Source organism: Melospiza georgiana, chromosome 15, assembly GCF_028018845.1.
Source record: "Melospiza georgiana isolate bMelGeo1 chromosome 15, bMelGeo1.pri, whole genome shotgun sequence".
Classification (NCBI taxonomy): Eukaryota; Metazoa; Chordata; class Aves; order Passeriformes; family Passerellidae; genus Melospiza; species Melospiza georgiana.
Window position 1 is genome coordinate 4,472,362 of NC_080444.1, and position 243,793 is coordinate 4,716,154.

General features: G+C 45.1%; 9 protein-coding genes across 14 annotated transcripts; 4 read left to right on the forward strand and 5 right to left on the reverse strand.

The window, feature by feature from the left end:
* The first annotated feature begins 28,469 nt into the window (after window positions 1-28,469).
* On the forward strand, window positions 28,470-75,120 carry CLINT1 (clathrin interactor 1). Its single transcript, XM_058035049.1, has 12 exons — window positions 28,470-28,598; window positions 53,803-53,907; window positions 54,576-54,672; window positions 56,114-56,222; window positions 57,082-57,246; window positions 59,736-59,910; window positions 64,770-65,013; window positions 65,509-65,590; window positions 68,904-68,981; window positions 71,589-71,884; window positions 72,496-72,700; window positions 73,435-75,120. The coding sequence occupies exons 1-12, from the start codon at window positions 28,558-28,560 to the stop codon at window positions 73,773-73,775; spliced, it is 1,938 nt and encodes a 645-aa protein (XP_057891032.1). The 5' UTR covers window positions 28,470-28,557; the 3' UTR covers window positions 73,776-75,120.
* A 14,837-nt stretch (window positions 75,121-89,957) lies between these two features.
* LSM11 (LSM11, U7 small nuclear RNA associated) lies at window positions 89,958-99,877 on the reverse strand. The gene is made up of 4 exons (XM_058034952.1): window positions 99,472-99,877; window positions 95,499-95,638; window positions 94,681-94,764; window positions 89,958-93,180 (listed from the first exon to the last, which is right to left on the reverse strand). The coding sequence occupies exons 1-4, from the start codon at window positions 99,875-99,877 to the stop codon at window positions 92,809-92,811; spliced, it is 1,002 nt and encodes a 333-aa protein (XP_057890935.1). The 3' UTR covers window positions 89,958-92,808.
* A 2,753-nt stretch (window positions 99,878-102,630) lies between these two features.
* THG1L (tRNA-histidine guanylyltransferase 1 like) lies at window positions 102,631-106,999 on the reverse strand. Of its 4 annotated transcripts, XM_058034739.1 has the most exons (6): window positions 106,824-106,999; window positions 105,836-106,012; window positions 105,208-105,377; window positions 104,427-104,515; window positions 103,745-103,852; window positions 102,631-103,168 (listed from the first exon to the last, which is right to left on the reverse strand). In XM_058034739.1, the coding sequence occupies exons 1-6, from the start codon at window positions 106,997-106,999 to the stop codon at window positions 103,007-103,009; spliced, it is 882 nt and encodes a 293-aa protein (XP_057890722.1). In that variant the 3' UTR covers window positions 102,631-103,006. The 4 variants fall into 4 exon arrangements, with proteins under 4 accessions (XP_057890722.1, XP_057890724.1, XP_057890725.1 ...); XM_058034741.1 differs by lacking the exon at window positions 105,836-106,012 and having other exon boundaries at window positions 105,208-105,373; window positions 106,824-106,897; XM_058034742.1 differs by lacking the exon at window positions 106,824-106,999 and having other exon boundaries at window positions 105,208-105,287; window positions 105,841-105,902.
* A 402-nt stretch (window positions 107,000-107,401) lies between these two features.
* SOX30 (SRY-box transcription factor 30) lies at window positions 107,402-114,700 on the forward strand. Its single transcript, XM_058034900.1, has 5 exons — window positions 107,402-108,008; window positions 109,174-109,413; window positions 110,669-110,842; window positions 111,969-112,446; window positions 114,331-114,700. Exons 1-5 carry the CDS (start codon window positions 107,402-107,404, stop codon window positions 114,698-114,700), a joined length of 1,869 nt encoding a protein of 622 aa, XP_057890883.1.
* A 4,760-nt stretch (window positions 114,701-119,460) lies between these two features.
* Window positions 119,461-151,541, forward strand: ADAM19 (ADAM metallopeptidase domain 19). The gene is made up of 23 exons (XM_058034916.1): window positions 119,461-119,522; window positions 119,923-120,002; window positions 123,046-123,116; window positions 132,351-132,429; window positions 133,401-133,477; window positions 135,191-135,383; window positions 135,822-135,887; window positions 137,169-137,240; window positions 138,036-138,202; window positions 139,096-139,180; window positions 139,427-139,566; window positions 140,684-140,861; window positions 141,685-141,774; window positions 142,950-143,145; window positions 143,466-143,574; window positions 144,212-144,404; window positions 144,942-145,022; window positions 145,531-145,636; window positions 145,738-145,870; window positions 146,088-146,154; window positions 146,791-146,997; window positions 148,338-148,484; window positions 149,209-151,541. The coding sequence occupies exons 1-23, from the start codon at window positions 119,462-119,464 to the stop codon at window positions 149,281-149,283; spliced, it is 2,673 nt and encodes an 890-aa protein (XP_057890899.1). The 5' UTR covers window position 119,461; the 3' UTR covers window positions 149,284-151,541.
* Window positions 151,542-151,887: 346 nt separating this feature from the next.
* On the reverse strand, window positions 151,888-160,018 carry NIPAL4 (NIPA like domain containing 4). 2 transcript variants are annotated; one of them, XM_058034915.1, is made up of 7 exons: window positions 159,982-160,018; window positions 158,086-158,334; window positions 156,165-156,221; window positions 155,084-155,174; window positions 153,764-153,924; window positions 153,082-153,665; window positions 151,888-152,660 (listed from the first exon to the last, which is right to left on the reverse strand). In XM_058034915.1, the coding sequence occupies exons 1-7, from the start codon at window positions 160,016-160,018 to the stop codon at window positions 152,649-152,651; spliced, it is 1,191 nt and encodes a 396-aa protein (XP_057890898.1). In that variant the 3' UTR covers window positions 151,888-152,648. The 2 variants fall into 2 exon arrangements, with proteins under 2 accessions (XP_057890898.1, XP_057890896.1); XM_058034913.1 differs by lacking the exon at window positions 151,888-152,660 and having other exon boundaries at window positions 153,061-153,665.
* A 4,848-nt stretch (window positions 160,019-164,866) lies between these two features.
* On the reverse strand, window positions 164,867-214,669 carry CYFIP2 (cytoplasmic FMR1 interacting protein 2). Its single transcript, XM_058035113.1, has 31 exons — window positions 214,517-214,669; window positions 208,351-208,491; window positions 206,313-206,402; window positions 206,157-206,234; window positions 204,584-204,685; window positions 203,719-203,900; window positions 203,355-203,451; window positions 202,581-202,709; window positions 201,585-201,689; window positions 198,785-198,876; window positions 195,895-196,012; window positions 194,344-194,463; window positions 193,899-194,024; window positions 192,884-193,050; window positions 192,468-192,615; window positions 191,991-192,144; window positions 191,316-191,472; window positions 190,482-190,578; window positions 189,853-189,929; window positions 188,887-188,995; window positions 188,541-188,660; window positions 187,710-187,909; window positions 187,186-187,273; window positions 180,169-180,312; window positions 179,282-179,372; window positions 178,493-178,623; window positions 175,337-175,409; window positions 174,741-174,835; window positions 170,149-170,387; window positions 169,591-169,738; window positions 164,867-169,029 (listed from the first exon to the last, which is right to left on the reverse strand). The coding sequence occupies exons 2-31, from the start codon at window positions 208,465-208,467 to the stop codon at window positions 168,862-168,864; spliced, it is 3,762 nt and encodes a 1,253-aa protein (XP_057891096.1). The 5' UTR covers window positions 208,468-208,491; window positions 214,517-214,669; the 3' UTR covers window positions 164,867-168,861.
* On the forward strand, window positions 184,463-187,154 carry FNDC9 (fibronectin type III domain containing 9). The gene is made up of 2 exons (XM_058035112.1): window positions 184,463-184,572; window positions 185,694-187,154. Exon 2 carries the CDS (start codon window positions 185,701-185,703, stop codon window positions 186,361-186,363), a length of 663 nt encoding a protein of 220 aa, XP_057891095.1. The 5' UTR covers window positions 184,463-184,572; window positions 185,694-185,700; the 3' UTR covers window positions 186,364-187,154.
* A 4,822-nt stretch (window positions 214,670-219,491) lies between the features above and the next one.
* On the reverse strand, window positions 219,492-243,019 carry ITK (IL2 inducible T cell kinase). Of its 2 annotated transcripts, none has more exons than XM_058034816.1 (17): window positions 242,849-243,019; window positions 232,149-232,253; window positions 231,125-231,206; window positions 229,893-230,021; window positions 229,238-229,278; window positions 228,726-228,877; window positions 228,226-228,291; window positions 228,005-228,059; window positions 225,800-225,879; window positions 225,022-225,158; window positions 224,272-224,346; window positions 223,416-223,587; window positions 222,447-222,663; window positions 221,687-221,751; window positions 221,485-221,603; window positions 220,075-220,232; window positions 219,492-219,563 (listed from the first exon to the last, which is right to left on the reverse strand). In XM_058034816.1, exons 1-17 carry the CDS (start codon window positions 243,017-243,019, stop codon window positions 219,492-219,494), a joined length of 1,896 nt encoding a protein of 631 aa, XP_057890799.1. The 2 variants fall into 2 exon arrangements, with proteins under 2 accessions (XP_057890799.1, XP_057890800.1); XM_058034817.1 differs by having other exon boundaries at window positions 229,229-229,278; window positions 242,849-242,986.
* Between the last annotated feature and the right edge of the window lie 774 nt (window positions 243,020-243,793).

Consider the following 243,793-nt stretch of genomic DNA (forward strand, 5'->3'; position numbering starts at 1 on the left):
GACTCAGGTCCTAGAATCATTAGACTGGCATGACACCGGGGAAAAAAAGCATCCCTGGATGTTATTTTTTTGCCTGTCACTATGCTGGCTAGAAAATTTTTTAAAAATAAAGCTTCTTCCTTCAATCTTAGTGGCACACTTGACTTCAAGATTTTTTTCCTGAATTAGAGCCATGAAACATGCCAGTGCATTGCAGCAAAACATCCCCTCAAAGAAAGATCTTTCTGAGGCCTGAGAAACCCATGTGTCACCAGAAGATGAATGCAGTGGTATAAAGAGATGTTGGCAGAAGACATCACTGGAGGTGGGGTCAGAGACCAGAACCATTACATGGAGGTTACCATGTAGCACAATCCCCAGAGGTGATCATGAAAAAAACCCACAGCTTCTGGTTTTTAGACGGTAGAGTGGCTGGGATAATTTACGAGTCCTTCCACTGCCTCCTTCAAAATAAACGGGAATCAATGTTGAATGCAAATACCAGAACAAAATGCACATCTGTAAATGGTGCATTAAGTCCCCTTTCATTTAAATAAACAGCTTTGTGTTTGTGAAGAGGAAAGACAAAAGACATATCTATTCTGCAGTTTCAGGTGTACTGGTACTAAAATATGCCTTCTGGTAAATGAGCCTGTCAGCTTGCATGCATTGTATATTAAGGAAATAATACATTCAGTGTTAAATTACTTCCTGGCATAATGTGTGGAATCCTATTTCTGGCCATACAGCTGCACGCTCATTTACACCAGTGGGCATATTGGCCTTAATTCTACTATTCAGCAGGCTCAGTTATTCCTATTTTAAAAGCTCAAACTCATGACAATAAACCTGTGGTTGTAGTAGTTATGTCTTTTCCTCACTTTTCCACGAGCCTAAGACATTTAATATTCCAGGCGACTCCAATAAACTGTTTGCATCTGGGGTAAATCAGCCTGATTCCAGGGAAGACAAAAAGGCAGTGGCAAATCCCTCTAGCTGAGAATCTGGCCTACAGTGCCTGCAACTTCTCTAGAGAGGCTAATGGGGAAAATGCCTGTCATTTTGTGGCTTCTTTCTCTCCACAAACACATTTAAGACAAGTTTGGTCAATTATCCCCATGTCTCCTATATCCATTTAGTGTAATTCCTATTAAGTGCAGTTCCACCTACAGCACTAATGGGAGAAATACTGATCAACCACAGGTCCCTCTCTGCTATATTTAGCCAAGGCAAACGCTTGTGATTCCAGTGCACTGGCAGGGGAATGAGATCGTTAGAGGCTGCAGCATTTCCATTTGACTTCCCAGGAGGATAGACCAGCATGGGTGAAATCCAGAAACCTGCTTCAGCAGACATACAAATAATAACAGGCCCAAGTGACTGTGGGCTCTGCAGTCACAACATGCTGGAAGCCAGGCACCTGAGCTGAACTAGCACTAAACCTGGCACCAAGAAAGCTCAGTTCAACTTCTGCCACCATCCTGTTTTGTGACCCTAAGCAAGATATTGCATCACTTTGTGGTTTCTACCTTATTTCTCACCATCTTTGTTTTCTCTTTTCAGCAAGAACCAGCCCCAGCCTAGAGTGTGTTTTCAGTGAGTCACACCTTGCTGTTAGTGCTCATTTTAGCTGCTGCCTCAGCTTTGCCTGTCAGGCAGTGGTTTCCAGGTTGCCTGTCAGCTGCCACCACACACAGCAGCCCAGCAGAGAGGGAAATGGGTGTTGTCCGCCCTCAGGGACAGGTTACTGCCCTGTCAGCAGGCTCTGCATGTGTACCCAGGGAAATGTGGTCCTCTCTCACAGCGCTCTGGGCCATCACCCTTTCTGTAGACACAGGTGCCTGATATTCCTGGTGGTTCTCTGGGCTGAGACACTTTGAGATCACTTCTCTGATGCCAACTGGAGAGCTGTGGTGGCAAACTGAGGGAGAGTTTTTGATTAAGAATCAACACATAATTGAGTTTACTCCTCCTTGGAATGAACTCTGGCATAATCAAAAGCACAGCTTGTGATTTGACCTTACATGTTTGAGCACAAGTCTCAGAAAAGAATCTGCCTGGAGGCTCTGTGGCAGAAAGAAGTATGATCTGGCTGCACCCCACACACCCCCCACAGTCAGAAGCAAACAAGCCACGCCAGTAGTGATATCATTAGGTCTGCTAGGTTGTAGCTTCTGCCATAAATGCAAATAAATAAGAATACTGACTCAAACAACAGTCATTCAAATGTGTGCTTGCAGCTTGGGATATTTAAAAAGCTTTGTAGAGGTCAGCATTCAGGCACATGTGCACATCCGCCTCCAAAAATGGCTTTTTATTGGGCAGGAAGAGGATGTAACAGATAAGCATGCAAAATCAAGCCAGTGTGCAGGAGGGAAAGAGATAAGGAATCAGACCTCTAGAGGGAATGCAATGAACCTTGTTTTCAAAGTTTGTCCCTGTATCTTTAGGCCTGGGCAGATTGTTCACACACAGACATCAGAATCCTGCACACTGATCCTGCTGCAGAGCCCAGAGCACAGAACGGAAACGTGGCAGCACAAAATACCAACCTGGGCACATCTTCTGCTTCCTTCCTACTGTGAGCACAGGTAGTATGATTCCCAGGAATCATGGACATGAACAGCCACCCAGTCTTAGATATCTATTCTGCTTCATTCTTCACATGATTACAATTGGCCAATTGGCTCCAAAACTGTTGGAGACAGGGAGGATAAACAAGCAGAACATCTGTACAGGTCCTATTCCTTCAAGAAATTAGTCTCAGATAAGGGCTGGAAAGGGTCTCAAAAGATCACCTAGACTGGATGCCCCAAGGCAGGAGCAGTTCTGCCTACATGAGCCTTGACAGATGTTTGTCTACCTTGTTTCAGGCATCGAACACTGGCTTGGGAGTGTGCCCAGGAGATGAGGAAACTAACAATCTTTAAACTACCTGGCAAGCTTCTCCATGAGCTTGACACAGCATTTCTCAACACCTGGAAACTTGAGAACATCTGCTTTCCACACAGGCAGAGCAGGGCTCAGTTACATCAAATCCTAGCATCCATATTTTCACCTTATGCGGCTGAGTACCCTGCCATCAGCTCAGGAATGGGAGCAGGAGTGACTCCACACCCCCTGCAAACATCCCTCAGCTCCTGCCAATGTGGCTTCTCTTTCTTACATCAATTGCCAGTCAACCCCAAGACATTCCAGCAAAGCAGTTCATTGCAGGGCAATGTCCCCTCTCCCCCACACTGCTGGAGTGGCTTTGCTCAAATGCATCTATTGGTGCCATTTTATCCACATAGTCTGGCCCCAAGTCAGTGCAACACACCACAATTCCTGTAATGGCCATCAAAGATTCTCTTAAGATGCTGCACCTTTCTGCTGCCAGAACAGTAGGAGATGGGAGCTACAGCCAGAGGAAAGGGGGTTTGGCTGGGCTGTCCCCGAGCTGATGCTGGGGTTTCAGCACACCCAACACAGACCACACATGAGGCAGCTCTGAGCTGTCAGATGGAAGTGGCATCAGGATTACAGTAATGTGAGAAGAAGCTTGAAATCCTCCTTTTCCAGATTACTGCTTATCTTTTATATTTTCTATTCTTTTGAACCCTGAAATACAGCTCAGTTCATTTCAGTGCTTGACAATTAAAAAGAGAGGAGTTCAGCCAGGACAGAGTAGTGACCTCTCTTTTTTTCATGGGCTGCTGTGAGACTGCAGGTCCAAATCCAATCACATGCTGGGTTAGTTAGGAATCCATTTCAATCCCAAAGTCCTCATTATACACATGGGTCACTCTGTTGTCAAAAAGTGACCTGCATAACATGAGTAACTCAGTACATGTCAGAAATATTTCTGACTTTATTAAACAATCTCTGTGCTCGGAAAAGAGGTTTTCACTCATCAATCACCATTTTATTCATGCACGATAACAGCCTCATTAAATCATATGAGAGTTGCAGGAGATTTTATATGCTAATTTAGTACCAATGTAACCAATTACACAAACTTCACATAATATCTTTAAATAATCAAGTGGGTACTCAATTAGCATGCAGTGACCATTTATTAAAATCTCAATTAATTCCTTGTTTAAGACTTGTGCAGTGATCAAACTGTGCAAATTCTAAATAAACCCACCAGGGGAAGCCCTGGCCCTGAGACAGAGGCACTGCCCAGCACATTAGCAGCAGAGATGCCTCTGTTCTGCAGGAGCTCTCTGACACTGCCTCTGCCCTGAATTTGATGAAGAATCAAGTAGCAGATGGAAAGAGTACAAAAGCTTTGACTCTGATTCTACTTCACCTGTCTCAGATCAGACTTTTAAGGTCCAGACATGCAACCAAAAGTAGTTTAATAAGTTTAACCAGCACAGCCCAATAACCAACTCTGTTGGCATTAGAGATGAAGTAAGGTGTGCCCCACAAGCAGAGTCAGCTGATGGGCAGTAACTTTCCCCAGGGTTAGTCAGTCATTTGGCCAGGCACCCTGAAGCACATCTCTGAGGAGTAATTCAGCCTTGGAGTGGAAATTCCTGGGGCCATTTAAGATATTTCTGCCCCTTTCTCTATGCCCCTGTTTGAAGAATGCAAAAGAATGAGGTTTGGCCTTTGTAAAGATCTGACTTGCATGTGGGAAGGCATGAACCTTAGACCCGGCCCCTTGCAGGGCTATCTGGCCATGGGAAACTCAAATTGTCTGTGCTGGTGATCAAGCACCACAAAAGCAGTGTCTCTAAATCTTATAAATAAAGATGCCTGTTGTTCCTCAGCAGCAGCTGGCCATCTTTGTTGTCACTGTCACTGCAATGCTTCCAGCTCCTACACAAAGTGCATCACAAACATTCCACAACTTTCCAAGAGCAAAAAACATTTGGCCTCTTGGCTGCAGTGAGGTTTTTATGCATTTCCTTATGAAAGACAATTATGTGCATCACCTCCAGCTGAGCAGTTGAAAAATTTGGTTTATATAGACAAAATGTTTCCATGCACTGAGAGCTTCTTTCTCACCTGTGAAAACAGAGCAAGGGTCGTGTGTGCAAACAGTGGCACTTACAAGTGGCACAGCTGTGTTCTGAGAAGCCAGGTGGAAAATTTAGCCCATAGCAATTTTGCATCTTTCACAGGGTTTATTATGAGCTCTCTGACAGTTTTACCCTACGATCTCTTGGGATTGTGTCACAGTTGGTTTTCATTTAATGGTGTTAATCAAGAAATAACTGTGAAACTGATGTTTGTCACTGCTGCAGCAAAAAGACCTTCCACCTGACAGCAAAAAGAAGTTCAGATTTGGAGGAAAAGGTAAAAATTACTACCCAAAGTGCGTTCTCCTTGCTCATGCAGCGACCTCCTCCCTTCTCCCGCAACAAATCCTTTGGCAGTGTTACGTGCAATAAAAGAAACGATCACACAGACGAATGGTTGCTCCATCGAGCCTCGCAGGGAAGCAAATCCTGCTCTTTCCTGCTCGGCTTGAGGTGCTTTAGAGGAATTGTTCCACTAGATGTCAGGGCCGAGCACGGAGCGACACCAGGGCTCGGCTCCCCGTTCCGCTGGTTCCACACCCCCTGGATCTTTGCCCCGCTCGGCTCAGGCAGCGCTGCGGGACTCGAGGTTCGCTCGGACGGCCAATTGTTCTGTCTGCTGCTGCAGAAAGGAGAACGGAACAGGAGGGGGTCCTTCCCAGCTGGACTTCTGCCTTCCTTAATCCACAGAGGATATTTGCGTGCGTGAATGGCTTAGGGAGGACTGCAGACTTAAAGTGACTCTGGAATGTGCTGATTTGTTATTTCATGGTGTGCAACCTGTGGACGTTTCCAAGAGTCGCTGGGAGGTTACTGGGGGTGCAGCTCTGCAGCAGCTTAAAGCAGATCTAATAAAGGAGGGAAGAAATGCTCCTGGGAAAAACATACTTGGAATGGTGGAGTGTAAGGAAGGTTCATCCTACTCATTCTGCCACACAGAGCAGTCTGTGACCTCTCACACATGGGAAGATGCATGGTGTGTATCAGCTCTCCACATCTGGATGGACAGAACTCTCAGCTGTGGTGCACAAAAGTGCCTCTGACAGGGATTCCAGGGTGCATAAACATCACTGCTCTCTCCTGACCCTGAGCTGCCACTCACATCCTCATCCTCCTGCCTTGACGACCAAGGTGTGAAGCTGAGAACCTACACGGCTGTAAGGCCCTGCTGCACAGGGAGAACATCATGGGGGGTTCAGTCATGGGAGTCCAGAGCTCTGGGCATGAAATTTTGAGAGATCTGCATTGGAGTGATGGCTCAGGGACTCACAGAGATGTTGGAGACAGCTTCTGAGAAAGGCTGGCTGCATGGCAGACACTGAGCGCTGAAACTCCAAGGTGCAGGACAGGATATTTATGATTCACACACCTTTTAGTAGAGCTGCCTGCTCCTATGTCATGGTGCCTTTAACGTCTTGTAACCCTTTTGCAACTTGCCCTGGCTAGAATGGGAGTTACTGGACTCCCATCTGGAATGAGCCAAGAGCCCACACAAGGGTGTGAAGTTAATTCCTTCTGCTCACTGGAGTTGACAAGAGCCCCCAGTATCATCAGAGATCCCTGCGCACAATGCCTGGGTCATGCCTGGGGGTAGGTGTGTCTGCTTAAATAAATGAGCTTCCCTTAAAAGAAAGGCAGAGCCACCCTGACTGGTTCGGCTCGTTTTTCTCTGGATTTCTGACAAATGCTTTGTATTCAAAAGGTCAGGCTCGCAATGGCACCTCACGCCCCCGAGCAGGGAGTCATTCCTCACTGCTTCACTCTGCTCACGGCTGGCTGCTCAAGCTTGCTCCATCTCCCTGCATCTGACATCCAAACTCCTCTCAATGCAGGGGAGATGCAGCCAAGTCCTGCCATCAGCTGTCAGCTCAAGCAGAGGGGAACAGCACAGTGACATCAAAAATGTGTTGATGGGTATTAGCCCATCACCCAAGTTCTGCCTGTAACTCCCATGCAAACGAACGAGTTTTTCTCTTCCAGCAAGAGCCTTAATTTTTTTGCTGCAATAATCTCACAGTCCTGGGTTTGGAGGGCAAACAGGGAGGCTGTACTGTTTTTCTCTGCCAATCCTGTAGTAAGTAGCTGCAGGTCTTGCAAAATATACTTGTCATCTTTTGCATATTCTTGTAAGACAAGAAGCAAGCAGAGATGGAGTGTTCAGAAGGTGGGTATAGTCCTAAAAAGGGAAAACTCCCTCCCCTCCAGCAGTCTCCTCTCATGGGCTGAATTTCATGTCAGGAAGCACCCACCATGATTTAACCCTTTTCACTTTCAAGGAGAAATCATTTCCCTCAGAGACCAGTTTTGATGACTCTTCCATTAGTAGGTGTGAAAGTGCCTCTAGCAACCTCTTCTCTGTGTACTGGCAACCCTGGGGAGTCTGCGGGGAGACTCTGCAGAAAGAAATGCATTGTCAGCTGCCAGAGCAGGGAGCAGACCTGTCCCAGACAAGAAAGAGAGGTGTTTAAACAACAAAAAAAACAAATCTGAGTGTGTTAGCAAATATACTGGAAAACCAGAACAGGAATGTCCTAGCCCAAATGACTGCATCAGACATGTTTCTCTTGCTGACAGTCTCATAGCTTCTTTGTCAAGGTCTATCCTAATAGATATTGAACTCCTGTGCACATTTCATTTTGTTCTTGGCACAGGAAAAGGCACTCTTTGGACTCCCTCCTGCATGACCCAGTGCAGGTCGAAAAGGTGGCAGAAAAATTAACATTACAAAAAGAAAAAAGTCATTAACTTGTGAACTCTGATCCAAAGGTGAGCGTGGAGGGAATGCACAGCCAGAAGCTGTGCCAATCCCAGCACAGACTAGCTTAGGCTGCTGTGAAACCATGCTGCAAGTGATCCTTACTTTTCCAAAAGACCTGTTCTCAAACAGAGACAGGAGGGCAAGACCAGTGGACTGGGGATTGTGTTGATTTAGGTCAGCTCAGGAACTGCTCTCCAAGTGCAGCTGCTCTTCTGTGGTATTGAGAATCTCATAAAGGCCAGAGCTGGGTGGTTGAAGAAGTATCCAAACACACAAACCAGCTGTCCTGGGAGCTGGGAAGTGCCCTGTGTCCAAGCAGAGCTTTAAGCACATGGAAGGCTTTCTCTATAAAAGCAAGTTATTACAGCCCAAGAAATGAAGGAGGTTAACCCAGCCTTCAACAGAGGAACAAAGCTGCTCACCCTTTCTCCAGAGGATTAAAGCTGATTGCTTAACAGGAATCCAACTTAGGCAGTTTATTTTTCAAAACAGTTGGCATCTGGTTTTATTACACAACAGAGTTTGAGACACAGACTTGTTGAAAGAGGGAACCTTGCACCAAGCTGTTCAAATGAAACCTTCAGCATCTTTCAGCATTAGCAATATTTAACACAAAACATCTCATGCCCTTTAAAAATATTTTTAAGCATTTTTTTGGTAAAACAAAAAGTACCTCTTCCTGTCTCCACAACAATACCTATTCTCTGGGTGTTGGGGAACCAAAATAAGAATAATGTCCTCATAAGTATTCTGTTTAAAAAATTGAAGAATATTTGCAGAGGTGTAAAAGAAACAAAAAGAATCTTTTAAAACTCCTTGAAGTGAAAGTTTTCAATTGCTAGATTTTTTCACAATACTTTTGTGCAGTGATATAATAGGCAGAAAGCCTTTCAGAATTCAGGATCAGGTTCTATTCTCATCTGTACCAGCATAAATAAGGAATAATAGCTATGCATAAAAAACACCTGGCTACCATCTTTTCTTTAAATATACACATTTTCTCTGACACTAAAACAAAACAGTGTAAGTATCACTGTTGTTGCAAATTAATCTTATTTGATATTGTAATTAAAATGTGATTTTTTTTTCCTCCAGATTATTATTTTACATTTCTCTGAAGGATTTTAATCAGTCTGAGATCTTATTTATAGTTTCTAATAACTTATGCTAAAATTTAATCCATCGAGTGCCAAAGACTAGTGTAAGGACAATATTATTACACTGCATATGAAATTAATCTGGAATTATTAGATCCTTTAGATAAGTTACCACATGGCATTTTACAATGACCCTAATTTCTCTCTTATTTTTATAATCTTAATTTTTTTATCATCTCCATTGGGTTAAAAGGGCTATCAAAATGTTGGGATGTGAAATTACTCAAACTTACTAGAGAAAACCTCTAGCAACGGAGAGTTTACTAATCCTTTAACCTTGTCTTATCACAGAAATTCTGCCACTGCCAACATCTGGGGCCGCTTCAATTCTCATTAGTGATTACCTATGCAATGAGAGATGCCAAAGGCACTCCAACAAACCCACTCCTTGAATTGCTATTTGTACCACTCATCCCAGGCTCTGTCATAAATGTGTGACCAGACCATCCCATTGCTTTGACTGGCTCGGGCTGGATGTGTTGGCTATAGGTTGTAGGCATCCAATAGGCTGAGTATAGATAGATAAAATCCATTCTTTTTGTAAAAAGTAGCACTGCAAGCCTCCTCTGAGCTCCTTAAGAGTAGCCTCAGCAGGTTTTACTAAAACAAACCTCTGAAGCTTTTACAAATGTAAATGTCATAGAGGCTTGAAAATTATAATTATTGACATTCTTCATCACTAGAAATAATTAAACAACAAGCTCAGCAGGCCTCCCTATAAAGCTTTAATGGTTTATTATATTTTCAGGCTACCAATCTATCCCTTTCCCTCCATACTTCAGTCACTTTTATGTTTGTAGTCCCCATATAACACTTGTTTTGTTTTTACAGTGTCTCTCCTTTAACAAGCTGGAGAGTCAGCAGGAACAAGCTGTAAATGAGACACGACATTGCAGTGTGGCCATCCTAGGAGCATATATTCAATAAATATGCAAATCAATTCATGTACATCTCTCCTCAGGTGGGAAAAGGTATTGGAATATGGTCAAGATTCACTTTAAATTATCCTCTCAGTTGAAAACAATGACATTGTAAGGAACCAAAGAAAAGGGGAAGAAAAGAACTAAAATTAAGGGGCTTTTTCTTAAAAAGGAGAATTTCTTATGCACAAGAACCTCACCTTCAAAATCCAACTGATGGGCTGATTCAGTGTGAATTATATACATGAGGAGCATAATGAACAACTCACATCTCCCTGTTAAAAGACTCCTTGTAAAGCCAGAGCAGACACGATGTCCTCAGCACTGCCCAGGGGGGCTGAAATGAGTCCCTCACCCAGTGGAACTGCAAGGGAGCAAATACAGAGAACTTCTGCTGACGTCCATTATTCCATGAATGGATCAGATTTTGGTATCTTCTTGTTGTTTACAGCTATAAATTAAAGGCAGATTTGTGCCCCAAAATTTAATGGATGCCTCAGATGAGCTCAGTAGAACACAAGTGATATTTGGAAGCAGAATACTCACTAATGCTGCTACAGAGTCATGGGGCCAATCCTTTGTAGCTTTCAGCTACACCACTGTAAATCCAGAGAAAGCTTCACTAGGATAAATAAATTAGTTCACATTTTATTAGGATAAATGAGACAATTTCTGACAAATCATTCACCAAGCTGCCACTCAGATGATTTATTCTCCTTGATATTTAAATAAACACATAATAAATGTGCACCATCAATGCACATGGGAACTGAGTACCATGGCAGCCAACTGACTTGGTTTCCTCCTGGCCATATAGAGAGACAGGGAAGCCACTGGTGGGAACAAGGCTGCAAGGAGACATGCCAGGTCATTGTGCCTCTGCTCCTAATCTGCTGTATAATTTTAGAAGCAGTTTTCCCTGCCCTATGCCCCCATCTTCCTTTTTATCATGCCAAGGTAGACTGACAATTATTTGGCATAATAACATTATGATCTCGGTTTTGACTCTGACCCACCAAACTTTAACTAAGAAGAACCTAAGAAATCAGGTCCTATTTTAAAAGAGAGAGAGGCTTTTTTTCCCTGAAAATCTCTCAGCTGTGACACAGTTTGGAGCACATAATTTTCAGCAATTAACACCACAGATACACAAAGTCTCTAAGCCAGCATAAACCAGCACTGCTGCTGAAGGAAATGGCCCTTCCTTCCCCACACCCGCAGCCCACATTCCTCCTCACTCCCTCTGCTGCTCCCTACCTTGTGCCAGCACAAGTGTTCTTGTGGCTCCACAATGAACCACATCAGGGAACTCATCCAGGTCAAAACTAACCTGGGGAAAAGGAAATTGGTTAGTTTTTAGCTGGCAGAGCTCCCTGGCCTGGATCACTTCACAATCATGCGTGTGCTGGTGCCAGCATGGGGAAAGGAGCAGGAAGGAGGAGGCAGAGGAATGGGAATAGTGGACTACCCTCTGAAAGAAGTTGCTGCAGAGCTGGCTCATGCCAGCTTAAATTGTTTGTAGAAACACAGCCCATATTCAAAATCTCTCTCTTCACGGAATATTTGTCTTCAGAGGATTAATGCTTCCCAGGATATTCCAGCCTTGGACATCTGTGGAGCATTGCTTCTCCCTCTCTCCCCCCAGCCCAATATACTGGCATGGAATTAAAGCCTTGAGAAACTTGAAAGCGACAGGCCTGGGGATTTTGTGACAAATGTAAAAACGCTCATATTTGTCAAGCCATTAGCAAAGGGGCACAGCTGTTGTGAGAGCCTTGCCCCTGTGCCAAGTACTCTGGAGCCTGCTGAAGGCTGAGAGTCTGAATTCAACTCACTCTGGCAACTCCCACCAAGATCCCTTCTGTGGATCTGTGGCAGGTGCCCAGACAAGCACAGTGCACTCCAGGATGTCCAGAGGAAGGTTACAGCACATTACCTGAGCCACAGGCATTCCCTAAAATGCAGCTCTTGGCTACAGCACTTCCAAGGACAGTCAGGCTCCAGTGCTGCAGCTGCTTTTGCCCACCACGGAGTCCAAGTCCTGCCAGGCATGAGCCAGCTCCTGCAGGTCGGAGCAGGAGCTCTGTGCTGTGTGAGAGAGCCCATGGTGATGGAAAGCCTAACACAGGAACAGTGGAGCAGCTCTGGACAGCAACAGCCCAGACCATGCCCAGCCTCAGTGGTGGCCTGAAACTGGAGGCAGGAGCTGCAATTTCAAATCTGGAAGAAGACAAAATGAAGCCACAGCCTTCACTCTGCAGGGCTGGGAATGAGGAAAGAGGAGGAAGGAGGAAGGAGCAATGTTGAAGGTATGGAGTAAGAAAAGAGAAGACAGGAGTTGGTAAATCCCAGGGTGAAGAGCAGATGACAGCAGGTATCTCTGTAGCAGCACTGTTTCAGGGTACCATTTAGATTGGTAAACTAACACCATTGACCCTAAAAATGGGTAAAGCACAAAATAAACATCTCAGTCCCAGGTCTGATGGTCTAGGTTGAGTCTGCTACAGACAAGGGCATTAGTCAGACTTCCTGGGATTTCATGGAGATGATTGGTGCTCCACTCACAACACAGAGCTCCAGACAGACACTGTTAATAGCTAAGCCCAAAGCATTTCATTTTGACTAATCATCCAAAGTTCAGCACTGATCCCAAAGTCCTTGGTCAGCAAAGCTGGCTAGAAATGTCATGCGGTTTGGGCTCCACCAGATTCCCAGAAATCTTTGGGCTGGAAATACCATGATGATTAGGCAAAAGTGAAATCTTTCTCTTAGATTATTTAGATAATATTTGTCCCTGCTCAGCAGAGCAAATATGTTTGCTTTCCATATTTGCCCATCAGTTTAAAGTTTTTTTGTTACTGCTGCCAATTTTGGGGTACTTTAAAGCCTGACAAATCCTTCCTCTCTTCTGTACCATGTTATGTTTGCTGGGAGAACTGATTAATCTCTTTCCACCCTCATTCTTTAAGAGCAACCTTCACTGTGTGTTTAGGAGGAATGACTCCAAGGCTACAACAAGCTAGATAGAACAACAGTTCAAAATAGAGCTGCCTACTAAAAATAATCAGTTCTCATTCTGGCTGATTTCCGTGTCACTCTCTGACCTTTGGTCAGACTCTGCCACTTTTCTCAAAAAATACAATTTTTTTCTATCTCTTGGGTTTGTGCTTCCATTGTACTCTGCTGGGTGGAATGAGCACTAAACATTTTGTGTGCACAGACAGAGACACTTCCACCAGTTCTGTTCTGTGGCACAGCCAGAGGAGTGAGAAAGGTTTGATGTGACTTAAGCCAGGGAGAGATTTCCTCTTCTCTCTGTAGTTGTGACACTGTGAGACCAGCTATGTGACAATGACCTGCCTACTAGACTACAGCATCTTTCCCTCTTTAAACATGCTGATAGACCAGGCTCATGTGAGTGTGCTGTAGTTTGCTTCCTGCAGAATCATTTGGATTAGTCTGTCTGTCCATCCATCCATCCATGTGGTACTGCCTGAATTCAGGATCACCCACAGGGTATTTCGCTGGCAGAAGGGCTGGGGCAGTAACCCCTGCCAAGGCAGATGATGATGACCTCCTACCAGCACAGCTGCATTTGTTCACAGCTGTGTAAACTTTGACCAGCTAAATCCAGCTCATCAAAAATAGACTTCCAGATGAATTCCAGGCCCCTGGAGCTTGACTGAAGTCCCCTCTATGTTACACAGCCCTTCAGCTGCTGGGGAGAGCTCCAGCAGTTAAAAACTACTGAACATCAGGCCTTGTAAAGCTTCTTGGTGCTCCCTTCTCCAAACAGAACTAAATTTTCTCTCAGATCAATCTGAGTGAAAAGCATTAAAATCATTGCAGTGCCTTAAGACAGCAAACATGATCAAGAAATAGTGAGTAAAATTGATAATTACAGAAGGCCACACAGAGATCAAAGACAAAGCAGAACTATCAGTGTTATCAAACTCGCCCTCAACCTCTCCAGCAGTGGATTTAAGACCTAACAAGGTCTTAAATTTAAAACTTAACAAGGTAAGCAAGTTTATGAAATAATTATTGTGTCACTGGAACTCCAGATTTGTCCCCAAATATAATAACAAATGTTTCAGTTGTTGGTTCAAACTGCAGAGCCAAGGAAAATAGACGTTTCATGGCCATCCTACTCTCTTCACAGGCATGTCCACATTCTCACAAAGGCACAGAGCCTTCCCTGGGACTGGGTCAGCAAATATGCACTTTTTCAAGGATATTTTCCAAAAAAAAAAGACGAAGAAAAATTCAGAACTGAGAAAACACAGGGAAATAAAACTATACACACAGGTTTCCCCAACTGTTAGCTAATTTTCTCTCACCAATTAAAGGAGGAAGTAGATTTTAAAATAATAAAATAATTTAGGAAATACCCCAAGGGTACCATTTAAGAGATATATTCAGAGGGAGGTTTATAAACCTCTTGTGAGGCAGGAGAATGGGTTCTCTAGCTTGCCAGTCAAGACAGGCAAAAGTCAGGCAGAGTGAAAATCATTGCTGTGATCATTATCAGAGGGGAAGAGATAAGATGGAACTAGAACCTGCATCTCCTCTGTGATGTGCCTACACCTCAGCCTTGATGGAGCCACAGGATGATGTCTGTTCTTGTCAAGGGATGCTGCATCAGACTAACACTGAAAACAGAACATGCAGAGACTGGAATGAACATGAACTACTCCAAGTAAAACTCATCTGGAGCGCATACAGGGACGGCTGAAATTTCAGAGCCTTTTGTTGGAAAATGTCTACTGGAGGAGCAGGGGGCATTTAGTGAGAACTGGCTTTTTCATGACAATATTCACCCATTATTATGCCAAGGATGATTTCCTTTTATACAGAAAATGAAAAAGGATCTAAGAAAAATGTTAATGAAATAAAAAACTGTAATTGAAATATTTTCCACTGGAAATAAGGAACTGAGCCATTTGCCTGCTGGCTGTCAGTGTGCTCACTCATCCCACTGGAACCAACTCTCCACATCCCACCTGATGCCTCTTCCCTTTTGTGCAGATTGGCCTCCCAGAGCTGCAGAGCAGCTCAACCCCCTGCCTGAGATCACAGGCAGAACAACCCAGTCTTTCCAGTCTGCCCCAGCTCCCCAGGTATTTTGGCACAAGTTCACTGACAGAGGCCTTTTCACTTGCAGAAGGTCAGAACTGGAAAAACTTGAGATATTTGAGGTCAGAACCAAACATGTCAGCAAAGCTGAGCTGAAAGGAATCTTGCACAATGTCTGTGTAGTCTGTGCCAGGAAGCAGTTAGTACTAATGTGCCTCCAGTTCATTAGCATCAAATCGACTTACCAAAAAAAAAAAAAAGGAAAAAAGAAAAAGGAAAAAAAATTAAGCTGACTGTCCTCATTCCTGATCAATTGGCTTCTCAACACAGAAATCCCTTCTCCTCCCTGTAATGGTGTATCCCCCTTGCACCTCAATGCCAGTGCCTTGGGCAGAGGGTGTCTCTTTCACATGGGGATTTCACTGCCTCAGTGCCCTGAGCTATGGAATCCCAGTGTTCTGCTGGGCTGCACAGTTCCTTGAACATTCATCCCAGCGCTCTCAAGTGCAGCTGGTGTGTTTCTCAAGAGCCAGTCTGGGCTGATCCCATTCTCTGGAAAAGGACACACATTGTTGCTCAGCAATGGGTGTGCTGGGAAGGAATTCTAGCTGTGGCAAGATTTCAGCAGGCTGTTGCTGTGTGCAGTAAAACTGAATTCAGCTGGCTACAGCCAAGGCTTGTGCAGGTTCCTGGTGCCAGTTCACTCCCAGATCCCAGTGCTGGCTGCACCTGGGCACTGACCCATTTTCACACAACATTCTTTCCTTGTCTTGAGCTCTGTCAGTGGCATTACAGACACATTCAGTGTGTGACTCTTTCTGTCTGGTTCAAAAAACCAAACTGAACCTCAAGTGAGACCATCCTGAGCAAACTGACTGCTCAGATCTCTGCACGTGCAGATGTTCCAGAAGAGTAAGAACTCTTGCTAGGAGAAAATCAAGAATCAAGATATTCTGCTAAGAATCACAGAATCCTTAAGGTTGGAAAAGACCTCCAAGATCATTGAGTCCAACCTGTGACCAATCCCCACCTTGTCAACCAGACCAGAGCCCCAAGTCCAGGCATTCCTTCAACACTTCCAGGGATGATGGTTCCACTACTTTTCTGGACAGTCTCTTCCAATGCTTGACAACCTTTCCCATGAAGAAATTCTTCTTAGTGTCCAACCTGAACCTCCCTTGGTACAGCTTAAGGTGATTCCCCCTTTTCCTGTCACTAGTTTTCTAGAAGAAGAGGCCAACCCCTACCCAGGAATACCCTTGACCCATCAATGCAGCCTGTCGAGATCTCTCTGCAGAGCCTTCCTGCCCTCCAGCACATCAACACTCCTCCCCAGCTCAGCGTCATCTGACTCCCAGCAAGGTCTCAACCAGCAATACATGTAACATTTTTAGAAGAGTTTTGGTTGTTAAAGTTTTCAGTATCAAATTATTCTTAATTGAACCCAAACAGTATTTCCAAATTCACCAAGCTCAAAGAGCTTGTATCACCTCTATGGTCATTGTTTTGTTCATACACATTTATTGAGGCCCTGTAAATAATTAGTAACTTTTTGCAGCTTCAGACAGTGTAGAAACCCATCCCAACGTTTTCCTATGCCAACATGTCAGTTCTGACTCTTGTATGCTGGCTGATTTGCACAACACAACTCAAAGCATGTAAAGTTAAGTGGATAAACAATTACAAGAAGTTCAAGTTGGGTTCACTGAAAAGTACACCATGTAGAAATCCAGGGAAATCAAGTTTTTCACAGATTTTGTAAAGCTGTATGGATGGGGAAGTTCTGGTTATTGTTTGACTTCAAGTCTGACAAGAAAAGGGGAAAGGAATAGAGTGCTGCTTGGTTAAACTCTGCACTGCAGCCTGTGTCTGGGTTGTATGAGCAAAAGAGGGCAACCAAAGAGTCCTTGTACTGCCCAAAGCTGTAAATTCTCTCCAGCACCAGATGGGACCTCATGGAGTGGTAAGAAGATTCCAATGCTGCTCCTTGCAGGAAAAATGAAACCCTTTCAACTGGCTAGTCACAGCCTCTGGGCACTTCTGATTTTGTTTTCTTTATTCCTTTGCTGTGAGTGAGCAGAATTTTCCTTCACCAGTCACTTGCATTTTTTACATGACACACATTAAAGCCAAGCTGACCAATACATGACCCCTTGGGAGCTCTCTAGGCTTGTTGCAGATACAGTGGTGATATGAAGATGGTTTCAGCAGTTCAGTTATTCCTTCCTGACACTTCATATCCACAGCACACATCTACACTTGGATTCAAGCAGTTTTTCACTGAGCCTTCATACCAAGATCAGAGTTTAAGGAAATGAAACCAAGTATAATAATAATTCTATTCATTAAGGCTAAGGCTTGTAATGGTACTTAGCCATGAAAAGATGCAGCCAGTGGGATTTTCAAATTGCCTAAGTAGATTACACATCTAATTCCCATTGACAGCCAATGGGAATTAGGTCCCAAACTCCCTTAGGCACTTTTATAAATCCTATTAGGTGTCTGTCTGCATCTTTGTATGTTTAAATACCTTTGTAAACCTGAACAAGGTTGTGTTCCCATGCTCCTCATGTTGTTTTCCCAGGTTTTGGAATAGAACAAAGTCAGATCTCCTAACTTATTTTGTAGAAGACAAGATTTGGAGTATGAACTACAAATCAGGTGATTTTTTGCTACCTTTGGAACCCATGACATCAGAGGACTCCTGCTGAGATGTGTTCAGAGGTTGCTCACTAGTATTGAGTCATTGCTGCTAGAGCAACCCTTTCATCATCAGCTCCCAATCCCTTCAGCACTGCCAGAACAGGTCAGAGAGCCCAGAGCAGAGCCAGAAATCTCAAGCCCTGCAGAGTTGAACCTAAACACTCAAAAATGCTTCCTCTTAATTTTATGGTGCCATAAATACAGATTACAATTACTTGAATTCAAGTTCACTTGAATTTTGCTGAGGCCACATCTGGGTTGTGTGCTCCTGGCTGAGGGGGACATGGAATATGTGCAGAGTGCTAATCAGACTAAGCTGATGCCCTGGAAGCACAATGGCTCAATTTTTAAAAGACCACAGCCACGGTTTTCCTAAGTTCTTGTGAATGCATCCTTTAGTGGAATGGCTCTGTCACAATGTGGAACCAGGCAGACCAAAATGAAAGCAAGCATTCCCCCCCTCTGAATGGCTCCAGTGTGATCACAACAATACCAGTCAAACTCTACTCTAAGCTAGAGCAGTGCTGGTGACTATTTAGAAAATAATTAACTGAACTTTACATGACATTCAGATGTTTCTTGGCTCAAATACCAGTCTATTCCTCTGCTGAATTCTAGGGATTCTGCAAACAATGAGAAATATTTGCCTAATGGTAGACTTGCATACCATGCTCATGTTGTGCTGAGTCACTGTATCAGCAAAGACAAATGCTGAAAAGAATGTTAGATAGAGAAAACACTGCTGGATAGACTTTATGAGTGTAATGAAGATTTGCCATAAATATGAAGCAAACATGGGGTATTTTTATGAAAATATGTTACTTGGTATGAAGGCAGGTTTTTTTTTTTTTTAGTTCCCCAAGGAGATTGTTTGAAGAATGAGGATTTTTTGCTTGTTGAGATAAAACTGCTAATGTCATTGCTAGAAATGTTAAAACAGTCTTTGGCTGAAACAAGAGTTAAATCCAGTACCATGTTCATATCCACTCACAGCATATGAATAAAATTGTGCTAAACAGTTTTCTCTGAGCCCGGGATGATGCAGGACTTGATGGCTGATGCTCCTTCAACATTGGTGCTTGACATAATAATGCCTGATAACTCTGGAGAGTGGGCTCAAACTTCTGTCAGGGTGACAGTGTAAACAGATGTGCTACATTTTTTCCCTGAAAATCTGAATAAGGAGAAGCTTGTTGCTTGGCAGCCCAGAGAATGTTCCAAGACCAAACTGCCAGCTTGTAAAGAGAAAAGCAGACAGATTATGAAATGGTTGAAACAATGGGAGTAAAAAATAATTGAAGACAAAAAACTATGTAGCCTTGTCACCAGGACATTTTTCCTCTTATTGATGGGTGGAAGGGCAGATGTCTGTGTTCATGTCACATACATGTGGGCACACAGTGTTGGTACTGGAATTTCACAAGTCTAAGGGAAACTGCGTTCCGAATTGTCATGAAAAACTGGATATTCAATTTATTCTACAGAACAACATCTTCTAAAAATCACCATGACAGATCTATGAGAACAGACAGTCACAGCAGTGAACTAGATGGCTGGTAAAAGAGGCAAAGGTTTAAAATCTGGCCATGGCAACTCAGTAAACTTATGAAACACTTGCACATAATATACACGTTCTTAAAAACATCTGTTGTCAGCCACTGTTGCCTGTTTTCCCCAAACAACAGTTGCAGTGTTTCAGTCTCACAAAGATGTTTTGGTTATGAAACAATACGTGTGCAGGTGCATCCTAAAACAATTGGCTTTGAGGCCAATAGTGGGGCTAGCTTTCATTTGTGAATCAGAAAATAAAAATTACCCAAAATAGACTTCTTGCTAAGAGCGATTTACTCATGATAACTGTGGACTGCTGAAATCAAGAATATGGCAGATAAAAAGTACACAGATTGTGCAAAGTATAATGTAATCTCAAAAGAAGAGATGGTACCTATTAAATATTGGTATGGAAAGATGAACTCTGAGCAGCAGATGCACACAAGACACTTCCTCACTCAAAATGGAAGACTGTCTTAATGACTACAGCCTGCAAGCTCCTTACTTAATGGAGCCTTGACTGGGCTAAACCATTTAACACAATCCTTCAGGCAATAAATAGCTTCCACTCACAGGATTGTAAAAATATCTCCAAACCAAAAGTATCCTTCATGTGCACTAAATACAAGCTGCAATTTGAAAAGCTTTGATGTCAGACAACTCAGAAGGGTTAGAGAAATGATTCTGAGTGGCTCGTGCAGGATGTGTTTGTGCTGCAGAAGTGCTCCCAGTGGCTCAGCACTCCTCACCAGCCAGTGGAGGAGCCAAGCAGGTTTGCAGGGAAGCACACGTCACTTAGAGCAGGGACTCAGTGGCAAAGAGCTAAATAGTTTTTGAAAGATCTGATTACTGAACGGTTCCCTTTTATTTGCCATGTGCTTTCTCCATGGATGGATTCATTGGATGTGCAACGATAATTGAGTTTCATCCCAGGGGTGAAGTCCATTTGGCGACTTAAGTGCAGTCACTTGTCAGGATGGATTTTTCCACAAATGTACATTTTTCAAGTTTGCATGTCTTTTGTCAATACCTCGGCTCTCCAAGGGACAGCATGTCAACTTCCTACACTCTTACATTTGACTGCTACTGAAAATCCGTCTGCTGTGGTTCTCTGAAGTCTGTTTGATGGGGAAGGCTTTTTGACAACTCCTGCCTCTCTAGAGCTCTTACCTCTTTGTTTCTGTGGTAGGTTGGTTGGGTTTTTTTCCTTTTCCCAATTACAGAACCTTTTATTCAGTTCAGCAGCATTTATGGTCTCTTTTTCCCGGTTCCTCTCTTTCAAAACAGCAAGGAGTCCCCAAACTGATGAACTCTAATGAACAAGCACCTCAGCTTAAGGGTTGCCAACATCTCCTCTCTCAACTCAGCCCTCAGCCTCCATCCAAAGGTAAACATTTAGTTCATGACACAGTGGGAGACAGTAAATAAAGGTCACACCAATGGGAACCAGAAGAATTGAAAATATTGGAAATCAAGAAAGAAGAAAAAAATTAACCCAGCCACTGCATTCTGGTCTTGTGCAACATGTTTGTTTAACTGGCTGGCACTGCATGCAAGGCACAATTTTAGATCTGTCTGGAAATTATTCCAGGAGGAGGAGATAGGCAGCTGGAAATGAGCATCACTTTGTTCCCAAAGTGATCCTCAACATCAGAGAAAGAGTAGATGGTGGTTCTCTCTTGCTTTGATGGGATCTAAGAGTTGAAGGTCCAGACACAGTAAATTCCATACTGAATGAAGCTGAATGAATTGCCAAGAACCTCACAGAAGAACTTTGGAACTGGAGGCGATTCATATGTTCAATTCACTGTCTTTCACCTGATGGTGGCCAAATAATCATAAGAAAGAAGCTGTAGTAAATAACTATGGATAAGGTTACTCAGTGCTGCAAAAAATTTCCACTTGAATGCCAGTGGAACAGATCTGGTTCTTTAAGACAAGAACTACACGCTATTTATTTATGACATTCTTCCATCTGACATTCCTCCCAACTTAACAATATACCTTATCAATTTCACCTTTGAAACTGAGTTTGCTCTTTCAACTTTCTTCTATTTCATTAAAACCTCAGTAGCTTTGATGCTGGTGATGGTATTTGCACTTTGCTTTTTGTAAAACACTAATAGCCAACAGCAGCTTTTAAAGCCTTATTTTTGTAAATGAATATGAACCAAAACAACCACATTCCATGCAAGCAATGAAAATAGGGAAGAAGGAATGAGGGAAACATGGAAATCAATTTCTAAAACACCATTTCTTCCCCCTAACAGAAGTTACTCAGGTGGGAACTCTTCATGACGAGACTTGTATTTGCACTGTTTTCCTGTTGATGCATATAAATTACTAAGTAAACTAATACAGAGAAAAGAAACTCATTAAACAGCACTTTCTTGATTATTATTTGAAGGTAGAAAAATCAGCAGCACTTTTCTCCATTCTTTTCTTTGAAACACGATCTAATTAAAAAATGCAGGGAGTGAAAAAAAAAAAAAAAGCAGCACTTTAAGGCATTGTCTCCCACTTTGAGATAGAAAGCCAGTTCCTCTGACTAAAACTGGCCAGATAATTCCAGCCTGGAGAGTCCCAGTCTGCCAGTCTGTGAAAATGTCTCCATCTACTGTGTTTTGATCCAAGTCCAGCTAAATATTCCGAAAAGGGGATTTTGAAGACCATCCTGTGTAGTGTTACTGTGCCAGTTTTCATTTCCAGCCAAAATGAAAATGAGACTAATTTTTGTCTGTTCAAGCACTGCTTTCAGTTCTCCCTGGGTTTTTTGTTAGCTTGCATCCATGAAAATACATACCATGACCTTTAAGGGAAAAAGCTGCAGGGATTTCTTTGACCATGTTTCTCTGCCTTACCAAAGAGCAGCTGCCCTGGACCACAGCTGGAGGATGACTTTGAATTGCCATTTCTTATGGCTGTTTTGAGCCTAATAGATGCACAAAGAAGGAAGACTACAACTCTGTTCTCTCATGTTCACAGCTGACAGGAAACCATAGTAGGGCTTTATCTGATGGGTTATGCAAGACATTTATGGCACCAGTTAATCAGTTAGGCAAAGTGAAATGAGGTTTTCAGAGAGCAGTAAAGGAGACCTCTCTTCGTTTTTGTGTCTTGTGGTTGGATTCTCCTGTGTGTAAAACAAATTCTCTGAGGAACATGGGTAAGAATGCTCTCCAAGGGGATCCTCAGCATCCAACTGAACTCCTACTACAGCCTTTCCACTCCTACTACATCCTTACAGAGCTTTCCTGTGGTATCTCTCTCCACACAGCTGTGCATTTTCACAAAACACAACTTCAAATCCTTAAGCCAGCCACCCCTGTATCTCATCTGATTAAAATTGGCACAAGAGAAACTGCAAGGGGACTGAAAGACAAATACAGAGACAGGGAGATCTCAGAAGATTTGTATCCTTAGGAAATCAGGCAAACAAGACCTTTCTGGCTCAGGGATCTGGCACAAAGCTGAGTGACTTGGACTACAATCAAACTGACAATGTAATAAATGGGAACACTTACAGGCTGCAATCATCCCCAAGAATTCTGACCTCACTAGTCTGGCATGTGCTTCTGGTTCAGCCCTGTTCTGCTACCAGTTCTCTAACTCTGGCCACTGTCACAGGCATTTTGGAACGTGAAACCCAGCCTGCTAAGCAAGACAAATGCTTAGCATTTGTGACCTGTCCTTTTCTCCTCCTCCTGTGTAGTTTTAATGCCAGAGAGGTGAATTGTTGTCAGTAGAGAAAATAACTTACTAGAACAGCTGCATAACAGCAATCAGCAACAATCCAGGCTACAGAGTCTTAGAATGAACCAAAGCTGGAACAAAAGACTGAGGAACCTGGACATGAGTTTCTGGGAGAAGAATAAAGATCATGTGTGGCTCATATGAGAGAATTCTACTGAGAATCAGTTCTCACATACAAGCTCCTAAAGTTTCCATGGAAAGTACCATATCCACTTAAAGGAGGTGTCTAAGGGTGTGACAGAGACAGCTGTGGTGACATCAGGACATAATTCACACGGGGTTTCCCTGTATTTTAAACTTCTAACAGTGGTAACGTTTTAAAGCCTGTATCTCCAAAGCCTCCCCAAGAACAATGTCAGATCAGATCACATCATCAGCCTGAAGGAAAGCTCAGAACATCTAAGATTATCCATTAACTGGCAATCCCCAAACCCCACATTCCCATCCTAATTTGGAGACATGCATACACAGCCAGTTACTAATGTGGGAGAAAATGAGAAACCAAAAAAACCCCAAGTAACTCTGTAAAAATTGGAACTAATGAAGATTGCTTCCCTGGGGACAATTGTCTCACAGTTGATTGGTTTGATAATTAAATGGTAATATTTTGGCAGTGGGAATTCACCCCTTTCCAGACATCAGGGAATCCACAACAAAAAAAGCAACGTTGTGAATGCCCCAGGCACAGGAAAAGCCAGAATTTACTGCTACTGGACAATGGAGAACCCTGAGAACTCTGACCTTAAATGCTTTTCATTAGAGACTGAGCACATCTTTTCAGGAGCAGCAACAATAAAGTCTCTCCTGTTCAGTCATTTATTTTGAGACAACTTGTAAGAATCCTGCATAAATTTGTAACTCACTTAGAGAGCAAACCACCCCTGCCTCATCTAAATGAACTGGTTCAAGCATTTCAAAAGACTGTGAGGAGACAGTGAAAATCCACGCTACGGAATCAACCTTCATTTCTTCAGGCTAGAAAAAACAGCAGCACTGGGTAGGGTGCAGCCTGATTCAGTTAACATTCAGCTCAGCCTCCCTGCATGCTCTGCTGGCAGAAGAAGCTGTCTGAAGGGCAGGGTTGTCCTCCCAGTTTCTGAGATAAATCATCACCTCTGCCTGGCACTCCCAGTCTTCCACAAGCACAACACAGGCAGTTGTAGTCTTGGTTCTAAAGCTTAAAATAGAATCATCTTCACTTCTTAAAAAACTTTGAAGTTTGCTACCTACATTCCTTTACAGTGAGACAGGTCCAGGCCATGCAAAGGCTGTTTGTAAATGGGTGGATCTTCTCAGCAGGGCAGTGTGAGGAGGGATAACACTGGAACATCACTCAGTACTTTTTTCACTCCCCCCACATTTTCCACCATTCCCTGCCAATATTCCCTGTTACTGCCCACCCCTCAAGATTTTCTCCTTAAATGAGAGTGGTGTGGGCTCAGGTAGTGGAAGCTTCACAAGCAGCTCTACACCCATTGAAGGGACTGGAGAATTTCAGCAGAGGCAAAGCCATTCTGTGGCACAGCAGGAATGCAGGTTCTGAAACAGCCCACCTAGGGACTCTCTGGTTGGAATATGATGTTTGTGTGGCTGGGATGTGTTACAGAAAGACACATTTGGACTCAGAGAAGCCGCAATTTTTTAGAAAAGCCTGGATGGTAACCAGCCTACAAACAGGAAGTATTATCCCAGCGTTGCTTCTGCCCTACTGACTAATTCTTAGAACAAACTTACTTTATGAAATTCAGATTTCAGCTGTGTAAGTGGGTAAAAAGTAGAGCTTTATGAAATCATGGAAATACTGCTTTAAATGAAAAGTTCCTCAGTCTGTGCCATAGCCTCCCTATGCTGCCACAAAGAGATTTTCCTTGACATTCCTCTTTCCCCCCCTTGAATTTTAATTGTAAATTAATCACTGACTTGGACATGTCTCTACTGTGCATTAATATGGTTGATATTAACAACAATATTGCTCTCCAGGCGTTTGGAATGTGCAAGACTTTTTGTGCACCAAATGGCCCATATTAACTTCTGGAATAGCCAGGTGCAAACTCTATTGCAGTGCTCAAATTAGTTCGATTTCTCTAACTGCTTCTCCTGTAATTGATGGCTCAAATTATAATAAAGTACAGTTCCTCTACATGATATATGTTACAAGTACTACCTGTTATGCTGAATATTACATTGCTTTGAAACTGCATTACCCTCTCCCTTCACCGATCAGATTCTTTTTTTTAAAGGAATTACTTATGAACCAGAAAGTGTCTTCACATCATTCAGAAATTATACATATGCTCATGCACTTTATCAGCAGCTGACAGAATGGGGATGGCAAAATTACTGTCACTCATGTTGCATTCAATGTCACATAAAGACCTGCTTTTTACTACACCTTAAAATTGACAATAAATGCCAGTCATCTCTTCTTGCCCCATTACTGCATCCAGACATAGCAAGCAATGCTCAGAAGAAGCTCACCTTCATCTTTGAAATCCCTGCTTCAGCCTTTCTTTCTTCTGCATATTGTTATTCTCCAATGCCTGCACCTAAAATACTCTTCACAATTCTCTTTTTTTTTTCTGAAGTGTGAGACTACAGTGGGCTATAAATTTTTTATTTTCACGTGGAAACAATAATTTCTATAAAACAAACAAATCAGCCAAATCCTGATGGCTTTTGACCCTTAACGACCCTTAACGTTTCAATTCAAATGTTACCCCTGATGGGAAAGTAGTAAGGAGTGGGTACAGTTGATTTTGGGGATAGGTGCACTCTGAGGTGTGGCTGAGTCTGGACCCTGGAATCTGCCTCTGGCAGCCCCCCATGAGTTGGCAGCTCTGCCCCAGCACTCAGAACTCTGCAGCTGCTCAAGGAAACCAGCTCTAACAAGAACATCAATTTCATTGCACCACAGCAGAATCTGGGGAATTTGCAGTTCATCAGAACTGCATTTAGAAACCTGATCTTGATCCAATAGGGACTGAAGCCACACTTAAAAACAACAACATTTCCAGCCAATCAGGAAAGGTGCAATTCTGCAGGCTCCAATTACTGTACTTTCTGCTGTTTCTTCATTAAACAGAGGTTATAAACATCATTGGCTCCTGAAGACAAATATCAGTGCACTTACAGAAAAAACCAAAAGGCTGATATTGAACAACAGGAGTGTTCACCCAGCTTGCTTTTCTAGGTGTTACAGTAGGAAATCATGCAACTCCCTCCTCCCAGTGCTCAACAGCCACACAACTCTCATTTGTGGGGCAGCAAAAGTGGTGCTGAGCTCAGTTACACACCAGCCACAGCCACCACAGGTATTGTGCTGCAGGTTAAAATATCACCTCAGGGTTCAGTAGCATTCAAAAATGAAAACACTGTTAAGAACTCCTATGAAGGGAGCTGAGAAAAAAAAGAAGCCATAAACTTTATCATCTTATTGCAAAGCTCCCATACCTTCTCAGTGATCCCTCGTGGTCAGCTCCTCACAGCACTGACTCCTCCTTCTTCACAGCACAACCGACAAACTGCAACTCTCCCCTCACCCAGCTAAGCCACTCTTTTGTAGCACTCATCCTAATTGGACACACCTGTGGCCTGTTAAGGGCAGGCCTGTTCCTAATCTTTGGTGATTAGTGCAGCTGCACCTCCTCAGGTGTGAGACCAACTTCTGCACTATCTTTATATTCTATCCCCCCACAATAAAACATCTCTAGGCTGGTCATAGCCTTCTGCAGAAATTAAGTACATTGCAAGTCTTAGGCAGTAATAAACAATGCAGTAAGAAATTAACAGATTTCTAAATTTGCAGCTGACAAGGAAAAGAGTGCTAGGGAATTGTTATGTACCAATTGTCACACTACTTGAACTGGTAAGGCCATGAAGCAGACAATTTAAAATACACAAAAGGAACCATTTTGTCATGTGACAGAACACTGAATTCATTTGCCACGAGGTGTAGCGTAGATTCATCTAAAAAGGCTCAAAAAGCAATCAATAAAATCCATAAAATAAAAGTCCATCCACTGCTCCTAAAGTTTTAGCATGAAAACTTTACATCAGAACTGAGTCCCTAAGCCACAGGAAAACGAACATTTGAAAGATGTACCTGAGGTCTGATCCATCCACATCCTTCACCTTAATGAACCTCTAATACTGCTGTTAGGAACAGGATGCTGGATTTGATGATCTGTTCAGGAAGTTTTTATATTCAAATAGATTTCATGGACATGTTCAGGAGACAGAAGCCATGAGAGTGTCTGTGTGAAAAGATACAGTGGGTGTCAGAAAATGGGCAGGAGTTGAGCTGTTTAGCTTTCCTGACAAGTTTTTAGAAAAACTAACTTTTAAAAGAACTGACTTGTTAGAGTAGCAAGTGCCATTGCAACTGGTCTTTCTCATGCCTTGTTTTTGCCAGCTCTTACACAATAACTAAAAGAAAATATTTTACATTTGTATTTGGATAAAAGTTTGCAGATGTATATTGTCTTTTGGCAAAATATATGACACAAACACACAAACAAAAAACATACATCAAGAATGGAACTGGGTCATTAAAAAACCATATTAAATACAATGTGTAAGAAAATAAATGTATGTAATGAAACTGACAATCCTGATTGAAAACTCACTTTGATGACTTTGCTGTTTTCATTGAAACTGATTCCTGCTCAGTGCCTGCATGGACGATATTTGAAGATGATCTTGCCTGTTGGCAACTATGTTAAAACAGGCAATATTCTCCTGAGTTAGTTTTTATGTGGGTGATTGTTCCCTGGGTTTTATCAGCTTGGTCTTTCTCCAAAAGTGCAAACAAGGCTCCTGCCTGTGCAGTGCCTCGGTGGGCAGCCCACATGCTGCACCCTCCCCTCTGCTTTTCCAGCAGTTTCTTTGCAAAATCTGGGGCCGGGGGATCTGGAAATTCCAGCAGCAATTCACCCCAGGCCGCACACCACGATCAGCAGATGGACGGCCATAAGGGCAGAATGCTGCTCTGAAACGAGTTCCGCGCGCTGAAAGCCGAATATAAAACCACATTCTGGTCCAAAATGGGTTTTACGGCAGTGTTTTGACTTTTAACCAACAATTTCACAGCCTTTTTCCATCCTCAGCCTCGCCGGGCTGCGGATGCAGGCTGCAGCCTGAAGGGCGTGAGGGAGCTTTGAGACCGGGTTTGAGCCGGGCGGTCCGCGCCCCACAGACGGGCACAACCTCTCGGGGTCCCGGCCATGTGAGAGCGGCGGTTCAGCCCTCAGGACACGGCCGGTGGAGCCTCGTCCCATCCTGGTCACTTCCAACCCGGTCAGTTTCACCCCATCTCAGTCACTTTCATCCCAGCCCCGTCAGTTTCAGCCCGGTCAGTTTCACCCGGGCCCGGCCCCCCTCACGCCGCTCCCGGCAGGCACCGCGCACAGAGCCGCGAACTACAACTCCCGGCAGCCCTCGCGGCGCCCAGCAAGCTCCGCGCCGGGCCCCTCCCTCCCCAAGACTTCATTTCCCAGCACCCCGCGGGGCTGCCCGATCCTTCATTTCCGGGAGCGGCGCCGCGTCCCCTGCTTGGCGGAGGCGGCGGCGGCCGGAGCGCGGCGAGCGGGGCCTCCTGGGGCCGGCGGCGGAGGGAGCGAGACCGGGCGGGTCTCCGGGAGGTCGGCTCCATGTTGAACATGTGGAAAGTGCGGGAGCTGGTGGACAAGGCGTAAGTACGGCGGGGCGCGCGCGGGGGGCCGGGGGCGGCTCGGCCGTGGCCCCTCAGCCGGGCCCGCGTTCCCCCCGCCCCCCCCCAACATGGCCGCGGCCCCTCCCCTGCTGAGGTGGCGGCCTCACACCCCCTCTGTGCCCGGCTGACCCCGGCCCCGCTGTCTCTCCCTGCTCCCGTCCCTATCCCCCGGTGACTGCCCGGGGTCGCCCCTGAGCGTCCTCTCGGCGTGGCCTTGTGGTCCCTCCGGGGTTGCAGGCGGCCAGGGGTTGCTGTTCAGGTAGTCTGTGGCCTTTCCATTATGGCTGGCTACTTTCCCGCCCCTTTCGGGCGCATCTGGGCCCTTCCAGCTCTTGGCGATCAGCGTTTCAGCTTCGTGTGCCCCCTCCTGTGCCAGGGTTCCGTCTGTGTGTGCCCGGTTCGGTGTACGAGCCCTTGGAGTCTGGCTCTGCTGGACTGGCTCCCAGCGTGGCCCTTAGGCCCCTGAGGGGGAACAGGGAATTCTCTCAAAGCAGGAGGGAGGTAAGGAATCACCTGCAGGTTTCAGAGAGCCTTCCAAGTCACCACATGCTCTTTAAAGTGTTTCTCTCCTTCCTAAGGGCAGGTTGGGCTGCCATTGCCATTGACTCCCAACCCCGGGCGTTCAGAGTGGTATTGGGCTGAGATGCCCGTTCACACCCCTTACACATTTAAATAGCTCAGATATTTACGAGTTTATTTCCTTGAATGGAGCCTCCTCCAGCTGAATTCTTGTCTATGGACTTGGTTAGCGTGATCGTTGTTGCAGATGGAGAGCATGATGTTACTGCTGCGTGTGTCAGCCACTCCTTCATTTTTGGCATGAGAAAAATTTGGTATGCTGGAGAACTTAGCAGAGGTTGTTTTGCTTCCTCAATCAAACAATAAGTCTGTAGGAGAAAGTTTGGAGCACTTCTCCATCACTCTTTCCAGTGGTGCTCAGTGATGGGGCAGTGGGCACAAACTGAAACACAGAAGTTCTGTGTAAATATAAGGAAAAGCTTCTTTACTTTCAGGGTGACAGAGCACTAGAACAGCCTGTCCAGAGAGGTTGTGGAGTCTCCTTCTCTGGAGATCTTCCAAACCTGGCTGGATGTGAGCCTGTGCAACCTGCTCCAGGTGTACCTGCTTTAGCAGGGGGTGGGACTGGGTGGTCTCCAGAGCTCCCTTCCAACCCCAGGAATTCTGAGGGTTGAAGATGTCCCTGCTCATGGCAGGGGGTTGGCCTAGATGCTCCCTAAAGTTACTTTCCAATCCAAACCATTCTGTGTTCTATGAATTCTGGAATGCTAAGAGGAATAGCTGGCTGAGGTCTGTAGATTGGTATATACCAGATGATATTAATGACAAACAGCTGTACCTGTCCTTACAAGTCAAAAGTCTTTCAACACTGAGGTTCTGTTGTAAACTTCTTTAGAAATGTTTGTTTCTCCAAACAAGTTTTTAAAGGGCCTGTGTGATGTATAGGCTTAAAGATAAAGGCAAACTGAAGAGAAGTGTCAGCTTATTCATGATAATCAACTGTTCTGCTCAAGGTGCTTTGTACTAGACTGAGACTTTTCTAGGCCAAGATTTGGATGACATTCAAAACCACTGTGATTAAGTCTTGTCCTGAGGAAGTTATTTACTTTTTACAGCTTCTTGTATACAAAGTCAGCCCTGGGTAAAGTAGTTTTAATAAAATGTGACAGATGAGGTATTTAGGAGCACAACCCTGACTTGAGTTCCAGGACCTTGCAGAGAAATAAAGTTTTTTCAAAGTTTTACTTGTGTACTTTTTTTGTCTGTAGGATTAATGATCACTGTAGCATTATAACATTGACACTGGTTTTAAAATGTTTACTTCTAAGGGTATAAGTAAGTCCAACACTACATCAAAATCTGAATTGGAAAAGACATTCTGTTTCCAGAACAGGTGCAACATTTCCAATAATAAAAAACGTGGTTTTTTAAATAAACCTCAGTTTTATGGGAATAACATCCAAATAAAGCAGATTGTTTATTAAAAAAAGGGGGAGAGGAGGGGCAGGGGAAGGTGGAGCCTGCAGAGTAAATAGTATTTAGAGACATCAGGATCAATAGTCCCATTGTGTGTGGTGCAGATTTGTCATAATGTCTTCTGTCTTAAGGCCATGACTTACAAAATTCTCTGCAGAGGAAGCTAAATGATATAATCTGATCTGCCTCATAAATAACAGCTGATGCTGTGGCAGCAGCAAACTGAACTTCAGCAAGAAACTGCCCTTCTTTCCTTAAAAAGGGAATATGGTTATATGGGGATTTTGAAAATGTGCAAATAGCTTGAAATTTTCTTTGATAGCTTTGATAGTGGTTTAGAGCTCTGCATCTTGGTTTCATATTCAGCTGATACTTATCTTAGAGTTTCAGTTTACTCATCTGAGGTTTATTTTGTTATCCTTATTTGTGCTTCAGTGACTGAGAGCTTGGTTAGGTCAGCTATTTCAACATGAAGGACTTTTCTTACACAATTCTCAGATACTTTGGTGTGTGAAGGTTCTGTAAGTGATGATAAACAGCTGTAGGTTACTTTAAATGCTAAAAGCCAGGTAAAAATGGTAACCTGTTAATATTCATCAGTCTTAGAACCAAAAGATAACTTAGCAGCTGCAAAATACATACCAGAAATTCAAGTTTATGTTTAGTATTTTTGAAGTATTTGGTCTCTGTATGTTCTTTTGTGTGGCTGGAATTGGGCAATTAAGTTCATCAGGTAAATTCTGCTTTGTAATTCCCTTCACAATCACCTCTTATTTTTATGGTAGCATTTTCTAGTAACTCCAAAGTATGGACCTGCATCCTGTTGTGCACGAGACAGTTATTTAGATATTGAGTGGTGGTCCTATTGTATTTGAAGTTTAGGAGGAAGGCTCTGGTAGAGTATTGGATTTACTGCTCTAGGATGTGGTGGAATCCTTTTGTTGTGTGTCTTGTTCTGCCCTTTGTTAACTTCACTGCTTTTCAATGCCAGTGCAGCTCCCTCCTTTAAATATTAAGTACCTTGATTAGGTTTGAACAGTAATACCTTGTTTCTGGCTGGGCATTGTAAGTGAGGTTGCAATAAACAGTTATAATAAAACCTGTATGTACCTAGTAAAATCTGCTTGTCACGAGGTTTATTCTTGTAATTTCAAAATAACTGTCAAAATTCTTCCACCCTCCAGTCTCTTAATGGGTACTGCAGTGTGTTCAAGAGTTCTTAAAGTGTGTGAAATTATATTAAATTCCTGGTTAGTTTATATTTAGAATGTGCAGGTCTATGTACTCTTATTTCTTCTGTAGTAAATTCTATTTCTTATTATTATGTGAATAAATTAACTTAAGAAGCCAGCTTTCCACTTTTGTGTTCACTTGTATGGGCTCTTTTTCCCCAGTAATTCAAAACTGAATTTGAAAAGTAAACGAAACAGTTGGAAAATAAATGCAGCCCTCTGTGCTCAGCTCGTTGGCTCCAGGACAGTGAGCACTGTTTAAATGGCAGAGGTTTCTGATGGCTCAGGGCCAGGGTGGTGCTTGGTGCAAAGTTGGTGAGTCAGGTGGCAGTTCTGAGTCACTCCTGAGGCAATGGCAGAGATTTCTTGTTCCATTCTCTTTTGTCACAGGCTCAGCTGAGGGCTGCAGTGTGCTGTGTCCCTCAGCATTGCAGCAGGAGGTGGCCAGTCGCTGTGACAGACACAGAGACACATGTCACACACTGGAGCTGCTGGTGGGAGTGTGAGCTGCAGGAACATTTGGCAGGTGGGAAGGAGTCTGGTCTGCCTCCCTCCCCTGCTCTGCAGCTTTGTCTCTGGATGCTGTGGTGAGAGCAGTGCCAGCTATTGTGGCACCATGGCAGAGTTCAGGTTACCCCATGCCTGCTTGAAACAATCCTGCACTTGTGATGAAACTTGAGGCCCAGTGTTGCATTTACTGCTTGTGAGCTGCAGGAGACCGAGGATCTGCAGCCTGCCTGCTACTGTGTAGGGCAGCTTGCACCAGGAAAGTCATATTTTTATTGGTATAGGTGTATCAGTACTTTGATAATCCAATCACCAAGGGACTCAACCAAGTTTCTCCTCACTGTGTGATAACAGAGCTGGCAAAAGCTGTTGTGGTCACTGAGAATGTGTTCAGGAGTCCTGGCTGTGGAAATACAGAGTGTTATGCAACTTGGTAACTTCACTTTTAAGTCTTACTGGACAAGAACATGTTGTGCTTTGTGTTCCCTGTGAGATTTCTAGGGGAGCTCTACAAAGAAAACCCTATGGCTTAAAAAAAAAAAAAAAAAAAAAAACACAAAAAAAAAAAAAAACAAGGAATATTAAAAATTCCTGCTAAAACACATTTTAACTTGTCAGGAACTTGGAGATATCAGCTTGCCTGGTGGCCAAGTTCAAAAGTCAGCCCATCATCTCTTTTTAGTTCTGTTGAGTTTCCTCTTCTTGAAGCAGAAACTGCTGATTCTGATTTTTCTGAAAGGTTCCTGTATGTTGTTAACCTGCACAAGGGGTTCAGCTTAAAGCAGAACACTGTTTGTGTGTTTATAGGTAACAAGGCCAGCTGGGCTCCTCATTGCAATAACTTCTCTCTTTATATGTCATGTTAACATTTTTGCTGCCTGGTTTCTGTCACAGACATGTAGGACATGCAGCAGGCAGGCTGGAAAACCTTTGGACCCATTGAGATCAGATTGCTGCCTCTGTAACAGTGTGGTGAGACCTCAGAGCCACTTTCTTTAACATTCCATTGCCATTCTTAGCTTTTGGGATTTTCTGCATGCATGACCTTAATGTGAGGGAGCTCCTTTTAAGCACCTTTCCACACATCACAGGATAATAAACAGTCTCATAAAAGAGGGGTGAAGGTGACAGATCTGAATGTAGTTAGGACAGTATTATCCAGATGTTCTTTAATTCAGGTAAGGTAGTTGTCACTTACTTAAAAGTTAAAGGAATGTGAATTTCTTGCTAGTAATAGGGATATGACAGTTGCCATATTCCTGTTTTGTTCTGTGCTCCTTCCAGCTCAGTTTTGTCCACCTGAGCCCAGCTTTGCTACTACTGCTCTAGCCACACCTTTCTAGTGGCCCAGCAGGAATGTGTTTGCACTCCCTTGTGTTGCAGAGCTGTTTCCATGTGCTTCACAAGCTTGATGAATTGCCCAGTATATAATAGTTTAATTTCTTTTTAAATGGAGAGCAAATAGTCTTGTTTAGAATTGATTGTAAAAAGGAAGCATTATAACACTTTAAAGTGTATTTTAGATGTAGCCACTTGGGTCCTCTGTTATTTATTCGTTTGCTACAGCTATGCAAAGAGAGGATTTTTAGTGTTTGGGGAGAAGGAAGGATTAAAGGAGCTGTTGTCATGAGCTCCAATAGAACTAGGCAGGGGACAAGTTCTGGTTGATAAACAGCATGTTTTCTTTAGTGCTTCTAATTGTACCATCTGTAAAGAGGAGGGTAAATTATTGGTAAAATAGCATGAATTACTGTTTCTATTGTTGTTGCAATTTCTTGCTGTTGTAACCTAAAGCATGTAATGAGACCCTGCACTTCACTCCCAGGTCACAGATGAGGGAAGCTGGTAAGATAATTCTGTCAAGTAAACCACTTCACGTTGTGCTGGTAACAGTTAAAAATCTGCATTTGTTGACTTCCAGTCTCCTGTTGCTGTCTGCTGCCTCATGTAGGACACTGATGTGATAAGTGCACCCCAGTCATTTACCCTACAATTACAGACCTTGCATTGACTTTTGATTGCTCTCTGCCTTTGGAATGCTCATGTTTGGCCACAAATAGGCAGGACCCCATGTACCCTTAGCTGGGGGTTTTCAGTCCCCCAGCCTAACTACTTTCTCTTTTTAATGTGCCTCTAATTGTTCTTATTTACAGGCAATTTTCTTGTGGTTGGTGCATTTGTCCACCCAGACTCCTGAGCTCTTTAATGAAATGCTGTTTGCTCATTCAGTAATAGCAGGTATTATTGTAAATGATCCATCATAAAATATATCCAGCAGAAGAGTAAATGACTGTCGAACATTTGTCCATTGCTATCTGAATCTCTTGTAAACTCTTTTGCTTCAGTCCCAGGATCATTTAGTTTTCTCTGTATTTAAGATTTATTTTGGTTTGCATAAGCAAGATCTTCAGGGCAGTGAACGCTTCCTCAGTTTTATGTAAGGGACAGTTAGTTAACCCTCACTGCATGAGTTATTCTCCTATTGCTGCTGAAGAGGTGCCCTGCTGATAACTGCTTTAAGAACAGCATTTTGTATTACTATTACAAGGTAGATGATGATGATGATCCTCAGCCCTGGAAGTGTTTGTCCTCTGCCTGGTTACCAGAGAGCTGAGAGAGAGAGAAGAAAGTCTTGGCAATACAAAGGAGGGCTGGATTTGAGTATAGCATTTGGCTCTGCAGCCAGGCATGGCTGTGTCTGCCAAGTACTTGTAACAGCAAGTTACCTCTGCAGGCCTTCCTCCTTCCCTTAAAAAACTTGCAGAAAGTTGCTGGTGTTAATAAGGAGGAGAAAGGGTTCTAGTCTTTGGGCCATGTAATTGAGTATGGGAGATAAGCATCTCTGAAAGTATTATGCTCTGTTATCTCACATACATAGGTACAGTGTTCTCTTGTTTGAATATTCAGTAATCCATCAAACAGGCAAATATGACAAGCTGATGGATTTATTAAGAGTTGGCATAGGGTAGTTGTGGCCAAGCACAGAGTTTCATCAGCACACTCCAAGTGGTGCTTTTGTTGGTGCTCCTTCAAATGTGTTATTGCCATTTTCCACCCTGTGGTAGCTGACAATAGTCTGTATTGTGTTGTGTAAGGCCAGCTCAGGTGTTGGCTTAATGTATTTTCAAGGAATCTGAGTGATGTATGTGTGACAACTTCTGCGTTCTTGAAATGTCTCTAAAGCAGAGTTTTGTGTGTCCTTGCCAAGCAGGACTGGGCTCCTGCATGAAGCTGGTCAAGGATAAGAGCCTTACCTACATCACTGTGTGCAGCTGAGAGCAAAAGGATCAAGGTGCTTAACTCAGTTCTGTGCTAATTCTCTTGGTTGTGTTGCCAGTTAGTGTATTACAGAATATTAGCTGATTTGCATAATTATTTCATATACAAGGTATAATTACTTCCAAAGCATTGGACACACTACTGCTTTCTCTCCTCAGGCTTTGCTATTTCAGTGTGCAACTATAAGTGTTGCAGTTGTCCTAAAATACAATCTTAAAATGCTGATCTGATTCTTTTATATTTGTCTCCATTCATTTCAAGTGTTAAACGAATTTCTGTATTTATATGAAAATGATGTTTATTTCTAAAAACAAAGATGAGCCATTGGAGAATGAGTGAAGCATTGCTTCACAGGATGAAGAACACAAAAATGTAATGATTGAGAGTTGTATGCTTCATTCTGAAACTTTTGGAATATCTTTCACTGATTATTCTGAAGTGTGAGTACAGCTTGTCCCAAGTCATAATGCAAGAATTCCAGTTTGAGCTCATATCCAACATACAGAGTGTGACTGGCCTGCTAGCCTGTTGCTTCAAGTATGTTTCAAATACTTTGTTGGCATGTGCTTGATGAGGAACTTCAGCTTCCAAATCACCCCTGTGTGCTCTGAACTTAAACTGAGATGATATTTAGAGAAGAGGGGCAGGAAATTGAAACTCCTTGAGAAGAGCTGTTCCCTTTAATAGTATTTTTTTACTCATACAAAGCTGTACAATGGCATAACATTTTGCTAAAAGTTGGCTGTTTCACAGACTTTAAATGCTTATTTCAATTTTTTGTATTTATAAGGCAGAACTAATGAAGAGCAAGAGAATGAAAAGCAGAATTAGTAGCACATGTACCAAGTGAATAGTCAGATTTGCAGTTGGTGTTTTTCCAGCTCCTTGTAGTGATCTGGATCTTATTGACACAGGTCAAATATGGACCCAGTTAGACACAAGGATCGACAGCTGCTGTTGTGTTTTGGTTTGGAGCAGGAGCTTTATTTACCTGTTCCATTTGGAATGAAGAGCTGTTACACAGCTGAACTTGAACGATGCTTGGTGGCCTCTTTAGAAAGAGCAGAACTCTCCAGAGCAAAATGGTCCTCCTGTTCTGCAAAACAAGATCTGATTCTAACTGGGATGTACTTTTTTTTTTTTTAAGATATGCCAAGGTAAGGTCATGTGAAATTGGTACAAGTTGGTACCTTGCTTCTTTCCAGAAGCTGTATAAAAGTACTCTTATGCTCTGAGTACTCTTGAGTATTATTTCAGTACCAGTTAGAAAGAGTATTCATTACTTATTCTTGCATTGTGTGCTGTGTAATGATGGTGTTTGGGTTCCTGTGTGAGGAATTGGAAAGAGGAACAGACCCAACTGGAAGCTCTTTCTCTCCCAAAAGGATTTTTTAGATTATCTGGGTTTGAGTTAGACTAGTTCCCTAAACTTATTTGCCATGCAATTGTGTTGCATATTTGAGAAAGCAGTGTTGAGATGGGAAAGGAGATGAGAGGGACCCATAAAGTTCTTGTGTAAGTGGAGGACGTTGGACACAAGGTTAAATCTCCCCTTGCAGTTGCCCTGAAATCTCAAACACAGTCAGCACTTTCACCAATAAGAAAACATAACCCAAGCCATGAAATCAGAGTTTGTAGTTTCACACTCAGTGTAAGCGTAGGCTGATGGTGAAAGAGGTTTCACAGCCTCCTGTCTGCCACAGCCTGCACACTTCTCTCCCTTTGCTGGCACTTGCAGACTTTCAGCTTGATGAGAGAATCTCTGACTAACCAGTTGTTTTTGCCAATTTAGTTCTCCACTGGATTGGCTCCCTGGTATAGTTAACTCCATCGTCACACAAATATTTGTCCTGGCATAAAGGAGGGAATGGTGCTTGGGCAAGAATAAGTGGCTGGGGGCAAAGTACAAGTTGAGAGCAATACACCCTTAGCTTGTGATTTCACAAGCAGGTTGAAGAGCTCCAAGATTATTTTTCTACTAATACAGAACTAACTCATTTTTATACCTGGCCATTCCCTGTCTTTGCCTTCCTTGTGCTGCTGGTGTGTGGTTCAGTATTTGCTTGTGCTCTCTTGCTGATAAGAGCTAGAAGAGCCCCCATAATGGTTTTAGGGTTCCTAACTGATTTGGCCACATGTTCTGCAAACATCTGCTCATGGCACCACAAATGCTTGTGGTGATGGCGAAGGACAGGAAGGTCAACTGTGGGAGCCTTTTTCCATGATCAGACATTTTTGTTGTTTAAAACTTTACCCTTAGTGGTTTGTTAGCTGCAAGTTTAAATTTATTTAAGGTTGTTCTGTCATATATCACTACTTGAAGGCCCCAAGCCAACCCTTCTATTTGTAATCACTGTTGTCATGGGGAGGGTTAGCACCAATAATCTGGTTGGAAGTTCACAAACTTCTGAGAAAGGATGTAAACTGAAATACAGTTTAGTGACTTGTGTGGGGCTACTTTGAATCATTCAGGCTCAAATTGATCTCAGGATCCAACAGATCTTCATATGAGAAGCTTTCAATTCAGTTTCTACAGGTTATTGCAATAGAAATACTGGTGATATATATTTGGGTTATATCAGAGTGGAGAAGTGGGTATTCTGTGTAGACTGTTACTTTAAATAGATTAAATCTTTCTAGAGGTGTTTGGTTTGCCACTAAGAATGAAACTACCGTGACACCAATGTTATCAGGGTCTGTTTATGAGTTATAAGGAAACCACCTCAAAGTCGTTGAACTTTTTCCTCCCCTTATCCAAAGGGTGTGTCCTATCCTGACCAGTTCAATATTTACTGCATGCTTAATAGATATTAACTGGTTCATTTGGGATACAATTAGAAATATTAGTGTATATTCAACTTATTTAATGAGACTGCCTGCATTTTTTTTAATCTGTTGTAATATGATGAGATCTATTGGGAGTTAGGGAGGGTTTTTTTTTTCTCTACTCCATTCTGAGTCAGAACAACAAATATGTTTCTTGGTGATTACTCTCCCCATCCTGTCAAGCTGTTTAGAGTCATCCTGATGTAGGTTGCAGACTGTGCTCAGTGTTTCCTCTCAAGACATTACTTTATACTTAGTAAACAGATACCTCCCTGTGTGATTTTTGGAGGTGTGTGCTTTGTTTTGTGTTCTCCAAGACTACTCTGTTGAAAGGTTCTCTAAGATCATTTGGGATGTGAAGAGAAGAAGGCTTTTGATAACCTTAAATAGTTTTATTGGAGTTGCAGTAGGTGAATGCATCTTCTGAAAAATAAATTAGTCTTGGTAACTTACATCTACTAATAGAGCTGATATCTGAAAGATTGCTGTCACTTTTAATTATTCCATGTTTTGACAATTACTGAATTATTTAAACTGTGTCTCTATATGATCATGGGAAGTGTGTGGGGGAAACTCTCTGTTCAGAGGTATTTATTGCCTATATGAGTTAACTTCTATCACAATGTTCTAGCTCTCCTTGCTACCAAACAGTTGATTGCATTTCTTGAGACAGCTTGAAAACGTAGTGCTAATAGACTCCTAATTGGCAAGTGCAGTGTCCGCCTTCAGCCTGCCAGAGTTGTTTTTTGTTAATTACACAGTAACTGTAACTCCTGTAGCTGCAGACATTAGCTCAGAAAATCAAGTGATCTTATTTACCATTCGTGGGTAAATAAATAAATAGTACCCGTGTTGAGCCATTGTGAAATTTGTTTGTTGCAAATACACAGTGTCATTTGAAATTACAATCTCTGTGTGGTCAGGAACCAGAAACTGGGTCTCTGAGGCAAACGGAGCAGCTCCTGTTACCTTTTTAGGACATGAGTTACTTGATCTGCTGGAGGAACCAGTTTAACAAAGGGATACCTATGAAAGGAGAGGAAACATCATTATCCTCCACAAATAAACGTGGCTTGGAAATGTGAAAGTTAATTTGTCTGTAATTGACCAGATTCGTTTCACAAAAGACTTGCTCTCAGTCAAAGTGCTGAACTTGTGGGGTTTTGTTTGCCAAGCTTTTTAGTTAATGTGAGATAGCAACCTAAAAATTTTAATGAAATAACATTAAAATGACATTGCTGTTGCAATACTTGTTCTGAATGCTGTGTTCTTACTGCTCGTGCCCATTTTTAGATACTCAGCTCTGAATAGCTCTGGAAGGACACTGCCATTAACTATTAACCAAAATTTCTTTGTTCAGGTGCTTAATACAGCAACAGAAGGACTGCAAGGTTGTAACCTACCTTCATGGAAAATAAAATTACTTAAGACAATTGGTATTGAGCAAGTTTAGTCTATTTAGGATTATGGTGATTACTTTTTATTCTTGGATAAACTTGTAGCAGAGAAGAAATGTCATAATTCAGGTTTATTAACAAATGAAGAATCTGAAGTAGGAAAGTATTTGGGGCTTTTTTTTGGTTGTTTTTTTTTTTAAACTTTATTTTGGCTCTACCTGTAAAATCTTGGATGCTCCCAGCTTATTCTGCAGAATTATCACTGCATACTTGCCTTCAGTCTTTCCATAATATAATGGACATCTTTTGAAATTGTCAGATGATAATACTGAGAAGGTTTCCCCTTGCACAGCCTTGCTTATGCTAAAGGTGTACAAAGTACCTGCTGTGAGACTGCAGTCTTAATTGCAATTTAATTATAAGATGTTGAATTTCTTGTTCTTTCTTGTTAGCAAGGTGGGATGCAGGGAAAGGTTTTGGTGTTTTGAGTAGCTTCCTTCTTGGGAAGAGGGAGGGGATAGTTTTGGAGACACTGAAACAGAAGTTTGAAGGACCTTGATTGTGTTCTCCTCTGTCTGTGTGCAGTGGAGTCAAGAAATAAGTTCCTGGCGTCCAGACATATTCCATGTAATCTTGCATAAAGACAACATCTTCCTTATGTTGTCTGACATGTAATGGTCTTCTGGATTGGATTTCAGTATTGGATATGAAAGGAAATTCTGCAGGTGCATTTGAGCTATTGAGTGTAGCAGCTATTGTTGCTCTTCATGGAATAATGGGAAAATTCTTGTTTTCAGCTTCAAATAGCAAACAAGCAGACTGAAAGGAACCAATTTTGAGAAGAGAAGCTGATCACCTTCTCTGTAGTGACATCAGTATTCATTTTCTGGTTTTATTTTGATTATTTTCCAGAAATAAAAAGTCTGGAATCTGATGTTGAGGCATCTTTTGGGTCTTTTTGTAAACAATAGCAACTGTAGAATTAATTCCAGTAAGCTTAGAAGTAAGCTTAGTAAATGAAAATGCACTTCACTTTATAATAGCCAGGATAAAGGTAGTGATCTCACTCCTCCTGAATACCTCCTGCTTAGCAATTCCACTGCAGGACATTTGCATAAATGAAGGAAACAACTGCTTATGAACCTGCAATTTGATTATTTGGTATGAACTGTTGTTTCCTCTTCCTTTCTCCTGCTCAGAAGTGCAGGTCAGCTTCTGCCTCAGCCTTAGGACATTTTCCAGGGCACACGGCCATATTAAAAGTGCAGTTGAAGGTTTTCTGGTTTAGTTGCTTTGTTAGCGTTCAAAAACACATAATCATGTAGGGATTGTATGCGGTGCTTTTTATTAAGAGCTCTGGGAATTGGGGGATATTCAACCCAAATCTGACTCTGACCATACACCTGAAATGATCATGTTTTACACTCTATCATTACATAACTTTCATGTTAATTATTAAACTTATATTGTTCTATTGTATACATAAATTTAGCCCCCCTCTGAATTTCCAACATAGTTTCTCACTATTCTTCTTATGGTTATATAATAATTACATTTAATTACTAAACAATCATCACATATAACAATTATATAATTTATCCTACTGCTTACACAGGTGCAGTTGATCTGGGAAAGCACAAAGCCTAACATTTTAGATTCTATCTTTAACTTTTTCCAGGGTTCCACTATCAGCTTCACCTGCTACTTGGACCATGCTTGTGTTGATGAGACACATCCCAGGCTTTCCTAGGAATGTGTTGCAATACTTTGCTACCACACAGGTGCAATGGGGAGCTGTACAGAGTCATGGCTGTCTAGTTAAAGGCAGGAGGAAGCTGCAGGCCCTTCACAGCAGTCTGGGTGCTGGGGATAGAGAGCAGCTTGTGTTGTAGAAGGTTTGGTGTGTTCAGTGTGTGTGATTTATGTGCAGTTGGGTTGATGTTGTCTGACCCTGGCTGCCTGCGGCCTGAAGGGCCAGGGAGAGGAGCTGGTAGGAGTTGGAGCTCTGGGGGGTAACAAGGGCAGCACTTGCAGAGTGGGACTCCAGACTGACCTGTTCATGTTCTGTACTTTGCCCCTGAATCTGATCAAAGAGCTTCTAACAGGTGCTTGCTGTTGGCTTATAGGAGTTACCTGTACTCAGGTTTATGTCTCAGAAATGATCACAGAAAGAAATAGATGCTGCAAAGTGCAGGGGTGCCTGGGATGTCACAGTGCCAAAGTGGTGATATGGCAGCAGAGAATGATCAGTTTGTGTGTTAAAAGCTGCAGTGCCTGCATTGTTTAAACTTTTTTCAGCCCTCCCTGGTGGAACAGCAAGCATGTGTTTAGAGCAATGCTTAATTTGTAATAAATCTAGAATTAGGGCAATGTTTTAATGGTACTCAGCTTGCAATGAATGGATAGCTGTAACTACAAGGATCATTAAGCATGGCCCATTAATGTTGGGTGTTGGTTTTTGGCAATATTAAACTCCATATAACTGCCTGTTCATTCTTCTGTCCTCACCAAAGACTCTGTCAACTGACAAATTATTAAAGCAGTTCTTTGAGTAGGGAAAATCTGGATTATTTAGAGTTCATTGTGATTAATGTCACTGAATGGATCTGTGCTGTTCACAGGTGCACTGACTCCCATGCAATGTTCCTGCTTTTCCAAGTAAAATCTCCTACCTGAAACTGTTCAGCTAATACACTTCAAGCATGTATGGCATCAGGAGGTTTCCTTGGCCACTTGGTGCATTTCTGTGGGCTTAGAACGTGTACAAGCTCTTCATGGTGTCAGAAAACTGGTGTGAAGTTGTTGGTGAACACATTTTAAATGAGTAGTGAGTGAATGGTTACAAAGAGCACAGAGCTGCAGGAGGTGTAAAGGGAAAGTGGTACTTACCAAAGCACTGATGTCTTTTGGGGATCATCTTAAATCATTAATGCCACATCTTATGAAATTCTGAAAATTTGAGGTACTTCCTTAAGAAGTCACTACATTTGGGAGGAACATTTGGGAGGGTGTGGAGTGTCATGCCTACATAATACTGTGTATTATTTTTACTGTGAAGTTGGTGGTTTGGTTTCTTTCTTTCTCCTCCCTATCTTTTGCCTCCATTCAAGGTCACTCTCAAAATTTTTTGTGGTCAGCAATAGGAAGTCTGAGGTACACAAGTGAGTTGGAGTTGTACAGCTTCAAAGCTCCCTGGTGCCTCATGCTGAGCATAGCTACAACTTCCTTGTCTTCTGAAAACTTCTGTCCCTTTTGTTTGTTGTTTTGAAAGAAGGAGAGGACCTTATTCTTCTTGTAAATATTTTTCTCTCAGCATCAAAATATTGTGCCCTAACCCTGAAAACTCAGTGACTGGGAGTACTTGTGAGTCTCTTTATGTGCTGAAGATTTCATAAAATACTTGAGCTGTGGGCTTGAATGTGGTCTCTCAATTCTGTGTGCCTACAAGGAAGGAAGTAGCACTTGATACTAATTTTGGGGAGGAATTAGGCCACACTTTATGAACCAGCTTTATATCTGAAACCAGCTTTTTATCTTCAGGGAAAGTTACACTCAAAGTTACATAAATGCTACAAAACCCTAAGAAACACAGTTGGTTGGAGAATGTAAACTATGTGTAAAAGTTCCTCAGTCTCTCTTCCCCTAAAATAATGTATTTAAATTCTAGTTTTATGTTGTAATGGTCTACCAGGGTTTATTGGGATTGACATTTTTGTGCTGGTATTTTAGTCATACAAAAAGCCTTCTACCGAAGTGGTTTTTCTGTTAGATTTCACTTGCACTGTGTCCTATTTGATTAAACCTTTGTTTCCAGTAGGAGTCATGTTACCTGACTGGATCACAAATAGGGAAAACTTAAAGGTAAATCACGTGGTGGAAAATTTATGATGGCATTTCCTGACTCTTGAAGTGCAGTCTGAATTCTGTAACGAGAGGTACTTAAGTCTTAAAAAAAAAAAAGTTTAAATTGTTGCAGCTTGTTTGTTACAGAAGAAAAAAGCTGAAGTGTAAGGAGCAGAGTGGCAAAATAAGTGTGAGGATTAAGCAATAGCAAATTGAGTCACAGCATGCATCTGGAAGTCTGTTTAGTTCTGCAGTTACAAAAGGTTACACAAATTCCATGTGCCCACCTCTTTTTGGACTATGCAGCTGCTCTTGTGTGACCATAGCTTGTTGAACTTTGGAAGAGATTAAATCCACAGGAATAGGAGCTGCAAAGCAGTGACTGTAATCTGCTGTGCCAGATGGAAGCTCATAAGAGGCAAGGAGACTGAAAACCTGCACAGGGCAGTACCAGCATCATTTTTGTGTCTGGGTCAAAACCAGAGTTACTGTTCAGTGTGTCACTGTCCCACCAAAGTGGCAAGTGTGGCCTCAGTGGCAGCTTTTTTCCCACTTGTTTGTGAAATTGGTTTTCATGCTTAAGTTTAATCGGATTTGTCACAAGAATGCTTTGTGTGTAATTGTCCTCCAATTTCAACTAAAAATGTGACCTGAAAACTAATACTGAAAACAAGTAGAAATACTATTATGCTGGTCTTACTATGTAAATGAAAAGGAAATATTTTGATTCATTCTACTTGTTGAAGTGTAGCATTTATTTTTGTAAGTTACCTTTTAAAGAATGCTTTTGAATTAAGTATAATAAAATGACAACACTATTAAGCCTTCAAAAATGGAGCTGCAGAAATGCATTTGAAGGGAAGATAGTCTATAATGGGTGAAGTTTAGGGTATGGTAACTGAGGGTGGACGTTTGGAATTAAAATTTCCCATTAAAAATGGGGAAATAAAGAAAAGGGTCTGAACTTTAAATGAAAAGTACACTTTGTATAATGATTCAAACCCACAATTAGTATTATCAACATGGCAAAGTTCTTGATGAGTTTGAGAAGTTATTTACTACCGCATAATAAGATACATAAAGCAGCCATGTATCTGTTGGTGAACCACAAGGGATTGTTTTATGTAAGAGTATGAAAGTATTAACACTGACATACTGCAGGGAATCTGCAGTAGGAGAGGTGAAATCAGTCTTAAATCAAGTGGGGGAGGAAGTGTTTGTTCCTTGCACAAATACACTTTAAAACTGCCATGTTCCCATGCTTCATGTTCCCAACATCTGCAAAAAATAATTCAGCTGTAGCAAGAGATTACAAAACCTTTTAGGGTATAGCATTCTGCAGTTGGGAACTTCTGAGAGGGGGAAACTTTGAAAGGGAAGATTTTAGTAAGGTGCAGTGTTGGTTTCTGTAGTGAGAGGTTTGAGTTCTCTAACAGGCTGCAATTTAATTTTTAAAGTCACTGTTCTTTTTGACAGTGTGTGTGGTGGATTTGGGGCTATTTTGTTTACTTGGTAGTCTTTTGTGATCAGAAGTTGTAAGGCACAGGAAATAGCTTTATAGTTCCTTCCTCCCACAAGTTGTAATTCATTCGTGGCCATCAGGATGTTTTTCTTGGCTTATCTCTTTCTGTGCAGTTTGCCTTGCACATCTGCCACATAAATTATGAAACTGAACTTGAAAAGCTGAAAATGTATTTCATATCCTACAGTATATAATGGAGATTGTATCATTGGCCAGGAGGAGTGTGACTGCTCCTTGCACAGAAGGTCTGCAATAATACCTGGCATTCATGGACTGAACTGGCTGGAGTCATATTTGTAATGGTTCTGAGGAATGGCTGAAAAATAAAAACTTCAAACGGTCAACAGCACTAATGCTGTGCTGTTACCTCTCTGTAACCTGAGGTATTTCTCCAGACATTTTGGCAGATGGGTCCCCATCTGTTTCTTTGTAGAATGTGGACTGCTGGCTTCCTATTTGGTATCCATATGTTTTATCTGTAAGGCTCTAAATCTAAGCTGCATGTTTTATAACAAAAGTGACATTACTGACAGGAGCAAAATGAAAATGCATTAAGTTTGTTACATGTTTTTTAGTTAGTTTGTCTTCACCCTGCAAGGGGAGAGAGGCTGGCTGAGATGGAATACATGAGTTCACTGAAGGGAAGAGCAGCCCCATCTTTATTTGGAATGGCTTCTCTGAATAATTGTTAATAGCATTAGGTGCATAGATTCCTGAACATCATTGTATTGTTTGGGATAACAGGTGGATAAATGATGTCCTCTGTCTGTGAGCCAGTCTGCACAGTGAGCTCTCTGAGATAACAAGTGACAATGTCATAGGGTAGTGAAATCTTATCCCAAAATGCATTTTTAAATCTGATCCTGAAATGCATTTTTCGCTTTGCCTTTGTATTAAATCCTTTCAGCTTGTGGATCACAGGTTTGGACCAGTGATCATCTGGAATCCCTCAGAGCCTGAAGGAAAGGATGCTCACAGAAAAAAGTGGAGTTGATGGGTGCTGCCCCTGCTTGTGGGGTGCTGCCCCTGCTTGTGGGGTGCTGCCCCTGCTTGTGGGGTGCTGCCCCTGCTTGTGGGGTGCTGCTTGCTCCATGTCCTTGCCTCTGGTGGTTTGGGAGGCAGTGCTGTGGAGGTCAGGATCAGTTCTTTTTTAGCTCACTGATTCTAATGCTCTCTTGAAAGTATTTCATGCCCAGATGGATAAGTATTAAATGATTTTTTTAATTGGCAAAAGTGTTTCTGGTAACTAATTAACAGTTTAATAGATGCCAAGATTCCTACACCTGGGAGTGGGGGAGGTGTATCCTGTACTCAGGCAAGTTGTGTAGCTTTTTTATTTACTGTGTGTTCTCAGTAGTTGAAACTAACTTGTGCACACAATTTTAAAAAAGATCATTTAACATTAAAGCAGCTGCTTTGCGTTCTCAGAAAGCTTTCCCTCTATTTCTACCCCTCCTTTACAGAAACCTTTTAATCTAGATACTAAAAATAGTTTAGATGCATGACTCACAGGAGTTAAATGGTGAGATGAGGTTGTGTTCACTCCTCTCTGAGGGCTTCATCTTAATTACGTGTGTGTCTGTGGGTGGGGGTCTTCTAGATAACTGTATTGTGAAAATACTGCCAGGGCCTGCCTTGTCTCTTCTCCAGATGGTGAATGTTCACTTGGCTCGTTATATAGTGCATTCAATCACTTCATATTTTTAAAAAACAAATACAGCTATAATCTCAAATGTCTAGAAGCAGCTCTATATTATGTTAGTGTCATTTTGCCTTAAGCTGTCAGCCCCTCTAATGGTTTTTGGGAAATCTGAGCACAAATTGCTGCTGTTGCATTTGGGTAATACTCCTAAAACATGTGCCATGGGTCATGTGAGCAGTCACTCGTGGTTCTTGTCTTGGTGGGTGACTGTGGTTTCTCAGTGAGAGGGAGCTGTTGGGAAAATCAGCTGCTGGGAGACAAAGGTTGTTCCCAAACTGCAGGGGCAGGGAGCTGGCCCAGCCCCCAGGTGTGAGTTACTGCTGCCTTTGTTCAGAGCTTCACCTGCAGTTGTCACCTGGGTGCCTTTCCATAGAACTGGTGGGATGTTTAGGTGGAGATAGGAAAGGTAAATAAATGAACCATGTGCGTGTGTTCTTCTCTATTCAGTTCAAGCAAACTTCCTTGTGCTGTAACTTAATGTTTTCTTAACTATTTTATGCCTTTTATGAACCTTTCTGGTTGAATAACGCAGTCCCCACTCAGTTTTAGATCCAGAGCTGTGGAATAGTTTCCTTACTGGGGTTTGTCGATGTGGAATGTTACTGTGATGGTCTCCTTTGCAACATCACCAACTGAGTGATAAGATTTGGTTCAGAGTCAGTAACATCTGCTCTGTCAGGACCAAATTTAGAGTGTGCTTTGCCTTTATTCACTGTGAAAGTCACAGGAAACACAGGGAAGACTTTCTAAAAATAAGGAAGCTGCTAACAAAATTACTAAAAGAATGAGATTAAATTATTAGTATGTGAGACTCACTATTGAAGGGATAATGTTAAACATGTTATTCAGAAGATAAAATCATGTTGTGTCTGTTTTGGCATGTTAAATAACAAAAGGTTAAAATAGTTGCTTCTTGTAAGACTTTGGCACCACACTTCATAGTGCTGTACACTAACAGAGCATCTCCTCCTCTGTTTATCCAGACCCTGCCTGCTCTAATAGACTAAATTCTTTAAAAAAAATTCTTTAGTATTGCTGTTTGTTTGAATAGCATTAATGTTCATACTGGAGGTATGGTACGTACACATGAGTAAAGCTTGAATTTTTATTCTTCTGTGCTTAGTCCTTAAGCAGATATTTGCAGAATGGTGTCTCATTGGAAACTGTTAATGGTGGTAAGATGTACAAAGTTTCTCATGTCAGCTTTTAGTATTTTAGTGTTCCCAGTTGTAAAATTAAAAAAGAGGAAAACAGAAGGTGCATAATCCAGAGGTGTCCTTGGTGTAATAGTTAAAGGCAGAATATTATGCACATAGGAGTCCCATGTATACATGATATTGTAATTGGTTTGAAATATACATTGAAAAAATGTAAGTGCATAGCCAGGTTTCTTGTTCCTGCAGCCGAGTCCCTCAGCACAGTGGGCAGCTTCCCAGAGGCTTGAGAAGTGTTTCTAATTAGGCTCACCCTGTCCAATCCAATACCTTTATCATCACTATAAAGGAACTGTTGTAATGTCCCCTCTCTGTGGCTTCTGGTTATTTTAGTTGTCATAAGATTAGACCTGGCATTTCACAAATCTTCAGTGGATGTGATGCCCAGAGTTGTGCCTGTGCCCTGGGTGATGCCACCCACATCAATGGCAGCTCTAATCCTGCCCGTGCCTCTATGGAGGCTCTGACTCACCCCAGGGCACAGTCAAGGCTTTTCTTGCATTTGTGCAGGAACATTGGCAAAGATCTGTTAGGCTTTCTGATTCCTGAATATGTTTTCAAGTAAGTTCCATTCTGAATGGATGGATAGATATTTATTATTCTTTCATTACCTTTAGTCTATAAATACCTCCTTTTCTCATGGTGCCTATTTTCTTGAGTGTAAGTTAGCTGTGCACATGCTGTTCAAAGGTTTCTGCATGTTTAAGAAACTACTGGTATTTGAGCATTCATACAAAATGCTGAGTGTTTTTGATATTTGAAGATCTGAAAATTTGATGTATAACACTTTCTTTCCTAATGAATTATTTTCTTAGGAATAGTTATCCAAGAACATTGCTCCCAAAATCTGCCCATAACCTGTGAGCTTCCTTTATGAGTTGTGATTTCATGCACTTGAATGTATTGTCAGTGTGGTGAGGGAACAGAACACCACTGACCATGGAAAAATGTGGAACATAAAAGAGATGCTGGGAAGGGAGCATGAAGTGGAAATCTCTGTGTGATGTTCTTTAAGGAAGGCCATGGGCAGTGGAGTATTTACTCCTTCTAGTGCTTTATGCTGCATCCTGAGTTCTCATCAAAATGTTCAATCTCATAAACAAAAATTGTTGCATCTTGTCCTTTAGCAGGTTTGCTGGCAGTGTATTTAAATCATTGCTATGAAATGTTGTTTGAGGGTTAATCTTAGAGTAGAGTAATTAGCTGAGGAAATACTCTTCCATTTATGTTGCTGACTATATGCAGAGCCTTGTGTCCCCACATCCATGTTTCCAAAGAGTTTCTGATTCAAGGTGTATGGTGTAGAGAGAATTGGGGTAGAATTCTTTTTTAGTTTGGAAGCAGCAATGATTGATGTGGATAATTAGTTCAGGCACAACAAAACTAATTGTAATGTTACCAATTGGAAGCCATTACTGGAAGCAGTACAGTTATAGTTGTGTATAAGTGATTGTAATCTCCTAACAGATAATTGACTTCAGTTACAGCATATGAATCTGTAGAGAATCTTGTAGTCCTGAGCAATGAAAAATCTTCACTCTGAAACAAACATTTCTATTCAGGATATAGTGTTTATTTAATTTTTACTAGCATCTTGGGTGGAAGTACAATGATTTTACTTTGCCAGCACAAAAGTAATTTTAAAAATAATTTCTTAGTCTGGAATAGGAAAAAAACCCTCTTTTTCAGTAATTATTTTGTGACTATTTTATAGGGGGAAAAAGAAAAACTAATGGTGATGAAGCACTAATATGTTACTGAGAGCAGAATATACCTCATGCCCATCAATATGGGCATGAGCAACACAGCTTGATTCATGTGTAAAATCAGAAGCCTGAGCAGAGTAGGCAGATATATCTGTTGGAGTCTGTTGAAATGAAACACAAATAGAAGTTTTCTGCAGATACATTTATCACTTACTAGTGGTCATGTGCATTTCTGTCCTCGTTGTGGGTTACATTCAGTATCTGCTGATAAGGAGCAGGAAGACCAGGCTGCTCTTAGTCTGCCTGGTTTGTGTGTCATCTGTGCAGGGTTCCTGCAGTCTGTAAGGTTTTGTTTTCATGCAGGACATCCACAAGCTGCCTTTCATTTCCCTCTTTCAGTGAAAAGTGCTGAGGAAAATCTCAGACCCGTGGGATTTTTATGCTCTTCATGCCTGAAAGTTGAGATGCTCTCAGACTATTGCAACTGTAAATGTTGAAGTGGCAGATACTGCAGGACCTTTTGTACCTTCACAGATCCTCTGATCTGAGTTTTGTATCAGGAGGTACAGAACTTCTTGTCCCCTCTTGCTGCCTATTCTCCCTAATACCAGCTAAACATCATTCTTACCTCAAATTATACCCTTGATGTGTTCAGTACTGCTCTCCCCTTTCACATCCCTCTCCTCTCCCCCTCTTATTTTTTGGGTTTTTTAGCACACTGTAGGGTAATCCACTAGGACCCAGTTGGAAAATAGTCAGGTATTTACAGCTATTACCCACTGACTTTATTAGCAATGTCCATTTATTCACTTAAGAGGAATTTAGTCTCAGACTTGAGCTACCTGCTCAGTGTTGCTGTAAACTGAAGATGCAAACATTTAAAGTTGCAAGAAAATTAAAAGCATTTTGCTCACTGCTTGTTCCATAGAGATGTGACAGTGCCCTCTCTTGGCTTTTGGAAACAATTTTATTTCTTAAAAAAGAAAATTATACTGAAATCACTTGGGAAGGGAACAATAAAGAGTAAAAAGAATCTGTTGTCATTAATCTGTTTTAATAGACTTAAATGTAAGACACAGAAGAATGTAACAGTTTGTGATGTCCATGTCAACCCCTTTATTGCTGTACCCTTATTTTGAATGCAACTTTCAAAATACACTTTGCTGTTTAGTATCTTTGTGCATGTCAGAAGTTTCTGTACATGTTCCTGTCACGAGATTGCAGTGGGGCAGGGTCTCGGTGAAGATTTGGGGTGGCTCAGATGCAGAATGGCAGATAAGGGGTTGTCAGCCCTGCCTGAGAAGTTCCTTTCTGTCAGCCCCGGCCGTTCAGGGCCGTTTGTTTGCAGAGCAGCCTCTCCATGCGATCCAGCACGATTCCCTGGAAGCTGCCCAGGATAAACTAATCAGAGAGCCCCCCCTGGTGTCGGAAAGTGTCCTCGGATATTAAATTTATATCAATCACAGGAAGTCTTGGCAATCAAGCTAGTCACTTTTTCCCTTCACATCTGGACATAAATTATTTTTTTGCTGCAAAGGTCACAGGAATCATGGGTAGGGCAGGGAATGAGGGCCATAGAAAACATGGGAAAGGAAGAATAAAACTGTATTTCCACCTTTTTAGAAATGGTTATTTTTAAGTGATCTGGAATGATGCCAAACTATACAACAGTGAGGTTTTTTTTTTCTCCTTGAAGTTTACATTTGTTCCTGAATTAAATGTGGCTCTAAGATGCTTTGGTTTGGAATGGTTCATTCCATTAGATCTCAGCTTGGCATTTAAAAAAGAGCTTTCTCCTAGTTGCTGAGAACAATAACTTTTCTGCAGAGAGGTTTAGAAGTCGAGTATGTTTCTGTACTTAGAGAGGCTTAACTGCACCTTTTTTCTCTTGGCATTACTTAATTTCCCTTGTTTTCCTTCCGTTTCCCCCTTCCAGCCCTGCTGCTGCTTTAGCCACGTGCCCTGAGCTCTTGCATAGCCAGTGCTGCCATTTGTTTTTGTACACTAAGTTTGCATCTCTTCAAGCATTGTCTATTCTTTAATTTTTTGCTCTAAGAAATTAAGGAAATACTTCATTTTATGCTTCCCCCTCCCAAGTCTCCATCAAGTCTCTCAACAAATGCTGAAGGAGGGGTTATAAAAACAAGCAGGACCTTTCCATTCATTTCCCTGCCTTTCCTTGCTTTGGACAAGGGATCCAGTGTGCTGGAAGCTGCAAATCCTGGAGCTTTGGGGTTGTGTTTTTTCCATACATGTGGGAAATAAAGATGGGCTTGGTTTACATTTGTATGTACAAAAAATAAAATATCAGAAACAGAAGTTTGAGGTGTATTCAGCATAAATGAATTTGTAAAACCTTAATTACTGTTGTTCCAAACTGCTGCTGTGTTCTTACATGCTTGTTGTAATATAGATAGGTTCTGGGAGCTTGCTGATTATTTATTCAGTCATGTAGCTTATGCTCTCTTTAGACACAAAGTTGAATAAAATCATACATCAGGATCTGACAGCAGGAATTCTCATGCTGAGAATCCAAGATTAAGTCCAGAAATTTTATTCTGTTTTAACAATTACCTTCTGTGTCCCCTTTCAGACTTGAGGGGATTTCATTCTTGTTTCTGCTGTTTATATCTCCCAGTTCCAAGATCTTTGCTGTCCTTATGCCAAATAAAATTGAGCAGGATTTGCTTGAATGCTGCATTGTGCAAACTCCTACATGGACAGGGGGATAACTGTTGGGATGACTATTGAGCATCTTGATTTTTTTTTTCTCCTTTTAGGTCATTCATGTTCAGAAGGGGTTCTTAAGCAACAAATGCTTTCTCCACATTGCATTATAAATCATTAGATCTTTCTTATAGTTTACTTAATTTGTCATTGTGGATTGGTTTGTGTTGAAACTCACAGGGGTTTTTCTTAGCTTCTGAATCAGTTATGATGTACTTTTAAGTAAGCTTTCAAACTTGTGACATGCTAGGTGTAAATGTGTTGTTTGAGTACAGTCCAGGTATGAAGGCAGAGCAGAGACCAGCAGCTCTCCTGTCACTGCTGATCTCATTGCTGGGGTGACTCCTGGTGCTCCAGAAGCAGAGAGGTTTTCAGATGTTCCCACTATGGGTGAGATTATTGGGCTGCTCACTCACCTTAGAAGATGAGGGAAATTATTGTTATCAAACACATCTGGATGCTTTTAGGGACACAAAGGAGGTTGCTGGGCTCAGATGTTACCTGTTTTAAGGATTAATTAAGAGGAAATCACATATTTACTCTTTTAATATTAACATCACAGTAAGGCTTTTCTGTGACCTCTTGAAGAGACAGCCCGAGCTCCTTGCAGTATTTGCATTGCTGTAATTGTAACTGAGTGCTCTGCAGCTTCCTTGGCTGTTTTCCCTCAATTAATTAAATTCAAGCTAGGAAGCAGACTTTCTAGTGAATCTCATCTCCCTTACTTTAGTCTTCCATGTGATTTTTTTATTTGTTACTTTTTGACTAACACCTGTTTGGTACTGATGTTCTTGATTTTGTCTTGTAACATCATTCCAAAAAAAGTGCCTCTGATTGAGTTATAAGTCCTCTTGCAAATAAGTCTGTGCCATTACAAACCTGTAAGCAAACCCTACCTAACTGCAGAAGCCATCAGCTTTGACTCTGGTGGTTTGGTTTGCATTTTAATTTGACCCAAAGCCATTTTTACTGGACTGAATCCAGCTGTAATGTAATCCCCAGTTTCTCATCTGTATTCTTGAAGACTAATAGAATAGTAAAACCTTCTTAAAGATAACTTAAATGTGGTGTATAGTGTCCTCAGGGTAACTTGTGCACTAAAGCTGTTTTCTTTCCCACTCTGTAGAGGTATCTCATTAAGTGAGATCTGCACTAGTGTCATTATTAAGTTTTCATGTGTTTCTCAGTTTTGATGCTAATCTTCATGTGTGTGAATTTTTTTTTCCTTTGCAGCACCAATGTGGTTATGAATTATTCAGAAATAGAGTCTAAGGTTCGAGAAGCAACCAATGATGATCCGTGGGGACCTTCAGGGCAACTCATGGGAGAGATTGCCAAGTAAGTGATAATTTGACTCAGTGATGAAGAAAAGAAAGGTACATTTTATATAAGAATGTGAAATTTGATGCTAAATCAACTCTGTGGTATTCAGACTGATAATGCCCAAAAGTTGCTGTAAATAAAGTCTTAAGTTTTTTAATGCATAATCATAGAATGTAGTGAAAACTGTCAAACAAAAAATGAAGCCCCTGTATTTTTTAAATTCTTGATTTTTAATTTATGTATCTTCAGAATTCTTTCCATATAGCTGATTTTTTTGGAGTATTTATTTTCAAAGCACTTTCTTGTAGCTTCTACAAAAACAGCAAAACATGTTGAATTCTTCCTTGAGCATTTTCTTTCTGTTAAAATAAGTTTGGAAGTTCTGTGTTTGATCAGTTGCAGTGGTTATTAGGGTATTCATATTCAGCATTATTTTCATTACAAATTAGTGAAGGTTCTTTTACTACCTCAGATATTTAGAATTACTCTTTTCCTTTGTAGTCCTGGGATATAAATAACTGATCTAGGAGTTAAAACAGGGACAGCTTTTTCCCTTTAATGTCGCCCGATGTGGCTGGGCTTAGATCACTCCTGCCATCTACTGCCAGCCCCGAGTGTGAACAGGCTCTTGTGGCCAACCCGGGCAAACGACATTTCTGTGCTGCTTTTGTTCCCTTCCTTAGGGCTACGTTTATGTACGAGCAGTTTCCAGAGCTCATGAACATGCTGTGGACTCGGATGCTGAAAGACAACAAAAAGAACTGGAGGAGAGTTTATAAGGTGTGTAAGGATCAGGGCTTGGTGCTCATGCAGTGTCCTGGTGGAGTTCTTGTTCAGATAATCCTACAGCACTTTCTCCTCTAGCAACATAGAATTTCTTCCCTAAATGTTTTATAATTCTGTTGGTGAAGTTGAAGGTGTTTTTCAAATGCTGTGTATAAAAAAACCCACAGAATTTCTGGGTTTAGAAGCACATTAAGATGTTACTTAATGAACACAACAGAGCAATTCCATTTTGCTGCTATTCAGGTGTTAGACTAGTGCTCACAATTCCAATTTACCCAAAGGAATTGCTATGAGCTCCATGAGAAGGAGATGTTAAGTTACTGTGCTATCAGGAAAACATTTTTTGACAGAATTCAAGAATACCTGAAATAAAATGCAAACTAATCTTAATTTTCTGTCAATTTGTAATGCTTTAAAAGTTGTAGTTTACCTTTGAGTGGGCCAAATTTTCTTGCAGATCTTACATGACAGTTTTTTTTGTCCTAATTGTGTTTTGGAAAAGATCAGAGTCATTTGCATTTTTCTTGTCTTTCATGCAGAAACTTTTTGCTTGAGATTGTGTTGTGCTGCACTTAAAGTGGTGTTCAGTGTTCACTGAATTATGCAAATATAACCTCCTTTTTTAGAATTGATGTATTAGACTAGGTTATATTGTGTTTTTCTTGATGCCAGGATTTTAGCAAGACACAATTAATTCTAAAGCATGGTTTGTGTTTTTCACAGGTGCTTGATGTTTTGTAGTCATAGTAATTGTTTTCCCTGAAGTACAATAGAAATTAATATTTAATGCTATCACACATAACTACTTAATGTTATAAAGACTTCTTGAAATTGCTTATCAGGTTTAGATTGGGTGAAATAAAATTATAGTTTTAGCTGATAAAGGCACTACTTCAGAGAAAGAACCTTATTTCTTTCTAGATATAAATCCTCAACATAGAGAACTGAAATTAAATTATTATTTAAACTTCATTTGTTCTGTCACTTGTCTAAAGTCGTCCTGAAATGCAGTTTTGTATATCCATTGAATGCTGCAGAAGGCTTCTTAAATTCCTGTAGGAGTTACCTTTCAGTGAAAGCCATTGGAAAATTGTGAACAAAAGATGCAAAAGAAAATGCCTCATTTCTCAGGTTAACTTTTTCTCCTTAATTGCTACTGCTTTATCTTAAAACAAGCAGTGGCTGATAAAGGTAACTACCTGTGATTTAGTAGTAACAAGCTGAAGTTTTAAAAATACAATTTTGATTGTCTAAAGAGCAAAAGATTGATGTGAGGAAAAAAATGTTTCTATGGGACTCATATAATAAGCATGTATTTAAAAAGGGAAGGTTAGTATTTACTAATTTGGGGAGGGGGGTAGGTTTGGGGTTTTTGCAAAAAAAGAAAGGTAGAGTTTTTGTTCATGCAATCATAAGGTGCTTTGTATTTTTATAGTCTTTGCTGCTCCTAGCTTACCTCATAAGGAATGGATCAGAGCGTGTTGTTACAAGTGCCAGAGAACACATTTATGATTTGCGATCCCTGGAAAATTACCACTTTGTAGGTGAGCAATAGAAAAATCTTATAAGCAAATTAAAACAGTAGTTGGAGTTGTCAGTCACCTGAACCAGCTTAGAAGCTTCCCCAGTCTAATTAAAATGTGACTGTTGCCAGTTGTGTGAAGAGTGCAGAATCCAAGACGTGGGGCCCTAGAGTATTAATTAGTGAAGACAAGAACTTGCAGAAAAGACTGGCTAATAACAACAGAACCAACACAACATGAGTGTTGGGGTTTATATTAAAATATGCACTAGAGACTGGTCCCCTGTGGTGTCCGTAAAGGAATAGCTTTAATCATATGGGAAGAAAAGGTTAGAGCTCCAAAACACACACATCTGTTTGAAGCTGGGTTTTTTTCCTCCCACCAAATAATATTTACAGTGCAAAGGCAGCAAGGCCAGTGTGTGTTTTGAATGTGAAAAAGGCTGGAAAGGAGCACATTTAGCTTATAGTACTTCCCAACCGAAAGCAATTTTTCAAAAAATCAGTTCTGCCATGAGACTGAGTTCTTGCAATGAAACTTGCAAAAACTGTGCTAAAAAGACTGAGGAAGAAGAGTGATGTTTTGAGGGGTTAAAATTGTTCAAGTGGAGAATACAAGTTCTGTCTCAGCCTTTGTTAATCTCTTCTATGTTTAAGTACACCATTCAGTGCAAACTCATTTATCTAAATTTTGTTAATTAGTCCCTTTTAAAGAGATGCAGTGGACCTCATGCAGTAGTCCCGAAATCTTTGAATCATAAACCGTTGTGTTTACGATTCAATTTTTTTTATCAATTTGGTGTTCAGTATTGCTGCCTCTTACTATTTTCCTTTTCCCTCCCATCTTCCATCCATCATCTGTGTCCTGCATTACCTGACAGATGAGAATGGCAAGGACCAGGGGATAAACATCCGCCAGAAGGTGAAAGAAATGGTTGAGTTTGCTCAAGACGACGATCGGCTGCGGGAGGAGAGGAAGAAAGCAAAGAAGAACAAAGACAAATACATTGGGGTGTCCTCGGACAGTGTCGGAGGGTTCAGATACAGTGAGTACTGGGCTGCCTTGGCAAGGATTGCAATCCACTTTTGCTTTCCCAAAAGCACATTCGGAGCCTTGAAATGCATCTGTGCATTTTGTGTGAGTTTCCTGGGGTCTGTCAGAGCTGACTTTACAGGCACCAAGTACTCCTTGCTCCCAGTCCCTCTCATAGTGTGTACCAGGGGTCTGAGCTTTTGTTGGAGCTTCCATCTGATGTATCCCAGCATGCCATCCATGATCCAGCTGCCAGTCTGTGTTTTTTTCTGGCCTGAGTAAATCCTTGGCTGCTTTTAGTAAGGGATGAGTACCAAAGTCCCAATGGCACAAGGCTCTGGTTTGTTGATTTCTTTGAGAGAAGGGTTTGCTGTAAGAGCTCAGTAGTAGCTGTGCAGGGCTTAAACTTCACCTGTTTGCCTGATGCTTTCTGACTTTTTTACTTTTCTTATCTGTGAGCCTTCCACTTAGATTTGATCCCTCCTGTTTTTGACAGGTTGCTTCTCCATTCTCCCTGTTCCTCATATGCGAAGTAGTTTAAAAATTTCCAATGGAGGATAATTCTTGTTTTATTACATTCCTTTAGCCTTTGCTACTTGCTTGGAATTGTGGTGATTCTCTTTTTAGGAAATACTTATGAGTCACCGTATTTGTACTTTTTGTACATGTCCCTTTGTTCTCTCACTGATCTTTTGACTTCTCTGTGCAGAGTCGTGATCTATCCTTTTAGGCTGGGTAGGATCATTTCTCCATGTGCTCTTTAGGTATCATTCAGGTTTTTTAATTTAAAGGACTAGTTTCTGTCTTGTATTTAATTTTTGTGGTAAAGGGTTTTGAATTATTCCTTCATTTGTTGAGTAAAGGTTTTTTAAAAGTCTTTCTTGCAGCACAAAGCAAACCCTTTCCCAGTGAGATTTCTAATCAAGAAGATTCAAGTTATTTAAACAAAAATGCTTTTATTAAGATTTTTTTGTTAGTTTATTTTGTCCTGAAAATACTGAGCTTCTAGCTGGTGTCTATTTTAATTTAAAAATTTGTATTGCACAGGCAAATCCCTCTAAAGGAATCTGCATTAAAATGCTTGAGAGCCTGACATAAACTGAAATAAGGCCATTTTATTCTCCTGCAAAATTTAACAGCAGTACATTTCTGAGCAGTGTCTCCTTTTCCAATGATAAAGATCTCACTGAGTATCTCATGGATTTGTAGCAGGTTCTTAAATGGAAAAGTTTTATGGATCTAAACAGATGTCATTGGAGACTTGCACCTATGTCTTTACTAAGAAAATACACCCTATATGATATGAAGTTATCAGATAAGTATAATTCAAATTTTGCACTTTATGGTGCTGGAATCATAATTTTCTTTTTATTAAAATGGCTTAATTGAAAACACCTTGAACATCATGAGAGCTGCAATAGCATTTGTTTGTAACTTGAAGTAGGGATTATTTCACTGTGCTTCCTTTCTGCCTTTCTGCCTAAGTAAAAAAAAAATTACTATTGTTTCGCATTTTTAAAAGATGCATAAAAAATGGCTTGTTGCATGTGCATGATAGCCCAGAGTATAAATGTTTGCCTGTGAATGTTGTGTAGAAACTGAGCTCGTTTGGTTTCCTTTATACACCTGTATTTTGTGAGGAAAATCTGATACAAGATCACAATACAAGATGAAGTGTGCAGTGCTTCTGATAGCAAAGTCTTTGTTAAAATGGTTTTTTAATTTGAATTAAACTCAAGTTGGCTGTGTGTGTACAAACAAGACTCTTCAGTGTTCTAGACTTCCTTGATGGGATTGTACAACAAATATGCTAATTTCAAGTAAAACTGGCAGCTGTTTGTAATCTAAAATACCAATATCAAGGTCTGGAATACTAAGTTAGAAAAAAAAGTTTTTGATTTCTTGGTAATAATGCTCAGGAAAAATGTTCAGGGTATCCAGTGGCCCCTGAAAAGGTGAGTTTACTGCCTTTTCTTTTTTCATCTCTCTTAAAATTTTTTTAAATTTTTTTTAATTGCTGAGTGTGGAAAATGAAAAGTTATTATGCATATTCTTTCAGTATTTTGGTACTGTGTTTCTGTGTATTAATGTCAGTGTATAAAACCCCCAGTGATCACTCAGCTCAGCCAGGAGTGGAATATCCTGCAGTAAGGGCTGTTCCAGAAGCGCCATGTGCCCTTCCTGCTCAGCTGCTTCTGCAGCCAGGGCTGCTCCTGCCTCTGCTGCTCCTCCAGCAGAGCCCAACAGCCTCCTGATGTGCTGGGCATTGAGCTTGTGGCATTGCCATAAACAAAAGTCTTTGAGCCTTCATTCCTGCCACTTCATGATGGGCATTCCATGCTGTGCCTTGCTGTAATAGAGTTGATTCAGCTGGGGGAGCTTTGTTTGCTCTGTGAGCTTGTACAGCTCAGGTGTGTGGGGCAGGGGGGCTTGAGAGGGATTCCAGAAAGGCCACAGGCTTTTTTTGGGTACCTTTAATAGTTCTTATCTTTGTCTTACCAGGTGAAAGATATGATCCTGAGCCCAAGTCCAAATGGGATGAAGAATGGGATAAAAAGTCAACTTTTCCTTTCAGTGACAAGTTAGGGGAGCTCAGTGACAAGATTGGCAGCACCATCGATGACACCATCAGCAAGTTCCGAAGGAAAGATAGAGAGGACTCTCCAGAAAGGTGCAGGTACTGAGCTATTGTACCCTGAATTTATCTGTGAGATGACTTAGGAAGCAGTTTGACATTGCTGGATATAAGCTACAATCCACTGCCATTCTTTTTGTCTGTAGGGGGAAGCATATTTGGGTTCAGTACCTGCTTCCTGGGCTTCTGCAGCTCCCCTGGCCTTGGGGAGGGAGCAGTGTGGCTCTGGCAGTAGTGAACTGCTCTTGGCTGCCTTCCATTACTGCCCCAGCTGCTGGCAAAGCAGGGAATTTGGCTGAAATATCCAAAGCTTTTCCTTGTCTCAGCAATTCAGTGCTCATGTGCCAGTGTACTGAAGGCTGCCACTTAATGCTGCACACACTCTGAATGCTGGAGTGCCAAGGAAGAAAATTGAAATTCCTTTGACACAGTGCTGCTTCCCTGAGCTGATCGCAGGAAGAACAGCCTGCAGGTGATTTCTTAAAAAAAAAAAAAAAGTTAATTTCAGTTGAGGCTTTTCAGGAAAATACTTTGTTTTACATCTGGTCATTAAATTTATTCAGTAAGGGAGAAAGTCTACTCTGCTTTGGCTACAGAAAGAACTTAACATCTGTCACACTTCAACAGGTGCATTGAATTTAATTATCTGGAGATCAAGTTTGTACTTAACAGAATCTGAAATTGCTGTAGAGAAAGTGCTCAAGTATATTGAAATAATTCCCTTTTGGGAAACAACTGAAAAATCAAATTTGCACTGAGATTTGATTAATATTTTTTACAAGAATATCTTTAGATAGGCACACATGTATATGAACATAAAAATCCACATGCAAACATCTGTGTGATGCAAAACTAAAGCAATTTTGCACGGAAACAAAAAATAATAATAATGGCAGCATTTCTGGAGGAAAGCCCTTGTGGTCCTCTTGGTGGGGCATTAATAAAACATAAAACTGGCATTCTTTGCACACATCAGGGTTCCCTCTTAGAACCTAATATCAATGGACTACAAAGAGAAGGGATCAGAAGAAAAGTAAACAATTCACATGTAACAATGGTACATTTCTGTGTGCATTTCTGTACTTATCTTTCAAAAGCAACTTGTCCCATGATGTCTGCAGACCTCACCAGCCATGTTTCACGTAGGGACTGTACAGTAAACATTTTTTTTTGTCTTACTTCTTTTATTTCGGAATAAAAACTGTCTCTTACATATGCTGGGTAAAGTCTTATATTTTTCAGTGGTTTAGACAGTCCTTTCTGAAGTCTAATCTTTAGCAAAAGCAGTGTATTTTGATGAATTCTCTACTGTACATCTTTGCCCCAAATAACACTGCTCTTTTTCTCTGGCTAATATTACATTTTACATTTTTGCTTTGCTCTTGTAACCCTTGTCTCTTCTGTTTGATTTTTCTCCTATTTTTTTGTGGTCTATGTCAGGTTTTGTTTGTCTCAAAATTTATAAAAATTATAAACTTGGGACTCAGAATAAAAGGAGGAATTTTTGGGACATACATGAGCAAAGGCAGTTTGGTGTTTGCAGGTTATTCTGCTGTAAGAAGGAATTCAGGCTGCAGCATTTCAGCTCCTCTAACATTGCTTCAAATCCCAGCCTGGAATTTCTTTTTCTCTTCTCCTGGCATGGGGATCAAACACATGGAAAGGATTTTTTCTAAGGGTTTGAGTGAAGAGGTTTGTTTCTACAGAAGCCATCAGAAGAAGATTGAACAGATGGTTATAGAATGTCTGTATATATCCTTAGGAATACTGTAAATACATGCCTTAGTGCATGCTCTATTAGCAAAATACTATATTTAAATATTAAAACTGAAGGTGGCATAAAATTTTAATTATCATAACTTAGGCTCAGAACAACATTCTTTTGTAAATGCCTCGTGAAATCTCTGTGTTTTCACACTTCAGCAATTTTTTTTGTAGAAAAAAGTGCCAAAAATGTACTGACTAATTTGTAGCCTGCTGCCATATAATAACAATTAAATTGCCATTTCACTTGGAAAAGTGACTAAATGGTGATACTCACTCAGCTGGCAAACGTGCTGCTATGTTCTATTGTTTCAGTCTTAATAACTTTATAAACCATTATTGCTTGAGTAATGTAAAGCCAATAAAAAGCCTTGAAGCACAAAGAATAAATGTGTCTTACACATCTTACCTGTGGCCAATAAAGCTTGGAAGCCATGGTCTTTACACACCAGAAGAACTTGGCCAAACTTGTGCATTTCTGACTTTTCTTAGATGGAAAAAAGTGCTTGAAGGAAATAAGAACTTTACCAGACAGCTAAATGATACAAAATAAGTGTACAGTAGATTTCAGTGCAACTGCTTTACACAGTGAGATTTGGAGAAGCCAAGTCTGCTGCCTTTTTTTAATTTAGATGAAAAATTCTAACAGCATTATAGAGGAAATTAATTTTTTCCATTAATATATCCCTGTGCAAATAGTGAAAACCTCAAGCAATACCCCATGGGGTGGGAAAGCCTCTGGTTTTCTTTCTTAGTGCTTGTTAGTTCTTAGGTGAATAAACCAGCTGCTGTCCTGAGTCCTGCACTGCACACTGAAATTCTTGTTTCTGAATTACCTGCAGACACACCGAGGTGCTTCTGAAACACTGCATTTTTTTTTTCCTAAGAATTCTTAAAACTCTGTTAATCCTTGTTTCACCAGTACTCAGAAAGGTTGATGTAGGTAACAGAATGGAAAGGAAGCAAAGCTGCCAGTGCTCCTCTGAAAGGAGGCAACAGCCATGTTTAAAGGCAACTCTAAAGAATGACTAAAAGTCTACTTTTAGTCATTTTATGATACCAAAAGTATCTAGAGAATGACTTTTATATTGGAGTGTAATTTAGATAAACTTAGTCTCAGTAAATGGTTTTTGTTTTCTTAGAGGTTGTTAAAGAAAAACTCTCACTACAAAAACTTGAGGCAAAGGAAAAGAGCGTGTGTCCATACTTTGATTTCTCAAAGTTGTAATTCTATACTTTCTTTGCAGAAGTTTTTTAATTATTTGGTACATTGCTGTAATTTTGAGTTCTCTGTGCAATTCTCAGATGAAGCACTGCAATTTTACTAAGCACAGTAAACACTTAGAGCAAACATTAATCTGTAATTTTATATTTTTTTTGTTAATGTGACCATTAAAGAAAAATAAAAAGTGGATCTCCTGAGAGAGTTTGGAAGAAGTACAGGTTGTCATGGAAAATTGAATCTTGTAATATTTATTCTCCTTTCTGGCATGTGTGCTTAATTTCTTTCCTCAGAGCCTTTAGTCATTTTTTTTGCTGTATATCACCAAAGACTTTTTTCATTCTTGCATTAGTGAGATAGATCTGTAGCAGTTCTCTATCAATCAGACTTTGCTTGTCACTTGTTTCCTTAGCCCACAGAACGTTTTTGGACTCTGGCAGGTATTAAATACAACACATGGACAGACTGAGCCTTAGTTGTGTTGTCTGGTCTTGGATGTTTCCAGCTGCATCCTCCATCCTCCTCCAGGGCTCTTGGGGTGGATGCCCTGTGTACACCATGAGAATTTGCAGATCCCTCTGCTCTGGGGGCTCCTGTTAAAATCCTGATGTCACAAATGGAGATGTGGCTCTGGTCCCCTCTGTGCACACAGGTGGGGTAGCAGGGCTGGGCTCACACTGCAGGGTTGGAGTGCTTTGGAAAAATCAAGTTAAATGATGCCATTTGAGCTCCCCTATCTGTGAAAGGCTGACTCAAGCCAATGTCAGAAGCTGCTGGTTGGTCAGCAGCTGTGAAATTTATCTTTTTAACAATAAAAGAATTGCAAAAGGGAGTGAGCATTTGTGTTGAGTGATGCTACTGAGCTGAGCCATCCCCAGTGGTGAGCAGGTAACATGCACAGAGGAAATGGAACATGCAGCATGTTCCCAAAAAGCCACCATTGTTAGCAGAGAACAAAGGCTCCCCCCCAGAGTATATTGCAGTTACTGTCACATTCCCTCTGACAAAGGGACAGCCTTTCTTAAATTTTTCAGTTTTAGTATTCTAATGCATTATTAAAATATAAAACCCTTCCACTTTCAACTCTGTTGCTAAGGGAATTACAATTTCAAAATACATTCCAATGTATTTAAGCTTTCTCTACAGCAGTTCTCACTGTTATGTACAAATCCTGATTGTAACAGGCAACATGACTGGTGGTGGAGGCCAATGCTTTCTTTGTGAAAGACTTAAAATACAAAAGTAGAAAATATAACAAATGTATCAAGTAGTGTGCAACAACATCTATAAAGTTTTTGCCTAAAAGGGTGATATTTTTGTTCTTTTACATTTTGAGAACAACTGTGCGTGCTCTGCTAATGGTAACATTGCATTGCATAATTGTGTAAGCAGTCTGTTCCCACAAACATCTCTAAGAATATGAAAGCCTGATTCCCTGGAAAAGGAAATGAGCTGAAATACAAATGGAATTGTGCAAATCCAAAAGACAGTACAGAATATGGTTCAGTGCTTTCTTTCTCTCGGTGTAAGTACTGAGCACACCTGCCAAGTTAACTTTCAGTTGCTGAAGTGTTACATAATGTGTGGGGGAGTTCCTGTCAGAAGGTGATTCAGTGTACTGGGTTTAAACACTGATTTCCTATTATCCTCTGTCGTGGACTTGCAGTTCATGCTTAACAAAATAATCTGCTTTTCTCCACTGCTTCTGTACAACAGGTGCAATGCTGTGTGGTGTGATGTGTTGTGTAAGGATGGAACAGTTCCTCTCTCAAATGTAGGAAAAAGCAGCATTTTTATCATGAACTGTTGTACAAGAAACTGCAGTAACCAAAACTCTTGTAGCTTAAGCCAAATGTCCTCTCAAGGAATTGAGAAGTCCATCACGAATGCTGTGCTATCACTTTTGTTTTTCTAGTGACAGTGATGAGGAAAAATCTAGAAGAGGCAAATCTCCCAAAGCTGAATTTAAAGATGAAGAGGAGACTGTGACAACAAAACACATTCATATTGCACAAGCTACAGAAATTACCACCATCAGACAGAAACGCTCAGCAAATCCTTCCAAAACCATTGACTTGGGAGCAGCAGCTCATTACACAGGAGACAAAGCAAGTCCAGAGCAGAACTCTGCTGCTCATCCTGCACAGCCTACGACAAAGGTGAGACAGCAGGACAGCACAGCATTTTGGAAGCTGTTTTCTTCTGTCCTCTAAGCCATTTTCTGATTTAGGGTAGGTTTTGGAATGCAGCCTTCAAGGGAGCTGTTTTATCAAAAATGTTTTGTTTATCATAGTCTATGGAACGGTATAGTTGTAATTAATTGTGATTGCTTTAAGGTGGAGAATTTTTTAAATATAGTCATTAGCATGTTTTGCTCTATTCAGGACAGCAAAGAGAATTTTGGCATGAAGTGTTAAAGATTCCATGAAGCTGCGTGCTTACTGAAAACTTACCAAATTCTTCAGTTATAAGAGACTATGAGCTTTAGTTTTTCAGTATTTGATTTCACATTTTAGCCACATGGTTGTTGGCTTTAAAGCCAAATCTTCAAAGCAAAAGCAAACAAAATCCTTCAAAACCCCAGAAAACTTTTTAATGTCATTTGATTGATTAACAACATCATGAGTTGAGATCTGGTGTCCTTTCTTCTCCAGGCTGCTGTCCCCTCTGGCAGCAAGTCCTCTAATGACCTGGTGGACCTGTTGTTTGATGGAGCCAGCCAGCCAGCTTCCACAGGTAGGTGGGGTCTGTTCCAGTTCTGAGGAGAAGCTTGTTTGTTGCTGGAATAAAGTAGATAAATTGAGAAATGAATACTTGAAAAAATGTAACACTGCCTAGAAAGAGCCCTTTGTAGCAAGCTACTGTGTGTGCTATTCCATGGGACTAATAAATGTTAGGAGCACAAAGATTAACTGCTAGATCAGTCTGTCAGAAACGGTGTATGTAATGCAGTTATTTATAATTAACTCTAAAAGCAAGTGCAATCCATTCATATCCAAGCATTTCTCATAGTGCAGTTTAAAGGCTGGGCAGGTGGAAATGGATAATCTTCATGGAAGCTTTCATCTGAGGTAAATGGCAAACTTCTTTTTTTGTCTGATTTTCTCTTGGCACTTGGTTGATCCAAACCCTAGAACCAAAAGGAAATTGCTCCCTAAAAATTGAATTACTCATTTAAAACACATCCTTCACTCTCTAAATGTATAGCAAATCTGTTAGTCTTCAATGGACTTACCCTTATGCTCCCAAAATGCAGTTTCTTTTTAGGAGTGTGTTAAATTTCAGTGCATTCCTAATAGATTGGTAAGAGTACAAAGGATCTTTTACATCACAGTTACCACAGTTCCATGAAAGTTAAGATCCTGGATCAGAACCACTATCCCAAGTCAATACTGATTTTTTTTCTACCTAATTCTTAGGGCAGAAAGGTTTCAAACCCTTTTTGTTTTATATACAGTGTGAATGTTTTTGCTTTTATAAAAATAAGATCCCATTGAGAATAGATGTTTCCACTTCAGAATGAACCTGCTCATATTTCAAGCAGAACTATGGCAGCTTCTGTATTACAGTGTATTTAAATCTTTCATCAGTTTGGCTCATTGTTGTAGTCAGCCTTTTTTCTCTTTTTTTAATCTTTTTTTCTCCTTTTTCCAAAGCAGCATTTAGAAATGGTGCTGAGAAGAGGCACATTACCAGCTGTCCTGCTAAATAACCTCTGCTGACCTGAGCAGGCAGATGGAAAGGGTTCATTTGTAGTGACAGATCTCGTGTGGGAATCTTTGAGGCTTGCTCATGTTGAGAGGATTAGCACTGTCCTTCCCACGCAGGTCACTTCTTCTGACCACTGCTCCTTGCAGCCCAGGCTGTGGGAACATTCCCAGTGTCAGGCAAGGCAGGGGGAAAGGGTCAAATGCAGCCTTTGATGTGTCCTGTGAAGGAACTGGCAGGGAAGTGATGTCAATTCAGGGAACTTAGGGTTTGCTTATCTGTGTATTTTCAGGTGCAGAGATGTGAAAGGGTTGATTGGGCTCAGTGTTACTCTTTACTGGAGCAACACAGTTTGTATGTGAGGGGGTGCTTGTTTGCCATAAAAGAGATGTAAAATCCCTGGTTAGACCTGCTGGGAGGACTTTTTGGTGTTACTGAGCTGAGGTTCTTTAACCTTTCTTAAGAGAATTGCTATATCCAGCTTAATCTCTGTCACCTCTCTCTGAAATTCAGTTTCACTTGAAAACAGGCAAGAGATGGGGAGGAAAAGTTAAACTTGACCGAAGATGTTAAGGGGTTATTTTGGGTTTGAACTCAGTTCTGTTTTTAAAATTAAATTAATCCCTAGGCACTGTCAGGCAGCCCAAGGATAATGGGTGTAGCAGGGAGCATTGATTTTTATTTTTTCCTTCAAGCAAGTGGTCAGGAGTGTGTCATCCGTGTTTCTTATTCAGCATATAAACTCTGAAACCATTAACCTGTTCTGAACTCTGCAGGCACATATGTGGGGAAAAAAACACTTGAAAATGTTCATTGCAGTAGACAGGATAAATAGGATCAGATCAGATTTTTAGTTTGATATTTCACTGTTCCTTTTTCATTCTTGGGTGTCAGAATAAAACATGTATAGACACACAGGAGATGTTTATTAGATCACTTCAGAATTTGTGTTGAAGAAATTCCTTAACTTTTTGTGGAGTTGTTTCCCTCTTGAAAAGGTGTTGAAAGAGTTTCTGTAGTGCTGTGTCTGAAAATTCAGAGACCATCCTTGCATTCTCTGCCCATGTTTTATATCCTGTACTACACGCTCAGCAAGAAGACATTTCCCCTTGGAAGAGCAGTCGCCTTCCTGGCAATGTCTACAGTAAAATAACATTAAAAAGAAATACAAGTACACGTGTATTAGGAAGTGAATGGTTCCTTTTATTACTGCTGGCCATTTATTAAAAAGGAGATGGTTCTGGTTTAATTAACCCAGTTGAGAGTAGCAGATGGGGCAGAATGTCTTGCAGCGATAAGACAATTCCGAAATGGCACCAGATGTTGGAAGCTGTCCCTGGTGGTGTTTGAGTGCAGCACAGATGTTCCAGTCCCACCTGGCTGCCTCCTAAGCACTGCAGGCTAAGCAGCTGTGATGTAACCTATATAATGTACGCAGAACACTAAAAGCAAAATAATTGAACTGCTGCAGCTTCTTCTGAGGGTGGGACTGCTTGGAGGTGAAATCTTTAAGGACAAACAAATAAGGTCAACTTCTTGGCTTCCTCTGGTCAGTGGAATACCTGCTTGAAAACAGTACCAATCATAACTAGTGATTTTTATATCTTTTCTGAGTTTATTTTAAAAATCAGCTTTACAATATGGTTCTTTAGTCTTCTGCTTTTATACCTTGGCCGTATCTTTTTAGTGAAAATTTGTTACTGTGCTGTATTCAGAAGTCAATAATTTATATGCTGTATACAAATGTCTAGTTGGAAAACTTAATGTTCTTGCTGCAGAAAGGAAGCAAACTTATAAAAAAATGAACACACATGGAAGCTCTGTCCCTGAAATCCTAATTCAAGATCATTGCAGAATCATTCATGCTTTAAGTAACACAAAAACTAAATATAAGGTGACATGTAATTTTTCATAAGGAAGCATAATAAATTAACTTTTATACAATAGAAATGGTTGGCTTTTTTATATTATGCTTCCAGATTTTAATTTTACAAAGTGCCAAGCTGATAGCATCACTCCCCAGTTAAAAACTTGTTAGTCTTTTTAATATCTCTGAATTTATTTTTAGAGGTGACAAAAACTTGCATGTTTTAGTTCTTCCCATGGAAAACAAAACTGCAAGATCTGCAAGGCAGTTGGAAATAATCCAGTTTATTGTTGCTCAGGCTTGTATAAACATAGTGTGAGGATGAACAGGAAAACAGAGCTGACTTAGGGAGCAGAATCAATAAATGCCTTGTGTCAAGTGCAGAACAGCTTTTCTTCATAAATCCCACATGCAGTTGTTGCAATGGATCTTTGCACAGTTCTGTAACAGCTTTTGGTTTCTCTCTGTTCCTAGGTGGATCAAGTGACCTATTTGGAGGATTTGCTGATTTTAGTTCACCTGCTGCTTCAGCGAGTTTCCCATCATCACAAGGTAGGTTGATGTAGGGATTGCAGTGCTGCTGAAGGGTGGAAGGAGGGCAGGAGATGCCATGTGGCATTATTGAAAGTCCCTTCCCTTTCCAGGGTAAAGTGTGTGTGTGTAACTGAACCACAAGTGCTCTGGGAGGAAGGAAGATGCAGCCTGGCTCAGTGCATGTGCAGACATTTTACCTGCAGACAGACAAGCTTATCAGGAGACATGGCCACCATCTGAAAAGGTTTCCCTTAAAATTAGACTGGAAATCAATAAAATATGCTTGGAAACCTCATAAAGTGATCCAGTTTCCTTTGGTGGAATCTTTGTGGGATCTACAGAGTTGCAGAAAACCCTGGAGTGGGGAGAGCTGGCTGGCTGTCCTTTGTGAAGTTAATTTGAGCAGTAGTGATGCTTGTGATGAGGGGTTCTCAGCCAGGATGCAGGATCAGGTACAAAATGAGAAAAGAACAGGAAATCTACCTGGAGGCAGCTTTTAGTCAGCATGTTTCCATCTCCTCCTTTATTTTGCTGTGTTGGGAAGGCTCTGCTGGGCCTGGGTTGGTTAACAGACCTTCAGTGTACTTGGTAGGAAAGAGCTGCTCTGGTTTTTGAGCTTTCACAGTCAAACCCAAGATGTTTTGCAAACACAAAGCTGCCCACTATGCAAATAACTCCTGTGTTAATACAGTCTAAATTGATATAATCCTTTATCTGCATTAACATGATTAATCTATTCCAATCACCATTATGCAAGGGACAAGGAGTCCTGTGAAATTATTAATCATTCCTGAACAGTGTAAGCCCCTCTAGAAATCTTTTCCTTGTTGATTAATCATCTTTGAAGTCCTACTGAAGGGGCAAAACCTCCTCCCTTTTACCCCCTCTTCCATTATTGGTGCTCAATGCACAGGTCTGAACACAGAAGGAGCACACTCAGCATTTACTTATCTATCAGGAATATTTAAAGTAGGTTTTAATTTTTAATATGTAATACTAATTGAAACATTCTAATATAGTGCCTCTTTGTGAGGAAGATCAAAGCAAATGTTCTGGTAAGGCCCTGAGCTAATGAATATTAGCCCACTTCATGCACTGAAGTTGTTGGCAATACTTGGATTTTGTGAATAAATTTACTCTTCTAATTTTCTTTAAATTGTAGTGTGTTGGTAAAGAAACATGACTAAAGGTTGAAGGTGTATGTTGATAAATATTTACACAAAGTGTTAAAGACTGCTGCAGTCACCCATCAGTGGGTGGAATAGATTATGGAAGCAGCCATTGCATAGGGCAAGAAATAGAAATTGGCACTGGATTCATCTGCCCCAGCTCTGTGTTTTGGAGTCTCTCTTCAGTCAGCTAAAGAAATCCAAGAGATTATTTAAATGTTCACCAGCACTCAAAGCTCATTTCCTATGGCAGTGCTGTTGTTTGTGATGTAGCTAAGTACCAAAAGTGAATCAGTGGGAGAATCAAAAAACCAGAGCTGGCCAGTGGCCCAAGCTCGGAGTGTGATTCTCTATGTAGCCTGTGAGCTGTTTAAATGGTGTTGCTTTATATTCAGCATCTTCTCCAAATGCTGTTTTAAGCTTTTCTTCCCCATCAGTTCTGTGAATCAACAGTTTCCCTGTTAATGGGGAAACACATGTTTTGAGGGAGGGAACATCTCCTCCTGTTTGACTCCAAGGTTTGACACTCTCAGTTCACTGGTTTGTGTCACAACATCTGTGATGCTGAGGTGCCCTTGCAGGTGTCTACAAACAGCTCGTGCTGTTGGCTCTGCCTTCACAGAGAAATACAGAGAGAGAGCTCAGAGTTCTGTGTTCTGATTTAACACTTGTCTCCAAAAACCCCAACTATTGAAATGGAACAGTCTTTAAGTGATGAACTACAAGAGTTCAGCAAAGCTGCTGCTGAGAGAAATGATTGATCCAAGATTGAATTTCTGCTTCAAATCAAGGCATTTAGTTCAGGAATCAAATTTTAAAAATCTAGTGTGTTTTATATGAACACTCCATGGATGGGAAGTGCTTATTCCTTATCACCTCAAATAAGCTTTCCTGGCAACCTCCTCTCAAAGTTCTGAGTTTTATTCTCCTCAGTGTAGTTTTATACAAAAAGCTACAGTTATATACAACCAAATTTGGATGTAGTTGTCTTTATTATGATGGAATTTGCTTTATCCAGTAGCTTGTTCCTTACAACTGCTCTCTCTGCAAATACCAGAATGCCAAGATAAAAGGTTGATCAATATTATGCAGGTTCTCAGTGTTGTTCTGACTGTAGTCCCCAGTCTACCCCAGGTTATCTTCCAGTTGTACTTCAACTAAAACAAACCTGTCCCTGCTTGCCTGGCATCCACAGGTGACATCTTATCCAACATCTTCTACTTTCTGTGTACGGGTGTTTCATGTTTCCTTTCGTACCTTGTTAAAATTGTTGGAATATTCATGAGAGGGAGTGATGTCCAGATGGAGGTTCTACCTGCAGATGTTAATGTGGACGGACACAGATCAGCTCTCATTTGTTTCAGTTCATGGAATATGGCATTTGCTCAGTGCCTTTCTCTAAGTCTTGTCTTTCTTCTCTGTCTTCCTTCCTCCCACACTGTTGCCTTTTCTTCAGGTACAGCAACAAGTGGAAATGGAGACTTTGGTGACTGGAGTGCCTTCAACCAAGCTTCTCCTTGTGCCAGTGCTTCATCTGGAGAGCTCTTCAGCAGCACAGCACAGCAGCCAGCTCTAGAGCTCTTCAGTGGCTCACAGCCAGCTCCGGGCCAGCCTTCAGCTGCTTCCAATTCTATGGATCTGTTTGATTTGATGGGACCCTCTCAGACAACCATGACCTCCTCACAAAGCATGAATTTCTCCATGATGAGTTCCAATTCCATGGGTGTCAGTTTACCCATGTCCAGGTCACAGGTATGCTGCTATTGCTACAGTTTGCTAATGACCTTCTTCTCCTTAATCACAGCTTTGAAAATGCATGCATTCCTCTCCTGGAATGCATTAGACCTGGTCACTCAGATGGGATCAGCATTTTGTCAAAAATGTTTCAATTGCATCCTAAACAGAAAATCTCTTCTTGAAGATGGGTCTCATTCCTCTAGGAAGTGTAGCTGCTTTTTTGGAGCAGTTGAGTTTGGTAGTGTAAGGTCATTCTCCACAGAATGTTAGAGATTTCCAGCCTGGTCTGTTCTCCAAAATACAGACGTGCCTGCTGCAGTGGAGAGTGGTTTGGAAACTGTAAGGGATCATCTTGGTATTAGGAAGAAAGAATCAGCATGGTTGAGTTCAAAACTTGGCTGCTGCTGGTCACTGTCACTCCACATTGATGTGGGACTTGCCCTCTGCTTACAAATAATCTTCTAATCTAACTGTGGAGCAGCACCTGGCAGCCCTGCTTTGGAAGAGATAAAGTTCATGGCTTTGTGGGTTTTATTATTTTCTGTGGAAAACTAAATACTTCTTGTTCAGTTATTTCTTACCAATAAATTGTTTCAAGTGAATCCCAACAAACTTTTCTTTTTTAGCCTCTGCAAAGCGTGAACCCAATGATGCCGAAGCCTAACTCACTTTATAATGCAAGGACAGAGATGGTCCAGAAAAATGCAAGCAAAACTCTACCCTCAACTTGGTCAGATCCCAGTGTAAATATCAGTTTGGACAATTTAGTACCTGGGATGCAGCCTTCCAAACCCCAACAGCCATCGCTTAATACCATGATGCAGCAACAGAGTAAGTGATCATTGCACTGTTATGCACACTGAGCCCTGTCTGTGTTCCATAGGCTGTCCCTGAGATCCAAGTCTTCTCTTTTCCTTCCTTTAGTCATACTTGTTTCATAAACCACAGTGACCTTGTGACACAAGTGTTCTTTAAATGGAGATTGGTGTGTCAGGAGGCTGTGTCTGTGCAGGTTCTGCTGTAGAGCTTGCACCATGGCTGTATCTTGACTTTGGGCTTCCTAATCTTTAGAACTTCTCTAGAATATTTATTGGTATACAATGATACTCATACCTTCTGTAGAAGCTTTCTGAGTCTTCCTGCAGAAAATATGGTAAAAAGGGCAACAGAATCATAAAATCATTAAGGTTGGAAAAGACCTCAGGGTTTGCTGAGTCCAACCTGTGACCCATCCCCACCTTGTCACCCAGGCCCAGAGCCCTGAGTGCCCCATCCAGTGACCTTCCTTGAACAACTCCAGGGATGGGGACTCCAGACATCCCTGGGCAGCCCCTTCCCATGCCTGACCACCATTTCAGTGAAGAAATTCCTCCTGATGTCCATATCAGGAAGTAGCTGCAGGCCTGGCCATAGAGATTCCTCCTGGTGTTCAAATCAGGAAATATCTTCAGGCCTGGCCATCATATCCATGTTCACAGCAGTGACCACACAAGTTCCTTAAATCACAAGAGCTCCTTCAGTATGAGAGGTTGCACTCAGTGATTTTTGTGCTCTTATCTTTGCAGATATGCAACAACCGATGAATGTGATAACGCAGAACTTTGCAGCTGTGAACCTCAGCCCCCAGCCCAGCATGATGCCTGTGAGGGCACAGAGCAGTGCCCTGCTGGGAGGGCCCGTGGGGCTGGCAGTGCCCGGGGTGATGTCAGGCACCATGGGCATGGCCTCCATGGCCCCTGCACCCTTGATGAACCAGGGAATGATGGGCATGAACATGGGAGTGCCAGCCACAGGAATGGGCACAATAGGAATGGGGGTACCCAACATGGCTATGACCTCTCTGACTCCTGGGACTGTACAACCCAAGCAAGATGCCTTTGCAAATTTTGCCAATTTTAGCAAATAAAGATTGTAAAATAAATAAATAAAATGAGATTAAAATAAAATAAATGGGCAGACCGAATGAAGGATTTTTAGCTGCACAAATATAGCTGGGGAAGGGATGGGAAACACTGATCAATTTTTTTTTTCTTTATCAGTTAAAGTGTCTACATAAAGAACCAAAAGCTATTTTCTAAGTGTTGAAATAACTAGTGTTCAAATTCTGGAGAGGTCAGAGATTCTTCTAAGGAATGTGTTGGATGATTTTGCAAAATAATTTGTATTAAGACCATCGAAAAACCTTTCCTACGTAGAAGAACCAATTTTAACTTTGAGACTTGATGGAAGACTGGATTGGGGACTGGGTAAAAATGTTTGAATCTAATTTTATACTTTTCTTTTTCTTGAAGAGCTTTGACTTTCTTTTCCCCCTCTCCCTGATCGCTTTGTCATAATTGGATCATTCCTTTTACTACCACTGAATCCACAATTGTGAAGTCACTCAAGTACTATGATCAGTTTTTTATAAGAATATATATTTTTGTCCAAAAATGGCTTACATATGTGACTATGGCTAATTCAAAGGGACCTGGAATGTATATATACTTTTGCTAATGTTCCAGCCACACTGCTGTATTACCCAAATTTTTATTGTAAAATTTCTCTCTCAGCAATTTGGTGATCAACAGATTTTTGGGGTCTTAACCTGCTTCTAATGTTACAACTGATATCCCATGCAAGTCTGGGAGAAGCTTTATCCAAGACAGCTGGAAGGTTTCCTTTCAGAAAACTCCAGAAAATGCACTTTTCTGGAGTTCTGTTCCAGTGGCACTTGGCATCCTTTGTAGCACCAATGTCCCCGAGAAGCCACTGGTTTAGGGCATCAGCAGCAGGTGAATCACACTTCAGTGATGTAAATCTGAACCTAACTTAATCCAATGGCATTGGATCCTGACTTTTATACAACACTTGGTGATTCTTTTCTGTAAATATGGCATTAGCAGCTGTGGAATCCAATAGAGGAGTAAAAAAATATATATATTAATAAAGGAGACCTGTAGCAGTCAAAGATTTTACTGATTTACTGAAAGCAAGAGAGTGAATTAAGGTTTTGGGGGGTTTTGTTTTTTCTTCTGTAATTCTGCATTTAAGTTCACATGAATCAAGATTTTAGAATCTGGAACACAAATACATTGTTATATTCACAAGCTGGGAATATTGTTAAGAATAAGCACTATACTATAGGTATGAAATTTATTGCCTCCCTTTTCTTATGTTGGATTTCTTTTTTATTATTAAATTGATAAAACTTTGTTTCCATTGTATTCATAATGTTCTGTTATACATAACATTAAAATGTTCATTAAAATCAATGTTGGGCTGCTTTTCCTTTCATTCCGTTTGACGTTTATGAGAGCATTTGGGAAAAAAAAATAATTATAATTTGGGCAAAGTAATTTTTATAAATAATTTAAAATTGTTTAATGACTTCTTATCTGAAGCCTTTCCTATCTGGCTCTACCGTTAGGAATTAAAAATGAAGCAGGCAAGATATCCTGACCCGCTCCAGCCTTGCTAATGCTCCATCTACAACATTTCTAATTAGGCAGAAATTCATGTACTTCAGCTAAGTGGTAATGAAAAGTGATTCATTTGCTGAATAAGAGATGAGAGTGAGTGTAATTAGCTGACTGCGGTTTTTAATCTTTCAACAATTCAATGTGTTTAAATTAGTTTCAAAGAATAGGAGCTTTCAAGTGTTGTTACATCAAAGTAATCAAGGCAGCCTTCAACGGCTGAGTAGGAGAGATGGCTCTGGTTCCTGTTCTGAAACCTTTACACTTATTTGGAATAATCATCTTCAAACCCTCTCGTTGGAACAGATGGGAAGGCTCAGACTGGTTCAATGTATGCAGAATTGAGGTGGGAAGGATGGGGAGATGGGGCTGGGGAAAGCTAAACCTGGAGTCAGTGTTGTTACCCTGTCATGCTGGAGGGTGCAGTGCCTCTCAATCCTCCTTTGGCATGAATAGGATGAGTGTTTCTCATGTTGTCCTTCTGAGGTGGGGTTGGCCAGTGAAATAGCTCTGAATTGAAGGACCCATGTTCCTGTTCAGGTTGTTCACATCTCTTCAGATGAACCCTTGGTTTTGCTTCTAATTGATGTTGGTGATAACGAAGCAGATTTGTCGGGGGCTGGAGTGACTCCAGCAGAAAATGTGGTCCCTTTAGGTGGGTCTTTGTGGTCGTGCCAGTTCCACCTCAGTCAAGGGTGCCCTGGCTCAGGGAACAGCTGTATGGGTGAGCTGATCTCTGCTCATCCCATGGGTCAATACCCTCCCTATGAAGCAGGGAGTGTGAGGAGCAGCTTTGTCAGCCAGCCAGGTCCTCTGCAGGTGGGTGAGAACAAAGTCCTTCACACCAAAACAAACATCAGAAAAGAAACTCTGGAAAGATTCCTTCAGAATGTGGGCCAGGTGCATCCCTGTGCATCTTTTCTGCAGTGATGAGAGCCTGCAAGTTTTCTCCCCAGCTCAAGCACATGGATCACAGGTAGCAGTGCTTGGTAGAATGTAGTTTACATCTTTATTTAAAGACTGAATATAAAATGGGTATTTGCTTAAGACAATATTGAACTTGTGTAAGACAAATACCATAAAATGTTTCCATCTCTGCTATTTCAGGTATGAACCAAATAATATCTTTAAGCTAGAAATTACCTTTCCTGGTGAAAATGCCAATGAGCTACTGTGTGAATGGGGACAGATCTGCCAGTTATCAACTGCTGCATTATAGAATTCAAAGGCATGCTGCTGTGTTAGTACAACTGCTTTCTTCATTTTTGAAGCCAGGTCCAGCTGTACCTGTGATCTCTCCAGAAGAGTTTGGCTGGCTGGGTGTTGTATATCTGAATATAGAAACACAGAATTTAATATATGGAATTACATTATTCTGTAAATTAACTGTGTGTTTGGTCCTGAGAGTTAAACTTTTAGCACCTCTGGATTCTGTAGCTTCTAAACTTTAAAAGAGTTAAATTAGAATGAGTGCAATCCTTAGTAAAGTTTGTCTCTACTTCAGAAGGGGAGAAAAGGGCAGCAGAATTCAACTCCGTGTTTGGTTTTTTAATAGAATCATTAAAAAATGCATCTTGATGTGTAAAAAGGAGTTATAAATTCCAGCACAGGTGCAAGTTCAATGATAACTAGAGCATCCACCATGTTCTACAAAAGAAATTACATTCAAAACAGCTAAACAAGGGTATTTATAGCAGCATCTGTTTCAGCTCTATCTGTCAGCTAAGAACAGTCTGACACAGCTTAGGGAAGGTGGGGGAGGGATTTATCAATGAAGTGTTTACATAATGCAGGCAGGCATTGTATACTCAAGGTGATACCAGCTATAACAGGATAACAAATATCTAAAGACACTTTTATTCTCAGAGGCCTTTGCTCCAGGAGTCACTCTACAAAATTGCCTCCATGTTCCTCTGTGCTCGCCTGTAAACACACTCACAGCAGATGACATTTTATACTGCCATTGCTGCCTTCTGCTTAAGGCTTTTAATGCTGAGGGCACTTTTGATTTTAATTTTTTTCCTTCCTCACATGTTTTATTCCAAGGTGTCACTGACTAAAATTTAGAATTTTTTCAGGTTTTCAGTTGTTTCAGAATTTCAACCTCTTCTTTCTCTCCCGGTGATGGAGTGCAGCTCCTTCTTGGGACAGAGTGGGGCTGTTGCTGTGTGCAGCTAGCCAGAAACCACAATCCCCAGGAACCTCTTTTGCCCAGATCCCATAGACTTGGAACTGAGTTCAATGTTTTAAACATTTCCATTGTCCAAGGGCTTCCTGTGGGTGGTGGTGATAGCCCTGCTCCTGGGAGCTGCGTTTAGAGCTTGGAGCAAAGAATTTGCAAAGACGTCTTGGTGAGCTGGGTTAATGTTGTGAGACTCAGAAGGATGGTCCCTAGAATTTGTAGGTCAATCTCTACAGCTTGTTCAATGATCTGGTCACAGTTTTATCTAGCTGGGATGCCATGGAATTTTTCTTCTCCATGTAAAATGACCTTTTAAAAGCGAGATGTGTCTAATTTTCATTTCTTATGTGCTTCTGCATCCACTATACACCTAAGGAATGATAAGAGGTACGAAAAAATCTGCAGAATGGGGAAAATTAATTAAAGTGCCTTTGCAAAACTCAGTGTATGCCTGGATTCTGCAGCTGAGGGTTCTTTACATGGAGTAATCCAGTCTCTATTTCTAGGTAAATCCTGCATATGTACAACACAGTAAAGGTTCAGCTCATGTGTGTTTTTAAAAATGTCTTTACTCCTCACAAATTTCCAGATTTTTTTTTTAATTGTGCCATAAGGTACTGGCTCAGTAATTAACTGGTTCTTTAATCGAGCTACAATTACTTTGTTTCATGAGAAGGGAAAAAAAAAAGAATGTATACCAAGACAGAGCTACTTTCGACATCTGGGAACCTCCTAACAGCTGGCTATCTAATGAATATGCATCTGCTTAAGAGGCTGTAGGCCATTAATAAACCAATAGATATAAAACAGAAACAATCTTTGTCAGCTTCAAATGAGATTGGATGCAATGTGCTGTGAAGTGTCACTGTCACATTGAATCCAGCCGGGGAGGTTAACGGCGGCTCCAGCACGGGCAGGGACAGGGCCGGGCCCCCCGAGCTCTGCGGGTGCTGCTGCCACCTTTGGCCGCCTCATTTCTCCTGGTACCCGCTGGGTTTGAGGCACTGGTGGTGGCCTTTTGTTTGCAGTTGTGTCTGTTTGGGTCTGACACAGGAGGATGTGGGGTTTCCCACACAAATGATTGGAGCGACGCAGGAATCGCTCACGTGAATAAACGACTGGGGAGAAGTTACAGGAATGTGATAAAAATGCACCGATTTGACTGAGACCTGGGGCTTTGTAAGGAGGCTCAGAACAGCCCCTGAGCTGTGTTGTACAACAGGATTGTTGTAGGGTGAAATAAATCCCCTCAAAACAGTGACAGTGACCTCATGTGACTGTACAGGTATCTCTGACCCCTCAAGAGTTGTATCTGTGCTTGTTCCAAGGTGGGAAGCTCATATGTTGTCCCGAGCTGTACCAGCATTTGGTACCTTACAGTTGTTCTGCACCTTTGTTTCCTGTGGCAGCTTCCATAAAATGTGAATTGGATTTATTCTGGGGGTCTCTATCCTTTCTGCACAGCCTGTGTTAGTGCAGTGGGTCCTTCCTTTTCTGGGATGGTCACCCCAGGAAGTGGCCACGCACAGCAGTTCAGGAATGGCACCTAGGTAGCATTTTCCTAAGAGAAAATCCATTATTGCAGCTCAAGCATCACTACTGGAACAGGGCACTGTCAGCTGGGCTGCAGGCACCCCTGGGATAGGGGCAGCATTTATTTTTGGGTTTGGGAACCTGGAATAACAGTGTGGTACCTCCCCTGGACTCTGCTTTAGAGCCAGACTTACACTGTGTATGTTTCAGTTCCCAGGAAACTCTATAAATTGGGATTTGGAGTAGTTCTCTGTGCAGCTCAGTTATAAAGAGCAGTCTTCAGTTTAGCAGAAATTCTACCACAAAGTTTTTTGCTCCCAGATTTACAGGTTTTTGTTACAAGAAAATGGAAGCAAGAGAAGTTAAAATGGGAAGATGAGTGCTCTGTAATTACTGCAGATCTTACTAGCAGCTTCTCAAGAGAGAAAATTTGCACTTTGTATCATCACATCAATATAATTTAAACCAAAATCTGTTAATAAGATTGACTTAATTCCTAGAACAGTGTTTGTCTTACCCTTAGTTTTAAGACAGTGTATTACTCAAAGTCCCTTTCAGAGCTGCAGCCACCCTGGTGACAAGTTTAACTTCTGAGCCTTGAAGTTTTACTTCAAGGCTTGGTGTAAAGGGGAGGAGTGAACCTCTGCACTACAGCCAGCCTGGAATTTTCTCTCCTCACCTCACTCCTGCACTGCCACAGCCCCTGGGCAGCAGGAAGGGCTGTGCACGGTGAGGGGAGCAGGTTGGTCAAGGGTGTTCCCTGTTTATTTCAAGGGGCAGCCGCCCACTGCCCTCCCCGGAGCTCTCCCTTTCAGCCCAGCGCTCTCAGATTGCCAGGGGTTTATCTTTTTTGAGGCAGACAAAAGAGCACGAGGCAAAGGAGGGCCGTCCTTTTAAGTGCTTTCAGTTTTCAAGGTCATTTGTGGAGCTTTTATCAATCAGAAAGCTAAATCCATACAAAAAGCATCTATAATGAAGCAAGCATATCTCAAGCCTTATCCCTGCAGCTGAATACGAATTATCCAGGAAGGTGCCTCAGTGGCCATGTTCACCAAGTTCAGCATCTCTGTGAACATTTACAAAGTAAGCAGAGAAGCCACTACCATTGTGATATGGCATCTATCAATTTCTTGTCTTTTTTTCTGTAATTGATTTATTAATTACAGCATCTTAATGATCTATTTAAAATAAATAAACCATTTACACCATTTCAAAGGTATTTTGTGATGTTCAGCTGATATTAAAATAGCACCAGCCTTATGTGCTTTTTCAGCAAGTGACCTAATTAGTTAATAAAGTAATTGAATATTAAAAAGGATGTTGCAAGTGATTAAAATTTAAGAGCCTTCAGAACATTATTAAAGCTATAAATCATACATCACTGTTTTAATTTGCATAGCTACAGAATTACTAATGGTCCCACATGCATAAGCTACTTGGCAATTAGTCTTTTAACAAACTGTTGGTGATACTATAAGGTTACCAAAATCTTTCCCCATCTTTGATTTGGAAACAAAATCCAGGATTGGAGAGCACTAAGGGTTAAATCCCTAAAAGCCGGGAAAATTGGTTCTTTCTGTTTTCTCCCTACCTGCCTCTGCCCCTTGTCCCTCCACCTTCTGACAGGAGAGTACATCCTCCCAAGTCCCCCTGAGGTGTGTAAAGGAATTGAGGAAGCATCTCTCCACTTTGAGCTTCCTGACCTGGCCTCCAATTGATTTTCCAGCCCAGTCTGATGTGCATAAATTCCCCTACCTGGTGCTGGGCCATTTGCCACATTTCTCTCATATACACACAACAGTCACAGAGCCGCTTTCGTTCCCAGGACGGTGGCTCTGGTCAGACAAAGGGAGCTGCTGACTGCCAGCAGTCATACCTGAGCCGTGTCCCAGGGACATTGCCTTTGGGATGAGGGTGAACCACACAGGGTGATCGTCACCTTCCATTCTCTGTGCTGGGGCTTGCAGTACATGGGAAATCTCAAATATCTGCAAATGAAAAAGAGTTGGAAAAATGATGGGAGCTCCCTGCCCTGCCCCACGGGGCGGCCGTAGCGATAAGGGTCAGCTGCCCACGGCCCTGGCCGAGACCTCGGGCTGGCTGCAGGCAGGAGGAGAGACAGGATGACAGGTTTTAACTTAATTAGGCACAAACGGCACCGGCCGGGTGAGCTGCCCCGCTCTCCCCTCTCCCCAGCACTCAGCATCTCCGCGGCGGCGGCTCCCGGCCCCGGCAGTGACGGCCAGCAGAGCACGGTCCAGCGCGCAGGCAGAGCGCGGCTCTGTCTCTGCCTTCAGCACTCGCAGCCTGACAAGAGGCAAACGGTGCTGGGCAAAGAAATGACCCGGTGAGTGATGGAGCACAGCCCGGCACGGAGAGCTGCGGAGAGGGGAACAGCCGGAGCCCCGGTGGTGCCAGCTCCGCAGCCTGTGCCCCGGAGCCCCAGCGGTGCCAGCTCCGCAGCCTCTCACCCGGAGCCCCAGGGTGCCAGCTCCGCAGCCTCTGCCCCGGAGCTCCAGCGGGGCCAGCTCCGCAGCCTGTGCCCCGGAGCTCCAGCGGGGCCAGCTCCGCAGCCTGTGCCCCGGAGCCCCAGGGTGCCAGCTCCGCAGCCTGTGCCCCGGAGCTCCAGCGGTGCCAGCTCCGCAGCCTGTGCCCCGGAGCTCCAGGGTGCCAGCTCCGCAGCCTATGCCCCGGAGCCCCGGCGGTGCCAGCTCCGCAGCCTGTGCCCCGGAGCCCCAGCGGTGCCAGCTCCGCAGCCTCTCACCCGGAGCTCCAGCGGTGCCAGCTCCGCAGCCTGTGCCCCGGAGCCCCAGCGGTGCCAGCTCCGCAGCCTCTCACCCGGAGCTCCAGCGGTGCCAGCTCCGCAGCCTGTGCCCCGGAGCAGTCCCGCGGATCGGATCGCACTCCTGTCCTTGTCAACTCCCACCCGGGCTCCCCGGAATGGTTTCTCTGCTCCTGTTCCAGGGCCGGACTCGCAGCAAATGTGGGTGCCTAAGCAGTTGCTGATTTCCCCAGGGTCTTCATGGAATCACAGAATCATGGAATGCTTTGGGTTGGAAGGGACCTTAAATATCATCTAATACCAACCCTCCTGCCAACCAACCAACTTTGCACCAGAGCAGATTCGTCAGAGTCCCATCCAGCCTGGCCTTGAACCCTTCCAGGGATGGGGCAGCCACAACTTCTCTGAGCAAGCTGTGCCAAGGCTTCAACACCCTCAGAGCCAAGAATTTCTCTCTAATATCTAACCTCAATTTACTCTTTCAGCATGCAGCCATTCCCTTCTTGTCCTGTCACTGCATGCCCTTGTCCTCTCTCTCTTTGGGAGCTGGGATTTCAGCATCCCAGCCCATCACAGGGACTGGTACCTGTGTGGCTCTTGCTCCCCTCCTGCCCTCACACCCTGCCCAACTGGGTCACTGCAGGTGGCTGCCTCAGTAAGATGTACCTTCATCATGTAAGCCTCAAGTCTTTTTTTTTTTTAATAAATGGAGCAAAAAAATGCTTTACAGAACCCTATTCACATGCGAAACAAAGACACTGTTTCACCCAGTCAGCAGAAGCCTTGGCGTAGTTTTGGCTATTAAAGAGCTACACTACCAGAAAGATTTCATTTCTGGGCAGCAAAAACTTTTCAGGAGTTTCCTTTGAAGCTTTTATTGAGGTCAGGGGCTGCAGCCTTTTGTAATCTCTCCGTGTCAGCCTACAGCAGTTTTGGGAAGCCCTTTTGCAGGATTTTGTGACCAGCAGCAGCTCTTTGCTCATTAGTTTACTCTTGCTAATAGATGTGAGGCCAGGGTGGAGGATGCTCTTGGCAGTGATGCACACTGCTGCACTAACACTTGCCATGACTGCAATAGAGGGAGACAGAACCACCCTCTTTTAAGGGTCTTTTTAATTAAAACACCAAGCTGAGCAATGGGTGACTTCAGAGCATTTTGACCTAACAAGGACTGACAAGCACGTGGCTGCTTTTAAAATAAACTAATTAATAGCCACTATCTTATCAGTGTAAAACTGTCAGCACAGGAGGAGGGTGGGCAAACCCAGATGTAAAGCATTTGTAAATGAGGCTACACACACACACACACACACACACACAAATGTTACTGCAGCACCAGCAACACGCCAAGAAACACACTTTGAAACATCCACCTCCAAAGGCAAACAGGAGGGGCCTGGGGCTGATTCCAATTCACACCTCTGGGCTGATTTTAGGGAAAGTTACATCAACAATCTGTTTCTGTGCACCTTGACTCCACCACCAGTATCACTTCAATGCTGCAACATCACCTGCCAACCCTCACGACATAGGAAGGGAACCAGAGCCCACCGGGGGTGACACATCTGCCTTTGGACCAGCATACTCTGCCCAGCTGAGATATAAACTTTTTAAACACCTGGTTTTCAAAACACTACAAGCACAGGCAATTTCAGAAGCAAACACAGCTGGTGCTCCTCACCCAAACACACAGTCAGTAACTGTCCCACGTACACCAACTGCTCCTTATTCCATCTGGGATCCCTTCCCTGGGAGACACTCTTCCAAAAGAAGACAACTAAAAGCCATTTCCCTGCTCTCACATTTATGCTCTGGATGCAAGGAGGTCCTGCCAAGAGTATCCCCCACCCCTCTGTCCAGCTTCCCACTGCTCTCATTTCCAAGCCTCCAAGGCAACTGTAAGTTTTTCTCCTCATGTTTTTTTACCAGCTTTGGGACATTGCCTAACAGTTGCTCACTTTTCCCCAAAAGAATCAGCAAGGAGCCCTTGTTCCCCGCAGAGGAGTGCATGATCAGGAATGTTCTGCTTTCTGGTCCAGCTTGTCCCAGCTCACAGAACAGACCCTGGCTGACTCCAGCCCTGCAGCCCCAGCATCACTTTGAGCTCTTTCCTCTCAGCGTGGTGAGTATCCTGTTTGCCATCCTTCCTGCTGCTCTCTGCCATTAGCACGATAGCATCAGGTTTTCCACTTAAGCTCCCACATCCTTTTCCTGATCAACACGTTGTACAATTGTTCCATTGACCACGCTCTGATGGAAAAAACGTACCAAACTTGGGCCTCATCCCCTGGAGGGCAGGACAGCGAGGGGCTGGTTTCCTTCTTCCAGCCTGCTCTGGGGCATTTACACATAACTCTACCACAGCACCCATATTCTGAAACAACGGTATTTTATAGAATTTACTTCACTGCATCATTGTGTATAAATGATTTGTGATTTACGCCTGTAACTATGTGACAAAGTAAGGATTCCCACAGAGTGCTGCTTTACAGCCTGGGCAGCAGTGCCAGCAGACGCTATTTCCCGATGTGCTCCAGCAGACCCAGCACCAGCTCCTGCACTCCTCCCACAGCCAGTGTTTCCTCCTGCCACAGCCTCATCTCTGCTGGACAGATACAGGACTGCTCTGCTCCTATACACAGGAGTTCCCTGGCAGAGCTGTGCTGTCACTTCTGCCTGGCCTGGCCATGGTTTTGGTTTCCTCCACCAAGTGCTGCCTCCCTGTAACGTCATCAGGTTTGTACCTGCACATTCCCTGTGATGTTTTGCCCTCCATGGAGTTCCCTTTGACCAGAAGTTAACTTGCAGAGATGCACCTAAGCCAACACACAGGGACCAAGCTTGGAGCAGTGCGTGCCATCAGCCCCTGTTGTCAGCCCTGAGCTGGAGGTGAGGGCTGCCCAGGGAGGTGCCACTGTCCCTGGAGCTGTTCAAGGAATGATGGATGTGGCACTCCATGCTCTGGTCTAGCTGACAAGGTGGGGATCAGTCACACACTGGGCTTGATTATCCTGGAGGTCTTTTCCAGCCTCAGTGATTCTGTGACTGTGTGAGGACTCTGTCCCAGTGACTCCAGGGCTGTTTTGAGGGGGAAACTTCGGCCTGTTGCGAAGGGAGAGATGATGCTGAGCAAATACTGCTCACAAGGCAGGGAGAGGCAGCGCCCGGGTCCTGACCTGGGCCGTGCGAAGCATGGGGAGCACAGACACAGACAGACACACTCAGGCACACACGGACACAGACAGACACACACAGACACATTCAGGCACACACAGACACATTCAGGCACACTCGGTTCCTCCAGGAGGGGCTCCCGGGGCGGTGTTTGCGGCCCCGCTGCCCCGGGCTCTCCCCTCCGCCCCCTCAGTCCCCTCACGGCCGCCGCGGGGTTTCCCTGCCCGCTGCTGCCCCCTGGCGGGGCGCGGGCCCGGCGGCGCCGCGGCGGCTCCAGGCCGGGATCGGGAGAGTGACCGGGAAGGGCCCGGCCCGTTCCCGCAGCCCCGCACGGCCGGGGGTACCTCCGGTGAGCCCGACTCTCCCGTTTTTCCCGGCGGGAGCACCAGCGGATTCCTGCTCGGTAGAGCACGCCTGGCGCTTCCGTGGCTGCGCTGCCCGGACATAGGGAGAGGCCCTGGCTGAGAGTCCCAGCGGAATAAAGAGAAGCCTGAAGGGCTGTAGCACACAGGGGAGTGTTTGGACAAACTTTCTGGAGCATTTAGTGCCCATGGAAGGGACAATTCTAGAGCCCTGAAAATCTCCCGAGCACCCCTCCAGCCTGGGATGGGGTTCCTGGGATCAGGTCCCTGCACAGAAAGAGAGCACCTGTTGATCCCACAGTTCCCAGGTTGCAATGGGAATTACTCCTTCTAGCCAAGGGCAAGGACACCTTCCACATCCCAGGTTGGTCAAGCCCCATCCAGCCTGGCCCTTAGACACTCCCAGGGATGGGGCAGCCACAGCTGCTCTGGACAACCTGTGACAGGGCCTTACCACCCTCACAAGGAAGAATTTCTCCCTAAAAAAACATTTCTGATCCAAATGTATCAGCATCACTTACCATGGGATTAGAAAGGATCCTGGAAGTCACTGGCTATGCACACTCTGGAGCAGATGCTGGGATGCTGGCTCTGGACCTCCCCAGTTCCTGGAAAACATCTGCTAGCACTGTGGAACACACACACACTAAGGTAACAGACCTTTGAGTGATCAGGCCACTGGGTGGTTACATTTATCAACATGAAGTTCACTTCCCTCCTGCATCTCTAAAAAACAAGTATCATGGTATTGTTACTCTGTAGATTCATACCCTTTTGAACACACAAATGACAGGTTTGTCCCCAGTTATGTGACTAGGGAGCAGTGCTGTATTCACATCTGGGGGTCTCCACCCCCAGCATTTTTCCTAACCAGGCAGTCCCAGCTCCTTCACTAACACAATACACATCACTGTATCAGTAGAGCACAAAAAAAATCATGCTTTGAGGCAAACTGTTACATGGATATATTTATTGCATCGCAGTCTTAGCAATTTTAAATATAAACATTTACATCTGGAAAGCAGAATATTGCAAATTCAGTATTATCCAATATGTTCATAGCAGCATCAGCTTCCTAAGAAACAAAATGTTTAGGAAGACAGAGAAGGAATTACCAACAAGTTACACCCTCATTTATCACCATCTGACCCAAACATGGAACTGCAGCTGTGAAACAGATATTGAAGTCACCAAATGTGACCTTGAAGACGTCAGTGATTTCAAGACTGAAGAGTGTTTTTGTACCTGATTCCCCACATGGTTTTCGTGTGCCAAGGTGAGGTTAACTAACAGTCACGAGCCTGGAGAGGGCAGAGGGTTGATGTATCTGCATTACCTGACAGAGAGAGTTTGGATAACAACACTTGGCACTTGTATAGCATTTACCACTTCCCCAGCTCCTCGAAAGACAGGCAAGGAGAGCTCTTGGATGTGCTACAGCTGTGGAGCATCAGGGAGAGGGATGGAAGCGACTTGCCAAGGCCATTCAGTGAGCAAGAGGCAGTGAAGAGAGTGGAATTTGTCAGCCCCTGACTTCCAATTCCACGTCAGTCTGGTGGCTCATGCTGCTCTTCTGTGGCTCCCTAAGGAAGTTTTACAGGTGACTCATTGGAAAGAGGTCAACCCATCTGTTCCCCTTGTAATGCCCATTTTAGTTTTAGAGAAACCAAACATTTCTCTCATCCTCTCAGAATAATAAAGACACCTTGGCACAGCTGCACTTTGCTCTGAAGCAGTGGAAATCAGAAGCAATCACTATAGGAGCAGCTTTCATTTCTTTCCTGAGGGAGAGCACTGATCTTTTGAGAGGAAAAAGGATGGATATGTTTTCACACAAACTGATCAAACTACTTTTCATTCTAAACGAATACAAGACTGACTGGAAGTCTCAGGTGTACTAATTTTTTTTCAACAAAGTCATCCAGGTGTACACCAGAAAGTCAGAAGTTAATAAGATAGTTATCCAGGAACATCAGGAGGCATTTTCCTTCCCTGACAGGCCTACATTCCACCAGCTAAGAGCAAGAGCACTTACAGTGATATCTGAAAGGACTTGTAAACACCAGGAGACAAGCATCTCTGCTATTTCCCCATTAGAATAGTCCTTTCTCCTGCACCCCAGGAAGCCAAGGAAAACCAAGCCTTCTCCATCTCCACCTCAAAAGGGCAAATTTGCTTAGTTCCTTCTTCTGTTGAGTTTCCTCTGCAAAATGTTAAGAGGCAGGATCAAACATGTCAGTCATTAGGGCTGGAGCCTGGCAGAGATTCCAGGGGCAGTTCAGGTGCTGTGAAAGGCTCACAGCATAAGGGAGGCTGCACTCAAGAGCTGGCTCAGCATCCTCCCCTTCATCTACAGAGCTCAACTGCCCAGTGCTGGCAGGATTGTGCCCAGGGCACAGGTTAGAAAGCCCCTTCCCATGTCAAGGAGTTACCACCACCTGAGTCATTCCTCTCCCCTCCTCTTTGCCTAATATCCCACCTAACACTACTCTCTGTCGGTGTGAAGCCATTCCCCCTTGTCCTGGCACTCCAGGCCCTTGCCAAGAGTCTCTCTCCATCTTTCTCATAAGCTCCCTTCAGGTACTCAAAGGCTGCAATTAGGTCACCCCAAAGCTTCCCTTCTCCAGGCTGAACAATCCCAACTCTCTTATTTCCTGGTTTGCAATACTAATTACAATCACAATTTCACAAATTCTGTAAAAACTTACTTTTCCAATATTATTTCTAGTCAGCGGCAGCCTGTCCTAATGTTCTAACAGACTGCCTTAGGATCACCATTAGCACAAACTTGAATTTCTTAAGCCAACATCAAGAAGCGAAAGCATGAACTGAAGTAGTTCTGGGCTGCAGATGCTGCAGACCTCAGCATTCATATTTTACACTCGGCAGTGCAGGCAGGACAGAAAACATCCTCATATTAATTGGCAGTATTTGGAGTGAGGCTCTGAGGCAGACACTGGCATATACCTGAGCAGCTTCTCAGGCAAGAGCTGTCCTGGCTAAGGGAATCACTGCATCACCTCTGAAAAGCTGCAGCACTCTGCCTTCCAGTTTTATCCAGAGGCAGAGCTTGCAGTGTAAGTTGGTGCTTATAACTCTCATCTGTTTGATCAAAGATAGAAAGTTTACCTGGAGATAAACATCCTCATAAACTCAGTGTTTTCAGTCTGCTGTCCCAGCTCCATTTACCTTCAAGATTCTGGATCAAATAGTTTACACCTGTCTCACTTAGGTCAGTGCCAGTAAGAAACAGAAAGGCTGAGTGTGGGCAGAATATTGGACAGAATGTCAAATTCAATAAAAATTATACATCTTTTTACTCTGCCTCTTTTTATCCTGCACACCTCTTCACCCAGTGATTCACAGGTGCAAGTGGGTGACTGCAACAACAAACTAGGAAAACCTAGCACTTTGTGGAGCAAAATAAGTAAAAAATTTATTTTTTTAAAAGTTAAAAAAAATCACTTTACTCCAAAAAGTAATATTATCCAAGATAAATAATTCTTCTGAGCAAATAATTCCAAAAATCTAAAGAGAACAGTATGAAAATGAAGAACAGCCAAAGGCTCTTTGAATTCAAAACTGGATGGGGTAAGATTCCTTAGGGAAGGGTAAAAACCAGTGGGCACTCAGGCGTGTTCCTGCTGGACACTGCCCTGCTGAAGGAATGCTGCAGAAGAAACAATGAATCCAAACACTGAAGGAGAAGAAGCAGATGGAAAACAGCACTCACTGATTAATTCAGTAATCACCTGCAGAGGACGTGCTAAGTACTTCACTCTAGGTCAGAAAAAACCCTTCCAGGCAATTAACAAGCTGGACCAGTCAGTTGAGAGAGGAACCAAACCTACACTTTTTTATGAGCTTTTTTCCCCCTTTGGCAGTACCTTTTCTACAACCACAGCCTAAGGAGTGTTTGATAAAAATGAAACACCTGTGCAAAAACATTTCCTAAGAAACAATCCCAGAAATGAGAAATTATTTTAAAACTTCCTCAAATTATCCCAACGCTTCTTTGAAGTTATTGCAGAAAACTGCTCCCTGCAGTAACTGGGTACCTCACCCAGAACACACTTTAAGAACCATTACTGAGCACCAGGCTGAGCAAAGTCCCAGAAATACAGGACAGGGGGCACCTGTGGATCCTTTCTAGGGAGGTTTTCATATCTGCCCAAAGCTTTTTCACTCTCACATTGCTTTGTTTCCTACTCTTCATTCCTTAGCACAAAGACTTTGGTGTGTTCATGCTCACAGCATCAGTGCAGCAAGAGAGGAACGGCTGGGAGCAAAAAACTTTTTGAGCAAAAGATTTTATGTTGAGTTTGGAAAAGAAAAACCATAGAAAGAAACAATTTAAAAAAACACTGAAAACCCAAGCTCATTTGGTTCCAAAGGTTGTTTTCATTTTCTTCTTCTTTTTTTAAACAGAAGAATACTGTTTAAATACTTCAGTGAGGTAGAAGATCCCATTTCAGAACATGACATTCAGTTTTATTTAAAGAGCAATGTTATCTGAAGTACTGAACAAGCAAGTGACAACACACCTACAGGATCACTTGCTTCATCACAATCACGATGCTTGAAAGAGACAAAATCCATAAGACAAATTTTTAATAATGCATTTTAAAAATACACAATGCCAGAAAAAGTGGGAAAAGGAAGACATTTTGGAAGACCTGAAGTTGTAGAAGAGGAAGCAGCTTGGAAATAATGAGAAAGATGGACAGGAAAGTAGGATACAAATGAAGAACCAACAAATAATTCATTAAATCTAAATTGGAAGGGAGCAGTTCAATCAGCTTCACAGATGAGAGGAGGAACATTTTAACAATGAGGAATGAGGTAGTACAAAAAAAGTAGATAAACTATAATCCTTAAGCAGGTTTGCTCACCAAGGTGATGATTCTGGAAGAACAGGTCAGGGATGATATAAAAATCAAGGCACAAACTTAAGTCTAAGCACCAGCACTTTTCATCAAATGTAAACAAAACCTCGTAGATGTGAAGCAACAAACATCTGAAAGGTTTCAGGGAAAAACTCATTATGAAAGGAAACATTGAGACTTCCACCAGCAACTGAGAACTTGGAAAAGTGTCAATCAACAGGAAAGGCAGCACAGCCACAAACACATTAATGGTAGCTGTATCTTAGTTAATGCACAAGGCATAAACTAGGCAGACAAAGATTTAAAAATATGAGGTGAAGAAAAGCAAGAATTCAATGAGCTGTCACTGTATGTCAGCTTGAGGGTGATCTGACACCCTTTGGTCAAATACAAAAGAAAGAGGAGAGGTCAGAACCAGTGGCCTTTGGTACTAATAGAAAAGGCAGAGAGGAGTCATCCCAAGCAGCTGAAATAAGAACAAAGCTGCCAGAAAACAGAGAAGAAAATCCCCACAACCATAAGGAAGTAAATATTCACTTGCAGGAAAAGCTGCTGGGAAGTCAGGAGCAGAGATAAGCACCTTGTTTCTAGCTTCACATGTTTCTAGCAATTTGTGAGGGTTCTGGTTGCTACGCAGAAAGCCAACCAGGAAAGGGCGCAGAAAGCCAGGACAACAAGAACAGTCTTTGTAAACCAGAGTTTAGAATGTCCTGAGGAGACAAAGTACTGACAGGAGAAAGGGGAAAAAAAAAAGAGGAAAAAAAGGGAAAAAACTGCTGAGCCCATGAACACAAACATGAAAAGAAGGAAAGGGAAACAAGAACCTCCATGAGAAGAATCTTTCCAGTGCCTAGTCTCAGTTCACAGAGGGATGAGATTACAGCAGTAAAGCAATGTTTCAGAAGAAGCTGCAGAGAGTATTTAATTTTTTTTCTTTTCTTTTTCTCCCTTGATGAAATTATTTTGCCTCAACAGTACTTTTTATTCTGTCCCAGGCTGAACTTGGCTTTGAGCTCACTGGCTGAGCTCATCAAGCCCCATGTCATATGAAATGTTGACTTAAGTTTCAAGCTCCCCCAGAGGCAAACAGCTGCTTCCTATGTCCAGAATGCCTGCAAAATGATTTCTGTGCTTCACCCAAACACCAGACATATCCCTAACGACCAAGCAAGCAGAATGCTGCATCTGCAGCAACAGAAATCCATGTCACCCACAGTACAGCCACTCAGTTTGAGAACTCAGGGTATCTATATGCAATGTCAGTCCTGCCACAAAGCAATTTCCCAACTTCAGCTTAAACACACAGAGCTGCTGCAAAGCACAAGGCAGTTGGGATGAATACAGAATAGCAGCATGAAATCTCCTTTGACAACAAAGGAACAGGCTACATAATGGAACAGCTTCATTTACTCTCAGACTTCTGCAGGTAGGTTTTTTGGGAAGCAGTTTATACCTGCTGAACCTTGGCCTCACCTGCAATAATACAACAGCCTTGCTAAAATGAAACACTGATGAGTTTGACTTCTATACTTCAAAACCTTTTCAGGCACATCTCCAAAGCTCAACTGGAATTAGATGATGCATCCTTCACATGGACAGGAAAGACCCATGAAGATTCCTGCTCCATGAGAACTGCTGGAGACACAGCAGCTCTGGTTTCAAGAGAGGGGGGAGCCTGAAAGGTGTTTAAATACAGGACAGGTGTGCTCAGCACAAGCACACCTGAGAAAAACCCAATCTTTGCCAGCTTCACTCTTACACTAAGTAGCAAGTGGGTGAAATATAAAAGGATAATTTTCCATCCTCACCCACAATAAACTCCAAACAGAGAGGTCTCTGAGTCAGCTACATCATCTGCTTGCTGCTGACACAGGGCCAAAGCACAACATCACAGAGAGCCTAAGCTTTGATACTGGAAACAACTTACAGTCCTGCCATCACCCACATTAAAAGAATACTTTACAATTAAGGGGTTTTCTATCACACAGAGCATTACAGAGCTAACTATGGCAAAGAGGCCAGTAGCCATCAGCAGGATGTGACTCCAATATTTTATGAACTATTTCAAAATGACTGTCAGAGTTATATCTGAAAAAGAGGACATCCATATAACAGCAGCAGATAAACTGTTGGTTTCATTAGCAATTTCATCTTGATATTACTCAGAATGTGCAAAAGAGCATTTCTGATTTATTGCAGGTCCAGATCTTATCTTTAAATGTGTGCCACAAGTAGTTCCTGTAACAGAGTACACCAAAATTCTCTTACAACCCTCTCCATTTAGCTTCCTTTTAAGAAACAGAGGGATCTGTGCTTAACTCCCTCATATCACAGAAACAACTGTGTTGCTGACCTTCTCCTAAGACCCCCAACAGTGATCCAAGGAGGCTGCTTTGGCATCAAGCCCAGGATGCTCAGGTTACAATTCTTTCCCCTGCCTTGACGTGGCAATGGGAAACCAGCCACGGTACCATCCTACTCAATGACAACTCTAAATAGCAATGGGAGCTGCAGCAGCAAGTCATGCTATCAAATAAATACTCTGCCAAAGGCTCAGCCAAGTCAATGTGCTAAATGGACAAGCAAGACATTCTCTCCTCGAATAAAGATCTGGTTTATGTGGCGTGTGAACACCTGCTGATAATCCACCTTGGGCCGCCTCCTTCTGCGGGGCTGGCTCCTGGCCCGGGCCCCCTCTGGCTGGGCAGTCCTGCTGCCCACATCAGCTTCACTTCTGTCACCTGGGGTCCTCTTCTCTGCAGCTCTGCCCGAGTGTTTCTGCCTCTCACGCTCCTCTTCTGCTCTCCCTCGTCCACATCCAGCCTTCAAAGTCAGCGTCTGAGAGTCATTTGTCAGGGCCAGCTCCTTTGAGACAGTCTTTGAGTCAGCTCCCTTCTTCCCCGAGGATTCCTGCAGCTTGAGTCTGTCAAACAGCTGCAAAAGGACAGTTGTATCTATGACCACGCTTGTAAAACAAGACAGGCCACTTGTTCCACACTTCTACATTGTATTTTCATGTACAATCCCAAAGCAGCTCACAAGACACAGTGACAAATCTCCACCAGCAATACAGGCCATGTTTGCTTACCAAAGTCAAACAGTGACAGAAGGTGAACGAGTCTCTTGCATGGTCATGACTGTCTAAATGTGAGCACCAAGGAATTTAATTTTGGGAGCAACACTGCTGTGTGGTAGCCTTTAACTTTGGTCAGGAGAAACAGAGATACCAAGTTGCTCCTATAGCTCACTTTTCCCCATGTTCTTTTAATGTTGTCTGACAGTTTTAGAGAGATTTCCATCCTTGTATCATGAATCCCTAAGATAAGGGGTCTCCATTAGCAGAATCTGTACACTGAAAAATGGAGGAATCTTTTGTGTTCACCAAAACAAACTAAAAGATGATGTGTGGGTATTCTGGGAGGTGAGCAGATCATAAACAACAGAAAAATAATAAAAGCTACAGCAGCAGACACAAAGCACTGTATGAACTCATTAATCTAAAAACACATGGTGCTGAAACTGGAAAAGAAATTGCTTTTGCTCTGGCAGCAGACAAGCTTTTATGAAATAATGGCAAATGAGATTTTTGGTTAGCCTCTCTCTTCCCAGCAACAGGATGGAAAGCCAATGGCTGTGAGAGGGAGCTAAAGGAACAATGACAACTTGATTATTTTTAACTAATCTTTAAAAGAAGGAAGGGTGGGATCTACCAGAAAACAGATTTAAATGGCAGGAATTTGAAAGCAAACTCCTCACAATGAAACATTTTAAATGTTTTTGTGATGCTTCTCTGATGTTCAAAAGGCCTGGAGCTGTTGCCATTTAACGGGCACTGCCCTGTCATATTTTTTTCCCTTCATTGTTCAAAAGTTCATCTATCATCTCTTCAGTTGTCAACGTGGTAAACAACTCTATTTGCAGCTGGATCCTAGGGAGGGGAGAGCTTTGGAGATCTTGGGCTTCACAGTACCCACACTGGAAGCTCAAGGGACCAAAGAGCTGTGTTGTTCCTCTGGCTGCAGACAGACTGTGCCATGAGGAACATCAGTACCAGAGGGGTGCTCTGCCACATTCCCTGGCAAGACAAACATGGACCTGATCAGTCCATGGTGCAAAAAACACACAGAACAAATCCCACATCAAAACCCACAGAGTGAGCTTCTAGAGGTTCAGCATGCTACATTAAGCAGTGGCAACAATTCTGATCTGATTCTAAAGTGGAGCTTTAGGAACACTGAACTACTAAAGTACTTTCAGAAAGATCAGAAAACATTTTGGGGATTTTTTTGCTCAGTTCAAATTATTTTAGAGTCATCTGTAATAAAAGGAGGTAAAATATTTCAAATGAAAATATGGGTTCCAAATCAATCCTCCCTTTTTATGACTTTGAAAAAGGAGATCCTAATAAGAAAGCAAACAGCAGATGTCACCTACTCGGGTCAGTGAGAGCTGAGGTTCTGCATAGAAGGCTTTGCCCATTACTGGTTTCCTGTAAGTCTCATCCACATCTGTCAGGGCCTAAAAAAGATAAAAGAAACTGAAAGATTGAAATTAAAATAAAACATGAAGCAGCTTTGGACCAGCTTTGTGTCAAAGCATTATGAAATTATGTTTTGAGAGAAAATCCATCCCAGGAACAAGCTGTGCTTTGGAGCTGGTTTATTAATCATCTAAATTGTACTAAGTATAAAAGCAGCAGCAAAGTTCATTCTGCATTATTTGCAAAATCTCTGTGATTCTTGCCTGCAAAATCCTTCCCTCCTCCCCACTCCCAAACTTTTCACACCTCCAGGCTCACGAATATTTAATAGCTGCTTTTCCATCTACTTTAAGATCTTCACAAGGTAGAAAACAGGGAAAAGCTTTTGTCACTGGCAGCTCAGTGATGTCAGTGAGAGAAAACACAGAAGCACCCACCACTATAGAAAGACTGGGTTTTGCAGAGAAAGAAAGCTCTGGAAGCTTCTGATACTCCTCATATTCCACCTCCTGTATTCTTATACAAAACTCTGAAGATTTTGGGAAACCTTCAAAGCTTCTCTCTCACCTAAAACCTCTCTAAGATGGTTGGGTACCTCCCAGATGTACCACTCCAACACCAAGTACCATTTGTGCCTGAAACCCAGCACTTGGTACCAGAGCAAATTTTGTGAACCACCTTAACCTTCCCCATATGTCATTTGCTTAAAGCTGTTGCAAATTTCAAGTTTCCAATATAACAGTTACAAATGAAGGGCTGGAACAATAATTACCATATTCCAGAATTTGTCAAATGCAACCAAAAAGCCAGTGCAGACTCCACGAAGGCCCTTGAAAGTGCGGATGTGGACGTTGATTCTGACACCATCCCGGACACAGCGATGGAGCTCCCCCAGGGGGCTGCCTTCATGCACTAGGACAGAAAGAGAACATCACCAGTCTCCACCAAAATACACAGAACCACAGAACAGAACTGTAGAATGGCCCGAGTTGGAATGATTAAAGATTATCTTCTTTCAACTCGCTCCCACAGGGAGAAAAAGCTACCAACTAGACCAAGGTTGCTCAGAGCCCCATCCAGCCTGGCCCTGAACACTTCCAGGCTTGGGGCAGCCACAGCTTCTCTGGACAATCTGTGCCAGGGCCTCAGCACTCCCACAGCCAGGAATTTCTCTCTAATATCTAATCTAAACCTACCTTTTTTCAGTTTGAAGCTACTCCCACTTTTCCTGTCACTATGTATTTTTGTAAACTCTCTTCATATCTATCTAAAAACCATGTAGAAATCCACTCTATGTACAAGTATGGCAGAGCTTGGCACAGCACTGGTGTTCACAACAATAGCAATGAAGAAGCCCCAAGCACTGCAGCACACTGTGGTGGCCATTACCAGACCACCAAAACTCTTCTTACAATGGGGAGAGCCAAGGCCAGAAAATATGAAGGTTTTGCTTTACATAGCCCACAGCCAAATCAGCCTCGGCTGAAAATCTTTTGGCTACATTTCAAAAACCTGCCAAGTAATCCAAACTGAAAATAAATAAAATCCCCCACCAGTTGAGAGGGAACAGAAAGCTCAGAGGGGCAGAGTTAGTTCCACAGAAAAGACAAATGCCTGGTTAAGGCTACCTCAGTTTAGTTATGAGCTGTGAATAAAGAACTGTAGCAGATTTGTTCCTTTTCTTTACAGGGGGATTTCTGAAACAATGAATGACCAAAATCCTTCAGCTTACTAAACTGGACCAGTTGAAACTGATGAAAATGCATTGTTTCAGTTAAGATTTCAGCAGCCAGATGAACATCCTTCAAAGTCCTACAAGTCTCTGGCAAGGAAATAAAATTGTTCTAAGAAGCAGCCAGCAATTAAACCATGCTAGGGCCCAGGACAATAATGCTTTAACCAGAGCAAAAGTGAAGGAATCCAGTAAAACTTCAGGAATTCAGGAATTCAGTAAAATAAGCTTGCCTGGCTCACACAGGCCTTGTCTTCACACCAGAAATCTTTGCAAGTGTAACATATCTAGAGGGGTAGATATTATTTACAACTTCCACCCATGTCCTGGTACCCACATGCTGTACAATTCCTACTAAGAGGCAGGAAAAAGACTTGGTCTAAAATCTCACATGGTTCTGCACATTAATAAAACATGTGAGCCAGAGATGACCTCTCACCTTGTGCTTTAGGGACTGTACCCTCAAGGTTTGATTTGCACACCAGAAATTGCTTCCTGTGAGTGTAAAGTGACTGTGTAAAACAGCTGATCTGCAGGACTGGGCTGCAGGGTAATTCATGGCCACAGCAGGGAAATCTAAATCAGTTTCCTCTGAATTAACCTAATCACATTTATTTTTTGAGATCCATTGTGTTCTTGCCAGCCCTCTCCAGCTGGATAACTGCAGGAAGTTGGTTTCACACAGAGCATAAGCTGGCTCAGCACCTCCCAGCCTTGCTTAGGGGGTCTTTCCATGGGCCTCTGTGTCTCCTTCAGCTGAACTGATAACAAACATGTTGTAGATTGACAGATCCATCACAGGAACCACAGATGACACCATCATGGCATCAAATTAATGCTTCCAATCAGAAAACAGTATTTTTCTAACCAACCTGAGAACTTACATAACAATTTAAAATCCAGACTTATTTTTAGATTTTAAGTACCAATATTCCATTTTAAGTAGGAACTCTATCTACACCTAACCCTTATTTTCAACTTATTTTCAACTATGCCTCTGTCTCTCATCACCCGGGAAAACACTACAGAGCTCCACCAAATCTACACTCTACCCACTTTTCCTTCTGTGTAAGATTCTGGCTCCTCCATGGCAAACTTCCAGCTTCATCTGAGCAAAAGGGCAGAACACATCATCCAAAAATCCTTCAACAACCTGACATTCTCAGCAAAAATAAAATAAAATCAGCAAAGCAAGGCGTTTATTTTTGGAACACACCTCCTCTGCAAGCACTGTGAGCCATAATGAGCAGGATCTGCACACAGCTAAATCTGCCTGTGCCTTCTCTGTTGTTAGAGAAATGAACAATGTTTCAACAGACAGGGAAAAAAGTTACCAAGCTGGTTCTCAAAATCCAACCCTTACCTGGATAAAATAAGCACATGCTTAATAGCAGGACTCTGAAAAATGAGTCCAAAGCTACTATGAACAGAGGGCAAGCATCCCAAATGGGTGAAAATAAAGATTTAAACTCTGGTTAAGTTCAAGTCCTTGTCCTCAAAGGAGACTCTGTTAAGAGGCAAGATTAGAAAAACCACAAGAGAGAAGTTGAAATAACTCAAAACACATCAAACACCTTTCCACCTGCCCTGCACATGAATTCTCTGCCCCTTGGTAAATGCAAAGTGATGACAAATAACTCCTCCTGAACTGATCCACACAGGCCAAGTTCCAAACACCTGTGGTGCAGACATCCCCCAGTTACAAGGAAAGCACACAACTTTGGCTATAAATCACTCATAAAACACTCCAGGCTGCTGAATAGCACTTTCTGTATCAGTTGTGCCAGACTTCTTTGAAGTCCAGACATGGATGTGTGGATATTAAGTATGTGTTCTTAATTGTTCTTAATTTTCACAGTGGTTTTTTTTTTTTCCTCAATTTTCATCACCAGTGCAAACTGAGATATTTTTAATTAAGATCTGAAATCAACATTTAAGGTCAGTTTTCTGGAAATCCTGGCTAACAGAAGCTCTGCATTTGTGCAGAACACTAAGTGTGATACTTAAGAGCATGCAGCACCTATAGCAATGAACACATCGTGTTTTAGTGTTTTAGGGATAGTCTGATTCCAAAATGAACCCCAGTATTTTTAATTAAGTGCACTAAAGTTACATCTCACCTGACAGCAATGCCATTTGATTCTTGGTGCGGGGGCACAAGTAGCACCTCTTCATATTTAGGGGATGTTTACCCTGACTGCTCACAGAACATTTTTACAAGAAATAAGTATCATCATCACAGCTGATGAATTTAAATTTACATCACAGCTGTCTCTCACCTCAATCCACTGCTCTGCCACCCTGTTATCAGAAATGCCAGTATTTCTGCCTGCAGGATGTTTGGTTAGCAACCAAGAAACAGCAGTGTGTTACAGACTGCCTGTGGTTATGGTTTAACTACACCCTGGACTGGCCCAAATATGGTTTAAAATAGTATTTTTGAGAATATAGCAGTGTCTCATCCTTTTCCTCCTTAAAACCAAGAGGATGCAAGTAATTCACCAATTAACAGAGCAGAACATGACCACAACAAAGTCAGTGTCATCTCTGCGTGAGTAGCTCTGTGAAAAGCTCTTCCTCATTCCTGCACACCATTTCAGAGATCACGGAATGGTCTCGGTTGGGAAAAACCAAAAAGCCCATCTTGTTCGAATCCCTCTGCCACCTGCAGGGACACCTTCCACTATCCCAGGCTGCTCCAAGCCCCATCCAAACCGGCCTTGGACACTTCCAGGGATGGAGCAGTCACAGCTTCTCTGAGCAACCTGTACCAGTGCCTCTGCACCCCAGGGTCATTTCCCATCAAACCAAATCATTCACCACCCACACCCCACTGTCACCCAACCGCTTCCGCCAGCCATCGCTCCCTTCTCACCCCCAAACTCCACCGCAACTCCGCGCCGGCCCGGCCCAGCCCAGCCCAGCATGCCCCCGGCCCTCACACCCTCCGCCCTCCCTCAGCGCCGGCTCCCTGCGACCGCCCCGCCCGGGGCCCGGCTGCCCGCGCCCTTACGGGGCATCCTGGTGAGGACATTGCGCGGTGCCCGCCGCCGCCGCCTCGTCGTTCCGCCTTCCTCCTGCTCGGGGTCCGCGTTCACCATGAGGCTGCGGAGGCGCTGGATGCGCTCGGGGTCGGGGGCAGGCGGGCCCCGGCGGGACGCGCGGGCGGCGGTGGCAGCGCGGCTGGCGGCGGCACCGCGGCGGCCGTGCGGGCGGCGCAGGCCGCGCTGGAAGCTCTCGTACTCGGCGAGGTTGTTGAAGCAGGGCGCGGCGGGGAAGGGCAGCGGCGTGCGGGGCGAGTAGAGCGCCAGCAGCGGGTCGAAGCGGCTGGAGCTCACATCCAGGCGGCCGGGGCTGGGCGAGCGGCGGCGAGGGCCCCGCGGCTCCGCGCTCGCCGCGCCCGCCTCGTCCTCCTCCATGCCGGGCTGCGGCCGGCCGCACCGCCCAGCGCCGCCGCCAGGGGGCGCTGCCGCTCAACGCCCCGGGCCTGAGGACGGAGCGGCCGCCATGGGCGGGACGGACCCGGGAGGGAGCCGTGAGGGACCGCGGGAATCACGGACACCTCCCTGCTGCATCCGGCACCGGAGAGCGTCCAGCAAAGGCTGCAATGATGGTGAAGGGTCTGGAGCATCTATCTTTCATAGGAGACATTGCGGGAGCTGGTCCTGCTTAGTCCAAAGGACTCAAAGGGGGGTATCAAAAGGATGGTGCCAAACTGTTCACGGTGACAGGAAGAGGAGAAGTGCACACAAGCTAAAACACAATAAATTTCACCTCAAAATGAGGAGGAACTTCTTTATGTTGAGGGTGGCAGAGCACTGGAACAGCTGCCTGGGCGTGGAGTTTCCCTCTCTGGAGGCATCCCAGACCCACATGAACACATTCCTGGATAACCTGTCCAGGTGTCCCTGCCCTGGCAGGGTGGTAGGGCTGGATGATCTCCAGAAGTCACCTCCAACCCTGACAAATCTGTGATTATTTGCAGTTACCTCCCACTGGTGCAACCCTCCCCCTGCAGCCCACTCTGGGGACCAAACCCCCCTGGCCCAAACCCCCCATGAAATCCACCTGGGCAACGGGCGATTGCAATGTAATTTGCATTTTAATGCATAAAAGGATACACAGGGCAGAGTAATTTCACTGAGGAACAGCAAGAAAATGCTTTTTAATAGGTTTTACTATAATGATTCACCATCTCCATTAATGTTTCATAACAAGTTCCCGTACCTTTAATGCTTCTTGTTACGGCAATACATCAGCCACAGGCTGTTCACCAACTTCAGAAAAACACCTCTTTCTTCACTGGGTCACAGTACAGGACTCCTGCAGCTACAGAAATACCCATGAGTTGTGTGTGTCACCAACACCAGGCTGCTGCTTGAACCTTGGAAATAGTTATTTTCCCATACAGCTGCACAGTTATATAAATGCACATCTTACACATGAGGATACAACAGGGGGTTTCTTTCTCCAGTATTTATCTTAATACAAATTAAAGGCCATGGTTGTACAGATAATCCTGGTCTTGGTTCCAAAGACATATGCATCCATATGTGAACAACTATGTTGACTTGTTACATATTATTGTAAGAATGAGTTAATTAGAAAACACTATGACCTAACACAGACCTGTTTTTTATATACACACACTATTTACATACATAAAGATACTACAGGATGTATCAGGCAGCCATAGCATATAAAATAAAAAAACCTGTTATGCTTTCCAAACATAAATCATGGCTGCCAAATTATTTTTTAATCTTTCATTTGTTACCAGGCTGAATAAATCCAGCTGCTTTGTATGTAATGTCCAAAGTCAGGCATCAAGCAGTAACATGGAATTTCAAAGTCAAGTAAATTGCATTTATGTTAGAAGATAAAAAACCAACGAAGCTCTTAGGAGCAAATAACTGGTGCAATGATTCATTCTGAATCATTATTTTACCATCAAGCCACATCCTCTTCCCAGGAACCATGCAGTCAATCCTACAAACTAAAAACAAAATACATTCCCTCATTGCATGTACTTAATCAGTACAGAGAAGTAGGGGGGAAGTTCTGTGCTATTATAAACTCACAGAATCATTGCCTAATCTCAGGAAGAACTCACAAAATTGAATTTTACTGGCACCTGGTCAGGGTTCTTTTTGAAAAAAAAACCACCAAAACCACATTGCCTTAAATGTGTAAATTCTACAGGAAGAGGAAACAGAGTAGACTGATAAGAGAATTCTCAGGAATCTAACTCAGTACTGTGACAGTACACACTTGATCCTTTCTTTCTATTTTATATGGCCAGTCCCAACTGCTGACCATGTCTTTGTTAGCAACAACTGGCCCAGTTACTGTTCTGGATGTTTTTGCAACCAGCTTGGTTAGAAGCAGTAATAGCCATATAAACACCTATCATTATAACTATATTTCTACATTGAAATAGGTTATTTCCCTCAAAGTCCAGTTACACTGGGACAAACCCCTATCCATTAGTAGAAATATTTCTGCTCTGAGAGGTCAATTTTGACAAAGGTGTTTTAGTGACAGTTAAACCAGAACAGAACTGTGCATGGAGCAGGCAACATGCACTCCTGCCTTCCCTCTAACAAACATGGATTGGCAGCACTGCTGTCTGTGCCATGCCCAGGGAGATCAGAAAGCAGCAGCAGAAATTGTTGTTGACTCCCTCTTTGCAGGCACCTGGAATATTTTGCTATGTTGTGCTATATTTTTTTAAAATATGCTGTGTTGTGCACAATAGGAGACAGGTGAATTCCCAGACCATGGAATATGAGGAAAGATACCTATCCATGTCCTAACAGAATTTCAGCCTGTGCAATACCTTTATTATTAACTTCACTGCTTGGAACTGTCACCACTTACTAGTTCAAGTCCCAGGAATGAGAAAGGCCACATAATAAAAACAGCAGGGAAGGTACTATTATTTATATTTTTTAGAAGTATAAAAATCCTGTACATTTTGTCAATACTTTTAAAATCAAGCATAGAAAACTGCTGGGCTACTCCATTGCATTTCAGTAAGAATCAGACATCAGGCAGGAGAACTGACTTTAGTCACTCATCTGATTAAACACACCAGCCTTGAAATTTAATACTAAATCCCAAATGAAGTATTCTGGTCCATCTCAGCTGAAAACAAAAATCAAACCAATAATTTTCTGTTCAAATATTCGGGCTTTTTTATAGTTCAGCAGTACAATAAAATACCTCATTGATTAAATGCTATAGAAACACAGGAAATTTCTACATACATTTTTTACAAATACACATGTACAAGGCAGGAAAAGTCTTAATTCATGATGAGTTCTTAACATTCAAAATACAGTATGATTTCAGCATTCCTTATAGGTGTATCCTTGTATGTCAGACAGCACCAGTGTCTTCTTTTTAGGCAGCACCAGTGCTAAACCCACTGTAGTTGCTGAAAAGGATCCCAGGTCAAACTCTGGCCAGCCACCATTCGTATTCCTCACTTGCCAACAACCCAAGCAGAGCTGAATGTGAGCTACCAGTTATGCTCATCAGAGATATCAACTATCCTCAGCCAGAATCTCAGGATATTCCTCCCAGAACTGGTCCCCAATGATGTCACAGTGCAGGGGAACAACTTTAGTCTTAGTCCGCGTCACTTCCACTTCTTTTTCTTCTTCTTCCTTTGGCATTTTAATTTTCTTAGTGATGACTTCATTAATCTGAAAATATAGTTGATACATTAGCAGATCTAAAAGGCTCCAGAGTGGATTCAAAAGTTCTAATAAAAAAGAATTTAATAAAAAAACACAGGACAAGAATTTCTCCCACTAAATCAATGATACAATCATAGAATAATGAGCATTTCCTTTAAGGTTGCCTTAAAGCAGAAAAGCACTAAGCCAACTATGATTTGAGCCACTTTATTGAACAGAAGTTTGTAATTCCTTTGCCATGGATATACTTGGGACCCAATCCCGGGAAGGGCCTGGCCCCAATGATACAAACATTGTGATCTGCTGATACATGTTTCATCTCAGTGGTCATCATTTGTATCTAAGCCAGACTGCAGAGACTGGTTTTTATATTATGCTCACAAAAACAGCTCTCAAAAACATCTCCAAAACAATGAGTCATCTTACACACAATTACATGGCAAATATAGTTAATTTTAAGATATATTTATTCCTAGACATACACTGGAGATACATGTGGTGCTCTTGCAGCACAGTCTGTCTGCCACAGTGTAACTATTTAAAATATCAGCCCAAAGCAAGTGGCAATAGGGGTTTTTTTACCTTCTGCCATATTAGGACAGTTCCTTTTCTATACATCAAAGGTTCATTGTTGTAGTTGATGTTGAATTCAGAAAATAAGATTTCATTCTTATCTCCAGCCAAAGTTCCCTGAGAGGAAAGGAAAAGAAAAATACTCTTAGAGAAAACAAACAAATTGTATCTCTAGGAGGGGTGAACACTGGAAGCCAGATAGATATTTGTAAAGGTTTTTCACTTTTAAATCACAAGGTTTAATCACTTCTATCAACAGAAGAATTAATTCCAAGAGGGTTTTTATCACATTTTCAAGACAAATAGAAGACAGTCAACAGATTCCAGGAGAAAACAGGAATAACCTACTAAAGTCTGCACAAGGAGACAAAACACAACAGAAGGGACTGGCAATGAACAGGACCTGAATTCTGCCATTGTTCTGCATGGGTTTGGTTGCTGAACATTTTACGACATTTCTAAGATTTCTGAAATTGCCAACTAAGAACATAAACCCTGCTAATAATTAACCCAAATTACATTATTTGCTAGTGGTATTAATATCTGCACAACTGAAGAAGTTGTTGATTACACCCACAAAATTATTACAGTAAGAACAGACAAGCCAGGGCTGCTGAGCAGACAAGACACTTTGCAAATCTTATGATTTAATTTTTAGCTGTAAAAAACCATGACTTGAGCAGACTCTTACCCGGAGCCTCTCCTGTGCTTGCACTGGTGTCAAACCCCCTCGCTGCACAAGCATCCAGAACACTGTATTATAAAGGTTATTGATATGGCCTAGAAAAAACAGAGAAATGAGTGTGAGGACAGTTATTTACCAAATCTGAGTGATTACTTAGGAAAAAACCAGCTTTATTTCCAGAGCTGTATCCAAGAAACAGCTAAGAGTAATGGGGAATTAATACAATCAATTTCTAAAGAAGATACAATGTTTATAATACATTTTTAAGGTACTGCATATAATGACTACAAGACAGATTTCATAAATTAAAAAGGCACAGCAGAGGCTGAAGGGTGTTTATGTATAATGTAAATAATTTTCATTTGACAATAGAGACTAGGTACTGACAAAGGTCTAGACACAAATCTAGTGGTCTGTTCTACCATGGAATATTCAGCACTTTTGATTACTGTTGTGAATTTGAATATTCACATCTCTTCATTACAGATTACCTTGGCTAAGCCAACTCTGAACATCAAAATTAATTTATTAATTCTATTAGCAGTTCTAATATTTCTTGCTGAATTCACTCTCAGGATGCAATAAATTTAGTTGTAGCCTGAACACTCCAAATTTCAGCCAGTACCTATACAAACCCCAGGACAAGTGTAATATTATTGGAAAACCACCACCCCACCTGATGTTCTTTCACTGACAACTGTATATACAAACACACTGGCAGAAAAGACTTTTCTGTTCAGAGAAATGAACTCAACTGCACAAATCTCTCATTTCTAGGAACACTTACAATCTGCTTGTCTCCAGCTGAGGTAGTCCTTCAAATTCTGGTTGCTGGGATACAACACAATTCGTCCATCAAATCCCGGTGGGTACAGAAGCTGCTGGTCCTTGAAGTAATCCTTCCAATAGAACACGTAACTTGAGGAAAACTGGGAGACCACATGAGTCATGAACTTACTTGCAAACACAGAACAAAAGAAAAAAAGAAAGAAATACATGGGTGTGATTATATATCTGTGCTTATCTGAGGTATCAGTAGTGATAACTCTAGTGGAGGCAGCATTTTTTAAATAATGGCCAAGCAGATGAGGAATGGCAGAGACTTTTGAACAACAGAGGCACTGAGAACTGTAACTTTCTTAAATTGTAACTCTCTTTATTGTAATTTTCTTAAAAGAATGGCTGTTTATAATGTTTTGATTGTTTATATAAGTTGTTTATACAACTTTTTTTACAAGCTCTGTATTACTGAACTTATTTTCCTGAAAGATCACATGTAAAGAATCCACATTAAAAATTTGAACTAACTGCAGTGTAAGCACCAGCCCTCCTCCTAACCTCTGTAGGTAAAGACAAACCTGAAGAAGAATTAGATGTTAAAAACAAGTTCACTTCAGTATCAAAGCAGCTGTTACCTTGCTCTTCTTTTAAACCACCTGCTCTTCTTTTTGAAAACAAAACTATATTCATCACTCTGTCCATAAGCAATAGCAATATCCTCCAGTTCTTGCATCACTGTCTGGGCACACTTGGTCATCAGGTGCAGAGCACGGTCATCATTTGGCTTTTTGAAGTCATGCTGCTCAGAAAACCTTCAAAGCAAAAATGGTTGCATAAGAGTCCCTTAAAAAGTTACTAAAAATGCTAACCCATTCATTTTCCTCATATTTGCTTTATAAGAATATTGGTTTCCACTATCCTGTCAACACTGACAAAAGAATTCTCTCCAGATCTGAAAAGCAGGAACAAAAATCCTCGTTATCCACTCTGGATAAGCCATTCTCTTTCCCACCAGTACCTGACCCAAACCAGTCTTTTAAAGCAGTTAACTCAAAATACAGGCTCAGTATGTATCTTACATGGGAAACTGATAACAAATGCTTATGTATCTTATTTAGAAATTGATAACTAATACTACTTTTTGTAAACTCCTTTTCTCACGGGGTGTCTTTAATATTCAGTCCAATAAGGGAAAAAATTATCAATAAACTTGTCAAAACTCAAGAGCTTTACCAAAACCAGAGATAATATCCCAGCAAGAACCTGAGTTATCTACCAGGCAAGGGAACCGTGCCCCATTTACGCCGAGGGAAGGCAAACACCAGTACCCATCCCTGGACAGCAGCTCCTGTCCCTGCCCATCACACCCAAGGCACTGGAACATTTCCCTACTCGGCCCATTCCCTACCACCGCCTCTGAGGCCACCCGTGAAACAAAATCCCGAGGAATTCCGTGCCCTGGAGAGGCCGAGTGGGGGACACGAGCATCTCTAACCCCACACCTGCAGGGCTCACACAGCCGGACAGGCACATCCCAGCACACTGGGCACCACGCAGGACCCCGCTCCCGGCACAGCGCTCTCAGCCCGCTCCCGCCGGGTTCCCGCCCGGCCCTGCCCGCACCTGTGGAAGTTGCGGCCGTCCAGCCGCACCACGATCCAGCAGTTGGGCAGGACCGTGTCGTCCGCCTCGAAGTCCCGCACGTACTCGAACTTGCTCTTGGCCATGGCGAGGCCGCGCGGGGAGCCCGGGGCGCAGCCGGCAGCGATGGCCGCGGCCGCCCGGCAGCAGCGCAGCATGCCCGGCGCGGAAGCGGAAGGAGCGGCGCCCAGCCCAGCCCAGCCCAGCCCTTGTGGGCGGCCCGGAGCGGCGCTCGGCGGTGCCGGCGGAGGGCGGGCGGAGCCGGCGGGCGGGGCGCGGGGCGGCTCCGGCAACGGCGCCCATGGCGGCTGCGGGGCGCGGAGCCGCGGACCCGTGCGCCCCGCTCCGAGCGCGCCGAGCAACGAGCACGGGATGGGCGGTCGGGGCGGCCCCACCGGTGGGCGCGGGACGGGGGGACAGCGCGACCGAGCCGGCGGGGCTGGGGCTCGGAGCGCGCCCCGCGGTTGGTGCGGGATGCGGGTTCGGTGCGCGCCGGCGGCGCGGGGCCGCGGGGAGCGTTGGCGCAACGGTGGCGGCGGCCGAGGAGCGGCGGCGGAGCGATGGAGCGCAGGGTCAGGCACTGCCGCTTCCGCGCCCGGGCGAGCCCCGCCTCGCCCCCCAGGCACAGGGAGGTCATGGGTCCCCTCGGAGGGCTGCGCGTCCAAGTGCAGGAGCACCCGAGCCGGCCCGGGCACAGCGAAGGAGCGGCGAAGAAGAGCAGGTGCATCCCGGCTCCGGCGGCGGTTGAGAAAGAGGCCCGGGGTGCCATCAGGAGAGAAAGGGACCAGGAAAGGGGCAGCGGGGACCGCCAGAACGAGGAGAAGGTCCTGGAGCAAACGGGGAATAAGTCCTGGAGAAGATCTGCCGTCCAAAGCGAGCGACCCAACGTGACCTTCGAGACCCGCCCAATGAAGGCGGAGAAGAGCGATGCCCCGGCCGGATCCCTGTGCGAGCTTGGGAACCCTGCTCAAGATCAGAATATCCCGGTCTTGTTTCAGTCCTTACCTGCCAGGTCCCACGTTCAGCTCCAGGGCCCTCTTTCCTCGCAGCTGATGCATGTGACTCCAGTGCCGGTAAAACAAGTGCCAGTCCAATTGCAGCCTCTCCTGCAGCGGCCAAAGATTGAAACAAAAAACGTTCCCCTCACAGTCCTGCCCTCGGATTCAGGTATTATGGTCAGGGAGCTTGCAGGGTGACTCCTTATCAGGCAGGAGAACACAAGGGGAAAGGTCATGTTAGAAAACCATCCCTTTGCAAAGGCTGGGGTTTAGCACAGCTCTTGCACAGAGTAAGACACAAAAGCACAGTAACACAGAGTTCTGTAGTAGTTTGTCACAACCAAGGCAGTTTTGTCACATTCCTCCCTTTCTGCATGAAACCCCTTAGGACAGTGTTCAGAATTACACTGAGTTGTGATCGCAGTTTTAAGGTCAGGAATCTGCTTGATTTTTAAAGCTATAGTCATATGTCTCTCTGAAAAACTCTGGACCTGTTAAATGAAGAGCAATTTCAAACATCTATATTAGAAGCTTTTTTTTTTAGTATCTAGATATTCAAAATTATTACTTAAGTAAAGTCTTAAAAGACTTTTTCCCTTTATCAATGATGTGAAAGAGTTAATTTTTAAACCTCTTCCAGGAGGAAATTGCTAGCTCAGGGATCAGTTTTAAGGGACCTGTGGATTCATCATGTTGCCAGCTCAATTTAAATGCAGCCTGTGTTTACAAAGAGCCAAAGCCAGGTATCATGTAACAATCTTTTGGGAACACATGTTCCTCCAACAAAATGAGTGTCCAAACCAAAAAAAAAAAAAAAAAAAAAAAAAAGAAAAAGAATTAAAAAAAAAACCCAAACAAAAAACCAGAACCCAAGCAGAAACCCGAAACAGCAACAACTGTGGTTGAGAAGGCAGGGACTGCACGGGTGTGGGACTAAGCAGCTTCCCCATCCTTAGTCCTAGTTCCTGCATCCTTAGGGCTTTGGTTACATAGTTCTGGTGGTGATAATAAATTTGCGGTGGTGTGGTCTGTGCTATACAACGATTAGTTTATAAATTCATAAGAAAACAAGCCAACTGAAATCCAAACTACTGTGTTAGCAGGCCCTGTTTATTTTATTTATTTATTTTTTTATTATATGTAACAACAGCCAGGTAACTGATTCCATGTGCAGTGACTCAGCAAAGGGCAGTGGAGGATTTTGTAGGAACTGCTCTCCAAATGTGCACTGAGTTTCATCTGTCCAAAGCCCTGGTGATGCTGTGGGTGTGATGCTGAGTGTGCCCTGCCGTATCCCCTGGAAGGTGATGATGTTTCCCTCCCTTGTTGCACAGGAATGCCAGACACTCCCTTCAGCAAGACCAAGAGTGGCCGTGTGAAGCGTCCCATGAACGCCTTCATGGTGTGGGCCCGGATCCACAGGGCTGCTGTGGCCAAAGCCAACCCAGGGGCCAACAACGCCGAGATCAGCGTCCAGCTCGGCCTGGAGTGGAGCAAACTCACTGAGGAGCAGAAGCAGCCCTATTATGAGGAAGCTAACAAAATAAAACTGAGGCACAGGGAGGAATTTCCTGGTAAACATCTTAGTTATTTACCTGAATGCTTTAGAAGTGCAGGGCTTTTTTGGAAAGTCGATCTCTTGCATTGTGGCAATCAACAGAGATAGAAAAAAATGCAGATATTTCAAGTACATAATCCTTCTGTGTGCTTGAAATGATGAATTTTTTAAAGCATCCAAAATGCTGGTGCTTAGAACACTGCAGCTAAGCAGAGCAGCTTTTTTGAATGCTTTAATAGTCTAATGGCAGGAGAATGAGTTTGCGTGGCATGCTGCATCAGTTTCCTTGCTCCAGAAACAGCTGCCCAGGTGGCCTGTGGTGACACATGTGTCCATTTCTTAAAAGCAGGAAAGGGAAATGTCACAGGAAGCACAAACAGCATTGTATTCTGTGGGATTCTTCAACCTGTAGACTTGAAGTTCCCACATAATGGTGTGGAAAATGTTTCACAGCCTTTTGTCAGGTGTTAAAATTTGTACCCTTAGCAATTTCATTTATCCTGAAGATAACAGAATGTAAAACAGAATGTAAAAAAAACTTTAAAAAAGCTGTTGAGATACCAGGTGTTGTGATCCTTTCTCTGTTGTCATAATGCTGCTTGTTCATGATGCTGCCTAATCTGTCATAAACAAAGAAAAGAGCATCACTCTCCCTCTCTCCTTGCATCTTAAAAAACAAAAGGTGTTTCTTTAAAGTTCCATTAAGAGTTAACCTGCGTAAGAAACCAAACAGCTCAGTGTAAATTCATGATATATTCTTATATCTGTTAGTGTTTGGGTAATGTTGTCAGGCAAAGGCAAACCTGCTCTTCCACAATCTATCCAGGGTTCCCAGTGGATCATATTTTCTGTTATGTCTTGTAACCTGCAGATATATGTGAGACTTAAGGAAACCATGAGGAAAGTCCACATTTTGGGTAGCCATCGTTTTCCTCCACTTTGAATGCCCACAGTGCAGGACTGTCATGTTCTCCTTAATGTGGTTTCCTCAGCTGGGCCACATCTCTCCCCAGTGTTTGGTAGTTCTTTGTCTCACGAGCAGCTACTACTTGGTAACTTCTAAACAATACCCAAATATTTCTATTTCATTTCCATCTCCAGTAAAATTCCCCATTTCTAGCTCACCAAAACAAGTGGAGCATTGCCATTGCCTAAAGGAGCAGGTTTTGGACTTGTCTTATCAGATCCTTCAAAATTATAGCATAGCTTTAGATAAATAATGAAACCTTCCAAAATATTGGATGTCTGCATCTTTTTTTCGTCTCTGACAGGTTGGGTTTATCAGCCAAACAAAAAGAAGTGTTCTCCACCACCTGGCTCTGCTGCATTTTCAGGCACTTCCCAGAGTACCATCACTACCAATCCAGCTGGCACCCTTCCCTTCTCATCACCTACTTACTCTTTTGTCAACTCCAGTGTTAAGAACAGTATTGGACGTCCAGTCTGTGAGTTTTCAGTAGTGAATTATTTTAAAAATTCAGAATTTACCTGTTCCAGTAGTGACAGGGCAAGGGGGAGTGGCTTCAAACTGAAAGAGAGTAGGTTTAGATTAGATGTTGGGAAGAAACTTTGCTGTGAGCGTGGTGGGGCCCTGGCTCAGGTTGCCCAGAGAAGGTGTGATTATTTACCAACACTTCTTTCTATTTAAGATATTAAACTACAGCTGTTTCTTTCCCTCATTTGGTCTCCACCTCACAGATACCCTGGAAGGATCCTTCTTTTTTACAAAAAGTCCACACTGGCAGTGAAATAGTGTTAGAGCCCCCAGACTCTAAGAGCTGACTTGCATATTCTTTAGAGAAAGAGCTCTGGCTCTGTCAGTGCATGGTATGGATTTCAACACCACATGGCTCAGATCCAGGCAATGGCATTTTCCTCTTTAAGCATCCTGGAAAGAGCTGCTTTCTTTGCAATGAGACAAGAAAATGAAATGCCTGATTATGCTGTGTGGTAATAATCGGAGATATTAAAACAAAAGAATACTCAGCTGAGTTCTGATGAAGTTCTGAGTTAGTGATTTGAAAATTCCTATGCAATGTGTTTCTAAATCTTTCCCTATGAAGGCAGCCCTGTTGATGAGGTGTGATTTGAGAGTGTACATTGAAGTTTGTGCTCTGCAAAACATTTCAAAGTGAAATTGTCTAGTGTGTACATTCATTGATGAAATAAGGAAACATATTGGAGATTAGAGTGGTTTAGGCTCCTGAGCACACAGATTTGTTATAAATTTGGCTCATTTCATGTCAGTAGACTTGTGAGGTCTTCTGAGCTGAAGGCACACTCCACCCCATTATGGGGCCTTACTAGGACAAGATAGAGCCTCACCAAGAGCAGTGGACCCACATCAGCCACTTCCTTCCTCCTGTGGGTTCCTGTGCAATGCAGCTTTAGTGTGTGGGCTCCAAACCCATCTCTCAGAATGGTGTCACATTAGATGTGTGACATGAGTTGCTGGGAAATTTGAGGGGGAATTATTTTGACTGTACCCAGAAATGCTGTGGTTTGCTATGATGCTGTTTATCAGAACTCTCTGTTCAAGTCTGACACAAGTCACTGTTTTGTTTCCTGAAGGTGAATCTCCCGCCATCCGTCTGCCGGCCTCTTCCATCCAGCACGCTGTGCCCATGACCCTTTTCCAGACCACGGCTGCAAGCACCACATCAGTGGCTGTTGCAGTTCCAACCCTGCCCCTGCGCCCTGTAGTTTCATCACAGCCCTTTGCTGAGCCTGCTCAGACAGAAGCTTTTGTGTCACCTGGGCTCAATTTCTCCCTGAAGAGACCTGCGCCCGTTTTCGCTGAGAGCTTTGGCAACAGAAACCCGAGTAACATCAGCAGCACTAGTGGCAGGTTTTCTGTCTCCAACAGTGAGATGCCAGGGATTTCTGTTTTTCCTAGAGGAATAGCTCTTCCCCAGGCTACCCCTTTCATTCCCTCACCTGCCTACGTGTCTGCTCCCATTGGACAACCAGCCAGTTTGTTTGGAGGAACTCCTCAGTTTCCATTTTGCCACCCTTCCTTTATACCTGGACCTCGCTGTTTCCCCTCAAGGTAATGAAACCATTTCCATACCAGTAAGAAAAAAATGCTGAAAGGCAGGGAATCTTTTGACTTGCAGACAGCAGGTGGAGCATTGAGAGGGAAAGGAGCTCTTACCTTCCTGTAGCTGCTGTGTGCTGGAACCCCTGGCCTCAGCCTGCTCATAATACGTGCCCAGTTACTGAAAGCTCCACAGAATTATTGCAGTTGTAATTGGCACTCCCAAGGCCATGGAAAACAGAAGTATCTTCTTTCCACTTTATGGGTCTAAGTGCAGTTGATTTCAGCAGAAGAGCATTAGGTAGAGATAATGTAAAAATAGTTTGAAAGTGGTCAGATAGAATTGAAGTGGGTGTGTCCTGGAGGTGTCTCCTGGGTACACTGTGATTGCCATAACTGTTGATATTTCTGAAACCCAGCCTGGTGGGAAGTGTCTGCAGAATTCCTGTGTAAGTAGTAATTCCTAGTTCTTCTTTTTCAGTCAATCAGAGGTCCCCTAATCAAAGAATTACCAGGCTAACACATGTGGTGTCCCGTGGGTGTTTGTGGGCTGAGCATACACAGAAAGCACCAGTGCCCTGGTGCAGGTGGCAGCTCAAACACCAGGCATCTGATGCTTATTCTTTACTGGGCATCATTTTGCTTTCATGACTGTGCAGTAGCAAACCTCACAAATTATTACGATTATTAGACTTAAATTTTGTCTGTTTATGCACTGTTATTCCCACTAGTAGCAGCAACCAATATGTTCCTGTGGCAGTGAGACCACCTGGTCTTTAATTAGGGCTAATGATGACCCATCAAACTCAGAAGAACTTCATGAGCTGACAAGTGCAATACAAGACATTTCTATTTTTGAGGTCCTTTAAGGAAACACAGAACACGTATTCCCAAAATTGCTAAAAATTATTTTTGCTCAACCCTTGGTGTCTGAAATGACAGTTTTGTGAGGCCTCTGAGAAGAGTTCTTGTAGCATAAAAGACTGTTCTGATTTCACACATTAATGGACTTCTGAAGTCCATTAATGCCAGCTGAATGGCAGCTTTGCTAATGCCAGGGTCTTTCTAATACAGTTATTTTTGAGTTCTCTGTCTTATAAACTCATTTCTTGCATACAAGAGTCATGATTTCTGAACTGAAAGTGCAGATGTATGCACTAAAAATTTAAATATTAGATTGGAATGATGATTAGTCCCCTTGAAACCTCAATAGATATTGTATCAATGTGTTTACAATGCCTGCACTGTGGAGCTCTATTACTTCTTTACATATTTTTGTTTTCTTCACAATGTAGTGAATTTCTCTACAACACTGTAAATTACAATCCCTGTGTCTTTCTGCATCAGAATAAAAATTCAGGCATCTGCCACTGGAGGAATACAGTTCCATTTGATATCATAACTTCCTGCAATGGTTATGTGGTTACTTTTAAAAAATTTATTACTGTGCATTCTTTAAATATTAACATTAACAACCACATATTGGGCACAAGGACTCCCTGTCCTGTTTGGTAACAGTGTAATATTTATAATTTGAAAATTACAAATAAGAGTGCTTTACGCCAGTTCTGTCACAAACTTTGGCATACAGAAATTACACAAAATGAGTTTTGATGCTTTTTAAAATTAATCTGAGTGTGTTGGTTAACTCACTGCGTGCTGGTTTATCTGTGGTATTATTTGATTGATAAATACAGTTTGAGGTTTATGTTCTCACAGTAACCTTGTGTGTGCTGAACTACTGAACTACTCTTGTTATGGCCCTAGTGCTGAAATTAGGCATGGTTTTAAATTTGTGTGTTTTAAAAAATGGGATAAGCTGGGCAGCACAGAGCATCAGTGTCATTGTGCAGCCCTGCATTTCTGAAAGCCAACCTTGCATCTCTTCCCTCGCAGCACATTCCCACTCAGAGCTCCGTTTGGCTACGGCAATTTCTCCAGCTCGGTGCCTCAGTGCTTTGGCTTTTATGAGGAGAGGAACCAGAGGCAGGAGGTGATATTTTCCACTGTGGATGAAGACTATCGTTTCAGGGCATACTCAGAGGAGAGGCTCTGTGAGAACCAGCGTGTCTGTGGGAGCCCCGAGGTCGTGTCCTGTCAGAGCACCTGCAGCGAGGAGCGCGTCCTGAGCCCCCTGCCACAGCTGGACGTGGAAGTGGTGGAGGAGGTTTTGCCATCCCCCCCGTCTACTCCCTCCAGCACTTACATTGTCAACGTAACTGACAGTGATGAGGAAGAGGAAGTCAAGTTTTTTCAAGTATTGTAATTTTTAAAGCTTATTATAATCCAGAGAAATACTATAGAATGGGAAATAAATGTTTTCCTCAACACCACCTTTTCAGTCAGTGTGTTCAATGGGAAGGCCAGGTGGCTTTAGTAAGTTGTACAGATCATTTTGAAGAGTCTGATGAGCTGTTTGTATAAGAGGAAAGTCTTATAAATAGCAGAAAATGCCTGTTCATTTCTAAATTCTCACTGAAAGCTGATCTCGCCTGCAGAAATGCATGTGGCCAAATGCACAAATGCCTCATCAAATACATTTCAGGGTATAAAACAGCTGTTTGTGAGATTATTCTCTAGATCTAACTTCCCTCTTCTCCCATCTACCTTTTTATACCCTGTGGAGTAGGCTATCAGACATATTTCAATGCACCAGAATCTAGAATGGTTCACAACTGTTGTGATTTATTCTACCAAGCCCAGAGAAAGGGAAGAGTGGTTTAACATATCCTGGATATACTAATGGAAAACTACATGTGAGGGTGATCCCCTCTTCCCTCCCAGCTAGAGCTGATGTCCTGTTGTGGTTGTTTGGGATCTGTGTCTGCAGCTCTGTCACTGCAGCCAGCCCTCAGCTGAGCTCTCTTGAAGGCTCTCCTGTCTTGTCTATAACAGAAGTGAAAGTTACACAAACAACCCACTCAAACCTCCTTCCTCTGCATCGTCCCTCAGCATGTCTAGCAGCCCTGCAGCCTGGAAAATGTGGCAGAAGAGGTTTTTAGTTCCCATTTCTAGGTGATTTTTCAGCTCACCCACAAATTTTCCCATAATGTAGTTTCCTGAAGTGCCAAGTATCTGTGCTGCTACTTCTCCTCCTGAAATGTGGGAAGTGGCCAGTGTTGGCAGGGCCAGTGCCTTGGAGGCTGTGTGCCCTCCCGCAGGCCTTCATGGCAGTGCAGAGGGTAACTGGGACATAAGAGGGACATGTTCTGATAATTATTTTCCTCCTTATTGTTTACCTTAATCTAAACAAAAAACCACCTTGTGCTCTTGAAAAACAGATGATGATTTTCTGCACAAAGTTTGTTTTCCTCCTGCCACTGTAAAAGTCTAAAGACACTTGATGGTTCCCAGTGCATCACTGCTATCCATTTACAGAGACAACTTTCTTCTCCAAAGTTACTGCACAGTTTTATGGAGTGGATGTCATTAAAAACCCTTGTGCTGTTATGCCTGTTTCCCTTTTCTTATTGGAATTAACTATTTCAGTATAATTACTGATGTGTTGGAGAAGGTTGCAGGCAGCACAGAGAGGATTATAATTGTTTCACATGTGGAAATAGAGTTAAGAGATGTGTCTGCAAATATAATCATCTTCAAATTCACTTGCCTGTAGAAATGAAGCAAAAGTCATAGCAGAAAGTGGTAGCAGTGACCCACCCTTTAAAAGAAGCACAGGGAGTGCTTTGATACCCTTTTGCTATCAGCACATCAGGACAAGCCCTTGTCTAGCTCCTGATCATCTTACAGCACTTCTCCCCCTTTGGCAGGACAGCTGCTCCAGGGCCCTTCCAAATATTCCTGCTGTCCTACATGGGTGGTGGAAAAGCAGAGCTGAACAGAATATTCTGGGTCAGCTGAACCTGCTCTCAACTGTCAAGACACTGGATAAAGGAGTTAATTCTTGAATCTCCAGTTTCCTTCACAGATTCACAGCCTTCTTCCTTTGATCATTTCAAATGATCTGAAGCAGAAGAATGTTCTGTAAAATGGGAGATTTCACATGCCACTCGAGTCAGCCAAAGCTGTAACATTTCTCTCATCAGTGAGAGTGTCTAATGCAGAGGTTAGGCAGGACAGTCCTTCCCTTCTCCCTTCTCCTGCTAAGACTTTGATTCTGGGTAAAGTTTCCTTCAGTGTCAGCAGGAATCTCCTCAGAGCACTTTGTTCCACAGCCTTTCCTAAGAACATGAAATGTTACTGAGCTGTGGTACACATCAGTGATTCTCTGCTCAAGTCTGGTTCTTGAACAGGCATTTTCCTCTCCCTGGGTCCATTTCTTTCTAGGTAATTCCTGATTTACTATGAACACAAAGGGAGAATCCTCATCTTTTGCACTCCAGCTAACAACAACAGCATTAAATCATCTTGAAAATTGTCAAGCAAGTGCAGAACCCCCTCTGCAAAAGCTCTGTCATCAGCTTTCCCCTGGGGAGGCTGAAACACCTCACCCTTGCTCTGGGTGCTGCCCGGGGGCTGCTGCTCCAAGCCTTGGCCACGGGGATGTAACAGATGAGAGAACAAAGCAGATCTGAAATTCCCAGCTGATGCTCTTTATCAGACAGTTTGGATCCTGGAGGAAATGAGTCTGAGCCTGTGTAATTCTTAGATAATCAGAAGTCTGGTCTTGTTCTGTGAAATCCAGCAAACGTCCCACTGACTTTGGGGAAGAGCTTTTGAAGAGGTGAAGAGGTGGGCACAGGCAGGATCTGACTCACCCTCTGCCAGGAACAGCATTACAGCACCTGAGCACTGTTAATAAAGCTAAAATACCCTGAATTTTTCCATGCAGCAATGTCTCAGTAATGTAAATGATATATTTCATATACATACACACATACACACACACACACACACACACACACATATATATATAAACCTATATATAACCACTGCACAGCCTGTGGTTATATTTTTATACAGGATGTTTCTGGTGGTTTTCAAGTGACATATCCATTCTCATATTACCAAGATCCAAAGGTAAAAATATCACTATATAACAAATGCAAATATTACACATATTTTATTTTTATGGTACTTGAATGCTGGAAACAATCACAAGCAGATAGTTGTTGGCTTAAATATTATAATAATCTTAACATAAGGCTCATTTTATTTCATTTTATGCTTTTTTGAGCTGATCTTCTTTTAGAAAAATATATGGAGCAGTCCCTGTGAAGATTTGTTGTACTGAGAAGATTTGTGACAATCTCCTCATCAAAGTGGGTTTTTTCCCTTTGGGAAGGCAGAAATTTTATGCAGGGATGAAAGCAGGGTAGCTAAACTTGTGTCTAAATTTGGCTTGCATTTTTACTTATTTATAATATAGACATGCACAATAGTGCCATTGTTTTCTTCTATATTACATGCAGCTATAAATAAGTAGGGGAATTCACAGGGAAAAAAACCATGAAGATTTCCCTTCAGGATATTCCATATGATTAGAAAAGAGCTGAAATTTTACCCCTGTATTTTTGCCCTTTGAAACAAGAGGATTTAGTTGTGCCATGAAAATTCATGACCTCTCTATGGGTCAGCTAAAATGTCACTTAGAGCCTCTCACCCTGATTATTCCCTCTAGGTGTCCCTACAGTGCCTGACTTTCCTCTGCCAGGGTGATATCAGGAATAAATTGACCTTCACAAGATCAGAGAGATTCAGTTTGTGAAGTGCTGGGGGACAAAGGGGACATCTGTGAGATATAAACCAAAATTGCATCTGCAAAAGGGAACAGTCACCTTTCCTTTGGGCAGCCCTGGCAGGAGCCTGCAAAAACCTTCAGTACAAAAGATAATAGAGTTTTCAATAGCATAAATAATGCTCTGGACAAGAGACAAAATCTACTGTTATCTGGCAAACCTTGATTTTGAAGGGAGTATTCACTTCCTACCAGCCTGATTTACTTATACACCCTACACTTAAAACCTCTCCACATGCAAATTGTCCCCATTTCTCATTTCCCTGGTGGTTCACTCACACAGACACTTGAAGCATAGAGATGAATGGGAAGGGTTGAATGGAAGATGCAGATCAATGTCTGTCTGAAGAGAGTGGCTGAGAGGTAATGGCTCTTCCTGACCCCATAAAAATCCGTGTCAGCCAACCCTGGCTGTCTTGAGTGGGGCTGGGAGTCACACACTGACACAGGCAAGGCCGTTCCTCTCTGTGGGCTCCGTGTGTGTGCACGGAGCTCCTACAGCACCACGGAGTCCCCAGGGTTTGCAGCTGGTTTGCACCTCAGCGTGGCCCCACCAACCGGGCTCTCCTGTCCTGCTGGGACCCCCACCCCACGGGCCAATTCAGCAGCCGTGCAGCCCCCCAGGTGCTCAGCAAAGAGATGGGGTGTGGGCTTCAAGCCTTGGCTCAGCCCTGAAGGATGCAGGAGAAGACAGGGATGCTCTTTCGGGAGCCTCATGGCAGCGGCTGGATATCCCTGAAGGGCAGCACCGGGAATACGAGCTGTGGATGTTCCCAAGTCCTTCCTCAAGCCTGGCCCTCCCATCGACCCTAAGGGAGAGAGTCAGAGAACGTCCTTTTGTGTGCCTTTTATACAGGCACATAACATCTATCCCGTATCCCCTCAACTCTCCAGGAGTAATGTATTTCCCAGGAATGGAGAAATTTCGGATGTCTCTGGAACCACGGGATCAGCTATGATAAGATTGCACATAAATACACCAAACAAATAAACAAACAGCTCTTGAGCTCCTTCCTTCCCCCGGCTCTCCCCTTTTTCCTAGCTTCGGAGGCACAATGGATTTCCGTGCTGGCCAAGGCGCAGGAGGGGAGGTTTTGCAGAGGGAGCCCCGGGGATGTTTTGCAGAGGGAGCCCCGGGGAGGTGCTTTTCCCCTGGCCCGGGTTGGGGACAGAGCCGCCGGACCCCGGGAGCATCCCGGCCGTGCGGAGGGGAGCAGGAGAGGAGGGGGCTGCGGGCGGACCCGGAGCTCTGCGGTGGGAGGGGACAGACGGCGCCGGGCGGGTTTATAGGGCGGCGGCGGCGGCCGAGAGCGGTCCCTGCCCGGAGCCATGCGGGGCCGGGGGCTGCTCTGCGGCATCGCCCTCTCGCTGCTGCTGCGGCCGCCGCCCCGTGAGTGCGGGGTGCCCGATCGGAATGCGGGGTGCCCGATCTAAATGCGGGGTGCCCGATCTAAATGCGGGATGCCCGATCTAAATGCGGGATACCCGATCTAAATGCGGGATGCCCGATCTAAATGCGGGGTGCCCGATCTAAATGCGGGATGCCCGGCCCGGAGCTGTGCGGCAGAGCTCCGGCTGCGGAGCGCCCGGAGAGGGAGGGAGGGAGGATGGATGGATGGATGGATGGATGGATGGATGGATGGATGGATGGATGGATGGATGGATGGGTGAGTGGGTGGGTTTGGGGATCCTCCTGCTTTTCCTACAACCTTCGCAGAGCTCCCTCTCCTCTCCCGGCCCGGTTTGGTGTGGAGGGCCGGGATGCTGAGCCGCTCCCGTTGTCTCCGCAGCCGCGGCCGCTGAGATGCAGCCCCAGGCCGAGGTGGTGGTGCCGCGCTGGGCAGCCCCGGGTGGCCCCGGCAGCCCCAAGGTAGGTCACCCCCAGAGCTTGGTCTCTTTTTTTTACAGACCTCCCTTTGTGGGGACGGGGGTGGCGCGGGGAGCACAGCGCCTGGTGATGCGCGTTTTGGGGATGAGCTGTGGGGATGAGCGAGGAGCTGTCATAGCTCCTGCAGATCGCAGGGAAGGCTGTGTGAGCTGGCTGGTGTGTTTGGGAACTGCATTCCCCCTGCTCTCTGCCGTGCCTTAAAGCCTCAGTCTGTGTCTGTGAAAGGGGAGCGGGGCCGTTCCATCGGTGGCATTTAGGGAATTCTTCTTCTGGATAGGAGAATCTGCTGCAGGTGGAGCTAAACCCAGAAAGCCATCTGTGTCCTGAACTGTACCAAAATAAATGTGACCAGCAGGTCAAGGGAGAGGGTTCTGACCCTGCACTCTGGTCAGTGAGACCCCAGCTGCAGTGCTGTGTCTGGGATCCCCAGCACAGGGACGATATGGACCTGTTGGAGCCAGGCCAGGGCTGAGCAGTGAAGATGCTCCAGGGCTGTGTCACCTCTCCTGTGAGGACAGACTGAGACAGTTGGGGTGGTTCATCCTGGAGAACTCTCTGGAAAGACCTTATAGCAACTTTCAGTACCTAAAAGAGCTACAAGAGAGCTGGAGAGGGACTTCTTACAAGGGTGTGGAATGACAGAACAAGGGAGAATGGCTTTGAGCTGGAAAAGGGCAGGGTTAGATTAGATATTTGGCAGAAATTTTTGACTGTGAGGTGATGAGGCACTGGGCCAGTAGCCCAGAGAAGCTGTGGGTGCACCATCCCTAGGTGTGTGCAAGGCCAGCCTGGATGGGGCTGGGAGCCATCTTTCCTAGTGGAAGGTGTCCCAGCCCAATGGCACGGGGATGGAACAAGATGATCTTTAAGATTCCTTCCATTCCCAAACCATTCTCTGGTTCTGTGAATCCCAGCTGGGAGGGTGCTTCACAAGGCAAGAGAAGCCAACCAGCAGCTCAGGTGTGTTGGCTGTGTCTCAGACACTGTGTGTTAATACAGATCTCACCCCTGCTGCTGTTCCGTGGGGGGATGAAGGGATGTCTCAACAGCCTCCAGACCCTGACAACCACTGAGGACCAGAAAACACAAAACACAGTTCCCCTTCCCAGGCTTGGTGTTGTTGCAATCAAGAAGTAATTGCAGTTGTGAGATTGAGAGAAAGAGGAAAGCCCACAGGGTGTTTTTTACATTGTGAACCAAAAAAAAAAAAAGGGAAGCTCAGCATTGTGGAGACATCCATTTGTCTTGAACACAGTGGTGCTATTTGGGAATTTATTAATGGGTCTTTTCCATAATATGACACTTTCTAAAACTTATCATTGTGTACTTTTACACACAAAAAGCCCTACAATGACTCTCTCATGATCTTAGTTCTTTTTAAAATGCCCTTGTGATACTGCCTGCAGGTTTTGGTTCTGTTATTGATAGTGATGCAAATACATCTGGAGAACATTTCCCCTCAAATAAATTTGCTGTGTCTCAGGGGTCACACTTGGTTTGTTTCAGGCAAGTTCCCGTTGGCTCTGAAATGAGTGTTAGCAAAGCTTATATACAGCTGGGATATTTCACTTACACAGCAATTGATGGACTGAAGCAGTGGGACTGCTGAAGGAGAAGGGAGGGTGCTATTAGCAATAATGATGTTAGCACAACCCTTGTGAAGAGAGTTTATGATGATGGAGACCCTCAGCTCTGGGCAGGGCAGCCTTACAGTGCTTTCCTGTTAGTGAGTGAAGCACAGACCTATCCTCAGATGAATTGTGCACCTGTGATTTAGTAAAAGAAGCTCTGCCTGTTGCAATTATCCCTTTTTGTATATCCTAAATGTATTAACTTGATTTGCATCATCTCTGTGGGTCTGATGCCACGTCCTGGAAACTGAAGGAAGGATGAGCAAAACCCAGAATATGAGCTGATGAAAAGACATACTTGCATATTGCTCACAATGGCAAGTGAGCGTAACTCTAGGCTGAGAGAACATCCCATTCAGTCAACCTTGCTTTCTTTCACTTTCAATATTCTGTTCCTCAAAGTCTCCTCCAAAACTGATTTAAAAATACTCTGGGTTAATAATTTCACCAATCCTCATGATTTCTCTTTTCTTCCAGCTGAATAAAGTGCATTAGTATATTCATATGAGTGATTTCTCTTCTGGGGAATTTGTTCATCCATTTTCTCTGTGAGAAAGCATTCAGACTTGGAAACCCCAAGCTGACTTTATGTAGTGGTTTTGCTTTGAGGGAGGTAAAACTGCAGACCCCAGAGCCTCTTCTAGTTGCTCCTCTAAAAATCTCATTCCATGCTTAAGTCTCTGGAATGATTTGGGGCTTTTTTTGGGTTAGTGTATGCATTTACCATTGTACTAAGAAATTGGGATGCATTCTGTTCAAATTGCACTGAAATTCTGTCAGTGCAATGGTTGGAATCCGGAGGTGTCCAAAGGTCCCTGTTCCCTGCCTTTCACTGGCACTTTCTGTGGGTAAAGGAACAAAATGAGAATCTCTGGAAGAGGCATGATTCCTCTCATCCTGAAATAAGCTCCTAAAAATGTCCTTCGGCTGGGACAACAAAGGCAGCTTTGGTTAACTAGCTCAGATATTTGACTCCTCAATCTCTGGGGCAGTCTGGGATGTCCTGTGATGCTGTGCTGAGCACAATCTGCAGCAGAGGGACGGGCAGGGAGCTCTTCCCATCCAACTGCACCTCCAAGCACCCCAGCACCAGGGCCTGTTGCCTTACCTGAGCACTTTACTCCTCCTGAGACACCAGGTGGTGTCTCTGGCTCAGGTACAGCATCCCAGCAGCTGCCTGCCCTGCTCCTGGCCTGTGCATGGCTGTGCTGGGGGATGCAGCAGCGTGCCTGGCGCTGGGAGCCACCCTGGTGCATCCCTTCCCTTCCCCATCACTGCAGGCCTGAAGCAGGAGGAAGGCAAGGGGTGGTTTAAGGTCAGCTGCCATTCCAGGTTGTATTTGTGGATACATAAGGATGATGTGTGAGTAACAGAACCCTTTCCCCTGCGCGCAGCACCCACTCCGAGCTGAAGTCACAGTGGAGGCAGAAGGTCAGGAGCTCGTCTTGGAACTGGAGAAAAACAGGTAAGTAAGTGTGCTTGTGCCCTGCATTGTGGTCCCGCTTAAATAATGAATAAGGATTATAGTGAGGTCAACAGGAAAACCTCCTCTGACTTCAGCAGGGTTTGATAAAGACAGGATGTGGAAGTCCTTCACTGCATTTCAAGGTTATTCCGAGTCCCCTCAGATGTTAATCACCCCAAGAGCACATTATAGCAGAGCTTTGTCAGCAAAAAAACAGATGGTGACCCGGCCCTCAGTGTGTAAACTTATTTTTGCATCATAATTCTTCCTACATTAACTGGAAAATGTTGTTGATATGAAGCTCCCTATTTACCAAATGGCTCGGTGCTTTAGAGTCAGTGTGACTCTAATGAGGATTTCATTTGCTGTGATCCAAAGAGGTCTTTCTCTGCTTCCTAGGAGAAATGATCTGACAGTTTCAATTCCATTAGTGCCCTTCATGCTAAAGCAGACTGAAAAATGGGTTTTGCATTAACTGAAATGCAGCCTCCTCTCAGGCACGGGAGAGCAATGCTGTGTGCTGTCATAGGGTGGGATGCATATTGAATTCTGCTGAAGCTGCAGGAGATTAAGGTGGGGAGAAGGATTCTGGTCTGGAGGCCACCCCAGAACCCCTCTGCCCTGTGACTACATTAGTATCCAGCAATGGAATAGCAGCTGGGAATTTAGCTGCAAGAAAATTTATCTTGTCTTTGCTCAGCAATCCTTGTACTGTTGGTGTTTTATTTATTTTTAAAGGAGTTTGAAGATTTATCTATGGAAATACAGCCAAATGTTTGTCTGCTAGAATAAGTAGGATAATAACCTCAGAATAATGACCCTGCTTATATTTTAAATGTATTTTATGGACATCCCAACCACAGAGACTGGGGGCTCAGCTTTCCTTTTTAAAGAGTGAAATGTCAGAAGATCTTACTAGTTCTGATGGCAGTGCCTAAACCTAAATTATATTCAGGGTTTTTGGAGGAAAAACAGAGGGTTTTGGTCACTTTCTGCCCTAAAGCCTGAATTGTGATGGCTGATGGAAGATGAGTATGAGGTGTTTTCTGTAAAAAGTCACAAAACCTACTGAGAGTTCCAGTGCTGCAAAAACCGGATGCTTTTCACAGGCAGTCCTGCACCTGTGTAGAACTAAACAGAAACAGCTACAAATTCTGTATTTTTCAGCTGGGAAAACAAGAGCAGGCACCATGAGCACTGCTAAGGCAGTCCTGTCTGGAGGAATAGCTGCTGCTGGTGACAGTGGCACTGTGCCAGGTCTGAACTGAGCCTGGAAGCAGCACAACCCCTGATGCTGCTGGGGGTCTCCTCCCAGGACTGCCAGGCCTTGCTGATTCTGCAGTTGCTATGCAAAGGTGAATATTTCTGGCACAGAAAGCTGGCCAGAGAAAGGATCCTTGCTGAGTTGATGTGTTGGAGCTCCAAGTTCGGTGATGTAAGCTCCAGGTGCTTGGGGGAGTGGTGCTGTGCTATTTCCAGCACAGAAAAAACCCTTTGCTGGTGTTAGTAAACAGAGTTATAATAATAGAAGGTTCCTATTGTGTTTATTTCCTGAAGTGCATTTTCATTCATTGAGATGTATACACACAGGCTTGGAAGTGTGTGCACACACTTCCACTGCAGGATGGATCTCCTTTACAAGTGCTGATGAAATAGCACTTGGTTGAAAACCAGCTGGTTTGGAGCTTTTAATTTTTATTTTCAGTGGAAAATGCAGGTGATTCATAGACAGCAGTGCTTCATGTTGGGAGGCTTGCTTGGCCTCGGTTCCTTGCTCAAGAAAGGTGATGGTACAATCACAAAATGCAATTAATGGAAGGGCTCCACTTCTCAGAGACTTGTGAAAGTGCTGGAGTAGTTTAGACACTTAAATTGAAAGAGGAATGATGGAACTCTGTGTATTTATCAGCATCCACAGAGCACTTTTAAGTGGAGACAAACCTCTTCTCCTTGTTGAAGAGTGTGGCAAGGCAGAGCCCAAGCCTGCGGTTGCTCCGCAGACCCAGGTGCTCATTGCTGCTCATGCTTTTGTCTCAACAGGGGAAGCTGAGGTTCTGGGTGAGGTTTGGGGGTGCTGAGCCACTGCAGCATCCAGGACTTCTTCTGGGAAGAGTTTGTGGCCCAGGAGAGAAAGTGAAATCCCCCAAGTGGGAAGTGTCCCTTCAAAGCTGTACAAAACCTGTAAGCTCCAGGTTGCAAGTTCACATGAAAATGGGCATAAGAGAACTGAAACTTCAAGGGAGGTACTTGAGGCTTTTTAAACTAAAATAAGAGAAATGGGCCCATTTAATTGCTCCAGCTTAGAGGAGCATTTGGAAACCAGCTTTGCAGCTGAGGTTGGTGCTGTGCTCCCCCTCTGTCCCTGGGCTCCTTCAGGTGATGTTCTTGGTGGATTATGCAGCCTTATTGCACATTCCCCTCTCTCCTTCTGGAGAGACAATTGACAAAATTGCTTTGAAAAGTGAGGGAAGTGTCATGATTTATACTTTGGCAGGGATGCTAGCTTTGGAAGAAACATTATAGTTTCAATATGTGGAAGAAATGTTCACACCACCCAATTTCATATTCCATATGAAAAGGGACATCAAGGTTCATCCACAGAGGTGAAACACAGAAATTATTGCATATCTTGCTTCAGAGCTGTGCCCAACCCAGTGTTTTGTAATAAGCTCATCACACATCTGCATTTGGCTTCATATATCTGTGAACACAATTATTGCATTAGCAGTTAACATAATATTGCATTATTTCCTGTCCAGGAATTTGATAAGAAATCAGAAGCACACTGGAGTTTCAAGCAGAGTTCATGATACAGTAACATTTCAGGATAATGACAAAATATATCACTCAAATGACTCTGGCTTGGTTTAAATGACTCAAATCCATGTCCTGCAGCTGTGGGATTGGAAAGCTCAAAGCTGCACAAACAACAAATTATATGGAGAGTTGCCTATAAAGCAGCTTTAAATTTGGCTGGGGCTTAGGAGCGGAAGAATCTGAGTTGCAAACTTTGGATGAAAAGTGACTTTTTTTAAAAGGCATTTGCATTTGTTAATAAAAAGCAGCTTTGAGCCAAGCAGGGACAGGCTGAGAGCCTCTCAATGTGTGTGGCAGCACTGCCTGGGGTGAGGCTTTTCTTAGTGAAGAGGAGAGCTCCCATTTGCACAGCAGAAACCTGCATGGAATTTGGCTTCTCACCTTGGTGAAGGAAAGGGAGCAAAAAGACTCTTCTCTCTTCTCTCTTCTCTCTTCTCTCTTCTCTCTTCTCTCTTCTCTCTTCTCTCTTCTCTCTTCTCTCTCTCTCTCTTCTCTCTTCTCTCTCTTCTCTCTTCTCTCTCTTCTCTCTTCTCTCTCTTCTCTCTTCTCTCTCTTCTCTCTTCTCTCTCTTCTCTCTTCTCTCTCTTCTCTCTTCTCTCTTCTCTCTCTCATGGGAAGAACAGGCTTGGGAAAGGCTCTCTCAGCTGCCAGGGGTATTGGAGGCTTCTCCAGGGGTGTCCCTGCCTGTGGATGAATCCCTGGGAGAGCCTGGGGCTGTTTGTTTCAGTTCCTCATTCTGGCCACTGCACTGGGTGGCAAAGCCCCAGTGGAGATGTGCAGGAACTGCCTGAGGACACAGCAAAGGAGATCCAGAGCTCACCTGTCTGACCTCAGAGCCAACAAAAAGTTGTTTTTAGGCCACTCTGATATGGAGCAGCATCATTTCCCAGCCCTGCTGGCCCTACCTGGATAGGTGACAAGCGCTCCCACCCAGCCTGGTGCTCTCAGTGGGGCAGTAAAAGATCTGTGTGTCACTTGTATCCCAGTGTTTCCTGCTTTTGCACATTTCCAGGGCCTTTCTACCAACTGAGTGAGGAAGTTGCTGCCCATTTCTGAGCAGGAAGGATATATGAGATTATTCCACTCATGGGCTACACATCATCAGTGTCTAATGGGCTTCCTTCATGGGCAGGGGTTAAGGGTTATGCAGAGGGGAAATTGAGTTTATCCTGCTCTACTGTCTCTTGGAATCATCAGAAAAACAGGGGTGGGATCTGGAAAGCCACAGCTGCTTTTCAGCTTCCTGATTCCCTCAGGATATTCAGTGATTCCTCTGTGTGGGGCAGAGAGGAAGAGACCTGGAAATTAAACCCTTTAAATCTTTTGTGCACAGACTCATTACCAGCCAGTTTTCCATTTATTTAATTTCCTTTTTCCTTTATGGTTCCTATTGGTAAGTCAAGGGTCTATGTGATAAATCTTTCTTGGGTCTGTAGCACAATTTACACAGTGAATATCACAGCTGATGTGGGTGGGAGAAGGGGATGGAGAGTCTTTAGTCTGCGGTGCTTTCCCAGGCCTTAAAAATGGCTTGTTTAGTTCCACCTCAATAGTTGGAAAGCCACTCTTTCCTTCCAAACTGCTATGTTTACACAATAAACATGTTCTTAGTAAAAGCTCTAGAGGAAGGCAACTTAAGAGCTCCAGGATTCATCTGGATGGAACTCACCAAGAAAAAAAAAACTGGATTTCATCGGTTTTATGAAGTGCCAGGTTTTGACTGCAATATTCCTGAGGCTTGAAATCTCCCATTTCCCACTGGTGGTGGATATGGAAAGCGGGCCTGCTTGTGTTGTCATGAGTCATGTGTTGGTGGTGTTCAACATGGGGCCACTTCAGGTTTTGATAATAAATTCTGGCTTTAGGGAACACTTAAGTGACTGAGAGGCAAGAGTTCACATTCCCCTTCTTACCCTACTTGGATCCTGTTGAGAGGCAATGGAGTGGGACCACAAATTGTAGATGGAAATTTCGTGTCTAAAGTTTCTTGGGAAAATCAATTCCCTCCACCCCCAGATGCTGTCAGCCTGGCTGGGCAGATTTATTGTGATTTGAGGAGAGGGACAGGGAAAGAGATGTAAGAGACTGCAGGCTCCACTTTTCTTGGTCCCATGACTGAAAAATCAATGCCAATGTTTCTCATGAGAGCCTCATGGACCATTTGGCTTTTGTTTTTTTGGGAGGAAATAAAAACCATGTCCATCTCCTAGAAACTGCTGGGTGTTTCTAAGCTGGCAGCTGTCCATGCAGACTGGGCCCTCTGTAAAATGAACCCAAACAAGGTTGCTGATGGGACCAAATTATTAAAAGTCCTTCTTGCACTAATTAGTAAGAAAATCAGAGTGCTGCTGGGCACTCTGGGTGCCTGTGGGTGATCTTTGGTGCAACTGAGTGTGTTCATGGCAGCCCTGAGCTCCTCTTAGTGCTGACAAGTGATGTTTTATAGGCAAAACTGCTGCCATTTATCAGCAAAATAGGGGTGAGGCTCTCTAGAGCAGCTGGGAAATGTGCACTCCCTCAAGAGGCCATGGCCATGCAAGCAGGGCCCCAGCTTTCCTCCTGCTGTTTTTGGGAGTGTTTGGGTGCAGCCCCTCTCCCTCCAGCTGCTTCTCTGCTCCTCAGCAGGGTCCAGATGAAAAAGCCACGTCCTCTCCCTGTCCCCAAGTGCCACAGGGGCAGCTGCCTGCCAAGAGAGCTGAGAACCCTGTCAGTTCATGAGTGAAGAATGTGACCCCCAGCCCCAGGCGAGCCAGGCTGCCCCATGCTGCCAGCTCTGCACGCAGGGACAGCGCAGGGAGGAGGAGGCTTTGTGTCAAACAATGATATCATTGAAGGCTGGAGCAGCACCAGGACGTGGCTCCAGGACAGCCATCAGCAGGAACTGCTCAGGCCATCTGTACATGATGGCACCGAGCCACTCTCCCTTCTTTTGGCTTCCTCGCTCGCATTCAACCTGGCTCGCAGGGCTTCCCAGGGAGCAATCCCTGCCAAGAGCAGGATATTCCACCCTGAGCTTGGAGGCTGAGCTGGGTGCTGGGGCCTGGCTGATCCTGCTGAGAGCTGGTCCCCGTTGGAAAGGTGTGACTCCTCTAGAGCATCCCCAGCTCTGGTGTGCAGCTTCCCCTGGCCCCAAAGCAGCTGCAGCTGCTATCAGCTTTAGAAAAAGGAGAGTGCTCCCTTCCCCGACCAGCTTTTTCTCTGACTTCATCAATTCTTCATGCTGATAACTCCTCTAATGAGAGACTCAGCCCTGCCTTTTAGGAAGATGATGTGTGCTAGTGATCTGCCAGCTGCCTGACTGGATCTCAGAAGCCTTTAAGTGATGTTATTTTGCATCCAGACTTTTGCAGCTTCAGTGTGAGCTGCTGGAGAAGTGGTCACTACAGAGGCATGTAATGTAACTGAGAAGAAAAAAAACAAATTGTGCTGTTCACCTCCAGCAAGGAGGTGAAATCTGTGTTTTTCTGGAAACTTCCATCAGTGCTTTGCAGGGTTGAGCTCCCCTGGAATTCGCTGCTCAGCCTGGCAGGGATGTTGTTCTGAAATGATGGCAGAGAAGGTTTTGGGGTGTGGGTTGGGTGTTTTTCTGATGTTTATCAAGCAACTGGTACACGTGGAAAAGAGTCAGACAGAAAGTTTTTTTGCTGTTTATTTACAGTTTGATGGAAAGCTTGGTGCTTGCTAAAGAAGGGAGTTGGACTGAGAATGAAATTTATACACTCAAAATAAGCCACCAAGGGTGTTGCAAGATGTTCTGTTGTTTTTTCCTCTTTCCTCACTGCTCTCCCCACCACACCTTGTGCAATCCATCCCCTGTGAGAGCCCTTTCTGGCAGTGCTGCAAGAGCCCCAGGGTCCCCTGCATTAAGAGTGGGAACTGTCTTCAAAACAGGATTGTTTCAAGCTCAGAATAAGAAACTGGACTTTTCTTAGGGACCCCATGGTGCGGAGCAGGAGTCAACTGGTGCAGAGAGGCTTGGAAGTTGCAGCATGGAGATGACACAGGCTTTCAGCTGAGCAGCTGCCTAAGTGTCCCGAAAAATTCAGGCAAAGCTCCTTAATCCTCTCTGGGAAGGGCTGGAGCCTGAGTGAGCAGGGATGTGCACTCCCCTTGTGCTGAGTGTCCTCACCCTGTGCCCTCCCTGGGCAGCTCTGAGGAGCCTCCCAGAGCTGGAGGGGAGATCAAGTGCCTATTCATGGCTAATGCTTTCCAAGAATAAAGGAGCAGGAGGGAAACACAAGAGTGTTTGTTTGGGAATGAAGCAAGCAGGCTGTGCAGAGCCTCAGCTACTGGAAATGCACGGGCTGGTGTCTGGGCAGATCACACTGCTTCACTGTCTGCCCCTGACACACACCAGATACCTGCCAGAGCATTGCTCAGGGCAATTTCCTGCCAGTTAATGCAATCTGTTGATTAAATATTTGTTTCTTGCACCCTTGCTGCAGTCAGGGAGATGAAGGGAGTTATGTTCTGTGGGATGTTGCTTATCTTGGGTTTGAATGCAGCAACCTGGCCTCCTGATCACTGACAACATCTGCTGATAAGAATTAACACATCAGAAAGACACAAAATGAGCTTTTCTGGGCTATGCTGAGCTTTCAAAGTTCAGATAAAAGCTGCTGCTTTCCTGACATCAGATACTATCAGACACAGCAGTGGCACAGTTGTCTCTTGTTAAGCTGTGTTCAGTTTAACAGCTTGAGCCTTTGGATGCCAGGTGGGTGAAACACTTTCAAACTCTGATAAAAGGTTTTGTTTCCTGTTGTTCTGGTGTAATTTAATTACATATCATAGGCACCTAGTCCCCTTTTTAAACAGAGATGTTTACAAGGTTGATAAGATCTGACCGACAGGTACCGAAAACCAAGATGGAAAAATCTTTGTGTTTGCTTGTGATGCAGTTTTCTTCACTCAGCTCAAAGAAACCAGGCAAAGAAAAGAAGAAAACTCTTTTTCCTGCTTTGTAGCAGTTTAGTTCTACAATCTGGTGCATGACATGCTTTAATCAGGGATGCAAAGGGATTGAGCTGCAGCTGCATCTGGGAACACATTGCCCAGGGTGCATGTGGCATCCTCATGGGTGGCAAATGTGGCACTTTGGTGGCCTGACAGCCCCATGGGGCTGCTGCAGGACTGTTCCATCAATGGGGCATGTCTGTGATCCTCCTCCAAATTTTTGAAGCCAAACTATTGTTTTTAAAAACTGCTTTAATCCTACATTTTATGGCTGCTGAGATGGACACAGGATATGACCTTCTTGGTTTGGCCCAGAGTTTGACTTGCTGTACATTTTACATCACTGTTTAGCAAATGCAGATGTTTAAAAAGAAGGAGAAGGCTGTTTCCTCTGGAACAAAATCAAAATGCTTTCTTTCTAAAGGAGCACAGGAGCTCCTTTTATAGACTTTTGGTGTGATCCTGGGTTGAAGACAGGGAGAATATTGTGTACATGGGGATGACATGAACAAATTCAAATTGGGGAATCAGCATTTTCCCATAACAAAGATGTGAACCAGCTTCTGGGCAGCAGTTGAAATGCAGATAGAGATTAATTAATGATTGTACTCGGATCTGGGCAGTGGAGACAGTCTGGGTTTGAGCTGAGGACTCACACCAGCACCCAGATGTGGCCTGTGTTGTGTTTGCTATGCAGGACTTGGTGCTTTGAATTTAATCCTAATATAATTTGAAGCATAATTTGGCAATAGAAAGAAAACTCTGCACAGACATTTGTACCCATTAAGGGTCAGTGATTAGGTTGGGATTCTGGGTCATTAAAAGTCCTCATGTAAAAATGGAATTGTTTACTTGCAGCTGTTGGAATTGGATCTTGGTGCCTAATTGAACTCAGGGACAGGCTCTCTGTTATTGTTTTAATTTAATAAATGGCTTGAAAGAGCACTTAGATGGCTCGTGGGGCCCTCCCAGGAGCGGATGTGCTCTGTGAGAGGTGCTCAGCTCCTGCCAGGGCAGTGGAGGGATGGAAGTGCCCAGGTCAGCTGTGCTCCCACCTTCTGGCCCTCTGCCATCACAGCGTGCTCTGCACAGCTCCCACAGCCCGTGGTGATGCTCCTGCCATGGATCCCAAGGCTCCTGGGCCACCAGGAGCTGCTCCCTGGGCAAGGCCTGGCAGGAGGGAGAGCAGGGAGCAGAGCACAGCTGGCGTCCTGTGGATCCCTGTCTCCCACCTGCCCTCTCAGGGTGTTGCAGCTGGTTTCACGCTATGGGTAGAAAACAGTCACCGCCCCAACTCCACAGCAGCAGGAATATTTACACTGGCTTCAGAAAGAGCTGGCTCTAGCTGATTTTACAGCACCCCTAAGAAGCAGAAATCCAGGTCAAAAAAAAAAAAAAAAAAAGTCTTACCATTTTAATTTTTAACTTTGCCTTTCTTTCACCCCTCCACTGTGTCTGCAGAAACCTCTTTGCCCCAGGCTACACTGAGACGCACTACAGCCACACTGGGGAAGCCCAGAGCACGGCCCTGAGCCACACGGTGAGTGCAGAGATCCTTCCCTCCTGTGCCTGCAGGGCACACGGGCTGGGTGTGGAGAAGCAGGTGAACCTCTTCCTCCTGGGCCTTTTTCTTAAAGCACAGATCCCCACAGCTTAGAGCTGAAGGGGAGGGCAGCGCAGCTTTCTGAACCGGGAGGTTCCAGTGGGAAAGCTGCTCCATCCCCCAAAAATGGTAAAAACATCTTTCTGTTTTGCCTGAGCTGTGTTATGAGAGCCAAGGTCAGCAGCCAGCATTGCTCCCCTCTCTCTGGGCGCTGGGGAATTGTTTATTCCTCACACTGCTCACCCTCTTGCTTTTTGCTTTGCCACCAAGGGCCTTCCCAGCCTTTGGGGAAAGCAGCCCCTATAAGCCAGCTCCTGTTCAATATAAACCCCATAAATTACTGATCTCACCAGGCTTGGCTGCCCCTGCTGCAGCAGCACAAAGATGTGCATTGGTCACAAAGCAAAAATAAGAGATAAAATCTCCATGAGATCATCCTTCCTACTGCTGCCCCGGGGTGAGGGGAGGGATATAATGAATATATTGGCGTTTCTGCCCCAAAGCCTCCTTGTCCCTGCCAGAGGCCGCCTTTGTCCCACCATCTGCCCACAGTGTCACCCTCTGTGGGGCTGCAGCCGCATCCCTTGGGGCACGGCCCGGGGCAGCTGCCATCGATGGATGGGCAGCTCCCGCTCCAGCAGAAAGATTTGGGTCTGCAGCCACCCCGGTCCTCCCCTGGGGGACTCTGAGCTCTCCATTTTTGCTGGCAACAAGGAGCTGTTGGATGCCAAATTTCGCGGCGGAGTCACGGAGATTTAGCGCTGATAACGAGCTGCCAAAGGCAGCGGAAAGGGAACACAACGAGCGGGGAGCGTCGGCAGCGCTCGCACGGGACTCGGCGACGCCTGAATTTATCCCATGTGCCGTGTCCATCCCAGCAGCCCAACCCTGCCTCCTCTGCCTTGCAGGAGCACTGCTTCTACCACGGCACCGTGCGCGGCTGGCAGCGCTCCAGCGTCACCCTCAGCGCCTGCCGAGGGCTGCGGTGAGTGCCGGGGGCGCTGGAATCGGGAATGGCCCGGGAATGCCCTTGGAAATGCCCCCTGGAATGCCCTTGGAAATACCCCTGGGAATGCCCCCGGGAATGCCACCAGGAATGCCCCTGGAATGCCTCTGGGAATAGCCCTTGGAAATGCCACCAGCAATGCCACCAGGAATGCCCTTGGAAATGCCACCGGGAATGCCCTCAGGAATGCCCCTGCTCAGGTGTTGCCCCCTGAGCTCTTCTCCCAGCAGCCTGATTCTCCCCAAGTGGATGGAGAGCTCTCAAAGGCCACCCAAGCTGGGTGTAAAAAGGGGCATATTGTGGAAAATGCAGAATTTGGGGTGTCATTAGTAGCCATGGCCTCCTAAGCAGCTCCAGGACCCTTCCCCCGGTGCGGACGGGCGCAGTGACTGAGTTTAACCTGAGCCCACTGCAGCAGGAGACTCTTGTTGGTGGCTCAGGGCTGTCACAGGCAGGGACAGGACTCACCACGTCCCAGCACAGTGCTCTACACTTGTGCAGAAACCTCCCACTGTCTCACAGCTGGCAATTTGCTGTGTGTTTTGGGGCAAAGTCTTCAAGGCTGAGCTCCCTCCTGGGCTGTGAGCTTTCTGCTTTCTGTTTTCTCCCCAGGTGGTGCCAGGGCTGTGTGTGTGAAACCTTTATTTTGGGAGTAATGGAGTCTTTGGCTGGAAAAGGGGGTCTGTACCCTCAGCCAGGACTAAGTGAAGCAGTTTGTTGCGACCAAGGAGCTGCATTCATTTACACCAGCTCAGAGTTTGTTTCCAAAACATCACACCGGCTTTATTGACATTAGTGGTCATTGCTCTGGAGCCCTGCTGGAAGCTGTGCTGGTGGGACTGGCTCCAGCCAGGAAACAGCCCCTGCCAAAGCAAACCTGAGACATCCCAGTGAGTGCAGCACAGGCCAAAGGGCCCAGTGAGATAACCAGGACAGTGCAGCCACCTGTGGCTTGCAATAAACACTCCAAAAGCAAAAGCAGTCACAGGTGTGCCATGCTTCTGTCAGCCTGTGTTTCCCTAGGCTCTGCTTTCCAGAGATGTTCAGTGTGCCTGAGCAGAGGCTTCCTGCACTCCTGAGCTCTCAGTGTCTGCTGGCAGCTCCTTGATATCTTTTTCTCACTGCTGGGGAGGCACAGGAGCTGAGCACACGTGGCTGTTCTCACTCTGAGCCTGCTTGGTGTGGGTGGTGCCCATCAGGCCACACATTTTCTAGGGGGCATCACACACACATTTCCAGCTCTCCTGGCTGTAACATGCTCATTGAGAAATCCAGAGCCATCTGGGTATGCGCATGACCCAGGGAGAGCTCTGCTTTTCCTGTTGACAAACAAACTCTTCACATTTTTCAAGTCAGGTCTGTTAAAGGCAAAATTCTTCTGTTGGTAGAAAAGCTTCCACTGCCCCTAAAGAAAAAGCTGTAAATTAAACTTCTCAGGTTGCAGCACACGCTCCAATAGCCTCTCAATGTCTGAGGCCCACTGAATGGATTTTAATATATGGAAGGTCAGGGATTTTCCCCTCTGAACTCAAAATATTCCCACCCTTTTTATCAATGATCTGCCTGGCCTGGTAAGGATAAGTGTCTTGCCAGAGTCAGATGGGAGCTCAGCAGCAGCAGCAGCAGAAGGATTTGTCCCCAGTTGCTGTGATAGTAATCAACTTTCCCTTTTATTGCTTCCCCTTTCAACAGAGGACTTATCACACTGAGCAGCAATTCCAGCTATATCTTGGAGCCAGCTCCTGACAGCCCAAACCAGCACTTGATTTACAGGGTGGACAACCTGAGGCTGCAGGGAGGAGCTTGTGGCCACCAGGGCACTGTGCATGCAGCTGAATATTGGCTCAGGAACTTCACAGCTGGGATGAAATCAGCAGGCCAGAGGGTGAGCAGGGCTCAGCCTGGGTCCATGCATGATGCTCCAAACATCCCACCTGTTCCCAGCCCTGCTGTTTCATAGCAGCATTGCTGATAAAGTGAAATGAAGAGCATTTAGGAGGGTTTTCAGCAAGCTGGATGTGAAATAGTGACTCCAGCAGGGAAGTAAATGAGTGTTGGGGACTGTGGTGGGCTGTAGCTGTTCCTACATCCCACACAGGAACAAAAGGTGGGCTGAGGACAGGCTTGTGGGCACCTGCTGTAGCTATACTGACCTTGATTGCCCTAAACCAATCACATTTGGATGTCCCTGTGCATCATGGGTTGGGGTGAATGGCCAGTGAGAAACAAGCTGGGAAAAGTGACCTCTACATGTATTTTGTGAAGAGTTTCTTGGGGGATGTTGGGGGAGTAGCCCAATAACCCAGTGTTGTTGCTGCTGCAGGTGAAACGGGACACTCTGCAGGCTACAAAGTATGTGGAGCTCCTGCTGGTGGCTGATTATGCAGAGGTAAGAAATGGGATTTTTTTTATACCCAAGGAGCACTGGGCTCAGAGCATCCCACCTGCAGCATCCCCTGGGGCAGGGAGGGCTGCTGAGGCTCAGCAAGTTTTCTTGTGCAGTTCCAGTGGTTCTCAGTGGACAGGGGGAGCTGTGTCTGGGTCACTTTTGTCCTGGCAGCCACCATTGGCCCAGGGAGAGATGCAGATTTGGATGAGGGCTGAGGGTCAGTTCTGGTCTCAGTCCTAGTCGTGGCTGGGAGAGTCAGGATTGAGAAACTTGGGGGTTTCCAGAAGTGATGTACTTCTAACTGCAGTACACTTAATCTCTAGAGAAGATAACCATGATGATGCTCTGCTCTGAACTGCTAGCAGATATATAAATAGACATTTTTAAGGCTCCAGCTCACAGAATAGGTCTGGGAGAAGCAGAGTGGAGTCAGCAATCCCTCCCCCATCCCCAGCCTGGACAGGCCAGACACACTGACAGTGCAAACCACACAGTGTTTTACTGATTGTTTAATCTGCAGCACAGACGGGAGCCAGGCTGGTCCTATCCATAATTTACAACTTGAAACTCCAGTAGGGAAAACCACACAGTGCTCTGGGCTATAATTTATTCTGAACAAAGCTAAAGAGGCAGAACCTATTTTGGTTTCTCTGTTAGGCAGCAGGACACCAGGGAAACTGAGAAAACACATAATACCCAGGAACTGCCATATGTTGTTCCCCATTTGATCAGAGAAACTGGGACAGAGGCTCACATTGTTGTTCTTAAATGCCCTTTCTTTGCTGGGTCCCTGGCTAAAAGAAAAGTCCAGGGTTTTGTCATCTGTTAAACAAAAATCTGAACATTTTGCCACTTTAACTCTTTGAGCCAGTTTGCTAGAATTACCTCATTCATTGCCAGGTGATTTAAGTAAGCAAATTGGTTGGATGAGGGAGATGTGATGAAAGCTCCAGCAGCCACCACCTCAGGCATGAAGTCCTGCTATCACATATTTCACCTGGCACATTTGCCAGTTCTTTGTCAGCCCCCAGCTCTGGGGACACTGATAAGTTTGGGTTGCTTCACTGTGCCACCACTTGAGTAGCACCCCTGCCATGGTGTGCCAGGGGTAAATTCTGAATATACCTGTACAGGTGGGCCTAAAGTCAGATGTGCATGGCAGGGAGACTTCACCTCAGAGTTACCTTCTCATTTCCAGAGTAATGTGGCTCATTTTAACACATTTCAGCTCTTTGTAAATGTCTTTGTGCTGCCTGAAAAGTTTTGTTTCATTTTGTTCAGTTTCAGAAACATCACTTCAACATTGAAGCAACGAAGCAGAAATTACTGGAGGCTGCTAATTATGTAGATAAGGTGAGACTGTGTGTGTGTGAAAGGAGGAAAGCAAGGCCTAGATCATAAAATATGATAATTAATTGGCCAGGGGAAGGCTGGCTTTTTGGGAGGCAGAATAATGTTTTGGCAGTTCTCCCCAGTGACTTGGGGAGAGTGTCTGCCAAACAATTGTGTTGTTGCAAATCCAGAACAGGGTGGGGGGATCTCCATTCCTTGGAGCCAGCATGAGCACCTTGTGTTTTACTCCATTTCTCTAAAAACTGTTACCTAAGTAATGCTTTTTGAAAAGGGACTGAGGTATTCACTTGAAATGGTAGAAAGCCTGGGAAGTAGAACTGGAAGGAGCTTTCAGAAGTCATCCCTGCAGTGCTGTTGAAGTAAAACTTCTTTACTTTTCAGATCTACTTCCTTTCTGCTCCCCTTAAACCCCTTCCACCACTCCCTTCACCCCATTACTCATGAATGCTTCTCCTGTTGGCACTTGACATGGCAGAAGTGCAAACAGGAGAAGGAATTTTGACATATTGGAATATGAAACATATTATATCAGTCTTCAGTCTTTTTCTTCAGATTATGTCTTTGCCAATCATTCAAAAATGAAAGCTCAATGTCTGTTTCTGTTTGAGTTTAGGTGGTTGCACATTTCTGTCTGCAGAGCTCAGCACTAAGCTGAAATGCATTTCCAGAGCAAGCATCTTCTCTGGACTTGTGAATCTTTAGTAGCAATTAGCAGGATATATTTGAGTTTTAAAAACACAGTAAAATAACTTTGTGGTCCTCATTTTATCACCTGCTTTCTTTTCTGTATCTTAGTTTTATAGAGCCTTGAATATCCGGATTGCCTTGGTGGGGCTGGAGATCTGGAATTATGGGGATCAATGTGAGGTAACAGAGAATCCCTACTCCACCCTCAAGTCCTTCCTGGCCTGGAGCAGCAAAGAGAGGCTGCACAGAAAACATGATAATGCCCAACTAATCACGTGAGCTCATTCCTCCTGTTTCTGACGAGTGGCTTGGGTGGGTGGGAAATCAGTTTTTGTACCATGATATGCTTGCAGGATTCAAAGTGGCTTTGTGGAAAGCAATAATTGCCAGCCCACCCCACTGGCACACGGAGCCCTGGTGCTGGGAGCCAGCTGATGGTGGCCTGTGGCTGATGGGCCATGATCCATCAGATCCATCAGGATCAGTAATGCAGATGGCATTGGAAGAAAAAATTTGCAGCAGCTCTCAGATGTCCTTTACCTCCTCCATGGAAATTCATCCACCAGGATGAGTCAGAGGACCTGTGGGGTTGAAATGCAGAGATAAAATGCCTTTTTCCTTGTTTTCTTTGGTTGGATTTCTTTCCCTTTAGCATTACTGTATTTCCTCTCCATCTGGTCATGTCCTGAGCACAATTTCCAGGGCCCCCATTTCAGAGATCTCAGGGTGGTGCAGAATTCCAACTCAGAGGCTGGAGCAGAGTGTGGCTGCACCTCAGAGGTGTTACCTACTACTCCCTGAAATCCTCAAATCCCAGGCTGGCAAATATCAGGCTTATGGTAAATTAGTTATCCACAAACAGTCCTCAGCTAAGGATCCAGAGCTGATCTTTTCTGTGCTTGTTGCAAAGCTCAGCAGGAGCACTTTTTGGAACCAAACCATTATAAAAAATAGGATTGTCTGGCTGGCCCACAAAACAGAGTATCAGTCCAAGATAAACAGACCTAAAGGCTTTGTAACTCTGCTGTGATGTCCTGCTCTGGAAGACACTATAAAGGCAATGTGTCTCCCTGACACTGTGTAGGGAGCTGTGCACTGCAGGGTGCATTTCCCTGCCTGCCTCCTCGAGTGCCTCAGTGCCATTTCATGCTCTTTCTGTTGATTTTAGGGGTGTGCCCTTCAAAGGTACCACAGTGGGCTTGGCTCCTGTGATGGCCATGTGCTCTGACTTCCAGTCAGGAGGAGTAAACATGGTAAGTGATTGCCAATCCTCAATATAAAGCTTCTTGCCAGTAGTGAATACACAGGAGAGAGGACTCCTAAAGCCCAGGGAGAAAATATTTCCTGTCAAGTTCTCCACTCACCTGCTTACAGGCAGGAATATCTCCAGTAGATATTTTCTACGTGTACAAACGAGAAATTCCCCTCACCCCATCGACCCAGAGGTGCACAGGACAGGAACAGGCAAAATGCTGATGTGCCTCTTTGGCCTTGCACAGGACCACTCTGATAATGCCATTGGAGTTGCTGCTACCATTGCCCATGAGATGGGACACAATTTTGGCATGAACCACGACTCTGCTGGCTGCTGTACCACCCCTGCAGCAGATGGGGGCTGCATCATGGCTTCTGCCACCGGGTGAGTTCATCCCCATGGGCTCAGGGAGGAATGGGAAGGGCTTTGTTACAAGGGCCTTGGTGGAGTAAGAGCTAGAGATGTAGAGTGAACGTGGGTTTGTTGCTGCCTGCTGGAGTCAGTGTTTGTAGATAAAAAATTGCTGGACATAGCCTGGGGTGTGGAGCAGTAGCAGTTTGCTGATTGCCAGGGAACTGATTCCTGCCTGAGACTGGCCTTAGGTGATGGCAGCATATGAAGGTGGAGCTCTGAATTGTTGGGCAAAAGGAAAATTTTCCTGTTCCCTTTTCTTGAGAATACTCCTGGGTTTCTGAGAGCCTGTGTTAAACAGGAAAGAAGTCAGTGAGAGAAAGGGGAAGCAAGAGTGGCTCTAGATGCCCATAGGAATTCAGAATTTGATTTTGGATGAGGAAACATAAAAATTTCTACAATTCAGTCACGAAATGTGCCAGATGAACTCATACACTTAAAGCCACATTCACCATTTTCTCAAGACTTCCTCTGTTTGAACAGATCTTTTTTTTTTTCATGGGCATCTTCTTTTGTGTGCACCATTTCCTCCAAAACCATTTGGGTGAGAAGTGAAAGCACAGTGGCATGCAAGCAGAGCACACAACATCCACACAAATGCACAGCCACACATGGAGTACACAGGTATTATAGCAACAGAAATTAATAGTTTTTGTCACAAACAATATTCATGTTCTTAAAAATGAGGTGGTAGATAGGAAAAAATAAATATTATTTTTAGCAGTTAGGCTCACAGGCAGTGTGCTGAATTCTCAGGCTTATTCTTCAAGCAGTTGGGAATAAACCACAGCTCCAGTACTGAGGAGAGGACAGCCATGCTTGTCAGCAAGCACAGTCAGATATAACTCAACGTATCTTGGTTCTACAAAGTTATTTTGTAAGTTTGTATGTTATTAAACAGTCTTGCAGTGCAGTCTCACTTGTGTAGTGCAGGCACAGGAAATCACCACCTGCTTTAGCACAACTCCAGGAATTTCAGGGAGAGACCTGTGTCCTTTGGCACTTGTCAGGATTTGCATGTGCTCCTTTTTGCTTCTCTAAACCATTGCCCAGACCTGGCTTCATGTGTTTCTACCCTGTCTCTGTTCAGGCACCCATTCCCCAAGGTGTTCAACCAGTGCAACAGACAGGAGCTGGAGAAGTACCTGCACTCTGGGGGAGGGATGTGCCTCTCCAACATGCCAGACACCAAGAGGATGTATGGTGGAGGGAAATGTGGAAATGGCTACTTGGAGGAGGGAGAGGAGTGTGACTGTGGAGAGGTGGAGGTGAGATCCAGATCCAACCATTTGGGATTTAGTGGGACACAATTTTTTAAAATTATGTATTTTGCAAATGTAGTTTTGTGATCTGTAATCAGCTTTTTGTGCAGGAGACAAAAGTATCTTCCCTGTGTGTTAATGTAAATCAAGGTTCGAAAATATTACATCTGACTTCACAGTGTGTGGTACAATCCTCCAAGAACTCAGGGATGGTGTGGTCCACCTGAACAGAGGTGATTAAAACTTTATTTAAAAAGGAGATGAAAAGGGGATTTTAGGTCACAGAATCACAGATTAATTTAGGTTGGAAAAGACCTCCAAGATCATCAGGTCCAACCTGCGACCCATCACCACCTTGTCAAAGGAACCACAGGACTGAGTGCCACGTCCAGTCATTTCTTGAACACCTCCAGGGACAGTGACTCCCACCACCTCCCTGGGCAGCCCATCCCAATGCTTAGCAACCCTTCCAGTGAAAAAATTCCAGATGTTTCAGTTTCACATGTAAATTCACTTTCCCTATGGCTCCACTCCTGTTAAGGGTGGGGCTTCTCTCAGCACTGCATCTCACTTCTGCAAATCCATCCTTTGCCTCATAAGAGAACAGGGAGCTGGAGCCAGCAGCCCAGACTCTCCAGATGTGATTAGCACAAGCAGCTGTATCCCATCAGAGGGAGGTTGTGCAGTGCTGGCTCTGAGCTCATGCTGGGTCCCTGAGATACCCTGGTAGGGGGGATTTTACTCTGTGTGTGACCCACGGTGAGTGAGAGCACATCAGTGCCAGCTCAGACCTGCCCTGTGAGCTCTGCTGCTCCTCTCTGCCTTGCAGGACTGCAGGAATCCCTGCTGTGACCCCAGGACCTGCTCCCTGAAGCCTGGTGCTGAGTGTGCCCATGGCAGCTGCTGCCATCAGTGCAAGGTGAGGGCTCTGGGCTTTCCTGAGAGGAAAGGGAATAACAGGGGGGGCAAGTTTAGGCTGGAAACTGGAGGGGGAAGGGGAGAAAACACAGCCAAATATGGAGCTTGACTCCTCACCTGGTTTGGTTTGTCTTTAGGTGCAACAGCCATGAGTGTAATCAGACTAGTGGGGTCCTTTCTTCTGGCTGGTTAAATTGACTCCTGTGGTGTCTTAAGATGAGCTGTGAGTGCTGCTGGAGTGAAGTCACACTGCCTCTCTTAAACACTGAGGGTTAAATCAGAGCTGATATTTCTCTGCACTGGCTCTAGAAGAAATCTAGACAGAGCTCTTGGAGCAAACCCTTCCTCCAGGGATAAGGGATGCTGTGTTTGCTCTGAACCCTCTTTTCTGGGGTGCAGCTGAATCCCTTTAGCTTTGGTGTTTGCTGAAGAACTGCTAGCAAAAAGTATAATTTTAAATCTCAGCTTCCCTTATAGTGACTGTTAAAATGTAGTTCTGGTTTTGGAGCCAAAGATCTCAAATTTGACAACAAATTAACTCAAAAACAAACGTGGGGAAAACATTTCTCTTAAGCTCATCTTTATGTTTGCACATTGACTGCATGCTCCTACTGGCCTATCCTGAGCAAAACGGGGGAAACAATTTCCAGAAATCCACCTGGACTCACTTGGAACAAGCTCCCAGATGTGACTGTGAGTGCCCTTTGTTCTCCACATGTGTGGTGGACAAGAGCAGAATGAACTGAGCAAACTCATAAGCAAGGGAGACATAAGTTATGCATCAGGAAAATGTCTCCAGCAGAAATGACAGAAACAAACTTCCCAGCCAGGGAGGGTTTTGAGAACAGATTACACAAGCATCTGTCAGAAATGGTTCAGGTAAATTGGATCCTACCCTAGGGTAGAGTGAGATGGATCAGTGTCCCCATGAGGTCTGACAGTCTTACATTCCATGCATGATCTCATTGCTGCCTCGGGGAGGGATGCAGTCATTAATTGCATTCTACACAGTTCCCCCAGCTAATGAAGTCCCAGAGGCTCCAGTCTCTGCTGACCTCAAAAACCCTCAGACAGGGAGGACAAAGTGACACACACAGGGTTCTGCCTTATCCACAGACATGAAACCACAGAGCAGCCAAGCAATAATTCTGGGTTTTCCCCACTGTCTCTTTGTAGCTGATGTCCCCAGGAACTCCCTGCAGGAAGAGCTCAGGACTCTGTGACCTCCCAGAATTCTGCACTGGCGAGTCCCCGTTCTGCCCCCTCAACTCCTACAAGATGGATGGGGCTGCCTGTGATGGGGGAAAGGCTTACTGCTACAGTGGCATGTGCCTCACCTACAGGGACCAGTGTGTGCAGCTCTGGGGGCCTGGTAAGGACACTGCCTGCACCACATTGCCAAGTGTTTCCACGTTTCCACAGTGTTTCCAAGGTGTCTGGCACCTGCAGGTCACAGCCTGCTGGCCTTTGAACCAGCAAATGCTCTGCTCCTGCTGTTCCTCACCCTGAGCAAGGCAGGAGCACCTTCCATACCTGCTGTCCGCAGCAGAGCCTGAGCAGCCTTTTGTCCTGCCTTACTCACATGGAGGAGGCAGCAAAACATTTCCCATGCTCCAACCATTCCAGAAAAAGGACAAGTGAGTGGTTGGCACGGGGTGGGATGAAACAGCCACTTGAGTCTCTCCCCTGCAGGAGCACAGCCAGCACCTGATGCCTGCTTTGAGAAGGTCAATGCTGCTGGAGACATCTACGGGAACTGTGGGAAGGACATCTACGGGAATTACAGGAGATGTGACATGAGGTACAAAGCACAGGGGCAGCCCAGGGTTGCTCAGTGGAGAAGATGTTTTTATATGTTACAAAATTACGGGCCAGGAGATAAAACTGATGCATGCATTGGTTCACTCCCTCCCTCTGCCTCCTGGGAAACCAGCTGTATCCTTGTGGGACCTGGAGCCTTTACAGCTGAAGCTTCCAGCTCACCATTTTCAAACATCTAGTTGGTGTTCTTCCAAAGCTACAGAAGAGGGGGGATTTTTTAATTCTTAAGATAAATGTAGCTTTCTAACTGAGTCAAAATTTCTTAGTCCTAATTCTGATTTTGTTGAGCCATCCATGGCGACATCCCCCATCCATGGGGACTGTGGGGTGGTACCATCAATATCCATCAGATAATTCTTGGGGAGGTGCGTGAACTCATCACTGATATTTCTCTCCATTGGCTCTAAAAGAAATCCTGGCAGAGCTCTTGGAGCAAACCCTTCCTCCAGGGATTAGGCTGGATGCTGTGTTTGCTCTGACCCCTCTTTTCTGGGGTGCAGCTGAATCCCTCATTTAACAATGACTCAGCACTGCTGCTTTAATTTACAGTTAGAGCTCATGTCTGCAAACATTCTGCAAGCCAGGAATAACCACTTTAGCCTTTCCTTTGACATCAGAGATGCTAAATGTGGGAAGATCCAGTGCCAGAGCTCAGCTTTCAAGCCCCTGCAGCCCAATGCAGTGGCCATAGACACCACTGTGAACAGGCAGCGCTGCCGCGGCACCCACGTGTACACATCCGACAGCGAGGAGAAGGAGATGCTGGACCCCGGCCTGGTGTTGACAGGAACAAAGTGTGGGAGCCATCATGTAGGTACAGTTCTGCCTGGAGTGGCTTGGGGAAGGCTCAGAGTATCACTTGTCCACCCAGAATGTGCTTTGTGGTTGTCAGGCTATTAATTTTTTATGTCCAATGCTCTTCTAGGAGGTTTCTGTGTTTGTTAGAAAAATAATTCCTTAGAGGTTTTGGAGAAGGACGCACACCAAAGGCTTTATGTCTCTGCCAGATGAAGTTCAGGGCCAGTGCTAAATCTGGGATTTGCTAATTGGTTGAAGTTGTCTTGCTTAAAAGATAAGACACAGTTGGAACCAAAGATGTGAGAGCTCCTTCAGGGACTTGACACGTAGGCCTGGCCAGGCTGTGGCCAGCTGAGCTCCCACTTCTCTCTGATTCCCTTGGACTGGGATTTAGTCCCCAGTTTGCTTGGGAACCAGGTTAATTCATTTCCTGTTATTCTGCCCAGGGAGTGAATTAGTTGTATTTCCAAGTCACACAATAGCACAAGGCAGTGACACGGTAGATAACCCAGAGAGCTAACTCTGAGTTTTTGGATGCTTTCTGTGCAGGTTTGCTTTGAGGGGCGCTGCCAGAACATGTCCATCATCTTTGAATCTGAGAGCTGTAGCAAGAAGTGCCATGGGCATGGAGTAAGTGTCTTCTTTTTCATCTCCATTCCAGGCTGAAGCAGGATGGATTTCTATTCTTCTGTGGCTACTTGTTCAGCTCAGTTCTGGTACCTTCCTTAGGTTTGCTCTGGACTTTGGCTTCTTGGCTCTCAATTTGAATATTTCTCTTCTGCTTGATGCATTTTCTGGTTCATGAAAGTCCCTTTGACATAGGATTTAAGGAGGTCTGTTGGAATTTTATGAATTGCAATAAATAAAAAAACAAGGAATAATCTTAAAGAAAAATATCTTGGGCCCAATTTAGATTGAATAAAAAGTATTACAAATACTAAAGAAAGAACATAGCAGAAAGTAACATTTAGGGTAGTTTATCCAAAATTGCTTCCACTCCCTGAAGAAAAGAGTTTCCAGGCACTCAGCTCTCACTGGAGTGTCTTCTGTGGTGTTTAATTCAGCAAGGGCTTAGTTTGTTTTCACTTGCAGGTTTCTTAGTGGCTTCCACTTGAATCTCTGAATCTCCCCACTCCAGGTGTGCAACAACAACAAGAACTGCCACTGTGACCAGGGCTGGGCCCCCCCGTTCTGCAACAAGGAGGGGACAGGAGGCAGCTTGGACAGTGGTCCTCTGCCTGCAGGTGAGAGGGACCAGCTCTGCTATGGGGCCCCTTCAGAAGGACTTGAGCTGGTTGGGAGCAGAGAGTTTTCCATTTAACAAACTCCACTTTCTTGTCCTCAGGCCCTTCAGCAGTTGTGATAGCTCTGGCAATCCTGGCTCCCATTCTCCTCCTCACAGGAATCTTTTTATTCTATTATCTGAAATGCTGGAGTAAATTTGCCACCTGTTCTCTAAAGAAGACACCTCAGTTCAGGTAAGCTGTCAGTGCTGTGCCTTGTCTCCTTGTCCTCCTCCTGCCAGGACAGAATTGCAAATGCTGTGAGGAATGTCACTAAATTGATTCATTGGTATAGTCACTATTGGCTTCTCATTTTTTCACTCCAGTAAAGATAAAATAGTAAATATAGGAAAACAAAGGAGAAAACATATCAAGACATTAACACCCTTCTTTTTCTTTCTCTCATTGTCAGTGACACCTCTGGAACTGGACATGCCAACCCTGCCTTCAAGCTGAGAACCCCCCAGCAGCAGAGGAAGGTAGGGGCAAGGTCCTTCCACCTGCAGGGCAGAGATGCAGCTGCCCCAAGGTGTGGGATGGGGTTTCCCTGGAATTAGGGAGTGGTTTTATCAAAGGATGGGAAAAGGAAACAGACATCACCCCTGGCTGAAGGTCAGTGGTAGCTGTGTAGCACCTGCTCCTGGTGATTTCCTCAAAGGCAGGAGCTGGGATTTCACCAGGCTTGTGGGGCTGCTTGTCTCTCCTGCTGGATCCTCTGTTGTCACATCCCCCATCTCAAAACTGGAGAAATGGCAAACCCTGGGTTTATTTGCAAGTGTCACACTGATGCCTGGGTTATTCTGTTCTCTTGATATCCATTTCTGCATCATGGTCCTAAGTTGTCCCAGTCCATCTAACCAGCACCTACCAGACACAGACACACAGACACACAGACACACACATATACTGGTGTTACACACACACAAACACACACATACTGGTGTTGCACACACACACACAGACTGGTTTTACACACACACACATTCTGGTGTTGCAGGCAATATTTTCCACTCTTGTGGCTCAGAGACCTCACGTAGATCCTCAGAAGTGTCGCAGTAAGTACAAAGGGTGGTTTGAAGTGGAAATGCATGAGGATTTGTGTTTTTTCTGCACAGGTGATTGGCTTCCCTGAAATCCCACCCAAGCCTCCTTCTCAGCAAGCTCTGGGGCTCCAGATGAGCAGGCAGCAGCCACCCCCCTTCCCTGGCAGCCCGAGCTGCAGTGGAGGGCAGCCTGTGATACCAGAGCTTCCCAAGGGCATTCCCCGCAGGACACCCCCGAGCAGGCCAGCTCCTCCTGCTCCCAAACCCCCAGCCTCTCAGGTATGGACTCGTGCTGCTGCCCTGTAGGTGCTGTTTGATGGCAGGCTTGTTCTGGTGAGGCCTCTCACCCTGGGGGAACTGTTAGTCTTGACCCAAACTGACCCCATCTTATGTGAGCTTCCTGTCCATGGGGTTATTCTGAGAGTTTAAAGGAAATATTTATTTCTTTTGCTGGCAGCTCTGTTCTAAACTTACTATGGACCCCACATTCTTATTGGAAAGATGGTAAATCACTCAGACTGACTTCAATGCATTTTGCAAAATAATATTATTATATTGGGGCCCCCAAAGAAGCAAAAGTAGCAAGAGGCTGGTTCCCATGCAGTCTCTCTCTGAAGGACATAGAGGAAAACAAACCCTATGGAGCAAAATCTTAGGGAATGGGGTTTGTTTCTAGTGCATTGTTCCTGTGAACAGCCGGCACTTCAGCAGGAAAGAAAACTAAAACAAAAGCAGGAAGCTGAGTGCTGTCAATAAGGAATAGGTATCCTTCCCAGCTGCTTGTTGACAAGTTCCCCCTGATCTCCTTTGTGTTCCCTCCCAACACATCCAGTCTCTTTATCTCAGTCAGTCTTATGGGATGGAACACTTTTCATAGGATTTCCACAAGAAACCTTGGTGTTTCTGGGTTAGTGGAGAGGCACGAATTGGGGAAGACAAAGGGGAAATAATTAATGTCACTTTTTGCTAGTTGCATTGGCCTTCCTGGATGTTTGCAGCATCTGCCAGATTTGCTCTCTTGCTATTCCTATAGGAGCTCTTCAGACCTGGCAGTCAGTGGAATTTAGTCTGCCTTGTCCTTCCTGGAGTCACAGGGCAAGTTCCTTGGAGAGCAATAGGTCCCCAAGCCATCAAGCATTGCATTTATGCATAGTCTGAGGAGACTGCAGGGGTTTTGGGTGCCCTCCAAGTCATGATTGCAGCTGTGTTTGTTAAATCAACACCTGTAAGGCAGCAGCTTAGCACAGACCCTGAGCAACAACAGGCAATTGGCTCTTGTGGGGGTAACTTCTCCCTCTGGGACATGCTTTCCACTGAAATTCATTAGATGAATGGAAAATATAATGCTCTGAGCATCCTATTAGGGACAGCTGTGTGCACAAACAAATAATAACTGCTTGTGGGTGTGTGTGTGTTTGTATGGGCACAAGAACATGCACATATATAATGTTTACAGGCATTGTATGGGCAAACAAACAGTGAGTGTATGTGTGTGGAACTTGCTTCCAGCCATGAAGTGCATCAGTTAATTTGGCTAATTAAAAAGGCTCTAGATCACAGGTTACCTATTACTTCCAAAACTTAAGGCTTAAATTCAAAACTATTTCTTTCTTCTGTAGGATATTTCAAGGCCGCGGCCACCCCAGAGAGCTCTGCCAGCAAACCCCATCCCATCCCGGTCCAGAGGCTGGCAGGGGAGCAGCCCTGCTGTGCCACTGCCCCCTGGGCACAGCAGAGCCCCTGGGCACCTCCAGCCTGTGGCACAGGTAGGCACTGGGAGGAGTGGTGGGAAGCACCACCTGGAATTCACCCTGGGGAATTAAAACACTGAAGGGAATATCAGCAGAACACCTCAGTGCACAGCCCAGGGGGGTGGACAGAGGGGCTGTGGGTTGGTCACCTTTATTGCAGGGATCTCTGGTTTTACCTGTTTCATAATAAGAATTCAGGGAGTTGAGCAAAACAGTGAATTCATTCCTCCACAGCCCTGAACACTTCCTCAGGCAAAGCATTTGTGTGAGTGGGGCAGAGCAATGGGGTCAAGGGCTATGGGACGCAGAAGTGTTAGTGAAAAGCAGCAAAACATGAGGATTCACACAAGACTTGAAGATCCCAGTAAAGAACAAAAATTCTTTCCAGCTTCTCTAGCTGTGGCTAAGGAGATGCATTCTCTGCAGGGGGTGTTTCACAAAAATCATCCTGAATACAGGACTTAATAAGGGACTCTAGGCACTGAGTTCAGTGCTCTGCAAACACAAAACATCTCCACTCCACACAGCACAGTTATGTGTCTCCAGCTTGCAACATACTGGAGGCCAGCTGTGGAAAATGGAGAAAACTGCAGGAACCTCCTTGTGGGAGATGCATTCCCACGTGATGCACTGGGTTGTGAATCCATCATTCACACAGCTCCAGGAGAGGGTGAGGATGGTGCTTGTTCTTCCATCAGTGCTCACTCCTCTTCTTTCCCCCTTTTTCCATCTCACCCAGGGTGCTGGTGCCTGGAGAGCTGGAGCAGTGAACAACTTGCACGTGGGACAGCCAGGCTCCCGTGGGCATTCCTGAGGCAGCCTGTTCCTGGCCTTCATCACCAAAATCACTCTCACACCTTCACTGCCACAGACAGTGCCTCAGTTCCCCTCCTCCTGCCCCAGCCCTGCTCCCTCTGTGACTCACCAGGCATGGCAGGGGTGCCCCAGGTACACGCCAGGCTCAGCTGGGCCCTCTCTGCCTTTTCCATTAGGGATGGCTTGTTTGTACGGTATTTAAATATTGTTGTGCAATATCCACTGCAGGGATGAGGTGATGGGGGTTTCCATGTGTTTTTAATCAATTATTTAAGTATTACCAGGGAGAACAAGCTGTGAGTGCAGGTGCTGGCCTTGATGGGCTTTCATGTGGGCCCTGTTGGCTTCCTCAGCCCCTCCAGGCAGCTGCAGGAGCATATTGGTGCTATACAGAACCCACTGCCTCTGGGGAGAGCAGCTGGTGATAACATTCTTCAGTTTATTCTCTGTTTACAGGGGGTGGCAAGTGGGGCCCCAACAGGGAGCCAACTGTGGAACTATAATTTGTGGGGCCACTGTGGATTTTGGTCAGCTTCAGCAGAGGGGATTATTTTTTATTTCATTATTTTCCCCATGTAACACTCTTCAGCAGGAACATTGCAACCACTCGCTTGTCTTGCCTTGGTGCTGCAGATCCCAAAACCAGCCCCAGCAGGGCCCAGGAGCTCCATCCAGGTCATTAGGACACACTGAAGGTACGACAGGGCCCCTCTGGCCCAGGTGCAGGGCAGAAGGCAGTGCTGAGGCCCCTGTGCAGCATGCGGTACCGGCAGCAGGAGATGTTTCTGCACTGAGCTGTAACTCAGCATGGGCTGTCTGCTCCCCAAACCACTGAGAAACCTACCTGGAAAATGCCCAGGTGGTGAAGCAGCTGAACTATTAACACAACACATGGTGCTTTTGTAGGGCAGCTCTCTTACTCCAGGCTTTTCCTCCAGGCCATGGATGGAGAGGGCTGCCTGTGTGCACTTTAAGCAGCTGATGGTTCTGACCCTGAGGACCCTCCCTTATGAATTTAGTTTTTTTCTTCTCATAATAGTTTGGCTTTTGTATGTGTTTTTTGGAAATTTTTTTTCCTCAGGATTTTAAAATAAGACCTTCTGTTGTGCCAGATTTTTTTTTTCCTTGAAATTATTTCCTAGGAGAACACAGGGAAATCTGGAGTTGCAGTTACAACAGTCCTCTTGTGTCTGATTTATTATGGACAAATCCTCAAAGAGCATGACTGCTGCTCCACATGTGAGAAACTGCATTATTGGCATAAAGAAAATGAGTCTTGTTTGCTGGTTCTCTTTCCCTAAGATCTACTCATTAAAGAAATCCCAGATAAACCCCAAGAAGTCATTAAATTTGTAGTTATATGTAGTAGTGTATGTGTAGGATGACTTAAGTCACATTAGTTTTCACAACTTTACTACCTCTTTCTCCACAAGGAAACAGTTCACATGGTGTGTCTTGAAATTCTCACAGATTATTCCTCATCTTACCAATTTTAGACCTTTTCTTACCTTCTATGTGCCTGGAAAACAAACAAATCTAAAAAACCTCCTTCTGAAATAAGAGAGGGCAAGTAAAAGACAACAGCTCTCCAATCTTTGTCTTTTTCAATAGTTGGGGTATATGATATTACATATAAAAATGTGTATTCAAACAACCCCCAAACTTGTTTCTTGGTATGTAATGGCAGGTTTGGCTGCTCACAGTGCAGCAGGGCTGTACAAACACTGTAATTGTTGATTCAACCACAAGAACTTGATCTCACAGTTGAGCCCTCACTGAGGGCAGCAGCACTCCTGCTCCAACCCCTGATCTTCAGCAAATGGCCACTAAAAATCACAAAAATTATTTTCACTGCTTTTCATGTGAGCATGGGTTCAAGGTTTCAAAAAATGCCCCCAGACACACAATGCTCAGAGAACAACTGGACATGCCTAAACTCTAATAGAAAACTTCATTGCTGGAATATCACAAAAATCTCCAAAAGGTAGTTTTAAGTCCTATTAAATTTTCATGTGTGCAAGTTGAGTGATTGAGACCAGGGGAACTGCAGGAGGATTTAGAGATGGTAAAACCTGATTTTTTGAAAGATAATATTACTTGGGAGAACTTATAACAAATACATCTCACTTTCTCCTATGTCCACATGTTAATGGTTTACAACAATGCTCTCTATGCATCTATGCAAATACTTGAAGAATGCAATTCATTGTGCCTTTTGCCTAGTTTTAATAAAATTTGTTGGTTGTCATTAACAAATACTCTTCCACTGTCTATTATTTCATTACCTCAGTTCAAATCTTCATTTTCTACATGGCATTTCTCCAGGGATGGCAGGATTGCTTTAATGAAATGCACTTCTGGAGTGAAGACAGATGAGTCCCATTTACAGCCATTTTCTAAAATAAAATGCACCAAGCATCACACTGATGAGGATGCCAAAACCAAAGCTGGAGTGAGTGACTTTGATTATTTTCTGCCACCAAAGGAGGTCGCTGCAGTTTTACTCTGCTCCAGATGCTTTTTCTGTTGTTCTCAGCTGTCCCTCAGCCTCTTTATCCTTTAGGGCTACACTAGTAACATGAAATAATGAAAAACTTTCAGATAGACCTGCAACTTTTCTTTTATTTTGAAAAAACCCTTTATTTCCCTTTCCACATTCCAAAAAGATAGCACTGAAATGTTATTAAAATAGGAGACTGGATAATATTCTCTCCCAAAGCCCCACAATATATTTACTCAGTGATGTTCACACTCAGGTATAATCAGGTGAGCATCTCAGAGGACAGCAAGGACACCTCATGGTGCTCAAAGAATTTGGGGGGTTTTCCAAGGTCAAGATATTTCCTGAGGGAAAAAATACTTTGTATTTACAGCCACTTGGTCTTTCAGACTGAAAAAATTGTCACAAGAAGTCTTGGAGTCGGTGGTAGAGTTTCTCTTGACATGGGATTTAACCCTGCCAGAGCTCCCCAGCCTGAGCAGGGATTGCCCTTCCTCAGGTGGGGTCTGGGTCAGTCCCAGCGACTTCACCAAGGCCTGGACACCAGAGCTGCTCTGGGAAAAAAAAAAAAACAAACCCAAACGAATAAAAATAATTAACACTTCTTCAGGGAAACTCCTGCACCTCGCAAAAAAACCAAAAGCTGAAAACCATCTCTCTGCAAAAACACTTCATGGCTTGAGTGTCCCTGAGCCTGAGTGAGCAGCTTTTGCAAAATTCACCATGTTTTGCCCATATTCACCAATATTCTTGTCCTCCTATTTGCAGAGCAGGTGATTAAACATAGATGAGCAGAGCCTGAGCAGCACTGATCAGTCCTTGTCTCTCACCTCCTCTCCAGACGCTGGTGTGGATTTTAGAGTTCATGCAAGTGCCTAGAAAGGAAACAAAAAAAGACAAAAAGCACTAATCAATGATCCATCAAGGCCTGGAAACAAAGACATCAATGGCCACCCAGGGGAAGGAGAGAAGGGTAAACATCAGCCCTGCCAAGAATAAGAGAGGGAAGGGGCCTCAGAGAGGAGCTTTGTTACAGCACTATCATATTTCCAGAGGATTTTTGTTTCCAGTGGCTGCATGTATTAGGGCCCAGAGAGGATTAAACACTCCCCTTGCTGCCACACCATGACAGAGATCCCGTCCAAAAGCCTGGAGAAAGATTTTACTTTGGAAAAGACACTGTTTGTTTTATTTTCTGCTTTTCCTTTTTGAATTTTTCCCCTGGCACCTGGAATATTGACATCACCCAACCTCCAGTCCCCTGCATGTAACCCCCTAAGTGTAGAGCATGAATACTTTGGCTTTGTCCTCTGGGGCAATGCTGGAGTTGTCCACCTCTATGAGGATGTTCTTGTCATCTCTGGTGGCCGGCGCTGGCTCTTCGTTCTGAAGGACTTGGGGTAAATTCCCAAAACTGACGTCCATGTCTTTGAAAGCATGGAGTAAAAAAACCCCCAAAATGATGGTGAGGAAGCCACAGACTGTCCCAATGATGTCAACCACAGTCATGGTGACCCACTCCTTAAAGAGGATGATGGAAGTGGTGATGACAATGGTGGTGAACAGCACATAGTAGATGGGGAACACCAAAGAGGTGTTGAAAATGTCCAGAGACTTGTTGAGGTAGTTGATCTGCGTGGTGATGGATGCCACCAGAGTGATGACCAGGATCCAGGTCAGTGGGTTCTGCAGCACAGGCTGGCCAGCAAAGAAGCCCTTGATGGCAATTCCCAAACCCTTGACGGAGGACACGGAGAAGGCGCCGATAACGGAGCAGATGGCGAGGTAGATGAGGATGTTGCTCTGGCCGTAACGGGGGGCGAGGTAGAAGATCAGGAGGAAGCAGAGAGCCAGGAGGATTGCAGCATAAGCCAGGAAACCTGCAGGAGGGAGAGAATAACTCAAAACTCCAGCAGAGGGCATGGGGAGAGGTTTGCACTGCCCGGCCACGAGAGGGAAAGCGCGGCTGGCTGCGTACCCGGCTCCTTCAGCTTGGAAGTCATTTCCTCCAGAGTGGTGACCTCCTCGTCCTCTGGGGCGTGTATGACCATCACAGTGCTGCCCACCAGGCTCAGCAGGCAGCCCAGCTTTCCCAGCAGGTTGAGCCGTTCTCCAAGCAAATATGAGGACAGAATGGCACTGCATGGGACAGAAAAACATCAGCCGGACAGACAGAAAAACACCACCTGGTGCTCTGCACTCCTTCAAAGAAGGAGCAGCAGCTCCAGGAAAGTTAAGAATGCTTCCATGTGATACAAGGACACTATTTTGGTGTAAATTAGTTGGATTCCAGGGGGTTAATACACAATCCCAGCTGAACCTGCAGAGGTGCAGGTGTGACCTGTAGATCACAGCTCTTGTGTCAGCAAGGTGCAAAAATGCTGAATGTTTTAGCACGTCCTCAGAAATATTTTTTCAGGGTTGGCAGAATTATTCAGGAGCTGCTTAACATTATGAAGCTTTTAGTGCTCAAGAAAATTACTTCAAGGGCAAGTGTAACAGACAAAAAACCTGAACCTAACAACAAAAAAGCTATGTTAATTTTAACTTAATTATGAGAGCCATTAGAAAGAGAAACAGAGAAACTCTGAAAGTACTGGGACTACAGATATATCTACAAAAATATCTAGTTGTTGTCCAAAAGAAATCTGGGGCAAGACACCAGAGTAGTCCTAACTCTCAGTTTGCTTATGCATTTCACAATACAGTCTTTCTATAAAACCTTAAGTAGCTTAATGTATTTTGGTGGAACTTCCTATTTAAAAACAAGGAAATTAAATAGGGTTTCAGCCCTTTTGGGAACAGCCAGAAATATAAAACCCTGCAACATGAGAGGACCCTAAAAGATTATAAAATAAAAGGCAGGTGAAAGGCAATTGGAAAACAAGTCTGGTATTTTTGACCCCTTTAAATGTTTAGTACTCTTGATTGCAAAAACAAAACAAACCAACCAACCAAACAAACAAACATTAAAACCCCACCAATCCCGAGTGGTTAAAGAGCTGGAATAAGGAATGAAGTAATGCAGATATTTGCAATAATTTAACCTGCAGTGTATGTGGTTGCTCTACACATCCAGCATTTCCAGAAGGGCAAGCTGCTTAATTCAATGGTTCCCAAGTGATCCCTCAAAAGGACAACAAGTGTTAAAGTGTTTTTTAGAAAACACTAAGACGTTTTTTACTTTGGGCAAAATAAATCATAAATCATTAGTATCCCTTCAAGTCTATTTTTACTAGTCAAACAGGCAAACAAGAAAAAAAAAAGGCAAATTTCAATTTATAGACACAAAAATCACCTTATGAGCACGCTCAGAGCCCCCAGAGGCGTGACAATAGTTGCAGGAGCAAAGGCATAGGCAGCAAAGTTGGCAGCTTCCCCTCCACCCACTAAACAAACACAAGAAAAATAAATACCAGTGAGTTACAGAGCACTTTCTGCATTTTCCCTTGGGGGTTTGCAAACCAGCAAGATGTCACTTGGAGAGTGGGTTTTATGCTGGGGGCTCAATGCTGATGCTAAACAGGGCCAGGCAGTGGGTGAAAATCTATTTCAAATTAAAAGGGGCACCCTGGGGAAGGGAACCCCTCCATTGGAAGGGCTGGGGGTGCCAGGGCTTGGCCAGGTCAGGGCTCAGGAATCCCCCAGCCCAGCCAGGCTGTGTGGGGGTACAAGGGAGGGGTGGTAAGGACAGCTCCACACCTGTCCTTGGCGCTGTGGTGTCCCCTCTGGCTGTCCCTGTCCCTGAGCCAGGTGGGGGCACCTTGAGCTGCAGCTGCCAGGGTGAGAGGCAGAAAAGAGGGCTCTGAAACAGCCTCCTGTAAAATCTGCTGCTCTCTGTGCAGCTTTGAGTCCAATTTTAGGAGATACTGTAAGGCTTGAATCCAATTTTAGGAGATACTGTAAAGCTTTGAGTCCAATTTTAAGAGATACAAGCAGGAAATAAAGATTTTAAGGGAAATAAAGATTTTAAGGGAAAACAAGTTTTTTCAAGGAAGGAGGTGCTGGCAACACCTCTTTGTTATCTCCCTGTGCTGCAGCAGGAAAGTCCAGCGCCCTGCTCCCCCAGGCACTCAGGGGAGGCTGTTTGCCCTGTGCCTGGTACACAGGCAGACCTGCCAGCTGCCCTATTAAAACCGGGCTTTCCATGCTTTTGATCAGGTAAAACTCAGCCAGCAGGTCCTGCCAGTCCTGCAGGAGGATGGAGAGGGAGATCCTGCAGGGATCACTGCCTCTCCTCTGCCTGAGGAACCTCTGCTTAGGATGGGGGAACTTGGAAGGAAACAGGCTTTAATCACCATGCTCAGTTTGTTCCACACCTCATTCACAGGGACAGACCTTGGAAAAGCTGCAAACCCAGGGAAACAGCTCAAACTTACTGGTTAACAAGCCAGCCCACCAGAGCCAGTCCTTTAGGTAGCCATGGCCTCCATCTCCTGGGGAAGAAAAGCACATGCAGGAGTTAACAGCCATATCCTTCAGAGCAAGAGATGAGATTGTCCCTTTGGAGAGGGATAAATTGCAAGGGGAAGAATGGACTGGAGCTAATTGGAGCTAATCCAATTCTGGTCCTAACCCACAGGCTGTTGGACATAAGGAGTTTGAGCCTGCTGACATGGTGAGCCCTGGTTTTGCTGGGTCAGGGAGAGCCCATGGTTTTGATAAATCTGACCCAACTGGAGCTTGTCAGTACCAGCAGTGTTTGACCTGCCTGGGAGAAAAGTGATGTGCTCACATAGCAGGGGTGACACACTGGGACTGAGAGATTACAGGGCAAAGGGCAATGGAGAGTTGAACAGGAAGACTTCAGGACACACGAAAAAATCTTTTGCTAGAGTTCAGCCTCTTCTGGTTCCTCAACCACTCCATAAATGCTGAAGTTCAAATGTTATGCTCTGGTATTCCTCAGAAATTGCTGGTTTATTTGTTTTAGGGTCTTTTTGCTTGGTCGGGGTTTTTCCCAAGAACTCTTCTGTCAGCTGCAATTTTCTGTCATTAATCTCTAATTCCTTTCAGAACGTTAAACATTCTGAAAAACAGGGAGGGGCTTGCTCTTGTTTTACTTGCATGGCTCTGCTGTGGGAAGAGTTCATGGAGGGAAGGAGGAGAGAGACATCCACAGTTGAAGCAATACTGATATTTCATTGTGCAAGTATAATGTCAAAAAGCAAACCCATCTGTGTTCAGAAGCTGTGTGTTCAGCCCAGTGACAGAGGATGGACATGGACCTGAGACTGCCTGGTGGTTCAGCTGCTGTTGGTAGCTTTGCTGGCTGTCTCTGGACAGTCACTTCATCATTCCATGCCTCTGTGTCCCCATATGGGCACAAAGTACAATGGGGATGGTGATATTTATTTAATCTGAAAGATTATTTAAGAACTGTTCCTAGGCCAGAACAGGGAAGCAGCAGTAATTTAATTATCATTGCTCTGTTTTGCAGTTATGCAAGTAGGTCAGCTGCCAGGTAGGACTTATCCTGCTGCTGGAGCATGTTTGCAATGCTGATGGGATGTGTCCAATTCCACAGTGCAATTCTGCTCTAGGCAGTGCTGCTCCACCATATACATGTGTGTGTTTGTACACATAAACACTCGCCTCGCCCTGAGAGCCTGGTGCTAGAGGAAAGTTATCTGCAGCTTGTTGTGCAACAGAGCTCCAAAGGATCCCTCCTGCAACCACAGAGCTCCCACAGAGCCTGTCTGTCCTGCATTCACACACTCCTGCAATCCAAGCAAGCCAAGCACGCGGAGCTGCGTCCGAGTCTCGGTGACAAAGCTGCCTTTGGTGCTTCACTGAGAGCAAGAGTGGGGTCGGGGCTGTGCTGCTCTGCTCTGGGCTGGGGCATGGCTGTGAGCTGCAGCTTTGTGCAAAGGGACCCTTTTCAGAGAGCTTTTGGCACTCTGCTTGCTCCTGGCCTGAGCGATGGCACGCACTGCTCTGCTATGGGGACACCTCTGATCTCACAGCACTGCCCCTTGCTGTTTGTGGCGCCAGGCAGGAGAACACTGCTTTTAGCCAAGCTCCTCCAGTGCAGGGCTCCATAAATTAGCTCCTTTCCAATACACAGACTGTAAATTAACTCCTTTCCAATACCAGGGCTGTAAGTTAGCTCCTCAGCTCCCACATAGCACTGCTGTCTGGCTCTCACACACAAAGATGCCTCCACAAAAGCTCCTATTTACATTGCTGATGGAAGACTGACTGTACCCAGAGGTGTCCCCTTGCCTCATGAGTGCTGAAATTTGGAGTGTGTGTATTCCTAGGAACAGGTGGTCCCTCCTGCCCCCATGGAAGCCTTACCTGCCCTGGTGCCTCCCTTCTCCACCAGCCTTAGCAGCCCCTTTTTCTTGAGGATGACGCTGCTCCCGATGAGGAAGCTGGAGAAGACAGCCAAGCCCAGGCCAATGTAGAATCCATAGTTGTTTTCCAGCCGAGTTATCCATGAGCTGTCTGAAGTGCCATTGTCCAGGATGGAGTCAGCTGGGACAGCACTGCTGATCACTTGGCACACAGCCCGGTGGGAAAGGCACGAAAGGGTGATCAGAGAGCCTTGGAGATAAAACAGCAAATTACTGACATGACTATCAACAGTGCCCCTCCTCCCCTAGGCTCATCCAGGTGTCCCCCTGCACAGCCACCATGCTGTCACCCTAACAACACCCCAAGCTCAGGACACCTCTTTACTCACACGTGGAAATGAAATGGCAGGGTGTTGTCTGACAGATTTATGGCCTGCAGTTCAAGCTTCTCTTTGACACTGGATGAGTCTACAAGGACCTCTAAAAATAATTTGAATTTCCAAATATATAAGCCAGAGTCTCTCCACCAAATTCCAATGTTATAGAGTTGAACCAGGCCTTATCAACACTTAACCTTGTTGATCCAAAGGCTTTGGTGCTTTCCAGCCAACTAATCCTCACACCTGCCAGCTCATCTGCAGTATTAACTTTGGGTTTAATGTGGAGAGATGCCAACAGTGTAACTGGGCATCTGTTCCTACTCTGTGTGCTGAGCTGTGTCATAAGACGACATCAGGTTCATCTTGGACAATTCATTTCCTCAATGGTTGTATTCTACCTATTTGCAGGTTCCCTGAGAGCTCGTAAAGCAAACCCAGTCCTGCCAGTGTGGAAGGATGAGAGCAGGCAGTGTTCTCCTGTTAACACCAAAGCACTGCAGCCCTGTGGCTTTGGCCAAGGTGTGCTGGTGTGTGGGGGTGGGAAATTGCTGAGTTTCTTCCTCCCCTGACACTCCTACCACACCCAGCACATCTTTCTATTGCAATCTTCACTCCAAGTGTAGTAAAGACGGCGTGACTGTGACCATGAGGAACAGAGCAGCCAGGTGGAGTACAAAAGTCTCTTTGTAGTAAAAGACTTCAATTTTTTTTTTCCCCTGAACTCACATAGGAATTATAGAGCAAGTATTTGTGTCTCTGCAGGCAGGAGTGTGGAATGGCTAAACTGCTCCCAGCAGTGTCAGGAGCCTGGGCATGGGCCCCACATTTTTCCTGAACCAGGAGCCCGGCTTAGATCTTAAGTAGCTGCAATCCCTGGCCCCAGCACACACAGCTGAGGTTTTAGATCTGGCTATAAACGTTTTTCTAAAGGAAAAAATAGCAGTGACTTTCTAGATGAGTTTCCAAGAGTTCCCTAATAATACTTTTTTTCCTACTAGGAAAAACATTTTTTATCGTGGAAATATTTCCTGGGGAATAAGGGGGGGAACTTGCCTCCTGGGCTGGGTAAAAATCTCCACAAGGTACAAGCATAAAGCAGCGGGATGAGAGGTGATTACCGACTGGATTAAGTAATCCTTAAAGGAAAAAAAAAACCCAACTCCTGCCTTCTCCGTGCACTCAGAGCTGGCAGAGCGTGGTGCCGGCTGCTTGAGTTTCTCCATTCCTACACAGATGTCAAAAAAAAAAAAAAAAAAAAAAAAAGAGAGAGAGAGAGAGAGAGAAAGAAAGAAAGAAAAGAAAGAGAAGAAAGAACCACCCAAAGCAGAGCACAGCCCCAAAGCCGGGGAATGAGGCCGAGGGGTGCGGCGCGCCCGGAGCCGGAGCGGCCGCGCTGTCCCGGAGCCGGAGCCGGACCCAGCCCGGTCCTGTCCCAGCCCGGTCCTGTCCCAGCCCGGTCCCGGCGCTCCGAGCGGGGCCGAGCCGGGCCGGTCCCGCTGCCCCGGGGCTGCACCCACCGTTGCTGCAGCTGCTGTTCGTCTCCAGCGGCTCCATTGCCTTCGTTCTCCGGCCGCTCAGCGCATCCCGGGCCGAGGGCAGGGCCGGGCACACCTGAGCCCGCCCCGCTCCTCCCCCGGCCCGCACGGCACGGCACGGCCCGGCCCGGCCCCTCGCTGCGCTGGGAGCGCTCACAGTGCCCTGGGGAACCTTGCACGGACCCCTGGGCCAGCCCCGCATCCCCAGCCCTTGTCCCCATCCTCCCAGTTCCTCCCAGCCCTTGTCCCCATCCCCGTCCCCGCCTGCCCGGTCGGTACGGTGGCACCTCCACGAGGTTCTGTCCCTTGGCACAGAGCCGGGACCAGGCTCCTGCCGCCGGGTTTCTCCTCTGGAAGGTGTTTTCCTCGTTGCAGGGACTGGAGAAGGCGCCGGGGCAGCAGGAGGTGGCTCGGAGGTGTGTGAGTGAGCCCAGGTGCGCTCAGGGGATGTGCAAAGCTGGGGGTTGAACACAGGTGTGGTGGAAATAGAAATTAAAGGCAAAGGAGAGAAATGTTGGTGGCAATGTCAGGTTAATGGTTGGACTCGAGCTTAGAGGTGTTTTTCAGCCTTTTGGGCTGAAAAATATAGGAAGGATATAAAGTTGTTAGGGAACACCCAAAGGAGGGCCACGGAGATTGTGAAGGGTCTGGAGGAGAAGCCATGTGAAGAGCAACTGAGGTCACTTGGTTTGTTCAGACTGGAGAAGAGGAACCTCCATCAACTCCCCCTCCCAGGGCAGCTGAAGCCTCCCTTGCTGATTCTGCAGCGTGAATGGTTCAGAGTGTGTGGAACACCAGTTTTGCCTTCATCCCCACCCTCTCTGCGACCTCCCTTGTTCTGCCTTCATCCCCACCCTCCTCTGCCGACCTCCCTTCCTGCATTTGTGCTCTGTGTGTACACAGAAACCTATTGCTGATAGAAAAGTCCTTTCGTTTCCAGGCTCTGCTGTAGGTCAACAGAGGTAAATAAAACCAATAGTGAAACAAAGCTTTGCTTCAGCAAACCCACATTTATAGGTAGAAAGGGTTCTTGTCATAAGGCAATATAAAGATATAAGATTTGCAGGAATTGAACATGTCTGAAAAATTGCCTTTTTTTCCCCCTCCATAAAATAAATTGCCTGTTACTACAGGAATTGCCCTTAGACTATCAGGCTGCAGCATTGCTAATACCTCATGATGCCTTCATTCAGTGCCTGATCCTATCTCTGAGCAACTGTTTTCTCCAGCAAAGAGAAATGTAATGCTCAAGTGCTTTGTGAGTCATTTGATTTTAATCAAGTCTGTTCATCCATCACAGTCCTGTGGGTCACTGGCTGGGAGAGACTGTGCCAGCCAAATCCCACGTCCTCCCCTTTATGACAGGGCACTTGATAATCAATCCAAATCACATGGCAGCAGGTTTTGAAGTAGGAAATGAAACTTGTGCTAATTTATCAGTGTTCCTGGAGCAACCTCTGCTGCTGTTATTTATTATGCAACCAAAAGGGACAAGACCCTGGGCAGGATAATGATGGTGGGATTTGGCCTCAGTGTAAATTTACTGGCTGATGCTGGTTAGGAGCTATTAATGCAATGTGTGAATAAGGGCTGGGTAGAAAACCAGTGTGATGGTAAAGAGGGACAAATATTTGCTGTTTGCAGTGCTGGCTGGGGGAGTTCATGTCCCCTCACAGGCTGCTCTGCCTGCTCACTCTGGTGCTTGGGGCTCTCCCCTTTGCTGGACCTTTTCCAACACCCTGAGATCTTGCTCATAGCCAAGGAGGCCTAATTGTGATGTAGTTATTGGCAGTTAAACCGTGTCCAAAATAATTTTCAAGCTTTTTCAGATGAGTGTTGTTGACATCTGTGCTCACTGTGCACAAAGGGGTGGGAAGGAGGCAGCAAATTTTTATGGAAGGGATCTGGGGTTAAAATAATCCTTTTGGTCATGGTGCAGCTTCATCTATGGTGCAGGCAAAAGAAAAAGGCACTTTGGACCACATCTTTACCTTGTCCTGTCAGCTTGATTTCCTAAATGGAAAGGCTGATGTGACCACATACATGTATGTTTATGTATTCCTTTTCATCCCCAAAGATAAATTTGAGCCTGTGGGACACTTCTGCCAGATTTGACAAGGGATGAGACCTCCAAGAGAAGCCATTCTAAGTCCTGGGAAGAGAGACATGATGAGCAAAATGTCCCCAAAAGGAGGGGACACTGCAGTGTGAGCTGGCTCTATCAGACACTGGGGAGGGAGAATGCCTGGGGGCCAACACTGAGAGGGGAGAAGCTTCAGTGAGATTTTGAAATCAGCCATGGAACCAAGTGTGTCACGTATTTCCTCATTCCTGGCACAGGGACTGCGGGGGGTGCAGGCTGTGGAATCACGAAGTCACAGGAGCTGCATTTGAAGGATTTAGCAAGGCTGGGTACAGCAATATGGGAGTAAAGAGCCAGGTAGGGTTGGCATGGAGCCTTCTGTGCTTAGTCAAGGGCAAGTTGAGACTGATAACAATAAAGCAGGGATGCAGCCAATGCCTCTTTTATTGCTTCATATCCTAATTTTAATGGGAAGGCTGTAATTAAGGGAATTTAGCTCCAAGCTATGACCTCATGGGTTGATACTCACATCAGATGCTGCCTTAAAAATAACTCATCAGAAATCACGGAGTCTTCCATAGCAGCTCATCTTTTAGCAATGCAGTTCCTCCTGAAATACTGGTTTGCAGGCCAAAACCTTGACTGGAATCCGGGGGGCAGAACAAGGCAGCTTTGCATGCAAATAACCTCTCCAGCAACATCAAAAGGCTGTTCTTTCCTCTGCTCCTGTCTGCTCATCTCTTGTTCTGGAAAAAGTGATGGAAAACTACTGAGTACCAACTGTCCTCTGTTAAAAATAATGGTGGAAGTATCCTGCTAACAGGTGATGGAAACTTTTGCCCTTGGATGTCTGCTAGGCATGGTTTCTGTGGAAAGTTTCTGAACAGCTTTGTAATTTTTTGCTCTGGCTTTGTATCGTTTTAGAGATCTAAGGAGCTGTTTGCTGCTTCAAAGAGAGGGTGAACCCTTCTTCTGGCAATGATTTGATAAGGTAGGGGTTAAGGGAATTGCCTGGTGTTGGATGATTGCAGCACTACATGAAAGGATGCCCGAAGTTTGAAAGATTGAACTTCGATAAGCAGACAGCTTTTAATTCAGCCTGTCTCAAGGTAACCATGTCTGCAGTGGCTGAGGCTGACATTTGGTGCCACCAGAGTTTAGAGAACATCAACAGAGACAGCTCCCAAGCCTGCCACAGCCACGGTGGGCTCCAACCCTTGCAGTTCTGCCCTCCCCATGCCAGTGCACACACCTGTGGCTCTGAGCTGAGTGCTCCAGGGTCATGGGGCCATAAAATACATCCCAGCTCCTTTCTCCCAGCGTTGCTAAACAATTTATCCAGGTCACTGTGGCCCCACAAAGCCACATGTTGGCAGAGCAGGAGCGGTGGGCTGGTGATGGACAGCGGTGGGTGAAGTGACACGCAATCAGCAGATCTTTGTTTGCAGACTTCTTATCTGGAGGCGTTTGCATCAGAACTCTAAATCAAGCAAAGCCGCATGTGAAAGGCACTCCTGACTTGCAGAGGGGGTCACAGAAAGGGTAATTTTGTTAAGCTATTGAAATAATAAATCAATCATTAATGAGCAGTTCTCTCCATTGGGGAAGCAGACTTTTATCTGGAGATGTAAACATATTTAGGAGCATTAGGAAGAAGAAAGATGGGGGCCTGTATCTTTGATACTGCTCCCTTAGGGCTGGTTGTTCAAAATTCAGAGCCTTGGACCCTGATACTCAAAGCAGGAATTGCTGCTGGCTCCAGTGAGACCATGTGAGCTCTCAGCACTGGGTGAGAACTGGGGTGTCCATGACGCAGCAGCTAAAATTAGTTAAAAAAAAAGAGAAAAAAAAATAGAGAAATCGTGATGGGAGAAAGGATAAAACCCAAACAACCTGCCCAGTATCAGTGGCTGATGCAGGAATAAAGTCCTGCTCTCCTCTCTGCCATTCCCTGTAGCAGAACCATGTTGAAATCAGTAAATATTGGGCAACTCTGAACAATCAAACAGTCCTGCCCAGCAGGGTATCACCCAGAGAGCTGCAGCAGCCTCAGAGCTCATTGGAAAGATCAACAGAGCTGCCTGGTTATGGTGTAAAGTTCACCTCCCATTCTATGTGAAGAATCATTAAATTTCTGCTCCTCTCAAGCTGGGAAGCTGCTCCCATGAGGAAACCTTGGGAAGAAGCTGTGAAAGGGAACACCAGTTAGAGTTTGGTGAGCACAGGAGTCCAACTCCCACAGACCCATGGCAGTTGCTTCTCCCTCATTCCTCAGCTCCCAGACCTTTTCCCTTGGTTTCCACTTCTGCAGTCAACAACCATGGCTGCTCCTTGGGTGCTTTCAACACAAAACTAAGAATGGCTTCAAATGGAAATTTGGGAAAATAACAGCAAGGAGAATGTCCTGGAATAAAAAAAGGCCCCTGTAGAGTAGACAAGGCTGCAGTAATGAGAGGAAATGAGCTCCTCAGTTTAGCTTTGAGTAGAACCTGTCAAAATTTGTTAAAAATGATTATACGATTTTCCCTTCCCTTACCCTTTTATCCTAGAACAAGTTTTAAAATGAAAAATGTGTTGTGCAAGGAAGTTCTCCTCAAAAATAATTAACTTTTTTTATAGGAAAATATGTCCGTTTTGGTGCTGACCACAAAGCCTCATATTTTTTCCTTTGGTTTTTAGAAAAGCTTAACATTTTTATCAAATTGGCTTTTCTTTTGTGCAAGGTACAACTGAAAGCTCTCCCCAGAGAACAGTTATCACAATGATGATGATAACACCATAAGGTAAATTCTGCCCATTTCATGAATGAGCCCAATTTTTTATTTCTCTTCATCACAAAAGTCATCCCACATTTGTTGTACACATTGTTGGTTGCTGTGTTACGGGACATATCACCAGGTATCAGATGCTTTATTCTTGCAGAAGCACTTCTAATGGAGATGGAAGCTTCTGTTGGCTGAATTTTAGAACAACAGCAAAAAATAATAATACAAAACAAAAATATCATCTTCAGCTGCATAGCAAATATGGATCAAAAATTTAACACTGTATCAGATCACAAGCGTAAATATACCTCACCATAAATAAAATTCATTGTACAAAATAACTCAAGCAGCTTTTCATACAAATATGGTACATTTGACAACAGTTTTTGAGAATATTTTCTTGGTTTTTTACACCTTTGATTCTTTTCTCTTTTGTTCTCCAATACACATGAACCTACTGGACTGGAGTAATGCAGGAGGAAAAGGACTAATGTGGTTCAGTGCTACTAAGTGCTGTCAGAATTTAAAAGGAAAACCACTGAAGTGCTGAATTTCATCTAGTTTGCTTCCCCATTCTATTCTAGCATTGCAAGTCAAGTGTAGCATCATCCCAGAAAAGCATGTGCACTGCCAACAGTCACATTTTATAACAGCAAAGCCAGAGGGGACATTAAAATAACCCAGTCTGAGTTCATGCATGACACAGGCCATCCCTTCTCCTCCCTGTAATTCCTGTTTGGAGCCAACAGCTTGACTTTGGAGTAGACATTCCAGGTGGTGGCTAGTGAGTGCTGGGCAGTTGCAGACTACTTTAGCATAAGCAGGAAAGTATAGGTAAAAAAAGCAATTCCATTGTCAGTGAACTTGGGAGGATTCAGACAGGGGTCAACATTTCCCTAAGAAAACATTAGATCTCTGCAGATTATAAAAGACTGGAAAACACAGGACTGAAGCACAACTGCAAGGAAGACTCCCAAACTTGGCAGAAAGTCTGCAAGTGTGGGGAATATCCCTAACCCCTTGGCAATCTGTTACTATTTAGCCCTACTCTTACAAATTTGCTCCCTATTTCCATTAACAATTATGACATTTAAAAAAGCACGAGAGGAAAAAACATCCATTTTCATGGAGCTGTTTAAAGACCTTAATCTTGGACCTTTCTCACAAACAGACAAAGAGGGTGAGAAAACTGAAGCTAAGGAGTATCTGAATCCTTGAGATAATCAAAGGACAGTAACATCAAATCTCAGAAATTAAGACTGATTATTACTAGCTGATATCTCATACTACTTGAGCAAAAAGGCAAAAGATCTGCACACACTCTACAGTCAAAACACTTTACATTTTGCTCATGCACTTTGACATTTTGCTCAAAACATTTCATCCCTTGGAATCTGGAGGGATTTGACATTTTTGCTAGCAAATCTGAGGGCAACAAATAGATTTCAACTACCTGTTATTTCAAGTACAGCCTGTATAAGTACAACAGCTTTCCAGTGCAACTGTGTTTTGCAGGGTTGCAGGGAATTATGGCAAAACTACAGGAAAAGAATGCAAACAGATTTACAGATTATTAGGTGAAATATCTTATGACTCACTCCAGACCCAAACTGATGAAAAGAGGGATTTAAATTCACCTTCCTACATCCCATTTTTGTCTAGGCAGCTGAGACTGGGCCATTTGGTACAGTTCATTCTTTTGTAGCAACTTCTGGTACATGCTGGCTTCCAAGAAGACTCCAGCATTCCATAGCTTGTCAGATGTAATAGGGCACTTAATTTGTGCTGTGCCTAGAGGTGGCTCCGAAAGCCAGACAGGGACTTGTGCCAACTTTTCAGCAAGACTTTCATACCAAAATAACAAGCCCTTGCTATTTAGGTCAGGAAAAATAGGATCTTGGTCGGATCTATCTTCCTTGCATCTTGTTTTCCACAAAAAATAAAGTTCTTGATTCTTCTCTTCCTTTTAAAAATATATGTCTATATTCCCTCACTCCAGTAGTGTAGAAGTGTTGGATCATGATGGAATGTCAGAACTGACATCCTTAGAGGAAGAGTTAAGTAGAGAGAAAGCCCCAGAAGCTCTTCTGCTGCTCTTCCTCATGACACAGAGGAAAGAACTCGCCTTGCTGGGCTGGCTCCTTCCCTGCCACTCCAAGATTTCAGCCAGACTTCCTGAGATTTGATTTTACTTTCAGGTTACTGTGCTGCACAATTTCCTCCCTGCAGCTGAAAAGGTCTGCCTCAGTAAAAAAAAGAAACTCAAGGTGTGAAAATGCCCAGCACTTGTCACGTGTGGGGTATTGATTATTGATTATCAAGGGAGTAGGTGACAAGAGTCTGGGAGCACAAACTCATGTCACACACCAAGATCCCCTCTTGACAGCAGTAGTTTGCTGGCTGTTGTTTCTGAGGACAAAAACTCCAGCTCAGATATTTCTACTAATTAATTATATGCTCCCTCTGAGAGAATAAATGTCCAGGCTCTGCCTTTTTAACATCTGTAACAGCATGCAGTTTACAAGGCATGATGAAATGCATGGAACAAATATGTATTATCACATCTGGATACAGCAATTTTTTTGCTGTGGCCAGGCTAGAGCTGAGGAAACACTGCCAGTTGTGAGGCTGGCATCATTTTCTCTTGGAGCACATGGTTTGATCTCCTTTCACATCAAGCACAGGCTTTTGTATCACTCCAGTGACCCTGGTGAGGGTTAGAAGCAGGTAAGACCAGGAGTTATGAAATCCTCCTTGAAGTTCCACCTGAATCTCTTCTCAATATCCAGGGATCTTAGATTGGCTGAGTGGGAAAAGGCAACAGACTCCAGTGTTCTCTCTGAACATCTCTGAACTTGGAAAATTCTGGGTATTTTTTAAAGCTTATCCTATATTTTATCTTTCCTAAACAATCACATGATTTCTGAGTGATGGGAAATTTCCTAAGCCCTGCTGGTAGTCACCATTCTCTGGAGAAAGGTATTTGTTTGCTGTGCCACTAGGAATTTGTCTAAACCAAGGGAAAATAGCATCCCAGAACACACACATTACACACCCTGCTCTCACCGTTGGCTGAAGAACAAAGATCCCATATGTTCAAGGTAACTACACCTGCATCCTGTCAGCACCAGTGATTATTTCCACCCAAATTAATATGTTTGAGAGCACATTCACATGAATGCAGCCTCTTCTGTAGTCCACAGGAAATCTGGTTTATTGGAAGATAAACCAGACATATGAAAATGCGTCTTCAGGGGAGAACCTCTGCATAAAACAAGTGGACGTCCCATAGCATGGAAAAGCCAGGCTGTTTTCTGTTTCCCCAGCTCTCTGAAGTGCTGAGGAGTTATCTGGTGACTGCCTCATTGCTACCCTCAAGCCCACATGCCAAAGCTCATGAAAACAACTGCTGGAAAGGCCAAGGACAAGCAGAGAGCACAAAGCTGGATGAGACATCCATCCACAACCAGCCTGGCGGGGCTCCTCTGCACCCAGCACTTACTGCTCAGGGCACTGCCATGGGTGACATCCTGCCTTCATCCCTTCTTCCCCTCAAAGACTGGATCGGGGACTTGTCTTCAGCCCCTCCTGCTCCCTGGCTGGTGGCACATGTCACAGGGGTGTTGATTTGTCCCACTGTTTCTGCAGTGGGAGCGGGTTCCTGGCGCTGTGGGAGCGTGGAGCTCTCCCACCTGAGGCTGCAGTATGGCTTCAGAGAGATGTGTGGACTGGGTGAATCACAGGGAAAACTGGACCACTTCATGGAAGAAAAGCACATTTTGCCCACCCACCCCCACCCCCCCTCAAGTCCGAAAGCTACGAGTAAAACCGATCACAGGGATGGTACAGAGGAACATGCACTCCAGCGGGGCGAGGGGACGGTGTGTCCTCGAGAGGAGAGGCAGACCCAGCCTCACTCCCTTGGCAGGCCTCACACCACCGAGTTTACCCCTCCCAGCTGGTTTGGGTTCAGTCCCTGCTCCCTTCCCACCCCGTGCAGGGTCCGTGTCCACACTAGCAGGTGGTGGCCAGCGACTGGTGGATGGGGGGCTGGAAGCAGCGCACGTGCTCCACCGTGGAACTGTCTGTTTCCACCGACTTCATGTACTTGTTCAGGATGGCAAAGATCTCGTTGTTCAGGATCTGATACTTCCTGATCCTGTCGGCCATCTTCTTCAAGGGCTGGAGGGATGGTGAGGGAGAGAAACAGCACATGAAGGGTCTTATGTCATCTGACCAGCTAGGAAGTAGCAGCACCTGTGCCCTGCTGCTGGAAAGCTCTGCTAAGGCAAAGCAGCTCTAACACATGTTCCTGTTCCACTTAGCACCTCGCAGGGACCCGGTGACTCGCTTCATTATTGGGTTTGATGACTCAAGACAGAGCATTAACAAGATCACTGAGGGTCCTCAGTTAACCACTCCGAAGTCTAGGCTCCCAGCTGCTTATTGATAAAGCCAGCGAGATCACAGGATGGTTGCTGGGAATACCAGCTCCTCAGGTCCAGCTTCCCAACCCCAGGAAGAAGGGAAAAGCTTTGGGAGAAAAAAGATTTGATTTTCAAGCCAATTAAAATCTTGGCCTCTCTGCTGAGACTGCAGATGGAAACCTTGCAGCAAGGGCAGCCAGTAGGAATAAGATTAACACCAGGCTTTGTTGTAATTGATGAGTTTGGACAAAGCAGGATACAAAATAGAAAGAAGTGTGCTGGCTTGGCTCCTTTGGGACCTCACCCTTCAACTTACCACGTTTTTTATGATTTCATCTTTCCCATCCTGCCTCTGCACCTTCAGCAGGTGGTAGCAGAAGTCGAAGAGGTCAAAGCGCCGCTGCTGTCCAAGGAGAACAATGATAGAGCAACCTGCCCAGTTCAGACCATCTCCAAAGCACTGCCTGGAGGGAGGAGCAGGGTGATGGGTGGGGAGACATGACAGGATAAGAGTTAGGCAAGAGAAGTACCACGGCACCAGGAACTTTCTTGGGTGAATTCTTAGGGAAACCGGGTTCAGTCCTGAGTATACACCTAGAGAAAATGAACCCAGAAGGAGAGAATACAGGATTACACCCAGGCCAGGCTGTGTAGGATGAACCACGGGGTAAGATGGGTGAGGACATAGTACTCATAGATGGCTTGTTGGCCCATCTACCCATCTCCTGCCTTCAAGCATGTCCCTTTACCTTGCTCTTTCCTCCAGCTGTTCCAACACAAAGCTGAGCAAACCAAGGACCCACATTGCCCCTGTACCTCCACAGAGGCTCTCTCTGCAGCTGAGGGCACCGGGGGTCCGGCTGGGGACACTCACTCTGCCGTGAACTCGTTGGTGCCCACGGGGATGCAGTACACGAACTGCATGGCGCTCCAGAGCCGGTGGAACTCCACGCACTCGTCCACGTGCATGACGCCATTGGTGGGCGGCGGCCCGCGCCAGATGGGGTCCTGCAGGTAGCTGCGGATGCGCGTCAGGATCACCTCGAACATGGAGAGCCCGCAGCACAGCCGCTCCTTGGTCAGCAGGTCCCCCTCCCGGGCGATGGCTATTTGCTGAGGGACAGCCACAGGGACACGAGTGAGGATGTGACCCACGCCCGCCGGGTTTAACGCTGCCTGGTCAGTCCCTGGAGGTCCAACCTTACCTCTGATGGCTGCTCCCACGGCACTGCCCACCCCAACCTTACCTCTGATGGCTGCTCCCATGGCACTTCCCACCAGGGAGGGATCCCCCATCCCTCACACAGGAGGATTAATGTGGTGCTCTGTCACAGACATGTTTTATGAAAAATGCTTTCCTTAGGATTTTTTTCTCCTGAGAAGCTGAGAGGCCTCAGGAACAAAATGTAAACAATGGCTATCTGCTGCTGTGGAATGCAACAGGTGCATCTGTGATTGGTCTCATGTGGTTGTTTCTAATTAATGGCCAATCACAGTCCAGCTGTCTCAGACTGTCTCGGTCAGACACAAACCTTTGTTATCATTCTTTTTCTATTCTTAGCTAGCCTTCTGATGAAATCTTCTATTCTATTAGTATCGTTTTAATATAATATATATCATAAAATAATAAATCAGCCTTCTGAAACATGAAGTCAACATTCTCATCTCTTCCCTCATCCTGGGACCCCTGCAAACACCACCACAGTGCTCTGCTCTATTTCACTGACCTCAGGATCTTTTGGAGTAACTATGTACGTCAGAACACCAGAGCTGAAGGCAAAGCTCTGACCAGAAATACTGATCCTTAATTCTGCTAGCGTGCTGCTCTGCCCTGTTAGTGCTACTCAGCGCTTCGTTTCAAGATTTTCATTTCATGATTCATTTAATGGGTTTCGTCTCATGATTTCTGCAGATTATGAAGATAAAACAGGAGAGAACAGGGACATTTTGCTTCCCAGGGCATTGCCATCATCTCTTCAAAATGCAGATAGCGTATGGCTTTCTTGATTTCTTTTGTAGTTAGGGTTAAAAAGCTCTGAGGAAGATGAGAAGCCACTGCAAACTTGATACTGAAAAACTTGTGGTTTATAAAAAAGCCAAATAATTTTTTCCCAGATGTGGAAGCTTTACACACATGGATAATTTTCACACGCGTGGATAATTTCTGTGACATCCCTTCACAGATTTAGATATACAAATTTGGAATGGCTCCACTGGATTAAGTTATTTTGGCTTTTACACTAGAGGCAAGTTAAAAGAGAATTAACTTCATTTCAGCCCCACTGCTCCCCAAGAGGACAAAAAAATAAAAAAAAAAGAAAAAGGGGGTGGTTTTAAACAAGCAAGCAGGGCCTTCCCCCAAGCTCACTGAGAGGTGCAAGCATGGGGGTCTCCCATTGCCCTGGTATCCTCTCAGCTGCCCCATTTCCTGCTGTTCCAGTGGCAGGACTGACTTCTCTTTGCAGTGCTGCCAAAACTAACCCATGAAATGGGAGCTGGGTGCTGTCAGAGCCGTGCCCACGGCTGTGGGAGGCTCTGGCTCTGCCGTGCTCACCTTGGCAGAGGAGTGGCTGCACAGGCAGAGCCCTTCATCCCTCCCACATTCTAGAATAAGCACACAGAGCAAGTGTGACATTGACTGAGACCCTGCCTATCCCAGAGGACTTCCTGGAGCTTTAAGCAGTTTTTAAGCATTTTCTCCATTTCCAGCTGTCCTTGCAATGCCTATAAAAATGTTATCCCAATCAGCAACGATGGGGACTCAGAGCAGCTGGGACAAAGGGCAGGCGCAGGTCCTGGCTAGACATTAAGAACATGAATTATGCTTGGTTTACTTGGGTCATCTTCATTCCACTCTGAAAAATGCATGAATGTGCCTGCACATCCCCATTCCTGATTATCAATTTATGCTGGCAGTAACCTCAAGCATTTTTAGTTTGGATGCTCTTGAAATTAGAAGCGTTTCAATTCTTGCTTGTGCCACAATTTCAAGGATGTTCTGGGGACCCCAGCTCAATTAGTGTTCAACTAATAGCAAATATCAAGGGGAAGCTGTCATCATAGAGGCCACATTCGGTCTGGGATCTCTTGATCTGTTAAAAGCAGGGATGGCATCACTGATTGCACAGCACACACCTGCCTGTGTTTGCTTGGCAAGTAAAGCAAAGATTTATTTCACCCAGCTTTTTAGCTAAAGGCTGTACAGCGTCCCTCTCCTCACCTGCTCCCAGCTCTTATGGGCACAGGTCTGCACACACTGGTCTAGCATGGCAAAATGAGGGCACAGCAGAAACAGAGCCATTTCAAATGTAAATCAGGTGTTAGCAATACTGTTTGCTAAAACATAGTGATAAAAGGGACAATTTTGAGACCGAACTTCTCCAGTGATCTTAGTACACGATTTCTGAAGAGATCTCAATTTAGAAAGGGATGCATCTGCTTTCAGTGTAGGTAGTACCACTCAGTTATGCACATTCACAGACAGAATTTGGTTCTAAGACTCATCACAGTCTTTGATACAGGACTACCTTCCTAGGGGAGACATCTTAACTCAGGCAAAGCAGCTGGAGAGCTGTTGGTGCTGTGTTCAGAGCTGCCTCACAGTCTGGGGTCCCACTGATTTCTAAGATCAGGAGAGGAAGGATGCTCTCAAGGTAAATTGATACAGGATGCCACTGTGCTGACTCAATTATCCCTTCTGTCTTCAGAAACAAAAGCTCTGATTATTTCCAGGGAAGAAACCAGACTGACCAAGCACTTTTGAAAACCTCTTACTAAATACCTTTATGGTCAGCATTAAAAGGGAGAGCATTCCTGTAATGAACCACTTTGACCCCTCTGGTTCTTTATAAATGGTCCATCAAACAGCTGCTTCTGGATTTCCAATGCAAAGTAATTATTTACAACAATCATTGGCAGTTTTCCCGCCATTGCACAAATCCAGTTTTGATTTTCCAGTTTTTGAACCTCTTTGACAGCCTGTTTACTGGTGAACTTGCCAGAACCCTACCCAAAACCTGCAAAAACCCATAGATCCCCACTATAATAACATGCATGGGGCCACCTTTTGGGAGAGGCTTCGAGCAGGCAATGTCAGCTTAGATTCTGGACAATTGTTACAAGGCATTTATGCATTCTATAGGAAAAAATCCTGTATGGCCTGTGTCCAAAACTGCATTTCCAAAATGCATGTCCAAAACTGCATAAAAGGAGCAAGCTTAGAAGCTATGGAGGCACCTATAGAAAGCAAATCTTGTGTTCATTTACATTTGAGCTAAAAAAAAATTAAAATCTGGTACCCAACTGTACCTGTGGGATGAATATGGGAACAGTTTACAGAAAAATAACTTCTTAGTGGGACATGAAATATCTTTTGTTTTCATCACCATTATAACTACAGCAGAGATAAGCAACGAGTGGACTCTAATAGCAGAATTCAATGATGATTTTGCATGGAAAGAAGGAGAGATAGAAAGACCAACACAAAGACACGAAAACACAGAGGTGAATTGTTTTTCTTGAGTGTCTCCTTTAAAAGGAAGTGTCTACAGAGTAAGATAAAGTCCTCAGTTATCCAGCCAATTTCTCTATTTCAGATGATTTCCAATGATGCAAAGTTCAAAATGTCCTTGATCCATGAGAAAAAAATACAGGAAAAAATACCAACCACTTTCTGCCTGCCATAGATCTGTCACCTCCTACACCAGCTGAGTGTTCTCTCCATTCCCTCATCAGTACATTACAGGAAAAGGGTGTTGATTCATTTGATACTTGAAAGATTTTTATCCCATCAACCCCAAGTAAATGGGCACTTGAAGTTTGATAATTTCTATCAATGGAGCTCAAATTTTGCCCATTGCACTGATCAGTCTAGGGAGATATTTTAAACAGTACTGAGTTTCTGCACAAGAGATCTTTCCCAAGCTGAGACCCACATCAAGAAGATTCTTAAATGGAGCCGTAAATTTTAAGCATGTGCTGAAGCTCTAAGCATGTGCTAGGAGGGAAACCATTCTCAGATGAATTCCTTGACAGGGATGAGCTTAAATGGACCCCACTGCAGTCCTAAAACGGGATCCCCAAAAGTGATGGCAATTGATTGTTAGGACAGCTCTGCAAAGATTCTCCTCAAACCACTCCAGCAATTCTCCATCTTTTTAAAGTGTAGATGAAGAGGTTTTTGGAGTTGTTCTGATTCAGAACTGGCTACTAGCACACTTGCCTTATAGCTCCCTGCCAGCTCTCCTGACTGGAGGCAGCAACACACAAATTGTGTGTGGTCCCTCACGAATTTCCCTTCAGAGTGTTTGCTTGGGCAAGGATTCCGATTTGCTCGTCCAATTGATGTTTTGTGGGAAAAAACAATCAATCAATAAAAAAAAAAGGATCACTTTTCCCAAGGCCAAGCAGGCCACGTGGGGACTGCTACGAGTTTCCAACAGCCATCCCTTCCAATGCAATCCTTACCTGCGGAGTGCCCAGCCTCTCTATTAGGGGAACCAGGTGGAGTGGGGCATACTTGGCTTCGAGACGCTTCATGCGCACCTCCAAGCGTTCTCCTTCTGTCAAGCGAGCAGCAAACAGTGAAATGAGAGGAGGAAGTGGAGACCCGCCAGAGTTTGCTCAGAGCTGCCCCCCACAACCATCCGAGGAGACTGTGGGATCAGGGAGCCAAACCACAGCAATGAGGGGCCAGTGATGCACGGGAGGGAGGGATGGGCAGTGCAGTCTCAGCAGCAGCTTTATCACACATGTCCAAAGCACGGCCCTGCTCCCGAGCACTCCTGTTGAGATGGACATTTCATGCTGCCACTCTCCAAAGAGGCTGTGAAATGGCTTCCAAACCTCAAGGGAACCCCCGAGCTGACTGAGGTTTCAGGTTGTAACTATGCTACAGGTGATGCACCCCTGGCTTTTGTTTGCACCTGATGTTTGGCTGTATCCACTGATCTGTTTGGAGGGGGAAGCAGGGTCAGAGCTAATCCTCAGCAGAGATGGGAGAGAAAACAGCCTCTGGGCAGACACCTCTGAGTCTGCCCACTGCTTCCCTCTCAGCTTCTTACCTTTGATGTAGACCCTGGGCAAAATATTTTGGAAGGGAGCAGCATGCAGCAAATCACAAACTTCTTCCTGGGACTGAGGCAGGAAGAAAGAAAGATAAAGTAAGTTATAAAATACCTATGGGGGAGAGTGAATGGCTCAGGGGCCTGGGCAACACTACAACAGTTTACACCTACAGCACCTCTTCAGATCCAACCCAGCTCAGTAGTAACTCCAGTGTTTGAACTGAAATGATCTAAAACTGGATGTAGCACTTCAGCTTCAGTCAGGAAGTTTCCCTAACTCAAGTTAAGTTACTTCCTGCCCGTATAAGGTTAGACCTTTACACTGATTTTCTGTCCTACTACTTAGCCCTGAAAACTAAGAGGGGATAAAGAATATGGAAGTTTCCATTTCATCTTGCCCTGAATGAATTCCTGCAGCCTGTTCTTTAAGAGAGTGCCCAGGTGGAAATTACCCTTTAGCTTACTTATTTTAGGAAGTGTACATGAAAAATATACTGCCATGTGGCTCTTCTGCAAATAGGCACATCATAACTGCTCTGAAATGATTTGGTTGTTGGTATGGTGTACTCAGCCAGGGCTACCAGAATCTCAGTGGTGCAGGCACCAAGAAGAATAAAACAGAAGTCCAGAGAGGAATAACACCATGAGATGCCACCTTAGGGGATGCATGCCAATGCACTTGAGAAAAAAATAATCCCAAACACAGATGCACAAGGAGGAGAAACCTAGAAAAAGGCAGGTGGAGACTGAGGAGCGATGGCCGACAGTACATTGTACACGAGTCTGCAATGGGAAACAGCAGCGAGGAAACCAAAGCTGTTCAACACAGAGGCATCGTGTCACGACAAGGCACCAGCCTGCTCCTGCCAAAGCCTGCTCCCAGGCCATGCTTTCAGTTCTGAGCTCACTGGAGAGATGGGACACACTCGGAAGCAGATCATGAGAGCGCAGCAGGAGGAACCCGGGCCCGCATGGAATGGCTGGGCTGGGCCTGTTGGGATGCAGGGGTGCACAGCACCCTCCCAGCCAGCAGGACAGAGGAGCATGGAGCTGCAGGAGGCTGCACTGGCGCATGGATGCTGGGATGAGAGCAAGTTTGTGGGAGTGCAGTTTGTGACACAGTGCTGGAGGGACAGGAACAGTCTGGGGCCCCTCCACGGGCACAGAGGTGCTGATGCTAACGGAGTGGGCCTGCCACCTTGGCCATTTTGTTTGCAAAACACTGTTTCATTCCTAGGTGAATGTTCTTCCACAGTTGTTTTCCTCTAATACAGTGAGCATTTTCAGCCATTTGCAGCCTGCATTCACCTCATATCTGTCCCAAAATGAATTGTGTTATTAACAGACCTCTTCCCCAAGGCCCATTAACCGAGAGCACAAACTCTGCTTAGAAATTTAATCCCAAGCAACCTCTCATTCCTCAAACTTAAACAATAACAAGGGGGCAAAATGCAGCAGACTGGACATCTGCATCAGAGCCATTTTTGCCAGCAAATACCAGCAGCCTTAGATCACTCAGACAGCTCTGAAGGTAACTGCAGTATAAAAGCAATTCCTCCTGCTGCACAAGAGCTCCATTAGAGGGAAAATCTTGTTCTGTGACAGCTCTGTGCATCTGACATCCTCCAGCAAGTGGGAACCAGTGCCCACTGCATGCAAAATGGCTTTGTATTCCAAGCCTGTTACTGCAAGGAAAAACAGAGGATCCAAGAGGGAGAGACTTTGTCTGGCACAGAAAGTAGCAGATGTGGACTTTGGTGGGCAGCCTTCCTTAAAGGAACCCCAAATTCCCATCATCTTTATTTTCTGCTATTCTAAAATGCCAGTACACTGCTGATGTACAGTTCTCGGGACTGAAGGAACATTTCTGCATTGAAATGAATGATTTCTAAAGAAACCACCATGTCCCTTGAGTGTTCCATTAAAGATGTGACAGGAAAGGCAAATGCAGTACATCCAGCAGAAAACCCAACACTGGGAACAGCAGGAAGCACTGACAAAGCCACAAAAAGAACAGAAACTGCCAGAGTAAAGTTGGCAACTCTGGTTATTCTATAAAATTCTATAACAGCCAAGCTGCTAGGTGATACACATCTCTTGTATTCATCTTATGCAACCACTGTTCACTGAATGTGTTTGATACACTACACCAAGAATTAAAAGTCTCTAGATCTGGAGTTAAAATGCAAAGGCAAGGGCAGAAATATCCATTTTGAGGACATGCAGAGACTTTTAGTTTCCTCTGTGCTCTATGGCCAGATAAAACTTGGAATCTTTGAACTTTATTAAGGCTTTGCTCTGAACAAAACTCCTGGTTTTGCTTGGAAATTCTGTCTTATGCTAGAGAAGCAATTTTGAAATATTTCTGGAAAAATTGAAACAACCCTGCCCAAACCATTATGACACAGTATGCATATTTAACATACTTGTGTTGTTGAGCACTCCTCAGTTGGCTCTGGGCTAAATTATGAAATAAATTCATTGCTTGGTAAATTTGTTTTGTGAAAAACTAGGAGCTAAAAAGATGAGTGGCATTCAGCTACAGCCTTTGCCCCACACAAGTAAGGGCATCACATGAGCTGAGAGACTTGTGCACATTTAAAACTCCAGTGCAGGGGGCAATACCAAGTTGTTACTGCAGCCAAATTTTCAGTGAAGATGTCCTAGGACATATATAATAATCATATTTCCTTCCTGTTGGACTGCTTTATCCATTCCACCATTACAATCAATGAAATTGTTTCCATTGCACTGGCACCCCAAAAGAGCAGAGGGATCAAATCTACTTCTCACTGTACAAATATGCATATAAAAAAGTATTGATCCCTGCCCCAGAGAGCTTACAATCTAGAAATTAACTCCAGTTGGTTTTATTTCTAAGCAGGACAAACAAGGGGCAGCTTTAGGTCCAAGAATGAAATCTGGATTTCCAGTATTCAGATTCAGCCATGCCAGAGGCCTGACCCAGTGCCAACGCACACCATCCCCATGGACATGCCCAAGACTCCAATAACACAGCCCCAGAGAGACCCTGAGAACATGAGAAGCTGGAAAGTAACACTTCTGAAACTCTTCTGCTGGAGAACCCACTTGCACTTCTACTCTTGAGCTGGAAATTTCAGGTACCACGTTGGTGTGGGGGTTTTGCCTTACCAAAGCCTGCTCGATAAGGAGGCAGAAGAGAATGGCATTGCCCACTTCTCTGAGGCTCTGGAACACATCAGTCTTCAGCTCTGCATACTCAATGATGTCCTTCAGCTGGTGGTGGAAAAACTCCAGGATTCCTTAAAAGAGAAGGAAGGACAGTCAGAAAGAGATTGGAATCACTTCCCGGTAATTTGGATGAAAAGATGATCAGTGTCTGGTATTCCCTTAATCACAAATTGCAGCTGCTAAATGGATACACAGAGATTGGCATTGGGAAGGACTAACAGGCAGTGTCTTTTCCTGCTTTCAGTAAGCCTTGGGAAATAGGGAGTAAGTCATTTAAACTCCCTGGATTTCTTCATCAGAGGAGGAAAGAGGTTCCAGGCTGTGATGGATGACTTGGTGCTGGCTTATGTACAGCAGCCACAGTTTTTGACTGCAGGCATGCTGCAAAAAAATCTCTTCACCAGCTAAACAGAGCATTTGAAAATACCAGTGAACTCACAAAAGCTTACAGAATCCTGAAAACATAAGAGAGGCTACCAGAAGACATTCCCTTATCTGCCATCTATGTGCTCAAAAGGAAATTTCCAGCAGGAGATTTCCTGGGAAGGTTTCCTATACCTGTTCCAGCGTTAACAGCAGAGGAGCTGAAAGTGTCCCACAAAACCTGGCTGCAAGTGGCACTGGCAGGACAGGTGCCCAGCCTGGATTAACCATCAGTGTGGGCCTCAGTAAATGCTGCAGCAACCCATGGCTGAGCTCCTGCTGAAGGATCCCACCAGCAGCACCCACCTGGAGAGCCATATTCATGTCTTGGCAAGCGGCAGATCTTGGGCATGACTTCAATCAGAGTCTTCACATACTGCAGGATGGTGCCTTGGAGCTGTTGGAGACAAAGGGAGGTTAAACTGGAATGCCAGGTCTCCTGGCACTGGTTTTGAAAGAGGCTGGTTGTGCGTGGGTCCACATCTGACAGCACACGATGAAACCTCAGCTGGAGTCTGAGAAGAACTTGCTTAATTTGGATTTCACTCAAATATTAAATTCAGACCAAGTGTATGGAGTCAGAGTGCTTTTACAGCTTCCTCCCAAAGAGTAAATCCCAGCTGCATGGATTTTCAACTTCAAAATACAGCTTGCTGTGTTTGCATTGTTTGCAGCTGAAATCTAAAACAAGGCTCAGTCTTAGATGCAGCTTGCCAAAGGACTCACTCCCTAGCACAGGAAATGCTCCTTCCACCTGAGGAATGATCCCTGGATACTCAAGAGTTTAATAAAGAATTTACATTCATGTAGAGCAAGTTTCTGCAGATCAGATGTTTTGGACACACATGGATTAGAGCAGAGCACACTGCTTAGCTTAAAGCCCTTGCTGTCATTTGGAGTTACACACCTGCACCCTGTGGATACATTACATGAGATAATGCACTAAATTCCATTTAGTCAACCATAAAATCTTTGTGCTGAGTGCTGTCTCATCCTGCTGAGGCACTCCACCATCCCACAGGAATCACTGGGATTCCTCATCACTGAAAACCAGCCCATGGCTCCAAGTGCTCCAGCATGGATCAAGAGACACGACGGTGCCCCGATGCCAACACCCCGATCCCAATGCCCACACTGCCTGCCCCCATCCAGCTTTGGGGCCTCTCCAGCACCAGGGCCAGGCTCAGAATTACCAGGCTCTTGACAATCTTCAGCAGCTCCTCCATGACTACAGCAATGCCCTGGTAGCCCAGGAGCCGACAGATGGTCTTGAAATGCGGCGGCCCCACGAAGTTGCGGTAGGAGCTGTAGATGTGGCTGTAGGCGATGTTGAGAGGCTGCAAATTGGAATTAGAGACAGTCACAGGACCTGTAATTCCTGACCAGACCTGTAATTCTCTTATCACAGTATTATGTTCCATCACTACAAATTTTAAGGAGGAGGAAGATAAATAATAATACCGATGGCCATTCCCACTTGAGCTTCTTGTAGGAGACAAGATTGCTTTTCTTCCTACATGCTCAGATATACTCTAACCTCAACACTGTCATGTCACAAGGTTTTATGACCCTCCTATGTAGCAACACCACTTTCATTTCCAAGGTAATTTACTCTCCCATACACTCCCAATCAAATATTTCAGTTCAGTGGACCTTTGCCTCTTCAAAATCAAATTGTTCTCCACTAAAATGAAAAGTTTTACATACATTCAAGCAGAAAGATTTTTTTTCCCCTATGAGCACTTGCTTTAAAATGAGGCTGATTAAGAAAAGCAGGAACTGAAGCAACTGAGTTTAAGGGCAGATAGAAAAGACACAGAAAAGATCCTTTTTCCATCCTGCAAAGCTTTACATCAGCCTCTACTTAACAGACATCCCATGGGTCTGTGTCAGGGGTAAGATCTGACACTGGTCTGGGGAGAATGGTGCCCAGGTCATTGCCCCCAAAAATTCTTAGCAGCAGAGAACAGAAAGTGATTTCCAGGAATGTACTCTATCAGTGTCATCTTGGAAACATGGAAATTGCTGCAACATTTCATTACTGGAACATTTACAGGATCCATTTGGTGTGAGGCAAAGAGAAGTAGGGGGAATTAATTCACTTGTGTGCTCTGCAGAGCAGTACTGAGAATCAGATTTAGCTGAGACACCACATGCTCAGAGAGGGCTCTGCAATGTCAGTGTTGGCATCACGACTCAGCCCAGCAGAGGGGCTGCACTCTCCCCCTGACATCTCCACCTCAGCCTCAGGGAACAGCAAAAAAGCCATCCTGGAAAAGATCCTGGCATGCAGTGCCCCTTCCAACAAAACACAGATTAACCCCAGGCTCACGCTGACCTACAGGTAAAACAAAGATAAGGAAACAAATTAGACTGAATCCCAAATGCCTTCCTGTGGATACTGCAGACATATTCTACAGGGATCTTTTCCTGCCAGTAATGGAGCCAAGGGAGGGATGGGATGAAGGCACTGAGGAGGTTTGGGTGAAAGGGAGCCAGGGCTGGGGTACCAGAACAGGGCAAAATGTTGTCTTTGCTCCACCACTGCTGCAATATCCCCAGCTGGAGGCTCCCATCACCCTCCACTCCTGACTCACTCACAAGGTTTACTTTTAACACTTCCTCTGAGCTGCTAATGGGTTACAAAGTCATTGGCTAAAAATTGGAAAAGTATTTTCTTTTGCTCTCAGGTACAGAATTTCACCAGTGCACTGACCACGCTTTCACAGACTTGTCAGTTACTTTAATCAATTAATTCACCCTCATTCTGTCACAGCCCTACAGATCTGGTCCAGCAGGTTGTTACCTGCTATAATTCCTAAGTGCTCTTTGAACCAGCAGAAATAAGGCTCAGCTAGAAAGTCCCCTCTTTTCTGTGAATTGTAATTTCACCTCTTGTTCCTGGTAGGTGCAAATAGCCCTGAAACACAATATTAAGTGCAGAAAGACTGCCTTGGAGGCTCATTCACAACAAGCAAGACCTTTCTCTCCCAGCAAAACTTTAAGAAAAAATAAAAGGCCCTGAGTATGTGGGTATGTGTCAGAGTCAAGAATTATTTAGGCAGACAGAAGCCTACTTTCAAAGCTCCTTGGATACCAGAGAACTGAGCAGCTCAATTAGGCTTCTGTCTGCATCCTCAGATAACCAAGTCTTGAAAAGTCTGGTAGAGACAGACCCAAAGCCACTGGTTATGCACCCTGATACATGTGAAAAACTGCCATGTGTTTTTTTTGAAAAGTGTTTCTGTTTAAACACCAGGTAATGCCCAACCTGGAACATCTGCCAAATGGCCAACATGACCATCCCAGAGGGAAATCAATGCTCCAGGCCCCCAGCCCAGCCACACTCCCACAGCTTTTGTTGCTTTAACTTTTGCACTGCACTGTCCCAGCCCAAGGTGTCCTCAGAAAGTGAGAGCTGCAGGGGTGATCCAAGTGGCCAGAGATGGCTCCCTGCACCTTCCCTCCACACCTCCCTGTAGGCTCCTTTACCCTGTTATTTCCCCAGACTCAGCACACTAGCTCATCCTAGCTTGGGGGAATAAAAAAAAATCCTTATTTCAGTGGGCTCATGAATCCACATTCATTTCTGGAGGGATCTTTGCTATTCCATGGCCAGGGGACTTCTGTGTGTGCATGTGCCTTGTTCCCCTGGGATGGGTTACCACCCCTGGCCCCAGCTGTGGTGCAGCTGGTCAGGTTTTTCCCACAGCAGGGCTGAGATTTGGCTGTACAGCAAATCACCTGGCAGCACTCCCTCACACCTCAGTGGGATAAAGGGGCTGGAGGGCAGCTCCCAACCAGCTCGTCCCTTGAGTGGGGGTCTCAGCAATCAGCCTGACTGGGAGAAGAGACCTTTTGGGATGTGCACTGGCTGCAGATGAGCAGGATGATTCACACCTGCCTGTCTGCAGGATGAGGTGGGTTCCTGGAGCTCTCTGCAGAGCCACACAGTGCACTAACAGCAGGCTTGTGTCTAATAATAATGCTCTGCCAGCAATTAAAAATATAACTCCATTTAAGGGTGAGATACACAGCTTGGGGTAGAGACTGTAGGATGTAAAAAATGACACCAGTGGGTATTTTAAGACAAAGCAGCTGAAGGCACAAGCTGGCAGCACAGCACAGCACAGATCCCTCCCCCATGCTCAGTGGCCATTTCTGACCCCTCAGAGGACCAAAGCAAAGCCTGACCCTGACACTTCCTGTGAGCAGCAGCTGCTGGAGACACTGGAAGGTTTGCCCCATCCTTGGTTTGGGGCCAAATGGGCAGGTTTTGGGGATGGGAGGCTGGGATTTGCACGGGCCAGAGCTCCCAGGGTCCCACAGAGCCCACCCTGAACCCAGGGACAGCCATCTGTAACTGTGACCATGTGGGCAAGGCCCCAGTGTTGCTTTAGGAGCTCAGGGGGTTACCAGCTATGCTCTGGGGAAGCTTTAGCAACAAATGGAGCAAATCAATCCCCAGTTCTATTTCCATGTCTGTGACCTTGCTGTTGGCCATCACTCAGACCTGTCTGAGCTCACCTGAGGAAAGGCAGGGAGAGTTTTATCTGATAAAACTGAACAGAGAGGGATAATAGATAATACTGACAGATCCAGAATTCCCTTGGAAAAATGAAGAGCTAATGAAAGAGCAATATACTCAGAGACAGAAAAAAGAATTTGCACACAGCCCAAGACAAGTTAGGGCTCCCAGCCAACCTAATTTCAGTGCAACAGCTGAGAGTGTCTTAGAAAGTGGAATGAGTAACTCCAGACTCAGCATCAACATTTCTGGAAAAGTTCCTCTCCAGCACATTTTGGCTTTAGAGAGGAGGAAGCCACTTGCTCAGAGCCTCTCCCTACCAGGCCCATCCATCTCCTCCTGGCCACAGGCTCACCCTGCTCCCCTGAACAGCACAGGCACTGGCTTTGCCTCTCCCTCCTGCCCTCTCACCAGACTGACGGGGACACCCCAAGCTGTCTGTAAATCAGAGGCATTCAAAGAAGAGTGGGTCTTAATCCCATGCAGTTCAGCAGGAGGTCAGAGTCTTTGAAAAGCCAATTCCTACTCCCATCACACGGTTTAGAAAATATTAAAAGGCTACTGGAAATTGCAGCACCATCAGGGATCAAAATGTACTGCTGATGGCTCTAACTTAATTCAGTAGTTTAAGTGTGCAAGAAATCACAGAATTAAAGACAGAATCTCTGAGTCAATGGGAACCACAGGTCAGGATCCCAGATTTCACACCATGTGTGTGTAACCCCAGACGCTGCTGGGCTCAGTGATGCTCTTGTGGATACAGGGGAAAAATAAAACCCAAATAAGCCAGCAAAAAACCCTACCTGGCTTGTTTTTTCCTGCCTTGGAGACACAGACTTCTCCCAGGCAGAAGCTTTTAGGGATAACATTCCCAAATCAGTGGAAGATGCCTGCCCATCCTTTCCTATTGGTTGCCATGGTGAGAGATGACGGAGCCTGAGCTGGGTATAAACGAGGGAGTTCAGGGAAGGGATTCAGCAGAGGCAGAGGGAGACAAGTGCTGGCAAGGCACTGCCTGGCTTTGTCACCAGACCTGTCACCTCTGTCACCACGGAGGACCTGGCTGGAGGTAAGTGCTGGCTCTGGGAGGGCTCAGCATGGGCATGTGCAGCCTCGTGTAAGGACTGATTAGCAGTCAATAAATGAGCTTATTCTTGAGTGAATGAAAGGAAAGTTAGTTACTGTTAGAGAGAGGAAAAAGGAATGAGTAAACCAGCTCAACTGAATGGAGGTGCTGCTCTAAGCACTCTCTGGGCAGGAGGGAGAGCCCTGCAGCGAGGCTCAGAGAGCACTTTGGGATCTAAAGGAGTGATGTGCTCAAGTAATTTGTGGCTGTTGCTAAACAGCCACACAGCTCAGAGAGTATCAAAAAACTACAGGACATTGTACCATGAGGATCATCATCTACTACTCACTGGCTCTGGCTCAAATCAGTTTAAATGTTAAATTTGTTAGGCGGGCAGTGTCTTTTTTCTGTCTTTGTTCTTACTATTCATATATTTGTGTTTCCCTAAAGGCACTGCTTTTATATTTCACCAACCTACAGATTTCACATTTAAGATGCTGATATTGCAGTGTGAGATGCTGCAGGAACAGAAAGAGTTTATACTTTTATTAAGCAAGGAAGGTACAGAAAATGCAGTGACAGTTTAAAACAGTGAATTAATCATTATGGAGCTTTCTAAATGGCATTTAGGTGTAAAATCAAAATATCTGTTGATTGGCAGCTTCACAAGGCAAGCTGGATCTAGTTTAATCATCCCTTTATCCTAATCACACTTGCAGTATCATTTTTATTTTGTGGGAAACAAAAAGCTAAAATAGCTTTAATAGTTTAATAATCACTTTATGCTAATCACACTTGCAGTATCATTTTTATTTTGAGGGAATCAAAAAGCTAATATAGCTTCTGATACAGACAAGCAGTCACAGAGGTTTTTTAAGAAATATAACTGGAGCAAAAAGTATACCCTGTGCTCCAACTGGATGTTTTTGTTATGAAGCAGAGTGATACAGTAGTCTGGGCAACAGCAGGATTCGTCTTTTGCAATTTTAGCATGGAACCTAAATGAGGCAGGATAGTTTTGAGTCAAATCTAAGGCAGAGTAAGGAAAGACTTCATGGATGTCAGCGTCCTTTGAGCTCTGACACTAATCAGAAACCTGAGCCTCTCCCTGCCTGTGGTTTCAGGGGCACGATGAACATCGAGGTGCACAACATCACCTACACCAGCGCCACGGTGTCCTGGGCCATGAGCAGCCCCTGCCCAGAGAACTACTACCACGTCATGTACCGCCCCAACTGGAACAGCGTCTTCGCGGGCTACCTGCGGCAGAACTTCCACCGCGAGGAGCGCGTGCCGCACCCGCTCAGCTCCCTGGTGCTGCACCGCCTCACGCCCTCCACCATCTACGTGCTCTGCATCACCTGCAAGAACTCCTACCCCTCCAGCAACCACTGCACCACCTTCCACACGCTGGACAAAATCCCCCTGGTTTTCGGCGGCTCCAAGCACGAGCCCACCACGTCCATGTGGATGGTGAGCAGCCTCCTGCTCCTGTGCTTCCTCGCCCTGCTGGCCTACGGCTGCCTGCAGTTCTGGTCTGCTCGCTGCCACTGGGCTGCCAGGCTGAAGCACCCCGAGTGCAGCTCTGAAGAAGTGGGGGAAGGAAGGGGCTCACCAGAGGAGCCACTGAGTGATGGACTGAGAGAGGAGCTGCTGGAAGTGCCCATGACCACTGTGCTGATGAGGAGCTCCAGTTTCGTGAAGGAGAGCCCGTATAACTCCCCTCACTGCTTTTTCTCCTATAAAAGCAGCGATGATAAAAGGGCCATCCTGCCACAGCATGGCCTTCAATGAAAGCAAAAGGAAACAAAATCTTGCTTAGAGATTTGGTTTGTCCTGCTCTTCCCTAGCTCTTGCCAAGAGGACTGTCTGTGTGTCCATGGCAGCTGTCTGTCCCAGGGTAGAACATGAGGCATAGACATTGGTCACGGAGAAAGATTTTTGTCAAGTGACAAAAATACTCTCATTTGCTGAAGATTTTTAAAAAAGAAACCAAGTCAGCTCTCTGGGAACAGCCAGGCTTGGCAGACTGTAGTGTCATTAGCTCATGTGCATCAGTGCTGTAGGTTCACCTCAGAGTCATCAATCAATGTGCATAAGAAATAAACTCCACTCAAGTAGTTTCACACTTGAGTGCCCCTCCACTAGCATCACAGCCCAAGCCTTTGTAATGCCTGCATAAACAGTCATTGCAGCCTGTGAAAAAAGCTTTTTGTCTGTATTAAGTAGTGCACACACAAGTATTTCAGTAATTCCCATTCTGAACAGAAAATGGGATTCCTGAAGAGGTACCTTCCTTGGGGAGCATCACTGCATCAGAGCACCAACTTGCTCACTTGCCTGTGCATTTAGATGGACTTGATTCAGTCTCAGTGCCAACACCAAGCAAGACCAGTGCTGACACCCCTTAACATTGGCATTTTATGGAGAAGAATATGGAAAAACAACAGCAACAGCACATGAATCTGCTTCTTGCATGTCTGTTTGGTTGCACACAGCGATGTGACCCTGCTCATTCACACCCACCACTCTGTAAATGAACCTTGCATTTCTTTCTCTTCCTAAATAAATATTTCCAACACTCACTCCTCTGGCTGTTGTGACTCATTTACTGACCTTGGACCCGTAGAGGTAATAGGGCTGGACGTTGGCTGGCTTGTCCCGCTGGGGCTCCTGTGTGAAGGGGATGGCTGTCCTCACAAACCTGCAGCAGGCATGGGAGATGGGAAGGGAAGTGATCAGAGCCTGAATAACTGACACTGCATGGTCTGGGATGACCTGCAGTTGCAGGCTAGTTAGAATTCATCACTTGAGCTATACCAACAGGAATGCAAAATCCTGCCACAATTTGTTGGTGGCGTAAAACTTACCAAAACAGAGATTTCTTATTTTTAGCAGGCAAGAAAACAATATCAACCAACCCTCAGTCATTTCAATTACTGTCTAACTCCTGCTTGAATTTGTTACTAACATTTTCAAGACCAAAGGAAGATGGTAGGTTTCAAATTCATTTTAAGAGCAACTGCTGCATCCCACAGGGAGCACAAACCTCTCCACAACGCACATCAATTTTAAGTGGCAGGTTTGACGCTGTGGAAAGAAAAGCAGGGTTTCCAGGCGGCCTTGCTGTCCCTCCTCACCTGTTGGTGGACCCGTTGTAGCAGTAGTTGGGCAGGAAGTCGAAGTTGAGCTCCCAGAAGACGTGCAGGGTGATGCGCCCATAGGGCGCGGACACGTTGTGGTTGGCCTCGCGGAACATGGCATCGAAGCTGTCCAGGGTCATGTGCTTGCACAGCAGCCTGTGCGTCAGGCGGTTGATTTCCAAGAGCCACTCCAGCTCCTGCAGCACAGAAAGCAGCAGAAAATGCAACAGAAACAGCTGATTTAATTGCCAGGGGAATGTTTTTTATTCACACACACACGCAGAACTAAAGACATCAATTTAACTCAGCAGCCAAGGCCAATTGCACTTCCACTCATGGGGGTCCTGGTCCGGTGTTTTGTGAAGCTGCAGGAAGCAAAATTAATTTGTTCCCCACTGAGCACTGGCTGGCTTTCACCTCAGAATCCTCCAAAGGTGGAAACTGGTAATTTTACACTACTTGACTCTGATGCTCCTGTATCATATCAAAGACAGCAAATCCTGTACACACATGAGCAATGTCACAGCCACCTTCATCCAGCTGGGAATTAAAGCAAGATTTCCTTCCCTCAGTTTACAGGACTCTCTTATATGAGCTCTGCAAAGTCTAACTGCTGTCCCCTTATGATTTACACAGATACTTAATGGTCTGATAATAATGCAATTAAAGCTCCATAAACAGAACCAGTAAAGACTCAGCAGCATAAAGGAAGATACATGACTGGTTGAAAGCAGTGCAGGGGAACTCAAAATAGCAGCCAGTTGACTGTGCATCCCCAGCAGTGTATTAGTCTCCCTGCTCATCCTCAGAGTCAATAGAAGTTCTTACCACGATGGATGTCAGGTCCTCGCTCTCGAAGCGGCTGATGGCCTGGTCCAGTGATTTGTACATGGCTGCAGAGATGCGCTGGGTAATGAGCCTGTTCAGGTCGATTGATCTGCCCAGCAGCTGCCAAAAGAAAAGATTTGCATGTTATATACTGATGGGGACAAGGTATTTCATTTTTTACTCCACACACATATTAAAACTGAACCTCGAAGTCTGCTTAAACATGAAAGTGGTGGCACAAGTGCCTTGGCTGAGTATAGATTACTTAAGAAGGAACGAGGGAAATGTGGGGCATAACTCATTTTTGTGTCATGATGAGTACTGGAGCCTGCTGCTTGCACTGTACCTGCACGTGCCTCTGCTTGAGCAGCGTTTCGTAGCGGTTGGATGGGGGGTATGGGATGATCACCCCGTAATTCTTGCACTCAGCCCGGAAACGTTTGTCCAGTAAAACACTGAAAAAGGGAAGCAGTGTCAGGAAAATAGAAATGTACACTATCAGCTTCTCTATGAGTCTTTCCAGAGTTGTTTCAGCCCTTTTAATCTTGGCTCTGAATTGCAAGAAATCTCTGCACACTAAATCACAGAGCAGGAGTTGTTTTCTGGGGACTTTCCTGCTTGTCTTTTGTGGCTAAAACACCCAAAAATATATAAAAATGTGCTGAAAGATAACAGTGCCAGGTACTGGGTGGTTCCCCTGGTGTGCTCCCTCCTTGAAGATCTGCTGTGGGAACATTTGTTTGGTGATGGTGATTGTCCTCCTTCTCTAAGGCCAAATGTGACCTAGAGACAGAACTTGCAGTCACATGGAAGACTTGGTTCACCTCTGGGGCCACGAGAAGAAGACTCTCCCTAGATTTCATCCATGCCCTTTAAATTGGTAAGGAGGATATGCCACAAAGGTTCTATCTCCCCAAAGGGAGAACAAGTCCTGCTGCTTCACTAGGGTGAGGACAAGTGCATATTCCTATTTTGTAGAGATGGGAGGCTTCCAGTCCTCTGCCTGGTACAAAAACAGAAGTCAAGCAAGGACATGCCTGTAATAAGCTCAGTTTGCTTCTCTGAAGCTCTCACAAACTGTACTCTGACTGCTACTCCGGATGCCAATTATTATTTTTTCACTTTTAACTGTGTCTCCTTAATTAATTTTCCCCATCTACATCGGTCTGACGTGGACAGCCAGCTCTGGGGGACAGGGATGATCTATGTTGTGTCTTCTTGCGGTGACTGCTCCCTGAGGGAAATCTTTTGGTTAACAGCAATTTGGATGCAGCGATATCATCAGTCACCATCAGCAGTCAGGCTCTCCTACCTGCCAGCCATCGCTTTGTAATAGGCAAAGATCTGATCTGCCAGCTTGTACACAAATTGATCAAAGCACAAATTCACCTGGGGGAGAAAAAACAAGACTTGGTGAGGGCGTCACCAGCACAGAACAGCTCCTTCCTACGCACGCAAGATCAATACAACCCAACACAGATCCTTCATTTAATACAAATATATATTAAAGGTCACAGTATCTTAAAACCACACTGCACTTCTCACATTGCTGAAGGTAAGCAGAAAATTGCAGTTACATTTCTCTCTTTATAGCTTCTTCATGTTCTTACAGGTCCTGGTCCCCCACCCTCAACCACCCTTCCCTCTCAGGGAATTTTTTGTTTTCCTCTGATGTCTCAAACCCTCTGCTCATCAGACTCTGCCATGTCGCCAATGTTTGACAGCTTTTGGCTTCCATGGTTCCCTACAGGTACAGCTGAGCTGAAGCCCTTAATCAGGAGAGTCTTTAGGGCCTCTGGAAATGCTAATCTTCTTGAAAACTTCTCAGTCTGATGGAATATTTCTTTCAGGAGAAAGGTGCCTATAATGAATTACTGGGTCAATCAGGGCAGTGTGACTCCTGTGAGCTTTTTTCATACAATAAAGATGAAGAGAACTTACTTCAGCTTCAATTTCATCATACAGGAACTGCTTTTTGAACTTGGTCAAAGCATAGTATGCACTGTCATTGTAGAGGTCCAGGGGGTACAGCACATACCTGAGGGCAAGAACACAGACCACATCTAAAATGAGCTTTGGAGCTTATCAGCATAAACTGCAGCCGGTGCATGTCATGCCCTGCCTGATGCCTGATGTAAAAAAAATGACTTTTCTCTGACTTCATGCCTATCACTGCCACCCCCTGCAGCCCCTCAAATAATCCCTCTTTATCCCTGGCTTCTGCAGGAAGCAGCTACAACCAACCTGGAAGTGAGCTAATTATGAGTTGCTCAATCAAAATTTGCTTCTTCTCTGCCCTTAAAAAAGCTTTCACCCTGCCCTCACTCCAGAGGGTGCTCTGACAGTGCCCATACAACCAAGTTTTCCTAACAAGGAAAACATTATGAAGATGATGACACTTGCAGAGCAGCAATTCCTCGTATCATTTATCCCACATACAAAAAGAAGTTGAGGTGGCTTAGCCTGGGCCCACCCCCTTTGGTGACACATCTGTTTCACTGCTGCGTGCAGGTGACAGTGCCACCCCGTCCTGCCCACACCCCAACAGTTGCCAGCTGCTGTTTATGACACATGAAGAGGTGCCAGTGCCAGGAAGTCGCCCCTGTGTCTGCCAACGAGGTGCTCACACAGCACCACTCATGTGACAGCAGAGCAAGGAACATCCATTTACCTCCCACATCAAAAACACTGCTCATCACCAGCCCCTCCTTCTTCCTGAACAAAATCCCAAACCCCAGCAGGTGCACGGTCCCAGCAGAGCCCACCAGCCCTTACTCCATCATGGAGGGTTCTTTGGTTTCCAGAATATGGTCTGTGAGGATCCAGGGCATGGACATCTCGATGGGGAACTGGATGCGGCGGCCCATGGTCAGCTCCAAGAAGAACTCCCGGAACCACAGCTGGGACAGGTCACAGCACTGCTGCAGAGCCTCTGGAAAGCACAGAGGATCCATGTCACCCCCTGGGGATGGCAGTGAGGGCATGGCACAGGAGGCAGCTGCTGCAGCCTTGCTTTTGGGTACAGGACATTTTTCTAGGAGGATGTCTCTGGTTTTAAACCCAGACCATGTCCATGCTGCCTGAGCACTTGGTAATGCAAGAAGAAGGAAGGGATCACCCCTTTTGCTCTAGAGGACCAGTGAGAACACTGGAATTGCTCAGAGTTATTCTGGAATACTTTTTCTGTGTCCAGAGGCTCAGTTTGTCTGGGACAGAAGGAAAGTCCACTCCTAGAAAATAATCTCCCACCTGCAGCTATTTGCTCTTGCTGACAGCCTTGTTCACATAATGAGTACTACACAGAAGCATGCCCAACCAGGCAGAAGTAGGACATCTGGGAAAAATCAAGGAAAATCTTCTGCTTAGGTCAATGAGGAGCAAAGCTGATGTGCTTTTGCCTTTCTGAGCATGCAAGGGCTGGGTTCAAGCCTCCCCCTGCCATAATCTCACCACTGATGTTGAGAAGGTGGGTGAAGAAGAAGGACTGCTTGTGGAACTCCTCAATGGCCAAGACTATTGGCCCATCCAAGCTGCTCCTCAGAGTCTTCTTTGAGCCACTCTTGTCTGCTATGAGTGACTCCAGCATGGTCCTCACCATGTAAAGCTTTGGAAAAAAGGTGACATGCAGTTACCCCTCTACAGACATCATCACATATGGCCTTGGTGTTCTGGGAACAAAAAGTAACACTTCTCCAAGGTGGTGACCACCCTCTGCACACCACTATCCTTCAGAGTTAATCAAACCCATGAAAGAAGAGGCTTTGGGAATTATACAACGAATTAGGCACAAAAGCAACATTTAACACACAACAGCATGAAGACTTTGTGGAACAGAGAATGGAAACAGCTACTAATCCACAGGGTGGGAGACTCCTACATGGCTCTAAGACCATTAATTCCCCACACAGGAGACAAACATTCACATACCTGTGTGCTTGATGGTCCTACTGCTCGTCGTGGGACTTTAATATCAAATCCACCCTTGGGATCCTTCTCCCCTCTCAGGCAAGGATCATTTGGAGGCTCCCGACCTCCCTCCCAGTCACAGATCGTCTTCCGAATCGCCTGAAGGACACTGGGGCAGGGGAGAGGGAGAGCAGGGCTTAACTTGATTTTACTTCAAGATGAAAATACCTATGGCTGTGCACATATGAGAGGAAAGGTGGGATCATACACAGCTGGCATTGCTGGGATGATGACCAAAAGTTAGCTCTGGAGGAGCTGCTGGCTAAAAGAACTGCTGGCTGCTTGTGTACTGGAGCATACACAGGGCTTGTGTATTACAAAGTGTAACAACACTAATCAATACATGAAGTTTGCACTGCATTGAGGGACAGACTGACCTGATCAGAACGTTCTTCTTCTTCCTGACAGCCTGTCGCAGAGGCTCCCTCAGGGTCACCTGGGCGAAGTCCTGCAGGGCCGCGTAGATGGTGTTGCGGATGGCCTGGTTGAAGACGCTCTCCATCCGCCCCATCAGCACCTGCAGGCCTTTGATCATGGCAATCACCTGAAAGAAAAGTTAAACCCAGATGTAAATGCTGTTTTCCAAAGTGTGAAGAGGACTATAAATCCAGCATGGAGAGAATTCAGGACTGAATTAATTCTACTCAGCTAACACAAGCCCAATGATCAAGCAGCTAATTTTTGGGTGTTAGCTGTTTTACAGGTCGCAAGAAGCTGAGGAAAGCATTTATATCATCAGCTTCTTGCCAATGGCCCCTGTCCCTTGTTTTTACCCCGGATCTCTTGGTATCTTTAATACCACACAATCCCAGGAACTGCACATGCTCCATGTGTGGGTGCAGCTTGCACAGAGCTGCATCTGCACAGGGCACAGCCTGCCCTGCCCAACAGCACAGTGGAGGAAGCCATAAGGCAACATCCAAACCACCCTGGACTGTGTAAGGCAGGAGGAAGGTCAGGGCCTCCCAGAGCCTGGCTCAGAGGACTGTTCTCACTGTTTACAGCCAGCCAGGATGACAGCTGATGTGTCCTGGGGACTGGCTGAGCATCTCTTGTGTTTGCACAGCTCCTGGATGCAGCTGCTGCTCTTGCTAGAGATGATACTGCTCTGCAAGCCCCCTGTTCTGGGTTTGTGTGGCAACATCTTGGGAGCAGGAAGCTACAGGGGTGACCTCCCACATCCAATAAAACCAACATCAGCTGGCTCCATGACAGACCCAACACTGGCAATTTAAAGGCCAGATTAAGGGATGTGGGGACCCTAAATCCCTTAACATGGGTCACATGGCAGAGTATGGTGAGAAAACCCTTCCATTCTCTTTCCCTGGCCTGAGGAACACGGACAGGAAACCAGCCTGGACTGGCTCTGATTCTTGTGCAAGTGGCACCTACTTCCACAAAGGCAAACTTCTCCTCACTGGTGTAGTTGTACCGGGTGGCTCTCTCATACTCTTCAGCTGTTCCTGGGCAATCCTTGTTGCAGAATTTATCTGTGGGATGAACCAGCTTCCAAGAGTACTAAAAGATGAAAAGAGACCATGTCAACATTGCAATGAGGAAGAAGATAGGCTAGAAAGACTGAATTAGGCTGTATGCCAAAAAACCATTCTCTAGACATCACTACAGTTTGACATTCTTGGCTTTATTAGCACTTAATTAATTGGTTTTCTTTATCTGGGAGGCTGCCAGGCATACCAGGCCTTTGACATCCATGGATTTGTGTTGAGATACGGTCAAAACTTTGCAAATTAAGAATTTCCATCATCATTTGAATTACAGTTTCAGTTGCTCCCAGACTCATCCCAGACTGCTTTCAGTGATGCAGGGATGCACTCACCACTTCCATGACGTGGGCACTCCACTTGGAGAGCAGCTGCAGCCCCCGTAAAGCCAGGTCAAAGAGCTCCCTGTACTCCTCATCTGACTTCTGGCTGTCCAGGCCTGAGCCAGTGACCACCTGGAAGAAATCACACCATGCTACAATCAGCAACTTGCTGCTTCACTCAGTCAACAGATTTCTCTCCAACATCCCACCTGAAATGAATTCCTGACCTTATGACCAAGGTAGAATTGAGTAAAGCATGTACTGTCCCTCAGGAAAAAAGACCTTGGCAAGGCTCTTTTTACACAGCCAGTCAAATTATTCCCTACAAAAAAAAATGAGTCTGACCTGTCATCTCAGCAAATAACTGACTGTTTTTATTCCACTTTCCCACTCCTTTTCGATGGTCTAATACTATTGAAATCCTTGATAATCCTTTACTGATTAAAGTTCAAAGAAGCTCTTACAAATGCCAAAAAAGAAGCGCCTGAGAACGCTACCATTTGTTAAACTGACACTGATGAATGAGGATCACACATGCAAAAAACAGTCCCAATGGCACCAGAGAGGGCACTGGCATTCAGTAATGAAAAGAAGAGAGATGCCTTCATGAACTTTCCTCAAAGCCCTGACTGACAGGCCTGTGTAATTGAAAAGCCCAATTTGCAAGTCATTGGTGTTCTGACTTTTGTCTGATTATAAACATTTAGTTGCCAGGTTTTTTTCCTGGTTATTTTAACAAAGCTGTGATCAAGGAGCAGAAGCTGTTGCTGTAGATCTCCTGGTGCACATGATTTTGTACCTTTCATAAATTGCTTTTTTATTGCTGCATCAAGATGAGCTTGTTCCACTCATGTCCTTCACCCCTCCTCGCTGTACATCTGTGAAAGACCATGGTCCTGCCACATTGCTGTGTTCCAGGCTTGTCCACTACTGGATTCTTTGTTTCTCTTTGCCAAGGTCGGGATTAAATGTGTGAGACAGTATTTCTTGATAGGACTCAGATGTTTCTTAGTTCTTATCTATGTTACAGTCCCACAAACCCTGAGTTCTGCAGCACTTCACTCTAACAAGCTAAAAATGGAGATGTATCTCTCTTTCTACAAGGCCCTTTAAGGATAATCTGTCCAATTAAGAAATGACACCTAAATTATTTTTACTTTTAACCCAACAGCTGACCACCCGTGCCCTCAACGTAGACTCTTCTATCCAATCGCACAAAACCACCCAAACCCATGGAGAAGAAGGTGAAGAGGAAGAAGGTGAAGAAGAGGAAGGTAAAAAGACCAGCCTCCACCCTAAAACCTCCATCTTGCTTTATATATTACTATATCTTAAACCCTTCAACTTTACGTTTTCCACCCGGTGGTATTATACACTTCTATCCAAATTCCACACCCACAATCCCAGTTCTATCATTCCATTTGGGAAGCCTTCTCCATGGCCTCAGGTCAAAGGCAGCGTTCTCTTGGGGGGTCAGTGCCTTTTAGCACACAAAGTCTGAAATTCTGCCCAGCCAGGTTGCTGCAGTGCCCCCAGCCCTCCTGCAGGTGCAGCTGGACCCACCTCGCTGTTGCTGTAGCGCGCCAGCTCCGAGATGAAGCGGATGTGGTCGTCTCGGATCTGCACCATCTGCTCACAGATGTTGTACTGGGGGCTGATGCTGCTCTGAGTGCACGTCCACCTGGGCAAAAAGAGCAACATTGTCAAGGACAGGACACAGCCTGCACTCAGACAGCCCAGGGACAGCTGCTCTCTGCGCTTCAACGTGCTCCAGGCACGCCGCCCTCATGGCGAATGTCAGCCCTGTTGTGTCTCTGTGTGTGGAGTGTCCAGAGGTGGTGTCACGCAGCAGGATGGGGACACTGGCCTCACCTCTCAGCCTGAATGTGTCTGCTCCATCCACCCTGAAGGCTGCTCTCCATGTGGGCTCACCTACCCCAAGGGCAGAGGTGGCAATCTTCCCAGGCCACCAAGGGACAAGCTTTCAGGGAAGGATGGACTTCAAAGACCTGCACTGTTTGCATCCTTTCTGCTAAACCTAACAATGACCATACTTAAAGGTCCTCCCTCCAGGTCTGGGTTGTGCTGCCTTCTCCTGCAAAGAAAAACTCTGCAAAGAACTAGCCCTCCCATTGTTTTTGGTTCTGGCTCATGCTGCCAGCTCAATGAACAACCCTGAGTACAAACGATGAGCAGAATTAGATTTTCATTTGAATTCACCCATATGTACCATGTGTGTAATGTCATCCTAAAAAAGGCAACCAAAGGCACAGTTGTATGAAGGAATGGGACAAACCAGGTCTATTTAATTTAACATCTCCTTCCTCCCTGTAATGTATTAGCCCCAGATATAGAATCAGAATGGCTCCACCAAAATGTTTTGTGCAACCAATTGTCTACCAGTGAGATTGTCATGTCTCACTCTGTCATCACAATGTAGGAGTTCAGATTATACTTTTTTTCCACCTTATGATAGTCCTGTTCTCCAATTTAGACTGCCCATACAAAAGGAAGGTGAGGAACCTGCCCCTGATATGGACATACACATATCCCTACAGTTAACTGCACTTGTTGCCAGTATTTGGGGTGGTAGAAAGTCCTGGAAATGCTGGGCCACGCCATCCCTTGTGAAATCCATCCTCCCCCAGTCCCCAGTTTGGCTCTTACCCGTTTCCATGTGCTGCCCACTGGACAATGGGCAGGGTAGCAGGAGTGGCCAGGGCTGCCCCAGCCCTCCCTGCCACACACAACCTACTCCACAGTGCAGAGACAAAGCGCCATGCGGGAAAAACACCAATTAATTCCACTTGCACGGAGACAAGGAGGGAGAGAAAGTGACAAAAACAATGTTAGTAAGAAATGGGGATTACATGGAAGCACCTTGGCAGAGTTAGAACTGGGAGTCCCATGCAGTTTGCTGGGAAGGCAAGGGAGTGAGGAAGAAACGAAGAAGAATTGGTTAGTACGGCACGGCACACAGACCTGGTGAGACAGATTTCAAAGACAGACATTAAAATTGTGCACAGGTAAAACAGCCCATGAGCTACCTCGGTTTTGAGATGAGAAAATGAGGAATGCTGCTGACACATGTTTCGTTGAAATGTGCTTTCTGAATGATTTGGGATTAAAAGGAGCAAATCTTCAGACAATTTTCCTCTTTTTTAAAAAGAATTTTCAAAAGTATTCTTAAAATTCACATTACACAGGATCATATTTTTTTCTCTTGTTTTTCCTCCTCAATTTTAATTGAGAACTTTTTGCCATGTTGTTTTCAAACCTCTCCTGAACAATTAAAGGGCACTTTTCAACCAGTTTTTGGGAGGGCAGGGATGGAGGGCTGCTCCTGGCAGGCAGAGAAGCCAGACCCTCCGGGGGTGGAAGGGGACAGCAAACAGAAGCCATGACACTGCAGGTTAGTTCCTGTCCTGCTGGAGAGACAGCCCAGCCTGGCTGCTCCTCAGACACACCAGAGAAACCAGATTTCCACCCAAGACAGTCCCACAGGTGGAAGGCCACTGCCTGCTGAAAGCCTGTCTGCCACCCACCACTACAGCCAGGCTTAGTTCAGACAGGCTGTGCTCATGAGGGGTTGCAAACCTTATTCCAAGGATATCCAAACCTATCAACATTCTCCTGGCAATCACTGAGCGTGATGCAAAGCTACAAACACCAGTGGGGCCTCTCACATGCCTGCTGTGACTGAAACAATGTCTGTGGATTCATCTGATGGAGCAGCAAACTGCCCGTGAGCCCAGGCCACTCCTGAGCTCTCCACTCCTGCTCTTCTCCCACAATATCCACAATCATGAAATCATTAAGGTTGGAAAAGATCCTCAAGATCAAGTCCAATCTTTGACTGATCACCACCCCATCAACTAAACCAGAGCACGGAGTGCCACATTCCAGTTGTTAGTGCCACATTCAGTCTTTTCCAGTTCATTAATTTCCAGAGCATCTGAGCCTCTGATTCAACCCTTATGGCTGCCATCCTTCTTCATGAGCCCTGCCTGAGCTAGAGGAGACACCCTGGCTACTGCAGAGATCCAGTGCTGAGTTCATGCTCTGGAGGATTTTGTCCTTGGGGTGCAAAGCGTGGATTAAAATCTCCCCAGAGCAGGGACAGAGCTCACACTCACACAGCTCGCACGCACCCGGCGCTGCCCCAGCCCCTGCACCAGCCACCCTTCCTTCCTCCTGCCTCCCTGCCAGCCCTCCCAGCCCTGCCTGCTCCCTGGGACAGCTACACAGAGCTGGCTGCACCCCCAGGGCCACGGGAGGACATCTCCCCATGCAGGGACAGGGAGGGACACGCGGGCACACAGAGCTGGCACGCCGGACTCACGCCCCACAGGGACACACACACGGGCACAGGCCTGGCACACCTGCAGGGCTGCAGCCCCCATGGCCCTCAGGACACACACAGAAGCCAAGAGACATTATGGCAGGCACTCACTTGGATTTGTTCTCCTCATAGTGAGCACTGGTCTTAATGTATCTGGCCAGTTCTATCTGCATATCGCCGAATAAAGGAACCACCTGCAGCTGCTGGAAAAGAAAACAAAAGATGGTTGAAACATGGCAGAGAGAGAGAAAGAGATAGAGAGAGAGAGAGAGCCTGGCCCCAGCACAACACAAGGGACTCCAAAAAGGCATGCTGCACCTCTGAAGCTTTGCAAAGTGCAGACCTAGACCCAGGGTCATTTCACAGCTAGGAAATGACTGAGAAAGATCACAAGGCTTTCTGTGGGAGGAAATCACTCCCTGTCCGTGCTCTGGAGCCCTGGGCTCGCTGCCACCAGGCTGGTCATGGCCAGAAAGGTTCAGTGCTGTAACCAGCCAGAGAAAAGGATGTTTTTACAACAAAAAGAGAGAAGTGTGGTCCTGAGCAGGCCTGATTGTCTCCCAGCCTAATCCTCCAAGAGAACAGAGGCATGAAAAGCCAGCATGTTGCTATTCTGGACAACCAGGAAGGTGTCAGCTTTCCCCAGGGACTCAGCACTATCAGGTGTCTTAAAACTTCTCTATGAAGAGAAAGACACAGGCAATATAACATGGTTCTTCCTGCCCTTCACATCTCAGAAGGTTTGGGATGGGAAATAAATTCTAAGTGCTCAAGCTCAGACAGGTCCCTCCCTCACTAAACTTCCACCTGCAAGCAAAATCCAACCAAGGGCTACTGACAGCTCATCAATAAAATATGAAGCTTCAACTTCACCCAGCCACAAAAGCCTTGCCCCAAAATTCAGGGAAGATGGGGGAAAATTCCCTGTCCTGTTATCACACACTTCTCTTCTCAGGCTGAGCTGTGCAGGATGTATAATGCTGTCATTAGGGATTCCCACTGGCACTTCCATAAAAGGTTTAAATGAAGGGGTAGCTCATTTTCACCACTCAAATTCCTGGGCAATCCACTAGAAATTTAATCAGAATGCAATAAGCAGATGTAGTGAAGGAGAAGTTGGTCTTTCCTTTTTGAGATCTGATAGTTTGGAGTGGTACTTTTCTGGAGATGCTGGAGAAGTGCAAATGGAACCAAGCTGGAAAGGAGAAAGTTACCCCATGCAATGGAAGGTTTTTTACCTCATTCTCTGATGGCCCACAGCACTTTGCAATGAGCAGCAAACCTGTCTGAATGCACCAAGATGACCAAACTCTACAGATTACACTGAAGGACTGATGTAGAGATTTAGCTGAATTAGCAAAGCTGAATCAGGGAAAATCCAGAAAACTCCAAAGAATGGTGTGATAAATCACCTTTGCAGAGCAGTCTCCCCAGTGATGGGAGGTTTTTTGAACACCTCATTATTGCCCTGTCCATAAGGTTCTGGTGTCTGTGGCCGCCTGCTCTCGGGGCTGTCCCCAGGCAATGGTGCAAATTGGGGTAAGCAGGTCCCCACCAGCTCAGGGGAGGATGGACATCAACCTTCCATCACACCTGGGCTCACCTCTTCCCTGCCCTGCACACACCCAGCACATCACCACAAACTGAACCTCGGGGCAGCAAGCAGGGAGACATCCTCCATCCAACACCACCACCAACCTCCTCATCCAGGCTCCTCACCCCACCTCTGGGGAAAGCACCAGGGAGGACCCACTGTGCTGAAGAGGGAGGGGAAGGAGCCCTCTGTGCCCTTCCACACATCATCACCTGCTCATTTTCCCTCATCTGGAGCAAGTCTTGGTAACAGAAACTAATCTTTCCATCTCAGGGGAAAGATTAATAAAGGACTCAGGAAGGACTCAGGAAGGACTCAGGAAGGACTCAGGAAGGACTCCATCTGCTCCATCTGGGGAATTCTTCTGCCGTCCTCCTGCTCCTTGCCACCAACTCGTTTGTCTTTTGCTAGATCCCACCATGCCTCCTACAGCTGACCTGCTCCAAACCCAAAATGCCTCCCAGTCCCAGAAGCAGTGGAAAGGAGGCACCACCATCCCTGAGGTGCTGTGTGGCTCTCAGCCTCCTCTCCACCAAGAGGGTTATCCCAAACCTTTCCTGTGCTCAGGAATGAAGGGCAGCACAGCCTGGCCTCTAGATGTGGATCAGACCATGGCCAGATGTGCTCCAGCAGAGAGAGGTTGTGTGGCTGCTCCCACCCTGCCCCTGGGAGCACCCAGGTTTCATGGGCCTTTCCCCAAAATCCACATCTCAGACCAGACAAAAACAGTTCATCAAACCAGAGTGACCCTTTGAAGATCTCACTGGGCACCTCCAAATCCCAGTTCACACAACTTCCCCAAAAGCTTTTCCCGTGCAACAGGGAGCACAGTTTATACATGAAATAAAACTGCCAGCTGTGTCCTCTGTCCCTCAGCCCAGCAGCTTGCAGAGGGAAAGAGAAGCAGAACCATCACCCACACAAACCTCAGCAAACCAGCCTGAAACCAGAGACTGCAAATCTCTGTGCAAAGAGCCAGCAGCCATGCCAGCTGGGCACACCCTCCCCTCAGCCGTGGAGCAGCCTCTCCATCCTCTGGGGCCTGGCAGGGAGCAGCCAGAGCTGCAGCTCCCACTGCAGAACCAGCTCTGCACCCACAGCCCTGCAGCACTGAGGGGCAGCCCTGCTCCCCTCACCCTGCTGCAATTCCACTCCCCAGCCTTTGGCCTGGACAGCTTCTCAACCCTTGGGGTTTTGGACCTGTAAATGATTCCTGTAAATGATTCCTGTGGTTTGGTTTTTGTTAGCAGCAGTGGTACAGGCTGTTAATCCACTGGTCTGCAATAAACACCAGCCTCACACAGACAGCTCACTGACCTTGAAGAATTTGTCTATTTTGCTAAGGTTGATTCTCTTCTTGGCATCCAACTTGTAAATGTTGCTGACATTCCCATCCATGAGATACAGGCCAAACCCCATCACCTGGAGAGGATGGAAAGGCAAGGTTTCATCAGCATGGAGTCAGCAGCACAAGTCAAAGACACTGCTCCATCACCCAGCATGAGGAAAGAACATTTCAGGTTCCTGCTACCACCTGATCCTCATGAGGAAATGTTTAAAATGTGCCTGTATCTGCCAGGAGGCACATGGCAGGCAGGATTGCTTCTGTTGTCTGTGCAAAAACACTGGATGCTTCCCTTGCTTATTTGTTCCTCCTCTCCCCACGTAACAACAACCCAAAAATTTTCTCCACCTGTTTACTTCTGGAGAAGAATTTAAAATATTTTCCTGGACTGATTTTCCCCCCTCATTAATTCAGTACAAATCATTACAGAGAGTCAAACTCCCCACACATCAGAGAACCTGAGCTGACTCACATCCTTGTAATGAAGTTTTTAAGGTAATAGTGACTGCCATCATTGCCAATGACTGACTGACAGCAAGGACAAATACACCAAATAAAGAGATATTTTGGCATGTTTATCTTGAGGACTTGTTACAGCCAGAAAAACAAACCTGGGAGCATCTGCCTTCTGCAGGGAATTATTGCTGGGAATGGGCACCAAGAAAATTCTGGGTTACAAAGTCGGTGATGATTCTACAATGTCCTCTGCAGTTACACAAGTCGAGCCCATGATCCTGCACTTCCATGCACAACAGAAAAACCCCTTCCAGCCCTGGAAGATGTAGGGCACCCACCAGTGCCCTCACCCACCATGCACTGTCTCTGCAGAAAAGGGATGCATGTCAGCCCAGAGGAGCAAAAAATCAAGAAATTGAAGAGAGACATTGTCCTAGGAGTGAATTTCATTTTACTAAAACAACTGTGACTCTATGCAAGCACCCAGGCACACAAGCATGGCCCAACCTCACCTTTAGGAGCATGTGCTTCTCACTGGGGGTGAGATACATCTTGTTTTCATAGTAATCCACACAGATGTTGACAATATCAGCCAGCAACTCCTCATAGCCAGGGATAACCTCTAGCTGTTGATGCAGACACTGAAACACAACAGAAGCCACATTATCCACATGGGCAGAGGAACAGCAGAAACCAGGCAGGAAACATTTTAAGGATTAAGAGTGGAACAATAAGAGGTTCCTTAAAACCTCATTTATGCTTTTGTTAAGTTTACCAGCAGAAGAGCTTATGGTACTGCCCAGGAAAAACAACCTTCCTCTGCAGGACAATTCTTCTTCAGACTGACCACAGCACCCAAACATCACACAATGAGATGTAAAGGAGGGTGACTCTGAGCAAACTGTCTGATTCTTGTCTCTGTGCAATATTTTAACTAGTTAGCAGAACCAATGGAGCTCGTGAAATATGGAGGGCCATGGGGGCTGAGCTGCAGACCCCATGCAGCTGCAGGAGATGGAGTTCTGGCAGAACCTTCACCTCCCAGAGCTCTTCTTACAGCTTTTAGACCTTGATCTTTGTCTTAACACAGAGACCTTCAAAGCCACCAAGGATGACACACGAAGAGACATTGCTAGAATTACCCAGCCTGACCAAAAGACCACCAGAGCCAGTGGCACAGACCCAACAGCTGCTGCCACAGCCTGGTGTGAGGTGCTTCAGCCTCAGGAAGGCCACTGCTCCTCTCTGCCCATAAAGGTTCAGTGGCTCACAGAAAAGGGACCTGCCTGAGTGATGCGGTTGTGGTTTGCCAGGAACATGGAGAGGTTCTGGGACTCCTGGATGGACTGGGGGTCTGCCATCTTCCTCAGGAACTGCGCAGCTCTGGAAGGGACAAATCCAACATCAGCAAGGGTCACTCAGCCAATGTGAGACTGTCACCACCCACCCTCCCAGTCTGACCTGCAGCAACGCTGCAGCCTCAGACCCCTCTGCATCAGAGCTCTATTCACCAAGAGGGAACTGAAACACAACAGGGCTCAGAGATTCGCCTAAATTCACAAAGAGAACCTGGGACAGCACATAAACCCCATCTCCAGCCCTGATGTCCTCCTGCCCTCACTGCTGGTCAGACACTTTGTCCCCTCTCACCTTTTGTAAGCAGAATGATCATTTTTCACGCTGCACTTCATGTTCTTCAGCTCATCCAGGACAGCAAACATGTTGATGAACTTGCCCAGAGTGAGGAGATAGGCCTCAGACACAAAGTCCTTCCTCCTCTCAGCGTGGCACAGGCGCTTCACCTCGCTGCAGAAGCGCTCGATGGCCTTGCGCTGCAGGCAGGGGCACAGGGTCATGCACCTCCAGGGAACCCCCTCCACCCCACCAGCTCCTTTAAATAAAGCTTTGTTTTTGGCTGGGGATGGAGGGTCTGAGGTTCCTCTCTGCTGCTCCCATGCAATGAAGCATTGTTACAAATCACTGCTGACAAACATGCTCAATGCTTGAGGGGAGAAAGGGGCTCCAGCTCTCCAACCCCAAGTGTGGGTGTTCTGCAACATCAGGCTGCATTTTCTATGTGGGACATAAAGGCTTTACAGGATACAAAACCTAAAAATGATTGTGAAACTCAGCTGCAGCTGGTTATAATGCAGGTGGTGATGGGGAGCCCACAGCAGCTGTGCCTGCCACATGGCAGTGGACAATCAGCTTTTCACATCAGCCAACATCCCCAAAAAACAGGAGCCCGTGACACCCTTAGCTCCAAAGAGTGGGGACTCTGGGTCTCCATGAACTTGAAGACCTGAGGTGTGCTCTTTCCCAAGCTGTATAAAAGATTTGGGGCTGAGCAAGGGACACACAGATTTCCCTTCACACAGGTCTCAGGTTTCTGCTGCAGGCTGCAAGGGAGAGATCTACTGGGGGTTGTCCTGGCAGGCAAGGATAGCACAGCCCTGCTTGGGACGTTAACACCAAAGTAAATAGATTATTTTTGCCTTTCTCCTTGACCACTTACCTGAAAATACATGAACTTCATAAGCTTGGTGACTTCTGGCTCAAGGACTTCCACTGTTTTCTCATAAATCTCCACTCGGTTTGGCTGTTCATTACATTTCACCTGGATTGCAAGGAAAACCATCTGTGTCAGCACCAGCTGCTAAGCCAGCTGTGGGTCACTGTGGCACCTTCTCCTTGCTTCACCTGGAGTCCTGTCCCCACCCAAAGACAACAGAGGGACCTGAGAAGGAGCTGGTTCTCAATACAACCAGTGAAAGCAAAAGGGGATATTTCAGATCTGAAATTCTCTCCGTGCATTCTAAAAAGGCACAATCCTGATTCTGGGGGACAAAAGTCTCCTAATGCATTTGTCTGGCATGGAACACAAGCAACATGGAGTCTGGACCTGCTGTATAATATTGTAGCATGAAGTTATCTGAGATTTGTGTTGCAAGACACACAAGGCACCAGGTTCCAGCTCTGCCAGAGCCTCGCTGGGATTATTCTGGTTCTGTTGAGGATCCATGAAAAATCACTGGGCTTGTCTGTGGCTGACAGCACTGAACTGAGTCACTGTCACTGGGCTCCTGGGAAGCTAAATTTAAGGACTTACTCAGTTGTCATCTATCTCACTTCCAAAACAGTTCCTTGGAGTCATTACCAAACGTACAGGGAAACAGCAGCTGCCCAGGGCATCCTGCTGCCCTGCTCTGCTTTTGTTTGCAGCTGTTGCTTCCAGGAGGCTCTGATGGGGCTGACAGCTCTGGGGCACGTTCAGGAACCCAGCAGCTGCTGCTCAGGGCACGGGGGGACACATCAGCCAGCCTGGCACGGGGGATGGTGCCAAAGAGCCTTTCCCTCCCTGCAGTGGGCAATCCATTGCCCCCTGCCCTGCTGTTCCACACTGCAGTCAGGCAGCACCTCAGAATCCCAGAATATTCTGAGCTGGAAGGGACTCACAGGGATCACCAAAGCCCAGCTCCTAGCCTTGCCCTGAGCATGCCACCATGCACCAATGGCCATGAGGATGCAGTGGGGGTGGGAGGAGTGGTGCACACTCAGGTGCAGGCCCTGTTCCTCACCTCTGATGCAGCAGGGAGCTGCACCTGACCGAGCAGGGAGATTGGGGGGCTGAGCACAGGACCCCCCTGGCCACATCCACATGCCCCATGGCAAAGCACAGGGGTCACTGCAAGATCAAGCCTGGTCAAGGTGTAACTGAACCCTCTGCCATGGCATCCTCTGCTCCTCCATCACACCCAGCACTGAGAGCAGCCTGAGGGGAGCACAGGGGGAAGGGACAGGGACCCACAAGCTGCTCAGAGAGGCACAGATGGCACAGGGAGAACACTCCACCAGATGATTTTAGTGCTGCCTTGCCATCAGCTTAGCCACAGCCTTCTGCTGGAGTAGCCAGGGGAGGCCACAGCAGCAAATACAAAATACCAAATCAACAGCAGGAATCTCCTCATGGCCGGGTCTCAGCATCCTCTGCTTTAGTTTGCTTTGCTTTTCCTGTTCTTCTGCCTCCACTCCAAACTAACCCACAGCCAAGAAAAACCCAAGAGGGGCTCTGGGAAGGGCTGGGCTACCTGAGGGATGGCTCGCGAGCAGCTCCTCCATGTGTAGAGCATCACGGCGTACTCGTGCCCTTCCTCCAGCATCTCATTCTGAAAGACAGAGGGTGCAGGTGGGACAGGGCAGGCCCTGGGGGCTCAGCAGCCTGGGGACAGAGCTGGGGGACTCACCATGCTGGAGTGCACCGTGGCCTGCTCGATGTACCTGGCAATGCCTGTCACAAAGGCATTCCTGTCCTCAAAGTTGGTGTCAAAATTGGCCTGTGGGCAAAACAGAGAGGTGGGGATGAAACACAGCTGGTTGTTCGCTCACCTGGTACAGCCTGACATGGGATGTGCTGGCAAAAAGCAGAACTGGTAGGGCTCCTGGGCATGGGAGGAGCTTGTGATCTATTTGAGGTGCTGCACCTCTAGGTCTGAAGTAGTTTCATACACACACACACCCTGAGATGCTTTGGAATCACACATGGCTGTCCTGCAGGGAATATGTGTGCAAATATGGCAGTCAAGACTGACATTAACAATCCTTGTAGAATCCAGCCCAACTTTACAGCAGCCACAGCAGAGAGACAAGCTAGAGCAATTACTCTGGGGATTTTAGCTTGGTAACTCAGACAGATGCAGCCTTAATAATTTCTGTTTGTGCCCTGGCTGCTAGGGGAAGACAACATCCTGTCAGCAGGAAGGCCAAGGGATAAACACAGAGAAAGGGCAGGGAATGAGCTATCTGGAAAACATAAATATGAAAGTCAGCCCTCATCCAGGTGCTATTATCAGTGCTACCGTTGCTCCTGCAAGCACAAACAGTTGTTGGGACAAACATTTGCTCTGGAAGCTGTGATACAGTTTTGGGCTGGGACAGGGGAGCAAAAAACTGCAGAGGCAGGTTGGGGATGGAAAATCAGCTCCCCTGGCTCTCTGGATGCCCTTCACATGCTCTGTGCTTGGTGATTTCCCCTGCCAAGGCTGGCTGATGGTACCTGCTGCAGGGCAGGGCACACAGAGGCACCCAGAGCTGCTCCTTGTGATGACAGCAGCACTGCAGCCACCACACTCGCCTCAGTAACTGATTTCCTGAGTGGGAAAGCTGGGAGCACAGACCTGAGGCCACAGGGCTGCTCTTCTCAGTGCCTCCAGGACATCACATGTGACCAATGTGACAACAAAAGCTGAGACTGCATGAGCATTTCTGGCTAGCAGGGGGAAGGGCTACACACAAACTGAGTATGGTGAGGAAACAGGCTTGGCCAACATCTCCAGATCCAGCTTAGAGGAGGTTTTTAGGCTCAGCTGTGTGCACAAACTCATGGCCCTGAAAGGAGGCTGTGCCATAAGGCTGAACCCTGAGCCCCTCATGAGACACAAGCCAGCAAAGGCTAAAAATTTATTGAAAGAAGAGATAAGCAAATAATTACATCAAGATTTTTCAGGGAGAGCTGAAATTTGAACAGCCCGGAATGACCTTTGGGTCTGATAACCCATAGAGATACCAAAGCTGTGGAATGAGCCCGGGCTCTGAGCTGCTGCAATTCCAGCATACAAGGCACAGCAATCCCAGTGCTGGTGTATTTATACACTGCCAGGGGTGAGCCAGCAGCTCAGGAGTGGCAGGATGGAGAAAGGAGCCCCCTATTATATTTAACCCTGGGTGTGGTGGCCAAGCAGCAGAGGCATCCCACTGTGGGAGCCGTGCCCTGGGTCCCCGCCAGGCTCTGCTTGGTGAGTGCAGCTGCAGCTGAATCTGAGCTGTTCAGGGCACAGAAGTGGTTCTAGCAGCTGCCCTCCCGTGCATGCCAGCAGCTCCAGCTGTGCTGGAGGCACAGGCCAGCCAAAGGCAGGCAGGACCTTGAGCCTGCCCCGCTCAGTTCGATGCACGCACGACCGTGGAAAGGAAGCACAGAAATATGTGCGCAAATAAACACTGCTGAGAACTCGCTGCTGTTATCACAAATCTTATCTCCTGCTTCCCACCCATTCATGCACTCTGGTCCTCATTTTCACTTGGCCTTAGAAGTCCCTTTCACCAAACTCTGGTGCTTTCTCTTTAAAGTCCTTGGGAACAGATTTGAGGCTAGATCTGTTCTGAGCGCTTCCCCCAGCACGCTGAACCCCGGATGTTTTCAGCTGGTTCTCACAGCGCTGTGTGGCCCCGTGCTTTGCATGAGCCTCTGGAACCACCCTCCCTCCCTCCCCTGTGCCTCGGGGGTACCTGGTACATGATGGAGGAGGGAGGAGGCTCGATGCATGGCTGCTGGTCTGGCAGGGGCAGCTCCTCCAGCAAGTCCACGTTGGACAAGGCATCCTCGAGCGTGACGTGAGTCGTCATGGCTGCAGATGTTCAGCTCCCCTGCTACATCCAAAGCAAAAGAGAGGGTGATAGGCAGACAAGACAATCAGCCAGCAGGCAGGACACTGAGTGGGAAAGGACAAAACCAGAGCACAACTCGCTGGCATTGCAGGGGACAAAATCCCAATTTGTTTTCCTTTTTCTTGCGCATTATACCACATCTCTGTGTCATCTCTCTCCTGCGATTCAACAGCAGAGCAGGAATGCAGAATAAGAGAAACACAACTACCCACCCAGGCACTTCTCTCTTAACTCTATGCAAAACTCCCTCAGCCAGCACAGCTGGTGTGCAGTGCAGCTCCAGCAGCCCCGGGTGAGAGCGAGTGCCCCGAAATGCAAAGCGGTGCTATCAAGAATATCTCCTGAAGCTGCTTGGTTAGAGAAGTATGATGGATGCTGACACTCACATGCTTTCCTCACACACATGAACAGCCCTGGAAACTGTAAACAACCAAGTGCATTAATTCCCAGAGGTGAACTGGAAAGGCTTGAGTGCTGTGCAGGCAAAGCTGTGGCACTGCAAGCAGCAAAAGAAGAAACTGCTGTTAAATTTCCCTACTTTTACCACTGACGTGGCATCCCCTGCCCAGTCCCAGCCTGGCCAGGAGCTGCCAAGAGCTCCAGTTGCAAAAATGAAAATAAATACACAGAATAAAATCAAAGGGAAACATTTCTGAAAGTTCCCTGGTGCTGACCCCAGTGGGAAGCACAGAGCAAACCTGTGTGTCCCGGCCTCCCCTGGCACTCACCTTGGCTGTGAATGCCCAGCACGGGGGGATGGTGCTGTCACCCAGGCTGAGCCCTTGTGTAATCACAGCCACAGGGCTTCCCCAGTTAATGCCTAATCCTGTGCAGTAGCTGTGGCTGACCTAGAGCCTGTGTCTCCCAGGAAAACACCCTGCTGCACTCAGACATTTGGAGAGAGAGAATTCTTTAAATATTGACGCCTGATTCCATTAGAAAATCACAGCCCCTCCAGTGCTTCCTGCCTCACTCGGAGCCTGTCTAGTTTGAAATGTGAGCCTTTGAGTTTCACTGCTCTGATCTGCAGGACAGCAGAGTTCCCTAAATCAAAGTTCCCAATGAGATACTCACACATTTCAATATAACACCCTGCAAGCCAGCTAAGCTCTTTGCCTGCCTCATTACAGAGCATGTTTTCAAATCCGTTAATCATCTCTTTGGCTTTTCTCTAAGCTTTTGCAACTTTTTTTTTGCCAGACACGGTAGCAGGCAGGACACAAGGCTCTGGCAGTGTCTGCACAAGAACCAAATACAGCAGAACCACAGCAGCTCCTCTGGTCACCACTGCTTCCAAGAAAATAAGTTTGCTTTTTATTTCCAGCACTGGGAAGGATAATGGCTTTGGGATATCCATGGATAGGCACCCAGCAAGGGCCACAGCCAAGGGGGAGGCACAGGGGTGGCTTCATGGTGGGTCATATGAAAGAACAAGTCTGCAGCTCATTATTGTGGGCTGCAGGAATACCTATGAGCCTGGCAAAACCCATTCCTGCTCCACAAATGCCTCCCCAAGGCACCAGGCAGCTGAGAAACAGGTTTGGTTGTACCTGCAGCTGAAGCAGCATTAAACGAGTGCCTGGAAAATACCCAAAATCTCAAGCAGCTTTTGCCCCTCCACACTCAAATTTCTGTTTCCTTCTTCACCCCTGTCTGGTAAAATGGTTTCCTGTTACAAATTGTAGCAACTGTCAAAGGCAGACACGACATTTCTGCAGCTTCCTCCCTGCCTGCCTGGGGCTCCCTGGGCTGCTCTCTCTGCCCGGGGGAGGCTCAGCCTGCCCAGCCCCAGATGGACACAGATGGACACAGAACTGCCCACCACGCTGCCCCACATCCTCAGGATCACCATTGGCATCCCACAGCAACACTCCTGGCTACTCACTCATGCTTCATTGCACACTTCAGGCTTGAGAAGGCAAAACTTTCCATTTCATGGGCTTTGTGGCTGTTTATTTGGGCTCATTCCCCATTTTTCTCTAAGTCCAATTCTAGGGCCATTTGTGCAAGGTGCTGTCTGTTTGCATTCCCACAACAACTCTGTGACACTCAAAGAGCTCAGCCACTCAAGGGACAAAATTATTGCTGCTGTTTGGGCCACCCCAGGAGAAAAAGCGCCAAATGAAGCATCAGGGTCCTGCTGTGCCAGGCAGTGCCCACACCTGGGAGGCTGAGCCAGTCCCTACCCTGAAAGTGCTGCACTCAAACATGCAAAGAGGAAGGGTGCAGAAATGCAAGAACAGAAAAGAATGCATCAAGTGAGAGGTGCAATCAGCCACCAGCCCACCCCAGCTTTGCCATGGCTGAGCAGTGCAAGGACCCAGATGCAGCTGGAAAAACTACAGACTTAGAGGGTTTAACGCATGAGTTTTTATGGGGACTGCCAGCTTGCAACCCACCTCTTCTTAAGACCAACCAGGAACCCAACAGCAGCTACAGGGAACAGCGTGGTCAGCCTGGACTCCCCTGGTGTCCCCAGCACATTGTCACAGACAGGGTGTGTGACAGAGGGGCCACTGGTGCAGACCTGGGTCATTCAGCAGCCCAGATCACCCAGAGGGGATGGCAGTGAAGCCCCAGTTCCCCAGATCTGTGCTGCCCTCCCTGCGCCCTCCCTCATTCTCCTGCACATTCTAACCCAGACGTCTGGGGCTGTCCTGTACATCCAGCTCCATCCCTCTGTCCAGGGACAAGGGGGAGCTGGAGGTCATCTGGCAGCAGCTCCAGCTCAGGGAGTTCAGGGATCCCTGGGGACACTCATCAGAAACCCTTCACCGCCATCCACCACCTGGGCTTTGGGGTGGCTGTGCTGGGCAGAGGACAAGAGGACACTGAGCCCATGGTGACAGTGCTTGGGCACACAGCCACGGGGCTGGGCCCCACCCGAGCAGGGAGCAGCACAGCAGGGCCCAGGAACGGGGCTTGCCTCTGTCCTAGCCCAGGCACAGAGGGGCGAGGCTCTCCTGAGGCACATCCTGCCTCTCTGGCCTCACAGGAGCCACCTCCAGATCCCAGCTCTGCTCAGAGAAACCAAAGTTCCTCCTGTCCTACATGTTTTGGCAAAACTGAAGGTGAGCCTGGCAGAAACCAACCCCACCCCAGTGAAACCTGAGGCAGGGATGCTGCACTGGGCTGTTCATCCCTCCTGCCCATGAGCTGCGGTGCTAATGGCAGTGCCGCCCACTCTTTCTGCTCATTTGCTTCAGGAACTTCCCATCCCCTTCCCACAGCTCAGCTGCAGCCCCTCTGGCCATCTCACACACCTTCCAAAGCCCAGTGATCTCACAGAGGACCAGGGGGAGCTGCAGGGAGCCAGCCAGGCAGGGATGGGAAGGAGGAGCTGCTGACACAGGGGCTCTTGTGGCACAGCCTGGGGACCAGAGCCTGGGGACCAGATTCACAGGCAGCACAGGAAGGCTCTGAGCAGAGAGGATGGACAGCCCAGATGTCTGAACTTGCAGGGCATGTCCTGCCTTCCCCACCAAAATGCTCGCCCAGAAGTACTGGTGCAGTATCACCCTTTGCAGGGAGAAGCAAGGTGACTTTACTGTCACAAAGGTGACTTTAAAGCCCAAAGCAGCTTGGGCCTGAACAGTAAAGACTTTTAAAATAAATAATGACTTTTAAAAGCAGGGCCATAATGAATATGTTGCATGCACAGGTGCTCAGCTCCCAGGCTGCACAGCTCAGGGCTCTGGGGAAGGGCCATGGGCTGTTTAGGATTTTCAGCTTGCCTGCTCCTCACACTGGTGCTGTAGTAGGCACCAAGAGCAGGAAAGGAGGCAAGAAAAAATGGGAATTGCCCAGACAGAGTCCAAGCCCTGTGAGCATGGGGTGAGCAGTAAAAGACTTTTGCTGGGGAGGTGGCAATGTAGAGAAGGAGGACAAACCTGGTCACCCTCTGATTATCTGAGAATCCAGCTCTGGCTCCCAGCCCCTGGGTAACCTGGGAAAGTCACTGAATTTAGTTTTACCCCTGTGAAAATGCTTCTCTCTTTCTCCAAATACAGCACCAAAGCAGTGGGCAGGCCCTCTCCTGGCCCAACAAATTCCCAGCAGAACCAAGTGTCAGTTTCATAAAAGCCAATTTCTGGTACCCACTGCCTGACAGCAACAGGAGGATAAAGGATCCTGGTCACAAACATATATTTAGTAAAAAATAACTTAACAGTGTAAAACTTTAGTTTGACTCCTGCCTAAAATGCACAGGACTTGTAATTGCAACTACCACCACAGTCAGGAGGAGAGTGAGTGAGGTTGGCAGAGCTGGGCCTCTGCTCTCCACAGACACAGACGTTAATAACCATAAAATTACTTTCCCATCAAAAAAAGGAAGCCAAACTGCATGACTCCTGAAGCTGTTTTCCTCTATTTCCACTCTGTGTTTTCTGCTATCCCATTAGGGCTGAGTTCCAAGCATTTGCACCATCCTTGTCTCTCAACAACACAATTATCCTGGAATTTATTTCTTTTAGAATAACTAAATAGTATTTTTTTCTGGTGCCAAAGAAAGCGTGTCAAGGAAGGAAACAGGTATATGAAACTACATTTCCAATAGAGTTGAGAAATTTAAAACAAGTTTATAAGCAACCCACTGCTGACAGTTAAAGCACTTCTTGGGAAACCAAATCACACAGAGGCCAGCATTGTTAATAGTTGACCAATTATTGATCTTCCAAAATCAATGTTCCCATTTTTCATTAAAAGATGATAATGGTTTGTTAACAAAATTGAACACAGTGAAAATGAATTCAGCATATCCAGCTTTACTCCTGGTCAGAAAATGGAAGATTTTCCCCTATTCCTTAGGCTTCATTAATAACAATCAACTGTACAGAGAAAATGAAAAAAGAATTTTCCTAAGCAGAGAATTAGCACAGAATTATATGGCCGTGACACCAGAACATCGGGCTAGTCCCCCATCTCTGTGACTAACCCCAGACTACCATCACCAGGCAAAGCACGAGGGTGATTTTTCTCTCGGTATCTCAGGGCAGGAGGGTGCAGGGGCTTCAGCGGCTCAGCCCAATTCCCTGAGACCTTTGTGATCCAAAGCCCCCAGGCGGGAACCCCCCTTGGGAAGCGGCAGATGGCAAAGGGGGCCACGCTCTGCTGCTGGCAGCGTCCCCTGACAGCACAAACCCTGCACCCTGCCCCCTTCTCCGACAGCAGGGAGCGTTCACTGTGTGCCGCTGCTTCTCCTTCTCCTCCCCGTTCCCTCCCGGTCCTTCCAACCCACGGAAATCTCCTGCGGAATCCATCCCCTCGCTGCCTCCCCCGGGCCCGCTGGGATGCGGCTGGCACGGGGCATTTCCAGCGGCATCGGGGGCAAAGTTGAGCACAAAGGAGGAGCTCTGGCGGCCCCGGGCACCGGCAGCGGCACCGGCAGCGGCGGGGCGGGAGCGGTTCCGCCGCCCGCGACCCAGGCACAGCCCGAACCTGCGGCCGCCGCTCCAGCCCTGCATCCCCAGCGCTGCCTCTGACGCCGGCGCTGCCTCCATCCCCCTCATCCCCCGTGAACACCATATTTCCACAACACGGGTGCTCTGGGAGCCGGCCGGGGCCGCCCTTCCATCATCAGCATCCTCTCCGCGCCCCGTTCCCCATCCACCCCGGCTCGGGCCTGCAGCGCCCGCGGGCCCGGGGCTCGGCCCCTTCGCCCGTGCTGGGGATGCGAGGCGGGGGGAGGACAAGGCGGATTTGCGCTATTTTTTCCCCGGCGCCGTGCGGCGGCTGCGGGCAGGCTGAGCGCCGCAGGTAGCTCGGGGCATTGTGGGATACATCCCGTACATCCCGCACATCCCGGCCCGCACATCCCGGCCCGTATATCCCGCACATCCCGCACATCCCGCACCTGCCCCGCTCCGCCCGCCCGGGGCTCGGCGGAGATGGGGCTCGGCGGCGGGCACAGCCCCGGGGAGGGAAGGAAGGAGGGAAGGAGGGAGGGAAGGAGGGGATGGAGCCGCGCAGCCCCCGCGCAGCCCCGCGCCCACCCCCGCCCGCTCACCTGCGCTCCGCGGGTGCGCCGCCCGGCGCCGCGGGATGCTCGGCGGGGGATGCTGCGCGCCGCCCGCACAAAGAGCAGGAAATGGCTGCAGCAAGTGCACTTCCGCGGCTCTGGCTCCGCCGGCCCCTCCGCGCGGCGCGGCGGCGGGGGGAGCCCCGGCCCCGCCGCGGGAAGGGGCTGGAGCGGCGCGGGCGGCTCCTCCCCCAGCGGCGCGGGGGATGCGCGGCGGGGCCGGGGCGCGGAGCTCCGGGCTGGCGGCAGCGCGGCGCCCGCGGCGCCCGGCGGGCGGGGGAAGGCCGGCAGCGCCCCCGGGGCACGGGGGGCACAGAGCAGGGGGCGGCCGCGGCAGCCCCTCGGGAGCTTGGTGGGTTTGGGTCCCTGAGAGAGCAGGAGCGGGATGGGATTCTCCATCTCGCTGCTGCTGGGTGCGGGTGTTCAGCCCCTCTGCCCCTCGGAGGACCATTGATAGGCGTCACCTAATATCTTAACAAACGCCCTGGTGGCAGAATACATCCACATGTAGAAAACATACAGAGCCTCGGATGACTGAGCGTGTTGGGGATCAAAACCTGAAGGCAGCGCCTTTGCTCAGCGCTCCAATCTTCTACTGAGTCAGCACCGCATCTGAAAGGTCTTCCTTGTGGCATTTTTGACATCTGGCTTTTTTTTCAGGGACAAGTTTCCAGTCCTGCTTTTACTCCTGTTTAAAGCTCTAATACAGCTCTTCAGATGTAGTGTGAAATCCAAACTTACTGCTTTCAGAGGGACACACCCTCATGGTGACTGATACAAACCCTGGATGGAGCTGTCTTGCTTGTTGAAGGACACTGGTGGGTACCCAAGGATTGATGAAAGTCCAGATACAGGTCTAGGTGTATTTCTGTGGGGGCCCTGGCAGTGTCCCTTTCCTGAGCATGAGCTGTGCCAGAATCAGATTGCTACCTGGCCTTTCCTGGATTTGAGAGACCCTCCAGTTCCTCAGAGACTGCTCCATGGAAGTGTGGGGCTGAGCTTGCTCCTGTGGGTGTCTCTTGGCTCTGTGGGGAAGCCTGGACACCAGGTTTACACTGCAGATCTGTACTTTGAGTGGGTGCCAGAGCTGAAGGCACTGGGGTCTGCAAACTAAAAAAGCAGCAGAACTGTCTCAGGAACTAGCTTTGTTTTAAAGGACAGGACCACGCCTGAAAAAAATGTATCAATAAATCTCTGGGCATAGAACCTTTCTCTGCATAGCATTTCTTCTTTCGGGTTTGAACTAGGTGACCTTTAAAGGTTGCTTCCAACCCAAACTATTCTATGATTCTGTGATATCTACAGCTCTATCTCACCCTTGACTAGAACACATTATAGCCATCATTCCTCTTTTTTCTATTTAATACTTGTCAGAAAAATTCAGTAAGTGAGCGTTGTTACTGCAGACACAAAAGACTTAACAGCAAATATCACTCTGAGGCCGTGGGTGAAGGTTAGTTCAAGAAATCTGGCAGAAGAGAGTGCTGTGGACTTTTCTTGTACAGTTTAATCTGGTCCCGTTATCAGCCAGGCTCAGTGTGATGGGAATTCCATGAATGTGATGATGCTATTTTAATTTTCTGCTCCATGTTGCCTTAGCTGGTAGAAGGATAGAATGAGCTTTGCTGCATTTGTGCTGCAGATCTCCCTGCATGCTGGGGACAGTGACAGCGAGGGGCAGCCCCAGCCAGCTACAGCAGCAGTGTGTGTGTGCATCAGTGTGTGGAGAGGAGAGAGGGCACGGTGCTGGGGTGAGCTGAACACAAAAACACACCTGAATGTTGGTGGCTGCCAAGTGAGCTTCAGCAGAGCCATTCACCTGAATCCTGCTGTGCTGACAGGCGTTCAGAGAGGGACAACACCAATCACATAAAAACATGCTCATTAAAAATACTTCAGGTAATTCTAGATTTTTTTTTTTTCAGGCCTGATTTTAAGGTAATTGTGCACTGGAACAACACCCACATCCCCAGGAGGACTGACCCATGCCCAGAAAAGAGCTTTTCATGGCTAATGCTGCCACGCTGCAGTCCCCGGTCCCCACTGAGAAGCATCAGCTGCTCTTTCTAGATGAGGTTCCTGCTTGACTGCCTTTGCTAGCAGGGGCTCCAGCCTGGCTGTGCCTGTGCCTGGCCATCTCAGCAGCAGCCTGGGGACACGCTGGGACACAGCTCTGGGCCAGCCAAGTGTGCAGAGCCCTGCACCCACCTGGGAGAAGCAGCGGGGAAAAGGAGGGACAGGCACAGCCTCCCACCCTGGAGAGACACAGCCAGGCACAGGGCAGCAGCTGAGACCTTCAGCACGTGTGAAATGCTTTCTAGGAGCATTTCCCCCAGAAATGCTTTCTAGGGAGGCAGGGAAGGGGTGTTGAGAGAAAGGTGACTCACTTTGCAGTGGGAGACTGATATTCTCACCTCTGCTTTGTGGGGAACGGATCTGGTCAAGCCACGTGAAGGGCACCCAGCTAAACTTGCCTTAGACACTGCTGAGGTGAGGGAAGACTGTGTTACACTGCATTGTTATCATTGATATCGTTGATATCATGCAGTTATCCCACTTGGCACTGCCCTTCTGAGATTCCTGAAGTGCCCTGTAAATTATGGGGAAACACCCTCTGGGAGCACTCAGATATTACCACCCCCAATTTTATGAAGATTCAGAGAATTTAAAGCCACCATTATAATGGATATTTAGACCTAAAAATCTAGTGTCTATGTAATAAATTTTATATTATTTGCAGAGATTCTGAATGCTTCCTACCCCCATAAACCCAGCACATTGTGTAACCCCAGAACACAACCACAGTTCTGGGGAACAGAGATATTTCAGAAAGCCAGAACAGGCCTGTTTGCATCTTGGTGGAGGGGATTTGATTATAGGTGCATGGTTTTTGCAGTTTTGCTCAGATACAGTGAAAGTCACAGTTGGGACTCAGCAATTTTATTGTTTGTAAAAATCCACACTGTGTGCATAGAAAGACTGAAAAATAAAACTGAACATAAACCATCACAATAATATTTTGTGCAACCCACTCTAGCTAATAAATATTACACTTATCCAAATATAAATATAACCTCAGAAATATCAGCTAGCAGAGCAATATTGCTGCTCCTTAACAGCAATGTCCTCATGCTCAGCAGACCCCTGGGTCCTTCAAGGATGGTGGGGGCAGTGAGCTGAACTTTGTGAGCCTGTAGACACCCCTGTCACAGTGTGACAGAGGAGATTTGTAAGGCAGGAACTGATGCCTTGCCCATTTCCACATGCCTGAAAAGATATTCTGGCTCCTAAAAGCCACTGTAGAACAAGGAGCTTGAAAAATATCAAAAATTAAGCCTCCTTCTATGAAGAAATAATTTGACACAGGATATGTGAGATCATGGGATTACATTATTTCCTTGTTCCATTTTTGTTGGCAAACATAATTGAACCTGACTTGTGTGAAGACAGGAGGTTGTTGCTGGAAGTTTGCATTTCAGAGTTTTTTAAGCTGCTGTCGTGTAAGGTTTCCTCATGTTCTCACCTGCCCAAACAGAGAAGCATCAAAAATACATATTGCATGCCTGCACACATCATCTGTGAGTCCTCCTGACTTCCCTAGTGATTGTTAATGCTTAGCAAAAAGTCCTGATCTTATTTACAAATTCTGCAGGACACCAACACCCCCACTTTGGGTTTGATGTCAGTTATGTCAAAACAGTGCCTCTGTCTTGCAGTGAAACCACAGATTTTAATGGAAATACCAGGAGAGGGATTTTGTTTATACCTTCTGCTGTCACCACATACTGTGGAACTCCTTGAGGAGGAAGAACCCAGGCACAGCATTCACACTGGACTTTTGTTTAGTCGGTGCCTTTGTTCACAGAAGAGATGGAGAAGTCTTTACTTGTGGTGGTTCTGTTACTTTTTAAAGTTCTCACGATCACTGGTGCACTGAGCACAGACTCTGCATGTTTTCTCCTCCTGGCTCCCTCCTGAGCACTCTGGCTCCTTCCTGCCCAATGCACCAGTCCAGGAGTAGATTCCTGTACCTTTCACAGGTAATCAGATCCTGGGACTCTGGGAACACACAACACTCTGCACTGCTCACTCCTCTGTACTTTCAACAAAGAATTTGGGTGGAGGTCACACATTTATCTTCTGATGTAGAAAGACTGAAGAGAAAAAATCAATATAAACATTCAGCTTTGACTTCCTCCCTCCAAGAATGTCTTCATTTGCATCAGAGTCCCATTTTCCCACTCACTGTACAATGCACTTGGAGAGAATATCGAGACTCTTCATCACATACATTTCTTTTTCTCTTCCTCCCTCACAAACTCATGTGCACACACAGACACCACTTCAGCTTAGCAGGTATCCAAATCCTGTTCCTGTTATGCCACAGTTGTGGGGAAAATCATGCAAAGGGAAAACAAAACCACCTTGAAATACCAGCATCAGAAATGCAGTCACTGAATCCAGCCTGCTTCTGTGTCTCCCAGGCTTTTTCCTGTTCAGAGCTTTCAGGTCCAGCCCACTCTGAATTAGAGAGCCAGGGAAATGCCTAAACCTTCCTCCTCAGTTAAAGAAAGCTTTTTTTTTTATCTCCCTCCAGGGAAGACCTTCATTTGGGAGTTCACAGAAATAGAACAGCAACGTCAGATCTCTAAATTTTGAGGCTGTCTCTTCAGGAGAAACACCTTGCTGGACTGTGGGGTTCAGGATCCATGCTCAATAGTCACTTCTGGTTTTAAGATGCAAACCACACTCTTGGCCAAACCAAAGCCTGTGTCTGTCTAGGCTCTGGAAAGCCTGGGGATATCTTGTCTGTCTGGAAGTACCAGCCTCTGCCCTCTCCTTCTCCCCAGGCATATGGCAAGTGTTTATGGTGAGAGGATTCCTGTTAATGCTTTCTTGGGGAAAATCCAGCCTTCTCTCTTCTCAGAAGTGTCTTGGCTGTGCTGAGCACGCAGTGCCATGATTACACATCAAACTCAGAGATTTCACTCAGCTGAAACAGCAGAAAAGAAAAGGATGGCCGCTCATCTTTCCCCTGAGCAAGGGAGAGAAGAGAGAGGAAGAACATTAATGTCAGCTGGAGAGGAATGGCAAGGTTAGCAAGGAAAACCTTGGGAAGAAACTGAGTATTAACAAAAATACAATCTACCCCTATAGAGAAAATGCCACTGGAAGAACCAACTTCCTTATGTGCAATGTTTCTTTTCTATTGCCAGTGAATTTGGCTTGGTGGACATTAAGTACCTTGTAATGGTTTGTCATTTTTACCCCCCTTAGAACTCAGCCCCACAGAGCCACAGCCATCTTAGCAAGGAAACTGTGGAATTAACTTGAGTTAGGTGCACTGCATGGGCTTCTCAGTGAAGTCAAATAAAAGGCAGAGAGTCCAGAGTTTGCTTGCTAGTGCAGATGAAAGCTGCAGTGCTTCACCTCCAGGATTTTATCTTCTGTTAGCATGTGGAGTGCACAAGTCTCTCTCCTCCTTAAAGCCAAGGGGAAGGGAGTTATTTTCTTTGGGAAATAGGGCTCTCCAGTACAATACTCACCATCCTCCAGCAGTGGCTCATCACATCATAAATTGCCTTGGAGGCCAGCTTGGGTTTGTAGAGCCGAAATCCTGCGTTGATTTCTTCCACCACTTCTGCATTGGTGCGATTCTCATAGGGGATTTTACCCTCACTGAACACCTCCCACATCAGCACTCCTAAAGCAACCAAACAGGAAAAAATCACAAAGAGACAAATAAAATCCTCAGCAGGGCCACTTTCCACCTGCTCTTCTCTGCAGCTCAACATTTTCCAGTTACTTGGAAAAGCATTTTCTCTTGGATTCTCAGTAGAGAGCTGAAAACCCAGGCCCTAACACAGCTGTACAGTTTGAGGATGCCCCAGCCAGGACTCTGGTGCTCTCTGAAGCCTCCCTCTGTTAAATCTGTGAAGGGCATGAACATCCAGCTCCTGCTGTGCTGCTCAAAGCCCACCCCCGGAGTGCACAGCCCCAGCCACAGCTTCAGCCAGCAAAGGGCAAGGGAAGCACAGAATTCACAGGCACAGACTAGCAAAGGTTATAATCCTGCATTATTTACTGCTGGCCCCAGGGCTGAGTGGCACCCCATTGACTGTGAGCTGTGCACAGCACACTGCCCCATTCACTGTGTGGGCTGGAGAGGGGCCAGGGCCGTGAGTGTGCCAGATCCACAGCCTTTGTTATGGCTTTGGGCAAAAACACACAGCAGTGCCCTTATCTGTGAGGGTCCAGAAGCGAGAGCAAAGAATGGACACAAATGGTCAAACAATGCATTGTGGAGCAGGAAATGAGGTGAGAAGTGTGAGCAGTGAAATAACATTTTCAGATCAGCATAAAGCAAATGGAGTCAGCAGAGCAAATTTGGAAGGGCAGGGGGTTTGAGTGAGGCATCAGTGCCTCAGGAGTGACATGCAGAGAGATGGAGTGCCTAAATGTCTCTCCTCTCCTCTCCTCTCCTCTCCTCTCCTCTCCTCTCCTCTCCTCTCCTCTCCTCTCCTCTCCTCTCCTCTCCTCTCCTCTCCTCTCCTCTCCTCTCCTCTCCTCTCCTCTCCTCTCCTCTCCTCTCCTCTCCTCTCCTCTCCTCTCCTCTCCTCTCCTCTCCTCTCCTCTCCTCTGTCAGTGACTCTGTTTTTCTTGGACACTCCTGCTATGTCAGCATGAAACAGAGCTCATTATTTGCTATTTTATATAGAGTTGCACAGGTATAATACATTAAATTGGCAATATTTGAAGAGTTCTGAAGTATCTAGGTAGTGTGATTTTTTCCCTTTCTTTCACTTGAATGATTTAGGCTTGCTTTTCTAAGCCATTATTCAGGCAACACAGCCTTGGAGGATGCAGTGTTGAGGAGAGTTTACTTGAGCACTGAGCCCTCTGTTTTTCCCAGCTGGGGCTGTTGAATTTTCTCCATTTTGACAAGATTTCCTTACCAAACGACCAAACGTCAGATTTGGTGCTGTAGTTGCTGTAGGAGAAAACCTCTGGGGCAGACCACTTGACTGGAAACTTGGTGCCTGTGGAGCTGGTGTACTGATCATCCAGGACAAACCTGGGAGAGGAAAAGAAGGGGGAATGCTGAGTTCCCCATCCTGTGACAGCCCCAAGGGACCGTGCACAGCCCCAGTGCTTTACCTTGACATCCCAAAGTCAGACACTTTGACCACGTGGGATTCCCCCACCAGGCAGTTCCTGGCAGCCTGCAAGAGAGCAAGGTGCAAAGGCATCAGGTCAGAGCTAAAACCCTGTCACAGCCACTCAGGGGCTTTTATCCTGCAAGAGCAGATTGTGCTTAAAAAGGAGCATCAAAGTGACATTGTGCCATGCAGAGGACAAACCCCTGAGCTTCTCATGCTTTCTGTGCACTCTGCAGCATGATCCTGTTGCCAGAAAAGCTGTTCAAGCACCACTCTGACAGGCCCTTGTTGCCCAGAAAGGGTGGAGCAAGACCCTAAAATAGCCACAGCTACTCACAGTCATTGCATGGCTAATGAAACTGCAGCAGTGACTGATGGAGCTTGACTGAAAACCCCTTAATTAGAACTATTTTATCATCAATGCATGTTTATACATGATTTATGCTAGAACAGGTCTTTTTGTCATCTTCACTGATTTTAGACATGAAGAGTGTCAGTATTGTGGCTCTTGGGGAGCCAGAGTCCAGTCAGGAAAAAAAGACAAATTTTATGGCTTGTTTCTTCTCTCCCAAAACCAGTTAAAGGGAATAGATTGATCAGTGATCAGTCCTCCAGGGCTTTTTGTGGTTTTTTTCCCTTAAAGTATTTGTGCTGCTTTTGCAGTGAGGGCAGACACAGGATCCCCTCTACACAGACAGGCAGGAGGAGTGTGGAAGCTGAAATTGAGGAAGACAGCAGAGGAAAAAGCTTCAACATACCAGGTCTCTGTGGATGACAGAGTTTTCTTCCAGGTAAGCCATTCCTTCACACACATCCAGGCACATGCCCAGCAGGGTTTCCTTGGAGAAGCTGCCCCGCTGGCTCCGCAGGTAGTCGGACAAGCAGCCGTTCTCCATGAACTCGAACACCAGGCAGATGGGAGCCTCCTCAAAGCACACACCATAAAGCTGGACCAGCTTGGGGTGAGACAGCTTCCTGTGGGGCAGGGAGGGAGGGTGGGGAAGAGGCTGAAATAGGCTCAGTGCCAGCTATCCTCACAGCAAGTGTGTTATGTACAGTAATTTATGCCACAGCGCTGCTCCCAGCTCACTGCAAAGGCAGTGAGCTTTGCAGATGTGCAGACCAAGGACTAAATATCATCCCATTTTAATGGCAGTGGCATAAATTGCTGTATATAACACACTGCCAGCTTTGCAGATGTGCAGATCAAGGACTAAATATCATCCCATTTTAATGGCAGTGGTCACCAAAAGATTTTTCTACTAGAAAAACCATTCAAACAAAAATAAAATCAATTTCTGTCTGTCTTGTTGGGAAGGAAATGCAAAAAAAGCAAAAATAGTCAATAAAACCGAAGACAAATATATTCAATTGTGCAAAGCAAAACATTTTACAGGTAAGGCTTCTCAATGAAATTGTACTTAAGTTTTAAGAGATCTTTTCTGAGAAAAACCACTTTGCTCTCCAAAATGCACCATCAATTATCCTTGCCTTCCTGAATAGCAGAGATCTGGAAGACCATTCTGGATATTGATAGACTTGGAAGCACAATAATTCACCTACACTTTGAATTGCCTTCCTTTGTATCCACCAGAGCTCACCAGTCTATTTACTATTAAGATACATAGCAGATAATCCAAGTTTGAATTCCCTACTCAGATTCCTGACTTTTGCTCAGTGTTACGAATCCCACAGGGTGTGATTGTCATGGTGAATCTACCACTTACATCAAGACTTTGGCTTCCTCGATGAAATCCTCCTCAGACATTGCTCCTTCTCGGATGGTCTTTATGGCTACTTTGGTCTTGTCCAGCAGGTAGCCAAGGTAGACCACCCCAAACTGACCACTGCCAATCTCCTGCACACGGGTGAGCTCAGAGGCATTAATGACCAATTTTCCTGTTGGTTGCAAGGGAGAAAGAGTAAGGACTGAGCAGCAGAATGGCAAGCAAAAAGCTTTTGTGGGTTAAACACTGAGGCAGGACTCCAAGTGAGACGTTTTGGCTCTCCCTCAAATTGCCTGTCTGACCTCTGATAGCTCATTTTACTAGTCCGTGCTGCAGGTCATGTTCAAGGGTAGGAACAACAACATCCCCTTTCTCCCTCCTTTGCCTTGCCTATCCAGTTCTTCAGGGAGGATTGTTTTTACCGTGCTTATGTGCAGCACAACATGGGGCTTGAGTTGCTTTGAAGTCTCCAAGAATTACAATAAAGATGATACCGGCAAAATTCTATTGACAACAATATTCAAATGAAGGCATCTTTCAGGAGGGACTCAGCTTTCATCAAATTACTCTGTGCTCCCATTTCCATCCCCTTTGTTCAGCATTCATTTTGGTATTGAATGTTGACTTCAGTGAGACCCTGGGGTTCTCATCACCTCCCTCAAGGCAAAGCATGATCAGTTCAGTCCTTTATCAACAGCCATGACAAAGATGACAAGCTGGTGAACAGGGACCTGAAGAAAGCCATTTATTGTGGCTGCAACCACAGAAATATTCCTCAATATCCATGGGGATGTGCAGGATCACCCAGCCAGCCAGCCAGGAGTGTGATTCCCATGCAGTGATGGCAGACCCTTACCATAGCTGAGCCCTGCGGTGATGGGGGCCTGTTTCCTCCAGGAGGAGACCGCGTATCGCAGCCGCGTCACGAGACCTGGGGACACGGGGACACTTCTGTTACTGCACAGCCATGGCAGCCTGGCTGCCACCACCCCAGAGGCGCAGATTTACTGCACTGAGTTCTCAGCTCCACTTGAGGGCAGCTGAACCTCTGTGCAGGCTCTGGTTTCCTGCCTGAGAGGAGGAAGCCAGTTCTGAGCACCTTCAGGTTATTTCCCATTTTCACCTCTAGAGCTTTGAGTTTTTGTAAACTCTCATGAATTTCCAAATGATACTTGGCATTTATAGGGTGTTTTTGAAGCCCAGTGTTTGCCTTGGTACTCCTAGACTGTAGGGATGGGAATCACCATGTCTGGTTATGGATACTGGCCATGTCCTTGACTTTGTGTCAAATCAAGGCCCAGGGATGGATCACCTGCAGAAGGCCCTGCAGTGTAATTCCAGATAGCTTGGCCTGGCAGTGGTGATGCATCCCCAGAGCTCTCTATAATATGTCATTATGACATCTCTGTTGGCCATGGTCAGCCTTAGAAGGACAACCAGATGAGGATGTAATGCTGGAAACTGGCCTGAAACGCCCATTTCAGAATAAGTAGGAGAAAAAGTGAAGCCATTTAACACTTCATTGTAAGGACAGAGCTCCTTGGGAGTCCTTCATTCAAAACAGTCACCTGACAAACCAGCAACATCTCTGCTCAGCCTCTCTCACCTGCTGCATTGTGCTGGTGGTAGTTGATGAGGTCAGGGATGGAGTCAAACACGTGCTTTTCTGCCAGGTAGTATCTCCTGGGAAAGTCAGTTGTCTCATTGATGTGATAATGCTTTATAACAGGATTGTTGTCCGTGCTGAAAAAGAGGGGGTTTTCTTTGAGAGAAAATAGCTTGCAGCAAAAAACCAGGGATTTGGGGTATAAACAGAAACAAGTGAGCAGAGGGGAGAACCTTCCCCCAGAAGGAATGGGGGAAGAGCAAGGAGTGAGCTGCAGTTGCTAATGAACTCTGGGTATTTGTATGTTCTCCTTCTCACTGGCAGAAGGTCTCATCTCGAGAGGAAGGCTGAGGTTTCCTGATAAGAGAAGGTTGTATGCTAAGTTTCTCTGTCTCTGTGAAACACAACTTTCTGCCCCATCACTGAGACCCCTTCACCTGCCTTGCACTGCCCATCTCTGGTGAGTCCAGCACACAGCCCAACCTGTCCCACTGACACTTCAGTTCAGGGGACAATGCCATCAGAATGACAACCCCAGTGATGTCCAAAGGACTATTTATGGGCACATATTTAGATTCAGGGAGAAGTGAAGCCTTTAATACACTTTGGGACTGGCAGCTGACTCTTCTGCCTTTTTTGGAAGTGTTTTCCCTCTATCATTTTCATGAGCCTTCTGCTCTCTCGTTATAATGCCAAAACAACTATACAGAGATTACACACTCAGAGAAGCCATTTCATTGATGTAATTGATGTGAAAAGCTGCTGAGCTCAGCTGTACCTCAATGCTTTGGTGAAAACAGAGACTGTGTACATGCCAGGCTGCCTCGAATCTCTCACCATGAAGGCCCCTTCTCTACCCTGGAACAAAGGAAAGAAAACTGGTTAGAGAGATAATGGAAAAAAAAAAGAAGTAGGCTGGGGGCAAAGCTGTGCTTATTTCAGCCCTGTCATGAAGATGTGCTAAACATATAGGAAAATAAAGAGGCATCACCCCACTGACAGAGCCTGGTGTGTTCCATGCACAGCTCTGGCAGCTGCCCAGGGCCTGCAGGTCTCTCTTGGGTGTTAGGTGCTTTTACCCCAGCTTCCTCTCAGAGCTCTCAGAGGAAATGACACCCAGGCACTTGTGCTGAGTACATGTGGGTGTGCCTCTTTGTCCCTCCAAACCTCTCCTCTGGAAATTCTGAATCCACTGATTGCCCTCAGCCCTATCTGACAGAACACATGCTCAATGAAATGTGTGGCCAAGTGGAAAGGCAAACCCCTGTGAGTGCTCCCTGTGGAGCAAGCAGCCACAGAACAAATCACAGTTTATTCAGCACCAGAGAATCCATATGGGAGTGTAGGAATGATAATTTACCAATGTACCCCAAATTGGAAAACCTTGGACATGATCCTGCCCTTTCACAGGTACACCAGTCATTCAGCATCTAAACAAAAATGGGTAAGAAAGCAATCCTCCTGCAGTCTGGCACTCACAGAACAATTTTTCTTTTTAACTTTTCACTGTCATTGTTTTCCACTTATCTGAATGCTAAAATGCCTCACAGGGCATGATCCCGCTGGCCCAGATAGATCAGATGGCAAAGGGGATTTAACATCACAGTTTGGCTGGAATGTGCTGTACTGACCTATATATTGGTAATAAACCTCACATTTTTCTTCTGTTTGGAGATAAAGAAGATTTTCTGGCATCTCAAGTGCCTGATTTTTTTCATTCCCTCCTCCTTTGCTTTACATGGTAGGTCTCCTCCATTTTATGTCTTCCACCCACCCACAACAGTTGATGCAGAGCAAATCCACCAAGTGCACCCTGCCTGGGCCTCCTTCCCTCGAGCTTTGATCAGCTCCAGCTGAACACAGGGGCTGAGCTGCTCCTGCATCCCCAGGAATGAGCTGCTGGCTGTGCAGCTCTGCCCAGGTGGGATCAGCCTGCTGAGCTGTGAACTTCCAGGGCTGGCCCTTCACTGTCTGCACAACATCTGCACCACACAATATCTGGCACAGGAGAGCTCTGAGAAAGTCTCTCTGCTGCTGTAGAAGCATTTGATCACACACAGTGAGGGCTTCAGCACTGGAGGAGGGCAGGTTTTGGAGGCAGCATCCTACCCAAGTCACTCTGAGCTCTATTCTTCCGTTCCCAGCTGACACCAAGCCTGGCCAAAGATCACTCACAAACCTGGCCACATTTCTGTGAGGCTTGCAAGGCTTTGAACAAAAAGTCTCTGCAGCCACATGGGGGTAGTTACCACAGAAAAGTTGTACTGGTAGGACCGAAAGAAAAAATAAGATCACTAAACCATGTGTGGACTTTTTCTCTAGTACTTTGTACAAGAATTTTTAAAACAGCACAAAAGTGCTGCTATTTCCATAAAATACTACTGTTCCAGGAAGGAACATTTTATTTGTGTTTATTAACAGGGCCACCTGTTAATGTAAGAGCTGTTTTAAAAATTAAGGTTGTGTTTGTGTGGAAAATTTGAACAAGAAGCTTATTCTTTGTGTTTTCAGTACAATCTTCACTGGAAAACTCTGGCTCAACTGAAAAATTAAAGATGTGTGCTTACATGCACACACACAATTAAAAAACAAAACCCACAGCCATACTTTTGGCTTTCACCCAAAATACTTCAGCACAAGATTGGTTAGATTTTCAGAGAGCTACTGGCATCCACAGGCCTCCTGCAGAGACAGAAAAGATGAGCTAAAATCACAGTTTTCAGCTGGCACGGTGCTCTGAAGCAGTGTTTTCCTCCAGTCCCAGTTACTGGGTGTGTTTGGATGGCACAGCTCCATCCATGCTCAGCTAACAGGGGGATAAGGGAGGTGTGCTGGTGGTCCTTTACCTCATATCACACACTAAGGGCACAAACAGAGCAGGAACCCAGGGTTCATCTCTCTTACACACAGCAGCCCTTGCAGGATTCATTTGTCATTAATTAATTATTATTTCCCATCCACCCCGTAGATAACACTGGTTTACCTCCTCCCTGAGCAGTGTTTCTGCCTTGCTCCTGCTGATGTTCTTATTGTACCACCTGAAAACATCAAAAGACTCAGAGTCAGCATTTCTAGGCCAGGAAAGTTTCTCCTGAGGAGCTCCTGAATGGAGCATCCCCAGGGTGGAATGTCAGCTGGGCTGGGGGCATTTGAGGCTTGTAGCTTCAAATCCAGGGTACAAGAAAAAACACAGGCACAACTTACTCATAAACTTGCAGATTCTCAGGTGATTTTTCCACCAGGTAGCTGCTGGGCACATAGCCTTCATGCCTGTTGAGAGGCAAGACAAGTGTGAGTGTGCTGACAGACAGGATTTTCTCTGCATCTGTAGGAGTCAGCCTTGAAAGCTTTGCCTGCTCATTGCATGATGAAAGTGCTGGTGGGGAGGTATTGAGTGTATCAGAAAACAACTGATTGTGCCTCTAAACTTGGAGAGTTTCACGATTTTTCCTCCTGTGTATCACTGCAAATATCAGTCTGAATTGTTTATTGCTGTAAAATTAACTTTCAGATCCATTTCTTCAGCTGCCTGAAGCAACAGCAAATGGAAGAAGGTTACCATAAATAACCTTCCATCACTTTTTCCCTGCAAATAAGAGGATGCTGTGCAAAAGCTGAACAAGAGGGAATAAACATGTATGTTAATGGGAGAACAAACTGGAATTAGAAAGGATTTGCACATTGGCTGTTGAAAAGGGACTTACCCATTCTTATCTTGAATCAGCCACCAATGTTCCTCAGAGCTGTCAATCACATAATATTCCTCATTATACTGTAATGTCAGCTCCTGTGGGTTCTGGGCTTCATAGTCATATATGGCTATGACCACTGCTTCCCTTGGATCCAGCAACAGTTTCTGCACAAATTAGGCAAAAGGCTCATCACAGTCACATTCATATTAATATTAATCTTCATAAAAAGCAGTGGCATGCTCTCTAAAGTGGTATTTTCCTGGCAGCACTGGTGTCCCCTGGGTTTAAAAGCCTCAAAGCACCCCAGACCATTTAGTGGAGTGTGGTGGCAGCAAGAGAATCTTTGGCACTTTCAAACAATGAATTTCAAATAAAAATTTTAGTTGCACAGAAAATGCCCAGGGAATGTTATCACAGGTGAAATTCTAGGTCACTGCACTGTGGTGAACATTAATAAGGGCATATTCCCCACTGGTAGTTAATCACTCAGGGCAGGGCACTAAGGACAGCATCACTGCACTCACCCAGTTATCTTCAGGAGTGGGAGGAAGAGGCTTCTTTGAGGCTGAAAAGAAATCAAGAAAGATAATTTGAAGTAGGTGAGGACAAAACCAAGGGAGAAACCACCAATGCAATGAATTGATACAACCCCACTGAACAATGAGCTTTGGACTTTGAGAACAAGACCTGCCAACTACACAGTGAGTCTCAGCAGGGCTTGGAAACTGGGGTACAGATTAGTTAAGGCATCAAGGTAGAAAATACAAGGTAAATGTTTCTTTGGTGAAGAATGATTGACCACTTGTGTTCAAGATTATGCTTGGCCATTGAAACCACAGAGGAAATATGGTTTTGTTTGGTTTGGTTAAAATGCACTCTTGAATGCATTTATCTCGAGAAAGTTGTTATGGCTTACTGACTGACCACAGCTGATCAAGTTCTTACTTCTCCATCTCATTCCAAAACCAAGCATCACACAGAGGAAAATGTGAATTAAAAAAAAAAAGAATTCCACATACAATAAAAGATAAGCCAGAACATCCCAAGAAGCCAGGAACATGTCTCTTTATGGAAATCTATCATAATATTTTTGATGTTGTGTACAAAAGAGATTCAATCCTCTACTATTGCTAGGAATAAATATTTTCCATGTCAGGATGGTATTAATAAGTCCCTTACCATTTTTGGTGGGGTCATATACCACACAGCCAGCTGCCATCTTCTCTGTCTGAGCACAGCACCTCCACTTGCCATCCAACCAAAAGTCTGGATGACACTTTGAAGCCAAACTGTTGTTGTATCTGATTTCTGAAAAACATTGGGGGAAGAAAAAGAAGGGGGGAAATGAATTTATTTGCATCCACATTCATTCTAGAAGTTGTCTAGAATTAAATGGAAATAATCTGCTCTTTGAAGAATTGTCCAAACGAGGGGACAGTCTACAAATGTTGAATGAGATGAGGTGATAAAGCAGAAGCTTGGAGTAGGGGAGTAACTGATTGCAAGAATCAGTGCATGAACTTCACAATATCTCCATCAGGCACAATGTTTTGAGGGGGAACAATACAGCAGCAGTGCTGTAAAACAGAAAAAAGCTGTGACAGAAGCCTGTTGCAGTTTTTATGTAACTAATTGACACCTTCCTCACACCAAGCACTCAGCTTGTCTCTGCCCCCAGTGCTGGTTACTGCAGCACCATGTGAGTGAACCACAGCACGATTCAGGAGGTGAACAGGAAATGAAAGCTACCCACAAAAATGTTCCTTAATAATCATGATTCTCTAACAAGGTTGTCACCTAACCAAAAAAAACTATTATTAAGAGCTGAAAATTTTTCTGTGTAGAAAAGGTTATTTTAAAAAGTTAGCCATAGGAAAATCCTCACCTCTTCCTGAAGAAGAAACCTCAAATTACAGTCATTTATTAAGAGTTTATTCTAGAAAGACACAAATTACAGAATCCCAGAATGGGTCAGGCTGGAAGGGACCACAGTGAGTCTCTGGTCTAGCCCCCTTGCTCAAGCAGGGTCATCCCAGAGCACGTGGGACAGATGGTTCTGGAATATCCCCAGGCAGGGAGACCTCACACCCTTCCTGGGCATAATTTCTGCCCATTGCCTCTTGTCCCATTCCTTGGCACCATCAAACAGGGCTGGTCCTTCCTTTGACACATCCCTGCAGACACTGACAGACATTAAGGTCCCCAAATAAACCATCCAAAATTCCCACGTCTGCTGAAAACACACCCACCAGATTTACAAACATTTCAATTTTATAACCCGCTACCTGGATTATAAACACTTTGACTGCTGAGATTGGAGACACTGACTCCTCCTGCTCATTTTCTCTGCATTATTTGTCACAAAGCTGGTCAGACATAAGCCTCAGCTGGGTGGGCAGAGGAGTTTTTACCTTCCTTCAGCGTCAGGACCCATCTCTGCCGGCTCTCGCGGTTGGGGGCAAACACGTAGAGGATGTAGCTGTCATGGACAATCTGGAGAGGGGGTACAGAAAGGAGCCAGCCATGAGAAGCAATCCCAGATGCACTGGACACAAGGGAGTCACCCAAGGGAAGAGGCAGCGGCACTGTTACCAACAAGCTGCGTGCCAAATGATGATGTGGGGAAGTAGCAGGGGCTGCTCAGACGCAGCTCTTGACCTCTGTCTTGGGTTGGAAATGGGTGTGTGTGCTCTATTCCTATCTGATGGGACAGTTATCTTCTGTTAATTGGGCAGTGAGTGTCCCTGCATGGCTGATAAAATTCCATCATCTCATTGGGAGATGCTCCGCCCAGGGGGAGGAGCCAAGAATTCCTATCTGGATATAATCTGAGGTTTGGAAGATCACAGCAGCCTTTGCCCACTGCATTCCCAGAGCAGCCCTTTCCCACTGGATTCTGAGGAAGACCAGGCCAATCTCTAGCATCCCTGAACCTTCAGAGCAAAACTCCACCCTTCTACAGGATCCCTGCTCCAGCAGAACCACAGCTGGCACTGCAGGAGGGCTGCAGCCACCATTTAATGGGACTGTGCAACCACCCTGACACACAGGGTGTCAGGTCCTATTCTGACTCTGTTGTTTGGTATTAATGCATTTGTTTTTCTTTTTTTTTCTTTGCTTTTTTTGCTTCCCTAATAAAGAATTGTTATTCCGGCTCCCATACCTTTGCCTGAGAGCCCCCTTAATTTCAAAATTATAACAATTCAGAGGGAGGGTTTTACATTTTCCATTTCAGGGGTGGCTCCTGCCTTCCTTAGCAGACACTTTCTTTTCAAACCAAGAGAACCTCACTGACTTTTGATTATTTAAATTGGAGTAAAGGTTCTGATCAAGAACCCAGTGCTGGGTTCATTAGTGACTGCACTGTGAAGGAAATGCTACTGAAATACAAAATTAAGTGATGTCCCTCTCAGTATGGTCAACAAACAGACTCACCTGGAAAGGGTATTTGTACTGACAGGGAATGATGATGTCACTTCTCACAATTTCCACACATTTAATCCTGGAAAGTTCCACTGAACCCTTCAAAGTCCTTTTTTTCTAAAAGACAGAGGAAAGCACTTGGTTGAGGCTAATGATTGTGGATTAAGTGAATAATTAGACCAGACTGTTAGGCTGTGGGAGATTTAGTTTTAATAGAGCAGAAGCAAATTAACTGATTATGTAAGACATTAAAAATTTAAAGAGTAATTCTTATATTGGGCATCACTATATGTATTCCCATACACATAAATATATGCATATACATATATTTCAACTCAGCACCAGTCAAAACCTCTATTTGAAATTCAGTTTTTACTTTTTTTCTTCCAGCAAAATGAAATCCCTTTTTAACCAAAAAAAGAACTATTTTCCTTAAATTTTCAGTTTACTAACACCCCTTTTTCATACTGAAAAGCTATAAACCAATAAATATTTTATTTAAAAAGTTTGGGTACTGAGAATTTCAAAACTATTCATTTCATCCAAAATGTACATTTTTCCTGTATCTGTCTTCCAAAAAACTACAACATTTCTCTATTTTTGTTTCGTCTGGCTTTTCAGCTAAGAAAAAAACAACAGGGAGTTTTGAAATAAATATTATCCTCAAAAACTTGCCAACAAAGCTGTTTCTCTGGCATCCTCTGCTATGCTTCCATTCACCAGGTGTTTGGGTACATCAGGTACCCAAATAACAGCATGGGCAGTGGGGAAAGAGTAAAAAGAGCAGGCATTCATGGATCCCAGCTGCCTTGGTGTACCCTGTTCCCTGTGGAATCCTCACCCCATGGCACTCTTTTGCAAGAGAGGGTGAGGGCAGCTGGTGGAAGTGGAGCTGAGGCTCAGCCTCTGGTGCTTCTGCAGGATCCCCTACACGAGGTTGCTCTTCAGAGTGAGCTGGTTTCCTGTTTTGATTCATTTTCAGCAGGGATTAAGCACTAGCTGTGCCCCCCCTCAGCTTTGGGACAGCGTGACGGAAATCAGTGAGGTTTGAGAGCACCAAAACACTGCAAAGCTTCTGTTTTCCAAACACTGCCAGCAGGGCAGAGCCTGAACTTCAGCTGCTGCCTTGTACCTGCCACAGGTTTTCCCTCACTCATCAAGACTTTGGCAGCCTTCTGAGCCTCCCTTGGGCCCCAGCTCTTTGTGTTTTACACCCTCCAGCTCCCTCTTGTCCCCTTTTCCCCTCTGTCACCACCACTCTGCAGCTCTGCCCCCTGGCAGCAGCCATCCCCACCACTGTGCCAGCCCCACTGCTGCTCCTCTGCCCCTTTCAGAGTTAAATTCAGCCTAAGCCAGGGCAGCAGCTCCTGCCTCTGGAGATGGGGGGAGGTTTGCCACAAAGCACTGTCAAACAGCCTCAAAACAGAGAGGCCCTGGGGCTCCCCAAGCCTCATGCTTGCACGACTGGCTGGGTGTTTTGCCTCTGTGTAACTGGACTTGAGGCAAAAGAGGAAAATTATTACAGTGTGCTGTCACATTGCTGCTGCTGGCCTTGGCTGGTGCATTTGTGGTTTGTATTTGTATTTGCTTGCAGTTTAACCAGTGTCTCTGGATTTACTGCCAGGACTGTCTCCTGTAGACATCTGCCTGTGTAGCTCTCTGGGGTGTGGGATTCTCCTAAATCAGTAAACCCAAGGCTTTAAAGCACCCATAAGTGTAAATGCCAATTAACTCCCAAGAGTGCTGGCAAGCCTTAGAAGGCCTTACTGCACCCCATTTTCACCATTTATTTCCTTTCATTCTTATCTAGTCACTTCTTTCAGACTTGGCTTCCTCTGTTCTTCAAAACCTCCTCTATCATTTGTTCTACCCCAGAGACTTTTACCCTTTTGATGAGGCACAAAGCCATTTATATCCTATAAAAACCTTCAATTTTGTTAGTGCTGAACCCTCCTTCATCTCTTCCCTTTGAAGTCCCGGGGTTTACCCACATGCATTCCTCCCCTGAGGCTTTAGCAAGCGATGCTGTGCCAGGCACAGGCTCTGCTGTTTCCCTGCACACTGGTTATTGTTGATGCTTTTCTGAACTCCGCTGAAAGACAGGGTCCAGCCTTCTCAAGGAGATTTGTGCAGCTGCCCTGCAGCTCTCATGACCCACTGTGTTCCTTTTAATTACACAATTCAGTGATGGAAGCTCCTCATAATCTCATGTTGCAGCACATTGGTGTGTGTCTCACAGCCAGAGCACTGCCCAGCAGATCCCCAGCTGGTGGGACCCTGCTGATAGAAGGCAATTACAGTCCTCTAGCAGGACAAACAACTGGAATTACCACTCACAAACCAGGCATTACCCAGAAACTGGGCTGGAAACTAAACATATCCCTGCTTTTGTGATGTTTGACCACACTGTAATCCAACAAAAGCAACAGGGCCATTTGGAAGGAAGGGGAGAGAAGAAGCTTCTTAAAAATGGCCTCTGAAAAACCTCAGAGACTTGTTCCTGAAAGGGCGAGGCAAAACATGCTGACACATCTCCATTTGTTGTTTCCAGTCTGCCCAGAGTATAATGGGTAGATGTTTTAGCTGGCTGGTCAGTAAAAGCATCAGTGGTCCTGCTGTGAGCCATGTGTGGAAAGAACCAGGGCAGGCTGCTGTGCCAGGGGGAGAAGCACGCATGCTACAGATCAGCCCATCCTGATTTATTCCTTTTGGTCCAAGATTTGCAATAAATCCACTCTGGGAACAGCTCTGAAAAGAGCCAGGTGCATCACAAGCCCAGTGCATTGATATCTTCATCTTTGGTACTTCCACATGGCTCCAGGAGCTCTTTCATCGATTAATCCTTTGGTTTGTCTCTGCTGCATAAACCAGATGACTCTGGTGGTCCCTGATTGCTTTAGATGCTGGGATAATTGACCGTGGGACAATGGACACAGCCCTACCCTGCAACACAAGGAGGCATTTCCCTGTCCCTGCTTGAGGAATGAGCTGCCTGGCATTTCTCATGTGCTAAAACCAACCACCAGCACAGCAACTCACCCAAAAAAATGAATCACTTTTCTCTAGCTCAGGGGCAGGGATGTGGAGCTCATGGTGAGAGGGCAGTGAACCATCAGTGGCTGCTGCAGGTGACACAGGTCTACTCGTGATCACACTTCCTGACCATGGCCCTGCACCCTCAGGCTGCACAAAGCTCTGAGATCTTGTGAGATACGGGGCTGAAAGGCTCTGCAGGGAGGGCTTGGGCTGAAGGTCCCTTGCTGGGTGCTGAGAGGTTTTGCTGAGCCCCACTGTGTTTATCAAAGGGCCCTGGGAAAAGGTGCAGCCACCAGGGCTGGGAGCAGAGGGAAGGGAGAGGAGAGGCAGGGGAGGGCAGAGCCTCATCTCAAGGAGCAGAGGAGGAGACCAAAGGCAGCATTTCTTGGCAGGAAGGCAGCACCCTGTGCTGCATAAAGCTGGCTTCGTTCTGAAGTTGCATAACAACTTGTGTCTTCTTTCTTTTGTTCTTCTGAGGGGAAAACCAAGCCATCAGAGGTTCATGTGGCCCCAGGCTCCTCAGCAGCAGTCCCTGCTGAGGGCTGTCCAGGCTGCAGCTTGGCTTTCCTTGCCCATGGTGTTTGTATTCACCTCCTGCCTCCCCATCTCCTGCGCATCCCCTCCTGGGCAAGGCTGGCAGTGCCTCCTTGGCAGGAGGGCAGGGGAAAACTGATTTACAGCTGGGGTGGAGCAAGGTAGGAAATTCCAGTCCTCAGCAAGCTCAACCACAAAAACATTTCCATCAATGAAAGCATTTCATGACCTTCTCTGTACCATCAGGGTTTGGGGTTTTTCGTAAGAATCTGAGCCAAAGTTCATTCCCTGTTTTCACTCACCATCTTGACTAAAAAGAGCAGTTCTTAATTGGTGATTAAGTAGATGAAGGATCTTTGCTTTGACCCTGTGTCACCTGTTCCCTGTCTCTCTGTTCTAGCTGGGCTCAGTGTTCAGCCTGAACAGAGGCAGCAGCTGATTCTGAGGGCTGTGCAAGGTAGAACTGCCCATGGCAGAGAGCTCAGCTGCTTTGGTCAGCATCAACCTTTTCAATGAGTGACGTGTTCCTGCCTTTCAGAGTTTTCTTCAGGCCTTGCTGAGCTTCTGAAAGAATCTGGAAAGGAATTTCTTGGTGTAGAAATAGTAACCAGAAGCTTATGAGATACCACTGGAACAAGATGGAGTTATTTTTAATGGTAGCCCTCCTGCTAAAGTATTTTTCCACCAACCAAAGTACCTGAGCTTGAACTTGAACCTCCTTGGACACTGTGTTGATACAATTCTTTCTATTCTTATCATATTCCTTATCTGTGGAATGTGCTGTATTTCTCATTAATAGTTAGGATATTAAGAACTGTTGAAAACTGGATTCACAGCAACTTTGCCTGGACACTATCTTCATTCGGTATTTTGTGAGTTTTCTCACAAAAATGTGAGTTTTCTCACATTAGGAACACTGATTGTTTCAGGGCTTATAGGAAATAAAACAATGTAACTGATTTTTAATTTTAATCTGAAAACTAAATTGAAGAAATTGGTTTTTAGAAGAAAGTTGTAAGGGATTTTGCATTTTCTGTCATGCTAACTGTTCTAAAGGAAAGTTGGAGAGGAATGATAATTGATAACACTGGGATTTCCTGTAGAACCCTGGCTGTTGTGTTATATTTTAATACCTCCAATGTATTTTGCATATATTTGATAATTAAATCCCTTAATGTGCCTGCCTGTCTTACCTGTCCATCATGACTATTTTGTCCTTCAACTTGAACTAAAAGAATAAATAATTTTTTTACTGCTATTTTCACATCTAAAGAACATGAAGGTGTTTTAGGGGTTGGTGCACCCTGGATGCAGAATACACAGAATTGTGTTAAATAACAAAACCATCTGAAACTGGTGCTTGAGATGCCTCCATTCAACTATTTACTATCCTTACACAATCCTATAGATCCAATCCAGCCTTGTATTCCCACCAAATCCAATTCCAAAATTCATTTGGCTCAAGTCTTGTCCAAGATGGCTATCAGGGTGCCCATCTCTACAACAGCACAAGTGGCTGGACAAGAAAATCAATGCCATCATCAAGAAACAGAAGGGGGGAAAAAAGGAAGAAAAAAAAAAGGAAGATTCTTGGCTTTCAAATGAGCTTTCTAATATGATGGAAATAAGCCTTTTATGTTACATAAAAGCACATGGAACAACTCCTGAATACTATATTAGCTTCTTCAAAGCTGTTCTTGACTCCAGCAAAGACTGGGAGCAGTGGATTGCAGTGAATGAAGGATTCAGTGGAAGAAAAGAAGCTAAATTAAATCAACGATATGACATCACTTTTTTAATGAAAAAAAATCTAAGCTTTAAGGCCAAAATTAAAAAACAGCCAGAAAGGATGAAAGATTACAGAGCAACAGGCAGGCATTGCAATAAAATAAGCTACAATGATGATTAGAATATAAAGCAAAGGCACTGGGAGCAGAAAATGACCACAATAGAGAAGTCTAATAAAAGATAACTTTTAGGAAGTCTCATATTTATTGTTATATATTTAAATTAGGAGCTGTTCTTTCATTTTTAAAGATAAAAAAGAAAACATAGGCTGAAGATTTTGCTACATCCTCAATGTTCTCTGACAGAAGAAAGATTTGAGCTTTGTAATTGAAACAAAATGGAAGGATCCGACATTTGCTGCAAATACATTGCTCAGAAGGAATTAAAAATATTTATTCAAAAACTAAAGACTAATAAATACACAGAAAAGGACCTAGTAGGAACAAAATTGGGCAAGAACAGAAAGGGTAAGTAGAAAATTATTATAATCATATTCTGGAAGGTAAAATTAGCTATTCCAGCAAAAAAGGAGCTATTTTTATTACCAGACTTTACCACATGTTTGTGTAGTTAGAAAGGCCACAGACACCAGACACAGAGAACCTGCATTTTGCTCAAGGCAATCCTGTCTAGACAATATCACCACCCCAAATCAGGATGCTGCTGCAGGAGTCGTGAGTGAGAACAGAAACAGACAGGAACTTTGCAAATACTCAGAAAAATATTGAGTAGGATGGACTGGACTAGGTTGATGAAAGATGTGGAATCTCTGTCCTTGGCTTTGAAGCAGTGGCCAGCCAATGCTACAGCCAACCTGTTCTGGTGTTGGTGACAGTCCTGCTCTGAGTGTTGATCTTATCCTGGCAAAAGAGAAGTGCTCTCCAACCAGCACTACTATGATTCTGTGATTTCACAATAGAAACGAGAAACATTGTGACAAACAATATCAACTTCATCCTCTAGCAACTTCAATAATATAATTTGGATTATTCAAAATTCCTGTTAAGTTTTCAGAGAGGTACTAGACATTAAGGCACAGATTTGTACTTTATCTTCATCTTATTTAGGGTTGTATTGATTTTATTGCATAAAAGTTGATTGAAATGGGTGATGCAGGCAGATGCCAAGCCTGACTTCTTTGTGGGCGATATGTGTATTATTAATAAATTAGTTGGAGATACGCATCAGAAAACAAGTGGTATTGCAAATTCTGGCATGCAAACAGAGTTTTGGCATTTAACAGAATATTACTAGTTAATAAATACATGGCAGGTTATGAAGAATGACATATCTAGTCAGATGTATTTATTTGGAAGGTTGTATTTAAAAACATAAATAAGTTCCCTTTAGGTGAGGACTGCAGCTCCATGACTGCTAAGGGGAAATGTCCCTGTAGCCTTTTGGCCTGCTAAGGTGTTCAGAATACAGAAATCAATGAGAAATGGTTTGAATGGCCACTCTAACAAGAAGACTAGAACAGAGATCTTCAGAAGAAAAGTTTTAATCTGTTACATTAGAGTCTTGGGGAAAAAACCAAGTTGGATTCTGTGTAGAATAATGAGGGTGAGAGGGACTGGACTCAGAGAGGAGCAAAGCACTGCTTTTTGTCCCATGGGTAGCTGGACTGCTGCAAGCAGCCCCACGTGTAGATAATGTTACAGAGCAGCTGGAGCATTTCTGGGATGCTGATAAAAGTCTTTTCAGCCAAGTTTATTCCTTTGTTCTCATGTAACAAGAGACTGAAAGCAGATTTCAAGGCCCACTGAAGTGCCATCTTTGCCATCTTTATATGTGAGTATCAAAGATGGGAATGAAAGAGCCCAGGACAAGGCTGAGTCATTTTGTGTGACCTCCTGAGCATCTGACCAGTGTAGGAAGAATTGTACTGATGTAAATGAAAAAAGAACTTGGCCTTTTATGGGTGAGCCTTTCATTGCTGCCTTTACCAGCTGGACTAATAATAGCCCCAAAGTGCATGAAGATATAAAATTTCAAAATATTTATTTGCCTGAAGGATTTACCAAGGACCATAAGCTGTTGGGTGGAGGGGGTATAGATAATTCACCAGTTTGAGTGCTTTTGCTGCATCTAATATTTGAAACTCTGTCCCAGACAGCTCCCCAAAGGGATTCACTTCTCTGCTGCTTTTGCAGAGCAGCAAGTGTACCAGCACCCTGAGAGTTTCAGTGTCTGAATTATCCATTATTGTTGGGAAGACCAAACTCATTGAAATAGTTAAAATTATTACTCCCATGAGCTTGTTTACTCACATGTACAGTAGCTACAAAATCAGACCCTGAAACAAATAATTTTTGCCTTTGGAATTGATTTGCATGTTATAATAAAGGCACTTCTGATGTCTTTTAGCAGAGATGGGGGCTGAATACATGTGCCTGTTATCAGGGCTTTGCTTTATGTTAAGACAGCTCTGCATTGTGCACTGCATAATGAATTCCAGAAAACACAGTTTCTTATTGTTGTCAGTTATTGGGGGCTCATTCTCCTAATGAGACATGTAAATATCTTTCATTAACATTAAGGGCCACTGTGTGCTTGGCCCTGAGGAGAACAGTGCTCTCTGTCAGCTGTGGCAGAAAGATGAAAATTACAGTGAAAATGCCATTACAGTTACTGCAAAAAACCCCTGCCTTTATGAGGTCAGTTGTCTTGACAGCTTTGGGTATCATTTGCAGAAATATCCCTGTAGCCTTTTAGCCTGCTTATTTCCTTATTTTGGACTGATACAAAAAAAATTAATGTTGTTTTATACCTTTGATTTAAAAATGCAAAGAAAGGATGTTAAATCCTGTTAAATACAGGCAGACTGCATAAACTGGAGCTTAAGGCATAAGTGTGTACTTTGTGTCATCCAACTGAAATCAGTGGGACTTCTCAAACCTTTAAGCAGTTCAGTAGTTGTTTTACCTGACTTTGTGCACAGGCTGTTGTTACTGACTGACCAGGGACTGGAGAGATGGGAACTATACAGGTACAAAACTCTGAGTACAGCAATCCACCAGACAGGTTGATAAGACCTTAAAGACACCCATCGAAAACCCTTGGTGAAAACATTCCCAGAGATGTCCCTTGGAAAATCCATGCTTTAAAAGCTCAGATATGTGCTGGGCCCATCCATGTCAGTCCATAGCACCTGAGGATGCTCCTCATCACTGCAGCCAGCTGTCAGCAGTGTCCCTAAACCTCCAGAGCAGGGCCACCTGCAAACTGCCCCCTGGCAATAGTGACAGCCTGCTCTGACCTCTGTCAGCCCCAGAAATTATCTGAGAGCATCCTGGTGGATGCACTGCAGAGCAAAGCAGTGCCAGGGACTGCACCAGACAATGAGCACCAGATCACTGAGTTCAACACCTGCATGTGCTGCCTGGTCTTGGTGCACTCCTGGGAATGGCACAGCCCATGTGCTGGGCAGGGATCATTGGAATCCTCCCTCCACTGGCTGTGAATTCAAATGGTGTGGGTTCCCTCCATTCTGAGCACAAAACAAGATGGTTCTTGCATGGGCTGCCCTCATCCTTCCTCTCCAGAGCAAGCAATGGCCTGACCAAGCAGAGTCTCACCAGCATGCTCTGATTTTGATTACTGAAGAGGCTAATGATTGGTTCTGGGAGTGCTTCACAGGACAAATTCTTCTCTCTCTATTTTGTGACAAATTCTTTTCATGTAATAACCTGATTTTGAGAGAGAAGACCTGTTTGTGTGAGAAGAAAAATCAGCATTTCATGGAACATCAGCCCTGTGATTACAAATATACCACCACATCTCAAATGCGCACAAGGTTCTAAAGTTGCATGCGTGTTTACCTACATATGTCTACACATATATAATATGTATATTTTGAAATATATAATATATAAAATAAAGTGGATAATACCTCAAACCTTCATCTCACCTAAATGACCTTTTGGAAGACTCAGAGGGAAAATTTCCACGAACACATAGCGTGTGAAGTCTGTGCCCCACTGAAAGTCACCAAGTCAGATTTTCCAAACTATTTCAGTCCCTAAAGATGCTGACAAGACACCTACTGCAAAAGTATCTAGTCAGAGTTACGTTCAATTCATGTTAAGCACACCAAGGCTCAGAAAGCATCAAAGAAAACCAGTAGCAAACATTTCTCTAAACACCTACACCTACAGCAAAATCATTTCAATGCTTTTCAAAATTTAGCCTGAATATTTAAGTGGAATAGTTAAAACGGAATTTAAAACCTTATGAAAATGACATTTGAAAAATAGTTTGGAGACCAGACAAAGATAGTCTCGAACCACAGACAGTCACAGTATGCAGCAATCAATAGTGTCCTGTTTAAAATGGAGGTGAGAAGAACAAGGACTAGAAAGTATAAGCAAGAAAAACATTTCATTTGGCATATTTGAGAGAAATGACATGCAGGTGAAAATGACTGTTAAACCTTTTAACCTTTAAAGCTGGTTTGTAACGCCAAATCGGTTGTGATAAAATACCAGGGCACATCGGGCTTTTCTTTTATTGTTGGTTTCTGTTTCTACTAATTTTCTGCAATTGAGCAAGATCAGAAGGTCTGAAGTTGCCAGTGCTGGATCCAAGGCAGCACAGTTCTTTCCTGCCTACAGGAACAGTGCCTAAACATAATGGATTAACAGCACATTCAGGGACTGCTGGAAAACAAGATTATTTACAACCCTAACAAGGCTCTGTAAACATCCAGCTAAATAGAAGGGAATAATTCTCACTTCACTAGAGCACTAAACACAATGGGGTGCACAGATTGACTTCTAATTTTCTTCATATTTAGCAAAGCAGCAAAATGCAAACTTGGGGAAACAAAGCCTGGCCTGAGCCTGGATCTCATCATCACAGCCCATCTGAAGCTAGCTCCAAAGACCCCACGTTACATGTGGCAGCTGAATTTATTTTAAAATGCTAGATGGATCTCCTACCAGCCATCAGCCTGATGCCCCGAAGAAAAGTATGAGAGTGAAGATCTGTTGATTATTTTTTCACAGTTAAAATTGGGGTACACTTGTGACCTTCACAATATGCCTCTCTAGGTCACGCTGTCCCCATGTGAGGTGCCAGGCACAGGTACCTCACACAAGATCATGCAAATTCCTACAATAAAACTAGATCTTTCCTACAAATTGGTAGAGTAGTCTTCTTCCTCCATTCACACCACATGCCTGCTGATCAGAAGCTCTAAATGACCCATTTGACCAATTTGCAGTGCACGGTGCTGTAGCAAGGACCAGAAAAATTAACAAAATTTAACAAAGATCATCCTTCCCTCCATTAGCATCCATCCCTCCATTACACAAATTTCATCCTTGCTCAGAGAAAGAAAACAGCAGACGTACCCCATGGCGATGCTCGTAGTACGCCAGCTTGGATTGGGTCAGGACGAAGAAGCGCACTTTAAAGTTGGAGGGTGAAGTCCTTCTCTTCTGCTGGGATTTCTTGATCAGCAGTTCCTGCAGGAGCACACAGTTATTCATGGCTGAGCCAAGAATGTTTGCCTCCCAGGACATGGGAACTCTGTGCTGTGTGCTCCGTGAAAGAAAGAAACAAGAGAAAGAAGGCAGTTAATGAAAAAAAAAAAGTGTTCAAGAGGCAGCGTAGGTGCGTTTGAGCTTTATCTTCCCATCTACAGCAAAGCTTCCTTTCTGTCAGACCATAACCACATCCTCTCTGAAGCCATAAGGTGAACAGCACACGTTGAAATATATGCTAAGGTAAATGTTGTGGAAAAAAATAACACTTGAGGGACATGAAGTGGATGTGAATCAATGATTAAGGATAAATTAAAGGGACGTGGCATGATTAAGCATCTGTCTCCTACTGGCTTATCTGGTATATACAGTTATAAATGCATGCACCCAACATGGATGTACAGGATGAGTGTCCTGTTCAATGCTAATTAAGAATGTGCATTTTTCATAAAAATACGATTTAAATACAGCACTTAATGTACAGATTTGTAGAGACTTTGCTTTAGACAATGCAGTACCATAGGACAGAAAGAAGGACAAATATAATATATATATATTATTTTATATATAATATATAATATAACAATAATATAATATATATAATTATAATATATATAATAAAAATTAAAATAATTTTTTTAAAAATTAAAAAATAAATATGGTGGCCTTGCTGAAGACAAGATGCAGCAGATATTGTTAACATTTGTCATGCTGAAGTCCAGTAAACCTGTACTTCATTTCTCAGCAGAGTGACTGAGTACCAAAAAACTCTTGTGGTCAGATGACACAAGTGTGTGATCTCCTAAAAAATCA

What these genes read in the sequence shown, in the direction of transcription:
- ADAM19 (XM_058034916.1), top strand. Translation starts at nt 119,462, where the DNA reads ATGCGGGGCCGGGGGCTGCTCTGCGGCATCGCCCTCTCGCTGCTGCTG. An exon ending in GCTGCTGCGGCCGCCGCCCC is followed by an intron (nt 119,523 to 119,922) that starts GTGAGTGCGGGG and finishes TTGTCTCCGCAG; the next exon opens with CCGCGGCCGCTGAGATGCAG. An exon ending in GCACGGCCCTGAGCCACACG is followed by an intron (nt 132,430 to 133,400) that starts GTGAGTGCAGAG and finishes TCTGCCTTGCAG; the next exon opens with GAGCACTGCTTCTACCACGG.
- NIPAL4 (XM_058034913.1), bottom strand. Translation starts at nt 160,018, where the DNA reads ATGGAGCCGCTGGAGACGAACAGCAGCTGCAGCAACG. An exon ending in GTGGGCTGGCTTGTTAACCA is followed by an intron (nt 155,175 to 156,164) that starts GTAAGTTTGAGC and finishes GTGTTTGTTTAG; the next exon opens with TGGGTGGAGGGGAAGCTGCC. An exon ending in TTCCAAGCTGAAGGAGCCGG is followed by an intron (nt 153,666 to 153,763) that starts GTACGCAGCCAG and finishes TCCCTCCTGCAG; the next exon opens with GTTTCCTGGCTTATGCTGCA.
- FNDC9 (XM_058035112.1), top strand. Translation starts at nt 185,701, where the DNA reads ATGAACATCGAGGTGCACAACATCACCTACACCAGCGCCACGGTGTCC.
- CYFIP2 (XM_058035113.1), bottom strand. Translation starts at nt 208,467, where the DNA reads ATGACGACTCACGTCACGCTCGAGGATGCCTTGTCCAACGTGGACTTG. An exon ending in CCACCTTCTCAACATCAGTG is followed by an intron (nt 191,473 to 191,990) that starts GTGAGATTATGG and finishes TGTGCTTTCCAG; the next exon opens with AGGCTCTGCAGCAGTGCTGT. An exon ending in AAAGAACCCTCCATGATGGA is followed by an intron (nt 190,579 to 191,315) that starts GTAAGGGCTGGT and finishes TCTTGCCCTCAG; the next exon opens with GTATGTGCTGTACCCCCTGG.
- ITK (XM_058034816.1), bottom strand. Translation starts at nt 243,019, where the DNA reads ATGTCCTGGGAGGCAAACATTCTTGGCTCAGCCATGAATAACTGTGTG. An exon ending in ATATGACCCCACCAAAAATG is followed by an intron (nt 229,279 to 229,892) that starts GTAAGGGACTTA and finishes ATTTCTTTTCAG; the next exon opens with CCTCAAAGAAGCCTCTTCCT. An exon ending in GTTTTCACCAAAGCATTGAG is followed by an intron (nt 225,159 to 225,799) that starts GTACAGCTGAGC and finishes CCTCTTTTTCAG; the next exon opens with CACGGACAACAATCCTGTTA.
- LSM11 (XM_058034952.1), bottom strand. Translation starts at nt 99,877, where the DNA reads ATGGAGGAGGACGAGGCGGGCGCGGCGAGCGCGGAGCCGCGGGGCCCT. An exon ending in TTGACAAATTCTGGAATATG is followed by an intron (nt 94,765 to 95,498) that starts GTAATTATTGTT and finishes TATCTTTTTTAG; the next exon opens with GCCCTGACAGATGTGGATGA. An exon ending in CTCAGCTCTCACTGACCCGA is followed by an intron (nt 93,181 to 94,680) that starts GTAGGTGACATC and finishes GTCCTTTTGCAG; the next exon opens with CTGTTTGACAGACTCAAGCT.
- THG1L (XM_058034739.1), bottom strand. Translation starts at nt 106,999, where the DNA reads ATGCTGCGCTGCTGCCGGGCGGCCGCGGCCATCGCTGCCGGCTGCGCC. An exon ending in AAGCACAGGAGAGGCTCCGG is followed by an intron (nt 103,853 to 104,426) that starts GTAAGAGTCTGC and finishes CTTTCCTCTCAG; the next exon opens with GGAACTTTGGCTGGAGATAA. An exon ending in CTGTCCTAATATGGCAGAAG is followed by an intron (nt 103,169 to 103,744) that starts GTAAAAAAACCC and finishes CTATATTTTCAG; the next exon opens with ATTAATGAAGTCATCACTAA.
- CLINT1 (XM_058035049.1), top strand. Translation starts at nt 28,558, where the DNA reads ATGTTGAACATGTGGAAAGTGCGGGAGCTGGTGGACAAGGC. An exon ending in GACTCTCCAGAAAGGTGCAG is followed by an intron (nt 59,911 to 64,769) that starts GTACTGAGCTAT and finishes TTGTTTTTCTAG; the next exon opens with TGACAGTGATGAGGAAAAAT. An exon ending in TACCATGATGCAGCAACAGA is followed by an intron (nt 72,701 to 73,434) that starts GTAAGTGATCAT and finishes TTATCTTTGCAG; the next exon opens with ATATGCAACAACCGATGAAT.
- SOX30 (XM_058034900.1), top strand. Translation starts at nt 107,402, where the DNA reads ATGGAGCGCAGGGTCAGGCACTGCCGCTTCCGCGCCCGGGCGAGCCCC. An exon ending in AGTCCTGCCCTCGGATTCAG is followed by an intron (nt 108,009 to 109,173) that starts GTATTATGGTCA and finishes CTTGTTGCACAG; the next exon opens with GAATGCCAGACACTCCCTTC. An exon ending in CAGTATTGGACGTCCAGTCT is followed by an intron (nt 110,843 to 111,968) that starts GTGAGTTTTCAG and finishes TGTTTCCTGAAG; the next exon opens with GTGAATCTCCCGCCATCCGT.